Source organism: Artibeus jamaicensis, unplaced genomic scaffold, assembly GCF_021234435.1.
Source record: "Artibeus jamaicensis isolate MK-2021 breed Jamaican fruit bat unplaced genomic scaffold, CSHL_Jam_final contig_2259, whole genome shotgun sequence".
Classification (NCBI taxonomy): Eukaryota; Metazoa; Chordata; class Mammalia; order Chiroptera; family Phyllostomidae; genus Artibeus; species Artibeus jamaicensis.
Window position 1 is genome coordinate 6680409 of NW_026521468.1, and position 274509 is coordinate 6954917.

A 274509-nucleotide genomic window follows, 5' to 3' on the forward strand; every position below is an offset into this window, starting at 1 on the left:
GATAATCACAAATCCAGACTGTCCTCTGGTTCCCCCTGAGGGGTCCCTGCGTGACCATCGCCGGGTGACACAGGTCCGGGCTGGGCCCCAGGAAGCAGACTGAGCCGGAATCCGAGCGCGAGTCGCTCGATCACCGAAGTGGTGGGGACACAGGGAGCGCCCCTGGGGGCGTGGGGAGGCGAGGCGGGGACAGGAGGCAGCCAATAAAATGCCTTGTTCGCGTCATTTTCAGGGCGATAATGGCGCTCCGTCCCACGGGGGACTCTGGGAGACAGACCCCCACCCCAGAGTCTGGCAGGTTTGTCCGCCTGCCTGAACTGAGTGCCCTCCTCCGAGGGCTGCCCCCAGGGGCATCGGCAGCGGCACTCTGCCCTTCCCCTCTCCCCTCAGGGGGACCTGCAGGGGCCGTGAGTCCCGGTGGGACCGGTGCATGTCACAGGCTACAGGTGGGGTGCTCCCAGGAGCAACTACACTAACCCCGCGGATGAGTGCTGGGGAGCATGTGGGGGAGCCGGAGTCCACACACAGCGTGGGTGGGCACCGGTCGGGCGGGTCCTCACTCAGTTAAGCCCAGAGCTGCCCTAAGATTCAGCAGATCCTCTCCTAGAAATACACCCACAGGATGAAAACAGGTGACCAAATGGGAGCGTGTGCACAGACACACACAGCAACACCACAGATGGCAGCAGGAAGGCGGGAACACCCGCAGGTCCCTCGCTGACGGGCGGATACGCGGAGTGCGGCCTGCCCACGCGATGGGTGTCGATCAGTTGCAAAGAGGAACAGAGCCCTGGCCCATGCCTCCACGTGGCTGCACCCCGAAAACCTGACGGTAACAAGCCACGCACCAAAGGCCGCCTGTTCTATGGTTCCGTTTTTCTGGGGCAGCTCGAACAGGCAAATCCATAGGGACAGAGATCAGACTGGTGGCTGTCAGGGACAGGGAGGGAGGAATGGGGTGTTACGGCTGGGGGGGGCTCCTTTTGGGGTGGTGGCAGTGTTGTGGAACTCGGTAGTGGTGAGGACCAGCGCCACTGCGGGTATACTGCACGCCACTGACCCGTGTCTGCGGTAGTTCGAACGGGGCTCTTGGCGGACCGTGTATTCTACCGCGTGAAAAAGGGGCCCTTGCGGAACAGGAGGAGTGGAAATCATGACTCTCCTTCAGGCCCAGAGTGGAGGCTGGGCGCAAACCTTAACCGGGAACAATGAGCCGGGAGCCCGGCGAGCTGTGAGGATGGAATCAGTCATCTCCCGGCTCACACGTGGACAACCGAGAGTTAACTCTTAATAAGATGATAAAATGCAGGAGCGGTGAGAATAAAGATTACCTCCTTAGCCAACTGCCGGAGACCATATTCATAAAATAATGACTCCCTTTTTTATTCCCCTCGTTTTATTGTACAAGATGTAATTGTAACCCGGCTGCTCCCCGACTTCCAGGGGAAGGCGATTGTCAATCAAGATGAAAAATGTCACAATTTCAGTCTGGCCCAGCCCGGCTGCAAGGTCCATACGGTCTTCAAGTGAAGCACGTGGAGTGATTTACACGGTCACTAGCGGCTTTCTCTGTGACATTCAGGGACCACGTAGCCTGGATGACCACTTGTGACGGCTGAGGCCACCCGGCCACACTCCACTCTCGGCTGCAGACCTGTTCCCGGCCTGGCTGCTGCCCTCAGGGCAGAGACTCAGAGCAGAGAACAGACTGCAGTCTGGGCTCAGTGGTAGCTGGTTTGGTGGTTGCTATGTTGCTACATTTGATCGTCGTGTATTTGGAGGTTTTGTTTCCTTTGCAAGATGCTTCCGTGGGACTGCAGGGGGGGGCACTTAAAGGGGCCGTGTGTTGTTAAGGTTGCCCTGGTGCCCGAGGGGTGTGCTGGTTCCATGGGGCGCCTGGACGTGGAGGCAGCCTTGCAGCAGGATCAGCCGGGAACCTCTGCCGTCCAAAATTCGACTCTCCTCTGACCCTTTCCTGGACCCCTGGGGCTGGGTCTGAAACTCCTGGGGGTCCTGAACCAGTTCTGACTCCTCCTTTTGAGACTGCCACCTCCCCCCTCCTGAATGCTGTTGTTTAAAGGTTTCTTACGCATTTATTTTTAGAGAGAGGGGAAGGGAGGAAGAGAGGGAGAGAGACATCGACTGGTTCCCTCTCGTGCACCCCCAGCTGGCGACTTGGCCGGCAACCCAGGCCTGTGCCCTGGTCAGGAATCAAACCGGACACCATGGGGGACGCCCAGCCCACGGAGCCACACCAGTCAGGGTGCTGCTGTGTTTTTGTTGTAAACCAACACCAACTGAACCGTGACGCAGACACCCAGTGGGCGCAGCCACCTGTCTCCCCCCACTGTTTTGGGCCCCCCCCCAAGGCGCAGGGGGACGGAGTTTATCCCAGGGGATCAGGAGGTTGGAGAGCTCCAGGAATTTCCAAGGACAGCTGAGAGCGCGTGCCCAACACCCACACTCACACACACGCTCACTCACACACACACTGACACACCCATGCACAGCACTCTCACACACAAGCTCACACGTATGCACTCACACACATGATCACACACGTGTTCACACACCCCTACTCTCAAACGCACACATGCTCACACGCACATGTGTTCACACACGCGCTCACACACACTCACAGACTCTCCCTACTCTCTGGAGCCCCTCACAGCTCACTGGCATCGAGTCCCATTAACTGACTGCGTCTCCCACCCTCATAATATTCTCCGCTGTTCAGCAAACCTTTTGTTTCTGCTCCCCCGCCGCCCTCTTGAGAGGGGCCTGTTTTGATTAATATTAATGCTCTGCCTGAACCGCTTTCCCAGCCATTTAAAGGGCAGTTCCTCCTTTCGGCAGAAGCATTGATCAGCGGACACACGGCACGGAACCGGGATCAATGCGGAGGGCGGCGGGGACAGACCCCCACGCTCCGATGGCCAGGGTCTGGTCCCTGTGCTGTCCTCCCGCTGCCCAGACTGAGCTTCCAGCGCGGCTGGAGGGGCTTCTTGGACTCATTACTGTGTCCAGAGCCACCAAATTACCTCTGAAACAATGTGATAATTAGCTGGGCAGGGTACGGCCGCCTCCGGCACCATCCTGCTAATCCTGCGTCGCAGCCTCCTCCCCTCTGCTCCAGCCCCTGCTCCGGGTGGCAGTCCCTCACTCAAGGAGGCGGCCTCCCTGCCCGCTCCCTCGCCTGGGCCAGGGCACCAGCCTGGGCTGGGCGTGGGGCGAGCCCCCTGGTCCCCCCGCTCCCCCTCCCCTTCTCTCCCCCAGCTCTCTTTTTTCTCCCCCCAGATCTGCTGTAACTGGCATTTTCCATCTGACAGGTTCTGTTTCCCCTGCCTCCGGTTGCCAGGGAAACATGCGGAGAGGACCGGCAGCCAGGGAGCCGGCAGCTGCCTTTTTAAGGCGCCCTGGACGTAAACAGCACTTTCCACAACAGGAGCGGGATGCAGAGGGTTAAAAAACCAAAGCGGTGCAGAAGAGGGGGCGAAAGTGGAAAGAAGTCACAGAAGGGCCCCCCGCTGGGTTTGTGGGCGAGGAGGGAGGAAGGCAGAGCCCAGGAGACTCACACTCTCTGGTCAAAACCAGCACCTCCCTGGAAGGACGGACTCCTCCATGGGCAGAAGGCAGACACCGGGCCGCAGCCCTCAGGGGCCAGCTGCCCGCCCCCCATGGCAAGCCCCAGCCTCACCCCCCAGCTTGGGACTTCGGCCCTGCTGAGCTGCAGGGGGCTGTCGGGACTGAAGCCACCGGGAGGTGAAAGGATGCTCTTCCTGCCGTGACAGGGACCAGGCTGGCCTATGGCTCCCACCCCTGCACCCCCAGCCCAACTCCGGACTCTGCCTCCAGAGAGTTCCCACCCCTCCCCGACCTCCACCTCCTGCCAGGCGGCTCCGCTGTTTCCCCTGAGCTGAGGGATGGCCCCCCAGTCAGTGACCCCCGCCCCACCCCACATGCTCACCGTCACCAAGCTGCCCCAGCAGGGCCCTCTCCTTGCACAAACCTGTCTGCTGCGGACCCTGGTGATTCCAGCTGGGAGCACCTGACGCCAGGCCAGGTGCGTAGCCTGGAGCCCGACACCTGGCCCCCTCTGATCTTGACTTAGCTTTCCAGCTCCTCCTACTTTCTGTCCCCTACCTCCGACCTCTGACCCAAGAGACCGCCACCAGTCCTGCACTTGAGTGTCATATCTCCATTTCCTCAGCCTGGAGGGCTCTTCGTTCTTGTCCCTGCTCAGGTTGGCAAAGGCCCACCCGGGACCCACTTGACACATCACCTCCGGCCCCCCCACCTGTCTTCCCTGGCCAAGTGGCATTCCTCCACTGTGCCCTCACTTCTCCTGCGGAGCGTCCACCCGGGGCTCGGTGACCACTCTGCTGCCCTCGCAGATCTGAGAGAGCGAAGATAGACCCCATAATAGACAGGACCGGTGCCCGTCATTCCAGATCTCGCCGGCATGACGCCTGGCCGCAGGTGGAACCGCTTCCCTGCGCGATGGAAGGACCTCCTTTACATGGTCTGGTGAACATTAAAAAGCATTCAAAATGGATTCAACTTTCTTTAATTATGGAGAATAAGGAGGAAAATGAAAGAGGCCCAGAGACCCCTCTCTTATATTTTTAAACTCACACAGCTGAGCACTTCCCCATCCCTGACTCTGAGCACGTGTTAGGAGACAGCTGGTCCTCTGAGGCTGTTTGGGAAGGGGAAGCATCGCTGAGGAGGGCACACTGGGGCTGGACCCCGGGGGGGAGTCAGAGGGAGGCCAGAGGGCAGTGTCCCCAAACAGCGAGCTGGCTAGGTCTGCAAGAGCAGGGTCTGTTTCGGGAGACCTGCACACTGAGGGTTCTCTCACATCGGAGGGGCTGCAGCTGGGACAGCCGGAGACTCCTACACCCCACCCACTTGACCATGGTGGGGACTGGGTTTCACACGGCCCCCACCTCATGGTCCCCTCTGAGATCCGGGCCACGCCTGGCTACATGGTGGGTGATGGGCAGCTGTTCCTGCCATGCCCAATACAATCGAATAAGAGAGTGAATGGACTTTGGGTTGGTGGCTGGGGGTAACCAGTGGGTGTCTGGGGCCACAGCCACCCTGTCCAGGTGGCCTGGTTCTTGAGCAGAAGCCAGATGCTGGCGTCCGGCTCACACACGGAGCACACTCCTCTCGCGGGTGCCGTTGCTGTCTGTGGGGGGGTCCCTCGGCACCAGGCCTGCCCCCCTTTTGCAGGTTCTGGGTTGTCAGCCCCGCCCCCCAGAGTACCAGGTGGGCAGAGAGAGTATGAGGCAGGTCCAAGCTGCCCAAACCAGAAGCCGCCTGTCTGTAGGGCTCTGACTTTCAGAAGCCTGCTTTTCTTTTCTTTTCTCTTTATATTTTGTTGTTGTTCAAGTATAGTAGTCTGCACTTACCCCCCACCACCCCAGTCATCCTCACCTCCCTTGGCTTTGTCTCTGTGTCCTTCACAGTTGTTCCTGAAAACCCTTCTTCTCTTCCCCACCCATTGTCCTTCCCACCTCCCCTCTGATTACTGTCCATTTGTTCTTAATTTCAATGTCTCTGGTTACATTTTGCTTGCTTGTTTGTTTTGTTGATTATGTTCCACTTAAAGGTGAGATCATATAATATTTGTCCTTCACTGCCTGGCTTATTTCACTTAGCACAATACTCTCCAGATCCATCCACGCTATTGCAAAGGGCAGGAGCTCCTTCTTTCTTTCTGCTGCATAGTATTCCGTTGTATAAATGCACCGTAGTTTCTGGATCCACTCATTTACTGATGGGCACTAAGGTTGCTTCCAGCACTTGGCTACTGTAAATTGTGCTGCTATGAACCTTGGGGTGCATAGGTTCTTTTGGATTGGTATTTCAGGATTCTTAGGGTATATTTTCAGGAGTGGAATTACTGGGTCAAAAGACAGTTTCATTTTTAGTTTTCTGAGGAAATTCCACACTGTTCTCCACAGCGGCTGCTCCAGTCTGCATTCCCACCAACAGTGCACTAGGGTTCCCTTTCATCCACAACCTCTCCAACACTTGTTGTTTGTTGATTTGTTTATATTGGCCATTCTCACTGGTGTGAAGTGGTGTCTCACTGTGGTTTTAATTTGCATCTCTCTGATGACTACTGATGCTGAGCATCTTTCCATGTGTCTTTGAGCGAGGAACCTGCTTTTCTGCTCGGGAGCAAAGGGAGCTGGTCTGTCGTGCAGGACGGGCTGGTCTCCAGGGCTTTGAGCCCGCCCAGCGCCCAGGTCGCCAAATCCCAGGGAGGAGAATCATCACAAACCTCCGTGGCATCGTGCTTGTTACCTTCCCAATGTGCCTTCCCACCCTCATTTCCTCTGGTCCCCTCTGCCCCTCGGCATTGACTCCAGTTTTCAGGATAATCCTCTTTGGGGTCAGACCCAAATCTCTTGGGTCGTCATGTGTAAGACGGGACTGTTTCAGTAGCTACATCCCAGGACCGTCACGAGGGATACATTCAATGACACAGTGCGTGCAACTGTTCAACAGGGTGCCGTGGACACGCTGTGCTCTCCACGGACGATGGTGGTGTCAGTGATGGGTTTGAAGGGGGCTGGACACCAGGAGGTCGTGGGGCCAGTGTGACAGGACGCAGCCCACACTGTGACCTTTGCAGAAGGGGCAGGTCTGCCTGGACCCTGCCCAGGGGCCTCCATGCCCAGGGCTCCAGCGCCCAGCCAGCTGCCTGCCTGCAGGGGCAGCCCCACAGTCCCGCCGGCCCCGCCCAGCCGCCCTTCTTCCCCTCCCTCCGGAATCAGAGCACCGCCTGGCCGGCTCCAGCCCCGTGCGGTTGCGAATTGCCTTTGCTACGTTAGCTGTGCCCATGTCCCCTTTGATTCCTCAATTCCGTTCCGTGCCGCAGACTCCTGTGTGTGTTGCTAAAAATACAGACACATGACGCACAGCTCCCAGGGGCGGGAAGGAGCGAGGACCCAGCAGGGCCGTTCTGCGTTCTGGAGTCAGGCCAGGGTGCCGAGGCCCAAGAGGCTGAGGACGGGCACCCAGCTTGCGCCCAGCGGCCAAGGGCAGAGAGAGGGCACAGCCAGGGCCGGGGCTCCCAGCTGCTGGCCGCGTCTTCACGGCACGGTGCTACAGTTGTCAAGGACCCTTCTGCACCCTGTCTGCGAGTCGTTCCTCTGCTCTGCCCTTGGGGGTGTTTCCTGTGAAAGGCAGAGATTTGGGGTCCTGCTTATGGTCTTCTGTAGCCCACCTGCCTCCTGCACATGCCAACCTCAGGGAGCATCTTCCCCCATCTGCCCAGAGGCCCTGGTGCCCCTGGGTCCTCCACAACCTCGTACCCACGGAGGGCAGGCTGCCACACAGCACTGCAGGGCGCCAGTCTCACCAAAGTGAGCAAGACCAACCCCTCCTGCTCCTTGCCTCCGACACCCCACCCCCCTGCCCTGGGAATGCCTCATGTGGTCTCCCCACGCTCTGTGAGGCCAGCCTCCGTCGGCTTCAAGGAGAGACCCTGGGGACAAGAGAGAGCATCTGGTGACGTTGATGACTTGGGGCCCTGGGGTTGGAGACTCTGGCTCACACCACCTCTGCTTCCCCCGGGGCCTTCGCAGATGCCCCTCCGAGGGCGATAGGACGGCGTTCGAAGCCCTGACCCGATGCCGGGCCCAGAGGAGGATCAGTGCCCATCGCCAGGATGGGCACGGATTGTCAGACCTGGGACCCACACCGACCCCACCCGGCCCCGAGGCCGGATCGCCGGCCCCTCCCCGTCCTGGGCGCCTCAGCCCGAGTCGGAGACAGTTGGCTGAAAAGCAAGCACTGTGTGTCCCAGCCTCTGGGAAGCAGCCTGGACAAAGGGAAGCCTTCCAGAGAATTCTCTTGGCAGCCAAGCCCCTCCGACTAATCAGGGCTCTTCTCCAATTACTTACTTTATTCCAGGCGACCTGTCCAGTCACCCCCACTCCCCCTCGGGGTGTAGACTGGGTGGGAGAGGAGAGGAGGTGGATCTGGGCCCCGACCGAGGGAAACCCGTCCTGCTGCAGCTGGAGCCCAGTGCACAAAGCCTTCCCTGTCCCTGAGGGCTCCCTTCTCAAACGCTCAGCCCCCACCCTGACAATCCTGTGTGCATCTGTGGTCAGGGTGGAGCGCGGGATTCAGACAGGGATGTGGAGTGAAGTGGGGCAACTTTAAAGTGAGAAGACAACTCAAGGTCTGGGACGGATTATTGGTGACTCTTCTCCGCCGGGGGCGGGGACACTGTGAGGGCCAGCCACCTCTGCCCAGTGCCCAGGGACCCTCCAGCCCCTGATGGGCAGACACGGGAGCTCCCAGCCTCAGACCAGAGCCAGCCACCAGGGCGGCGCCCACACCTGCCCCTCCTCGTTCTCTGTGTTCAGTGTCTGCAGACAGGACAGACAGGAAGGGGTCCCCTCCACACCGCAGGGGGTCCTGGTCGCTGGGGCTCAGTCACTGCGGAGACTTAAGGGCCAGCTACTTCCTGGTGCCTCCCAATGCTCCGGAAGGCCCAACGGCGCTGTCAGCAGCAGACTGCATTAAACGGCAGAGGGGTGCAGCGGGAGACCCGGCGGAGTTTGCTCTGTGCCCTGAACCCGGTTACCTGCACCCCCTTTATGAGCCCTGGTCACAGCCACACTGACCCATAGCAGCTAATCATGCTTCGGCTAAGCCCTGGGAGGGAGGGGGCGGGGAAAGCCCGTAATTAAACCTCTGCGAGCAGAGAGTTCTCTCCCCGTCCGAGACCAACAGAGGTGGCGCTGCCGGCTGGCTGGTCCCCAAACTGGCCAGCCCGGTCTGCCTCGAGCGTGGAGTGGAGCTATTTATTATCAACGTGGTGCACTGTTAGATTTTTTTTGTCATTATATTGCAAAATAGGTTGCATCGACTTGCCCCTGTAGGGCAGGTTGTTACAGTAAGGGCCCCAGCTCGTGCCTGCCTGCACCCATGGCCTGCAGCAGCCCCTTCCGGGAGCTGGCTGTGAGCTTGGCACTGACGGAATAGCCGATGTAACGTAGCGGAGGTTTGGGAAGTGTGGTGTGCTTTGAGCCTCCCCACCCCAGACCACCACACGAGGAAGCGGGGCTCCCCTCCTGGAGGGTGAGAGGCTACGGGGAGTAGAGATGGGTCATCTCAGCTGGGAGCCCCCTGGGCAGGTATGCCACCTGCCAAAGTGTGAGTGAGGCCGCCCCGAGCCCCCGCCCCTGCCCAGCCGCCGGCGGGAGGTGCAGGTCCGCCGACCCGGCCAGAAGAGAGCTGCCCCGCTGACCCCTGGGAAACCGAGAAAGGATACATGGGGTTTGAGGCACTGACGTGGGGAGCAGTTCAATACAGACACACTGTCCAGTCCCTGCCCCACAGGAGCTGGCGGAGGCAGAGGCTGTTTTGTGGAAGGGTGTACGTCTGTCCCGGGGAGACACTCAGGATGACGGGGTGCGTGGAATGGACTTGGGTATGGCTGCAGTTCCTCACGCGCGACTTTCTTCGTCAGCTGTGTTCTGGTTGGACCCTGCGACCTAGCAGCCCCCAACCCCTGCTGGGCACAGGCCGGCTGGCTGGCAGAGCCGGCGCGGGGTCGGGGCTCACCCAGGTTTTGTCCTTTACCTGCCACCCCGTCTCCGGGCCTGGTGTCCCGTCACGTCACATGGCAGCCCACCTCTGTCCTCAGAGCTCTGGGGGTCCGGGCCCACTCAAATCCCTCTCAGCCCCGAAGGCCAGACCCAAATGTCAGAAACCCTTGAGCTTCATAAATGTTGCGGGAGGGTATTTGTGGGCCATTTGCACAGATCGCTCTAGGCTTTATTAGGGCAATTTGGCAACAACGTACAAAATGTTTAGGAGGCCGTACCATTCAGCAGAGAACTTCTCCAAGTATACAGAGTTTTACAATGTTTATTTTAGCATCATTTGTAATAGCAAGAGACGCTGGGAACAGCAGACCATGTACCCAAGTACAGAGTGAGCCTGATGTCCGGTGAACCGAGAGAGAAGTCACATCATTTCCATTCGGGGCACATGATTTTCAGGGTCAGAATTAAATTCTCAACTGTTACCTGTAATATTTATGTTATTGATTTAGTTAGCTATTTTAAGACATGTTCCATGAAGTGGTAATTTGGAGGTAGTGGTGTTTTTTCCTCCACCCATATATTTTGTGGGATAGTCTCTTTGCTGTTCCTTGGCACCGAGGGGCCCCCGTCACACCTCCTCCCTGTCTTCGTGCTCTGTCGTTTTGTTGGAACCTGTCTTCCCAAGCCACAGGGACCCCACGGAACACGAGGACAGTGTTTCGTCTTGTCGGCTGTCCGTCCCTCACTTGGCAGAGGCCACCTACAGCTTCCATAAGGTGCCACCCGATGTCTTGCATTTTCATGGGACATGTAAAGTCTGTTTTTCAACAGCGCTGATTGAGACCTGACAGGTCAGATATAATTCCTGTTTTCTGAGGGAATTTTTTTAAACTCTTGTCTTTTATTAAACATACACCATAAATGTCTATCAGTGAGAGACTAATGTAAGGAGAACCTTTAAAAACTGAGATGGATTTTGGCCACAGAGTGACATTTGCTGTGTGTTACTGAGCGAAAAGAGCAAAACAAGGTATACAGTATGACTCTGTTTTAAGTATTTGTATACGTTAGTAATTGCATAAAGTGCTGTGAATTAAAGTCGGTCGTGCTATTAACAGCTGCTCTTACGGCAAGCGGAGCTGAGAAGGGTTCCCTCTTGCTTTGTACGTTCCTGTCCTCCTGAAATTTTCTAATAGCCGGGCGTGTACTCCGTTGACCATCCGGAAAAGATGCGGAAGGGGATAAAGGCACACTTCACGCCACCCCCAAGTCCCCGAGCGTAAGCCATCCGTGGGGTCTCTGTGACGGGCTCCATCATGCTTAATATTTGCGGCTAAGTAAGCACCTCAGCTGCCCCCTCACAAGCCAGTGCAGACCCTTTGAGAAGTGTGACCCTCAGAAAACATCAAGGGCCCTGGCATCTTTCTCGGAAGACGGATGTTTCCGTCACAGGCCCCTGGACCACCCGACGAGGAGTTGGGTGGTCCTCTAGCTTCTAGCTTCCTGGCCTTTGCCGACTCGCCCGAGGTCATGTGCCATCACTTCCACAGACTCTACCGATGACAGGGGTCACTGAGGCCAGCCCCGCACCGCGGAGGGCGCGGACCCAGCCCTCTGGGTGGGGAGGGGCGGGTTCTCCTGGCAGAGGGGCCCAGGGAAGGGCCGGGAGCCGCCGATGTGGCCGTCGCGGCCCCTGTGTCACCAGCTGCTGGGGGTGTTTCGGAACCATGGAACTGACGTGCAGGATGACGAGGGTGGTCTGCAGGGTGGAGGGACGGCAGGGCCAGCACGCACGGCGTCCCAAGGCCTTGTCTGCTGCTGAATTCTCAGCTCCCCCGCTGGCCCTGGGAGCGATGGGCGGGTGGGCTTTCCCTGCCAGCCTGGGAAGGGAGAGAGAAAGGTGTCCTGAAAGGTTAAGGTGTTGGCCCCTTTAATGCTGTCTCCGGGGTGGGGGTCCGAGGTGTTCCCTGAAGTGCGGGGAGCACTGAACTGAGAGCTGGCAGGGGGGCTCCCAGGTGCAGCTCTGACACCAGGACCATGGCCCCGAGGAGCTGCCGGAAGGAAGCGGAACTGTGGGGCTCCTGGGGGCTCCGGCTCCGCTGCTGTCCCTCCCCCCACCCCGAGGAAGGGCCCACCCAGGGGTCCTCAGGGACCCCTTCGGCTCTGGCCCACGGTCTTCTGCAGAGACCCCACCCCTTGCTTCCCTGGGCCCTCACCTGCACACTCACGCTCACACTCATGCTCACAGGCACACACACTCACACACCCTTCCAAACAGACATGCTGGTAGCTCTTGCTCAATGGATTTGGAGCTTCCCCGGATCAATCAACAAGCGAGGAAAAGTCCTCCACCCTGTTCCCAGGGTCCCCCGGGCTCCAGAGGGGAGGCAGGAGGCAGGCAGAGGGAGTCTCACAGCGACCACCCCCGCCCCCCTCTGGGATGGGAGGGATGTTCCTGGGGTCCCCCACAGGGAGAGGGGTCTGGGAAGGTCTCCGCTCCTTCCCCATCCCCAACAGGGTGAGGAGAGCCTCCTGGCGGAGTTGAGGTCACACCTGCCTGGCTCCTCCCCACACTTCGGTCTCTCTGGACTGCTGGTCACCTGGGCAGGCCTCAGTTCCTCCATCAGCACAACGGGAATTTTAATGTCAGAACCATCAAAGGTGGTTTTTGGAGAGGCCCGTGGCAGCGCTCACCGATGCATTTTGTAAATTGTTAATGTACGTGTTGTAAAATACCGTATCGTTAAAAACACGGCTTTCTGTTCATGGGGAGGGGGAGGGGGGGTGACAGGGGCAGGGACTGTGAGTGGGCGTTCAGATGCATGGGAGTGATTTCTGCGGCCCAAGGGGCAGGGAGCTGACGGAGTCGGGCTGCGGCGGGAGGAGAGTGGGTGGCCAGGCCGCACCACAATCTCCGCCAGGGCCCCGTGAGCCGTGCCGGTTCCTCTCCCCCTGCCTCCCCTCCAAAGCATGGAACCAGCCGTTTCCAGGAAAGGCGGTGTTACCATGGGAACACACGTCCAATTATTCCACTTGCAGAAAACCACTGATCAGCCAACTTGGCTGGAACCCGTCCCTTCTACAGAGCAGAAACGGCCTCTTTGATTTTTGCCTCTCTGAGTGAAGAGGTGGAGACACGGGCCTCAGACGCAGGACACAAGAGAGGGGTCCTCCGGCCAGAGAGCCGTTTCTCAAGCTGCCAGCAGGCTCCTCCGAGTCAGCCAGTTGATGGCCAGGCCAGAGCCTCTCGGAGGGGCTCAGGGTGGCAGCTTGGGAAAGGATGGGGCTGTCAGCTCTCACCACGGAGCACCCACTCTGCACCCAGCCCTGCAAGGCACTTACCGGGCAGAGATGCTTCCCACACCCCCTATGCCCTTGATGGGGCGCTCAGGGTTCAGTGGGTGGAGCCCAGTAACCAGGTCAATGATGATAAGTGATAAGGACAATGACAGGATAGGTTCAGAGTCCCAAGAAGTAGCTCCAGGGAGGAGAGGGAAAGAGGCTGGGTTTTGATGCATGTGTAGGAGCTTGCCAAACAGACGAGGGGTGAGGTGGGCACCCCAGGCAGAGAAAATATGGTTAAGGAGTGGCCTCATCCACTCAGTGGAGGGGACAACACCTGTCCCCCACCTGCCTGCTCTGTGGGTCTCCTGAGCACACCTTCCAACCCCAAAATCAGAACCCGTTCTTCAGCAAAGGGCTCCTGTGCTCTTGCCTAGACCCATGCGCCAGTCTGAAGGGCTGGGTTTGCACGTCAAGGTGGAGGGGAGTGCAAATGCTGCGGGCAGCGCTGGGGTTAGAGCAGGACCTCGCGGGGAGTCGGACCCAGTCCCCCCGCACAGACGCCTGGGTCAGCGTCGCCCTGACCCCCTTGCCCACCCTCCTGCCTCACCAGTCACCTGGGCCATCACCCTGCCCCAGCCTGGACAGCGGCATCCCTCCGAAGGCTGGCGGCTCGGTGAACAGCCAGTACCAACAGCTGCCCGGAGAGCGCTAAGCCCCTCCCCGGCCCAGAAGCAAAATGACACAGCCCTGAGGGGCAGAGCCAGGGGTGCGACCGGCAGAGGGTTCAGGCAAACAGGTCCCAGGGCTCGGTCACGAAATATGCTATTCTGTTTTTTTTTAAGATTTTATTTACTTATTTTTAGAGAGAGAGGAAGAGAAGGAGAAAGAGAGGGAGGGAAACATCAATGTGTGGTTGCCTGTCGCACACCCCCAACTGGAGAACCGGCCTGCAACCCAGGCATATGCCCTGACTGGGAACCGAACCAGTGACCCTTTGGCTTGCAGGCCGGTGCCCAGTCCCCTGAGCCACACCAGCCAGAGCACAAATCACGCTGTTCTTAAAAGGGGGGAGCAAGCTTTATAACGGAAAACCATGGTTTATGTTTGTTTGTTTTCAGGTGGAGCCTCCCAGCTTCCTTATAACTTGTCAGAAAGGTGGGCTGTTTCTCCACCACGTGCCTGACTATGGTCCGGGGAGTGAGTGTCTTCCCGAAACAAAAGGTGGGTAATTAGCACGTAGCCGCTAATGATAATTTCAGAGGGGTGAGAGCCCAGCACCCTTCTGAATGTATTTGCATTTCACTGAACTCCTTTTTTTCCCTCTCCTCTGTGGTTTTTTGTTGTAACTGTAATTATTTTAATTGAGATCTTCCCTAATGAAAACAAAGAGCGACGTATGTGGGAGGGTCGGCTCCTTGTGAGGCCACCAGAACGGCAGCGCCACGCCCCCTCCTGGGTCAGCCCCCTCCTGGGTCAGCCCCCAGCTCCCCAGGAGCCTTGCACTCTGGGGGCCGGCCCCCCACCCAGCGGCGGCAGCGGGTCTTAGTTTGTGTATTGGCCCAGTCCAGACGGACAGCTCTGTGTACTGGGAGCCGAGAGCTCGAACTTTTATTCTGATTCTCTGCCGTTGAGCAGGGGAGTGACCTCGGGCACCGGCCGCTCTGTGCCTCAGTTTCCTGCTTAGTGCCAAGCCTGCCTGTGGCCCCGATGTCCTCAGCCCGGTCCGGCCATGAGCCCCCCGCCTGCTGGCTGGTTCCTGTTCTCGGCACCCCCACCAAGGTGATGGTGTCACAGGGGGAGCACAATCTGGTTTCCTGTCCTCCAAAATCCGCTTTCTAGAAGCTTCTACCCCACATGGCACAAAAACCAGAGGATGCCGTCAGGCCCTGCCCTCTGGGCACGTAATGTCGGACTCCAAGGAGCCACAGACGGCAGCCAGGCACAGGCTAGTGGGCGACATCAGGAGGCGGACCCCTGATCCCACCGAGAGGCCTGGGTGCTCAGACTCTGACCTCCCAGCACCTTGCTCTGGGCAGGAGCCTGTCCGCTCGTATGTCCCCTCCAGACTCTTCATTCTGGCTCAGCCTCCAGGGGCCACCTCACCTCTTCCTCCCAGTCTCCATGCGGCCGAGTCAGCGTCACTCAAGGCCCCATGCCCAGGCTTCTGCCCTGCAACCCCGCCGCTCGCGGCCCCCAGTTCTGGGAGGCACCTTGCATTTGGTGGGCTCTACCGGAGCGTTCCCTGACGCCAGCTGGCTGGCCTGGCCTCTCTCTGCAGACACAGGGATGCAGGTGAGCACGGAGGCGCCCATCTAGGCCTACCCACTAGGTGCCCGCTAGGTGTCTGCCAACCTAGATCGGGGCCCTAGATGTGCCCAGCGCAGCAGGTGCAGTGAGCTGTGCCTGCTCAAAGGGGCCCGTCTCTGACGCCCCTGGTTTCTGCCTCAGCGGCATGGGCCTAGCCTGCCCCTGCCCGAGCTCCCTGGGACTTCTGCTGCTGTGGCCAGTCCCTGAGAGGGAACACTGATGCTCCTGGACTGGAAACCATGGGTGGAGGCCACAGCGTGGCCACGCATGGGGCCAGCAGGCGTCCAGTCAGCAGAGGACACAGGGGGACAGCAGAGGACGCTGGCGATCAGTCCCTCTGGGACTTCTCCGGAAGGACCGGTCCAGAGGGCCCCCCTCCGCCGGCCCTGCCCCTGGCACCTCGCTCTCCCTCCCTGGCCACAGACCTTTCCTCCCAGGGGGGCCGAGTGACTCAAGGGAGGAAACTCCACCCTGATTTTTCATTGTTTTTGCAGAAAAGTTAGTTTCTGCCAAAAGGGAAAAACTAAAATTCCCAAAAGGAACAGCCTCCCCCCCCCCCCCGCCCCACCCCCAATGGGCGTTGTGACCGCCTTCATCAAACCTTGGCCCGGCTGGCCATGGCCAGGAGCCGGTCGGTTCACCCTCCTCTGGGGCTGAAGAAGGCCCTGCTCTTCCCTCTTCAGATCAGAAGCAAAAGGCGGGTTGTAAAGAGGGTCGTGAGTAGGATGGCAAGACACATCTTGTCCCTGTGTCCCCGAGTCACTCAGTCATTCCCCAGCGTGCCCAGACCTGATGTCTCTCAGTGGGTTCGGTTTTCCTCTTCTTATAAGTCGATCAGATTGCAGGAGGGCCAGCCCTACAGGCCTCGGCTGAACTTGAACTTAGTCACCTCTTCAAAGATCCTCTCTCCAAATAAGTCACTTTCTAGGTACCGGGGCTCAGGGCTTCAACACAGGAATTCTGGGAGAGACAAAGTTCAGTCCATAACACGATATATGAATTGTATCTCAAAGCTGTTTTATTTTTAAAGAGAGAGAGAGAAAGACCCCCACAACCTTTGCCGAAGAAGGGGTTCTGATTCTTCTCCAAGGGGAGCTGTGATTCAATGAAATTCTTTCTTACCTCTCTAGATCTAAGCCAGGCCGTCCTGCCCAGCTGCCCCACCCTCCAAATGGGCAGCCGAGCCACAGGCAGGCCGGTAGTTTGGGGTCTAACAGACCTGACTCCCACCCCACCAGGCGGGGGCGCTCCATGGGCTGAAGCTTCCCCAGGAGCAGGAGGGCAGGCATCCCTCCAAACGTCCTCAAGGAGCCTCTCAGCTCTGCGGTGGGAAGCGCCAGGGGGAGCGATGCTCGGCCAGTCCGCACAGGCTCAGCTCGGGGACCCACCTGGCCTCGGGTGGCTCAGCTCACTGCCAGCACCGGGCACAGGCCTGAAGGCCTCGCTGTGCCCCAGGCCATGCACGTGACTGAGGAAGCTGCGGTCAGCTGGGGAAGGGGATCCCTGCTCTGTCCTCTCCCCTGCACTCGGCACACAAGGGCTCCAGAGGCAGCCTGGACGCAGAGCCCTGGTGTCTGAGGGGTCTTGAGGGCTCAGCGGCCTCGCCAAACATGCCCCCAACCCCCGGCTGTTTGTCGGGGCCTGCAGCCCCTCGTGACCGGCGAGGAGCAGGGTGGTCACAGGTGGGGCCTGTCTCCCCGTGTCAGGAATCACCCTCCTGGGCGCTGTCTCCATTCTGGCGCCTCCGAGGCCTCCGTGGGTGTGAACTAGTTAGTGTGGACACGGGAGCAGGCGGGGGTGGGGCCCGCCCATCGGCTGTCCGAGTCGGGTCATCCAGGCACTAAAAGCCTTCCAAGAGCCCCTCCGGGCTCCGCTGCAGCAGAGTCCCCTGCAAGTCTGGTCTCAGGGCCGAGAGAGGCGAGGTGAGGTGGGAGTCGGGTGAAGGTGGGGTGCGTAAGGAAAAGCACCCCTCCAGTGGACTCTATGGCCGCAACTGGTCATGAGGAAATCCAGGCAAGACCATGGGAGGGGAGAGGCTCATATCAGCATGTGATGGCCTCTCCGTATCCAGGAACCCCTGACCTCGGATGTCTGCAGGTTGGCCCTGACCTGGTAGCTGGGAAGACCCTCGTCCTCAGGGCCACTAAAAGACAGTGGGGGGGGCAAGGGGGTCCTCTAGACCCTGCTGAGGTACTGATCAGCTCGGCATCTCTGGCAAGTCACTTCGTTCATTCCTTTGTTCGTTCATTCATTCATTCAGCAAATTCTCCAGGGCATTAAAGGGAGGGGTTCTCCTCTCATCAGCAAACCCCAGCCTTCTGGCCTCCACCTGACCCAGAACCAACCACTGCTCACCTTCCCCAAACTGTCACTCTGGTCCCAGACCACCGAGTACTGCAGTAGCCCCTGCCAAGGCCCTGTGCTTGCCCTGCCCCGCCCTCCCCGGCACACGCACGCACAGCAGCCCAGCCCTGTCAGAGTGAGAGCCCAAACCCTGCTGCCAGCCTGTCGCTCATGCCCACGGGCCTCCTCTGTCCTCAGCCACGCCTGGCAGAGCGCACTGTGGGGGCCCGGCACCTGCGCATCCTGGGCCTCGGACCCGCTCCCCTCAGACGTCTGCTCAGCACCTCCTCACCTGCCCCTGGTTTACAGGGTCATCACACTTCTTCCAGAAAGGGCAGGGCAGTGAGCGGTTTCAGCTTCGAGAGCCGTGTGGTCTGGGTGGCAACACTCCCCCTCGGTTGCAGCCCCCGACAGCACCAGGGGAAAGAGCGTGACTGCGTTCCAATAAAACTTTATTTGTGTTCCAATAAAACTTTATTTGTAAACACAGGTGATGGTGAGCCAGCCTGGGCCCGAGGCTGGTCTAGAGGAACGGCCCCCTCCAGGCTCTGGCTGCCAGCACTCACTGTCACCTGCCCCACTGGAACTCCATGCCACCAGCACGGGGACGCCCCTCTTTTCCTCGTTGCTGCGTCTCTAAACCCCGCAACTGTGCCTGGCTGTGACAGGTACTCACTGTATTAGAAATAGAGAAATAAAAACGTCACAGACCGTTAAAATTTTAACGAACACAACAGAAAATCATAGCCAACATACACAAATATGTATTTATGTTATATGTACACAAATGCATATCTGTACACTAGTCTATAATTATTCTGTATTCTACACGTTACACGTCTATTCAGCACCCTATGCTCGTGCTCTGTGGTGGTTATGCACCAACAAGGAAACAGCCAGTGAGGGGCGGCATCGCTTGTTCGAGGTCGCAGGGCCGGGAGTAGCCAGGCCCTCCCCAAGCCCTCCCCTGGGCGGTGAGGGGTCAGAATGAAGCGGGATCTGTGCGCGAACACCCACGCACTCCTCGCCGGGCTCCAGCTGCAGACGCCCGACCGATGGCAACACGTTTCCAGGGGGATCTGCACGCCGCCCGGCCCTCCCGCCCAGCCCGCTCAGCAGGCAGCATCGGTGGGTCATGCAGGGACTGGACGCCTTTCTCTCCCACCTTTCTTCCCCGGGAAAGGCCAACACCGGCAGCCTTCACCCACCTGACCCCTGGGGCAAAGATCTGACTGCCCCCCAGGGTCTCCCGACTCCGCCTCACGAAGATCTCGACTCACAGATACAAGAGAAAGTCAGTGGTGTTTGAAGGCAATTGCTCCCAGCGAGTGAAACCAGAGATCCGATCCTAAAGGTGCTGTGCCCCGGAGGGTGGCAAGGCGGTGTGAGACGGCCTTGCCCCCCCAGACCCTGGCCACTCTGCCGCCACCTTCCTCCCCTCTTTACCCAGGAGCCACCACAGTCCCGCCCCCTGCCCAGGGCCGTGGGGTCCCAGCGACCTCGGAGAGACCACCCACTTTCACAAAGACTGGAGGTCCTGCTCGCATCTGTTCAGGTGTGTTTCTCTAACAAGGAGGCTGCGGTGACAGGCAGGGGCAGTGACAGGCAGGGGCAGCACAGCCTGCGGGGGCTCCCAAGGCTGCAGGCTCCTCACAGGGAAGCTCCACGGGGGCCTTATTTGGAAGGGCAAGTCCCCGAGCCTCATGAGTCACCCAGCAGGAATGCTTGTGACGTTCCAGGACAAGTAATTACCATCCCTGACCTCTGGGGGCCACTAAACTGGCAGTCACGCCAGCTCAGTGGGCCTGCACAAACCTGAGAGAGGCTTCTAGGTCCCATAGTTCATCCACGAGGGGCACAAAGCCCCAGCAGCCTTGCCCGAGCTCACACTGGGCAGCGGGGGCAGGGGGAGGGGGGCAGCTGGAGGGGGTAGGGAACCCAGGCTTCTGGCTGCACCCAGCACTGCTGGGGTGCTTCCTCGTCGCAGGCCAGGCCTCCAGTGTCTCTCATGCATAAACCAGGGTGAAGGCGATATACCACTTACCACGTGGGCATGGAGGCCTGCGGTATGCAGGAAGCCAAGCTAAGCCTAACGCCGGAGATGAGGATTAGGAAGTGCTCGTCATTTTGAAACCAGAAAAGACACCGGCATCCAGGCTGCCTTTCACTACCAAACCCAATAAGCAATGATAGCAATTGAATCTCTATGGGCCCTTTATTCAGATGGCTGGCGATCTGAGAAGATGGCGGGTCCACACCCTGACAGACCGTCTTCCCTTCTCTTTCCAGGCTAAGGTTTCTATGGCCAGGAATAAACCAGGTGCTGTGAGGGGTTTTGAAATTCAGGGAGGGTTCGGTAGAAGGAACTGCAACATTCCTGTCCTGGGTGGTCAGCTGTTCCCAGGGGCAGGTGGTGCTTGCCCCTCCCCACACACACACAAAGGCCCAGATGCCTCCACTTGCCCCCAGGCGGTGAACTCCTGTGGTGCCCCCGGGGGGTGGGCTGTTTTCCCAGGAGCCAGGGTGAGCCTTGTCTATCTGTAGTTTGAGAAACAAAAGCTTTAACGTGAACTTCACTTGCTGGGCTTCTAATTATTTACCCTAAACTAAACCTTTCCAACTCTTAGGTCCCCTATCAGTTTGTCTTTTGCACACTGACTTGTGTCATTGCTTATTTCTTCTGGGCACCGAACACAGACGTAGATGCAGATTCCACACGGGTGTGGGTGTGGGTGTGGCGAGAGACCCGGGGATACACAGGGATGACCAGTGTCCCTCCGACGCCATCCAGGTGCACTTTCTCCTGTGTTCCACTAGTTCAGAGCTGCACTGATATTGTTTCCATTGTTAAACCAGCTCTCTGCCCCTGGAATAATAAACCCGCCTGGTCCCGTGGTATGGGGTCTGGCCCGTGGACGTTCTCCGTTCAGCGCCGTGGTGCCCACGTCTGTGAGTGCGGGCTGGCCGTAGCTTCTCTCCAGGCCCCGTCCCTGTCAGGGTCAGGCATCAGGGCCAGCCGGCCTGGCGTCCTGAGTCAGGCAGCGCCCCTCCCTGTCGACTCCCTGGGACGGTTAGTGGGAGGTCGGCCCTGTGGGCACGTCCGTCCGTTGTTGATTTGGGGAAGGAGCCACACAGCTGCTCTGCGCTGTGCCTGGGACTCTGTCTGAGGTCTCATCCCCCTCGGGAGCATGGGGGGAGGGGACCTGGAGTCTCACCTACCAAATGCCCCAGTCACGACCTTGAACAGGGTCTCTTCGGAGACTCTGCGCGGCCTTCTCCCCTCGATCCCCTCCCAGCTTCTCTCCGCGTCAGCTCCCAGTACCGTCCGCTCTCCCCCCTGCATGGCTCTCTGCTCTCTCCCTGCTCCCCCCAGGCCCTTCTCAACCCTCTCCCCCTCTCCCTCCCTCTTCCCACCGGGTGTGTGTGTGTGTGTGTGTGTGTGTGTGTGTAAGAGAGAGAGTGTATGTGGTGCCAGCGGCAGTGCCCAGTGCCGGGGGATGCACATACTATTCCTCCTGTCCTGGCCACGGCCACTCACCTGCTCTGACCTGGACGCAGGCCTGATTCTCCCTCGTGCCCCTCCCTGCCGCCATAGCTGCCCCTCCACCACCCCCCCTCCGCTTCCCAGCCCGGCTGGCAGTGGTGGGTGGTGCTCCGGTCTCCTGCAGTTCATGAAACATTCATGAGGGCCCAGTGCCTACCGACTGGGCAAAGGCTGGCTCTGGGCCCTCGGCTGTCAGGAGGGTGACCCTCGGCCATGGCAGAGAGCTGGGAAGGGCAGCCTGGTGCAGTCCTGGCCACAGAGAGGGGCAGCCTCATGGGGGTGTCCCCAAAGTCAGCCCATTGTCACCAAAGGGAGGGGGGCACCCTGTCACCCCATACCAGGCGAGGGTTCCATCTGCACACACACAAGTTCCAAAGCACAGTCCTTGCCGGAGATGGCTAGCTGCCCAGAGGGGTTGCCTGGGCAGCCCACTGCCTCTAGGGGGCGCTGTTCCCCGAACGCCGCTGGAAGGTCAGCAAGGGTGTGCTGCTGCCCGACACCCGCGTGTCTGCGATGAAAACCCAGCTGTGTGTTAAGGATGTTCCCAGGGTGAGAGGCGAAGCAGTGAGTGGTGGCTGCTCCAGGAATCGGGAGCCTGGACAAGGGCACGTGTTCCAGAACCTTCCACGCTGAATTCCCTGAACAGCGATGACAACTGACAGCCTGATGTCCTGGCCCCCTGCCCCCACACCGGCTTCCCCCTCCAGCTGAACATTGGCAGTCAGTCACGCTCTGGCCTCGGGGCCTGGCCCGGGCTCCTCCCAGCTGGCCCTGCCCAGAACTGGAACTGCAACTGAACTGCCTTCGGGCAGGCTTAGAGCGGCCTAGGGAGAGGAATCACCGCTCCTGCTGGAGAGCCGGAGGGCCCACCCCGAGTGGGAGGCGGCAGGAGGAAGCCCCCGTGACACGGACTGTCCCTTCTCACCCCAATGACATCCCACAACTCCATGGGGTCTGGGGTCAGGGGAGCAGGTGTGGGGGGCCCCAGGGCCCAGAGGACTGTGGGATGTTGACCCTGGGCACCAGGGTCCCTGCAGTCCTGGAGAAGGGTCACTGCGGTCCTGCCCAAGCCTGGGGCTTTGTGTGCCCACAGCCAGAGTCCTGCCCACCACCACTCAGGGCTGGGAGGGGTGGCGACCACCTCGGGTGGGGCGGGGGTGGGGTGGGGATCGTTATCACAGAGGAGAGGAAGACTCAGACCCTGGAGGGACTCCCCAGGCTCCTGACCACTGGGAAGGTGGCCAGAGCAAACACGCCTTGCCACTTGGGGTGCAAGCCCTGGCCCTGGGCCAGCACTTGTGCAGGGAGACCCTAGTGAGGGCGCCAATAGACAGGAGGACTTCCTGTTCTGGCCTTCCGGTCCACGCCCTCATTAATTAAAGTCACGTGTGTGTCTCGGGATCCTCGAGAGCAGCTCATCTCCCGCACTTGCAAGAGGACACCCTCTGCCGGACTCCTCCCTGGGCACCTGATTTCAGAAGAGATACTAAGAGACCGCAGTCACCCCAGTGGGGACCCACCCAGCCCTGTGGGAGGGGGGACAGCTGCTCAGAGCATCGGTTGTGAACGCAACCCCCCCCACCCCCGTAACTCAACCCCATGTTTTCAATGCTCCTCCATCACAATGTCTACAGTATCCTGAAGTCACGCAGCAAATGGCCCGAGAGACCCAGAGTCCAACTCCAGCTCGCCAGCAGCTTGGGGGAGGCTGAAGGCGCCAGGCAGGCCCGGCCCGGCTCCGGCCAGAGGCCGCCAGCCAGGCCAGACGCTGGGCGCAGACGGCCACCCTGCGGGGGCCTCCTCTGCCTGCAGTTGCATCACAGGCTGAGCCCCCGGTGCCAACAGAGACGGGGAACAGAAGGAGGAGGCCACAGAGGGAGGGAGGGAGGGAGGGGAGGAGGGAGGGAGGGAGGGGAGGAGGGAGGGAGGGAGGGGAGGAGGGAGGGAGGGAGGGGAGAGCTCTGCTTCTCATTCCCCAGGGGGCCCGGAGTGCTGATGGGAGCAGTCAGCCCAGATCCAAGCCCAGAAAGGAACAATGGCAAGAGGAGAGGCCGGACCTGTTTTCCGCCCTTTACATTTTCTGCTCTGGGATCCAGGGGGCAGCTGGGCCTTTGGGGAGTGTTCCCGGGGAAAGGCCCCACAGTGCCGCACCTCTTTCTGCTCTTGTGAGCCCCAGTGCTGGCGTGGAAGGCACTGGACACACTGGGATGCGAGGGATGGCGGGGGGGGGGGGGACCTGGCTGCAGGATCACACAGACCCTCTCACCCCTCCCACGCCCGTCCTGTTTTATCGGGGTCTCTGTCCACTGTCCCGTCTGCTTCTGCCTTCCCCACTGCCATCCAGGGGTGTGGGGAAGCAGGGGTTGACGGTTCTGTTGAATACAAAACGCAAATCCAGAAGGGACGGTGTTGCTGGGCCCCTGGGGGACTGAGGCGGCCAAGGCCCGCACACTACCCGCCCTGCCCGGGCAGGCTGGGTAAATAACGCCCGAACCAGGCTGCTTTTCAGGTGCATGTATGTGCGGCGGCAAAATATCAAATACAAACTGATTTTAAACCACTACTGAATTCGAAGTAGCTTTCTGTCAGCGTGAGCATCTCAACCCATGAACCCCAGAAATAAAAGCGCCCGCACGTGAAGAGACCCTCAAAGAGGCAGAGGTTCCAGTGTGGCTCACGGGCTGGGGAAGGCAGGAGCCTCGGGCCCTCGGCCAAGCCTTCCTCCCGCTGCAGACGGTGTGGCCTGGGAAGGCCGGGCCTGGGGGGGGTCGCCTGGTCCACCGGCTGGCATGGGCTCGACCTCACTCGGGCCAAGACCAGGACTTCCATCGCTCTGTCAAGTGGGGCCATTGAGAGGATTCGACGAGAGGGTCCAGGCACAGTGGTGGACTCAGGGCCCAGCACATAGTAGGCATTCATAGTAGGCACTCGGACAGTGATGAAGAATGCCTCCTTCACTCTCATCATTACGACTACCATGGCTGCGGCCCTGGGCATTCTGTGTTCGCATGAAGCCGCGTGGCCCTGTGGTTTACCTGGCCACACACACACACACTCACACACGTCGGAGCTGGGTGGGCAACGTGCTTGGATGGAACAGGCCCCTTGCGGGACCCCCAACCCTCCCCATGGTGGGAGTTGAGAAATAAACCTCCCCCGCATGCGCAGAGCCCTGGCTGCGAGCTCCCGGAGTCCCCGGAGCTTTTCTGTCCATGCTGTGGCCCTTTCCAAGTTGCTTGCAGGTCTGTCCCGCACTGAAGAGCAAGCGAAGTGGGGGGGGAGAGCCGGGTGAACAGGTCACTGGTCAGCACCCGAGTTTCACAGAGTGATTGATGGGTGAGTGGATGGGTGGGTGGACCGGTGGACGGGCGGATGGTGAGCCGTTTCTAAGGAAGCTCCCTGGGACGGCACAGAAAAGACGGTTGAGCCAGATAGTGAAGGAGCAGGTGCAACGCTTTGTGGAAGCCACGTGTCATTTCCGGAGCGCTGAGCACTGCTGAGCAGCTGCCCCGAGTTCTAGCATCTCTCCCCGTGGGGCGGCACTGCCTTGGAGAGGAGGATTGGGGTGGCTGGAGAATGGGGAGAACCCAGGACACCCCAACCAGTTGCAGGGGAAAGCCTCCCTCCGTGCTGAGCAGCAGAAAGCACAGGCAGAGGAGGCCCGGCCTGCTGGGCCCAGGGAGGTCTCTGAGAAGGACCTCGAGACCTGCCCCTGCAGGAGGGTCGGGGTGAGCCCCTCCCTCCCCCCACCGGGGCCCAAGGGCCACTGTGTGTGTGTGGGGGGGGGGCTGCAGCATGGGCCCCTCCACTGCTGCTCCCACCGGGAGGGGGCGGGTGGCTGCCCGAGAGCCCGCATCTGTTCATAGCTGAGCTGCTTGTTTTATTTGTGTGTATGGTTTTGTGGGGAGACTCCCGCATCCCAAGACCCTGTGCGCTTTGTTCTGCAGGAAGGACACTTCTGCGTAGCCTTGGATGCCGCCGCCGCCGCCGCCGCCGCCGAGTGCCCCACCTGGGTGCGGGCAACAGAAAGCCTCCCACGTACCCACACTCAAACCTGCACACACGTGTGCTCACGCTCACCCGGGCACACACCCAGTCGGGGCCCTCCGGTGCCCCCGCACCCTCACTCCCAGCTGCACACGCAGCACACGCCTCCCTGACCCGGGCACCCTGGTCTCACACCAAAGTTGGTCTCTGAAACTCCCTCGCTGCCTCCTACCTGGAACATCAGACCCCTTTCTTTCTGCTAAGGACGCCCAGAGCAAGTCTTGGTGTTGAAACCTTTGTGTAAAAAGAGCCGGCAGTCCTGCCCTGTCAGGAGCTGGTGACGGGGACATCAGCTCCTGCTCGTCACCTCACTGAAACTATCCATTTTGTGAGCGAACAGTGTGGGGACCTTGACTTTTTATTGCCAACCCAGAGGGGCGGGTTCTGTGGGTTTGTCTCTGAGCTTACTGGGGCTCCTGGGGGCCAACCCCATTTCCCTCCCTCGGTCCACCAGAGTGCAAGGCTGGAGGGGCTGGGGCCAGCACGGGGGCCTGACAGCCCTGGGCTCCGCCTGCAGGGGCCTGGCCAGGACCTGGTCCCCAGCAGCGGTGGGGAATAAAGGAGGGAAAGAGAATGTGCCAGCCATCAGAGGGCGGGGCGTGGCCCTGGGAGCCGTAGCCACACAGCTTCCCCAGGAAGCCGGAGCGGGCATTACTAACAGGTGGCACCTGGGGAGCCCCGCAGGTGAGAGTCGCTGACTGGGCCCCTATAGCAGCACGGGAGACAATCCAGGTGCAGCTAATTCTCCAGGGACCCATTCAAATCTGGCCAATGAGCGGCCCAGACTCAAAGACACGGGTGTAGGCCCCTTGGGCCGGGAGGCGGGTGGGGGGGGGACGTCTTGCTCTAGACAGGCAGGAGCAGCCTAGTGCAGGAGGCTCAGACAGGGTCAATGGCGGGGGGCAGGCGGCGCATTTCAGCCACTACACAACAATCGGATTCATGTGTGCACACGTGTGCACGTGTGTGTTGTGTGTGTACACGCCTTCTATGCTGTTTTTGATCCGTTCTTCCTCTGAGGAAGGAAAATACCAAGATAAATGACCCCTCAAGCTCTGCCCCTCTGGACACAGCTCCCACTGAAATAAAGAAATACCCAAGAGCACTGCTCACACCCACCCCCGCCCAAGGCTCCCTGGGGCCGCCTCCCCACCCCCTTGGAGGCGGGCTGTGCCAGCCGGCCAGCCAAGCCCAGGCCGGACCCTGCAGAGGACACGGCTGAGCTCGAGGGGCGGGTTGGCACTCAGAGAGAGCTCCTTGGAGACCAGCCAGCGGCAGGCAGCCTGCGGGACGCACCAGCTCAGCCCCCACCGAGAGCCCGGAAGGAGAGCTGTTCTGCAAGGTCCCATCAGGCCTTGTGCCGCTGCTGTTGAAGGGCAGTGTGGCCCAGGGGCGAGAGCCGGGGCTCTGGCTACGAGAGCCCTTGGTCCACGGCTGCTGTGCCACCGATTAGCGGCGTGGCTTTGGGCAAGTTACGTGGCCTCTCCGTGCCTCGCTGTCTGTGGCCTATGTGGCCCATAGAATGACAGTGCCAATGCCAGCTCCTTGTGTTATTTTATTTTTTTAAGATTTTATTTATTTATTTTTAGAGAGAGAGGGGAAAGGAGGGAGAAAGAGAGGGAGAGAAACGTCAGTGCGTGGTTGGCTCTTGACTGCCTGCAACAGGGCACCCGGCCCGCAACCCAGGCATGTGCCCTGACTGGGAATTGAACCGGCGACACTTTGGTTCACAGGCCAGCACTCCATCCGCTGAGCCACACCAGCCGGGGCTCCTTGCGTTGTGGTGAAGCGTAAGTGGGAGAACAGACACACACACACACACACACACAGCGACTGGCACGCTGCTGGACACAAGTTATCAATAATGAAAATGTTATGGGCAATTTTTATGTACAGCCTAGAGACAATATGATGATTTATTGCAAATGTAACTAACAGATGACACGGGGCCAGCGCCCACTTCCAGTCTCATTCTCTAAGCAGCGACTCGGCCTGGCCTGAAGCAGGGCTGAGGGACTCGAAGCCTCTGCCCTGGCCTGGTCCGCCACCCCCCCGCCCGTCTTCTCCCTCCGGATCCTCGGGAGCCGCTGCACCTAACACCGGGCTGGGTGTGCGCCCTGCTCCGCCTCGGCGCCATCAGTGCCCAGGGCTCAGACGTGCACTCCGCAGGACCTGCGTTGAGGTCAAAGGGACAAGTGTCCTTCTGGGATGGCCCACGACACCCCGAAATGGGCTGTCCCTCCCTGAGAAAGAAAAGGGGAACACTTGCCAGCCCTCCTGTCTCTCTGCCTTTATTGACTGACGAGCCCAGAGAGGGTAAGCAGCTTGCTCTGAGACACACAGCAAGGCATCTGCAGAAGGTTCCCAGGGTTCTGAGTTCCAGCCTGCAGTCTCCTCCACCAGATTAGTTCATACTTCAACTGTTTCGTGTCCCAACGCCCTAGAGGGTAAAATGAGCCTTCGGGAAATATCAAAGGCCCCTCCTCCCGCACCCCAGGCCTCCTGAGAGCTGCTCACACGCTTCCTGCTGTCTTCACACTGTGGTCAAGGTTGGTCTCTCTTCTCCACCGCACAGGAAGAGAAGCGGCTGCTGGAGAAAACGAACCAAGTCGGGGAGGGCGGAGGGCCAGGGGACAGGCCCCCCACGGAGCTGCAAACCTCCCGAAGCAGCTGTGATGTGGCTGTCACTCAGCACTCAGCCCGGAGCCCGGCCCCCAGGGCGCCCCCCCCCCCCAGACAGGCCTGCTTCTCCCGGCCCAGCCCAAGCAGGGCCTCCTCGAGCTCCGGTGTGGCCGGCAACCACCGTGAACCAAGGCCCTCTCGTCTCAGTGGTCAGCCTCTCCCCGTCTGGGTGCCTGCACAGCCTCAGACAACCGTCAGCAAGTAAAAGCAGCAGTGTGGGCCCCCTGCTCACCCTTGCCGGCCCCTTCTGGGGCTCCCAGCTCGGCAGGGAAAGCCCAGGTGATGCCTTCTCGGGAGCACGTGGTGGCAGAGACAGGCCCAGCAGAAGCTGCTTGGGCCCCTGGTCCAAACCCTGGTCTCTCTCTCTTCAGACAAGTGAAAAAACAGGAGCATCAACCAGAAGCACTTTCAGGGACCTATACTCGTTCAACCATGGCCCGCGGGGCAGGCAGGGGACGCGTTCTCACCCCATCTGCCTGTGAAGTGAGACTGTGCGACCCGCTACAGCACCTGTCCTGGGCACACCAGGGGCCGAGTGTGGGCAGCATCAACCCTCTCCTCTCCTTCTTTCTTCAAGGACAAGGGCAGCCAACAGAGCCCCTGCGCGGGACGTCATAGGAGAACAGGTGGAGAGCACAGAGAAACAGGTGGAGCCCTGCCTCACTAGTGAGGGGGTTAGGTAAATACATAACAGGTGTATGTGGAATCAGGGCTGCCTTCCTGGAAGAGGAGGACTGTGAGCCGGCTCTGGAAGGAGAGGCGCCAGGGCTCACTGGACTCCTGGTGTTAGAGCACAGCCGCAGGTCCACCCGCCGGCTCGGTGAGCAGGGCAGCCACCTGCTGGCTGTCATTCCCACGGCTGTGCCCTCCAAGAGCTGCGTCCAAGGTGAGCCGGCCTGCGACCCGAGTTCCGGACGACACCTGTGTGGTGCAGCTGTCACAGGTGAGCTGAAATGGGTGGCCTCTTCCATGGACTCGGCATCGCTTTTCCACTCTGACCTTGTTGCTTTGCATGGTTTTGAGACTCCTGGTCTGGGGCCCAGGTCGTGCGTGTGTGCGTGTGTGAGTGTGTGCACACGGGGGTGTCCGGGGAGGGGGCTTCCTTCAGCATTTTTCAGCAGATGCTGGTAAAGCCATCGAGAAGGACCCAGGTCCGTAAGAGGAGAATAAATCAATAACCACTTAATCAACAGCAAGACTGGCAGAAGCCCCCTTTCGAGAGAAAAGTGCTGGGAGCGGCCGCCTGCAGATGGGGAGGGAGCTAAGTTTCGGGTCTCCCCAAAGGCCGCTGTTCCCCGAGGCGCTCTGGACCAGTGAGCGGGGATGAGGCTCGGCTGGGCCAGCCCAGGACACCCACTGTCCCACTGCCAACTTCGTATGTCCCATCAGAGCAGATGGCTCTGGGCTTGGGAAGTGGACGCCGGCCACCGGCCCCAGCTGAACCCCATTATCTGTACCCCTTAATAGAGACAAAATTGTGGGCACTTTGGAGAATTTGATATGTGTGGGACAGGGAGCTGCGGCCCAGCTTGCAAGCAGGGTGACACTCGGAAGCCAGTGTCTCAGGCGGGAGGGAGGGAAGTGGCTTGGGGTGATGGTGAGTGACGAGGGGCCTCCTTCCTCCTGCAGGGTCACACAGCCGTCTGAGCCGACTGACCCAGCACCCAAGGGTGAACACTGGGGCCCCGGCCCTTCCCCTGAGTGCTTCCTGACTTGGGGTGCACAGTTCTGCCCTCTCAGGGTCCAGGTGGATGCGTCTACAGTGTCAATGTTTTGAAAGTCAGAGTGAGAACTGTGCAGAACGAGGTGCCTTGAAGTGCCAGAGTGGCCCTTCAAATACAGATTCCCAGGCCCAGCTGCGATGGGGCTTCCGGGCAGGCAGCTTTGGAAACCACGAGACAGGCACAGGGGACGTTTGATTCGGGGCCGCGAGGCCCAGAGGACTCCAGACACAGGCGTGTCTGCTCCGACGGTGACCGGCCCTGTGAACCTGGGCCAGGTGCTGAACTTGCTGCTCCGTCTCAGGTTCTCCCCATAAACGAGGAATCAGTGTTTGGGCCCCGGCAGCCAGTCAGGCTGCAGGCAGATCGGGTGAGAACACGGGATGGGAAAGCACTTTTGTAAACCATCCAGCCCTGAACCAATACAAGACGCTCTTTTATAAGAAAAATTTTTTTAAAATTTATTTATCTTTAGAAGGAAAGGGAAGGAGAGAAGGAGAGAAATATCAATGTATGGTTGCTTCTGGTGCATCCCCTGCTGGGAACTGGCCTGCAACCCAGGCATGTGCCCTGACGGGGAATCGAACTTCAATCGTCTGGTTCGCAGGCCTGCACTCAATCCACTGAGCTACGCCAGCCACGGCTTTTTTTTTTTAATTTTTTAAAATTTAATGACGCTCTTGTCCTTAGGTCACTTCCCCTGTGCTGTGCTGAGCACACAGCCGCACCCACTCCCGCCAGGGCCACCCCTGCCCGTCTGCAGCGCCCGGCGCCCCGCCTGCCACCACAGCTGCCCCTCTGGGGCCTCCCCACTGTCTGGCCTGAGTTTATCTGGCTCCTGTGGTCTCCTGCCCCAACCCCGACCCCCGGAGCAGCTGCTCAAGTGATAAATGTAGTAGCCGACCTTCCTTGAGACCGTTGCAGTCTCCTGGCAGACCCATTTTTCAGATGAGAAAACTGAGTCTTAGAAAGGACAAGATGCTGTCCAGGGTCAGTGAGGTGGGATCTCCACTTCAGATCTGTCTGGTGGCCGAGGGGCCAGTTTTCTCGGGTGTTTGCTCGCGTCACGTTCATGAGTATCGCCAGATGCATGCGCCACCTGCTGCAGGGCACACAGTGGGCCACATACAGTCATGCACTGGACACACTTTGTGGACCTAATATGTGCCAGGCACCATTTGAGGGAGCGGACATCTAATACCCTTATCGATTTACTGAACAGTCAGTTTTTGAAGAAACATTGGTTTTCGAGAAAAAGTTCGAGTTGCTACTACAGGTGAAAACCCAGTCTTAGTGATTCCACTCACACGTGAATCTAAAGAACAATATAAATCAGCAAACAAAACAGAAACACGTCCATGGGTCTGGAGAACAGACTAATGGCTGCCAGAGGGGAGGGCAGGTCCAGGGATGGGGTGAACAAGGTGAGGGGTTAAGGGGTACAAATGGGCACCTACAGAACTGTCCGGGGAAGCAAAGTACAGCAGGGGGATGCAGTCATTAACATTGTAATGACCGTGTGCGGGGCCAGGGGGGTTCCTGAGGCATCAGGGGGTCACTGTGTAAAGTATATGATTGTCTAACACTATGCTGCTCACCTGCAAGTAATAGAAAATAATATAATAATAACTGTAAATTGCCACTGAGAAATAAAAAAGAAAGAAAACCCAGCCGTGGATTTTTCCGACCCAATCGACATAAACACAGTTAAAATCAAGGTCTTCAAAGTCCAGCTGACGACACGTGCCTGCCAGGGGTTCAGATCCTGGAGCCTGCTCCTACTTGCTCAGAAAGGGGGATTTCCATGCCTCACAAAGGGAAACGCAGGGTTGATGGGGCCCGGGAACTCCTCTCCTAGGTCCACGCCCGGCAGAATGGAAAACAGCCGCAGACACACCTTTGCACACGGAAGCACAAGTCCCAGGGCCAAAAGGTGGAGACAGCCCAAATGCCCACCAGCAGAAGAAGTGAACCCCCAAAAAAACGCGGCATTTCCACACAACGGGACATTTTCAGCTGCAAAGAAGAGTGAAGTTCTGGCACCTGCTGCAACCTGGGGGGACCTTGAGAACATCACGCCCCTCGGAAGAAGCCAGACGCAGGAGGCAGGTCAGCTCGAATAGAATTGCACCGTGAAATACCCAGAACAGGCCACTCCACAGACACAGAGAGCAAAGGGGTTATTCCAGGGATGGGGGACAAGGGGACTTGGGGAGCAGTGGTGGGGAGTGCAGCTTTCCTTGAGGGGTGATGAAAACGTCTTTGAACTTGACAGCAGTGGGGGGTTGCAAAACATTGCGAATAAAGTACATGCCATGAAAGTATGCGCTTTAAAATAGTTCGTGGTTAAGTTTATGCAATGAGAACTTTATCTCCATTTTTTTTTGAAGGGAGATTTCCCACGGATCCCAGGACAAGAAAGACCTATCTTTGCCCAATCTGATTGTCTCCTGAATGGACTAAAAAGGGAAGAGTCAGAACTGCATCTTGCTCTTGAATCCCCATGCTGCTTTTATTTATTTATTTATTTATTTATTTATTTATTTTTATTTATTTATTTATCTTTAGAAGGGAAGGGGAGGAGAGGGGGAGAGAAATATCAATGTGTGGTTGCCTCTCGTGCATCCCCTGCTGGGACCTGGCCTGCAACCCAGGCATGTGCCCTGACTGGGAGTCGAACCTTGATCCTTTGGTTCACAGGCCTGTGCCCTGTGCTGCTTTCGACGGCTTGGTCTTGCTGGGTCCTCGCCGTGACCTTGGGCTACACACAGGACGGGGAAGGGCTCTGTGTCCCTCACTCCAGCTGCCACACCGGAGTGCTTCAACAAGGAGGCTTCCCCCCTGCCGCCGGGGCCTGGGGGCCGGGCATGTGAGATCAGGGAGGGGCCTCCCCCTGGGCTTGCAGACGCCCCCTCTCCGGGTGCACCCCCACCGTCTTTGGTCCGTGCCATGCACCCCTCATGCCTTGCTGTAAGTCCAACTCCCCCCTTCTTTTTTCTACAAAAAAGATTTTATTTATTTTTAGCAATGGGGGGAGGGAGGGAGAAAGAGAGGAAGAGACACATCGATGGGAGACGGAAACATCTACATGAGTGAGAGCGTCCCGACCAGGGACCGATCCCACGAGCCAGGCATGTGCCCTGACAGGGAATCGAACCTGAGACCTTTTGGTTTGTGGGGTGATGCCCAACACACTGAGCCACACCGGTCAGGGTGTGCAAAAGCACTTTAAAAAGCCAGAGCTGGGGTCAGGAGAGGGGCTGCACCCCCTCGGCCTACAGCCAAGCAGTGCCCAGCCATCGCAAGAACCGTTAGGGCAGAGGGGACTCCTGGCTGAGCCACGATCGTTGGGGACACCCCTGTCCTTTTGGTGTCGAACTCCATCCTGAACCCTGTGTGTCTGCAGCCACCTTCAGAGGCCTGGCTTCTGGGTGACCCTGCCTCTCCCCACAGAGGGAGGACCCGCAGCTCCAGGCGAGTGGTGCCTAGGGGTGCGTGGACCCCCAGCACTTCCTCTGTGACATCGTGGGCACCATCTGCACCCCGTGAGCCTGGCTTCTCTCAGGAAAAGTGGAGATGGAGACGGGACATCCCTCAGGACTGAAAGGGACACACTGCAGGAACCACCCACGGAGATGGCATCCAGCTGTCCCTGCTCCCTTCCACTCCCAGCAGTTCCTGGGGCCGCGGGGGCCGCCCAGGGGTCCTGGGCCCTAGGCAGCCTACCTGTCACCAGACCCCGAGGCTTCCTGTGCGACCTCAGCTCCCCCGACCCCGGCCCCCGCTTGGCGCTGAGGGAGCGCAGACTGAGGAAGCATCCAGACTGGCTCCAGCCTGGCCCCCCTGACCACACACTCACGCTAATTCTGCCAGAAAGACCAGCCTGTGGTTAGGAGGAGCAGCCATTAGGGTTTCCAGAAAATTCCTCAGAGCGGGGCGAAGCTGTTTGCCATTCCTGCGGCGGGAGTGAGGTTTTCCAATTAAGCCAGGACTGCTCCTCCATCTCTGCCTTAAACAGCCATCGATTGCTTTTCTTCCAAAGAAACAAAAATCCTCCAGCCACGAACCCTCTCCTGGCTCTTGTTTTCATTCATCAAAATGACTTCTGGTTATTTTTTCCTGATTGCCCAGGTCGTGGCTGCTCCATCCTCCAGGAGCGCCGTGGGGGCCTGGCTGGTGGGGGCCTGCGGGCGAGGCCTAGCCGCCCACCCAGACGGGGCCACGCCAGAAGGGACGCGAGCTTTGGGGAGGATGACGAGCTCCTCTCTGGATGGGACGAGCCAGACGCCCACCGGTGTTCTTCATTCCTCCTCCGGGCAGGGATGTCCGGGAGAGGGGCAGCCAGCCAGGGCCAGCTTCCAGGGCCCCAGTCCGGCGAGGCTCCAGGGGCTGGAGGAGAGCTCCAGGTCGGTGTGGATGGTTGAGTGAGGAAAGAGCCAAGGATGCAATGAGGACGAGGGAACCCCAAGATGAGAGCTCAGCAGAGAGGCCCAGAAGGGAGCTGGGCAAGAGGAGAAGGTTGTGGGGTCAGGGGGCAGGGCCAGAGAGGTCTGCTTAGATGAAGCCTCCGTGGGCCATTGGGTTTGTGCCAGTTCTGGGTCTTGTCTTCAAGGAGACTGGGGGCTTCCGCCTCCTCCTTCTGCAGATGCTCTCTCTGGGACAGGCCCTCGAAGAATCAAGCCACCGAACCGTGAGGAGCCCATCCTGCGGCAGGTGTGGCCTCTCAGTCGATAGTCCCAGCTACCAGCCACATTCCAGTACATTCCAGTACATTTCAGTGAGTGAGATACCGGGGGCTCAGATCTAGTTGAGTTGTTTTTTTTAAGATTATGTTGATTTATTTTTAGAGAGGGGAAGGTAGGGAGGGAGTAGGAGAGAAACATGGGTATGTGAGGGAAACATCATTCGGTCACATCTTGCACACCCCAGCTGGGGACCTGGCTCGAACCCAGGCATGTGCCCTGACCGGGGATTGAACTGGTGATCTTTCAGTTTGCACGGTGACACCCAACCCATGGAGCCACAGCAGTCAGGGCAGATCTGGTCGCGTTTATACCCGGCCACATCCCAGCCAGAGGCCCTCCCAGCTAAGTCCAGTCAGCTCATAGAATCGGGACTTTTGAAACATGGTATCAGAGACTTAGCCAGAAGAGGTTTCACGGCATGGTGGGAGTAGATGCCCCATTAAGAGGGACCAAGCGTGAACAGGTGTGCGTGAACAGGTGTGCATGCACGTGCGTGTGTGCAGAGCCTGGAGACAGCGCTCAGCAGCCCTTTGCTGAGGACGTGGCTGTGGAAGGCGGAGAGGGATGGGATCTGCTCACCACCTCTCGCTGCTCACGCGTTCCTGCTTCGCCCAGTCTCCTCCAGGAGCCCGCCGAGAAACCTGTCTGTGGTTTCGGCCTGGATCAACCCCTCTGCTTGGACCGTCCTTGTGGATGGAGCCTTGGACGGGGGTGGGGCACTCTGGTCCCAGCTGGGCCCTGCCACCTGAACTCTTGTGCCTCAGTGCCCACCCCCCTCCCATGGGGCTAACGACGCTTGACCTGTGAGTTTTCAGGACAACTGCTAGACAGAAATGCAGTGAAGGATCGGTAAGCGGTCAGGACAAAGGCCAATGTACAGGGCTGCCATCATTATTGTTACTATTCAAAGGAAGGTGGAGGCTGAGATCCATCCAGGAGCTCACAACCTGCTTCGGTCTACACAGCACACTGGCATGAGAGAAGGCTGGGGAAGGTCGGGGCTGCCCACGGTGCTTAGAATCTCGCCGCCACTGGGAGAAACTCCCCAGTTTGCCTCAGACTGTGCACAGAGAGCCTGCCCAGCCCTCGGCACCCAGGAGGCCACTCAGGTCTGCAGGTGGATGGAGGACTGTTCTGCAGACGCAAGTGACAGCCATTCCTACCGCATCTGCCAGGGGAGTGGGCACCATCTCCATTTATCATAATCCTGTGGTCGGCCTCCAGCCACTGTAGGTGAAGATCAGTGCTGCCGCCCGGGTGGAGGAATGAGCACCAGGAAGAGAGGCTGAGAGCACCGTAAAGTTCACACCAACTACTGGCACCGTTATCCTCCTGACCTGCAGGAGGGCCACCCGCGCTGAGCCCCTGGGCAGCCTGGGAGAGAGGGGGTGAGACATACAAAGGAAGGAAAATAAATAGGAGTCGCCCATCACGTTTGGGAGGTGGTCCACGTGGCCCACCAATGGCTGCGGAGCAGCCTCTCCTGCCGGCTGCAGCTTCCGGGCTTTCCAAGTGGTTTCCACGGCACCTGCGCCTTCATAGTCCTCACCAGACCAGCTCTCCTTTGGCACACCTGGTGTCACCAAGCCAGGGGGGAGGTGCTGGGGGATGACCAAGATGCCCATGTTGAGAAAGTCATGTGTGTGACAGTCAGACAGAATGACAGAGACAGGGAGATGGACACAGATGCAGACAGGGGGGCAGGCAGAGCCAGCATTTGCCTCCAGAATCGGTGACCTGGGTCCCTGCCTGGGGAGCTGAGGGCATTTCTGGGGGCTGATTAAGAGTCCATGACTCCAGTGTCCCCGGGGCTTGCAGGAGAAGGCGAGTGGCCCTGTCTGCGGACTGTCGGGTCTCACCTGCAGACCCCACAGGGGCACGCGGGCCCCACAGGGCAGGAGGTGCGCCAGGTCCCCAAGCAGAGTCTAACTCCCTCGTCCATTCACCCCACAGCTACGGAGCACCCACAAGGGCTGGGCTGGGGATTCGGGCCGAGTTCTGGTCCGGACCGATGTCCCCTCACCTCCCCTCTGGGCCTGTGCTCAGCCGCCAGGCAGGTTTGAAACGAAGCCTGGTCCCATGTGTCCTCCAAGTTGCTGCTATTCAGCTCGGACCCCGGGCAGCAGCGGGCAATTGGAAAGGGTGCTCCACTCTCCCTTTCACCCACCTCCTCTCTCGGTGCCTCTTGGCCTCCTTTTAAAAGCGATCTTTAATGGTGAGGAAGCTCGCAGGAAGGGAGAGGAGGTGGGGCTCGGAGAGAACGTGTCTGCCGCGCACTGATTGGTCGGCTGGCCTGGGAGGGGAGCTTCCTCCCGGAGCCTGGAGGCCGGAGGGTCCAGCCCACTCGAAGCCAGAGGGGAGGCGGCTAAAGAGGGGTCTTGCTTCCCCCTCCTGAGAGCAGAGGCATCTGGTCAGGACCAGAGGTGACCAGAGCCTGCTGCCGGGTCCCTGCTGGCTCCTGGTGCCCCCACATGAGGGCCCGGGAGAGCTGGTCTCTGCCAGGGTCGGGCGCTGTCCTCTGTAGCCAGGACCAGGAGCCTGATGTCAGGGGCTGGTCAAGAAGGTGGGGCCTCAACTTGGGGCCTGTGTCCCCACTGACACGGCCCAGCTGGAGGGGACACAGGGTCTCCCTTCTCCTGGAGCCCCATGGACAAGTTGTCCTTGAGACTGAAAAGGGACAGGAACAACGGCCTCGCTCACTCCCTCCACCTCCACCCTCCAAGGCAGCTCAGGGGGCCGAGGGCTCCCCACCCGCCCCCCACCCAGAGGGCAAAGCAGAGGCACCTGAGGGAGAGTGTGGTTTCCTCTCAGCCTCTGCCCCTCGGAGGCTCTGCTCAGCTGACATGCTGCTGGGAGGTGTCAGCCAGTCCAAATGAAGCCTCCCTACAGACGGACAGACAGACAGACAGCGGGGGTCAAGTCCAGGCCCCTCCAGTGGAGGGCCACAGGTGGGGGCCACAGGGAGGTAACGGCACCTGATGCAGGGGTGTGTGAGGCCGTGTGCACGTGTGTGGTGTGCACAAGTGTAAGCGCCGTGTGAGCACCTGGGCCTGGGTGTGCGGGTCCTCGGAGGGAAAGAGGGAGACCGGGGTGGGGCACAAGCACCCGCAGCTTGGGGGGGGCGGGCCCCACCCACCACCCACCACCCACCACCCACCACCCACCACCCACCACCCACCACCCGGAGGCCGGAAGCCAGGAGGCAGGTGTCCACTGCTGGTCCCATCACGGAGCCAGCATCCAGTGTGCGCACAGTAGGTGCAGTGACTAGCCCTGGTCCTGGCTCTCCATCCCAGCGGCACTTCTCACTCTTGCCTTCACCAGCCGGCCCGCCCAGCCTGCCCCTGGGACCCTGCGGGAGCCCAGGGGACAACCAAGGGCTCTTCACACCACACGGGCCCTTCCTCCTCCCCCAGGAACAAGGGGATTTCCTGGCCGTTTCCTCAGCCTCAGCCGGTGATGTGAGCTGCTCTTCTCAAGTTCAGCCAGACAACCCTGCAGCCTTCATTCCTGTGAACGCAGAGGCCTCGGGAGCGTGTTTCCCTGGCCTACTCCCAGCGGCAGCAGGGTGGCTGAGACGAGGGCCGCAGCCTTGGGGTCCCTGGGACGTAAGACGCTGGCTCTGCAGAAGGACTGGCGAGACCAGACTTGTCCCCCGACCGGACCCTGTCCCCACCCCCACCCAGGGGGACAGGGGACGGGGACTGAGGCTTCAGAGAGTGGCAGACCCCGGAGCAGCCGGCCCCTCCCCACCGCATGGGCCCCTCATCTCCGCCCTTCACTGCCGGCTCCCTCGTCCTTCGAGACGCCACGCCTGGATACCTTGCCTGCCCCTGCGTCTGGGTGGGGTGCCTCTCCTGGGGGCTCACACCGTGCCCCAAACTTCCACAGCATCAATTAGGTGACCTGGAACCGCCCGACTCCCTCCACCCTGGGCTGCGGCGACCTCCTGGGAGCAGATTGGGTGTGTGGCCAGTGCCCACTACACAGTTGAAGTCCACTGCCTGTGGCATGAGCAGGCCTTCCCGGCACCTGAGGCAGAGCCCACCCTGGCACAAGTGACCCAGGAGAGCCAGCGATCCAGTACCCACCAAAGGGCTCCCAGGGGAGCAGCCCACCGCCCCCCCTAGCGCCCCTCCCCCACCCACGGTCCTGCCATCCTTGAAGCCCAGCTCCACTCCGACGCAGCCTTAGTATGGCGGCCCTGCCGCCGGCTGATGCAGTCTCATTGGTTGTTGCCATGGAGACCGGCCAGCCATCAGCTCTGCACCCTCCTGCTGCACAAGGTGGGCAGAGCCAAGGTGGCAAACAGCTGTGTGCAGAGAGAACCCGCCAAACAAACCCCCGAGTTGGGTTCAGACATGCCTGGGTGCACAGCCACCTCCCACTCTCCCTCCCACCTTGGCGTGACCTTGGGCGGGCCACCTCACCCCCTCAAGACACACAGGTGTTGAGGGATGAGGTGAGCCACACAGGACAAGGGCTGTCACTGTGTCATGTTGGTGTGCTGGCCACTGCAGGGCCACTAAGTGGCGGAGCCTGGGGCCACTGACTTGGGCGCTGCATCGGCCGCTCGCTGAGAAAGACTCTGCTGCTCACTGCTCACCCCTCAGGGCCTGCGCTTCAGAGGCAGAAGGACCCCCTGGACCAGGTATGCACCCCAGAGGATGATGGAGTGCAGTTCTGAGGGGCGGGGACGTCCTGCCTGTGCAGGCCCCCCTTCCCACCGTCTGCACTCCCATCCCTGGGGAACCCCAGGCTGCCAGGGACATGTCTCCCTATAGCCTGAAAGCCATGGCTGTGAGACACTGCAGGCCCCTGGAGGTCAGGGACCACCCGGGGACATGTCTGTCCATCTCCCTGACCCAGAGCAGCCACATGACATTTGTGGGGTGAGTGATGACCTACAGACCAGCTGAGCCCCAAAACTCAAAGACTCACAACACTCAGCATGGACTTTTGCTTCTTATCAATGGGTGAGGTCAGCAGGGGCACTTCCAGAACCAAGCGTCTCCTTTGGAGACCAGCAGCCGCGAGGGCCCATGCTGCCCCCCGCAGACTGCAGGAGCCCAGAGCCCCACCGAGCAGGCACGCTGGGCGCTCCCCGAGTGGCCACACCTGGTGCCAGTGGGCGGGGGGAAGTTCTGCCCCGGCCCTTGTGGGGGCGCTGCAAGGCCTCCTGGCAAAAGATGCAAATGTGAAATCCCAAAGCAAGGAAGGAAGAGTTGGAACCAAGAATGTAATCTGCCCCAAACTGCAAAGTGGAAACAATGTTTTTTTTTTTTTCAAATGTCCCCTGCAGGGTCACTGTGGAGGGCTGTGTGTAGTGACCTGTAGACCATGAAGCATCAGATAAACACCATAACTGGGCTATGACAACCAGTGTCCCCTCGGCTGTGGCAACACAGTGACTGTAGAGGGGAACGGGGTGCTGGGTAGAGGGACCCACCTTTAGGGGCACTGAGGCTGTGGGTGGGGCTCATCCACCGGTTCTCACTGGCCCCCACCGGACCCTGGCACAGGGCTCAGAGGCAACTGCCTCCCTTGGCACACGTACCTCTGCACACACACACACACTCACTGACACTCCCTCCTCCACCTTCGATCCCGATCCCCAAAGGGACTCAGTTCCCAGGAGCAGGCGCCCTAAGCGTGCCCGCCCAGGGCTGTGCTGAGAGTCGGCATAGGAAGCGCGCCGGCCAGGGACCACGCAGGTCCTGATTCTGGAAGCCCCAGCAACCCCCGCTTGTCTGCAGACGTTCGTTCGTCAGTTTCCCAGCTTCCTCACTGCCCTTCCCAGAGCCCTGCTCACCCAGGAGAATAACTCAGACACTGAGGCCGGCACTTTAATCGGCCCCGGGGGCCCCGGTCGTCATTGCAACTCTGGAAATCGCTGAGTTATTAACGTGAGGCAGCGCGGCCACGCAGGGTTATGTGTTGTGAAACCTTAAATGCCGAAAGCTGCTTTTATTTTCCAAGTACTTCTTCCTTTGTTGTCTCAAAGGGAGGGAATTATTTTCCCAATTAAGGGGAACTAAAAACAGGGTCACGGAGATCGGGCCGCCTGGCAGCCTGGGACTGCGGGAGGGGGCCCGACAGAGGCTGTTCTTCCCCTCGGAGTCCACCCCACTGGGTCCTGGGGAGCTCACAGCTTCTGTCCTCGGCTTCCCAAGACGCCTGTCTCTCTGTCCTTCCTGCCCCCTCGTTGATCCCCAGGTGCACGTCCTGGCCCCAGGGACTTGCTCCAATTGTCTGCAATTAGCTCTTCCCATCACCTGCCTCTCCTCATGGCCGCCATCCCGGCACTGCACGCAGGTGCGTTCACGCCACATTCCCCGCCCCCCCAACAACCTGCTCTCCACACAGGCCCGCCCCCACAGACACACAGGAGATCCCTATAAACACACAGATTCCCCCCGTAAACCCACAGGTCCCCCCAAACATACAGGTCTCCCCACAAACACGCAGGTCTCCCCCAGCTGCAACAGCGCAGGCCTCCCTGGAAGCAGGGACAGGCGAGCTCTCTGGGACGTGACCTCAAGGTGCTGAGTGGGAGAGGGAGGCACAGGGAAGGAGAAAGAAGAATCAGGGTGTGTCACGCTGCCTGCACCTGGATACCTGAAGGGACCCCACTCGTGACCTCCTGAGGAGCGTGTAGAAGGAGCTCTGAACTGTCCCCTGGAATGAACCCACCCCATGCAATACTAGTAATCATTTCACTCAAAGGAACGAGGCAGCGGGGAAGGAGTTAAGTAGTTCAGCCAGGAAGCAATCTAAAACACGTGGTTCCAAGGCACGTCAGGACTACGTTTGGGGCTGCAGGCAAGAGTTGCATGGACTTCTGGACTGGCCTCAGGGGCTCACAAGCTTTTCTGGCCACTTCTGCTGCAGACCCAGGCTCTGCTATCTCTCCTCTGCTTCCAGAAACACCTGGCCCCAGCCGGGGCGTGGGGGCGCCATCCTGGCCCTGCTCAAAGCTCTGTCATCGTCCCCGACAAGGCAGCCTCCACCCCCCTCCAAGCCCGCTGCTGGTCCAGGAGAGCTTGTCCCTGTGCCTGTTGGAAGGAGGGAGCCCGGAGCTGCCCAGTGGGTGCCTGGGAGGTGGTTGAAGCCTCCGTACAGTGGTGGCCACAGCCCAGCCGGAGACCAAGGACACCAGCTGTTCACCATTGTTCACTGGTGACCTCCAGTTGGTGCCCCATAAAGGCACTTAACCTTTAAGAGCCAGGGTGGTGGCCCCAGGGAGGGGAGCCAAAGACCCTCCTCTGAGGGGATGAGCCACCACCATCCTCTGCTCCCTGAGTCGCAGTCACAAAGGGGACAGAGTTTAAAACAAGGCAGAAGCGCCAGTTGTAACCCCAGGTCCATCCGTCAAGCTGACGGAGCTCTGGCCGCCAGGAATCCGGGGAGGTTTTCCAAGGAGGACAAAGACCAAGGGATGATGTCAGCGCCTGTGAGCCAGCCTCTCTGTCTCACTTCCCTAGGGCACAGCCAGGCCCCTGTGCACAGGCCCTTCCCACCGAAGGGGCAAGTGGCCATGGGAGTCCTGGGCTGCGGGGGACTGGGGGGACCGACGCCTGAGGACCTGCTGGGCTGGAGGGGGTGCTCCCCACCCCTCACCTTGCCCTCCCTCCTTCGTTCATTCCGAAAAGCCCGGGCCTGGCACAAGGTGCCAAGTACGCACGAAGAAATCAAAGATAGTGTCTGACCCAGGGGACTCATGGTCGGGGGTGAGGGGTGAGAGAAGCTTGCGAGAAATCATTTCTCTAGATTGAAAGTCAGTTCCAAGCTGGGGTAGAGAGGAGGCACCGTGGGGCCCGAGAGGTGGGAAGAAAGCAGCACTGACTGCTGGGGAGGAGACGGGGCGGCGTCTCCCTGCAGGAACAGGAGCTCCCCAGGCAGACAGAGCGAGCTTCAGTGGAGTGGCCAGGGCACAGGCAGTGATGAGATGAAGGCCAATGCCACCCTCCAGGATCAGTGAGGCCAGCCCCAAGCAATGCCACAAACCAGTGGACGCTGGGCTCGGCCACTGGATCCCCTTCAGTGCTGGCAGCGAGCTCAGGGAAGGCCTCCGCTGCAGAGAGGCGCCTTGTCCAAGGCCCTGCCCTCCCCAGAGGGGTCCCATCCAGGGACCTGCAGGTGGAGGGTACCCAGGACCAGGGGGCCCACCCAGCGCAGGGCGGCTGTCAGGGGCTGCTCCTCCAGACTCCCCCCACCCGCCCACTCCTGAATACTTTTCTCTTTTTGTTTTAAAAAGATTTTATTTATTTACCTTTAGAGGGGAAGGGAAGGTGAGAGGGAGAGAAACATCAATGTATGGTTGCCTCTCGTGTGGCCCCCGCTGGGAATTGGCCTGCAACCCAGGCGTGTGCCCTGCCTGGGAATCGAACCGCAATCCTCTGGTTCACAGGCCCGCACTCAATCCACTGAGCCACACCAGCTAGGGCCCCTTCCCTCCTTTCTTTTGTTCTTTTTTGTTTGTTTGTTTGTTTGTTTGTCTGTTGAAGGCCAAGCAACATCTTTCTTCAAAGGGTAAAACACAGTGAGTGTTTATTTAGAAAATCGCCCGACTCCATCAGGACGCCAGGGCCTGAGCAGGCCTTTCTCCGGCTCGCCGCACACTCCCACCGAATGCAGAGGTCTCGGCTCCCTTTTCTTTTAAATTGAACTTATTGGGGTGACATTCTCTCCTCAATTCTCTCGTCAACCCCCTGTTCACCCCTGTGCCTCCCAGGAGAGTAACCTGAGAAACCAGCACAGAGCGAAGGGAAGGGCGTGAGTTAGAAATAAACGGTCAATAAACCGGATCAGAAAGAAGAGCCCCCAGCCAGCCAGCAGCCCACTCAGTCCAGCGTCACAACCAAGACTCCCTCTGCTTCCGAACACCCCTGCCCCGTGGAGAAGGGCGGGGCCCCGAGGCTTCGGGGAGCAGCTCACCACAACTGTGCCCGCTGTGCCCCCCCCAGGCCCTGGGACCAGGACCCTGCCCGAAAAGGACGTTACCGCCTGCTCTGGAGCGTTTGCCCCAAAGCAGCGCTGGTACGTCACAAATGGAGCCCCGGGTGAAAGGAACGTGCAACTCTTTGGTGACCCAAAAGGACATAGCACCCAGGGGTGCTCTGAGCACCTCGCAGGCACCCCTGCCCTAACAACAGAGGTTCTGGAAACCCGACAGGTAAGCTCAGCGTGGTTCCAACTCGCAGCTCGCTGGGGACCCACTGAGTCACCTGGGCCAGCAGGTGAAGACAAAATGGCCTCCTCCTCCTCTTTCTCTCCTCCCCAGATCCCTGGCCAAGAAGTTCAAGGTGATTTGCCTTCCAGTGCTTGATTTATCCACTTATTACACTCTTCCTCCCAGGGAACTTTCCACCTGCTTCCAATACACTCCTGCCTCTGGGGGAGACTCACCTAACACCCACCTCAAGGAGCTGGGGACTTGCAGTTCTGTTGGGAACCCCCTGCCCGGTTTCAGGAGCTGCAATCCCCCAGTGGCTGAGGCTGAGTGAGAGACCTTGGGACCATAAGCCACTAAGGAGACAAAGCTTATCTCCCTGGCAGGGGCACGACCTCTGCCCCCTTTACTTCACCCTGCTTGGCTCCAGGCAGATGACTGGTTAACCAGTGACTGATAAGATTCCTCAAGAGAGGGATGACCTAAGACAGGTCACCCCTGGGTGACCTGAGCTTTCAGGGAAGGACTTGGGGGGACTATAGATAAAGGAGGTGATGGACCCTTGCCCCTCGGCTTCTCGGCTTTGACATGGCCTGAGTCCTCATTCTGTCCACAAGAAGTCTCCTGATCTCTTGGCTGCCTTACTTCCCCCACCTGACTTAAGCCTGAAACAATGACAGAGGGCGGTGCAGCCCTGGGCAGGAGTGGGCGGTTCCCCGGGGCCTTCAGGCCTAAAGAGGAATGCGTAAAATCTGTGAAACCTGCTTTGCTACAAATGCCCTCAATTTAAATGATGAGGGTCCCAGCATGAAATGAGTTTGTTTTCCAAAGTTTCATGGCCCTTTAGCTCTCTGACTCTGACTCAGAATAATCCCTCAGAGCTCTTTGAATGTTGTCTATTCTTTGATCATTTCTGCCTGACCATGATTGATGAGCTTTACCTGTGTTCCTGTGCCAATGAACCCAGTAAGAACCCACTGAGGAACAGGGTCTGGCCCTTCTCCTTTGAGAGATCAATCACCTTTCCTCCCCAAGCAGATCATGTCTTGGTGAATTTACTCTCATCTGCAAAGGATGGGGAGGGGGGGGACTGGGGGGGGACCCTGTGGGTGGAGCACCCCACCCCTGACAATTGCTTGTGTGTTTATTATGAGGAGGATCTGTTGCCAGGAATTCGGTGCGTGAGATGCTGTGGTACGTCGTTCACTCATTTTGACCTGCCTGGTTACCTGTGTGTGGCTCACAGAGGGGGCCATGGCCTCTGGCTGCCTAGTGTGCCAAGCACCTGTGACAATAGCTTACAGATACCAGTCCCTGCCGGGTGGTTTGTCCCCGTGACAATGTGCAGGTGAGCGTGCATTTTCCTCTCTCACCTCCAGACTCGGGGACCTGAAGCTCAGGGTGGGGCAGGGGCAGGAGTCTGAGCTGGGACCAGGTGGAGAACCTCCGCAAGGGCGAGACCAGGGCGGCTCTGTGAGAGGCCTGGGGCAGGCACTGGGCGGGTGCCACCGAGGCTGCCGCAGGGGGCCTTGGGGAGGCTGGAGGCTCCTCACCGTCAGCAGAGCACCCCCCGCACCCTGTGCTCATTGCAAAGACCCCTTTCCAGCCGCCAGCACCCAAGCCCTCACGGACTCTGGGTGCGGGGCCTGTCCAGCTGACTTACTGACACCCTAACTTCTGTGAAACAGTGGTGACCAGCACAAGCTTCTGGGTGACGTCTAGGTCACGATCAGCATCAGGCCCTTAGCACTGATCTGTTCTATGAACTGACCCAAGCCTCATTTTCCTAGCATGTCAATGAGGAATAAGATTTATCGACAGCTGCCTCATAAGATTGCCGTCAGAATGTTAATAGCAACGTACTTATAATGTGCTTGACACAACGCCAAGCAAAAGGTAAATGCTCAGAACAGATTATTATTATTATTATTATTATTATTATTATTATTATTATTTATTATTATATATTATTGCCACCAGTGGCTTAATTCTAATCCCTGCCCCACAGGGGTGTGGGGACAACGCCCGGGCGTTGTCCCTGCCCCACATTTGTCTGACACTTGGGCACTGAGACAGACATTTGAGGTTCGCGGGGTCAAGGAGTCCAGCCCAGAGGAAGAAGGGAGGAGAGAGACAGGAAGACGGGGACGCTCCGTCACGCCTGGAGCTCCCAGACTCTGCCCTCCAGTGGAAGAGGCACCGATGCCGAACTCGGCCCCAAGGCCCTGCAGCCTGGAATGTCGACGCAGAATCTTCTTTCACAACAAAGCAAACGAAACCTCCCGGGACAGCTGTGGCTGCTCCTGCCACCTTCCTCACACCGTCCCTCATCCCACCGGGCCGTCTGAAAAGCAGCCAAGGAAAGGATAAAGAGAGCTGTCCCAGGGACTCCTCCTCACTGCAGGGCCTGCTCGGACCTTCAGGGCAGGGGGGGTCCTCCTCCGTCTATCTCGTCCAGTCTACCCAGGGGCGAGGGGCTCCCCAGCCCCCAGGAGACCCTGCCCCAGACCCCTTCTCCCAGGGTCCCCCACCTTTGGTACCTCGTGGCTGCCCCTTGATGCCCCAGGATTTAGCAGAGGGCATCCTGACTCCCCCCTCGCTCTGTGGCCCTCCCACTCCACCCGGTGCATTCGGGTACAAGCTCAGGGTTTGTTGCCTTCATTATAGACCATAGCACAAAAACATAATAAAGTAAAATGAACGTTCTCCCAGTGAAAATCCATGAGATGAGTTACTGCTGTAATTTAATAATGGGATGGGGAAACTACAGCAAATTACCAAAGTATATAATTAAAGAAAATCTGTTTGAAAGTCCTTTATTGCTCAGTGTTTCTCAGATCTCAGCCTCTCCCCCCGCAGCCCCTTCCCCTTTTCGAAGTGCATGGTGGGGGATGGGAGCCGTGTCCGCTGAAGCTGCGGGCTCCTGGCGGCAACCCCGCCTCCCTTGGCCTCCCCAGGGGAGGACAGCGTGCCTGGCACTGGCCGAGGCCCAGGCCGGCCGACCCTGGGCAGAGCAGGGAAAGGCTGAGAGGAGGCACAGGCTGAGGTCGGATCCCAGGCTCCACCCCTGCTAAAGCCTCAGGGGCAGGGGCAGTTTTGCCCTAAATGCTGCACCCATGAAATCGAGGGGGGGACGGTGAAGAGGGAGGAATACGGTGGGTGCCCTGGGAATGCCCTTGGCGGAGGATGGGGGTCCCTGATCCGGGGACCTCTGGTTTGGTAATGGCTGTCAATTTCAAGACAGTGTCATGGTGAGGAGGCAGCAGGAAGCTAAGGCTCAGAGAGGTGCGGTGTTCTTCCAGGGTCGACCGGAGCCCCACTGGGATCTGGCCCGTCAGACCCTTGACACCTCCCATGACGCTGGGCAGGAGAGTCCTGCCTGCCGAGGGTGAGAGCCATGTCCAAAGGTGGGAAAGGAAGGGGTAAAGGGCTTAGCTTGCTCCCATGGCTCTTTCCCACGTTCCAGAGTTCACGGTCAGAGGTGGGGGGCGGGGGGACCGGGGTAGGCAAGGCCAAACCAAGCCTCTGACGCCCCACCCACAGCATTCTGCCCCCATTCCTCCGCTTCCTAAACCTGGGAAAGGTACAGGCCTCAGACCCCCTGGGACAAATCCCCTTTGTCAGAAGCTGAGGGGCAGGCCCTGGGGACCCCCAGCGTGGCCTGGCCTGCCTTGTGCCGGGGACTCCGTGGGCCAGCCAGCCCGGCATGGGAAGGGGCTAGCTGGGCCTGTGGTCGCCGAAAGCGTCCTGATGGGATAATTTCTGCAGGTCATTCAAACCCAGGTGGCGCGTTTCGCCCTGTCCAGGCCCTGGAGACTTCTGTGCGTCTGGCAGCCAAGGAAGGCAGGCGACCTGAACTGAGATTAGGCCACAAGGGCCACGTTGTCAGTACAGCAAGCTCTTGGCTTAAGAGAGAAAATGACCCCCAAGAAAAGGAAGAACCTCCCTGCCCACTAGCAGATTTTCCAGAGGATGCTGGACCTCAGGAGAGGGGATCCTGCCCACAGCAGCCCTGGCCAGGGACCCGTCCCCCTCCAGCTGGCCCTCCCTCCTCCTCTTCTCCAAAGGAAGGGACCTGGAGGCAGCCCCCTCCCACCTCACCCCCATTTCCCTGCAGGAGGAGAATGATTGAGAGGTGTGGGCTTGGCAGGCAGCATATCCTATGCAAATGAGATGCAAAGTGGATGCAAATCTGAGCCGCTCTCTCTGAATCTCCAGTTGTCATCTGGTAGCTGAACCGCTGATCCCTCCAGGCGCTCCGAAGGCCACTGTCTCCTTCCAGCTTCGTGTCCATCAGGGACAGGGAGCTCTGGGGATGGGACAGATGAGCAAGACTTAGTAGAGGGCAGGGGGCCACCCACCCACCGCAGGCCCAGGGCCCAGGCCACTGACACTTCCTTCTCCACCCACAGCCCTCCTTTTCAGCTCCAGGGCTCTGCCCAGAGACATGCACCCCCAAAGCCCCAGAGAATGCTGGGCCGGAAGGGGGCTTGTTGAGCATGGGGCAGCATGGAGGGTGAGTTCTCCACCAGGTTTCCGAGACTGGAGAGGTCTGGGGTTGTCCCCAGCACCAGGAGAGGCGAGTGGAGGGCACCTCTGCTCACCGGGAGGGCACTTGGACACCACTGCTCACTGCTGCCCAGGCCGCACGCTCAGCCCGCCCTTGGCTCCTGGAACCTGCTGGGAAAACGCCTCTTGATGCATCCCAGAGCTGCAAGACTCTCTCCTAGAGAAGGAGCCAACATCCCATGACCAAGTTCGAGGCCAGGGAAAAAGACGGGAAAGAAGGCCTGGCCTCGGGGCACTGTTTGCAGGATTAGGAAGGTGAGGCCACAAGGGATGGTTGGGTCCTGGAGGCAAAGGACAAGCGGACTGTGGAAGGAAACATGAGAAAGTGCACAGGGGAGGGGCCCAAGGATAAACGCCTCTCCCCCCACCCGACAGCATTGTCCTCAGGGCCACAGCCCTCAGCAGCCAGCTCAACTCCGGCTCCCAAACTCGGGCAAGGGTCCGGTTTTTCTCTAACACCCACCTGCCCCCAATACCTCCTTGTCTGGGGTGAGAAATACAAAGGGGACAGAGGGGGACAAAGCGGATAAATAGGCCGAGGTTTTCCTCTTTCTATCTGCAGCCTTCCTGGCCCTCCGTGGCAGTGGGCCAGAACCTGGGCCTGCGGGATGCTGTCGGAGGTGCAGCCCTCCCCCAGGTTCCCCCCGGCTGACACCTTTGTACAGCCTGAATTAGGTCCTGTTCTCCTCCAAACGCTCCAGGGGAAGGGAAGCCTGCTCTGGAGGTCACCCTCTGTGTGGCGGAGGTACACTCTCTCTACACCCACAAAGTTCTGTGCCAGGACGAGATGAGCTTATCCCGGTGTGAGCAGGTGCAGAGCTCCCGCTATGCGCCTGGCTCTGTGCCGGCCCCAGGGGTCACGGACGACCCAGCAGAAGACTCTGCTTCACCCTCCGCCCTTCCCGCCAATGCCCGCCCTCGTTCCGTGCCTGCTGCAATCAACCTCCAAACGCAGGAGGCCCCCCATCACTAAGGTGAGGCTTGCCGGGCAGGGTGAACCGGAGCCAGGACCACACAGCCCTGGACAAGAACAGGATAATTCGCCAAAGTGACCGGGAAAGCCAGACTCCTGACGTTGAAGTGCCCTCCTTCTCCCAGAGCCCCAGGGAGTGCCAGACCTGATGGCACTGAATGCAAATGCCCCAGTGCGTTCCTCTGGCCACTCAGGGGGCAACAGGGTGCAGGCACTGCCACCCGACACTGGGCAGTCCCTCTGGACAACTCGGCTACAGCAGAGCTCCGTGTGCTTCTTGGAGATGACGGGCACAGACATGAGAGTGAGGGTTGGTCCCAAGGCCACGGACATCTCTATAGAAATGGAACAAACAAATGAGAGTCTGCTCTGCCCAGGACCCCAGCGCAGGGGACATCCTGGAAGCTGCCTCGAATTCTCAATTTCCCTGCTTCCCTCCCCAGGGCCCCCCGGCTCGGTCTGGCATTGTCGCAGTCTCTGGAGTCTATAGCTGCTAGTCGGCCAGCCGGGTGCACAGCCCAAGATGTGTGTCCTTGGCCTAGCACGAGGGGCTTTGCAGCCTGGCCAGCTGCGAGCTGCGAGCTGCGTGAGGGAGGCAGAGAAGCAACAAAGGAAGTCTGAGCCGTACCTCTCGCTGCCCCAAGTGCACACCCCACCTGGGCAGCTTCTGGACGCCCTGCCAGCTGTACCTGTTGGTTCAGAAAAATGCCACAGTTGCCATGGTTACAAACAGGCAGGGTGCGGGAGCCTGCTCAGGGGAGACATACCTGTGAAGGGGTGCAGACGGCGTCCTTTGGTTAGCTGTGTGCACTCGGACTTGTTCCTTAACCTCTCTGAATTGCTGTTTCCTCATTCGTAAGATAGAGAAAAATCATGCCTTGCAACTTTGTTACACAAATTGCATGATTACTTATGTGCCTATTATGTTATTATTTATGTTTCTATTACACTATAGTTATTTATTCCTGAGAGCTCTCCACGAACCAAGCATTTAGTTAAATACCCTCACACGCCGTATTTTATTTATTCATCGGACAGGAGGGGAAGCACTAACTAGAAAGAAGGAAGTTCAGTAAGGGCGGAGGTGGTCGGGTTGCGGCTCAAACCCGGTGCTCCGACTCCAGACCCCGGCTCCTCCATCTCCGTCCCTGGGGCCATCCTTGCTGTTCAGCCCCTGTGACAGCCTCAGGTGCACAGAAGTTTCTCGGTCAATGATGGCCACTCTCCCACCCCCACCCGTTACAATCGTGGCATTGCCTGTTGTTTCGAAGCAGCCAACCCGGGTACCCGCGTCGGTGTCTTCTTGGTTTTGCCAGTGTCCTGAGGCTCTCAGGACCCCCAAACCTGGGCACGTGAAGCAACACACGTTTGTTACCTCACAGTCTCGGCTGGTGGGTCAGGAGTCGGGCACAGCCGGCCTGGGCCCTCCCACGCGGGCTCTCACGGAGCGGCCGTCCAGGTCGCTGGGGGCTGTGGGCACCCCCGAGGCTGGCCTGGGCAAGGATCTGCTTCCACACTCACATGGCCGTGGGCAGACGTCAGCGCACTGCGCGCTCTCAGACTGAGGGCCTCAGTTTCTTGCTGGCTGCCAGCTGGAGATCACAACTCAGTGCGTGGCCCCTCCACAGTCAGCTCTCCACACGGCCACTTGCTGCCTCAAAGCCAGTAAGGGAGAGAGAGCCTCCTTGCTAGATGACATCACAAACCTATGTAACGAACGTCACCACATGCATCCAGGCGGTCCCAGGAGGCCCCGCCCACACTCCAGGGGAGAGGGCCCCCCCAGAAGAGGGGACCATGCCCCTGAGAATCCACCCTCCACACTGGACAGGACAGTCACAGAGTCACGTCCCGCCCAAGGCCAGCAGAGCCTGGTGTGCTCACGGTGACCTGGGAGGCCACTCAGCTGCACAGACACACCCACTAAACCAGGGGTGGTGGTGGGGGGTGTCTACTGTGGATCCATAGCCCAGTCCGACCAGGCCAGAAGTGATGGAGGAACACTGCAGAGAAGCTCCAGGAGCAGCGGATGGGGGTCTGACTCACTGCCACGCTCCTGGCATCCAGCCACGCACAGCAGCGGCCAGTGCCGAGGACCGTTCATTGGGCGAAAGGAAAGGTGTGTTGGGGGTGGTAGGGGGAGCCAGGTGCACTCACCCAGCACCTTGCCAGCTGGCTGTCCCTTCGGGGAAGAGGCCGTGTCTACAGGACAGGCAGGTGAACTCAGCTGGAGGAAGAAGAGCAGGGAGTAGAATTTCCCCACCTCCAACCCCACCCCAGCCTCGAAGCCCCTTCCAAGCCACAGCCCTGATAGGAAGAAAAGGCTTTTGTTCGGAGAGCCCTCCTTAATGGATGGAGATGCAGTCCTGTCAAAAGCCCAGGGTGGTAACCCGTCCCCAACACAATGCGCGCGGGTGACAACGTCTAATGAAGACTTTTATGATAGGAATGTAATTGTAAAAAAAAAATGATTAAAAAATTGGTTTCAATCTTTGCACTCCTAGAGTTCATTTGTTTCCTCATTCATGCACTAAATAAGCCCGTAATTAATCTTGAACCTTGCAGAAAGGACGCCAGATTGCCATTTTCTCCGTGAGGATGCTCCTCACATTTTGGGAAGTTTGAAGAGGCTCTTAAGCAGCTTCCTTTAGTGGTATTTTATCAGCATTTCAGAGCGACCTCATTAGGCTGCCGGGACTGCTAATTGCATTACCATATTTTTAAGCCTCGTAGGTTCAGGCCTGGTTCCTCCTTCTCTGAAGCGCCCCCATTTTGCTGGTTTGACACGTCAGAGGTCTGGTGCTCATCTTGCTTCCCTCGGGAATGGAGGATAAGCCCTGGGCTGCCAGCCGGTGGCGGCAAAGGAGAGAGGCCACCTCTCACACCAGCGGGGACCAATGTGCTTTCTCTTTTCACGCAGAATTTAGCTTCAAGAGTTGCTGTGATGGCATTGTTCCCGGGGAGCGAGGAAAACCTCCAGCATCCCAGCCAAGACAGACAAAGGAAGTGTGTGTGTGTGTGTGTGCACGTGCCTGTCTGTATACACATGCGTGTGTGTTGGACAGCCCCCCCACACACACGCAGCACATACCGAAGAGCGGACAGCAGGCAGGGGCCTGGGACAGTGTGACAGTGAGCAGGGCCAGCACAGGGCCTGCACTACAGGAGTGGGGGTTCCATCTGGACACCTGGCAGAAAAAGGGCCTGGACAAGACCACCCCCACATCCAGAGGGTCTCCCAGGAGAGCCATGTCCCCCGATACACACTGGGGGCTGACGCCTGGGACAGCTGGAGCCGAGAGGCCACAGGTGCCCAGACCCCAAACCTCACCCCATCCCCCAAACGTCAGATGTGATGCGCCCCCAGAGGGTTTCCTCTTCTCCTGGAACTCCCGTTCTCGTCCTGGTTTTCCTTTCGGCTGATCTCATCGGGAGCTGGGGCCGAGAGAAAACGCGTCACAGGAGACAGCTGGGGGCTGCGTTCTATCCCAGGCCATCCTGTGTGTGTGTCCCTCTCTCTCTCACATGACACTTAAAGAACGAAGGGCTGCAGCCGGCCCTAGAGACGGGAAGTGGCCCGCCTGTTTCCACACCTGTGCACGGCGGTGTCCCCTCTCTTCCCCACCCCCGTGACGCTAGCCCGCAGGCAAACAACAGGCCATGACACAGGCTTCCATGTAACACGCACACGCATCTGTCTCGCCCAACGCCTGCAGTGCGACCTCTGAAGTGGAGACATCTTCCCATTCAGCAGAAAGGAATTCCTGGCGCAGCCACGGACCCAAGTCAAGTTGCATTTCGCTGGGGTGCGTGCGGCCCCGCCCTCGGAAGGCACTTTATTTCTCCCCAAGTACCACCGTCTTCCTAAAGATTTTATTTATGTCTTTTTAGAGAGAGGGGAAGGGAGAGAGAAAGAGGGAAAGAGAAACTTCGACGTGGGAAGAATTGACCACACGTCCCCAATGGGGGGACCTGGCCCGCCACCCAGGCACGTGCCCTGACCGGGAATCAAACTGGTGAGCTTTCGCTTTGCAGAATGACGCCCAACCCACTGAGCCACCCCAGTCATGCTCCCGAAGTGACACTTCTTGCCTTTTAGAGGCAGTCCCTCGCCCGAGGGCAGGGGGATCCGGCCTAGCGTTTCTCATACAGCAGGCGCTCAATCTACGGTGTCGAGTGGATGTCCTCTCCACTCCTGGGCTGGGAGAAAGCAAGACGACCGGGGTTCTCCCCCCTCAATTCTGCCCCTCTGCCTGGAAGCCCTGTCCTGCGGCAGCCTCACCTACAGGGGGAGCACCACCTCCCAGGACACCTCAAGGCTGCCGCAGGGCAAAATTCCAACGCAGAGAAGTGAGGGGTGAGACTTCGTGGGTGGCTGAGCTCACCTCTGAGTGAGTGAGGTCTTTAAAGCAGGTGTCACCCAATGTCACTGCTATTTTATAAAATGAAGGACTTTGGTGTATACATGAAACCTGTATAATTGTAGTAACCAATGTCAGCCCAGTAAATTCAATTAAAAATAATAAAACAAGGGCTTTCTAACACCAAAAGGTAAAGAGGATATCATCACAGGACAGAGAGCACCGCACACTATGAACTCACACTCCCTGTTCTTGAACCAGCAGCAGATGATGGACCAGGGTCCAGGGGAACAGCCCACCTGGCTTGGGGCGGGGTTGAGGCAAAAGGGCCAGGCTAGGTATGCAGGAGGGATGAGGAGGGATGGGGCTCATGGTCAGAGCCAAAGACGCAGAGGCTGAGACCTCGGGAAGGAGTTTCGGTGGGTGCTGACCAGGAAGAAAGCCAAACCCGCGAGCCTGAGCAGCCGCACCTGGGACAGGGCCCCGCCTGGGAAGCTGAGGGAGGAACGGGAGCCCCGAAAGGTCCCCACAGGACGCTGAGATGCTCTCCGCGCCTCGGTTAGAGAACCAGAAACAAGTCGTGTTCACGGCTGGCTCCTCGTCAAAGCTCTCAGTTTTCCATGAGCTTTTCCTGTGAAGCCAGTGCTGAAGTGACAGAGGACCTGCGTCCTCAGCCACCTCTACGTTTGCTGTCACGACTGCCCTGTGTGACACCAGCTAAAGGAGCCCCGGCAGCCAGCCCCGCCCCACCTCCCTCGACCACCTCCGGTCCCTGTCTGCCCACCTGCTCACCCCACCCCATCTCCGGTCCTGTCCCTTGGAAACCAACACCCCCTGCTCTGCCCTTCTGATACCCTCAGCTCCTCTTTCTCTGTCCCCACCCCCACCTGCCTGTGGACACATTAGCTCCCCACTGGCACATCAGCTCCAGGAGCCGTGTCCCCAGCCTGTTGCTGCTGTGTCCCTGCACCCAGCACCCAGAGGGGTGCTCAGCAACATTTGTGGGGGGACGGCAAGACCTCTGCACACCAGTGCACACCCAGCTCTGAACTGCGCCCCCACCCCCTGGGCTGGACACCTGGCCACAGGCCCCCGCCTGCTCTTCCTGCCTGTGCCGAGGCGGGCACCAAGCCTCCGTGCTGGCCGCACCGTCCCCTTCCTGCTCGTTGCCCTCAGCGCCCCCAGTCTCCAACCCCCACACCACTCTCCAACCCAGGCTGGGGAGCCAAGACGCGCCGGTTCCTCTCAACCCACCGAAGGTGTGCCAGGGCCAACGTCCACTAATGCCCACATTTGCGCGAAGGACTTGCATTCTAGAACACAAGGTTTAAAGGCAGAGTGCAAAGGACGAGCTCCAGAAGGAGCAGCAGCCCAGACCACCGCCCCGGCAAACGCTGCCTGCAGGTGCCGCCAAGGCTCTCCGAGGGCCACCTTACTTCCTTTGACATTGTCACTTTTCAGAGGGTGAAGCGGCCACCTGAGCTCCACTCAGAGTCATCAACCTGCAGTTCCAGCCGCCTGCACTTGGTATTCACCGCAGAAGCAGAAAGACCTTCTAAGACTGTGAAACAGATCTGATGGGCGGCAGTGGGGTGGGGGGACAGAGATTATGAAAGAAAGAAAACCGTCCTCGGAGCTAAGGAGTAAAATATTACCCTAATGAAGCAGGGGGAGGAGTTCATGAGCAAGGTTAAAGCATGCACGGTTTCCCCTTCACTTCTTTTTCTTTTTGCAAATTGTGTTCTCGTGCGTTTCATGATGACTGATGGGATATATTCAGGGCTTTAGGAGCAAGAAAAGTCATCAGGGTTTCATTTGTTATGTTTATGTCAACGGAAATAAATCTCTGCCGTCACCCAGAAGGTTGCTCACACTCGGAGGGCGTCTGGGGAACGCGGCTGGGTGCATCCCCGGCCGGTGGGCAGAACCGGCTCAGAGTGAGACACACTTCAGCCTTATCGATCACAGCGCTTCTTCATTACTTCTGTGGACCTGCGGATCAATAGCCAAGCCCGCGGAAACAGAACCAATTTTTTCTTAGAAAATCAATTAAACCAAATATATATATATATATATATTTATATTTTTTTATTTTTTGCAGAATTGAGTTTGCGTGGTCGTTGGTGTGCGGTTTCAAGTGTTTCAGGGGGTGTCTTTCCCTGGGCTGCCTTATCAGGACCAAGGGGCAAAGCCTCCTTAAAAAAGGTCTGAAACTCCTGGGAGAGAGAGAATTCTCCGGGAGAACAGAGCATCCGGCTCCGCCTGCCGAAACCCTGGCTGGACACTCTAGCTTTGCTAGAGAGCGTGGGCATTGGCCTGACCCCTGCACGTCCATCCTGTGGTCAAAGCCTGTCTGCGTGCCTCCTCTCGGGCTGGAAGGTGGAACTGAAACTTCTTGGAAAGCGCTGATGGATGTCTGAAGATCCTCATTCAGAAAGCAGAAGGAAGCTCCGCGGGCATGAAGGTAAAATATGGCCAGGCCGCAGCTGCTCCGCTTGCCGCAGCCAGACATGCCTCTCTCTCCCCCTGGGGATGCACAGGAGCGGCTGGAGGTTCTCGGGGACGTGGGCTCAGGCTTCGGAACAACGACAGGGGGAAGCCAGAGCCTGGAGCCTTGGCCAACTGGCCACACACATCTGGGCGTTTTTCGTTCGCAGACATTCAAGCAAACCCCCGCCACGCCAGAGGGGGAGCGAGCGGGTGGGGGTTGGGCAGCGTGCCGCCTGCTGACACGCCGCAGCCCCCCCCAATCCTGGTCCTTATAAGAAAACGCCCATTGACACGGGGCCGTGGCGTGGAGCCCAGCAGGACAGCCGAGCTGAAAGCCCTCCAGCACCGCCGAACAGAAGGAATTATATGTTCCTGGTGGGACGTAATAAATAACAAAGCTGTAATTCCATAGAGGGGCCTGGTGATGACATTTCGAAATCTCCCTTAGCTTTGTTCTGGCGGCTCCTGTCGTCGGAGCACCAGGCAAATCGCAGCCAAGATTTATGGTCATTTGGGAGGGTCTCTTACATAACCCGTTCCCTGTCCTCTGTCTCTCGTTCTGAGCTGGTCTTTGGGTGATTCGGGTGTCCCGTCTGGGCCTCTGAGCCCCGGGGCAGATGGCACCCGACTTGGACCCGGAGGGCTCAGATTTGCCCCAGTCCCTGTGAGTTCTGCAGTTGCTGTCTCTCCTGCCACCGCTCTGTGTTTGAAAGATTCCGAGCTGATCAGGAAGGCTGGGGTGAAGTACGAAGACTGGCCCCTTTCTGCAAGACCTAAAGAATCGGAAGGGTCCCCAAACTAATCGAAAGCAGCAGACTGACCGCCTGGAGACCAATAGCCGCCTGAAAATGGAGCCGGCCACCTGTCCCCTTTGGGTACAGAGAGCAGAGGGGTGGGGTCCAGGGGTATTGGGGCAACACGCCTTGTTTAGGGGAAGAGGAGGGTTAGAAACTGTGCTGCGTGTGAGGGCGAAATGGGGGGTTTTAGATCCAGTGCCATAAGGGAAAATACTTCTTCTAAGACCATGTTTTTGGCCCGTTGGCGTTCACAGGATGTGATGCAGGCCTCAGCGAATTGGTGGATGACCGAGTGAAGGACCTGCGCCGAACCTCTCAGAAGTTCTGCTTGGATTCACAGGGGCCCTGAGTCCAAGACGGTGAGGAAACAGCTTAGAAAGAATGACAGCACGGCCACGATAAGTAACGTGGAAACCAGAAAACCCACGTTCGTCTTCTATGGGCACGTGTTTACTCGGAGACCCAGAACTCCGAATGCCTCCCACTCGAGACGGAACCCACAGGACACTGACTGGGCCGAGGAACGTTCACTGAGGCCCTCGGAAGCCAGGCACCCCTCTAGGGAGAGGCTAAGGACGAGGAGGAGGGCCTGTCCTCAGGAGCACGCGTCCCGGGGTGGAAGCAGGCAATAAACAGGCACCCGTGGCCCTGACGTCAGCCCCACGAGCACGGGCAGCGTGTTGGTGCACTTGCCGCTCCCATGTCTAGAAGGCAGCCTGCACGGGTGGGCGCTCAGGCAACTCCGGACCGGAGCAGCGATGCCACGTATGTTTAGGTATGTCAGGTGGCGGTGAGTGACGCGTGTGCTGTGAACACTTTCTAAGAATAAAACGTCAGGGCCCCACAGGTGTCGAGCTTAAATATCCTTGACCCTGGAGCAGGACCAGATTTACAGCTCGTCCAACCTTTGCAAACCATTTAATCAAGCCTGCGCCCCCCCTACACGCACATGCACACACCTGACTTCCATCCGAATACAGCCTCCCCTCACCTGCGACAACACCTGTTCTCTGCAGACCTTCCTGAGTGCCCGGCCTCAGGCCCCATCTCACACCCGGAGCGGGCGGCTTTTCAAGGCCGACCCCAACAAAAGTGATTTTTGGTAATAGTGGTCGGCTGCGTAACAGCCCCTCAAAATATCCTCATCCCTAGAAACTGTGACCTTATTTGGCAAAAGGGATTTAGCAAATGTGATGACTGAAGGGCTTTGAGATGAGCAGGTTACCCTGGGTGTTGCAGGTGGGCCCTGAGAGCAATCGCGTGGCTTCTAAATAAGAGCAAGGCAGAGGGGGATTTGGGAGAGGCGACTGTTGGGAACCGCCCTGCCTGGCTTCAGAAACCATAACTCAGGCTGAGGCTGAGTGAGAGGCCTTGGGACCATAAGCCACTAAGCAGACAGAGCGTATCTCCCTGGCAGGGGCACCACCTCTTCCCCCTTTTACTTGACCCTGCCTGGCCCTGGGTGGATGACTGGTTAGTCAATGACTGATAAGATTCCTCAAGGGAGGGGTCACCTAAGACAGCCAAGCTCAGAGAAGGACTTGGGGGCCTATGGAGAAAAGGGTTGATGGACCCTCACCCCTCGGCTTTGACATGGCCTGAGTCCTCTTTCTGTCTGCTAGGAGTCTCCTGATCTCTTGGCTGCCTTACTTCCCCCACCTGACTTAAGCCTGAAACAATGACAGAGGGCGGTGCAGCCCTGGGCAGGAGTGGGCGGTTCCCTGGGGCCATCAGGCCTAAAGAGGAATGCGTAAAATCTGTGAAACCTGCTTTGCTAAGAATGCCCTCAATTTAAATGATAAGGGTCCCAGCATGAAATGAGTTTGTTTTCCAAAGTTTCATGGCCCTTTAGCTTTCTGACCCTGACTCAGAATAAGCCCTCAGAGTTCTTTGAATGTTGTCTATTCTTTGATCATTTCTGCCTGACCATGATTGATGAGCTTTACCTGTGTTCCTGTGCCAACTGAACCCAGTAAGAACCCACTGAGGAACAGGCTCCTGGGCCTTCTCCTCTGAGAGATCGGCCACCTTTCCTCCCCAAGCAGATCAAGTCTTGGTGGACTTCCTCTCATCTGTGGAGGACGGGGCTGCTCTGCGGGCAGAGCACCCCCACAGAGGACGAGGCTACACAAGGACAAGAGCAAAGCACTTGAAGGTGGAGGAAGGGCCTGCAAGCCAAGCGCCGCAGGCGGCCCCGGGAGCCTTTAGGGGGTGCTCAGCCGGCCAGCATCTCAGTGCGAGCCAGGTGACGCCCGTTCCACGCTTCTGGCCTCCAGCACCGTGAGACAGTAGCTTTCTGCTGCATGAAGCTGTCAAGTTGGTGGCAGTTGTTACAGCTGTCATAGGGCACACGTATGGCAATAATACACGTAATAGTCGTTCTTTCCTTGTTTGGTGATTTAAAACGATCATTTTATTTTATTAAAGATGTTATTTATTTATTTTTAGACAGAGGGGAAGAGAGGGAGAAAGAGAGAGAGAGAGAAACATCAATGTTTCTCACATGGTTGCTTCTCACACGCCCTTAACGGGGGACCTGGCCTGCAACCCAGGCATATGCCCTGACTGGGAATTGAACCCACGACCCTTTGGTTCATGGGCCAGTGCTCAGTCCACTGAGCCACACCAGCCAAGGCTAAAACAATCCTTTTAAAAGGAAGAATACACTTTCATCTTAGAAAGATAATTCTAACCCAGTAAGCCATTTCATGTGGGAGCTAAAATGTGCAGTGCACTGGCCACCTGCTAGCGTGGGCTGACACAATTCCCACAGTGTCACCGTTTTACACATTAAGGACAAAGGAAGCTCTAGGAGTCACCCGGGACTGCGCTGGAGCAAGTTGAGTCCTGCATCTTCACTGCAATCCCTGTGCTCTGCTGCTGGGGATCTCTAACCTGCTGTTTAAAGGTGGAGAGGTGCCATTCCTCGGGCGCTAGACACACGAAACTGCACCGGAATTGACCTTGAAGGCTTCCAAACCCTCACGAACTTCCTCCCCCAGTGAACAAATGAACGCAAGTGGCCGTCCCCACGCTGGGAGCCAAGTGCACAGCTGGCGTTTTCCAACTGGCTCACGAAGGGCGCACGGTTTGGCACTGGCTAAGTGATGAACGAGCGCCAACTTGAAGCTTCCGTGTATATTATCCAAACCCCACAGCAACAAGGTATTGCTCGGACCGACGGAAACACATTTTAGGGATATTGCTGGGAGTCCAGGGTGTTAGTAAGATGCAAACCAGGTGTTGGTGCCTGACTGTTGCCTTTAAATTTCCTACGGATGCTGGGTGTCCTCATGCTGGGACAGGGAGCACACAGCCCTCCCTGTCCGCCCGCCCTTGGTCTGGCACCTTGGCCACAGTCCAGAGAAGACTGAAAGCCAAGCCTTCCTCTGGCCCTGCTGCCAGGGGCGGAGCGGTATGCCCAGGGGAGTGCCCAGTCTCAGAGGGAGAGCCCGAGGGCAGAGAGAGGACCAGGGTGAGGAGGGCATCCCGCAAAAGGCCCAGGCCCTTTCGGACCACCAAGTGGAGGGAGGCCTCCCTCTGAGCCGAGATGTGTGGCTGACAGGGGATTTGTGGGAGCGGCCTAGAAGAACCAGCACAGATTCCAAGTGGGCCCAGTCCCCCACCCCATGCAGCCTCGTCTCTGAGTTATGAAACTTCTCCTGGGGTGTGGAGGTGCGGGGCAGGGCACGGCAGCCCTGCTGAGCCTGGCCTCCCAGGGAGCCCTGGCCAGCCCTGCCCAGGCCCCGGAACCCCCTGCCCTGGCCTTTCCCCAGAGGGGCACCTCCAACCAGGAACTCACCCACTGGGCTGGCAACGAGCCAGGGACTGTTTCATGGCCAGGTGTCACTCCCCGCATGGCCGGCCTTGAAAACTGGGGGCTCTGCAAGTCTCTGGCCTGTGGTGGTGCCCAGACAGCCAGTGGAGGGACAAGGTCATCAAGTGGCTTGGGTCGAAGACTGACCCAGTCACCCTCCACCTGGTCACAGCTTCCAAGACGACGTGGTGGTGGCGGCCTGTCAGGGGTCACCACCACCCACCCCTTCTCTCCTGAGCCCCCTGGAGTGCATGTGGCCTCCTGGTGACCCATGGGCTTGGGAGCCAGCAGATCCGGACTGGAATGCTGGGTCTGCCGCCGTGGTGGCGGGGAGGTGGTGGGCTGTCCCGTCATCTTGTTCCTCACTGCTCCTCCCGGCCTCAGGGGAACATCCGATGGGAAGCACAGTGTCTCTTGTCCTGACCACCCCCCCTCCCAATCAGGAGGGGTCCTGCTTGCCCCTTGGAGGAGCTTTGACTGCTTCACAGGAGCCTTTTGGAGACCAGCTGATCATTTCCTTGAGAGCCATCCGGGGAGGCGTTCAGGGCTTTAGGGCGCCCCTCAGGGTGGCCCCGGGACAGGCAGCCCCTTCGGAGCAGGGCAGAGTGGGATCCAGGTAGGTGAGGGTGTGCGGGGAGGCAGCGCGGAGGGAGGCAGTGCCCGTCTGTCAGTATGCAAATCACCCGCATTGAGACAAACGATCCGGAAGGAAGGCAGGCCGGGCTCCCAGCGGGAGCCATTTGTCATTCCTGCTCCCGAGGTGTGAACAGCGCCCCCAACCCCCCAACACACACAGCTTCCTCATCCCTCCCTCCCACCCAGGTACCAGCTCAGGCACAGACGCCGACCAAGAGAGGCCTCGCCCGGAAGCCGCCTCCTGCGGTCGGTAGGGGCGGGGCCTCCTCGCGCAGCCTTGGACTTGGGTTTGTCCTGCATCGGGCGTGGGAAACACAGTCCTGGGCCGCCAGGGAAGAGGGCCCTTTGTCGCTCGGAAGGACAATGTGAAACCACAAACCTTTCTTATGGTGATCAGCTAATTGACAAATGCGTGTCCTGTGCATGAGCTGCTAAGATTTTCCCTGACGTCAGCAGAGCCCAACAGTACATGGGGTTCGCCCAGCAGGCCTGGCACTGGGTGGAGGAAATGTGGGGCCAGGATCTGTTCCAGCAAGAATGTGGGCAGTGCTTGGGGCCCCGCAGCCCCAATTCGTAAACGGGGGAGAGATGGGCCCGCCTTGGAGATCTTGAACTTTCCAGAGACTCAGCCCATGTCTTCCCACCCTTTTCTGTTTGGGGCTCCTTGTCTCAAGAGCAAAGGATTGAGACATCCTGCTGGACAAGACTCAAAACGCTGTCTGGGAGCAAATGCCTGGCAGTCAGGATTCACGAAATGTCACTGCCAGGGCTGCAGCCACTCTGGTGACCTGGGAACAGGCTTCCCGGGCTGGAGGCGATCTGCTACAGTTGGGGTGGGCTGGGCTGGTGCCCCCCACCCCTTCCCAGAGCTGGGAGCCTGGTCCACATGGGGGCCCAGTAAATATTTGCCAAGCGAATTAATAAGCAACCAGAGAGAGCCCCTCCAAGGACCACGAAACACAGACTTAATTCTGGAAAGTGATAACGCTCTTTGGAGTTGAACCCACAACCTTTGTGTTACAAGTGAGGCACGTGGCCTCACTTTAGCCTTTTATTCTCTTGTGCATTCATTCATTCATTCATTCAGGAAATAGTTATCGCTCAGCCCTGGACTGTCCCGGTGTCCCACGGAAGGTCCTAGCAGCTCACACCCAGGACATGCACTTGTGAATTAGCTGTACGCTCACACGCCAAATGCAACTAGTCTTAGCTGGTGACGAGCCTCACCCCGGCCACCTCTTCAGGACAGCCCTTCCTCCCTTGATGGTGAGGGGCTGGGTGGGTCTGTCACCTCTCGTTGGAGGTTCTCATCTGAATCCTCTGAGGTCAACTCTCCCCACAGCCCCCTTCCTGCCAAACTTTGGGAAAACTCCAGAGTTGCAGACTGGACTCAGTTTAATTCAATGGCACATCTTAAACACCTACCACATACGAGGTGGTACTACATCCAAAGTTCCTAAAGACACAAGGCTAAGAAAGACCAGCTCCCTTTCCTCGGGGACTGGTGGGCGATCTGGACAAGACCGTGGGGAGGTATGAACAAGAAGGCTGAGCACAGGGTGCTGGCTGAGGGGTCCCCAGCACTGGGGCCCCACTAACCGTGTGCAGGCCTGGCTGTACTTCCCCCCGGGAGACTGTGCGGCACCCCTCCCATTGCCTTCATTGTACAGAGGGGAACACTGGGAGTAGACAGGCCGAGCCGTTGGCCCAGGTCATGCACCTAGTGAGTGCTGTCGACTTTCACTGGCCCCAACTGCTGCGACCGGTGCTGTTGGCCCAAGTTTGGCAACAACTGTTGGCCGTCTGAGGGAGCCCCAGGCCTGCCACTGCCTAGCACCCCAAAGCTGGCTTCTCCTCCCCCTTCCCTGCTGTGCCCGTGTCCACCCTCCCAGGGTCCCCAAATCTCCTGGGTCTCCCACAGCACTGAACTGCTGGGTGGAATCTATTATTTAGCTTTTCACCTCCCCTGAAATCAGCTGTCAGCCGTGACCCTGGACATGCCCACAGTGACGGGCCTGGCCTTCCCCAGGGTTGAACACAGGGACCTGCAGGGCGAGGCCGGCTCTGCACCACGGTCGGCAGCCAGCTTCCCGGGCAGGGGGCCAGCCCTGGGAGCCGCCTGGCCAAGAGGAGCCTTTCTGCTTGTTGGCGGCAAGCTGGAGCGTGGAAAAAATCACCCAGGGCCGATGTGTCTGGGGACCGCTGAGCCTCCTGGCACCCACGGAGGAGGCACTGTGGCCACAGACAGACATGACCCTGAGCGGGAGCCGCAGACCCGTCACCAGGGCAGCAGAAGGGAGTCAGAGAACAGACATCGCATTTTATAAACAGAAGGTTGTCCACCCAGGACCGAGTGCCCAGTGTGGAGTCTTCTCCACTCCCTCCGCTGTTCTCGGCCTCCTGCTCCTCTCTTTCCGACCCCTGCTACCTTCCAGGAGCAAAGGAAGACCCTCAGGCAAAGCTCCTGCCTTGCCTCAGTCTCCCCTCTTGTCAAGTAAACCGTCCTAAGGCCCAGAATGAATGAAGAGCTAGGAAAAGATTCACTTTCTAGTCCCTGGATTTGACCTTCCTCAGCCTGCTCCCTCCTCCCAGCCCCACCCCCTCTGTTCTCTGGGCCTCCTGAAGTCTCATCTTTTCGCACATTCGATGGCCCGGTGATGATCACACATTCAATGGCCCGGTGATGATCATAATTATTGCGTTAGCCCAGCAGCCTGAAGAAAGGTTGGGTGGGGGAGGGGTTGCGAATGGGGGAGAGGAAAGTCTTTATTAAACACAGATGTTTTTAAATCATTGTAATTAACTGGAATGGACACCACCAATACCAGGCATAAAAGCTAAATGGGCTTTTGTTTTAACTGTTTGTCACTCATTTCAAAGGGTCACTGGAGAACATGACACGCAGAGACATTCATGCCTGCTTCCTGTTTGCTTCTGCCTGGCAAAGGCTCTCTCTGGGCACAGGACTGAGTGTGCACGCCCGTGTACACACCCCTCCCATCTTCTGTCTCTGTCTGTCCTGCTGACGTGGGCGTGCACACGCTCCGGGGGCTGTCCTCGATGGGGCTGGGCCGGGCTGGAAGGGGGATGGGGCCCCAGTCCTGCAGCCGGGAAGCCTCTTCAGAGGCTGTGGCACTTCCCACACCAAGGCCTCGCTGCAGGTGGTTGCCCAGTGGATGCACAGAGGGCGGAGCTGGGCCCTCTGACTCCCACAGAGTCGGGGCTGTGTTCACAGGGACTTGCTGACTCCACCCCTTCCTTGCCCTGTGAAATAACTGGGGGGACAAATGCACCCCCTTTGGGTCAGACTCCCCCCTGTTCTCCTGGGAATGTCCTCGGGCACATCCTTCCCCGGTTTAGGGCAGCGGGAAGGGGGCAGGGTCAGGCTGTGCAGAAGAGGAGGGAGTTGCTTTGGAAGGTTGTGGAAGGTCTCCCTGGTCCCTCTTTCCCACCCCATACCTGAAACACTTGAGGCACGCGGGGTCCCCAGCTTGTCTGGAGTTCACGGGGGAGAGAACAGATAGGACCAGCAGGCGAGTCTGCAGCAACGAGGGTGAGCATCTTCCCAGCATCTCCGGACCAACCGGAACCCACCAGCCCCCGAGCGACCCACAGGGTTCAAACACTGTCGACCGTTTCTGTCCAGGCCCGTTGTGCCCACAGAGCCAGCAGCTCTGCGGCGGGAGGAAGCCGAGGCCCTGGGGCCTGACGGCGAGTGCCCGCCTCTGACCTCACCACCCGAGCCGGCCCCCATGCCCTGCCCGCACACCCTGCCCCCGGCACAGCAGACTCCCCTGTGACACCCTCTGCCTGTCCTGCCACTCCAGCGCCCCCTCGAAGCCCGGCTGATGCAAAAGGGAAGAGAGCCAGGAGGGAGATGGGGTGAGGGTCCCTAGATTGTGGGGAGGCCGATAATGTTCCCAGAATGTTCTGTTGGAGCCAGAAACCAACCCCCCCACTTCCCACAGAATTCATGTTGGGGGACTGGGTTTTCCAGGGTTCCATTTAAGGTTGCCATTTAGCCACACCCCACATGCAGCCAGGACCCCAGGACCCCGGACCCCTGAGAACAAGGCCACCTCCAGGTCCAGTGCCCCCGGAGAACGCCACCTTTCAGGACAGGCTTTTCCTTTCATTGTGGCCATCAGAGCAAGAGTAATCCTGTCTAGAGGTGAGCTCCCGGCTCCCCTCCCCTGGCTCCCCTCGGCCCCCTCCCCGCAGCTCCTGCCCCGGACGGCGCCCTTCGGCCTGGGCTCTCCAGACCAGTGGCCTTCGGGCCTTCTTGGCCGAGACCCACAGTAGTAGACGCACCCCGTGCACCCAGCCCGGAAACAGAAGGCCTTGCACACTGAGATTCTTTGTTCTGCCCTGTTTTATTTTTCTGTTTTTTACATGAATCGTTTCTAGTCTCCCTAGTGGTCTTTTTCATAGCCCACCACCGGGGCCGCACTCACCAGTGGGTCTCCTCACAGCGTGAAAACCGCAGCTCTAGGCCGAGTCCTCGAAGTCTCAGCAAGCCCAGCAAGCCAAGCGCCCAGCAAGCAGCCCCTGGCGTCAGGGACACGGCTGCCAGCAGGACCCGCCCAGTGCTGGCCTGGCGCGTCCCCTCTCACAGCCGAGAGCAAGCACCAGAAGCGCGTTCTCCCTGAGCTTCGGTTTGCCCCGCCATCCTGGCCGCCGCTCTGGCATCGCTAAGCTCCCTCTCCCTACCCTCTTGCTCAGGGCTTCCTCCCACTTGTCCAGACTCTGAAAACCTCTTTGTTATTTGAAGAACAAGACTTGGGTGTCCCCAGCCTTGAGAGATGTTAGCCAAGAAGTCCAGCTTATAGCTGTTGGAAGGGTCCGTTTGCCTGTCTGGCCTGCAAGGGGACGCTCTCAACTTATATGAGGGTTTTGCAGGGAGCGGTGGGACATGTCCTCAGCAGCCACGGTGTGTCTGGAGCTCCCGGAAGTTCCAAAGGCATCATCTCATTCACTCTCCCTGTGAACCTCAGGAGACAGGGTCTTATTACCATTCTCCTGCTGGGAGACTCAGAGAAGTCGGTCACCCGAGGCCTGGGACCAAATCAGGTGGAGGAGGGGGTCGGAACTGGCCAGGCCAGCTTGAGGACAGCAACGCTGTCCTCTGCTGGGGAGGCTGCTTCCCTCGGGGCAGGTGATCACGGCAGAACAGGTCCCCCACGTGCCTCCCCGCTGTAAACTTCCCAACAGAAGGCAACTGTTCTTGGTGTAAATGTACAGCCAGAAATGGAAGTAGGGGAAGAGAGAGGAAAGAAACAGCGAGAAAGAGGAGAGGGAGACAGAAAGAGGTCAAAAGAGTAAAAAGTAATCATACCCTTTAATGCCACATTTTCTCCATTTGAAAGTCAACTGATTTTTCACCTACCGACGTTGCCAAAATGGAGGTACACCTCCTTATCATCGGCATCAGGAGAAACATGTCAGCTTCCATCTCACAAGCCTGGTGAATTGGAATAGAGAAAAAAACGTGGTCCCAGGCTGTCCCTGGAGCCCTCAGGGCGCCCGCTGGCTCAGTGGTCTCCCCCCACGTGCGTTAGAGGACGGCCTGGGGAGGCCTCTCTGGTCTGGTATCAGCCCGCTTCACAAATCCGGTCACCGTACTCCAACCGCATCGATTAGCAGGAAAGGAAATTGGGAGGCCAAGGTTATATTTTTTATTTGCACGGTCTGGTGTATCTATTTTCAAATGTATGTTCCCAGCTTTGGGGGCTTTTTTGTTTGTTTGTTTTCTTGCTTTTTACAGCGATAATTAACCTAATAAAACTCCATGGTTGCTCCGGTAGATTAGCCACTTCAGAGAACATCAGATAAAACACCGTGTTTTGCATGCAGGCAAGGTCTGGGAAAAGGCTGCTTTCCAGAAGCCGGGCTGAACGAGGGGGGCGGTTTTAACTCTGCAGTCCTGGTAATTAGAGAGAAGAAGCCCCTCAGGTAACTGCTGAGAAAGGTTCCTTAATTTGACCCTGCTTCACACAGTCCAATTTTCAATAAAACGAGCCACTTCAGCTCTGTCCCTCAGGAAATCACCTCAAAGCCTGTAATCCCTGTGTATTCCTGGGGTGATTCAGTTTAAAGTCCTGCCTTCTGCGACGCTTGCATCCAGCCGGCGCCCGCTTCCCACTTGGAGTTCACCCAGGACCGTCCCCAACCAGCCTGCCTCCTGCCCGGCGGTAACATCAGTCCCTGGCGAAGCTTCTTCCTTCATCATCTGGCCTCTCCCTTCTTATTGGCTGTGATGATCTACTTGAACTTGCTTCTCTTCCGGCTGTCAGAAGAAACCCACAGCAGTATTTGATGGTTTATTCATTATTTACTTATTTATTTATTGAACAGTATTCCTATGGCAAATACATTTTTGCCCGAAGTTGAAAGAGAAACACACTCTAGCTTTTCCCGGCCCCAAACTCCCCCCAACCCCCACCCCAATTCTGAGAGACGGTGCACATCCTCGTGAATCCAAAATCATCCAAACTCACCGTAAAATACCCTCCCCAGCTGCTTCAGTGCTAGGTTTGGTTTTTGTCCCCAAATGTCCCTCCTTGAGGTGTGACCTAGCAGCTGGGAACCTTCCGGCAGAATTCCCTTCCAGTGAAGCACACATTTTCCCACGCTGGTGCCAGGAAATGTGGGTACTTTCTGGGGATCCCCCATGAAGGCTTCGCTGCCCACGCCTCTTATCAGGAGCTCCAGGGTCACTGAGCTGGTACCTAGAAGCATGTCAGGCAGGGATCCAGGCCCCAGCAGCCTGCCATGTTCGACTTGCCACACTCGCACCCCACTGAGCTCAGGCGGCCGTTCCTCTCTTTGTCTTTGGGCCCCCGGACCGAACACCCACGCTCATCTGCTATCAGCTGTCTGTCTGGGTCCCCGCAGGACTGAGGCTCTTCCAAGGGAGTGTGCTGGAAAGCGCTCCTCCTGCTACAAGAGACAAAAAGCCAACCTGATGGGTTGAAGCACAAGGAAATCTACTGGCTTCTGAGTCTGAAGGCAGGGCCGGCTTCAGGTGTGGCTTGATATAGGAGCTCTGGCAGTATGATCAGGACGCATTGCCGTCCACCTCTTGGCCTAAGTCCACGGGCTGCCTTCCCAGACAAGCTCTCCCCTTTGCACGCTGTACTCAGTTTGAATAAAGACAGTGGAATGAAGCCCGGTTGGGCTGGGCCGGCTCCCCAGGGCCCATCTTTGTCTCAGAGCAATGCAGGGGTCCCACTGGTGAGTTGACTGGACCCAGGGGTTCGCCTGGAACCACAGCATATTCATAGTAACGATAATAACAATAGCTAACTGTTAGTCACCTGAGAGTAGGGGGTTGGTCCTTCAGTGAAAATGGGGTGACTGCTGTTACCCCAAGGGAGGCAGAGCAGAGCCACACACGAAGAGTCTGCTGCCGCCGGCAGGGACAGGGCTAGCTCACACCTGCCCGATTTAGAAGGTTTTGAAATTGTACAACGATAAAACCCGTTGCCAATAACCTCATCACCGAAGACAATTATTAGCATTTGGAGGTGCTCTTCCTTGCAGCCTTTTCCCTATATGTAGACATTTTGATGTGGAACTGGTCCTGTAACGGGGTGTTGAGCTGAAGGTACCCCCCCAAATGGAGAAAACCCTCATAGCTATGACTTGGGGGGTGAAGGAAGTGGATCCAAAGGACTTGGCCAGTCTTTTCATAACATTAAAAAGCCACGCCTGCACTTGGAGCCTGGGAGATGGATGGGGAGATGCACTCCAACCGAGAGGCCGTGTAGCTGGGGGGGATTCCTGCACCTGCCAGAGTGGTCTGGAGGCAGCTTCTCCATCACGGGGGCCGGGTCGCCCGGACGAACGATGGCAGCTGAGGAAGGCAGAAGAAATGAGGCTATGGGCAGGTGTAACCCAGTGTGGGAGGAGTGGGAAACGGGGTTACGGAGGAAGACCCGCACGGGGATTTAAACCCAGGTGTGCTGGGGCTTAGGCGCAAGGCAGTCTGGGAGCGGGCAGGGGTCACTCTTGGCCACGCAGCTTCCAAAGCAGGGAAGCAGGACGCAGCAGCTGCAGAGCTCTCTGCAGGCCACACGGTTTGAAAGGGTCCACGAGGACTCCCGGCCCAACAGCATGCGCTGTTGAATTAAGAGCAGGAGGCCACCTGAGCAGGCCCCTTTGGCAAGGGGAGGTAGGACTGTGGTGTGTGTGTCTGTTCTGAAGGGACTTTGGGGTTCAATGGCCACATTCCACCATGACTCGATCCCGGTATGACTTTTAATTAAATAATTCCTTTCCGTTTTACCAAACTCTGGCATTGAGAGCCACAGTTCTTAATATGGCGGTGGGCAAAAAGAACCCAGAACAAAAGACCCCCAGGGCCGGGGTGGAGGGCTGTTTCTGTAACAGTCATACTAGCTGCATGTTTGATGTCTTGCTTTTTTTCACTTAACACTTCACTTTTCCCGCTTAACCTGCCATTTTTATAAACACCTAAACTGTATAGCAATACACTGAGTGGATGTATATTAACCTATTTAATCATTTTATAATGGGCTCTTAAAAATATACATGCTATTATAAAAACACAACCTGAGGCATTTAAAAAATGTCCAATTGGGTATTGGAGGTGATTCCTTCAAGAGCAGGTGATAATCTGACCTAGGAGACCACCCCGGTGATGCTCCATCTCCCAGGGGGCCCCCTCTGTCCCCCTTCTGATTCTCCTCAGAGCAGGGGAAGGGGGGCAGACAACATCTTGTCTGGTTTTCCGAACTCTCCCTGCTTCACCCAGGGAGCCCCACAGGGCGTTCCGGCGACCAATTCCTCGCAGGGATGTGCCTGCCCCCCTAAACTCCTCTTCAGTGGACAGTTTTCTGAGGTCTCTCGTGGTACCTCATCAACAACTCTTTTTAATGGGCTGGGATGATAATTCTTTCTTTAAGCCATAAATGGCGATGGATGGGGCTCCAGCAGAACCAGGTCTGCACTTGAGTCTCACCTTCATTGTTTTAATCCCCCTCTGAATCAGCATCTAAGGGACCCGGGTTGCTGTATAAGTCCACGAATGGCAGGCGGGTGTCCATAAATCCCTCAGATGATTCAGAGACGATTAAGAGGTCCCTCCACCTGATGAAGGGGACTGTGGACAGGTGCAGGTAACCGTGTGCTCACCGCAAGGACGCAGCGGGCGAGGGCGCCTGGAGGGGCGAGCGTGGGCCTGACCAGGCGGTGGCGCCCAGCGCCAGACTAGACTTACTCCTTGTGGGAGGCGGGGAGCAGCAAAGGCTGAGTGGCAATTTGGAGACTGACAAAGAATAGAAAGGGTTGTGAGGAGTCAATTAGGAAGTTGGCTGATTGATTTATTCAATCATTTGGCATTTTATTGAGCTCACCGGTCTGTGCCGGGCTCTGTGGGGGGCACAGGGAAATTGGGATGTTTGGAGTGGCCCCAGCTCTCCACAGCCTCACAGGCTCCGCGTGGGAGGGAAAACCTGCAGTCCACCCCTGACCCTGTGGAGCAAAGCTCTGGGGAAGTGCCCAGGTCAGCAGGGCTGACTTCATGGCCATGGGACCCATGCCACCGCACACGGGCCGGTGCATAGGAGGACCCTGTAGTTGGTTCAGGCTCTACAAGTGGGCATTGTGACCCTTCCAATTCACTCATTCTGCAAAGATTTATTAGGTGCCTACTAGGTGCCAGGTACTCCTCTGGGCACTGAGGACAAATGAGACACAGTCCAGGACAGGCGAGAGCAACTAATTCCGCAAAGCACACAGGATGTCAGGTGGGAGTGCAGGCCAGGGAGGAGAGCGAGACTGGGGACAAGACGAGGGCAAGTCGAGTGACCGGCCACCACGTGCCACCCCTGTGGGCACCTACATGGTCGTGACGGTCAATTTTACATGTCCACTTGGCTGGACTACGGCACCCAGTTGCTTGGTCAAACACCAGTGTATGTGTTATTGGGAAGGACTTTTCTAGGTTTTTTTTTTTTCCATACAATTAACACTTCCATCAGTGGGCTTTGAATAAAGCAGATTACCCTCCCTAATAGAGATGGGTGTCATCCAATCAGCTGAAGGCCTGAAGAGAGAAAAATGGGGGTTCCCCTGAGACAGAAGGAATTCCACCTCCCTCCGGACAGCCTTCCAATTCAAGCTGCAACACCACCCCTTGGCCCGGTCTCCAGCCTGCTGGCCTGCCCTGCCAGCTCAAACTTGCCAGCCCCAGGCATCGCCTGAGCCAACTCCTCAATATCTACTTAATATCTGTCTGTCTATCTGTCCATCCAGCCATCCGTCTGACCTCCCTCTCCCTTATCCCTCTCGATTGGTCATCTCTCTGTGTATCTATTTGTGCGTCTCCATATCTGTCTGTGCATCTGTCTCTCTTTCTTCCATTGGTTCTGTTTCTCTGCAGAACCCCGACCCACACGGCAGCGCACAAGGCCTGGCTGCTGGCTCTGCTCCCCTCCCCGCTCCCCGCCTCTCTACTGCCAGAGCCAGGACGCAGACGGAGGGGGCTCCTGAGCCCAGGGATGTGTCCAAAGACTCCCCTCCCTGGAGTTTCTACCATAGACAGCCTTGGCAGCTGCCCCTACCTGGGCCAGGGGTCTGGCACAGGTGTCTTCTCATCTCCCTCTTTCGAGGACCCTGTGGCTTGAAAGCCCTGCACACAGCCCCCAGCATGTCCTCTGTGGCCGTTCGTGGGGAGCAGAGGCGTGTTTTTTCTGATAGCTATCGTATTTGGCTTGAGTTGGACCCAGGATGGAGGGACTCCGTGGCACGCAAGGCCCTTAAATGAAGCCTAAAGAAACCTTGCAAGCAGCTAATCATGGCACTGGTCCCCACTTCACACCCAAAGTCACACACTCCACAAAGGGACCCGGCTGGCCAAGGTGGAGAGGCTGCTGCTACTGCAGCCGCCACCAGCTGGTCAACATGTCAACAAGGTCTTTCAGCGATACCTACAGGATTCTTCAAAGAGACTTTTGCTGGACTGTCAGACTCTGCTCCTTTTTTTTCTTTTTTTTGACACTGAAACTCGTGTCATTGCTTCAGAACGCTGTTGTCTTCTGGAAACAAACACAGAGGTCATTGTTTACGCTGCCAATTAGGAGCCGAGACGGACCGCAACACACAAAGGCCTGCTTGTGTCCCACGGGCGGGGGAAGCATCTTGGATCTCTGATGTGGGTCTTCACACAGAAAGGCCTGGGCTTGCCCTCCGTGGGATTCTGAGGAGACATCTTCTACTGCTCTGTGAGCTGGGGAGCGCAGGTCCAAATGCTGGTTCCCAGGGTCCACTGGGGCTTTCCAAGGGCACATGGCACCCTGGGGCAGCCACTGTCCCTGGGGTCACGCAGCATCTCTTCCCTGAAGACCCGGAGAAGGAAGCGGGATTTGGAAGGGGCAGCTGGAAACTGAAGCAGCCGAAGCCTTCCTGGCTCAGTGGAGGAGGCGGGGGTGCGTGAGCGCTCCCTGCCAATGGGAATCTTCTGCCGCCCTTGGGTCAGCCACACGGGGCAACCCAGGGCTAGCCTGGGCTGAGCACTGGGTGTCCGTGAACTTCAGAGAGCTCTGCCAGGTGGCAGGATTGATCCAAAACAACAGCAAACCACTACAGTCTGACTTTTTTCAAGAAAGCCAACCCGCTTACTTCATTAGCCTTGAACGTGAAAACTAACAGAAAAAAGCTTCTTCCACATAAACGCGGTAGTCACTAAAATGTGCTCTTTGGGGGTCACGTTCCACTTTCAAACAGACGGAGGAACGCAAGGGGGCGCTTTTTCCAACACCTTCGTGGCAAACAGTGCTGACCCTCCAGGTGCATCCTGGCGTCACCGTGGGCACCAGACGACAGGAGAGGCTCCCAGGTTGAAGGACATCCACCTGAGACCCTTCCGCATTGTTTGCAGCTGGTGGGAGACTCGTTATGGAAATCACGGCGAGTTCATTGGGTAAAGCAGGGTGTCTGCTATGAAGATGGTGTTTACAGAGTTTATGGTAATAACGTGAAAATTGTAATACGAAAAAGTTTCTTGTTCCCAGTCTACAGGTTTGGGAATTACTCTACAAGTCCGGAAGGAAACACTTTCAAATATTAACACCGGCTTGAGGACTGCGATCACGTGGTATTTGTCCTCTTTCCATCTATATTTTATACGTTTTTTTTCCTATAAAGAGCACATATTATTGGATAGTTGGAAAGAATAAAATAAACAAAAATAAACAAATAAGCGGTTGCTACGATGAGAGAATAGGGCGGGAGCTTCATTATCTTGCTTCCCCCCAACCCAGGATCACATTACACCCTCAGGCCGACAACCGGCAGCTGGCACCCTGCCCGGGGCCTCTTGGCCGACTCCACGTCACACCAGATGCCAAATTTAGAGGTTTGGCAACCTCTGAATTTCACCAGATTTGGCTTTTTTTTTAACCACTTCTGGCCACACCTCCCCCCCAAATCCATGCATCTTGGTTCGTGAGGTTCGACACGATTGGACCCCCTACAAGAAGCAGGCTCCCAGATTACCCAACAAGGTCTCTCTGCGGGAAGATGGGCTCCTTTCGTCAGTGTCGGAGTCCCAGTTCTGTTCCTCTCCGAGGGACACTGCCCCTTGCAGCCTTGCTGCAGATGAGACAGATTTTGTGCTAATTCCCAGAGCCACGCCGCCCAACCCCAAGGGCTGCGTTCCAAGAGGTGACCTGGACAGTGAGTGAGTCAGCATAGAGCACCTCCCCAAGCTTCCTCCCTGAATCTAAGGGCAGGACAGGTCCACCGGAGGAGGGAGCATGTCCCAGAAGACTGGGCACACTGTGACAAGCTCCAGGTAAACCTGCCCAGTGCTCACCGCATCAGCCGATTGAAATCTGTGGTTCGAGCAGCGACAATGAGCATGTGGATATCTCTCTGGCCTTGCTTCTCTAATTACTCATCTGTGGATTTTAGCAAGAATTGCAGCTGAGTGTTTGAAGCCAGAATTGTTTCCGTGACCTAAACTGCTAAGACAAACTTGCTTCTGCCCCCCCCCGCCCCGCTTCCCCACCTTCATGGACATGGAACCCTGGCTCAGAAGGCCTGTCCCTCCCTCGTTCCCCCGATACTCACCCACTCCTTAGTTCCAATGCCATCTGTCTGTGACGCCACCCTGACACCCACAGGCAGAGGTAAACCAATAAAGCCTGGAACAGAGAACCATTCCTTCATCTGGCAAATATTTACGAAGTACCTGTTACGTGCCCAACACTGGGGGCAGCACAGGGAACCAGTCAGACACGATTCTGCTCATGCAGAAATGGACACTGAATAAAAAGGCCAAAGGGAAACCAGGGGGAACCCAGCCTCACCATTGGGCACCTAAGCTTAACACCATCCCATTTGGGATAACAAAGTGAGGAATTATCTTGGTTGAAACCGGGTCGAGACTCCCTTGGGCTGAATGTAATAACAGACTTGACATGGTCAGCCATTTGCTTACACAAATGTTGTTACAGATGAACTATCATCTGAATGGTAACCAACACCCCCCTGAAGTCCTCCCGCTTCTGCTCCTGGCACCTGCTCTCCCACTCGCCCGGGTCTATCACCTGAGTCGCTTTGACCCCTCCAGTCTCCTGCTCTCCAATGAGTGGCCATGAACATGCCTCTCTCTGAAATGCTTCCAGTTCTTTCATCAGGGGCACCACCCTATTTATTTTACATGATCAACATCCGCCTTTCTTTCCTCCCACAAATATTCATTAGACGCCCACGGTGTACCAGGCACTGTGCCGGTCCTGGGGTAGAGCAGCAAGCAGAGGACAGGCACGTCCCACTCTCGTGGAAAGCACAGTCTGGGGCGAAGGGTCAGGCACTGACCCGCATGGAGCGCACACAAATGCAGACGAGAAAGCTGACCGACCGCACGAGCAGGTGGAGGAGCGGATGCCCGGGTGCTCGGACCGCCGTGGTGTCTGCTCCCAGCCACCCTGCGGCAGTTCTGCCTGGTCACTCACACCCTCCTGAAACTGCCGGTGGTTCCTACGCAAGGCAACTCCACCTCCCTAGAGCTTCATGCCCTCCTTTCAACCCACCTCCCCACCTTTACTTCCTCCTAACCCTCTGGGATCATCTCCACACCGGCCCGTTGCCGCATTCGGCTTGCCTGTCTAGAACTCACCTCCCACTCTGCTCATGCATCGGAGGGAGGGGAGAGGTGTGGAATGGTGGGGTTTGGTATCCAAGAGCCAAATCCTCAGCTTCTGAAGTAGGAAGTCAGGACGTTAAAAGAGAAAAATCAAGAAGAAGATGAGCATATTCTTTTTTTTTTTAAGATTTTATTTATTTATCTTTAGAGGGGATGGGGGGAAGGAGACAGGGAGAGAAACATCAATGTATGGTTGCCTTTCGTGCGTCCCCTGCTGGGAACTGGCCTGCAGGGAACCGGCCTGCAACCGAGGCATGTGCCCTGACTGGGAATCGAACCGCGATCGTGTGGTTTGCAGGCCCGTGCTCAATCCACTGAGCTACGCCAGCCAGGGTGAGCATATTCTTTTTAGAACTATGAAGGTTGACAGCTAAAGAACTTGAAAATGGCAGCTTCTGGGGGAGAGATCAGGAGGGAGGAGGGACGGAACACGAGACTGGGTTTTTTTCATTTGTTTTCAGACTAGTAATGGGTGATTGCCTTTTAAACTATATACTTGGGTTAGATTTGTATTGTTTCGAATGCCTACAATGCAGCAAGATGAAAATTTAAATAAGAAGTAAAAATACTCAATGAAGTAACATGTATGAAGTGTACCATTGGAACATCTGGCATGTTAATAAGCAAAGAAAAAAGGTTCCGGATTCTTTTGTCTTCTTGATAAACACTGGGTCCCACGGTGCTTCCTATGAATGTCTTTGCATTCAGCGTTTCCTACCTGATTGATGGCAAAGGCATCTTCTGAAGAGTTTGTCTCCGAAAGTCCCTGAAAGACTTTACGCATGCATGTTAGGGAGGTGGTAGCTTGCAGAACAAACTCCCAAGCTTTTGGGGGCTTCACCTAATACATTTCCACTCACCTGGCATTCCTGGTATGTAGGAGATTTTTCTCCTCTTGACATGTCAGGACTATAGGCCCTTTTCTTTGTGTGGCTCCTCCCTGCCCTGGTGCCCTGAAGTCCCCAGCATCCAGGCAGGAGGAGGAAGTGAGAGGAGAAGGCACAAACGCTTCTCAGTTGCCTAGATACGGCAGTGGGCCCCCCAGCACTCCTGCTCACATTTCATTGGCCAAAACAAGTCATGTGGCTCCACCTGGGTGGGAGGTGGGTACTGGGAGATGCAGTCTCTGCTCCACAGCCTCTTCTCAGTGAAAACCAACAATGTGGAAGGGCTTGGGGTGGAGGCATCTCTGCCACATTCACAACCAAAGGAACCATATCCAAACTCTTGACTTAGCCCAGTGGTTCACTTATTTGTCCAAACCCTGTGTGGTTCCTACCTCCCAACCTTCTATCGTCCTGGGACCAGATCTTGCTGTTCTCTCCACCGTGTGGTTCTGTACATTCCAGGGGGCGCATCCTGTTCATTCATCTAAATACAGTGAGATTTTTCAACTATAAATCCTGTCTTCTTTTTGAGGACAGTTTTGTTTCCATAGCCATCTACTGACAGAGCCACCGAAAAGGAATTGCAGAGTCACGCAGGCTGAGAGCCCGAGGGGCCTTAGCACTGCAGTCCGATCCCATTGATACGAGAGAAGGAAAATGAGGCCCCGGAAGGCGAAGGAAATCCCCGAAACAAGGCATTCACAGAAGACCTGTTTCCCCTTCGTGCCAGGAGTTCAGCAGGAACCACAAAGGCAGTGATGGGTCAGGACTCGAATTCTGCTGAGCCGTGGGTTTGAATGGGATGCTCTGGGAAGAGGTCTAACTGGCCTCCGGGCATTGGCCCTTCCATGTGGATTTGTTGTAATGGGGGCCAGTCTCCACGCCCTGCGCAGGCCCCTCTAATGCTCAGCTGGGGTGGGTCTGTTAGGCAGAAGTGACAGAAACTGGAGCCTCCTGCAAACAACCAGGAGAGGGAGCTCGGAGCAGATGCCCCAGCCCCAGGCATATCTCCAGCCACCACGGGTCCAATCAGCAGCTGGGCCGCAACCTCATGGGAGACCCCGAGCTGGAACCACCCAGCTCGGCAGCTCCCGGGGTCCTCACTCCCGGAAACTGTGTGATGTAACACGTTTGCTGTTTTAACCTGCTAAATTTGGGGATAGTCTGTTACTCAGCAACAGATCATTAACACAGACATTTTTATGTTCTTTCTGGTTTTTTTTAGAGTCAAAACAAAAATCTTTTTATTATTAAATATATTTGGTTGATTAAGCTACATGTTTGTTTTCCACGTGCAGTCAAGTATACATTTTGCTTTACCTGGGCTGGGGAGTAAATTGAAAATATTAAAGCTTTTAAAAAAACATTTGGTTTCTGCAATGCTCTCAGGAAATGTCTGTTGTAAATGTCAGACATTCTGGTATTTCTTCTGCATTGTCCTAAGTCCTCAAATAATGGGTAAGCTGCTAAGGAAAAGAAAAAGATAAAAAGGAAGGAAGGGAAAGAGGAAGGAAGGAAGTAGGAAGGAAGGAGGGAGGGAGGGAAGACAGGGAGGGGAGGAGGGAGGGAGGGATGCCGTTTCCTGGCCCTGGCGTGCCTCCTCTAATCCACCCTTCCTAGGCCATACCTGGATCCCATTCCCCCACAGCACTTTGGCGTTAACTTTCACATGACATTTATCACAGTGTATCTTAATTCTTCATTAACTCAACAAAACAATATTTACTGAGCACTCAGAGCAGCTCTGCTCTGCGTACTTGAGATACGTTGGTGAACCATGATCTTGCTCCAATAGAGCTTACACCCTAATTGGGGAGACGAAAAACAATAACCACAATAAAAAACAAATTATACATCAAAAAAAGGTGATCGTCGATACTACAGAAAAATGACAAAGCAGGCCAGGGAGGTAAAATTGCTTCTGTCTTTACCACGTCTCCTCTTCCAGGGGCTCAGGGCAGCTGGTGAGGCTGCAACATCTGCGCTGCTTTGCATGTGCTGGGTGCCTGCAAATATTTGCTGAATTCACACAAGAATGAAGGACCTCATCCCAGGACTGGAGTTCATTCAGATTACAAATCCAGGAGTTACCGATGATCAGACCCATGAGCAGATTAGAGCCGCGGTGAACTCCGGCTGGGGAAGAGCCTGTGAAAGGATGGCTCCCTCTTCCTTCGACCCCCTGGGTGAAACTCTGCTGCCTGAATCACCTTGTCTCCTCCCTGGTCCACTGGATTTCCAAGTGGGCAGCACCGGGCTGAGGCAGCAGCAGTGCCTCAAAGCTGTCTGTCTGCAAATGAGGAGCCCGCAAATGAGGCTGGTGGAAGTACTGAGCCTCTGGACAGGTGACATCCTTGTCATGACTTCATCAGTCATCTTACCGTCAGCATCCTGATGACCCGGCACAGATTTTCACCCCGTCTGGTAGGAACAGACCCCAAAGAAATAAAGTGCTATGAAGTAAGTGCCCAGGACTGCTGGACAAGGCTCACCTCCAAGATGTCCACAACGTCACCTTACGATTCAGGAACCAAGGCAAATGAGATGTTTAGCTCTGTGGCCTTGCACAGTCTGGGGGTTGGCATGTGTTTCAACAGCAGGCAAAAACACAAGGAGTATGTTTTCCTATTGGGTTTAATACACCTCAGACAAGAAATGTAAAAATGCAAAACTATTAACATAGAGTAAAACAATAATTTACATTTAAATAGCTACTGAGTTCCAAAAGATCTAGAAACAGAATTTTAGACCTAAAGGAATCTTATTAAGCCACTTACATCATAAAAAAAAAAACCCCAACAAGGTGGTGATGTCCTCCATTTTTTGCAAACCCCTCCCCCATCCACCACACACGTGCACACACAATCTCTCTCCCTCTCCCCAGCAGACTTGCTGCCTCTGCAGCCATCTCCACGCCTCTGTCCGGTTTCAGTAACAGGAGGGACCCCTCACAGCCGCTGAACACAGAGCGCCCCCAGCCGCATCTGCCTGAAGGCCTGTCTTCCTCCATGTTCGATCCCTTCAAACGGACAGACAGACGTCCTCGTCAGTGTGTCCTCTTTACTGACTGGCTCGCTCTTCTCAGCATATTAACATGCTCATGTCTCTCTGTCTGAGAAAGCAAAACAAAACAATGCAAAACCACTTTCTAGGTCGCACATTTCTCTCTAGTCACGCCCCACCCCCCTCTCACAGCCGCATTGGTTTCCTGTGGCTGCAGTTACAAAGCACCACACAGTGGGTGGCTCACGCAACAGACATTTACTGTCTCCCAGTCTGGAGGCCAGAAGTCCAGGATCAAGGTGGCAGCAGGGTAGGCTCCTTCTGCGGCTGTGAGGAAAATCTGTCCCAGGCGTCTCCCCTAGCTTTTGGTGGTCGCTGGCAAGCTCTGGGGCTCCCTGGCTTGTCAATGCATCACCCCAATCTCTGCCTTCATCTGCATGTGGCCTTCTCCTGCCGTGCATGTCTGCGTCCAAATTTCCTCTTTTATAAGGACGCTAGTCATACTGGAGTAGGGCCCACCCTAGTGACTTCACCTTAGCTTGACTCTCCGCCAAGTCAAGTTTCCAAATAAGGTACATTCTGAGGTACTGGGGGTGAGGGCAATAGAAAGTATGGGGGGGCATAATTCATAACAATGGCCCGACTTTAGAAAAGAAACATGGTTCCTCCCTATGCCCACTCCCCATCTCTACTCCCTGCCACCTTCATGGCCCCCACCCCCAGGCTCCTGCAGGGCCCTTGCGGTAGCCCAGTTGGATGGATGTGTTCCTGTCTTTATTGGGTGGACCTTACGGCCACGCTATCCCTCAAACTCCTTCCCTTTTGGCCTCTCCACCGCTGGGGCGTCCCCTGGGACTCCGCAGCACCTCCTCGGACCCTGGCAGAGCTTTCTCCTCCTCAGCGTGCCTTGGGCTCGGTCCTTAGTCTTCTTCTCTCCCTCCTAAGCCCTGCCTCAGCGAATCATCTACGCCCCTGCCTTCAAGGTCCACCCCCATGCAGGCCGCCCCTGGTAGAGTTCTCCGGCACAGACACCTCTCCTGACTTCCAGGTCTGACAGTCGCCACCATCTGTTCCCCTGGTGTCTCCAATAGCAAATGCACCCAACTGGACTCGCTCCTTCTCCCTCCAAATCCTACCTTAGGCCTCTGGCGAGCCTCCTCCTCCTGCAGCTCCTGCCTCACCATCCACATACCTTGCACTGAGCCAGACAACTGGGCACCACCCTGTACTGTCTTCCGTACCATGTCATCAGTCCCCACGTCCCCTGGAGTTGAAATTATGTCCCAAACGGATCCTCTCCATTTGGCCTCTACTGCCACCCTGGTCACTTCCACAGGTTCTCATTTCTTGGCTGTTTGACTTTGTAAGCCTGCTACCCATGCCATCACCTCCTGCCTCCCCCTACTCCCGCCTTAACTTTTTCTCCACGTCACCCTTTACACTGTCCCCAGACAGGTCTCTCAGGCAGCCGAGGTTTAGGATCATTCAAGGGCTCTGCACTGCCTGCATGATGAAGAACAAACTCTGTACCGTGACATGAGCGGCCACTCCTGTAATCTGGCCCCTGCTCACTCTCCCATTCCTGTCCCTCCCCTCTCCTTGCACAAGAGCTATTCCAGCTGGATGGATACTTGGAGGCCCCGAAAGTGTGTGCTGCTTTCTCATCTCCTTCACACTGGCTGTTCCTCTTGTCCCCACTGGCACTGCACCCTTCAGGACTCAGATGAGAGGTGTCCTCCCTGCCCTCTCCAAAACCGAGTATGTACTGTATCCACCAGTCATCCACGGCCTTCTGCACTGTATCTCCAGCACCCAGTTCACTACCTGGCCCATAAAACAGGTTCAGTGATCATTCCATGAGAATCTCATCCAACGAAGAGTCCGAAGCAGAAACCCGAGGCCCAGAAAAATCACCCAGGGTCTAACGGCCAGTGAGTGGCAGAGTTGAGATTCAGCCTGGTCCGTATTTGAAGGTTCTTGTCAAATATGGCAGCTTCTCAGGCCTCACCCTGGACCTGGACCAGTCGGCACTTTGAACAAGCTACCTTGGTGACTCCTCTGACCAGTCTGAGAACCAGCAGCCTATGCCTTGATGCCTGTCTGAAAGGCCTTTTAAGGCTGGCACATTTGTAAAGGCGCAGTCAGTTACTCTCTGTGGGTGACGAGCAAGGAAACAGCCCAGACCCATTACATCTTCATAGGAAAGCAATCTTTTGTTTGAGTCCTGAAGCTTTTCCTTTTAGAGTCCACTATTGGGATGCAAATTCCACTGGCAGAATCGACAGACACAGAAGGAAGTGGGGACTTGAGGAAGCAGAGCAGATCTGTGCGGTGAGAAGTGGCTGGGATGGAGGAGGGATAAGTGTCGCCAACAGAACCCTTAGGAAAGGTGCCCTTTATTATTGTTTTATTTTCAAATCCTGGCGTGCATCAGAATTACCTCCTGGGTTTGTTGAGAGGAATATACCCGGGCCTGACCCCCAGATCTGGCAGTAGGGGTCCGAGCAGCTGCATTTCTAATCAGCTCCCAGGGAGCACACTTTGAGAACCACTGAGCTAATTCAACCTTTGCACCCAATGCAATAACCTATTAGTCTGTGGCACCCCATGGAGACAGGGCTGTGATCACCCTGTCTTTCTGCGCAAACCAGCCGTGGACCTTGTCGTACCAGACCTTTGAAGAAAACTTTGGAGGGTCGGTTGTGGATTTGACTACAGATGGCTTAAAATAGGGCAGTAGAAAGGAGTGCTCTGGGCCCCTGGGATCCTTGAAGGCAAGTCAGAGTGGCGGGTCTGTTGTGTCTCTTTCACCCACAGACGTTTCAAAGCATGGCACTTGCGGTATTAAAATTCGTATTGCGGAAGCAGAGTGTCATTATCTGTTTCCTTCGAGATAGGGACGCGTAGACAGGCATGGCCTCCTCCAACACCAACAGCTTTCAAGTACCACCGCTGAGCCTCCACTGCACCCAGCATCTTAGCCTTCTTCCACGACTCTTCATGAAAATGGAGACAATTCTTCTCGTGACTCGAACCGAAAGTTAAAAAGGGGCTTTTAAATTGCATGTCGCCGCAGACCTTACCTGAGATTAATGACTAGTGTACATGAAAGAGGGGTGGAGGAATGGAGGACTACGACCTGAGTTAAGCGCCCGGGTTCGGCCCGGACGTTGTTTTGCATGGTGGGGGCGGGTGTTCGTGCTTTGAGAAAAAGGATGTCCCCCTGGGGGCCTGTTTCAAAGCGAGGCTTGTTTGGCTCGCACTAGGGCGCTCCCCCGGGAGCGGCAGCGCGCGCAAGGGCCGGCTGGAAGGCGCGTGGCTAGCAGAATGCTCCCGGCCCGGCCGGCGCGTGTACGTGTGTGCGCACTGTGGGGAGATGCAGGGCGTGTGCACAGCATGGGCGGGACGCGTGCCACTACGGGCGCCGGGTGAAAATTCCGTACAAAACCGAGGCTCCGGCGCTGCGGCGGGCTAGCCTGGGGAACCTAGTGGATGAGCAGGGCCCTGTCCACGGCCCATGGTTCAGCGCCCTAACACCAAGCGGCCGCACCAAAAGACTGAAGGGAGCTGTGCAACTCTCCACAGACCCCTGGCAAGGCGCGAGACCCCGGGACTCGCACGCGCCCGGGCAAGCAGAGCGCGCACTCAGCCACTGTGCCAGTGGCTGAGTGTACACGACTCCGCGCGCTCCCCAAGCCTTCTAGGGAACCACCGCACTGGCGGGTATTAACTGGGAAGGAGAGGGCGTGGCCTGTGCGAGACCAGCCAATGAACCAGGGAGGGGCGCGAGAGGGCGGAGCTGGAGTATAGAGAGCCTATTGGCCAGCTGGCCTCCGGTATGCAGATACTGTGGAGTCACGTGCCAGGGGCCGGGACGACTTCCTGTTGGAGGCCAATTCGGGGCGGGGAAGGGGGCGCGAGCGGCCCGTCTGGCTGGAGCTGGGGGAGGGGGGGTTCTTGTCAGTTAGAGCAACAAGATGGCCGCGGTGGCAGCTCCGCACCTCAGCGCGACGGCCTCGGGAGCCGCAGCCACCGCCGCCGGCCCCGCCGCTCCGCAGCCCTGAGCACCATCCCGGCCGCCCCCGCCGCCCCTGACAGGGCCCTCTGCGCCACCGCCGCGCTCCTGCCGCCGCCGCCGCGGGCCAGCCTGAGCCGGAGGCGGACGGAACGCAGCCGGCCGAGCGTCGAGCTCCGAGCCCCGCCACTGCCTGGGATCCCGGGCCGCACCGGAGCCACCTTCCCGCCTGTGGGAGCAAGGAGGAGGGCGCGTCGCGGCGTCGCTGGGGCTGGACCTGGACCTGCCGGGACGCGCCACCGCCCACCCGCCCGCGCCGCTGCCGCCGCCCGCGCCGGGAGCTGAGCCCGCGGCGCCGGCGCTGAGCGGGCCCCCGCCGCCCGAGCGCCCCGCAGGCCTCAGGGCGGCCGCCTGGGTTGTCGTCGCCACCGCCGCCAGGCCCGCGCCGCTGGAGCCCAGCCGAGGAGTCGTTGCTGCCGCCGGGGACGGAGCCCAGGTGAGCGTGGGCCAGGCTCCGAAGAGCCGCAGCTGACCGAGCTGGCGGCGTCGCCTTTGTTCGGCCGGGCCCGGAGTGCGAGGGGTCGCAGGTCCCGGCGGGAAGGGGTGCGCAGCGCGGGGCGGCGGGAGGCGCTGCCCGCGGCGCGGTGTCGTGCGCGCGCGTGCGCGCACCGGGGAGAGCGGTTCCCTGGGCCCGGTGTGCGGGGAACCTGGCGGGATCGCAATGGTGACACATCAGTTGTGGTGTTTTTAAACTGATGCGCTTGGTGGAAGCGGGATCTCCCCGAACGGTCACCCAGGGTTTTGCATTTGTGATGGCATGCAGAAACCCGAATGTTTTCGGGGTAGGGCCTCCGCGCCGTTGTTCAGGGGAAGAGCAGCCCCGGGGCGTTCTCTGGTGGAGGGTGGCCCGGCCTTGGCCTGGTGCAGGCCTGGAGTTAGGTGGGCTGCCAGCGGCGTCGCAGGCTGCAGAGCGATGCGCACGAGGAGGGGAGCCGCGCCACTTCACAGCTGCCCTGCTATCAGATCGCGTAACCCGAGCGCCCGGGCGCCACCTCGGCACCTTTACCTTGTGGATGAGATTTAATTGATCGGTTCGTAGCTATTAAAATGTGCAGATGCGAATTTAGGGGCTCCCTGCACGGTAACCGGCCGGGCAAACAGTTCTCTTGCAGCTTGCGCGGAGCGTGGGGAATCTCACCGAAGATGCAGGATCGCTGCCTCCTAGTCGCGGGCGAGGGAGGAGCCGCAGATTCGGCTGCGGCTATTGCGGTTTAAGGCACTTGGAGACATCCGTGATTCTGCACGAAATGAGTGCGTTGCCTCGAACCTTTGCCTATGTCGGAGTGAACCTCCATTTGGTGTGCTCGGTTATTTCTCGGCGTGAACTGCAGATTGTGAACTCAAAATGGTGCTCTGTAGAGGTCCGGCTCAGGCGTCCTGCAGGAGTTGCGAGTTGGGGGCGTCTGGCTGGTTTAAGCCATTGTGTTGCCGAGGTTCAGGTTTTCTCCTGTATCCAGCGTTCAGGATGATGTGCTTCGGCGGTGTAGGTGGACAGCGCATGGTGATCGCTGCGTGGAGCTGTTACGTCTCTAACTAACTGACCCTGCACCAGGCTTATTTTAGGCGAATTGTTTCCTGCATTCACGATTGAGTGGCTGGTGGGGGGGGATGGTTGAGACACTGGAAACGTAGCTTGAGTGGTCTCAGAGGACAGCGTTGGCCGGTTCGAACTGCATGGGGATGCTGACAAGTACATGCACAGACGCGGCCTTCCTTCAGGGCTGTAGGAAAGCGTGAAGGGTAGAGGCCAGCCCCAGGCCAGAGGAACTCGCTTGGCAGCGGGCGCCTCAGAGGAATGTACATCATTTCAGAACCACGCAGGTGGTGCAGGTCTTTGAACGCCTTTCAGCGTGGCATCCCTGCAGTGCTTTGGTGGGAAAAATGATGCGAAATGGGGTTTTCAAAATGACCCACCCAGGTGTAGTATCCAAATTAATTTCATTGTTGCTGTTTTCAGAAGACAATAGCCTGATAAATGGTTACTTTGCTTACATATACTGAAAGTTTGTTTTTTCTACAGAAAGTTCTTAATATGTATATTTTCATGAGAAAAGAGGTTCTTAGAATCTGTTTTCCTTTCACAAACCTAGAGAGTGGTAATAGTAAAGTTATTGGGAAAGGTAGATTATGTTTACGGTGACGCAAGAATTGTTCAAGTTAGCACTTCCTCAGCCAGCAAACTGGGTCCGCATTCCAGGTAGGATGTAAATACCTAAGGGCGTCCTTATGGGCAGATGGTTTCACAAGCCTGATTCTGAGTCTTCACATCCAAGTCCAAGGCCTTATTGAGGACCAGTGCCTCTGTTTTACTGTTGAGGTATGACATCACGTTAGGTTGACACCAAGGTGGTCACAGGCTTAATCCTGTTTCATTTGGATTCTGGCACTTAAGTATAGTAGTAGGAACCAGGGGAATATGTAAACATTGATTTTACATTTTCCTCCTTACGGCGTCTGTTACTGTTCTTTATTCAGTGGCACGTGTCCTAGCGCCCGCACAGAGGTGGTTTTGTAACACGTTTATGCTTAGTTGGCACGGCGATTGTGGAGCAGGTAGTTGCATTAGACGCTGGGGTGAGCTGTTTCTTTTGATTCTCAGTGACTGAAAAATAAGTCATGGAGCGACATAGGAAACTTTGTGACAGCATTTCTCACCGCCACCGCCTTTTCGTTAAGCAGCTGGCTTTACGGAGATAAATTTGTGCTTTTCCCAACGCTGTCATCTGGCTCACGTCCAAACCCATCTGGAGGAGGAGGGGAGGAGGTCAGGCCGGGAGCGGCAGCTTTTCCTCAGTGAAGGGACCTTTCGGCTGAAAAGAAATGGAAGATGAGATCCCTGCAGTGCCCGCAGGGCGGGCATTTGCAGTCCAAAGGAGGGCATCGGGGTCCTGAGTGTCTGCGTGTTCTTGCTGAGCTCCAGGAGGTGATACCAATTTTTAAAAATTGTTTTTAAAGATGACTAGGGAAATAGGTCTGTTTACCCGTGATTCGGTTTGGTATCGGGTAACTTCCCTGATAACTTAGCGTGTTAAGGGTGAAGAGCCGTTTTAGTGACTATTTATGGCCCTTTTTGGCCTCCCCAGTAGGAATTACATTGGAGAGCCTGCCTGCTTACAACAGCAGGGTGTCTTGTCTAAAGGTGACACCTGAGAAGATTTTATAAGAAGGAAAATGCATTGGCCGTGAAGTCTGAGGCTGTTCCACCCATCGGAATAGCACATGGAATAATTAGGATTTGGAGATGGAGCGACCCAAGGCTACTGAGGCAGTCACCGAAGCCTGTGGGGAAGGGGCTGAGAGCAGGCGGGCGGGGGAGGGGCCAGGTAAAAAATCTTTGTTTTACTTTGTTTCTGTTTTCTTGAATGAAAATTGTTTTGGCTTCTTACCCATGATTTTGAGACAGTCACATGGTTCTTACCTGTCATTCCAGCTTTACTTCAGAGGCCTTCTGATGGTTTAGAAATCTTTTGAAGGGGTCTTGGTGCTGTGTTCTATTTTCTATGGTAACTGATTTTACAGTGCTGCTGACTGGATTTTATTTGCTTAATTAAGACACTTAATACCTTGATAATTTTGTTCGAAAATGTCATAGGTTTAAGTAGGCAGAACAACATCGAATGAGAGCTAAGCTTTTTTTAAAGCAGATTTCAGACTTTCTGTGAGTCAATCTAAACATGATTACCTAAAATTTTACTAATTAAGTAATTTTTTAGTCACAAGATGAGCATTCTTTACTTTGCAACATAATATACAATAAGTTTTCTTTAAATACACTTTAATGCAATAAAGATGTTCTCATAAACATTCAGCTTATATACAGCTTTTCAGGAATATAGTTACTGAAAAATATAAAGGTCACTTGCTGTCAGAAACGGCTGTATGACCTTGCGTAGTGATTGTGTGCCTGACGTTGACACCAAGACGCCTGTGGCCCTTGCCTAGTGAACTTGTTTGAAGAAGCTGACAGACCGACTCCCATAAGTTTTCTGTTGTGCATATCCTGCCTTTGAACTGTAACTTTCTTAGAAATAATAGATGTATTTTTCAATTCTCCAACTGGGATGTGATGAGCTTTTGCATGTTCAAAACATGGTGAAAATTCATACCCTTTGTGTCATTTTGGGAGTTAGACTAAAAATGAGTTCTCTTCTTGGCCACTGATGCCTGCAGAGAGCAAAGAAACCATCGCAGCGGTGGGTGCTGTTTGCCGAGGGCGCGCTCTCGCTCTCAAGACTGCAGAGCTGGGTGCAGAGCGGGCGGGCTGGGGGTCTGGCCAGGGAGCATCCCTGTGCGGCCCATGTAGCTGTACGCCCTGCGGAGCCCCCGTGCTGCGAACCACACGGGAGGGGCGGCCTTGGGAGAGCAGCCTTCACTGCTGTTGGAACTCTTACTACTGCGTGGCGGCGCCCAGAGTCCCAGCTGTGTGGGGGACTTGGGCTGTCTAAGACACCATGATGTTAAGGACGGGCAAGGATGTGGCTTCTGGCGTGTGTCTCTTCTGGGCCAGTGGGTTTAAATATTTGCTCTCAGAAATATGGGGTGGCGAGTTGTCTGTCACAGGGTCTCCCTCCTTACATGCCTCTCGTCAAGACACTTCCATTGGAGAGAGGCACGTCTAGTCGCGGGCCTCTGGGCCACGGCACACAGGGCCCAGAGGGTCATTGGGGTCTCTGCCAGGTGGACTGATCTGATGTGGCCGGTTCCCATTTTACTTCCTCCTAAACCTTTTCTGACATCAAGACATTTAAAATTTTTTGTACAGAAATACGGAAACGAAAGAGTGTGCTAATACGTCCACTCATTGTTCTTTAAGGTCACAGCATTCTCTGTGACCAGCACCCGTTTGTATAAATCAGGGTGATCCCTGAACAGGTCTTCTCTAGAGACTCTTTTCCTTCTTTAGGACGTTGTAGACATTAATGCGTGTTACATCCTCACAGTGTTCTTCCTCTGAAGGCCTGCGCTGCAGGCCCACAGCACCACAACGTCAGGTCAGAGCGTGCGCAGCAGCGGGAGCAGCCAGCCGCCGCGGAGCGGTGCCCAGGCGCTTCCTGGGGCCGCGCCTCTGCTCTGTGTGCACGGTCCAGCCGACTGAGGGGGCCTCTCACTGCCGAAATCCATTGCTCGGTATCGTTTACCTTTTAGCCCCAAAGATAATTTCTTTTTAATTACTCTTTTTAAAAAAGATTTTATTTATTTATCTTTAGAGGGGAAGGGAAGGAGAGAGAGAAACATCGATGTATGGTTGCCTCCCGAGCGTCCCGTGCTGGGACCTGGCCTGCAACCCAGGCATGTGACCTGACTGGGAATCGAACTGCAGTTGTTTGGTTCGCAGGCCTGCACTCAGTCCACTGAGCCACACCAACCAGGGCTTTAATGACTGTTTTAATAAGCGGGGGAAACCTCAGTTAAAATAGCAGTCGGGAATTACAGTCAGATCCGGAATTGGGAATGGCAGTGTCGGCACGACTCATCACCTCTCGGCCATTGGTGCCGTGAAAGGGTTCATGGCAGAGTCGTTGAGAACCAGGGTGCATGGGGGTGGTGCGCACGCAGAACTTCTGCCTTGACTGCATTGTGGTGCCTTCTTACACAGGAGATAAAACGTGGAACACTGAGGCGGAGGGGCACTGTGCGGGAGGGGTCAGAATTGGCTCTGCTCTTCGGGAGGCGATGTGGGGCGGGAATAGTCAGAAAGCATCCTTGCAGATAACCGGCACCCCTCTTACAGACAGCCCTCCACTGGGTACCGCTGATCTGTCAGCACTTGCTCTGTGGTGGTGTGCCAAGGATGTGGTGTTACTGTCTTCTTAACCCTAACGGCGCCCCCAGAGAATGGCTGCTCTTATTAATTCCATTTACAGATGAGGAGAGGGGGCCAGACAAGGAAAGTCACTCCCACAAGGTTCTACAGCTTGTAGGAGGTGAGGCCAGAAGTGAAACTCAGCGCACTTCAGAGTCCTGGGTAAATAGCTATTCACCTTGGATTGTTCGGACAACTTTTATTTTTATTTTTTTATTCATTGATTGTGGGGGAGAGGCAGGGGGCGGGAGAGAAAGAGAGAGACACACACAGACACTTCGGTGATGCATTCATTGGTTGATTCTTTGATGTGCCCTGACTGGGGATTGAACCCCATAATCTTGGTGTATGGGGTTGATGCTCTCACTGAGCCACCTGTCCAGGGCTTGAATGGCTTTTAAGTTAGCCTTTCTCCCTCCAGTTTGTGTCGCACCCATCCATCTGCTGACAGATGAGTGCTTTCTGGACATGGGATCAATGTTACCTGTTTGTCCACTGCAACTTGTAAGGTGGGGGTGTACTGTCCCTGTGTTCATTTTCTAGGTGGGGACCCTGGGCTCCTGGAGGCTGAATGATTCGCCCCAAGTCGAAGGCTTAGTGAGTGTGTAGATCCTCTGCCGCCGAGTCTGAGCCTGTGCCGTGCCCCTGGGCTGCCCTCTGAAGCCCAGGCCTGGTCACTTCGTTCCTTCCTTTCCTGCACAGAAACTTAGTGCCTCTTTGTGCGGGGGGGGGGGGGGGGGGGGCACACCCCCCTCCCAGAGTTGTCCTACTGGTGAGGGGGATGGCGCCAAGTGGGAACAGGACGACTGTGACAACATTGCAGTGACAGTTAAGGGTTGAGAGGCTTTCCAGAGGTAGCGACGTCTGTAGTCGTGTAGACTTAGGGAGCCTTGCACCCCATCTCCCCTCTTGAAGACATGTATTAATGTACTAGATGCTTGGAGAAGCTCAGCAGCAAAAGAGCTGTGTTTGTTACCTTTATTAGTCCAGTCCTTCCCAAACATGTGACTACCACGCGTCGCTTTCCCTTCACACCATCTCCTGGTTCCGTGGAATGGAGTTTGGGAGCGTGCAGGGGGAGGGCCTGTTCATGTTGAAGAGGGAGGGGACCTCGGGTCCAAGTGGCCGGCCAGACTTTCCGTCAGCAGGTCCTAGAGGTTTGGTTGGGAGGGTATTCTGCGCGGAGACAGGCAGGCCATGTTTAGGGGACATATTGGAAAGTGACTGACATAGCAGCTTGGACTCAGTGTTTTATTCAATAAATGACACTGACGTCTAGCTGGAAGGGAAGGTTTGTGTTGGCAGTAAGGTTGAAAAGGGGCTTCGTGGGCAGACCCTCCTTCCTGCCTGCTTAGGAACTATTGATGGTTGTTGATGGGTGTGATGTAAGCTCAGAGGTGGACCAGAAACTTCTGTCGAGCAGAGATGGAGCGGAAATGAGCAGAGATGGAGGGGATATTAATTGGAAGCATGAGAACCATGCGATTGTAGCTGTCTGTGTGAGGTGCTGCAAGCTAGGACACGCATCACGGGAGGGTCGGCCTGGAAAGGTGCGAGGGGGGCCGGCCGGCACAAGGCACGGGATGACTGGCGTGGGCCGTGCAAGAGGGACTTCGCTGAGGTCAGGCCTGCCGTGTTCCACGCTTCCTGGGACATGTCTGAGAGGCTCTGCGAAGTAAAGACGCTAACCCTGAAATGTTCGGTTGCACGCATGCAGTGACCCCGCAGGTTTATTTGTTTATATTATTTTTCCTGTGAACCCACAGAGGTCTTTTAGACTCCTTCCCTCCCACCTCCTCCTATCATGTTTATATGCTTACATTTTAAACTCCAGAATGCTTTACTTAATGAGATACCCATTCTGACATCATCACACTGGAACACACACAGGAGAATAAAGCCAGGCTTACACAGATAAGCTCAGGTCATGGAAGGCAGTCGGACGTTTGTCTGAGATGTTTTTACAAGCACAGACCAGCGCCGGGCCCTTGCAGCAGCCTCTGTGACTGCTGGTTAAAGAACCAGACGCTTGTGCTGCTGCTTCCAGTGTCTCTCGCCGAGTCCTTCCGAAAGTGCTGACAGAGAGAGGTGGCGCAGATCAGTGGCCTTAGCAGAGCGCAGTGCCTGCGGCTCCCGGGCAGAGATCGGACGCACCGCCTGGGTCCAAGTGTGTGATGAGCCACGTAATGATAGGGTTGTGTCGGCAATGACGGGGCTGCTTTCAACGGAATCGAATTCTCAGTGCCGGTTCCGTAAAACATCCTGAACTCAGACTTCACATAACAGTCCCTAACATACTGTAAACGTGATGGATATTTCCAGAATTTTGATAGAAAAGAGAGAAAACAAATTATCAAGATATTCTGGGAAACCTAAAATCAGATTATGACATAAATATATGCCAGTGTTAGTTTCTAGAACTTTTTAAAGGTTAGATACGTTTAATAGATTCCTTTACCCAATAACAGATTTCTTAACAAAGAAATTAAAACCAAAAAATGGACTTTTAAAAAAACTGCCATAGAATAGGGTGGGGAAGGTTCAAAACAGACACAAATAGTTGTTTAGCACAATTGGGTGGTGGAAAGAACCTTGGTCACATTGTACCTTTGTACACATCATGGCCTTGTGTCGTGTAGAAGAGCAGTGTCCCCCTCCCCATCCATCACTGCAGGTTCTGAGTCCCAGCGTAGCCCCTTACCGGCGACGCGTGCTGTGTAAAGGGACCTTCATCGTCCTGGTCAATTCTCCGCTGGACTTTGAGTCACTTGACAGCAGGGCCGGTAAAGTGTTTCTATTCGCACAGTACGTTGTGGATGCTGAGATAAGTTTTTCACTTTATTTTCACTTTATTCGTCTGTTTCTTCAGGGACTCGCTTCCACAGACGATAGTGGGCAGAGGGAAGAGGTTGATAACGAGCGCTCTGCCTCCTTCCTGCCGTCGTTTTAGGGTGGTGGCGACCCGTGATTTCAGACAGTGGGCCTCACCTGTGGGGATTCACCTTCAGGTGTGAGGAGAGTTGCGTGGAAGAGTCAGTCTTCAACCGTCCCTCGTGGGTGCCTTGGGCTGTTTTCTGTGGGTTCCACGGGAATGGTTGTTTCCCTGAGGCCCTGGGTACGTGCCACCCATTGAACTGTGAAGACACGATGGGATGTTTCTTAGGGATATTTGACTTCTAGGTACGATGGGTAACATTATACAGAATAATTCCTGGTTTGCCTACCTGTTGGCAGATGAGAGTTGTGACCAGCGGGATCGCCGGGTGATCCAGAGTGTGCGGTGAGCGTGCGGTTGGCGTGCGCCAAACTCACCCGGCCGGTCTCCCCGGGGGCGGGGCTCTGCGGAAATGGAGCAGGCTTTAAAAGGGAGTTGTTAGAATTCTTTTCCTCGAAATCAATTTATGTGCTCTCATAACTTAAGCACCCCTTTAGCAATTTATTAGATGTGGTTATTTAATTAACTACACACGTGCCTATTTAACCTTCAGTGGCAGGATTTTGATTACATAGATCCTGCAGCCTCAGAAAATGGCTCTTTCTCTTTAATTTGTGATTTTTCTAACTAAATCTCAAATTAGTGAACATTTGTGAACAGTTTCAGCATTCAGCTTCAGGATCATTCAAAAGTTTTTCTAGTCTTTCATTTGTATTTCCCATCACTTTTTTCCTCCCCTTTTAAAAGATTTTAATTTATTTATCTTTAGAGGGGAAGGGAAGGAGAGAGGGAGAGAAATATCAATATTGGTTACCTCCTGTGCGTCCCCTGCTGGGAACTGGCCTGCAACCCAGGCATGTGCCCTGACTGGGAATCAAACCACGATCCTTAGGTTCGGAGGCCTGTGCTCAATCCATTTAGCTACACCAGCCAAGGCCTTCCTCCTCTTTTTAAAATTTGCTGTTTTCACATCCTCAGGTTTGTTTTATTTTACATTTTCTCTCCTGAAACTTTGAACTTGAGAGATGGGAGTCGAGGCCCGGTTTGAGGCAACACTGCTGCGGGGGAACCATCTGTTTTCTTTCATTCTGATGTGTTTTTGTGCTGCAAAGTGTGTTTGCTCTGAAAATACAAATTCACCGCTGGAGAAAGGGTTCTGAACTTCCTAACGGCTCTCGTGTCCGAGTCCCTGTCTCATGTCAAGTATGGAGCACTTACTGTTTTACCTCGTTTATGCCCATCAGTGGGCGAGGATCCGAGGCCCCCGGAGCTCTGTCGTCGCCTCATTCTGGTGGAGGGAGCGTTTGCGCTGTTTCCAAAGATCGGAGAGCTCTCCGGGGCCCAGACAGGGTCTAATCTGAGCGATTTTCATTAAAAAGTTACCAAATGTTGCATAGATTACCTGTGTCTAACAGATTTACAGCCCCAAATCATATAATTTGGGTTTTTAAAATATATTAAGGGAACACTAACTTGGATGTGTTTATAGAAAACCTCACAGATACTTGAAAAGCCTGCTGGTGAAGAGAACATCCTTTGCTCCCTGATCCTTGCCTCCAGCACCCAGAATGCAGCTGAGGGGGCCGGCCGAGGGGGCCAAGGGGCCGCGGGACCCACGCGGCTCTCGTGGGTTGTTTTTTTCTGCCACAGAGTAGTTCTCTTGAAGCACTATTTGAAAGTCCATGTTACTGAAAAACTGAACCCTGTTTAAAGGGATTCTAGTTTTGATCCACATTTCTATAAAAATCTGTGTCACCGTGCAACTAGACCGCTTTGGTTGGCGGGGTGAGCTAGGAGTGAGCTGTCTTTGATAGTAAGAGCAGCGTATGAATGGACGATAACTGCCTTTCTTCTGTCTAATTCAGCTGCTTCCTATTCAGTCTCAAATCTCAGTTGGAAAGCAATTTCCCTCACTTGACCCATTTTCCTTCTACATTATATCTTTCTTCTGACTCTTCAACACAAAATTTGAAGGAATGAAGTATTGTAAAAGCCCCTGTAGACTTCGGAGCTAAGGAAACTCAGACACCTTCTGTAGGTGAGCTTGCTGTCTTTTGTTTCATTATTTGGCTCTCTGGTTGGAGGTATGACGATTTTGCTTCCTTTCTTAGATATCCCTGTATCCAGAAGAGATACTATGTTAAGTTCCTGAGATTGGTAGAGAGGCTTATGGGTATAGGGAGGGGTAAGGATCTTGTTTAGTTAACATGGACAATTTAAGGGTGTTCTATTTTAGTAAACATGTGTGCAACAAGTCTAATAGTAACATGAATCAAAGCCTTAAAATGTAAGGATAGCTTTTCTGTCTTTTTAAAAAGATTTTATTTATTTATCTTTAGAGAGGAAGGAAAGGAGAGAAACATCAATTGTATGGTTGCTTCCTGTGGGTCCCCCGCTGGGATCCGGCCTGCAACCCAGGCATGTGCCCTGACTGGGAATTGAACCGCAGTTCCTTGGTTCACAGGCCCATGCGCAATCCACTGAGCCACACCAGCCAGTGCAGCTTTTCTGTCTTTTAAAAAAAGATTCGTAGTAAATTTGGAGTTGCACAGCCATGACCGTGACCCAGTTGCTGAGCATCTTCGTCGCCCCCCAACCCCCCCGCCAACCTGCAGCCAATCCCGTCTCACCCTCGGCCCCAGACAACCACCAACATCCTTTTGGGTCCCACAGCCTTTCCCTTCCTGGAAACATCATATGCCTGCCATCTGGCTGCTTTCACTTGGTATGGTTTTTTTTAAAGATAACTTAAAAAACACATTTTATTTATTTTTAGAGAGAAGGAGGGAGAGAGGGAGAGACACAGTGATATAAGAACATCGGACGGTAGCCTCCCATAGGTTCCCTGACCGGGGACCAAACACGAAACCCATATTTTTAAGTGTCTTATTATCTGGACAGCTAGGTCTCTTGATATCATCTGGTAAACGTCAGCACCTCTGTGGGTCACAGGTATGACATGTTGTCATGTTTTGACATTTATTGTCTTTCACATCCATGGATAATGTGCTTAAATTGGCCTCTGTCCTTGCAGACCAAGTTCTAAATGTCTTAACACACTAAACATAACACCAGTGTCCTTCATGAAACTTCTGGTTTTACTCACGGGAGCTTTCTCTTTGCTATCTTCACTCACGCCTTTGGTGACCTCATTGAGTTCGACGACTTTAAATGCCACACACACCCTGGAGACTCCTAAGTTCTGTGTCACCAGCCCGGACTGCTCCCCACACCCAGTGTTTGCATAGGCACTAGCCTTCTCTACATGCTGTTTAAAGGGCGTCCCCGCCGCACAGGCCCAGCACTGCCCTCCTGCTCTGGGGTCCCCACTTCGACCTGGCTCACCCTGCATCTGGAGGGCGCTTCCATGCTTCCAGTCACTCCAGTCAGACCTTTGGGGTCCCTTCCTTCTCGTTTTTTCTCCACGCATAATCCGCATGGAATTGAACAGATTTTTAAATGACCCAAGGACAAAGAAGCGATCACAGGGAATGTCAGAAAAAATACATTACCTGGCTGGTGTAGCTCAGTGGATTGAGCACGGGCCTGTGAACCAGAGGATCGCGGTTCGATTCCTAGTCAGGGCACATGCCTGGGTTGCAGGCAGGTTCCCTGCAGGACAGTTCCCTGCAGGGGATGCACTAGAGGCAACCATACATTGATGTTTCTCTCCCTCTCTCCTTCCCCTCTAAAGATAAATAAATAAAATCTTTTAAAAAATTTTAAAAAATACATTAAACTGCATTAAAAGGAGAACAGCATGTCAAATTCATGGGATGCACCAAACCGCACGAAGAGGGGAACTCACAGCTTCAAGTGTCTGTGTTTGGAAAGGACAGAACTGTCAGGTCAGTGACTCGAGCTTCCGCCTCGAGTGAGAGTGAAGGACAGACTAAACCTCTGGTGAGAAAACAGGACGGGATAAAGATTTGTAGAGATCAGTGGAATAGAGACAAAACTAGTAGAGAAGGTCAGTAAAATGAAAAGCTGGTTAGTTGAAAAGATCAACAACATTGAGAAACCAGTAGCTAGACTGACCAGGAGGAAAACGGAAAAAAGAAGTTGCCAAAATGAAGGATTGGGGGGGGGGCACGAGCGCTGATCCTGCGGAAATTAAGTACACACCACGAGTAACTTGATGCCAACAGATCAGACAGCTTAGATGAGGGATGAAATCCTGGAAATAGACTAACTACCAAAACTGACTCAAGAAGAATGAAAAATCTGAGTGAACATATAACAAAAAAGAAGTTAAATTAGTAAAGAAGTCTTATCGCAAAGAAAACCCCAGCTCATGTCGGCTTCACTGGTAACTTGTGTCGAATGTATGAATACAAGGGACTACTACTGCCAAGCCTTCACAATCCCCCAGATCAAGGCAGATCACACTTCCCGGCTGACTCTGTGAGGCCAGCATCACTGTGATTCCCAAGCCAAAGACATCATAAGAAAATGAAGTTATAGCCCACTATCGCTCATGAACATAAACACAGAAATCTTAATATCCAGAAGCCACGCCCAGCATAGAAAGGGTTATGATCAAGTGGGATTTGTCCCAGGACTGCAAGTTTGGATTAACATCCTAAAATCACTTCATGTAATATTGGTAGAATAAAGGAGAAAACCGCATGATCATCTCAGTAGACGCAGACAAATCCAACCCTCAGCCGTGATAAAAACTCTCAGGAAATGAGGTATGGAAGGGAACTTCTTAAACTTGATTAAGAGCATATGGGAAAAACACACGAAGTTAACATCATACTTAGGATGGGTGACTGAATGCTTCCCCTAAAATTGGAAACAAGAACGGCATGTGAATTGCTTCTGTTCAGCGTGCACTGGACACGGAGCACCTGCGGTCAGGTGAAGGACAGAGAAGCGCTGAGGCAGCAGGGAAGAAGCTACCCTGGCCCACAGGGGCCGCGGCTCTCTACGGAGAGACCCAAGGGACCGGCACACACAAAAGAAGCAGCTGCGACTAGGAGACAAGTCCACAGGGTCACAGGATACACAGTCAGTATGCAGAAGTCATTTGTATTTCTTGTGTATCTCACAGTAAACAGTTTGAAAATGAAATTCTGAAAAGAATGTAATTCACTGTAGTATAGTACCAAAAAGAATTAAATACTCTAGAGTACATTGCGTAAAAGAAGTGAAAGGCTTTTATATTAAAAACTGCAACATGTTGCTGAGAAAAATTAAAGATCCAAATACATAGACATTCTATATACATGGATGGGAAGACACAATATAGAAATTCTCCCTAAATTTATCTATTCAGTGTAATTCCCATCAAAATCACAGAAGGCCCTAGCTGGTGTAGCTCAGTGGATTGAGCACAGGCCTGTGACCCAGAGGATCGAGGTTCAATTCCCAGTCGGGGCACATGCCTGGGTTGCAGGCCAGTTTCCAGCAAGGGACACACAACAGGCAACCATACGTTGACATTCTTCCCTTCCCCTCTAAAGATAAATAAATAAAATCTAAAAAAAAAAAAAAAATCACAGACGGCCTTTTTTTTTTTTTTTACATAAATGGAGAGGCTGATTCTAAAATATATATGGAGATGTAAAAAACTTAGAATAGTCAAAACAATTTTGACAAATAAGAAAGTTAAAAGAGTTAACATTCCCAATTTAAGAGTATACCGTAAGGCTGAAGCAGTCAAGACAGTAGGCGTGGCATGGAATTGACAGAGTAGACAAAGGGAACAGGTGTGTTCAGAAGCGAACCTGCGCATTTGTGGTTGAATCTGGTTTTTGACAAAGGCGTCAGCACAGTTCAGTGGGGGAAGGAGTGTCTTTCCAATTAATGTGCTGAAGTAATTGAATGTCCACATGCATAAAGGAATTCCAACCCTTAACCTCACACCATACATGAGAATGAACTCAAAACTGATCATAGACTTAAATGTAAGAACCGAAACTGTACAACTGTTAGGAAAAAAAAAGAAAAATCTTTGTGACCTTTGATTAGACAGAGAGTTATAGGCACTAAACCAAAAGAAAGAAAAACACCATAAAAGAAAAAAGTGCATGTTCAGACAGTACAATATCCTTCAGCGATAAAAAGAATGAAGTTCTGACACACGCTACAGTGCGGGTGAACCTCAGAGACACCGTGCCCACTGCCCCGGTCTGTGTGGCTCAGTTGTTTGGGTGCGGTCCCACAAAGCGAAGGGGCACCGGTTCGATTCCCAGTCGGGGCGCATGCCTGGGTTGTGGGTTCTTCCCTGGTCAGGGCACCTACAAGAGGCAACTGATTGGGGTTCCTCACATCAATGTTTTATTTATTTGCTTTTAAAAAGAGAGGAAGGGAGGGGGAGACACATCAATGTGTGATTGCCTCCCAGGAACCTGGCCACCACACAGGCATGTGCCCTGACTGGGAATCGAACTGGCGACCCTTTGATTCACAGACCAGCACTCAGTCCACTGAGCCACACCAGCCAGAGCAACTAAATACAATCTATTTTTTTTTTTTAAGGATACTTTAAAAAAATCATATCAAGTGAAAGCAGCCAGATGGCAGGCATATGATGTTTCCAGGAAGGGAAAGGCTGTGGGACCCAAAAGGATGTTGGTGGTTGTCTGGGGCCGAGGGTGAGACGGGATTGGCTGCAGGTTGGCAGGAGGGGTTGGGGGGCGACGAAGATGCTCAGCAACTGGGTCACGGTCATGGCTGTGCAACTCCAAATTTACTACAAATCTTGGTTGTTGTTGTTTTTTAAGATGAAAAAGCTATCCTTATATTTTAAGGACATATGCATGTTAGTATATTTTAACATTTTCATTTTTTGAATTAGAAGTAAGATTTTTTGTCTGTTTTACTTGGTTTTATTTGAGGTTTGTATAAACCCTGCTGTTCAATGTTCTGTATAATCAAGGTGATAATGGATTACAACAACAATATTTTTAACTAGAATTATATCCACTGTGTTCCCAAGAGTAAGTCTTAAACTAATTTAAACTTAAAAATTTACAGACCTGTGGGTTGTTGGTAGAAGTGAAACAGATGCAGAGAGGTGGGGAACCTGAGAAAGACCGGACGGCCCTGGGTTCAAACCTCGGTCTGCTGGAAAACTGGTTTTATGTTTCTTGGCATAGTTAAGTGAGCAAAGAAAAAGACAAGGTACTAACAGATTAGTAAGCAGACACGTGTTCTAAAATTTATACTGCCAGTAGTCAGGCAACCAGAATTTTGGGAGAACATGCTCAGCCAGCCAAGTTTAACTGTCACCTCAAGGAGAAGGAAGCCCTTCGCGCGCACACTGCTGAGCGAGCGCGGCAGGGAAAATGCATGTGCGGAGCAGGGAGGCTCCGTCCCTCGTTGTCCTGGTGCGGTCATCTTTACCGTCTTCATTGAGGTTTGCTTTTCTCACCTATAAAAAACCGCGCGTGTTCCAAGTGCACCGTGGCATAAATGTTCGCATCGGCACGTGTGTGCCTGTGAAAGGGCCACAGCCGGACGGGGAGCCCACCCCCGCGCTGGTCACGCCGTGTGTCGGTGGGAGGGGCGGGGAGGGGCTGCTGCCCTTACAGTTTTGTCTATAAAGGTAGCTACACCTTTGTAGTTCAAAAAGTACCCGAAACCCAGCGGGTGGCTCGGTTGGAGCATTGTCTTGCACTGCAAAATGTTGAGGGTTGGGTTCCCGGTCAGGGCACATACCGAGGTTGGCAGTTCGATCCCTGGTCAGGGCACCTTTGGGAGGCGACTGACCGGTGTTTCTCTCTCACATCAATGTTCCTCCCCCCGCCCCACTTCCTCTCTCTAAAATCAGTAAACATGTCCTCTGGTGAGGATTTAAAACCATTTTTTAGCCCCGGCTGGTGTAGCTCAGTGGATTGAGTGTGGGCCTGCGAACCACATGATCGCAGTTCAATTCCCAGTCAAGGTACATGCCTGGGTTGCAGGCCGGTTCCCAGCAGGGGATGCACAAAAGGCAACCATACATTGATGTTTCTCTCCCTCTCTACTTCCCTTCCCCTCTAAAGATAAATAAATCTTTAAAAAAAAAATTTTTAAAAAAAGTTTTTAAAAAATAACTCATTTTTGTAGGAAGGTAATTATTTGTTAAATATTATTTAATCAAACCCTTCCTTTGGGAGCAAAATCTGTTCTTTTGAGAATATACAAAAGCCCTGTGGTTAAGAGACCATGGGACTATTACAAAAACAAGTTCAGCAACTAGGAGGAGCCGATACACTGTTGACATCTTTTCATCTGGCCTCTTAGACTTCTGAACACAAACCACCACCATCCACTCTTATCCTCACTTTATAGAGTCAAAGTCATTCCCAGGCAGAGAAGGAAAAAGGCACCGTCACAGTGGAGGGCCCTGTGCACCGAGTGAATGCAGCCATGGGAGACTCGCATACGGATAACCCGCGTCCGGGGGTCACGAGTGTAAGTGGTCTCGGAGTTGTCGATTCTGGGTTTCTAGGAATGCCGGGTGACTTGGGGTTTGTTTTTAAATTCTCTCAGCCTTAGTTTGCTGTTCTGGAAGTGGGCGATAATGCCTACTACAAGGTCAGAGTAGGGATTAAGTGGTACAGGGCCCAAGTTCGACGCTGGGTGGGTGCACACCATCTTCCCCATGTTCCGCCCTGTGAAGTCCATGCCTCACTGTCACACGTGTGTGCTGTTGTCCTCTGTTCCTGTGTATATCACTGCAGGTTCAGGAGTGTGTTTCAAATCTAGAGCATGGTGTTAGCATAGACATATGACATGACCTGGCCTGGCATAGACATGACCGTAGTAATCACTTCGGTAGGATTTGTGAGGTGGGGCGGGGGTGGTTTTGCCCTGGAAACATCCACCGTGCTGGCGTATAAATTGTTTGAGCAAATATGTGGAAGAGAGATTGAATTTGAATTCTTTGTAGACTATTAGGATTTGTTTTTATGATGATCGTATTGTCAGTTTAATTTACTCTATTTCACACAGAAGCCCCAGTTGGGGTTGCAGAAATGCATATAAAGCTTTCTCCTACGGCATTTAGTTATCATAGTGGTGAAGCTATACTCAGTGAGATCACGTACCTAGAAATACATAGTCACTCAGTCGCTTTATGCATAAAGCTCGATCTCCCTCAATTAGAGGAGTGTTAAAGAAGTGCAGTGCCTGCTGCTTGCGTCCGGATTGCGTGAGTCACTGTGACCAGATTCTCAGTTTACATTTGTCCCATGGCGCTTAGCCTTCTGCCTTTTACTATGATTCTACACGTACACATTTTCCCTCTCTTTTGTGAGATTATAAACTCCTTGAAGGCAAGAATCATGTTTAATTCTTACCGTTTATAAACTTTAGCTAATGGACATACATAGCGGGCACCCAGGAAATACTGCCCGATTGTGCGACTGGCTCCTCCAACGTGGCGGGTGGCGGGTCTTCCCCGGTGCCCGCTCTCCCGCGGAGTTGGCGGAAGCTCCTGGTGCCAAGGAACGCGCAGGGAGCATAGCAGCTCCTTTTCTGCTCCGTCCGTGGCCACCCTTCTGGTCTGCACTCTCCAGGGATTTTAAAAAATAGTGGATATTTCTCACCTGGTGCAAAGCAAAAGACAACTTTTAGGTCACATGGAAATAACATTTATGCAGTGTTAAATTTGTGCAGGACAGGGTCTTTTGAAGTAGTCCTGGAACCCTTTGAGAATCCAGAAAACCCAGATAGAACAAGGAAGAGTTTTAATTATGAAAGAATTTATCTCCAAAAAGCTTCTCCTTTTTAGATAATGTTAATAAAAATGAATTCTTTTATATTTTTCATGTTTACTATGTAAATTGCCTCAGAACTTTAAAAAGAGGGGAAGTTACCTAGTTTACTTTATAAATTAGTGCATGACCCTAAAAGACATGAAAATGATAAGCAACAAAGCTAACTTTAGATTTCCGTCACATAAATATAATCTGAGAATCTTAAAGTTTATCAGAAAGTGTAATTCATCATTATTAGTATTATTTCTTCAAAACCTCATCATAAGAAAAGAATATGAAACAAATGCAGCAGCATATTAAATTAGAATAGTAAGACCAAATGAGGTCTATTTGGGGAATGCAGAGATCTCTAATATTCCATGAGAGTAAATCAAGTAAGAAGGAGACTTTATAGGGTTATCTTCATTGCTACCTGGAAAGTCATTGAACAAAATTCAATATCCTCTTTTAAAAAAAATGGAATGCTGACACACAAGAATGCTCTCTGTAGATTATTTTTATCTTAAGAAATTTGTGGGTCTCCTGTGAATGAACATACAAGATATATTTTAGAGAGGGGGGAAGGGAGGGAGAGAGCAGGAGAGAAACGTCCATGTGCAAGTGCCCCGGCCAGAGATCGAACCCGCAACCTTTCGGGTCATGGGGTGGTGCTCCAACCAACTGAGCACCATTGGCCAGGGCAAAATTCAGTATCCTCCAGGACTTCTGCTTCTGGCTCAGGCAGACCTGCTGTATCAGACCACACAGGCCACCCCAAACTGAAAAGCTAGGGAGGACATAAAAATTAAATATCTGAAGGCACTGGAAGCTACTGTGACATCAAGGACGCGGAGGGGCCGAGGTCCCCGCAGGAAGAGCATTCCAAAGAGGCAGAGTAAATAGGCGGTGCTACATGACCCTCAGAGGCTTTTGTCAGCCCAGAAGCTGTGATGGAAAAGCTGAGCAGAGAGAACAGGTCGAGAGGTGCAGGAGTCCAACAGGCTGATGAGGCTGCAGCACAACCCGGGCCTCGGGGATGATGGAGGAGGAGGACGCTGGTAAACACTCCAGGCTTTTGGTGGGACCCCAACCCCCCAAAAGTTTTACCCTAGGAGTAATGGTGAATATAAGGATGATTCGGAAATGCAGCCCTCACAAAAACGAAAACTTAATTTTGATGTTATCATCCTTAGAAGAACTGAAAAAAAACCGTCACTAAGTTATTTTCTGTGAGACATAGTTCTCTCATTGAATTTGAGTTGAAAAAAGCTGCTATAGAGTAACCACTAAAAGGCTAGAACGAGAATTAATGGCTATAAGCAAATACAGAAGGAAAGGGGAAATGAAGTAATAAAAAATACTTAACTGGGCCAAAGAAGACAAGAAAGGAAAGAAAAGAAATGGAACAAAGAATAGATGGGTCACAGTTGTAGTAAGATGGCCAGGGTAAGTGACATCAAACAAAATAGAATTCCAGCATGGCCCGTCCCTGGAAATGAAGGAGATTCCAGAATGAAAAATGAGCCAGTCCGCCAGGAAATTTGTGTGTACATATTAACAGCTTTGAAATACAAAAAGCAAAAATCAATAGAATCAAAAGGAGTAAAGATAAAGTCATTACCACTATTTCTTCCTGAAGACATACATTAGGGAGAGCAGGGTATTTGATGCACGAATCGTCAGACCAGCTTTCACATCGCACCTCTCAGCTTGACCCTGAAAGCAGTCTCTCACTGTCAGTCACTGTCACTGTACCTGACAACCCAGTCGGGGATTCTGCGGGAGAGCAGTGAGGGCTCTGCTGGGGCATGGTGCTTTACTGTCTGAGCAGGAGGGGCCTCTGCCGGCAAATGCAGAATTGTTGCACTAAATTGGAATATAAGGCGGCCACCTGTCTGGGGCTCTTCATGCTGCTGTGCTCAAGGGGTGACTTTGCTGGCTGGAGTGCTGAGTGGTGATTGCTAAGGAGAGACGTAGCTGATGCTGCACAGCGGGGGTTCTCCGAAGTGTCTCTTAGCACGTACTTCTAGGCCTAACGGTAAGAGTGATGAAAATCTGCAAGCCCCCCACCCCTGCCCCATAAGGCAGGTCTGTGAGTCAGATTCGTTGGGCCACGCCGACCTGTGAGAACCCGAGTTGCTGAGGTTCTGACTGAGGACAAACAAGGTGTGGGGTGGTAGGTGGAGAGAGTCAGGGACACCATTTGTGTGACCTCGTGACCAGGCACAGAACGAAGAGTTGGAGTAAGTTAGTGTATTTTTTCTTTGCCCGTTCTATCTGTATGTTTAACTTTTTTCCTATTCTTTATTTTATATCCAAATTGTTAGGCGTTAATTTGACAGCTCAGTCTTTAGAGAAGAGAATATTAATGGACTGGGCTGAGCCGCAGGAGTGACTTGTGCATCCAGGGATGAACACAAGGGCAGTTGGGACTGCGGCTCCTCACTCTGGGGAGGCCAGAGCATCTTCGCTGACAGGAAGATAGGTCCACGCTGCCGGGCGGCATCGGCTGCTTTGGCGCATCCTGCATGTGGTTCGGGCTGTGCAGAGGAAGAGTGTGAAAGCCAGGCAGCCAGAGCAGCGGCTGTGCCCGTGGGCTCTCATCTCCGGCCTGTGAACTCGGTTCCACCAAGCGCAGCCTCGTGATGCTGGAGCTGGGAGGTGTGCGTGCACCAGCGGGTCTCTGAGTCCTGCTCACTAACATGAGATAGAAATAAGAAATAAAAAGGCGAAAAGATGTTTTTGGTTGATAGGTTGTACACCCAGAAAACCCAAGATGATCAGCTAGAGTTATATGATGCAAATCAGGTACATCAGGAACCTGACGGTCAGTGACCATTTAGACAGTACGTAGAAGATTCGATCCTGTGCAGAATAACAATAAATACAAAATTCCTAGAAATGAACTCAACATATATAGGGAATAAATATGGGAAAAAAATGACCATTTCACTAGAAGAGGAGAGAAATAAATTGAAGAGAGTTTCTCAAGTAGGAAATTAAATCCTGCAGAGCTTTCAGTTCAATTAATTTGTAGGTTTAAAGCTATTTTAATTAAAAAATAATACATGTTTGCCTGGATTAGTGTGGCTCAGTGGGGTGGACATCCTCCTGCAGACCAGAAGGTCTCAGGTTCAGTTCCCAGTCAGGGCGCGCGCCTGGACTGCGGCCAGGTCCCTGCTTGGGGGTGGTGAGGCAACAGATGGGTGTTTGTCTCCCTCTCTTTCTTCCTCCCTTCCCCTTTCTCTAAAAAAATTAATTAAAGTCTTTTTAAAAATACTTATTTTTCTGGGGAAAAGGGGAAGGATTTACAGGAACAAGTATAAAGGACAAATGGACAAAAACTAAGGGGGGTGGAAATGGGAGGGAGGTGGGGGGCACTGGGGGGTGGATTGGGATAGTAATAAAAGACAGAAAACTATACTTGAACAACAATTAAGTAAATACATTTAAAAATACTTTTCGGCCGCCGCCGAGACCAAGATGGCTGGGAGACTCGCCGCCTTCCTCAAGAATGCCTGGGCCAAGGAGCCGGTGCTGGTCGCGTCCTTCACTGTCGCGGGCCTCGCTATAGTCCTGCCCATCTTCAGCCCCTACACCAAGTATGCTGCCATAGTCAACAAGGTCACACCCTACACCTACCCAGTGCTCGTCCAAGATGATGGGAACATGCCCGACGTGCCCAGCTACCCCCAGGACCCCCAGGGCCCAAGCCTGGAGTGGCTGAAGAAACTGAACACCTCTACTGACCAGAAGGACATCCTATGGCCCCCAATAAAAATGTGAAAACCGAAAAAAAAAAAACCAAAAACCAAAAAACTCACTTTTCTTTTAGAACTTGACAAAATAAAGTTCTAATGGTTGTAAATTTCATCTGGAAGGATAAAAGCATACTTTCAAAAAATTTTTTTGAAAGTCATGAGGGAAACTAGTCGTAACAAATAACTAAAATTTTGAAAAACTGTAATAATTAGAACAGGGTGGTCCTGGCACAAGCACACAGTTATCAGTGCAGCAGACTGGTCTCCAGACCCACCTGTTACGTGCGACTCTGACCCACGAAGAGTCGGTGTCTCAATGAGTAGAGAAGGGGCATCATTTAGTCCCGGGGCACTGAACTGCCCACACACTCTGTTCGCTACTTGATTTAAAAAAAAAACAAACCACAAGGTAAATCCAGTGCCTACTATACAATTAAATGAAAAATTTTAGAAGATTTTATTTATTTATTTTGAAAAAAAGATGGCGAGAAACGTCCACTTGTGAGAGACACAGCCATCGGTTGCCTTTTGCTCACCCCCAGCCGGGAGCTGGCGCACAGCCCTTCCGTTCCCGGGCCGGCGGCGTGCAGTTCATCTGCTGAGCCACACCAGCCAGGGTGCAAATGAACTTGAAGTAAAGCGTCATTCATATTAAAAATAAATAAATCTAGGAAATAAAAATAAGCTTGGGGAATATTTCTATGCTAAAAATCTCATTAAAGTTTTTTTTTGTGGAATTTATGGAAATTTAAAACTTCTGAATGCCAAAAATAATTAAAAGGCAAAATAAAAATGAGAAAAATGTTTATAGCGACATGATAAAAGGTAATACATTTAACATATAAACTCTTACAAATTGACAGGCCACTCACTTAAGAACCCAGTAGATAGGCCAGAAGATATAAACAGTAAATTCACAGAAAACAAATGCATTTAGGTTGACAGATACGGGGGATGCATTCATTAATAATCAAAGAGTTGTAAGTTAGTTCCAATGAGGTACTTCTATCTGATTAACTGAGACTAAAAATTGTATTACTCAGTGCTGGTGAGGGTGTTTTTGAAATAAGCACTTTTGTACTCAGATAGTAAAAATATAGGTTATTTAAGTGCTTTTGGATAACAGTTTGGTTATAAGTATTGAAACCCTTAATTATATCCTTTTGTTGTAGTAATTCTGCTTCTGGAAATCTCTGATATTAATCACAAATGCAGAACAAACTACACGAAGGGAGTTAGTGATTAAAATAGTGTAAAATGAAAACACTTAAATGAACAACAAGGAATTGTCAAGAAAACTGATGTATATGTACACAATGACAGTATTGTGTTGTCATTAAAAATTGTACTTGTGAAGCTTGTTTAGTGTAAGACTACCTTGTTAAAATGAAAAAGGAGAATATAAAATTTTATATGAAGAAGTATTTCAACCATGTCTTCTGTTTGAAGTTTAGAAAATTCCCTGCACTGAACCAAGCATTTTTGAGAGTGTAACTTAGGGTGCTGGTCAACTGTATTATACCAGGGGTGGTATGCAGATCAGCGGTATGCAGATTAGCAGCATTGGCCTGCGCTCCATGCTTCATTGCATCTTCCCAACACGAGAATTTCTGCTCTGCATCTGCCCGCCCATTTCTCTTCTCTCACAGGAGACACACCTATGCTGGAGTGACTCCCTGCTGGGAACACACAGCCTACCCCCTCGGTCGCCTCCTCTGCCTGAGCATGTTTCCACTCCACGAGGGTGTGGCGATCATTAGCATCTGAGCGGCTGTGTCTGTATTTCAGAATGTAAAGACTTCTTCCATGGGATGTGAAGCTCCTTGGTTGCTTTTTCAATGCCAGACAGTATTCTTTGGGAGCCGAATGTTTAAATCTCTTTTGTGGTACATGTGTCTACAATTAACTATTAATGGGAGAAATAACATTAATTTTCAAGGAAACATTTCGTACTTTTACCTGAGAGGGGCAAAGGTGTAGATTTAAAGTGTAACAGACATATTCTGGACCATCTTCATTTCACGTAGTTGTGTGCTCACTATGTTTTCTAGAACATGAGCTCTTTGAGGGCAGGGACCAGAAGACTGTCCGGTGCCCGGACACTCCCAGTGTGCACAGGTCGCATGGAGCAGAGAACTGCCACTTTGTGGGAATTCTGCAACCAGAATAGGCTCATTGGATATCCTCGAACCTAAAGCCGCACGTCCTGGCACATGGGGCCCGGCACGAGCAAGCCATGGGCGCATAGTGGGGGTGGGCGTTTGAGTGGCTCGGTCGCCCTCTGAGCCTGGTCTTTAAATGTGGGTGTTCTTAGCCTCTGGCCCAGGCCCCCTTTCCTCTTAACCCTGACCCCTTCCCTCTGGGTCTCCCCTATGACTGTGGCTTTAATCGATACCTCCATACAGATGTCCCCTAAGATGTGCCCCTGCCCGAATGTTGGCGCCCAGGTGACACATGCAGCAGCCAGCTCCCTTCCCGGTGCAGTGCAGGCTCAAGCACCTCGGACTCAGCCCATTCCTTTTGCAGCGTGGTCGCGGGAACCTGGAGGCCTCCCTGTCCCTTCTGCTCACACCCTGCTTTCTGTCCCCAAACCTTTGCCGCTCCCCAGAGCTGTACCAAGTCTGAACTCTCTCGGGCTGACCCCAGGAGCCTGCTCGCTGCTTCCCACTCTCCACCCTCCGTCTTACAGCCCACTCTTCACTCTCCTCCTTACAGTCCATTTTCCACATAGATGCCAGAATGGTCTCCTAAAACACGAGTGGGATTGTTACTCTCTTGCTTAAAATTCTTCAGTGGCATCTCATTGTCCCGAGGATAAAAACCAAAGCCTCACCCTGAGTCTTCCTGAGCAGACTTGCTCTAATGCTGTGTCTTCATTGCCCACAGTCGTCGCCTGGGGCCGTCCCCACGTGCTGCACTCCTTCCCGGTGTCTCATACACACACACACACACGGGTGTCCCCACATGCTGCACTCCTTCCCAGTGTCCCGGTGTCACACACACACACACCCAGTCCAGCTCACCACCCTTTGGAGTGCAGCTCATGTGCACGGGAAGCTGCCCCTGCTCTCAGGCTGGGCCGGAACCCAGCCCCCGTCACCTCTGAAGGGAGCTGTCTTTCCCATAGAATTGATTTGGGTTTTTTAAATTCATGAAATATAAGTATGGCCTCAGTATATTATTTATATCATCCTCATAAAGAATGGCCTAATAGCAACCGTAACAATTTGTATTCTAAAATTTAATTGATTTTTTGCTCTGTAATTGCACAGGGCAGATAAGTTTGATTTGTTATTTCAGGAGTGTACTGCATGTTGTTTGTTCTGAGAGATGCATTTTCCCCAGTTCTAACATCTCTGGAATTGGTGTGCATCTTACCGAAATCGGCATCTCACGGTGTTGTGGGCGGCACTTTTCTTAGTGGTGCATGAATTAATGGCGTGTCTTATACTTGAAGGCATCTTAGATTTGGTAAAATTTGGTATTTTGTAACAAGTTCATAAGTTCATTCTGGGAGAATTTTTAAAAAGATTTTTAAATTTATTTTTTAGAGAGAGGGGGAGGAAGGGAAAGAGAAATGTCAGTGTTTGAGAGAAACATTGATTGTTTGCCTCTCACAAGTCCCCAAGTGGGGTCGTGGCCTGCAGCTCAGCCATGTGCCCTGACTGGGAATCAAACCATCGACCTTCCAGTTTTCAGGCTGGTGCTCAGTCCACCGAGCCACAGCAGCCAGGGCTCATTCTGAAAGATTTAATGGGAACCTGGTGATGCTCAGTCGTTCTGTAGAAGCATTAATAAGGCTGTTATCTCCATGTACAGGCGGACAGGCCATCTGTCGGTTCCACAGGCCGGTCATTGTCCCTGAATGCATTCTCCCCTTCCTCTGTTTGGGAAGAGCTCTAGATGGACACATGCAGAGACATTTCCCCAGCCTTCTTCGTATCCAGTTGCGGGCATGTGAATAAGTTCTGGTTTAATGGGATGTGAGCAGAAATAGCATGTGAACTTCCAGGGCATGATCCAAAGAGAAAATGACTTGCTCTTCCAGTCATCTTTTTCCTCTTCTAGCAAATGAATAGAACCTGGGTCCTTGATAACCTCGTGGAACAGCAGGGCCTGGCCAGCCTCTGCACTGTGGGGGAGAAGCCTCTTGGGGTCTCTTTGTTACCGCATCTTTGCCTGTACTGTAACTACTGTATCATCTCAGGATTGTCCTGCTGGGGCTCTTCAGTTTCCAGAAAACAAAGTCAGCCTTACCGTGGAAAGCTGGAGCAGACGCTCCCCGTCTTGGGCTGGAGTAAAGACGTGCTCCTTAGGGGTGCAGTGGGGCATGGTGCACGCAGTGTGTTTGAGAGGCAGGCAGACCTCAGCTCGGCTCACGGCCCAGCCACTGGCTCGCACTGGGCTACTCCCCGGATCCTCTGGGCTTCAGAGTCCCCTCCTTGGAGATGCAGGTGACCTTCACTGCAACAAGATTATTTTGAGGAGTAAATGAGATCATCTGTTTAAAAGGCCTTTCTAGCTCAGGGCTCGGTAAATGACAGCTACTGCTATTATTAGTTTTTCCTAAGACCACAGCCTCAAACTGTCTGCTGCCCTAGTATTTTTTTCAGTCGGACTTAGTGTCTGTGGAGGATTATTGCCTTGGCTCCCTGGAATTGCTGAGTTTTGGAAAGTTCCCTGTGTTTTCCCATCATGCTTTTGGTTGTGCAGAGGTTTAGTAAAGCCTAGCCTTTCACATTCCGTAGGGCATGAGAGAACCGTCCCACACTTGACTCTGTGCCGCCTATGTGAGGTGTCCCTTGACAAACCCGCGGTTGAGCCCGCATGCTAGGGCATCTTTTTATTCTCTGCAGGGCTGGCGTGTGTGCTCACAGTTAATGAGAAGCCATCAGGGACAGATCGAGGAATCGAATCATAAACTGTTCCATCATTTGGAAAGCTGCTGATTGCTCTCACTGTCAGGCAAGTTGTAGGTCAGCTCGGAGTGCCCGTGTTGGTCTGTTACTAGGCATGGTCCAGTGAAAGGCCTTCCTAGGCTTTTTTTTTTAAGAAATCAGAAATCAGAATAGTATCAACCAGCAGTAAATTGATTTTGTGAGAGTGATAGGAAACATTGCTTTTTTAAGAGGCTTGATGAATGTAATAACTGGGTACACTATTCATACAAGTTTACGTCCTTTGAGTATTAGAGTTGATTTAAGGCAACAGTCCCCAGGCAGTAGTTTAAGGTGCAGAAACAACAATCTCTGGCTAGTAAACACTTACTAGTTACCAAGTATGTGACCCCCCTCGGGGTCTCAAACAGGTCTAGCACCTCCCTGCTTTGTGCTGATTGAGATAGGGACTGAAGACTAAACCTGGTTAGGCAGGCAGTATGGCAAATTACAGAACTCTTTTTTTATAGTTAGGTAATTTCCTAGGATCTCTGGCCAGATGTTTTTTCCATATTAACCTGTTGTGTGTTTAAAATGGAAAAGTAATGTTTTTTCTTGGTCTGGCTGGTGTAGCTTAGTGGATTGAGCATGGGACCATGAAGCAAAGAGTTGCCAGTTCAATTCCCAGCCAGGGCACATGCCTGGGTTTCGGTCCAGGTCCCCAGTAAGGGACACGTGAGAGGCAACCACACATTGATGTTTCTCTCCCACTCTTTCTCCCTCCCTTCCCCCTTTCTTCCCCCTCTCTAAAAATAAATAAATAATATCTTAAAAACAACAACAACAAAGCGATTCTTCTAAAAAAATTAAAAATAAAATAGGAAAGTAATGTTTTTTTCTATAACTGATATTTTTGAGGTAGGTTTTTTTCATTTCTGAAATACGAGTTCATAACTTAAAAAAAGTTTCTTGGTTGATTCGAGAGAGAGCAGCACTGGTCTCTCGTTCCACTTCCTTGTGCAATCACGGGTCTGGGCTCATGTGCACACTGACCATGTGCGGAGTCCTTGACCTCAGTGTGTCTGGATGACACTCTGACTGACTGAGCTACTAGCCAGGGCCAAGTTTTTACATTTTTAATGTGAAATACTAATAATCGTTTCAGTTTCTGTGATATTTTTCTGCACAAATGTACTTGGTCACATAACTATTTTCTACCATGGGTTTATTATAGAGAACTTTGAGGCAGGCATCTGAGGTCTTTATCAGTGTATGACTGTCATTGACCCGTGACCCTTTCCTACCACCCTCACATACGAACCCAGGGACTGGGCGAGGGTGGCGTCATCTCTTCGAATTTGACTTTCCCGTTGCACAGCCTGTCCTGGAGCTGTTTCTGCCTGGTGTGTGCACTTGCCTGCTCCCCCGAGTCTGAGCCGGACTTGGAGCGCCGGGGGATTTAATGGGTCCCCAAACAGCCCGCAGTTCACAGCCCGTGTAGTCTGCAGAAGCAGAGTCTTTAATAGAGAGCTGCCCTGACGGGTGGCCCAGGCGGCCATCCCTCCCTGCTGGGGCTGTGGCTGGGGCCTGCTTTTTTGTAGTCCTGGAGGAGCCTTTTCTGAATTTGCCCAAATGCACCACAAGTTTTAGACCGTGGAAATATATGGTGTTAAAAAACACTGGCAAGTGATACTAGCTAAATTCTCGCAAATAGAGTCTTCCCCACCTGTCTGTTTTGATGTTTAGGTTATGGGTTATTAATTAAAGTTAACTTGTTTTATACTTTGATGTCATTTAGCCACATTCGTGATATTTATTGATTGATTGATGTGACAGTATTAAAAAGTCTCCAGTTTATTGACAGGGTTGAACTAGGCTCTAATTTAAGGATTCTTCTGTCAAGTGAGGAGTGAAACCATGCAGTGATGTGAACAGGGGAATTTTAATTTAAAGGATTGCTAGGTATACCAGGGGGGTGGACTGACGAAGGACTGGCCCGTCAGAAGTAAAGAAAGCGGTGCAGGATGTGGGAAAGCCAGCAAAAGGAGCAACCATTGCCCCTGGGCTGAGGTCCAGACCTCACTGGAGAGGGCACAGCTGTGACTCACGAGGTGACAGAGAAGTCACTGACCACGATGGTGGTGGCGGTGGTGCAGGTAGGGGGAAGCTGCTGGATTGGGAGGTGAGGGTGGGGGAACATGCTGCTTCCACGGTGTCTATAGCGCCCTCTGCTGGAAAAGCTTAACATTGTGCCAGCCAGCAGAGAAACACATCTCTAGGGCCTGTTTTCCGAGTGGGCTCGAGATGAGTGTGGAGCTGAGAGGGAATAAATTGGTAAATCGCCAGCACACTTCCCACCTCCCAGTTCCTTAGTAGTTGGAAGGAGACACGTTTGGGGACAGCATGCTTATCATTAGTTACACAGTACATACTTTAAAGTCTCATTTTTGTAACCACTGGACGGCCCGCCGCACACTGGGACGGGCCGGCCAGGACTCCTGTGGCTGACAGGCGGCCCGGAGACTTGCTTCTCGCATGTTAAGCATCTTTAAAGTACATATATTCTAGGTGAGTAGGTGGTAATAGAAAAAATACAATAAAGATTAAATAAAAAGTAAAGAACGCATATTCAAGTGTCATATAAATTGACTATGAAAATGGTGTAACATTAAAAAGTATAGTGTCATCTTCTGACTTAATTTGAGGTGGCTTTAAACTCAGAAATGAACGAAAGAAAAGGTTTTTACAAAATGGTACTGATAATTCCTATACTTAAAATTCACAGGTTAATACAGTAACACCAAAGCAATTTTTATAATGGTTAAAACTGTCTACTGAGCCTGGTTCGTTTTGAGACATCATAATTAAATAGCGCTAAATACAGCCAGCACTTGCCGAGTGAGCCTAAATCAAATAAACAGATTGCCAAGAAACTGTACTTATCAGGGCTCTGGTTACAGGCGACAGGGAGTGATCCTGTGTGGCATGCACGGAGGGAAGAGGGGCTTTCGGGAGGGGCTGACAAGCCAGGCTCAGCAGCCCCCCTGCGCTTGGCAGTGAGGGGTGCAGTCAGCGACACGGATCTGTTCACGCCATGTGCCACTCAGTTCAGCGTGCAGATTCCAGTGGAGGCACCAGGCCCCAGAAACGACATGTCCCTGGGCTTAAAAAACATTTGTCCCAGAGACGCGAGTCTCCATTTCTCAGCTTCCACGGCTTTGTCGCTGGCCCCAGCAAGAGGCTCCCCCAGCGCAGCTCCTCTGAGCTCAGTGCCCCCGGCCCAGCTCTGGGAGGGCAGCGTTGTCATCCCTGGAGCCACTGCCCTAAAAGTCCCTGGAGTTCTTGTGACAGAGACGGCTCTGGTCCTCTGGGGAGACTGGACACAGTTAGCGAGTGGGGAGTGAGGAGGCCGAGCGGCCCCAGTAACAGGAGGTGATCCACTGTGCTGTGCAGAGAAGAGCCAGCCAAAACGAGGAACGTCGTTTGTTCTGCGGCAAGAAGCCAGTGGAAGAGGGTAACAGGCTGGAGAACACCTTGGGGAGACCGTCTTTTATTGAATCCTGTTCTTTCGTACATATAGGGAGTAATCAACTGACAAAATAACTGGACATTTGGACGATTTCTCCACCCAGAATAGTTCAGCTGTGGGCTGGCCACATTCCCAGTCTTCCTACTTAATTTCATCTTCTCACTCGCCGTCTCCCTGGGAGCGGGTGCCCAGAGAGGGCGCCGCCTCCTTCCCAGCTCTCCCTTCCTGAGGCCTCCAGGACAGGCATCGTTCCTTTCTCCACCCAGTCTCCTCATCTGGTGACTGCTAAACTGTTTAAGAATAGAAGAAATTTACACATTAAGAATCCAGATTATGAAAAATATTTTCTTTCTAATAAAAGTCACTATAGTAGGGACCCATTGCAGGGCGCCTTGCCATACAGGGCATGATGTCAGGCTTCTCTCGAGTAGGTACCATGGTGCGGTCCACTTGGGTCCTTTGATTCGCTCTGGGTGCAGAAGCGGAGCCCCGTGGCAGGTGTCCCGAGTCTGCACCGCTCCAGACACATGCCAGTCAAAGCAGTGCTGCTTTCTTAGCAGGGCGACTGCTCCCAGCGGCAAGAAACTGGAAATGAGGTGCGTGTGTACGAACAGAGGAGTCCTCGACGTTCACTCCATGGTGTATACGGAGCCGTTAGAAATGATCAATTAAATCTATCATTGCAGGAGGGGTGAGGGCCCAGATTCTGGCCTGCCCCCCAGTGAGAACTGCAAGATGCAAAAAAGTTTATATTATAGTTAATATTATGTGACTCAGTCCAAGTTTACAAAGCATGACCATAGTAAGTGCAAAGTTGTGCTGCTCTGCGTGTTTGCACACTGAGCAGGGAGTGCGGGGAAGGGGCATGTGCAAGGGAGGTGGGGCAGAGTGGGCCTTCACAGGGGTGGGGGGGCGAGAAAAGGAGAAACAATAAAAACGTGCAGGCACACATATAAAAGCTTGTGTATTTCAATGTAATTTTAAAAGAAAGTTGAAGTTAATAAAGTTTAACAATGAAATTCTCCAACCTAATCATTGCTTTTCCTTACTCCCTGTGCACCTTGACTTACAAGCCCGCCTCACAACTTTCCACACAGAAAAAAATACTAGTTGACTCTCGATGGTGGATACATAGAATTTTTTCATCTTCTGCTGGGTCAAGAAGCTTTCCAGATCTAAATTTGAAGTCTTCTCACCAGCCCTGAGAGGTAGATAGAAATTGACTAAATGTTACTTGATCATTTCAGAAAAACAAAGCTTCCCTAGGAAAAAAGTATACTGACAGATTTTCTCCACTATAAATTCGAGCTGAGATTATGGACCAGAAACGGATACCAGAAATGTCCTAGACGATGACAAACTTTTCTTAGGGCCACAGAAGCAGAAGACAGTCCTGCCACCAAGGTGCTTCCAGCCCAGAGGACAGGAACAACACTCAGAGTTTGCTGTAGCCGGGACCTGCAGCCCCCTCATTGTAACAGAAGGACAGCACAGGCGGGGGTCCGTCCCCTGGGTGGACTTCGCCCTCGCGCTTACTGCACTTCGTGTACATCTCCATTTTTGAATCATGGAGATTGGACTCACCATTCATAAGAATGTCTTTGAAAGCACGTGAACTCTGCTTTGTTCACTCCTGAAATCAGCACTTAAAGAAGAGCACTCAAAATGCCATTGTTCAGGAAATATTTTCTAAGAATCAACCCTTCTTTTTGTTGCTGGTTCCTGCCGCAGTAAGTAGCATCTGTTAGTTGTACAGTTGCTGAGTGATTGGATTAGTGCGCGTGCCAGTTGGTCTCGGGGTTAGGCTTTCTAGGAAAGGAACCGATGAAGGTAGCTTAGACCTTAGACAGAAAGGGAAGTCAGGGCCTGGGTTTCATGAAGATGAAGGACAGGTGCAGCGGAGACAGAGTCAGGACAGGTATTCTGGTCTCAGGATGCAGGACAGAGGTGTCCGGAATCCCAGCAGTGCCGCAGCTCGCCTGCCGAGGTCTAGTAGCTGATGCTCTAGAGAAAGCACCCCAGTGATCAGGGCAGAAGCCACGCGGGTTGGCATTTGAGGCTGCCTGCTGCCAAAGTGACCAGCTCCCCCGACCCCCCCTGAGCAAAGCCCACTGTGAAGCAAGTCCAGCCCACACCTACAAAGTTAAGTGGGTTTTCAGTGCCTCACTTTTAAGCTTGAGTGGACAACCGGAGATGACCAGACAACTGAGAAAAGCCTCACATTGAAGGGAGTCCAAAGGGAAGAAGCACCAGAAAGGAGACAAAGATGATACAGGCCATTTAGAAAAACTCGGATATTGTCAGCTAGACCAGAGATAGATGCTTTTGCATCCACAGAACAAGAATTGTGTTATGTAAAAAGAGCAACCATAGAATGAACGTTGTCGACAATTTTAAACATCGTGGAGTCAGAAATTCCATCAGAGGGTTGGAAAACCGGTTGAGCCAAGCCACCCAGAAAGTGGAGAACTACGATAATAAAAAGAGCAGAAAACAAAAGATGAGTTGTAGATTATCAATCCAAGAGCTTCAGTATGTTGTCTTTTAGAAAACAGAAGATGTTTTTAAGAAAACAAAATGGAAAGAAGTGTCTATATTGAAAGCATCAGCCAAATGCTAGGCACAAATAATGGAGCAGAAAGCCGCTTGTGCACCCGCACGCTCGTCATGACACTTCAGAATTCCAGGGTTGAAGAGAGGCTTAGGGAAAAAATCACCTAAAAAGGCCCGATGATGTCAGGCTTCTCTCGAGTAGGTACCATGGCGCGGTGCCTTTGAAGATGATTTCCAACCTAGAAGTCTATATTCAGCCAAGTTGTCAGCGAAACAGAAAGGTAACCCAGAACAGTTTTTAGACTGCATGGTCTAAAAAAGTCCAGACGTCACCTGCCCACAAGTATCTTCCTTGAGAAGATACGTGAAGAGGTTTTCCAGCAAATTGAGAGCATAACTCAAGGAGGACAAGGGAAGTGGCGAGATGACTGACCTGCCAAGTTCAAGTCAACACCAGTGGTCGGCGGTGGGGTTTTGCTGAGGAGTTTGCACATGTGGTTGTTTCTGCCTGATCTGTAGTCTCCTCCTTCCCACTGACAGTCCAGGTCAGTCGGGCGGTGCAGTGATATGAAGAAGTTTATATGAAGAATAATTAAAATATAATACAAGAGTAAGTGTAGGCTCCAAAAAGACACACAAATGTCCAACAAGCATGTGAAGAGATGTTCAACAGTATCAGGGACGTGCAGCTCAAACCCACAGTGAGAGAGTGGTCAGATGAATAAGAACAAAACAGATGGTGCTTGGCCGGGGCGGGAGCAGGCGTGTGGTTCGGGCAGGTGGCCGTTGAACGGGGACAGTCTCGGTTCTGCAGGGTGAAAGGAGTCTGGGAGACTGTGCGGCGGGGTGAGCGCCACGCTCCTGACCTGGACACCACAGAGGGTTAAGACTGTAAATGTCACGTGTGTTTTGCCACAAGTAAAATTTCTTAAAATATAAACTAAGGAGAGGGTCTACTAGAAAACTGGAAGCAGAGTACAAGAGGAAAAGAAAAACCTTAGGAAGTATAGAAAAAAAAGAGCCACATGAGGAATTGAATGTAATCACAGCATGCCACCTGGCTCTGCAGTGAACATTTATATAATCTTTTTTTTTAAGATTTTACTTATTTATCTTTAGATGGGAAGGGAAGGACAGAGAGAGAAATACCAATGTGGTTGCCTCTCGTGCATCCCCTGCTGGGAACTGGCCTGCAACCCAGGCATGTGCCCTGACTGGGAATCGAACCGTGATCATGTGGTTCGCAGGCCCGCACTCAATCCACTGAGCTACACCAGCCAGGGCCATTTAATATGTTCTTTATAACACTTATATATAACACAAATGTTGTGATGTAAATGTTATAAGTAAATGTTTATGTATAAATGTAGCCTTTACATATAAATAAATAATGGCATTTAACAATGTAGCGGAAAGCCGTGCCGGGGTGAGGTAGGGTGCTGCAAGAACCAGATCCGCGTCCATCATTCTAGATGTGAAGTTGCTAATGACTCGACTCCGTAAGTCAGGAGATGGCAGTTCCGGCCTTGTTTGGAGACGCAGAGGGATGTGTCCCATACGGGAGTGAGTGATTGAGAAAGGATGCGGGAGAGAGGGAGCGAGACGCCCCCCTTTGCAAGGGTGCCTCCGTGGAGGGTCATGCAGAGGGCTGTTCTGAAAGAGCCGGGTGGCCACGTCTGCCTCTCCGTCCCGGAACAGGGAGCCTGTCTCGTCATTACAAGGCTTTTTTTTTTTTTTTTTTTTTTAAAAGATTTTAGTTATTTTTAGAGGGGAAAAGAGGGAGGTAGAGAGAGAGAAAAACATCAATGTGTGGTTGCCTCTTGTGCGCCCCCTACTGGGGACGTGGCCCACAACTCAGGCATGTGCCCTGACTGGGAATCGAACCGGCGACCCTTTGGTTCACAGGCTGGTGCTCAGTTCACTGAGCCACACCAGCTGGGGCTGTTACATAGCTTTAGATTGTGTGTGTTTTCTAGGAGCGTATATTACTTTACTGAGTAAAAAGGTGATTTGACGTTGGTGGTCTTAGTTATTCATGAAAAGTGGCAGAAACTGGGCACTGAGAGTTGGAAGGAGAGCAGATGACCGCTGGCTGGGGGACGGGACAGAGCTGCTGACGGCACACTTGGCACCGTGCTCTGCCACACGAGTGTGAACTCAGGCCGGAGCTCTTTATTTGGATGTTTCATTTTGCTGTTACAGTAAAACCTTAACAGTACTGCTGCGGGGGTAGCTGGCTTGGATTAATTTAATTTTCAGGGTAATAGAATTAAGCAAAAATCTTTTATTCCATCTATTGAATATCTGTTAACAACAAGCTGTACTTGCCTACTTTATTAAGTTTACTATCTGGAGATAATTCAAGGCTTTCGCGCCCTGCGGATGAAGACGGTGCAGCATTCGGGCGGACAGCCGCCTCTGCCTGGGTCTTACTTGCTCGCTTTTCCCCAGCGGCGTGGCTGGGGCTCGATGGCGATGGCGCCACCTCCGCGCTCACAGGGCTTGCCTGGCCCTTGAAAGAATGTTGTGAGTGCAGATTTCTTAGTGAAAACGTTCCCAGAAAGTGTCACCTGTGAATCATGTTTTCCAAACTCGATAAATGAATGTATGGCCCTTCTTTAAACGTAGTTTTTCTCAACCTTGGCTGAGCACTGGAGGCCTTAAAAAGGGCTGATGCCCGAGTCCCACCCCAGAGGGCTCCTGAAGAGGTCGGCAGCCGTGGCGCCGGAAGCTGTCGAAGCTTCCCAGGGGATTCTGATGAGCAGCAGCAAGCTGGAGGACCGCGATTTCACAGGAAGAATGTTCTCTGAGCACACCCCCGTGTTGATTTAAATTACTTTTTTTCAGATAGTGTTTAAATATGTACAGACTGACCCTAGGTTGAAATATCTCGTGCATGTCGTTGTACATAAAACATGTTTACAAGTGAAAAACAAACTGCAAAATGAGCAGATTCGAACCAAGCGTTGATGGGCGGGTAGCGATGCCTGCGGGGCTTCCGTGCGTGTGCACCTGCTACTTCATCCGTGAACCCCCCACGTGTCTGTCCGGCTCCAGCTGAGAGCCGGCGGCCATGCAGTGGGACAAGCAGAGAAGGTGTATCATAAAGAATACTGAGCCTTGGGTGAAAGAGCAACTGTAGAAAACCACGGCACTGGGGCCGAGGGGCCGAGGGAGAGGACCCGAGGAGGACTCCCTGGGAGAGTGCCGTCCTCAAGGCCGGGGTCACCCCAAGGAGAAGGTGTAGCTGCAGCCCACTGGGTGGCAGAGTGTTCCCTGGAGCACAGCCGGTAGCCAGTGGCACAGGCTCACAGGAAGTGGGGGCCCTGGTAGCAAACTGCACCCACATGGCTGTGCTGGCGGCTGTGCAGAGGGAGCCGGGGGTGTTCCTGCGGCAGACATGGAGCATGCGGTGTCTAGTTGGGAGAGCCATGTCATGGGGAGGACCATGAGGGACAAATGTCAGGGTGGGACAAGCAGCAAGAGGCCTTGGAGCACACAGTGTGTGTTGAAAGGGTCGCACCTCCAAAGAGTCGGACTCGGTTGGGCTGGGCCGGGACCCAGGGATCTGTATGGTCAGTAAGCGCCCCCACGATTCTGAGGACTGTGGTCCCGGAGACAACACTGAAGGGTGACAATACCCGGACCTGAGGCTGGACTGTAGGGACCGTGTCTTACACCTTTTGTGCCCTCATGGCCTGAGGAGGGGCTGCTGTTCGGGAGGGGGCTGAACAGATGCCCAGCAAGCCCCTCCAGAGGCGGGCGCCTTGGTGTCGTGCCACAGGCCTGGTCCAGCGGGGACACGTCCACGCCGAACGCCTCTTCTCAAAGGGTCCTGTGCCACACGGGCAACACTGCTCCCTGAAGACCCTCTTGTTTGTTTTTTTATTTAAGATGGACTTGTACTAATATCACTTTTCTTTGTATTTATTAGGGAGAAAGAACAAGAAACACAAAAAGAGGAACGTTTGATGGAAGAAAAGAAAAAGAAAAAGCAGGAAGAGAAGAAAAAGAAGGAAGGAGCTCAGAAAAAGGTTCGGCTCGAGCTACTCCTTCCTCGTCTGTGTACGTGTGTGTCTCGCCTGCGTTATCATGGCCGTTCCGTCACAGAATCTCATTTCATCACTTTAAAAGATCAATATGCTAAATCTGTAATTAGCAAAAAACAGATATTGTGCTGGTGAAACAAATACAGGGTGACAGCAGCAAAATGTCTTTTTCTTTAAGGACCTAGAAATACTAGAGCTGTGTTTTAAAGAAGTTTGCTTTTGGCTTTGGTGGCGGAGGGCTCACTGTCCACTTCGGTAAACTGCCCAGAAATGAGAAGAGGGCCGTTCAGCTGAGTTGATTAGAAAGCAACAAATAATTGTAACTTTGGCAGATGTTCTTCTACAAATCCAATTAGTAAATATTAAACATCATAAGTCCTTAGCCTTATAGTCATGCTTGAGTTTTCTGGCATTTAATATACCAAGTTATGCCACTTGTTTTTGCTCTCACCTGGTTTAATATATCTTGTAGTTTAAACTGTATACCTTTTAGACTTTATTAAAATACAGAGCTCATGTGAGCGCCCAGATATATTTGTCTTCAGATCAATATAGGCATATAGTTAATAGCATGTAGACAATTAGACATTATTCCCAGAATTACAATAAATTTTAAAAAGTGAACTGGGCAAGAACTTGTTTTTAAAATTTTCTATTAAAGTCTACTTATAAACTTTCATAGTTGTGTACGCTCTACACATTATTCCTAAAGAGTTTCTAATTTTTTTTTCAGGCTGCTGATCAAAAAACCAAAGGTAAGTTTATTTTATTTGTGGGGGGCACATTTTATGGCAGTACCAAACTTCTTATGATAAAGATGACTGTTTCTTTTATTGGTGGTTAGAAACAAAGACTCTAACTCTGCCTCCCAATCTCCTTTTTGTTACTCACCATGAGATTCCTCCTTTGTCACTGGTTTGACGTCGCGTCTTGGTGGCATTTGTTTGACGATCTGAACACCCACAGAACCGAGTCAGCTTCTGGACAGTGCTTTACACTCTTCCCAGATTGATTTCTGCCCCACAAGGATCGAACTGGTACATCTCTTCAGTTTGATTAGGAACAACCAAAGGATCCTGAGTCCTTTTAAAGCTTCTAGTTTGTCTATGCCAGCTATAAATAACAAGAAGAGCTATGTTCTTTCTGCATTCTCTCTTTGCGCATTCACGTGTAAGATTTCCTTTATTCTCCAAGTCCAGAATTTGCTTGTTTTTGTCTTAATGGGTGTCACTGGGAACACTCGGGAGGGACGATCTCTGTCGCTCAGGCGTCCCTGAGATCTCATCTCAGCGCCGAGCCACCTGGAAGCGCCTCTTCATTTTGCACTTGACGTGAGGAGAGGGGCACTTGCTCCATTTCTTTAAGCCTCCCTGTTTCAAAAGGGAAAGGCAATGGAGGAGCAGCTCCCCGTCTTGCGGCTGCCGCAAACACAAACGAGCGCAAACGAGATCTCGCGGGGACAGGCAGAGCGCCTTGCATGTGGTGGTGCTCAGTAGAGGGTGGCCGCAACCTGCTGTGTTATTTTGGAGCTTTTATCGCCACTGGACCATCATTTGCACCCAGTTGCACACGCAGGCACATGTGCTGTGGAGAGCTCCCTGAGGTGTGGTCTCGGGCCAAACCCCTGCCCATGCTTGACTCTCGTGTGGCATTTTACAGTGTTCAAAGTGAGGTTTATGTTTCTTCTCTCACTTGAACTTCATAAGTGGGCACAGCAGATGTTAGTTTGCATTGCAGACACCGAGGCTGAGAGCATGAGTTCAGTGGCTTGCTCTTGGCTGGGCAGTTAGTGTGAGGAAGGGTCTCGGGGGTCCGGCTCCTGGCCCCGTGAGGGCCCCGACCCGTCCGCCTGGGCTGCACCGAGAGACAAGCGCACAGAACGCGAGTCGTCAGGAAGGACACGCCTGTCCTGTGCTCTCGGAAGCGGTGCGAGTTTGTATAACGCCTCTCACGCGGGTCCGGGGGCTGTGGTGTGGGGTTGCATTTGAATTTATGATCTTGAATAGGAAACAATGGTTTCTTTTAATAGTCATTTAAAAGTACAGAGTTATTGCTCTGAATCATCCGTTTCCTTCTATTTTTTTTTAACATTTGAGAAGTTTTTACAACCTGATTTGGTACCAGCTATATTCCATTGTCATTGTCATTGAAGTTATTTTCACTTCAAATAGCGACGGTTGCTCACGGTCCCGTCGCCGTCCCCACTGTTGTTTTCTGCTCTGACTTCCGTCCTCACCGCCGACCCCGGAACCCACCGGGCCCTCACCTTCCCCTTTTGTCTTCCCGAACCACTGCTCCTTGGGGTGCAATTTGTCGGCGACCCTACTAACTATAGCCTCAGAACAGATCGTAGTGACCATTGTAATGTCCTTCTGAACAAAAACAGTGCTTTTCGAATTATAAATAATTAACAGTGCGGCCACCCAACTCATTCGTGTACAGCTTTCTCAACCTCTCCATCGCCGCAGTTCGCATGAAAGCGCACTGCCTGCTGTCCGGTGGCCCGAATCTCTGGCTGAGTGCCTTGGACCCCACGTGCGGGCCTGGGGGACACGAGCCGGACGGCGGGGCCAGGGCTCCCACACATCACGGGCACCGCCCTTGGGTGGGCTCTGCTCCTCTGGGCTGCGCGGGCGGAGGCGGAGCTGCCTGGCGCCCAGCGCAGTCATTAGGCTGGCCGGTGCCTTCAGCCAGTCTTCACAGTGTTAATTATACTTAAAAAGTTTTTAGTTTCTGCAGTAACCATTAAACTTGAACAGTGAATCTCCTTTTAAAAGACGAGTGCAGAACAAATCCCACTAGAAATTTCTTTTGTGGTGAGTTTACTCTAATGCAGTGTGCTTCCCGTTCCCATCCTGGAATCTTACAGTTTCGGCCCTGATTGTTTTTCAAATCCCAGAGTGGGATTTCTTTGGTGAGGTCGTTTTTCTTCTTGTTACGAGATGCAGGCCGGTTGAGCAAGTGTGGTTGAGGCGCTGCACTGCCAGCATCTACCCGCAGCACCCCGCCCTGGCGTCCGCCGCGGGCCTGTCTCCCCAGCCGCAGATGCTTTGGGTGGTTGTTGCTCCGTCAACTTTCCTTATATTCATTCCCCTGTGATGAAAACACAGGGAACACGGTCGTGATGAAAATAACGAGCACTGTCTAAAGTGTAGTTGGGCCACTCAGAGCCCTTCTCCTGAGATGCTTCCCAGCGCCTGCTGTTGCCTGTCCGTGAATGCGTCTCTGTGAACGCGCACACGCAGAGCTGCTTCCCACGGCTGACGCCCTGCCACCTGCCCTCCAGGACCACACTGAGCCGCTGAGAGCCGGTTCACACACAAGGTAGTCCCTGCGAGTCCCCCACACCGTGTCTTCGCCTGGTGACTGAAGGCAGGGCCAGCTGCACACACGCATGCTTACCTGTGACGCCTTCGGGAGACCCTGGCGCTCTCACACCGGGGTAGGGGCCTCGGATGTGTCCCACTGCATGATGGTGTCACCTTGAGCGCTGTGGCTCTGCAGGGGCGTCCCTCAGGTCTGTCGCGTCCGGTCGTCGGTGTTCATGCGAGACGCCACCCTGAGTTCAGTCACAGGCAGTAGCTCTACCTGTGATGTGACGGCTTTATGACCCTAATTTTTCTATTTGTTGTTAAGGACTAACTATAATACTATTCATAAATATGAAGTGAGCTGAATTTGGTGATTTTCAGCTGTATTTTCTGAAGTTCATAAAATAGAAAAATTTTCATATAAAAAGCTGAAAGTAAATTATTTTATGTGTGAAAGTGAAAGTGTTAATGACCTGATGTGGCTCACTCCATATAATTAATGTTTTATGATTTTAGGCCAGCCATGTACTTTCATAAATTCATACATTTTAACCAGTTGCCTAATCTTGCTGGAAAGAACTACAGATTTTTCATTCAAGTGTTCAGCTTTGCCAGGCCTTCCTTGTAATTGTTAATCCTAAGAAGACTCTGCGTGCTTTCGTTTGTGTAAATGAGCTGAAACCACATTCTGACGGTGAACGACAGGGTTCGGGGCTCCCGCATCCCGGGCACTGTGCCGGACTCCTGTTGAGGCCCGTTCTGAACTTACCTTTCATGAAGCCTTTTCTGCACGTGAATGAGTCGTGGCGACATGGACTTGTAAAGCAGGCTGCCCTAGTCGGAGACGGGCAGAAACCTGCGTCCCTGCGCCTCTCCAGTTAAGTGGCATTTCCGCGGGGCTGAGGCAGGGGGTTGCGATTCATTGGTATCTCAGGGTCTCAACACAATAAACAGCAAATAGTATTTACAAGGTAGCAGATCGTACAGTGTGTATGAAAACTGGCCAGATTCCTTCAATTTACATGTATTCATGTTCATATAAAGCAAATTACTATTTCGAGTGGATGAGTTACTCTTAAAGGCAACTCTAGTCAGCATGCTCAGCACAGTGTTTTATAGAACATGGCATTTTATTTGCCTGTCTATAAAATTAATAAAATCTTAGAGCTTGAAGGATCCTTAGAGATTATCCAGTTCCTGTGTTGGATAGGAAATGAGATTCACAGAGGTTAAGTGATTTGTATAAGTTTTGACAGCTAGTTTGTCCAAACTAGAACTAGAACCCTTATCTTCTGGTTGTCAATTATATATTTTTTCTGCTATCATTTTAAGAAGTAACTTATGATCTTTTCAAATAAGGCTGGAAGAAATTCCTAGGAGTCAAATTTTACACGAGACCTCTGCGGGATGGCATCTTACTGGGACCTTCAGTGTTCGACCTGCCTTTAGCCGTGTCGCTCTGTGTGGGGCGCAGCCGCGCACTGTGTAAGAGCGGTTCGGTCGTTGACGCACCATGTATGTGACGGTGGCCCCGTAAGGTTACAGTGGAGCTGAGACGTTCTGTTGCCTGGTGCCACAGCCGTCCGAGGGTCGTGGTGCACACGTTGCTGCCTGCCCGAGGCGGCGCTGCTGTGAACACACCCACTGCTCTGCCGGGCGTGCCGAAGCGCAGCTCGCACAGTGTGTGGTGCCCGGTACCGACGGCACACCATTGCACTTTTCGTCGTCGTTTTAGAATGTGTGCTTTCTACTTGAAACAAGAAGTTTGCTGTAGAATAGTGGCCCCGACGTGCTGGCAGCAGCCTGGCCACTAAGCACAAGTGAATCAGGAGGCTGCACTAGAATTAAATGACAAGTTTCATTCAAGGGCCAGGGTCTGGAGCCCATGGCAGTCCCGGAGAGTTTTTATTGGCACAAAGCATGTTCTCGGGAGAGTCGGTGCTACCTTCTCCGCTGGCAGAACAGCGGCCCCGACGGGTCTCCCAGGTGCCCAGCTGTCTGGACACCTGCACACCCCCCCTCAGTGCTCCGGGGGGGTGTCCCCAGGGTTTCTGTTCTCCAGGCGCCGACGCACGACTGAGAGGTTCAGACGCATGGGTTTCTAAGCCAGTGGAACTGAGATAGAATTAATCGCTCCCATTTCAGCCCATTGTGATTTAAGTAGTTTCGTGAGCCCGACTGCAGTGACTCCACTTTGTTTCTTCCTTCTTTCCGTGAGCCCCAGGCATCTCCTGTTTGCATCTCCCGATTGCATTGTTTCCTTGTGTGCTTGATTTACCATATTTTAGGACCATAGGCGAGCGGTTCGGTCGTCGACGCACCGTGTATGTGACGCACCGGACCGGAAGACACACCTAGATTTTAGAGGAGGAAAATAGGGAAAAAATTTTTTTGAAGCAAAAAATGTAAAATATTTAATAACCTGTGACCCCGATCCACACACCCCCCCCACCACTGCCAGCCCCGTAAGCTACATACAGACTATAAGGTGCATCCCCACCCCTTCCTCCCATATTTGGGGGGAAAGTGCGTTTTATAGTCTGAAAAATACGGTGACCTTGGGCTGCGTTCAGCACGGCCTCTAAGCCTTTGTGCAGCGGTGGAATGTATGATGCGTTTCTCTGAGCTCACCTCCGTCCTTAGGTGATGCATGACTGTATTTAATCTTCCTGCTGAGTCCCTAGTGGAAGGAAGATATAATAAGTGCATTAATTTTTTTCCCATGAGGACAAAAGAAAGTGTATTAAGATGTGGCATTTTCCTGCTAATTATAGGCAATTTAAAATGATAAAAATTTATTGGAAGAAGAAACTAACCCAGTACATAAATACAAATTTGTGGTTAAATCTTAGAAGAAAGGAAGTAAACCCAGTTGTAATAGGGAAGCACACTGTTGCTCTCTACCAGCCAGCCCGTCAACCTCGCCTGTGGGGGGGCAGCATCTGTGGGGGGTCACTCCTGTCAAGTCCCGGATAGAGTGAGAGGCCACGCCTCTCGTTGGTCTAGCTCGTCACTAAAACGTTAACGTAAAGGCAGTTTCCAGGTTTAGAGAATGTTTGAGTTCGTAGCTCTAGAGGCAGCCGACAGTCTGCTTTCTGAGAAACAGTTGATCGGATTGCCTGCCTTTGTTTGTTTTTTCTAACAGCTGTTGTTACAACTGGCATACAGTGCACTGCACTTACTTAGAACAGTTTAGTACGTTGGCTTGCACGGTCATGCCGACACCTGTCACACTCGAAAGGTGCCGCACGCCTGTCCCTGCCGCCGGTCTCCTTCCCGTCACTGCAGAGGTCTCACCCCCAGACGGTTCGGTACACAGAGGGGGTCACAGAGCACGCTCCCTTGGCTTCTCTCGCACAGCTGACACTGTCGTGACTGCGTGAGTCAGTGACAAATTCCTGTAATTGCTGGGTGCTACCCTGTTTGGGTATATCGCTACTCGTTAGTCCGGTCACCTGCGGGTGGATGTTTGCGTGGTTTTAGCTCGCATGAATACGGTTTCTGTGAATGCTCAGGTGCAAGTCTGTGTGCGGACATACTTCATTTTTCCGCTGGTAAATGTGTAGGAGAGTGGTGGGCGTTGTGAAGGAGAGGAGTGCGTGCTGAAGCAGTCCCTCCTCCTGTTGTCCCTGACGTTGGCTGTGAAACAAGGACAGGAGGGGTGTCTTCCTCCGGTTGTCCTGAAACGATCCATCAGGCCCTTAGAGCTGAGGGCTCTCCACAGCCTGCTCTACCAAAGAAGGGGTAGAAACCGGGAGGGCAGGGACCAGAGGGGGCGCTGGAGGGGGAGGGCGGGGGCTGCCCTAAGGAGCGGTCCGTCTGAGGAAGGCCGCCGAGTGTGCCGGATTGGACGGGACCCAGACAGGCGGGGAGAGGGCTGGAGGCCGGGGGTGCAGTTAGACCACAGACCGCGTAGTTCAGGCGCAGGTGCCCAAGCTGATGGGTCAGGTGGACAGGAAGGGGTCAAGTTGATGGATAGACTAGGCTGAGCTTAGAAACTCCCTGGGCTTATGGTTTCATTCAGCAGGTGCTTTTACCAAACACCTGCTGTTTGCCCTGCACTGTGCTCTGTTCGCTGTGGGGAGAAGATGTAGGAAAACACATGATCTTCCGCTCGCATGGAACGTGGAGATGTCTGGGAAGGAATAAAACCTAGTATGGCGCCGAGAGTGTCGTTGCTGACTGAGGCGGCTCCCGTGGAAGGAACAGCATTTCTCGAGAGCACAGAGTGGAGGACCTGGCCTGGGCTGGGCTGCAGGGGCCTCCTCAGACGAGGCGCCCTGACAGAGGGGACCGCATTGGCGAAGGCGGCTGGCGGAGGGTGGCGTTTCTCAGGTGAGTGGTCAGCCAGGGGTAGAGTGTGTCACGGAGTCGGGGTGGGTGGGGACAGCCTGGGCAGGACATGATCAAGGAGGCGTGTTCCTCCTTTTCCTCCAAGCAGGAAGAAGCATTTTTTCAAAACCAATCTGCATAAGTCCAGTTTTCCTCTCCATTCCCCAGCCTTCACTGACCGTCTGTGTGGTTAAACTCAGGCCCCGCCTGCTGGCAGGTCATTGGAGTCTGCACTGCAGGAAACAACATCCTAGGGTCATTGCTGTCCCACAATCTGTTAATTCAGTGAAGAGACCACGCAGTCCTACTGCAGGAGGCAGTGCACGTCCCTTGAGGGGACAGACACCGGGAGGCATAATTCCACGTGAGCCCATGGCTTTCGAGATTGGGATTGGCCAGTTTCCAAGAGCTGGTTCAGCTCAGGATGACTAGGCACGGAGAGAAAGGAGGGCTGGCTGGTGAGGGAACGAAGCCAGACACTCCCTGGGCTTCGCCCTTCCTGTCTGTCCAGAGTGCTGTCTCATTCAGGGGGTGTCCAGAGTGCTGTCTCATTCAGGGGGTGTGCAGTGTGCTGTCTCATTTGGGGGGTGTCTAGCTGATATTACAGGTGGAACAGATTCTGGAAAGGCTGATAAGTGTTAATGCTGTATTGATCACATAACTTTAACATGCATGGTTATCAGACTTTTCTATTTTAATCTTTGAAAGCAGCTGGCTGTTGTTCAGAAAAAGTTAGAAATATTTGCTTGTATGATAAACAGAACTTTTTTTTAGGGAACAAGAATCCGAGGACCAAAACAAAGTAAACTTCTAAGGAAATGGTTTTAATTGTGAATAGTCATTAAAATAATTTTACTTTAACATTTATGTTACTCAGTCTGATATATTTAAAGTAGCATTTAAGTTAATACCTTTTAGGAAGGTAATTAATATATTAAACTAGAAAATATCTCTAAATAGCATTTCCCATTAGCAACAGACACTAAGGTAATGTAGTTAGTAGTTAACGAGTTTGTGCTCATTTTGAGTTGGGCTCCAGAAGTTGCCATGGTGACAGATCAGCCAGAAGCTGTCAACAGAACAAACAGGAGGCCGCTGCTCTCCGAACCCCCTGGGACAGGCAGTAGACGCGGCAGATGGCCCCAAGCTGCGCAGGGCCGGCCCTGCCTGCGTCCCTGGTCTCGGGGGGCTGCGCTGCAGTACTTGCTGTGGTGCCGGCTGCAGGAGGGGGTGTAACTGGGAATGGCCGGTCACTTTGGCACAGTCAGGTGTGCGGACAGTCAAGCACAGATGTTTCATTAAATTTGAATGTAAAATTTTAAGAGACTTCGAATCTTTCAGCATATATTCCAAAATGGCTAGAATTAATGCGTGATTTTTTTTTTCAGGTTATTTCTTTTTTTTTTTTTAACTATTTACTTTTTTTATTGATTATGCTGTTACAGTTGTTCTATTCCCCCTTTATTCCCCTCCACCCTACCCCCCATCCCCACCATCACCCCCCTTTAGTTTATGACCATGTGTCTCAAGTCCTTTAGATTCTATATTTCCCATGCTATTCTTGCCCCCCCATCTATTTTCTATCTACTGTCTATGCTACTTATTTTCTGTACCTTCTCCCCCCTTCTCCTCCTCCCACTCCCCTGTTGCTAACCCTCCTTGAGATCTTCATTTCTATGTTTCCACTCCTGATCTAGCTGTCCTTTTAGTTTGCTTTCGTTTTAGGTGTGGTTGTTAATAACTGTGAGTTTGTTGTCCTTTCACTGTTCATGTTTCTTTAACTTCTTTTTCTTAGATAAGTCCCTTTAACATTTCATATAATAAGGGCTTGGTGATGATGAACTCCTTGAATTTGATCTTATCTGAGAAGCACCTTATCTGTCCTTCCATTTTAAATGAAAGTTTTGCTGGATAGAGCAATCTTGGTTGTAGGTCTTTAGCTTTCATGACTTGGAATACCTCTTTCCAGCCCCTTCTTGCCTGTAAGGTCTCTTTTGAGAAATCCGCTGACAGTCTGATGGGGACTCCTTTGTAGGTGACTGTCCCCTTAGCTCTTGCTGCTTCTAGGATTCTCTCCTTCATTTTAATCTTGGCTAATGTAATTACGATGTGCCTTGGTGTGTTCCTTCTTGGGTCCAACTTCTTTGGTACTCTCTGAGCTTCCTGGATTTCCTGGAAGTCTATTTCCTTTGCCAGATTGGGGAAATTCTCCTTTATTATTTTTTCAAATAAGTTTTCCACTGGTGGCTGTGCCTTTCCCCCTTCTGGTACTCCTATAATTTGGATGTTGGAGCGTTTAAAGATGTTCTGGAGGTTCCTAAGCCTCTCCTCATTTCTTTGAATTCTTGCTTCTTGACTCTTTTCTGTTTGGCCATTATTTGCTTTCTTCTGGTCCACTCCATTGATTTGAGTCCCAGTTTCCTTTTCATTGCTATTGGTGTCCTGTGCAATTCCATTCATTTCAATGAGTTTCGCCTTCATATATTTGTCTAATTTGTCCGTATAATCAACCAGTTCTGTGAGGATCCTGATCACCAATTTTTTAAACTGTGCGTCTGTGAGTTTTGCTATTTCTTCATCGCTTAGATTTATTTCTGGGGCTCTGAGATCCTCCTGCGCCATTCTTGGTCTGTTCGGGCCCTTTAAGTGTGAGAAGCGGCGGCTTGGATTCCCAGAGCGGGGAAATGGCGATCCCCTCTGCCGCTTCTCACAGCTGGGTGCGGAGGAGCAGTTTCTTAGGTGGTTCACCTGGGCCGGGCCACTCAGAGTCGCTGGGTTATGACGCTGTATGTGGAGGTGGGGTCAGAGCAGGGAAATGGCGGCGCCCTCCACTGCCGCTTGCCGTGGGGACCTGCCGGCCTGGTCCAACCGCCCACTTCCTCGCCTGTCCACCCTCGCACAAATGCGCGACCTCAGTCAACACGCAGCCCCGGGCCTGGCTGTCTCCCCCGAGGTCGCTCGCCTGGTTGCTCGCTGGGTCGCTCACTAGGTCTGACCCTGCGCCTGGATTCTGCGGGCCTGAGTGTGTTTGGCCGAGTCCTCCTAGTGCAACCCTGCTCCGCCAGCCGCTGGTTTCGCCCCTTACCGGTCAGGCTGAAGAATTTGTTGTTAACGGACTTCCGAAAAGTTCAATTTTCCGTGTTCTGGCTGTGTTTTCTGTTGCTAATATTTAGTTTTCTCTAATCTTGGTTGTGGAAGAAGGCACGGCACATCCACCTATGCCTCCATCTTGGCGGAAGTCCTAATGCGTGATTTTTAAACAATTTTTTTATCGTCTTGTGGGTTACCTACATGGGAGAAATTCTGTGCTTTATATACAAATCATCTTAAGTTCAAAGATGCCATCAATTATAAGCTGTATCGTTGATTTAATAATGTTTTTATTGATGGAGTTTGAGGATGAACGAGGGAACTATTTAATTTATGCACCAGGTGGCTCTGGCTGGTGTGGCTCAATGGAATGAGTGTTGGCCTGTGAACCAAAGGGTCACCAGTTCAAATCCCAGTCAGGGCACATGCCTGAGTTGCAGGCCAGGTCCCCACTCATAGGTATGCGGGAGACAACCAGCCAATTGGTGTATCGCACATTGATGTTTCTCTCCCTTTCTCCCTTCCCCTCTCTCTGAAAATAAATAAGTAAAATCTTAAATGAATGAATGAGTGAATTCATGCACCAATTGTAAGATGTATCCAAATTTCAGAAATAAGACATGTTAAAATATATGGGCTCAAATGTCCCTCTAGGTTAGCACTTACCTATAAACAGTCACTTTAAAAATATTCCTGTAATCCACTGTGTGCCTACTCATCAGTGTGCATTAGGCTCACGGTGGTAGCCCACATGCTACGTGAGGTGTGTACAGGTGCGGTGTTGTGCATGCCGTTAGGAGGAAGCCCTGGTTGAATACCTAGCTCCTGCCACACCCCACGAGGTCCAGGTGGAGGGCAGGTTTAAATGGACTGCTTACTGAAAAAGCTGACTCTTCTCCATAGTGCAGCCGAAGAATACAGAACCCTGCTGGCTATTTTAAGCAGAAATGAGTTTTAAGTACAGGAACTTGGGTGTCTGTAAAATCACCACGAGGCCAGGGGGAGGGGCGTGCCCTAAGCTGGGCCTCCAGAAACCCCCCAAAGCATCCTCCTGAGAAGCTGCTCCTGGGGAGAACCAGAAGGCCCGTGGCACTGCCAATGTCACCTGTGCAGCGTCGCTGCTTCAGTCTCGAGATCCTGACACTGGCCCAGTGCTGTTCTCACTGCGACGAAGGCAGTGACCGGAGACTGGATCCCTATCGAAACTTGCACCAACCACCTCCAGGGCCAGGCTGACCCCAGGAGCAGAGCTGTGCTCACTCCGCCTGCCAGGTCAGGTCCTGGGCCCCTCCAGGCGGGGCCTGAGGCTCAGCCTGAGGCAGACGCCGTCCCCTTGTGCTGGGGTGAGAGTTGGGAGAAAGGGAACAACTTTGACAACTGCTCTGTAACTTTTTTTTGATGATGGGACCGCTGTTTATTTACATTGTACTGTGCTTAACACCTTCCAAACTTGCAGAAATGCGAAACCCAAATGAAAAGGGGAGGCTTAGGCCCGAGGAGGGATCTAATGCCCCAGCCCTGAGTATCACTGCCATCCTCTCTCCTGATTACCTGTAACTGCGGTAACTGCTGGGAATGCTGCTTGCTTTCTTATCTTTTTGTAGCTCCTATTACAGTTCATTCAGTGGGACTTTGTTTTTATTTAATCAGCCTAAAATACTTGCCTTTGCTTCCCAGAGGAGGATTACTCTTCCTGACAGAGATTCTTGACCAAACTGCAGTCAGGCTAGCAGGCCCTCCCCCAGGCCCAGCTGCCTCAGTCTCCCGGGCCTGCCCCTGGGTCTGCTCAGCCAGACTCCTCTTCCCCTGCCCTCCGCGGCCGGGTCCACTCACTCTGAACTGTTCCGGTTGTTAGGTCTAGTGACCCTGTGTCTGCTGTTTCCTCTCGGTGGTTTCCACCCATCGCCTCCGCGCTGCCCCACGCCGTCCTGTGGCTGTGAAGCCCCACTTACCGTGCTGGGCTCCAAGTTGAGCCCAGTGTGCGCCGCCGAGGCGAAGTCCCGTGGCAGTGGGCCTATCCCCATCTCAACATCCTGAATCAGGCGGCCTCACCATCATTTACAAATGCCGCTGAACTTTTCCCCTTTAACACAGTGTGAGCACTCACAGCACATTTATGGTGTGTCAGACCCTGTTGTGAATGGTTCTTCACACACATGAAGAGTTACTCCTCAAAGGACCCTCAGCAAGGGCCATTGCCCCCATTTCACCCCCCAGTTACCCACATTTTACAGACGGCACAACTGAGGGACAGAGTGGTTAAGGACCTGGCCCAGGATGGCCAGCCAGGAAGCAGCCGGGCTGAGGTCGAAACCCCGAGTTGGTGCCTGCATCTCACCAGGGGAACGCACCCCAAGTGCACGTGGCGACGGCCTCGCGAGGAAGGAGCGGGACGCGGTCGGGGAGGGGAGGCAGGGGCACCGGTGCGGCTGCCACGTTCTTGGTAAGCTGGAGGTGGGGCCTGTGGAGGTTTGTCGGTTATTTCATCTAGATGCCTTGTGGTGCATCTTAGATATTTCCAAGGAACTGTTCAAGGAAACGAATTTCGTGGCAGTGTGACTTGGTGACTCTGGTGGAAAGGCCTCGGTGCTCTGGGTGCCCCCTGTCCTCCCCAGTGTGTCACAGCCCGGTGCGACCCCGGCCGGCAGGATCCATGTGTTGTGGCTGCTAGGAACAAACGCACACGGACTGCAGAGTCCTGCGGAGAAATGGGACCGCGTGGCCGCTCTCCGAGTGAGAGAGAGCCCCGGTCCCTGCCTGGACTGGCTTTTATTGCTTCTCTGGGTACATTACATTGAGGATGGTCTTCATTTACTATGCACAGGTTTGCTGTAGGAGATTACCTTTTACAGACAACAAAGGAAAGAATGTTGCTAAAGAATGTTACTTCAAAGAGAAGGATGTTGCAGACAAAGGGGAAAAGTGGTTGAACTGGTCACACTGCATACTGGGGAGCTTTAGCAGACTTTAGGAAGTTGCAGTGAGCATTTTCTGCCTCAATTCAGGGTGAGGGGGTGTTAGCAAAAGCAAGCCTTATAGCAGCCTACGTACAGTGCAGGCCTGATTCCATTCCCTACAGGAGAACCTCTCCGTGGGCGTGGTCCTGTGTGCTGACTCGCTCCCCACTGGCCTTTCCAGGTGGGGCTGAGCTCCACTTCCATGACACACGAAGGGGCTCCCTACACCAGCCACTTCTAGAGAACAAGGAGGGCGCAGCCACCTCCCCTGGAAGGGTGATGTTGGTCAGGGCCTCCTGGCTGTGGAGCCACCCAGGCAGTGTCTCAGTCCAGTCCCCCGCCTACTGAGTGAGCAGCCAGCGATGGTCACGTTGATGGGCACTCTGTGAGCTTGTCACCAGAGGGACCTGCCCCTGGAGAACTGCTCCCCAGACCAGAGGTTCCGGCTTCCCCGTGTGCTGCATCCAGGACGGGAACACCCTGGAGGAGTCCTCCCATCAGGCCACCTGGCCACTGTCCCTGCTGCTGCCGAGTGATGGCGTCCAGAGCACTTACAGGGCCCATGCCTGCTCTCCACCTCATGTCCAGCCACTCCCCCTCTCCCACTGGCCTGCGTCAGTCCTGGGGAAGGCAGGGTCCCCTTCCCGTGCACGGTCCTCTCTGTGGAAGTGACAGGCGGGTCTGCTCGTCGCCTAGCCCAGTTCTTGGGCTCAGCCTAGGTGTCACTTCCTCAGAGGGGCCTTCTCTGAGCCCCTCCCCTAACTGTTGCTGTTAACCGTGCTCACCACAACTTGTAACTGTACTTGCAGAAGGGCCGCATGGGTCGTCTTCCACCAGACTGTCCCCTCCAGGGACGGGAGCCCCGTCTACGTACTTCCCTCCGCACGCCCATCTCCTGGCACATCGGCACACACTGGCCGTCTCCTAAGTACACAGATGAGAGGACCGGGGGTGCCGCTGGTCACTTTGTGAACAGAATGGCAGGGTGAGAAAACGGGGACTTGCCCTGGCCCTGCAGCGTTCCTGGGTCTCCATCGCAGTCAGCCTCTGCCGGTGACTGGCTGTATGCGTCATGGTGGTCGTTTGTCCTCCCCCGCCGAGGTGTGAGCCCCACAGGGTGGGATCTGCCTTTTCTGTTCACTGCTGCATCCCCAGTGCCCCAGGAGCGGCTGGGCCATGAAAGGGCCGGGAGGGAGTGTGCTAAGAGAAGGAGCAGCTTCTATACCGCAGGGACCTGGGAGCCACAGGCCAAGGGGGAGCTGTCTGGGGTGCAGGGGACGTGGCACGGTCACAGGAAAGGGACTCTGGCAGGCCACCTTCCATTGGAAGGGCCGCACTGGGGCTCAGCAGCACAAGCGGGGAGCAGACCGTGTCACTTTCTGAGCCTGTGCAACCCACAGTCTGCACAGCAGATGGGGGGGGGGGGCTGGGTGCAGGCAGCACGAAAGTGTGGGTGGCACAGAGAAGGGAGGCCGGGGCCTTGGCGTTCTGGGTGGCCGTGTAGAATGGCTACAGGGGCAGGAGAGAGAGAGCGGGGCAAGAACCGGGGTCCTGGGATCAAGGAGGTTGAAGCAGCAAAAGAAGCTCCTCTCTTGGTTCAACAACAAGGTGTGTTGTGAGTTCAGAGGGCACTCCTTTGAGTCCTCCAAGGCCTTGGAGGGACCGCCCAAGCTCCCTGCCGTTTGCTGGCCCTTCTGGAAGAACAGTGGTCGGGTTTGTGAGCTGTCTGGACCCTGTCATGGCCAATGCCCTGGGAACACTTCAGCTAAAAGCAGAAAATTGTTTCTTGGAAAGAAAAGTATTTTAAGATTTCCATTCCTATATAATGATTTGACACACCACCTTTTCACCAGCAGATGTCGCCCTCACTTAAAAGAGGGAAAGGTTATTAGGCAAAGGAGACTAACCATAATTTCCAGCTTACTAGCACTTTGATTAGCTATGTCGTTATTAGCTGGGTGCTATTGTAATGTTTTCTAAATAAAACAAATGACTTATTGACAACCCATGAAGAAACTCAAGCCCAAGCTGCCCCTGCCTTCTGCGTGTGCTGGGTGACGCAGGGGTGTGCAGTGCCGTGGCCAGCCCTCCGTCCTGCAGGTGTGGGCTGGAGCAACTGAGCAGAGCCGAGTGGAGTGTCAGGATGGTTTCCACGCCCTGCATCGTGACTGTGGGCCGCAGCAGACTGAGAAATGTGGATCCGGAGACAGTGTATGGCTAGCCAGAAATGGCGCATTTGATCTGTTGATAAGAATAGATCCAAAATTTGAGATTCTCCTACTTACCAGTTTGATATTATATTAACTGGCTCCTAGTTTCAAAGATCTGAAAACTACTGGCTTCAACCAGAAAAGGTGGATCTGTAGCTCAGAAAAGAGGCCCAGGGCACAGCTCCACGGGTCCGGATTCCTGGCTCCCTCAGCTCCCTCACCTCCCCCGGGTCTGGGGCGGCTCCCACAGCTGCAGGTGTCTCCGTGAGGAGCGTGAGAGTAGTGATCAGAGCACTAGGCTCCGGGCCCTCAGTCTCTTGTTTAGTTGAGCAAATACTTAGTGGCGCTTCTGCATGTGAGTTAAGGTGCTGGGACTGGCATCAGCCCGGGGCCATAAGGGAAAATCACCCGGCAAGCTGGTGACCTACCACGACCGATGGTCCCCTGTGAAAGCGGGTGGCTGTCTGCCCGTGACGCAGTCCCGAGGGATCAGCTCAGGCCTGTCAGCTCAGCCTGCTTCTCCAGAGGGCAGACGGTGCTGTGCAGCAGGGTGTAATTCAAGCCACATCAGTCATTTTAAATATTCTAACAGCAACATCTTAAAACAAAACACGGGTGAGACTATGATTAGTAATATATTTTTAACTCAGTCTATTTAAAATGTTATCATTTCAACATGAAATCAATGTGAAAATTGCCAGCAGGATACAGTCCTGGGTTTTGCACTAACTGGACTGAAGTGTATGGGCACATGCAGCCATCTCGGTCTGTGCTCTGCGGCCATGTGTGGTCCGTGGCCCCGACCCCTCCGTGACCGGCTGCGGTCAGGGCCACGTGCTTCCCCAGTGGGCTGTTGGCTCACGTAGATGCTCACCTCGGCACCAGTCCACGCCGTCCTGGGCTCAGAGCCAGCACATCCTCCTTGGGCCTTCGGCACGTTCCGTCTGAAGGGCGGCAGCTTCCAAGCAGCACCGCCCAGCGGGCAACTGAAGGTCGAGGCTGGACTGAAGCAGAGGGCAGCATGGGACAGCATTGGGCGCCACTAAAACTGGATGACCTTTCCAGAGAGTCCAGGGCAGAGGAACGAGTCCAACAACGTGAGGCCCGTGTGTGGCCGTGGGGCCCTCGGAGCCAGGAGGAGGCTCTGAAGGACACAGGAAGGGCGTGGCAGTTCATCCGTCTTCTGTCCGCAGGTCTGACAGAGTGGATTCCTTTTGGCTCACAGCTCGCACTGGGTCTCTGGGAGCAACCACAGACGCCCTCAGCTTGACACGTTGCCTTTGTTCCCTGCAGTGGCAGCATTGTAAGGGGCAGGCTGTCCTCACAGGTGGAGAAGAGCCTGGGACTAATTCATCAACTGTAGTTACTTTTATTTTTAAAACCAAACGACACCCACACAAGACTTTGGATGAGCTGTTGACAGCAGTGGAACTGGGCAGACCCGGGAAGCTGCAGTGTGGGTCAAGAAATGGAGGGTGTGCTGGGGCCCAGGACCGGGGTTCGCGGTGACACCACACTGTGTGGCTGTGATTTCCTGGGGGAGCCTGAGCGATCCGGGCCTAGGTGGAGGGTGGGGACAGCAGCTTCACTGGGACGGAGGGTCGCTGGGCACGGTGACAAAGAGTGGGCAGAAGCCTTGCAGACGCTGACTGTGGACAGTGAGGGGCCGTCACGGTGGATGGCAGCTCCCACTCTGGGAGATGAGAAGGGTGAACAGTAACGTCTCGCTGTCCCCCGTGTTGCCTGGAAACGGTTTTGGGGTGTTACCTGTCCGTGTGAGACACACAGAACTAGGTACAAACTTGTTTCATACGGAGCTTTGCTCAGCTAGGGAACCAGAGGTGTTTGCACGTTGAGTAGACAGAAATTCTCTTCAAATACCAAGGTAAATGCGGTGTTTGTTGGATATTAATGTTGCAAGTGCAAGGTAGGAACAGCTGTTGAGGCTCAGATTCTTCTCCACTTGACACGTCTACACGCCCCCCTCCGTGGAGCTGCTGCTCAGACCACCCGCAGCGCTGGCGGGCCCCACTCGGGGCTCTCCTTTTCTTGGTTCAGTTACTGGGAAGCCGTTGCTGTGTGTCATCCTCTGGTGGCACTTTGGCTTTCACTTAACGCAGAGGCATCATTTGCAGATCAGCCCTGTGCTCTTTCCCAGTGAGTCCGTGACACAGGGTGGGGGTGTTGCAGACCCCACCCTGCAAACATCAGGCTGTCTGAGTAATCTGGATACGTGCCCCGGTGCGTGTTCTTCAGACCGTCATTGGAATTAAAACAGCACAGTTATGTTTTAACTGTGGGCATCCGACCTAAAGACCCCACAGCTTCACAGTCCCCCCGCCACTGCCCACCGACTGCTTTCCCACGGTGGAGCCCAGGAGCTGGGCTTTCGTCGGCCCTCGAGCTGAGGCTCATGCAAACTGGAGGGTGAGGGCTGCTCTCTGACTTGACACCCATTTCGCAGACCAGCACTCTGGTTCAAGGCTACAGTCGAGACTGTGGTTAGTTTGTAGGAAAACTAGGTGTCAAACCTCGAATCTAGATTTCTGTCTAGATTCTGTCCAGTTCTGTTCCCAAACACTGCATTGCCATCTCTCTCTCAGGTTTCTGTTTCATTTCTTTTGGTCTGGGTTGGGTTTTATGGGGCTGTCACTGAAGTTTTGGCTTCTTTTCCTTTTGTCCTTGTAGTGCCAGAACCTACTAAGACCTGCTCCGGCCAGCCCCAGCCCGCCGGCCCCGGGACCAGCACTCCCACCAGCACTCTCCCCAGCGGCGGCAATGGCAAACGCGCTCCCGCCGGCAGCCAGCAGCCAGCTGCGTCCCGTTACCTGCCTCGAGAGGTGCCTCCACGCTTCCGCCAGCAAGAACAGAAGCAGCTATTGAAGAGAGGTCAGCCATTGCCCACGGGGGCGCTGACCAGTGGAAGCCCCACCCAGGGTGCTGGGCCTGCGGGGGTAAGCCCTCCTCCCCCGCCCGGAGCCGGCACGCAGCAGCAGCCCGGCAAGCTCCAGCCAGGTAAGGCCCGCAGAATGAGTCTTTGACCTGGGGACTGGGGCGCTGTTTCCAGCTTGGCTGCCCGGGAACCAAAGTGGGCACGTTTGTGTCCATTTCAGTGTATACGTGCAGTAGAGCTGCAGGTAGATGGGTGTTGGAGAGAGAGACAGATTATGTGACTGATAATAGGTAGGTAGGCAGAAAGACAACAGGCAGGTTCATTTCCGTTGGATTTTAAAGTTTAATTCTCTTCTCCCCACTTCTCTGTGTTACGTCTCACGTACTCGTGGTTGGCGGCAGCTCCGTTGTTGCTCCCCAGAAACGGAAGGTCTGGGCGTGAGTCCACAGGAGCGTGTCGAGACAGGTGCTTTGGACGCTGCATTGAAAACTCTGAAATGTTCACACATGTGTGCTGCGGGGAGGTGACCGTGTTTTATGGGACGTGGGCGTTGCTAGCTGTAACATCACACACATCGGGCCGAACCTGCCTGGCAGCCCCTCGCCCTCAGACCCGCAGTGTCTGGGCTCCGGCCGCCTGCTCCAGGGGCGCGTGGCTTTCCCTTGGCTCCCGGAGCAAAATCACCCCTTGCTCGTCTGCTTTCCAGCTTCTAGAATGTGACGTCCTGTCTCCCAGCCCCCATTCCTGGCGGCATGACTTTATGGCTTTAGACTTAAACATTTTTTTACTGGAATTTTAGAGACATTTTTGGAAGAGAGCGAAGTACATGCGGCCCACCGCCGAGTTCCTCTTTCCTGCAGTCTGCCTGTTTTAACAGCTGGCCCTGGTCCTGGCTCGGGGACCCTGTTTGCTGGAGGTGGTGGGGTCCAGGTCTGTGATGAGAGAAGGAGGGCTACTTGTGTTAGAGCGTGTCGCAACTTGAGAGAAACTTGTCACAAATCATGTTAACGTTTTTTCCCTGGTGAGCTGCCTTTCAACGTGGGGAATAATTTCTACAGGTGTAAAGTGTCTGTAGCGGGGTTTCTCCAAACTGGTGTGTTCGGAACGTTTCTGCCAATAGGCATGACTGTCACCTGCTGCGTTCCTGGGATAGTGGACGCAGGTCAATGGTTGTCAGGTAAAAGCAGTGGCGGGACATAGTCATTGGCCGAGAATATGGTCCCACCTGCTTTGCTGCAAGCAGTTTACAGTCAAACGTGCTGTTACTTTCTGAGCTGAAATGTCCTCAGTGAAGTCTTAACGTCCACAGAGATTGTGCACTCGTGCCTAAATAGCTTGGTGTGTTCGTTTGTGATGCATATTTTTTAAAAACTGGAAAAGGAATGTGGTGGCCTGGTTTTCCCAGGGCTTTCATCTCACTGTGATGGGGTTAGTTGCCAGTATTGCGTCAATATTCCCATCAAATGCTGTCGGTGAAGATCTTGCTGGTGTCTGTCTTCGCAAACGTTTAGGGAGTTGACAAGAAATTGATTCACTAAAACTTTGTATGAAAATATTTTTAACTAAAACATTTGTCTCTATAACTGTAATGTTTTCTAGAAACTAATCCCTAGTTCATTTTACTTTAAAATATATATGAAAGACTACCTCGTCATTTTATATATAAAAATATTTCAGAAAATAACATTAATCTACACAATATTAACAAGATAAGAAGAGATTAACGTTTGGCTCCCAAACTAAACTCTTCCTTTTGCACCAGTTCTATCTCCCGGCAGTCTCTGCTGTCTTAGCCAGACGAATCTTTGTAATTTGTCACCTCACATTAATTCAAAGGTCCCCGCAGCCACCTGTGCAGTTTTCTGGTGCCTGGTGCACGGTCCCTCCACCTGGCTGTCCTGATGTCCTCAAAGGTCCCACACAGCCTCGTCTGGCCAGCGTATTTCCCCACAGCCTGCTTTCGTGCGTCCTGCCTGCCTCACAGGTGTGCCCACCTGGTGTCGTCGCGTCCAGTACGTGCACACACCTGGCCACCATGCCCCTCTCGGCACGCCGTTGTCTCCCTCGCCCCCCCGTTGTCTCCCTCGCCCCCAGGAAGCCTGGAGCATTTCTTCCCTCACTGCCCCTCGCTCTGCAGCAGGCACTTCCCACTTGTGCGCTGTGTTTGCTGACTGCGGCGCCCTCTGAGGAAGGTGCGGAGCCTCCTCCACAGCACGAGTGCAGTGGGGCAGGAGGACTCCGAGTACAGGGCGGGTGGGGCAGGGCGCCAGCGGTGCGCCTGCTGCTGAAGCTCATGGCCCGGCTTCCCTTCCCCTGCCAGTGGGAGCCACTGCTCACTCTCCGGCCCTCCTCCTCCCGAGGCCCTTCAAAGGGCTCCCTCAGGTCAGGTCCTCTCCAGTCACCACATGGCACTTCTAGGCTGCTGTCACCCCGGCTGCTCTGGACGTACCTGTTCCCATGGTTACCATGAGGGCTGCCATCCGAGGGAGATAGCAGAGGTGGAACCAGTAGGCAAGGGGACTGAGCTGGGGCCAGGTGAGCCCAGTAGGAGGACCTGCGTCCTCCCTCCACCGCTGACAGGCTCCAGACGCCTGGGCGCCTCGCGGGGGTGGGGAGGGCTCCTCCGGCCCTGGTCTCGGTCCTCCCTTCAGATAGCTACTGTCTGCCCTGACGTAGAGCTCGGACCTCTGAAACAGCTCAGGGAGCTGCATTTTTAAACTCAGCATTGAATTAACAAAAAAAAATTTAACCAGTAAGAAAAGTGTAAGTATGTAAGTGTAGTGACTCAGGTTCCAGAAAAATGTCATTTTATCACATTGTTTTCCATTCAGACCGTGTTTCTGCAAGTCTGAAGCATAACTCTGGCTTGAAACACTTGGGAGCTTTTATCAGTTTTTAAAAGCCTCTCTTTCATTGTGCTAAAGGCGGAACAATGTATTGTTTTGGTGGCTGCTTTGTACGTGTATAAACAGGCACAGGCTTTGGTGACTGTGGCTGTGTTTGCTGCTTAGATATCTTTTCGATGGAGGCAGGAAGGTAATTAAGGAGTTGGACACTTGCCAATTTGCATATGGTGCTCATTTGGAATATTAGAGCCAGTGTCGGAATGCCAACTGTTTGGGGGGGCAGGAGAGCGAGAATGGAGAGGGAGCGGAAACAAAGGCAGTAAGAGAGCGCAGCGGTTTATTTTCATGCGGCCCACGGCAGTGCACCGTTATTCTTTTGGCTGACTTTCAAAAAAGCGGAAGAGAACTGGCTCTGACGCTCCCCATACCCAGGGCCTGGGTAGAAACGTGGTGACAATGGAGAGAATTGGAGGAGGAGGGAAGATCGGTTTAGTGTCAGCTGCAATTAGATAATCAAAGCTGCTTTCCAGTCCCTCCATGGGCGCCGCCACCCTCCCCCCACCCCCCCCCCCCCCCGCCGCAGCGGGGGAAGCAGGGCCTCCCAGAGTGCAAGGGCTGCCAACACTGCCCGCTGGCCACCGTGGGCGCTGCAGGTTGCCCGGGACTTGACTGGCAGCAAGACAGGATGAGGCTGTCGCTGTGCACGGCTGACATGGTGGAGCTGAGAGCTCAGGCGACCCCAGAAGCCCCAGAGGTAGGCGAACAGGCAGCTGGCTCACAAGGTAGCGTCCCCCGGGGGGCGGGGGGCCCTTTCTGCAGGCATCTCTGCCCCCATCAGTCCTGGCAGAGAAGTAGAAATGAAAGGCACACAGAGCAGAGCGTATGCATGTCCCCAATCAGCATGTGACGGGCCATCAGAGAGCAGTGGCAGCTCCAAGCCCAGGCTGCCAGCACAGGTCACACTGGTAAAATGGCATCTTTGGGGAGCTGCTGGCCCTGGACTGGGCAGAGGGGCCCCGCAGGGCGTCCTGGCAGGGCATCCCCGCTGGCCCTGCTCTACTTCCTGGCCATCGGCCAGCCTCCCAGAGGAGGACGCTGCTCGTTAGGGTCCCACTTTCATCTCATTCTAATGGGTGGCCAGCCTGGAGGAGGCAATTTTCTTTCCTGCTCGTTTGAGGAAAAACCAGGGCAGTAAGCTCATTCTCTTCAACACTTTTCAGAATTGTTGCCAGTAAACCTCCTACTCTGAAACCTGTACTCGGGCCAGCATTTCGTAATTCCTCATTCTCAGGGTTGGCCGACTGGGTGTCTTGGAGTCTGTCTGGTGACAGAATTGTGCGTTCAGGTTTCCCCGAGAATTCCTCACACAGTAAGTGCCATCCAGGGGACGGCCGGGGTCCTCGGGGGCTGAAGCAGCTGTTGCACGAGTCCCGCCACTTGGAAACTGGGTGACGGGGGACTTGTGTAGCCAGCAAGCGTCTTGTAAACGTGAGTTTCTGGTGACAGAAAGCCATCGGAGTTATTTTTCATAACGTATTTAATATTTTCCACTTCCCACTGAAAGGCTGTAGTGTGAAAGAACGAATCATGTCCTGTTTGTCAGCGTTACGACTAATGAAGTGTTCTGCACACTTCTGAGTAAATCCTGTCCAGGCTTCCCCGTCTGATTAATTTGATGCCTAATTAAGTTTTTGCTTAACGCAGCTTTGGAAGCTCTTTGTTAAATACTTCTCCTCGAAAAACTTATCTTTACATTTTTAACATTTTAAAATTTAAAAGCAAAAAAAGAGAGAAAGCTTTTCTTTTTAAACCATGCTATTCTGTCATGTAATCCTTTTTAATTTAATCACTTAAGGCAGTTATGTTACTTAGATTTTTATAGACACCTATTTTTAGAATGTATGAGCCATTTAAACACAGAAGAAAAGACAATCTGACATTATATACGAACTTCATTACTTTTTCCTTTTAAGACTTTTTTAGGGGAAATTATCTTTATAGTAGAATTAGTATAGTGGAAGGGGGAGTAGGATTTTATTCTAAAAATGTGGGTTTTAGTTCGGTCCTTACTGCTTTATTTGTTATAACACCTTTTCCAAGTTTGCTTTCTCTTAACCTCTCTTTCCCCATCTCTAAAATGGACATGACTGTGGAGCTCAGTTCATTCCCTGCGTGTGGAAATACTGAGAGCCTCCGAGTGCTGTGCGGTGTGCGAGGTCTCGTGGAACGGAGACTCCTGCTCGTGACTCTCTCAGACGTGCTGCACACCAGGCGCGTGGGACTCGGCCCCCAGGCCCCTGGACTGCACGGAAGGGCCCGCAACCCCTGCGAGGCAGCGCCGTCTCCGTCCCGGTACAGCTTTTATTTATGGGAAAACGCTGGTCCTACATGTCAGTCTTTCCACAGTTTTTTCCCGCGTAGTCCTGTCTTTTAGACCACTGCTAAAAGACAGATTGGTGAATTGAAACAGTCGGGACACTTTGGGTTAGGAAAAGCAGATTGTTCGAATTTTGTTGCAGTCAAAGTTCAACGAAGAATGCGTGCATTAAACATAAAGAGGATAATGGTCTTTTTACATGTTCATTTTTGTAGAAGATTCTGATGTCAGGATATGTTGGGGCGATGATAATGGGGTGGTGGTGCTGATGGCGATGATGCTTGGGGTGGTCGTGAAGGTGATGGCGATACCCTGGTCTGTATGGTTTAGTGGGTTGGAGTGTCGTCCCATACACTGAAAGGTCGTGGGTTCAGTTCCCATCCAGGGCTCGTGTAAGAAGGCAACCAGTCAGTGTTTCTCTCCCTCTCTCTCCCTTCCCCTTCTCTCTAAAAAGCAATGAAGAAATGTCCTCAGGTGAGGATTAAACAAAAAAGGTGATGGTGATGGTGAAATAATGCTGGAGGCCGTGGTGGGAGTGGTGGCGAGGACCAGAGACGTTGAGGGATCCCCAGGGCAGCGGTTCAGACCTGCCTGTACCAAGCTCCCCAGAAGCCCGCACACGACATGACATACCGGAGTCTCAGCGGGGGAGGGGACAGCAGTGGGGGTGGAACCAAGTTTTTCCAAAGTGGCTTTAGGTTTAACCCTTTCGTGTGTTGGGGATACAGGTCCTGCTGTTTGCATTATGCGGCTTGCTTTCTTTTTACCACCACACCAAGGAGACAGTGGTGAGTGGTATTTTCAAATCAGCTCGAGCACCTTTCCAGTTTTTAAATACATTTTATGTTCAAACTATTATTTTTTAATTACTCAATGATTTTTCTTAATATTTTATTTTTAGAGAGGGGAGGGAGAAAGAGAGGGAGAGAAACCTCAGTGTGTGGTTGTCTCTTGCATGCCCCCTACTGAGGACCTGGCCTGCAACCCCGGCATGTGCCCTAGACCGGGAGTCAAACTGGCAATTCTTTGGTTCACTGAGCCACACCAGCCAGGGCCCAAACTATTATTTTTTAAAAATATATTAAAGTAGGAAGGAACTTCTAGTCAAGATGGTGGCATAGGTAAATATGGCTCGTCTCCTCACACAACCACATCAAAATTGCATCCCTGCCTGGTGTGGCTCAGTGGATTGAGTGCCAGCCTGCAAATCAAAGAGTTGTCGGTTCAATTCCCAGTGGGGCACATGCCTGGGTTGTGGGCCAGGTCCCCGGAAGTGGGGTTGAGTTGAATGGAAGTCTGACGGCTATGGAATTAGAGCACATTCGTCCATACTGGTAGGAGGGATGGAGGCACTGAATGGCTTGGTCCCACATCCACGTCTTGTGGATAAAAATTCGGGAGGGATATCTTGGGAGTGAGAGTCCCAACCCCACACCAGACCCCCCGCCCAGGGTTCCAATGCCAGGAAGATAAGTTACCATAACAGCCATCTCAGATTGCTTTATAACTCAGGCAAGGTGGCCCCGGGCAGAACACAGGTTCTGCCTGACCTTGGCCCACACCAACCAGGAAACTCCAGAGTCTGTGCCCCCAGTGCTGCAGACCGTGTCAGAGAACCATCACCCTGCCACCCCTGCACAGCTGACCTCCATGGAGGGCAGAGGGTGGTGGTCAGTGGTCACAGCCAGTCCTTGCAGCTGACTGGCCTGGGTGAATCCCTCCCACTGACCTGCCAACAGCAATCAAGGATTGACTACAAGAGAAGTGTGTGCACAGCTCACATGAAGGGCACACCTTGAGCCATAGGGGAGGTGGTGCCCTGGACCCTACAAGACACCTACTGCAACAGGCCATACCACCAAGATACGGAGTCAGAGCAGCTGTCCCTAATACACAGAAACGAACACAGGGAGGCTGCCAAATGAGGACATAAAGAAACATGCTCTGAATGAAAGAACAGACCAGACTCCAGAAAAAGAGCTAACTGAAATGGAGGTAAGCAATCTGTCAGATGCAGTTAAAAACCCTGGTTATAAGGGTGCTCAAGGAACGTAGTGAGGATCGCAACAGCATAAAAAAGATCCAATCAAAATGAAGGATACAGTAATTGAAATAAAGAACAATTTACAGGGAAACTACAGTAGGGTGGATGAAACCAAGAATCGAATCAATGATTTGAAATGTAAGGAAACAAAAAACAACCAATCAGAACAAGAAGAAGAAAAAAGAATTTATAAAAAAATGAGGATAGTGTAAGCAGCCTCTGGGACAAACTTCAAGTATTCCAATATTCACATCATAGGGGTGCCAGAAGGAAAAGAGAAAGAGCAAGTAATTGGAAATCTCTTTGAAAAAATAATGAAAGAAAAGTTCCCTAATTTGGTGAAGGAAGTAGACATGCAAGTCCAGGAAGCACAGAGTCCCAGACAAGACGAATGGAAAGAGACCTACTCCAAGACACATCATAATTAAAATGACAAAGGTCAAAGATAGAGAATCTTAAAAGCTGAAAGAGAAAAGCAGGTAGTTACCTAAAGGAGAGTGCCAGTGAGGCTGTCAGCTGATTTCTCAGAAGAAACTTTGCAGGCTGGAAGGGACTGGCAAGAAATATTCGAAGTCATGAAGAGCAGGGACCTATAGCCAAGATTGTGCAACCCAGCAAAGACACCATTTAGACTTTAAGGGCAGATAAAGAGCTTCCCAGACAAGAAAAAACTAAAGGAGTTCATCATTACCCAACCACTATTACATGAAATATTGCAAGGACTTAAGAAAAGAAGATCAAAACTATGAACAACAGAAAGGCAATAAACACATATCTATCAACAGCTGAATCTAAAAACAAACTGAGCCCTGGCTGGTGTAGCTCAGTAGATTGAGCACGGACCCATGAACCAGAGGATCGCAGTTTGATTCCCAGTCAGGGCACATGCCTGGATTGCGGGCCAGTTCCCAGTGGGGGACCCACGAGAGGCAACCATACATTGATATTCTCTCCCTCTCTCCTTCCCTTCCCCTCTAAAGATAAGTAAATAAAATATTTAAATAAATAAATAAAAATAAATAAAAACAAACTGAGCAAACGAGAAGAACAGGCAGAATCGTGAATACAGAGAGCAATTTGAAGGTTGCCAGATGGGAGGGAGGTGTGGAGAGAATGGGCAAGGAGTCGAGGGGATTCAGAAGTACAGACAGGTGGTCACAGAATAGCCACGGGGACGTAAAGTCCAGTGTAGGACATGGAGCAGCCCGTGAACTTACATGTATGACCCGTGGACATGAACGGTGGGCGGGGACTGGGTGTGGGGGTGCGGGGGGCAAAGGGAGAAAATGTGGGACAACAGTAATAATAAATTAAAAACTATACGGTACACAGCTGATTACCGTATTAAAAGTTCTTGAAAAGGAAAAATGAAAAAACAAGACAAAAGCGTAAGAAGGAAAAACCGAAGCAAGGCGCTGAGACCGCACGCCCTGCACCCACCTCTCGCGATGGAACGTTCTCTGAGCAGCCGAGGTCTGGTCGCCTGTGCGGTCGCTGTGTGCAGGCCCATCCAGCAGGCCTGTTGCACCTGTGAGTCCAGGGGCATGCGAGTGTCCAAGGGAACTTTCAGCTGGGGACGCTGGCCAGAGTCGCGTAGGGACAGGCACAGTGTGGTGCCCTAGAACAGAGGAAGAGAGACGTTTGTGAGGTGGCTTCTGGGACACCAGGAATGTATCAAAACTGCCAGCATGAAGCCAACTCCCAGCTGTAGAATCGCAGCACCATGGCTTTGACTCTTCACCTTAACCTTGTTGTTACATAGTGTTCGCTCTGATCCCAGGAGACCCCCCAAAAGTACTTTGCTGGAGAAATGCTTATGTTATTTTGGAGACGTAGTTTATTGTGATTTGATATTGTCAGAGAACCACGACATAGGCGCACAAGAGCAGCTGACACAGCAGAAAGAAAGCAAGGGTGGCAGTGGTGGCAGGGCCACACGCTCCCTGGCATCCGCTGCCCTGACACTGAAGTGGGGCCAGTGCTCCGTCCCCCACTTCTCTCCTGTGACCGGAAACCTGCCGCCACAAGGTCCCCGATGGCCATGCTGCCCAGGAGCTGCTAGGACTGCCCAGGTGGGAGGAAGGACAGCACGCCCAAGGCTCGCCTTGTTCCCAAGGGCACGCGTTGCTCCAGGTCGCCTCTGTGGCCCTGCCTGCGACGGTCTTCGAGGGACCGGTGTTGTTGTTGTAGACTTGTGGTGTCGGTGTAGTTTTTTCTAAGTGAAAATCTGGAGTGTCGGTTCTTTTTCTGTGACTCTCTCTGAACAGATACCCGTCATTGCAGATTCCTGCAGTGACCGAATTTTTGGACTGCCAGATGCACCGGACCATAAGACGCACCTAGGTTTTAGAGGAGGAAAATAGAAAAAAAATTTTGAAGCAAAAAATGTGGTACAGTATTCAATAACATAAATAACATAGGCCACTGCCCACCCCAACCCCCAACCCCCAGCAAGCCAGGTAAGCTACATTTGGGCTATAAGATGCACCCCTGTTTTTCTCCCAAATTTGGGGGGAGTGCGTCTTATAATCTGAAAAATACAGTGAGTTGTTAGTCAGTGTGGCAACTTGAGCTCCGTGTGAAGCTTCAGAGTTGACTGAGAGGTGACGCAACATCATCGTGTTCCTGGCAGGCTGCTTTCGGTACTGGTTTCCGGTACTTGTAGACGTCACTCGAGCATCCCCGTGTTCGTGCAGTAGGCGCTTCCTCGCTGTGTTGGAAGCTCTGCTGAACCCTGGAGAAAAGCGGCACCAGTAGGCAGCCCGGGCCCGTGGAGTCGACACAGAGAGAGATGGTCCTGCCGGCATGCACGTGAGCAGTGCGCTCCGTGAGAGGGAGCCCGTCCGGCTGGTCGCCTCATGCCTGCAGGTGCCCATGCAGGCGGCACTCCACAGTGGTCATAATTGAGACTGGGGGGGGTCAGGACACAGGCAGCTCCTTGCCATGCATCTCTGGCGGCTTTTGCAGCACAAGGACAGAACGGAGTAGTACGACAGAGAACATGTGGCCCACAGAGCCTAAAGTATTTACTGTCCGGACCTTTACTGAAAGTGTTTCCGCCTCCTGGTCTCAGTGAGTTGACAGGGGATGAAGACTGCTGTGGGATGAGCGTGTCTGTGGGGCGGGCCCCAGCTGGGGGTGAGAGCTGCTGGAACGAAATGGCCACTGAGTTGAGAAAGGGGAAGGGGTGGACACTGAGTCCGGCTAGCAGACAGGTTCTTCTAACTCGTGCGGTCACTGGGGTAGGGGTGGGGCGGGTGTAGGCACAGGCGGGGGTGTGGCTCGGGGGTGTCAGGTGGAAGGGTTCTGGCGGCACGGCGTCAGGGCGTCCTGCCATCTGTTCTCCTGGACACGGGGGGCGGGGGGTGGAGAGGTGCCTTTTCTCCCTGAGCCCTTTCTGCAAACCCGGGCAGGGCCGTGTGGTGGGGGCCAGGCTGTTGTCCTCCGGCTGCCGTGGGCACGCTCTGACGCTGCAGGCCCGAGACACCTTGCTGGGATGGCTGGTTTTTACCCTAATGACTTCTGTTCTTGAAATGTGGGGTTTTTTAAAATGTGTGGGAACGAAAAGGCCCTTTTTCTTAGAGGGTTATCTCCTTAATACCAAGGTGGGCCTTTGGCCCCTGACCCTCTGTTGCTCTTAAAAAGCTCTAAGGGCAAAGGCTGTCTGCGAAAGTGCAGAGCCCCAGGGTTTGTCAGCGCACCACCGCCACCTTGAGTCCCCACCCGCCCTCCACAGGGCCGGGCGCTGCATGAGTTACGTGTCCTGCCTTAGACTCCAGCTGCCTGGGGAGGAGTTTCTGCATCTCATTTTCTCATATGGTGCGCGGGGCAGGACTCAGCGTGTCGTTACCTCTTAATGACGTAGCTCTGCTGCCTTTGACTCTGTTCATCTTCAGCAGAACGGAAAAGTTTGACTATAGAAACACCCAAAAGGGTGCTCAGCATCACACGGATTGTTGAGGAGCTGCCAATCAAAGTGACAGTGGTGACACGCCTCTTCCCACCCGGAGGGTGCCTGGCACCCACAAGGCAGACCACAGCGGGTGCCAGCGCGGCGCTGGGAGGGCGGGGCCCTGGTGGTTGCCAGCCACGGTGCTTACAGTGGTGCGGAGGTGGCTGCAAACCACATGTTAGTCCCTCACACACCAGTCTGGGTCTGCACATTTCGAGCCACATCACATAACATTCAGCAAGAAAAGGTCATTTATAAAGCAGTTCCACTTCTGTGTATGGACCCACAAGAATTGAAAGCAGGGACCAAAATAGACATTTGTATACTCATATTCGTAACAGCATTGTCCACAGTAGCCAGATGGTCTGTGGGCAGGTAAATGCATAAATAGCTGGTCTCTGCTCACAGTGGAGTGCTACTCCGCCTTGAAGAGTAAGGGAATTCTGACACGTGCTAGAACGTGGATGCACCTTGACGATATTATGCTAAGTGAGACAAGTCACAAAAGGACAAATATTGTACGATCCCATTCACAGAAAACACCTGGAATAGTCAGGGTCATGGAGAAAGGGGGTGGAGTGCAGCAGTGGCCACCAGAGTCTAGGGCACGGGGAGCGGGGTCACTGCTTCGTGAGTGGAGGGTCTCGGTGCAGGGTGGCAGGCAGAGGCGCCGGCTGTGCCACGCACGCGTGCCGAGCCTGGGTTCTTCTGCCTCTCCGGGAAGCGCTGTCTGGTCGCCGAGTATGTGGCGAGCACAATGGATGTAAAACCAAAAAGATACCATCCATCCCCTTAAGAAACTCACCTTCAGAAATTAGACTCCTAATTCAGTGATCAGATTGTTATTTTAATCACACTGAACCTCTTTGCTCTTGTAAAGTTTTCGCATTTTTCTAGCAATAAAAATGTGTTCTTTTAATTACATTCTTATTATTTAAGAACATTGGCTGCTTACCTTGGGTGCGTTTGGGGATTCCGTCTGTCACCTCATTTGATATCACACCTAAGCACTTTATTTTTATTCTAAAATGTCATTTACCTTTTTTAATCCTCACCCAAGGATATTGTTATTGACTTTAAATAGAGAGAGAGAAATAAATATCCATCTGTTGTGTCTCTTAAACTCCCTGAGCCAGGATTGAACCCGTGGTCTTTTGGTGATGCTCCAGCCAACTGAGCTACCCAGCTAGGGCATATTTAAACATTTTTCAAAATGTTTCTGGAGTAGAAGAAAGTACACAGAAAGTCAAACTATTCACCATACAAATTTGCCATAGTATTTTGTCATATATCCTTCGGATCTCTGTTTTGGAAATGTTATATTCAAATTCCATTCTTTAAATGGAATTTCCATTCCATTCTTTAAATGGAATTTCTCAATTCCATTCTTTAAAAAGTTTTGCTTTTTGTAATTCAGTTTTTAATCCCTCTGGGATTTATTTTCATGTATGCTTTGGGGTGAGGATCTACTTTCATTTCTGCCACACGCTGGCCCATTTTCCATAGCACTTACTAGCTAGTCCGTCCTTCTCCCTAGTTTGTGATGAATGCTGTCCGGATTTCTCGGGATAGAAGCAGCTTTTTCAAACCTGACCTGTACCCAGAGTGAGTCCCTCGAATTGGGGCTGGGCAGTCGTCAGAAGTGTTTGACAGAAACCCTCAAAGTAGACCATCAACAAAGAGCTGACCCTTCCTTCTACAGTGTGGCCTATAGGGAACGGGAAAGCATTCGAAAGGCAATTGGTGCTGGAAAGGAACGCCCGGGACTCCGGGCGGCAACCTCCGGCCCAGGCCACAGCGGGTTGCAGTGAGCGCTGGCCCGCCTCCTGTGCACCGTCCCTGGGAGAGTGAGCGGAGGTGGGTGTCCTGATAACAGGGGATGGTCTGTTTTTTAAGTCAGACTTATTTTCTGTGTTAAATGACAAGTGTGTCGTGTGTCTCTTTAATTTAGTTATTATTCTAAGCTACCTTTTACAGTGTATACAAAACCAGTAGGGGAAATTGTCTTAAACTGGGATTGCAGAACCAGCCCCTAATACTTGACAATAAAAAACTTAGTTGTGTTACAGTAACTTACATGCTGAAAGTTCTCTGTTGCCCGTCTCCCTTTCCCTTTGTGGTGTTCACCTGGAGTGGCTTGCCTCCTTCAGAGCGTAGTTCCAACTCATCACACCCTTTCAAACCAGGCAGAGAGAGAGAGAGAGAGAGAGAGAGAGAGAAAGAGTGTGTGTGTGTGTGTGTGTGTGTGTGTGTGTGTGTGTGTAAGGGTGAAGCTAGCTTTGTATCGTCTTTCTAGTGATGCTGATATTCTTTACACACTGCCTTTTTTTTTTTTTTTTAGCTCTATCAAACTTTAAAAGAGACTCTTTTGGGAACCAATTTACTGTCCACAAGTAAGATTTTTCTTATTAAAATAAATTTGAATACAACATCATGATGAAAGGTTCCAAAAGAAAAGAAATATTTTATTGTAGTTTTCTGCATATCATACTAAAAAGAAACTCTGTTAAGGATTTCTAAATTGTGTGAATTTATTATATGTGCAAGTTAATTTTTTCATATTACTTTGTTTTTGAGTGATACATCGAATAAAGTCTGCTGGAAAACTAATTGGAATATAATTTTTACTCAAGGAATACTCAAGTCGTTAGGAAGTCAGAGGAGGTAGAATACAGGCACCAAATACTGGATTCTTGAAAAGGATCGTAAGAGTGAAATGATAGAAATTCTGTAGGAAGAGGTCATGTGAAGAACAGACTGGTTTAAGGACTAGAAGGCAATTGTGGGAGTCCGCGGAGGTCCAGAAAGATACCAGCTGTGGGCAGAGAATGTTTTTATTAATGCACAGGAACCAGTGATAAATCATGAAGTAGCATAAATATAAGTAGACATTTCTAACCCATAGTACACGTCATAGAGCATAAGACAGCATTTTGTCCTGTGTTTTCTCCCTCCCTGCTCTGCACCCCATGCCCCAAGTGCTGTTCCAGCACGTGATTCTGCAGTTCGTTTACAACTCTTCTCCACCAACCAGCTTTCGCCCCCGTGTGACACCGTGACTCCAGTTCGAGGTCTTCAGGAGCACGTAGAGAGAGGGGCAGACTTGCACCGGTGTCTCCCGGAGTCTCCCGGAGCCAGGACGTCTGGCTGTGGCACAGCCGCACCTGGTCCCCCAGCTGCCCCAGGACACGAAGCAGCTTCCTTCCCGGAGGGTGCTTCAGAGGCTCGTGTGCCCCAGAGTCCTCTCAAGAGGATAACGTGTGGTGTGGCAGGAATCAATGTAATTGTAGCCACATTAACTCTTCTTTTAATGGGAGCTATTAAGAAGACAAACGACTTTTTTCTTTAAGTCATTTTTTTAGCCTTTGTCATTCAGAACTGAAAACTGGAAATAGCGAGCTTCCTCCAAAGACTAGCTAAAGTTGATTCTTTGACACTTGGGAGGAAGATCTAATTCTGAATTTGTTTCATCTTTTTCAGATCTCAGTCACAGTGGATTGGCAGATCATTATGAGAGCTCCCACTGGGGACAGCAGCCCACTTTCAGAAGTGAAGCCAGCGGTAGCTGGGATAAAGTGATAATAGACAGGACTGATAAGGAGGCGTGGCCTTCCATCACAGGGGCGGAGACGGAGTCTGCCTCAGAATGTGCTACAGACACTGACTCCGCCTCCAACTGCGGCTCGGAGAGCAGTAGCATGGCTACGGGGAGTGCCCAGGGCAGCTTCACTGGACATACCAAGAAGACCAATGGCAATAACGGCACCAGCGGCGCACTCATCCAAAGCCCTCCAAACCCAGGCGCCCTTGGAGTGGGGGGAGCCAACGGCAACGGCAATGCGGCCAGAGCTTGGGGCATAACTGCAGGCTCCAGCTCCGGCCTCGCTCACTGCTCTCTGGGTGGCGGGGACGGGAAAATGGACAACATGATTGGAGATGGGAGAAGTCAGAACTGCTGGGGCGCTTCCAACTCCAACGCTGGCGTTAATCTCAACCTTAACCCGAGCGCCAACCCGGCTGCCTGGCCGGTGCTCGGACATGAAGGAACTGTGGCGACAGGCAGCCCTGCCAGTATTTGCAGTCCAGTCAGTGCCATAGGACACAATATGGGCAACCAGAACGGGAACCCAACAGGCACTTTAGGTGCTTGGGGGAGCTTGCTGCCGCAGGAGAGCACAGAACCACAGACGTCCACTTCTCAGAATGTGTCTTTCAGCGCACAACCTCAGAACCTTAACACTGATGGACCAAATAACACTAACCCCGTGAACTCTTCACCAAACCCTATCAATGCAATGCAGACAAATGGGCTGCCCAACTGGGGCATGGCTGTCGGCGTGGGGGCCGTCGTCCCGCCCCACCTGCAAGGCCTTCCTGGTGCTAATGGATCGTCAGTCTCTCAAGTCAGTGGGGGTGGTGGCGAAGGGGTCAGCAGTTCTGTGTGGGGACTGTCCCCCAGTAACCCTGCCGCAGGAAGTAGTGGCTCTGGGCTCAGTCAAGGGAGTGGGGACACTGTGAACTCAGCACTGAGTGCTGAGCAAAATGGGTCTAGCAGTGCTGTGCAGAAGGGAGGGGGCGGAGGGGCTGCCTGGGACTCAGGGCCTCCTGCTGGCCCTGGGGTCCTCGCCTGGGGGAGGGGCCGCGGCAACAACGGTGTTGGGAATATCCACTCTGGCGCATGGGGCCACCCCAGCAGAAGCACTGCTAATGGCATGAGTGGGGAGTGGGGGAAGCCCTCGAACCAGCATTCCAGTGGTGACGTCGGTGGGAAAGGATCGACAGGGTGGGACAGTCCTGGTGTCAGCGGCCAGAGCCCTGCCGTGCAGCCTGGCAGCGACCACCTGAGCTCATGGGCCAAAGCCGCCTCTTCCGGAACCACGGCGAGTGAAGGCAGCAGCGAGGGCTCTGGCGGTCACTGTGAAGGAGGGGCCGGGAGGGAAGGGGCTGAGGGCCGGAGGCGCGAGAAGGGGATTCTAGACCAAGGGCACATCCCGTTGCCAAGGAATGATCTTGACCCGCGAGTCCTGTCTAATACTGGTTGGGGACAGACTCCAGTAAAGCAAAACACTGCCTGGGAATTTGAAGAGTCCCCGAGGTCTGAGCGAAAAAATGACAATGGGACAGAGGCCTGGGGCTGTGCGGCTCCTCAGCCTTCACACTCAGGGGGGAAGAGCGATGGGTCCATCATGAACAGTACAAATACCTCTTCAGTGTCTGGGTGGGCCAGCTCCCCACCTGCTGCTGGGCCGGCAGACGCAGGCTGGGGGGACAACAGTGGCAGAGCACCAAACGGCCCCGGGGTTTGGGGGGACTCGGTAAGCTCCACTGCTGTTCCTAATGCTGCTGCTGCCAAGAGTGGCCACACTTGGAGTGGGACCGTAAGTCAGGAGGACAAGTCACCCACCTGGGGTGAGCCTCAAAAGCCCAAATCTCAAAACTGGGGAGACGGACAAAAATCGAATCCAGCCTGGAGCACAGGAGGGGGGGACTGGGCAGATACGTCTGCTGTCCTCGGACACTTGGGGGAAGGGAAGAAAAACAGCTCTGGGTGGGACGCCGATGGTGGGCGGTCGGCGTCTGGCTGGAGTGAATCTGCACGGGCTGGGACCAGCGGCTGGGGCAGTGGCACCGGTGCCAAGGCAAATCCAGGGGCAAACTGGGGAGAGTCTTTGAAACCCGGCCCCCAGCAGAACTGGGTGAGCAAACCCCCAGACAGCAGCGTGAGTAACTGGGGTGGAGCTGCTTCCGTCAAACAGACAGGAACGGGGTGGATCGGGGGGCCGGTCCCCGTCAAACCGAAGGACAGCAGTGAGGCCACGGGCTGGGAAGAGCCTTCTCCGCCATCCATTCGACGCAAGATGGAGATTGATGACGGAACTTCAGCCTGGGGCGACCCGAGCAGCTACAACAACAAAGCCGTGAACATGTGGGACAGAAACAACCCGGGCCTCCAGAGCAGCACCTCGGCCGCCGCCGCCACAGGCAACAGCGCGAACGCAGTGGAGCCGCCACAGCCGCCACCCCCGGCCAGCGCCCCGCTGAGCAGGGCACCGCTGCTGGGTCCAGGTACGGGAGGGGCTTCGTGTTCTGTGAGAGTGCAGACGCGTTTGTTCTCACTAGCCCTGCGTGTCTCCAACCAACATGTCGTCTCGAGTGACACTCGAGTGCCCGTCACCTTGTAGTGCTGCATTTCAGCACTGTCTAGAGACAGGGAATCGAGCAGGACTCTGGCGGCTCTGTCCACGCGGAGCGCGAGTCCTGAGCACTTTCACAGGGAGGGGAGGGGAGTGGAAACGCACCCTCTTCGGAAAAGATGGGGCCCTTGGGGGGGGTCTGTGTTTACGTGCGAAGTCTTCGTTTCTCTCTGACGTGAACCGGTGACCCTCAGCCCAGGCCTGGCTAGAGTTCCCTGGGGGTCCGGGGCCGTGTCCAGGGTCTGCTGGGAAGCCCACCCACAGGCAGTTTTGAAAGGTCCACGGAGCTCTGATGTGTCGTCAGCTCTGAATGAAACTGGCCTTGTAGTGTTGAGCAGTTTTGCACAGTACGAGGCGAGCTTTGATTTCAGTTGAAAGAAAACCCTTAAAAATCCAACTAAAACTTGTGGTTTCAGTTCTGCTTTGTGTGAGGCATTCTGCTAGATACTGTGGCAGAGGAGACAGGAGATGTAGGCAGAGCCAGCCCGCAGGGAGCAGGAACGGTGACAGAGAAGGAGCATGGCTCCCAGGGCGGGAGGGAGTGGGAGCAGGGTGCAGCCCTCCTCTCCTAGACACACCCCCACCACAGGCACGGAAGCCTTTGCCCACCAGGCCCACGTGCTCCGCCCCAGCACTGCTTTCCTGGCCGCTCCAACTGTCCTGTCTTGGGACTGCGTCTCCCCGGCCCCTCCAGGGTCTGGAGCTGCTTGTCAAGTGCTGGGACAGTGCAAAGCTGGGCTTGCTTGCTCTCTGGTCTCCCACTGCAGAACCTCAGTACCTGCGCATGGCTCTCGTGTCTGTCTCCCCATCCTCTAGGACGTGCTCCCTCGCCCACCACAGTCCCTCAGGCTTGGCTTTGGTCTTTTTGTTGTCGTCTGGGCCAGGGCTGGGCAACGGCTGCAAGTGCGGTCCCACCAGCGCAGCGACGGGAAAGGCTGCAACCTGCCTACCCCGAAACCACGCTCTGCGGAAGGCAGTCTGAGCTCTGGCCGTTTTGAGACGTGTTGTGCTGTTTTTCTTAAGTCGAGCTGATAACTCGAAGCTTGTGTGTTAAGGCTGCTGTGAAGCCCTTCCTCCCTTAGGGCTGCTCTAGGGCAGGCGGGCTCTTGGTCTCAGGTGTAGAACTTTATTTCTGGGAAAGTGCTAGACCCCAGCCGCAGCCTGTTGAGATCTTGAACCCTGGTTCTGTAATCGGCATATTCGTTCTTCCTGGCAGTTTTATGCCATCCCCACATTCTGTAAACATGCCAACCCTGCAAGACCGAGAACAGGGTCCTTTCTCCATGGCCGTGCACCCAGTCTCTTACACACGGAGCCAAATTTGCCTCCCAGAATCCTCTCTGAGGCTCAAGACTGGTGAGCCCCGTGGGCACGCCACTGTCACTGAACCGGAGGTCAGACAGCGAGTGGTCCAGGGCGCCCCCGCTCCTATGCCTGCCTTCCTGTGAGTCAGTGTTTTCAAATGGAGATGTTCTGTATAAGTTCCAGATTTCCGGCTTCTTTTGGAAGCCTGGAAGGACCGATAGCTTGGCCTCCCAGGGCAGCCATTGACCAGAGCGACCCCCTAGACAGGTCCCGTGCCTTCCGGTTTGCCACCCCTCTCGGCCCAGCCCTGGGACTGTGAGCAGCTGCCGTAGCTCATGGAGCGTGTGCTAGTCCTACTGGAACCGGCTGGCTCTCCCAGGGTATTTGAATGTGTGATTCCTGGGGTTTCCCCTACACACACACTAATATATGACTGACATTTCTAGGCACTTAGGTTTTATAAAGCACTTGGGTGTGTGAGGGGCAGCAAGAAGGAGGAGAGGTAACCAACCGATGCTGGGAAAGGAAAGGACATTAACCTTAAGGCGGGTCTAGTTCAGTGGGCGAGGCCAGTGACACAGGAAAGGCAGGCAGAAGGTTCTCTGCGAAGAGTGAAGGGTCAAACACTGCTGTCGTCCTGCCCACCAAGACTTTCTCCGGGAACCCTTGTTCCCATGCTGTCTTTCCGAGGTCACTGCCCGGTTCCCCCCTTCTCCTGGCAAAGCTGCAGCTGCACAGCGTGCTCCTGTGCCTGGCATGGGCTCCTGGCAGTGAGCGTGGTGACCGCAGGTGGCTTGCTCGTGCACCCTGCCATGCGACGCCCATGCTACAGGGGGAAGCAGTCTCCTGAGGCCACACGTGGGGAGAAGGTGGTGGGGCTCCGCAGGTGGAGGCAGCCTTGCCTGCTGCCACTTCCAAATACTGGGTCCCCCCCTCCGCTCGAGCCAGAGCCACGCCACATGGGGACAGTTCCTTCTCCTTACTCTCTGTATGTCTCCCTTGAATCAGCTCTTGCACATGAGCTTTCCCCTGTGTGAAGGCCGTCCCGGTTTGTTGGAAGGGCCAAAGTCATTGTCTCCCATCTGCGGAATGTTCGTAGATCATATTTTAACAAATTGCACATCATCACCCAACGTAAGAGAGGGCAACATGGGTGACCCCCCACAGGCAGCACCAGTGTAGAAGCAGTCACCACAGGACAGACAGACAAAGCAGATGCTGGTCTCCAGGCAGTGTGCCCGTCCGCAGAGCCCATGTCACGTGCAGTGTGACGCACAGTGTGCAGCGGGGTTGCCTCGCCACGTTTTCATCGATGAAGTTGGCCTCTTCCACCGTGACCCCAAGGAGCTGCGCGAGCCATCGTTCCTGCACTCAAGGCTTGGGCTCTTCGGGCCTCAGCCCTGAGCCAGGCTCTCCTCTGCAAGGAGAGCAGCCACCTGCCACGCACAGCAGGCGGTCTGAGCACGGCCCTGCCCAGCCCCCCAGACTGAGCTCCCTGCAAGCCAGTGGGAGGGGCCACAGCAGGCTGGCTCCTGGGGTCCCCTCCTCCCGGTGGGGGGGGGGGGTCATGACAAGCGGGAGGCTCACACCAGTGGCGGGAGCAGCAGTCACAGCACCAGGCACTCTGCAGGGGAGCTGTGGCTTGAATATGTGCCCAGCCTGGACCCCGTGAACCGCCTGGGGTTCTCCGATCCAACAGCCGCTCGTACACACACCCGAGGACCGTCGGTGAGGCTTCTGCGGCTTCAGAGTTGGCCTTTCGTAAGCCCTCTGCTGCTTTGCTGTTTGCTGCCCTACTGAGTTTGCAAAATCATCACTTATCTCAGAGTTCAGGCTGTGGATCGTGGCCACTTTAGGGTGTTGATCTGTCTTATAAAACACGGATCCTCGACGACATGGTTTTGATGTGTCCAGTGTCATGGGAGAAAACAGTGCTGGATTGTCATTTTTGTCCAGCGCATGTCGTGTTGGCATTAGTGAGATTTCCGACCAGCCCCAGGGAGACCGGCCAGGAACTTAGGAAGCGCAGTGTGGCTCCACGTAGCCTTGTTTGGGTCTGGCTCAGACCGCTCCGGAGACGGGCACAGTGATTGCCGAGAGAAGTGTCCCTGTGCTCATCTCTGATCAGAGGCGTCGGCTGTCGTGGTGGGTGCGTGGGCCTGTCCCCGACCGGCCCAGCGCTGCCCGGTGACTTAGTGTGCATGTGAGCCAGACGTGGCGACCCACGGGAACAGAATAGTTTGGAAGGGGTTGGGGTTGGGGTGGAATCAGATACAGAGGCCACTGTGGACTTCATCCAGGCTGCCCCAGCCACAGGGTGGGCCGTGAAGTCTTGCCGGGGCTGCCTCTCCCAGCACTGGGTGGAGGTGAAATACCAGTGCTGCGCGCGAGTCAGGAAAGGGGAAGCGCACTGCTCGCGCTGATCTTATTCTAGAGTATTTCTTACCCACTTACTACCTGTTCTCGGCTGCTCGGGACGTCACATTGGTGACCACCAGGCATTTCACTGTACCTGTGACGGTCACTGGTGGTCTCGTGCTGCAGCTGGAGGGAACCTCCTTTGCGTCGGGCTCCTTAATCTAGTGACGTGCTGCTGCTCTGTCGCTTAGTGCCTGGCACAAACATGATAAGCGAAGGCAGTGATCATGTGAATTAGTCATGGAAGAGGCAGATCACCCACACCCTAAACCGAAATTTGGGAGTGCTGGCTGTTGTGGCTCATGGACTGAGCACCAGCCTGTGAACCAGGAGGTCGCCAGTTCGATTCCAGTCATGGCTCAAGCCTGGGTATCGGGGCCAGGTCCCTGGTGGGGGGCGGATGAGAGACGACGACACAGTTTCTCTCCCTCTTTCTCCCTTCTCTCTCTCTCTGAAAGTAAATAAATAAAGTTGTAAACACAACTAAATAAAACTTGGGAGAAATTAGAGTTAGGAATTCTCTGCCTTAGGGAGTGGTTTCCCTAGGTCTCGAAAGCAGAAGCTGGGGGACCTTGTCTTTCCTACAAGGAGCCCCGTCCTAGACGCTCCGCTGCTCCTGTGTCTTCCTCTGGTGTGAAAATGACACCGAAAACCAGCCTCACCTGCAGGTGGGTGAATCGGCAGGATGCTGTTGGAGTTCAGCCGCTCTCACCCCGCAGCTTCGGAAACAGATCCCGGTGGCCTGTCCAGCCAGAATAGTTCTATTTTAAGCACTATCAACAGTTACTAAAAAAAGGGGTGATCCGAGTGAGCGATCTGTGCTTTTTGTGGGTACGGGGCTTTTCTTGGGTTTGGTGCCGTCGGGCAGTTTTTATTTACCCTCCTGTGTTGTGGGGGGCTTGGTAGGTAGAGTTGGAGCAGGGACTAGGAGGTCCCACTAATGAGGTAGGAGGAGGTTGTCCTCCGCGCACGGCCTGGGCTGCGCACTCAGTTCAAACTGATGGACGAAGAAGACAGTTGAAAACAGCCCTGGCTGAGTGGCGCAGTGGATTGAGCACCAGCCCGGGAACCAAAGGGGAATGCCCAGTCAGGGCACACGCCTGGTTGTGGGCCGGGTCCCCAGTGGGGGTGCCTGAGAGGCAACCACACACTGACGTTTCTCTCCCTCTCTTTCTCCCTTCCCCTCTGCCTAAAAAATAAATTTAAAAAACATTTTTTAAAAAACAGTTTGACCCCCACCACAGACTTAACATACTCAGAAGCTGTATTATTGCACTAAGATAAAAGCTAAGTAGACTTTTTCTGTTTCTAATACCCACCTCTGTGATGACAGTGGGGCAGGCAGAGGTGCTCCTGTAAGAGGCTGCTGTGCCGCTCCAGGCCCTGTGGCCGGCTGTGAAAGAGACCCTCCTCTGAAACAGTCACCTGGGAATCCCCTGAATTGGGGGCAGAAATGTCAAATAAATGGCACGGGACAGGGCGTTCTGAAAAGCAGTGCCACCTGCCACCTACCTGAGCAGACTCCTGTAAAATGCTCCACTTTCCACCTGTCTGGACTTCCAATGTGAAAAGTTAAGTGTTGCTGCCACTGCCAGTCCTGCTCTGCTCCTCCGTAGGTCAGTAGCCAGCCAGGCGTTGCAGTGATAAGCACACTGCACGTAAAGGGCCTCGGTGTGAGCGTGTGAGTCAGTCCCTGAGGTGCTGAGCACATAGCACACACTCAGGTGCGTGTTCAGGTGCATTTGCAGTCCTTTATCCTTCCCTTAACTGAAATCGGCCACTCTTTAGCTGAGCCTTTCTTCCTGGAAAGGACTGCCTGCCGCACTTACAAAACTACATAGGTAGCATCCGTGGAACAAGCTAGAATTAATTTCTTATGTCACAGGAGAAAAAACGCCCCCTACCGACATAACTAGTGCCCGAGGTGAGAACCCTTAAGCCAGGCGAGGACTTTCCTGGACTCTGTTTCCTGGCCTTTTGCCTGCCCCTGTCCATCTTCACATCGGCCTCCCGGGTGTGCGCCGCTGAGGCACTGCCTTCTCTGTTCTGGGAGAGGTGGAAGGCCTGTGTTTACAGTCCAATGGAAACAGTGTGCCCTGGTGGCGTTTCATCATTGTCCTCTCACTCCCAACACTCTGCTCCGTGGAAGAGGGGAGGTGATGGTCCCAAACCCAGGAGTGAGCCCCACTGCGCAGAAGCAGTGTTTAGCCGACAGCAGTGGCACGAGGAGGGGCGGGAGGAGGTTTGCACTAGTGAGTGCGCGAAACACATTCCTTGTGCTACTGACTTGCCAGTTACTGTGTTGTTTTTATGTGAACAACTGTAAACTTACTTGCGCCCCACCTATATTGAAGGACCATTTTTAAAATTTTAATATCAGTGTTTTAAATCTAAGGTAGACATTTGTTCTGCTTCATTAAGTCCAATTTTTAAAAGACCTCTGTAAAATTATTAACACAAGAAGATACCAAAGTCACTCCTCCAATAAACACTGAGCAATGGAGAGTATATTGATTTTAGCAATACGTCTGTAAGATTATCTGCGGCCACTGAAGATACTTGCCTTTCATCAAAATCACCTAGTGGGCCTGCCTTTAGCATCTCTCCCAGGGCCTTCGGTACGTTCCGCGTGCGTGCGTCCTGACGTGCATCAGTCTGGCATTGTAGGTAAATTCTCTTCCTGCCAGAAATGAACTTAAAGTGGAAATACTGCAATTTTTAGCTTTTGAGCGAGTGATTATTCTTCCATTTATTTTTAAGGTTTTGAAACGTGCTTGCAAATCATTTGCCTCCTACATAAAAATATTCTGTAGACATTTCTACCACTTTAACATAAAGAATTAAAGACTCTTTGTAAAAACTATAACTTCCATAGTCTTAAATATTTACTCTTAGTTTGGATTTAGTTAAATAATTTATAGTATTGCCTTTCAAAGAGATGGAAGTACAAGGGTGATAAAGTTTAGGTGAATTCTTTAATTACCTAAATAAATCAATATTTTTACAACTGATGGGCTTTTAGTAACCCCTAAATTATCATTCCAAAACACCCATAATTTGAATGAGCTATGTTAATTTTTCTGATTTAATTTTGTCTCTTCAATTTGTAAATCTGCTTCTTCTGATACACATTATTATTTTCTGTGTGATTATAGGTAATAAATATTTAGTTGGCAGGTGTTGACAGTAACTGGTTAGGACTAACCTTCCTGCTGTTAGTAATAACTTACATGATATATTGCTCAGCATAGAGCTTGCAAATAAAACTGACCCAAGGCCCTGACCAGGTCACTCAGTTGCTTAGAGCATTGTCCCGATGTGCCAAGGTTACTGGTTCAGTCCCCAGTCAGGGCGCATACAAGAAGCAACCAGTGAATGCGTAGATAAGCAGAACAAATCAATCTCTCCCTCTGTCTCTCTCCTCCCCTCTCCCTTCCTCTCTCTCTAAAATCAATACATGAAAAAATGAAAATGACACAGGTTGCATGTCCTTTGGTCACTAATGAATATTATTGTATTTCATTAAAATAAAGCACATCAAGGGGACTGATTCTGAACTATTTTTAGTCAGAAAATTTGTGGAGGTTTTTTTTTTTTAAGTATTTTATTATTTATTTTTAGAGAGAGGAGAAGGGAAGGAGAAAGGAGAGAAGCATCAACGTGTGGTTGCCTGTCATGTGTCCCCTACTGGGGACCTGGCCTGCAACCCAGGCATGTGCCCTGACTAGGAATTGAACTGGCGACCTTTTGCTTCACAAGCCTGTGCTCAATCCACTGAGCTACACCAGCCAGGGCAGAAAATTTGTGTTTTCTAATTGAGAAAGTGATATCCATGTTACAACCAAATAATTTAAAATCTGCGGTTAACTATTTGCATTTTATGCCTTCTGTTCTTCATTCAGCTAGCATTTAAAACATTCATGTTTCTGTCTCTGAGAAACAGTATCAATCTGAAAATTAGAACTGACGTGAACTATGGTCATGGCCATCAGTAGTGTCAGGTGGGCGAGTGGGCAAAAGCAAAATGATCAGAGTGTGCGTTGCTTTGGGGGAATGAGGTTTACATATGTAACATAAGATACTTTCTTGCTGAAGTGTAGGGGACTGTATTGTGCACTGGTCCTGTGACATCTGTGCCTATAGATGGTAACGCCTGACCTTCTGGAATCATGAGCCACCCTGATCAGGTGCCAGTCCCAGATCAGCAAGCTCTGGTGACAGGACTGGGCAGAGGGAGAACGAAGAATTTCCGGAAAACCTTTGCAGTCCCCGTGTGCCTGCTGGGACCACCACCCAGCCCAGACCCAGACCCACTGGGTTCCCATCTGAAAGACAAAGGCTTCAGTTCTAACCCACCCCGTGGAACCGGGGGACTGTCTTTTGTACCCTCTGTCCCTCCTTTATCTGTCCCTGTTTGATCTGCCAGCTTCCCCTTTCTTTGCCTGCATCTAGGTCTTTGATGGTTGGTCAAAAAATAAGCAAGAGTAATTTCTCAATATATATTTACAACTTGTAAAATTTTCATTTAAGGAAATAATGTAACAAATATAACGATAATGTAATAATGTAACCTTTCCTTTAGGTTATTACCTGTAATACCAGAAGTAAACAAGCTACTTCTTAACCTTTAGTTTTAAACTGCGCTTTTAAATCCTATTATGATGCAAATACTGTGATTGTAATGGTCTTTAATGGAGTCAGGAGTGAGAAAATTGCAACTGGAAGAAGCTAAACAAATCTGATTAGATTTAGTGTGTCCTTTTTACTTTCTACCAAAAGCCCTACTAAAGGTAGATTATCTTAAATTGTTTTGGGTTTGAAATGGCTGTTTTCACTTTCTCTGTTTCACTTGTATTGCCGTCTTTCCCCGGCACCTTTTCAGCTTCGTCCGGCTGGGGAGAGATGCCCAGTGTTCATTCAAAGGCCGAAAACTCGTGGGGAGAGCCGTCCTCCCCTGCCGCCCTGGTCGATAACGGCACGGCAGCCTGGGGCAAGCCGCCCAGCAGCGGCAGCGGGTGGGGAGACCAGCCCGCGGAGCCTGCGGTGACGTTCGGCAGAGCCGGCGCACCAGCCCCGGCCCCAGCCCTGTGCAAACCAGGTAGGACAAGCATCCACTCTGCCGAATCTGGTGGTTTAGAGATGGGGCCGAACAGTTTATTCAGAGGGGTGCTTTCTGTTGAATTTTAAGAACGAAGTTTTAGGGCACTGTCCTCATTTTATTTACATTTAAAGTTAACCTTAAACTGAGGCAGTGAGGAAGTACTTGCTGTGTCTGAATCACAAGCAGGGAGCTTCACCAGAAGCCCAGCTTCCCTTTCGGAAAAGTAATTAAAAGGATCAGAGCGACACAGGGCATCTGCCCAACGCCGTCCACAGCCTCCACCCTTCTTCAGCACGGGCGCCCCGGCCGGTGTGTGAGCGCCGTGTCGCCAGGCACGGAGGCCCGGGCTCGAACACACGCCGCCCCGCCCAGCGGGCCGAGGCATCTTGCCTTTCTTTTGTCTTGGAAACAAGGTTCTGCTCTGGGTATTCCAAGTTCACGGTTTTTCCCTTTTCTTTTTTTTTTTAAGTGCTGCACTTTCCTCCCATTATCTGAAAGTGTAATAAGTGCACATATGAAGATGTGTTCTTACAAATGTTCAGAGCACATTTACCGGGGGAATCCTCCTGTGAGGTGCGGGTGAGTGACAGGGTGATCTTTTTCCCATCAGTGTGAGACGCTGATTGAAGCCTGAGGTTAGAAGCAGCTGTTCACTCGGCCGCAGCAGCCGCGCACTTTCTTCGGACCTTCTGTGTGTCTTAGCTCTGAACATGTGACCTGACTGGCTAGTGTTCTGGTCCTTGGCAACACTGGGCAGCGTGCTCCCCACCCACCATCTTGCTGGATTACTTCTTCCATTCTTGTTGCCCCTTGTTATGCATCTGAAGGAGACGTTGGCTTCTGGGTGCTGAGGGTCATGTGCCGTTTGGAGGCGGCAGCCTGTCCCGATTGGTCCTCAGAGGCCCGGCCATCTGTGGCCTCCTGCATCCGCGCTGACCGTGCTACCCCCATCTCTGGCCTGCTTCAAGTTCTCCCAGGAAGGGAGAACTTGAGTCAGATTTTACACCAAAAATCATTTTGTATTTTAAGAAAGGAGAAAAAATAATATCCTGAAATAAAAACTCAGTGTTCAGCTGCAACTCCACCTGCCTGAGGCTTCAGCTGTCCCCTCCGGTTACTCTGGGGCAGCTCCTGGGAGCTGGTCAGAAACAGGCCTCGGGATCCAGCCCAGACCTGCCCCGTCCCTCGTGGTCCCCAGGCAACGAGCACTGGTCAGCACAGCCGACCACTGCAGGCTCGGATCCAGCAGTGACGTTTTCGGGGCTCCGTGTGTTGCTGGCCATCGTGCCTCGTACAGATGGCCACTCTCTCCTGTGGCCCATGGTTCAGTGTGAGAATGTTCGGGCGTCCATGTGACCAATGGTCTGTTCCGGGGGTTTGGAACAGCACAGACTAGAAAGGGCTGGGTTCGAACAAAAAAGCCTGTCTATTTGGCTGTTAGGTCTGGGGCTCCCAAATGACACTGTCGCAAGCCTTGTCTGCTTCAGGAATGATGAATTTGACAAGTTCATGTTCGCTCTCTTTCTAGCTTCAAAATCTATGCAAGAAGCCTGGGGCAGTGGTGGGGACGACATGAGCCTCGGTCCCAGTCAGTGGGAAGACGAAGAAGGGGGAGTATGGAACAATGCTGCTTCCCAGGAAAGCGCCTCCTCCTGCAGCTCCTGGGGGAACGCCCCCAAAAAAGGACTCCAGAAGGTGTGCGCACTCTCGGGGGAGGCGGGCGACCCCCTCGGCCACACACTCGGCTTCACCCAGCTCCCTCAGTCAGCGGCGGAAGGTCGACCCAAGGTCCTGAGGACCCTTGGAGGTCCCCGAGCCCGTTGGGGGGGAGGTCTCCTAAGCGTAGGGCGGAGTGTTCTGGAGACCACCCGGGATCGCTCTCGCAGCAAAGCAGGCACGGAGACAGACGGGAGAATCCGGCTGCGCCTGGGGAGCCGGTGGGTCAGGACCCCTGGCCGTACGCACAGCAGCGCCTCGCTTCTCCCGCCTTCTAAATTTCTCAGTTTTCATTTCTAAGGCAGTATTGATAGACGTGACCCTCAGTTCCTTAGGCTCCGTCATTGCTAAGAGGCAGCAGTGGGGTCCTGAGCCCCCGAAGTCCGTGGGCTCCCAGGGTGGACTGTTTAGTCATCCTGAAATACACAGCCGCCCTCTGGGAAAGCTTAAGTACTACTATATGCACCACAAGAACCCCTAAGTAGATCACAAATTTAAATGTGAAAAATAAAAAGCTACAGTGCGAAAGTTTTTCAGGCGGTATTGCCGTGGGAGAGGCCTTTCGAACTTTGGTGAGAGCCCGAGAGCCATGAGTGAAAGACTGGTGAACGGTGGCAGGCAAAGGTAAACACTGCCTGGCAGAAGTACCGCGTTCAGAGTCAAGACAAATGACCAGCTGCAAAAAAGGATTTGTAATTCATGTCGAGGAGAAGGCTGCTCTCCCTGGTATATAAAGAAGGCCCCAGAAACTGATCTTTTTAAAGCCAACCAGTAACCAGTAACCCAATAGAAAACAAGCAAAGAGTGCAAACAGATGATTTATAAAACAGGAATACAAATAGCCCTTAAAGCAGGGAAGGCTGTGAGCCTGGCTTGTGGTCAATCTAAAACAGCTGAAAGAGATGCCATTTTTAATCTCAGACCCACAGAATGCCAATTTAATAAACACGCTCTGCTCGCAAAGTGGCAGGAAAGCCGCGCTGCCACACTTGGCAGGCAGCACGCACAGGAGCTCCACCCGGTGGAGGGCGTGCAGCACTGTCTGCCGGAGTGAGCAGCTCTGCATGGCACCCCCACTGGTCGTAGGTCTAGCAAGTCGCATTTGTGCACAGCTTTCTGCTGTAGCGTTTTTCAGTAAAAAAGTTAGATGCACATTAATGGGGTAACTGGTTCAAGTAGGCCACATCCATGTTATAGAAAGGTAAACAGGTACTTTAAAAGGAATTCCATATAGATGTATTGATGGGAAAATATCACCGAAATATAGTGGTAAATTAAAATGGTAAGATGCATAAAAAGTGAGTGTAATACACTTGTGTACAGGACTGCAGTATCATGTCGCTTTGGAGGAGAGGGAGAGAAAAGACATAAGTGTGTCAAAAGCACGCACACACGCACGCACTCATGGCTTCCGTAGAACTAGAAAGTCAGCAGGAGCCAATGCGGCACGGCTCAGGGTGGGCTTGCCTTGGAGAGAGCAGGAACCGCGCCGTGTGCAGCGGCAGGGGCGCTTTCCTGTGTGCCTTCCCGCCGCTGACCAGTGGTGGGAACGCAGTGACCGTCCCAGCAGTTTTTCATTGAGAAGGGCATTCAGTTATCAGTGAGTGGAACCTGGAAGCTAAAATCCGGGTTCTTGGTCAGAAGGGGTAGCTGGGGTCGCAGACACCAAGGAGGGGACTCTCCTTACAAGCAGGCCGCGAGTCACCGGCTAGTGGGAGGGCAGCCACAGCTTGCAGGGAATGAAACGCTGTGGCGTCCTGGAAGCCACGCGGGCAGCACCATGGGGGGGGGCTTCCTAGAGGAGAGGCACTTTAGGTGAGGTGGGCACCCCCCGGCCTGTGGTCATGGCGGGCTCCGTTCCGGAAAGCCCCGTGGAGGAGGGCTTGCACTGTGTGGTGGCAGTGGGGCAGCGTCACAGGCTCTGTGACTGGAGAGTGCGGGGGAGCCCCAGGGAGCCCCTCACCCCCTCTGCCCTTGGGGCTGTGAGCAAGGAAGAGCTGATAAAATTGACAGGTTCCTCTGTTCCTTCCTTCTTTCTACCTTTTTGTTCCATTGGAAGGGACCCCCTGCGTTCTGTCATCTTTTAGAGCAAAGCTTACGGAAGGGGAAACGTAGTATAGCGTTAATATCAGCAGAGGGCCGCGTTCCAGGGAACACGGCCTGCAGTTACTTGATACTGGAAGGGGCGCGAACTAAAGTCGTAGTCGGGACAGAATTATCTTGCTTTAAATCCACAAACCCCCCACGTGCCCACCTGCAGGTGCCCCCGCAGCACCAGCCACAAAACATTGTTGGGGACCTCCTGGAACAGAGCTCGCTTTGACATTAGTACAAAGAGATTCTGTGACTTTAAACACTCTGTGAACTTTCGGTGTCTCCCGTGTCTAGAAGAAGTGGTCAAAGTGTACTCACGGACCCCTGCCCACGCTTCGTTCCAGGGCATGAAAGCGTCTGGCAAGCAGGACGAGGCCTGGATCCTGAACCGGCTCATCAAACAACTCACGGACATGGGCTTCCCGGTGACCGGCTCTCTCTTGTTCTACTGCTCCCCCTCCGTGCTCCGCGGGTCCCCTCCCACACGGCCCCCACCGTGTCCTTTCTGATCTCACCACGTGTGACAAGGAAGCTCCCCTTCATCTTGGCACTTGTGTTGAGGGCTCACTGCTTTGAACCACAGCAAAGAGCCGCACCCTTTCTATCAAGAAAGGCGTGAGAGCTTTTTCCTAGAATCAAGTTTTCATTGGTTTATATAGTCTTATAGTTTCATTCATAATTAATTAAAAGTGAATTTTTGTTAGTTTACACAATAGATTGACAAAAATCACAAGAGAAAACTTGGTGTAGAGGAAAAGCTTCACATCCAGAAAAAGAACCCTCAGGGCCCTGTGTAGTTCCTCAGTTTCGGGTCACGTGTGGTGAGCTCAGAGTCACGGGACGTCCCTCTGGAAATGGGTCACGGTCCCTTCAGACCCTGTGGTCTAATGGCGGAGAGCAAGGGGTACCGCCTACATCTGCCACGTAGACCCCTCAAATGTCTTGTCCCCACACGTGTATTAAGTGGGTGTTTATCTTTTGATCATTGTGGATGTCTCCTAAGAGACAGTCCAGAGTGGCCCCAGTCTGGAAGGGGGAGCTGTCTGCTCCGCACCGAGCAGGGCCCTCCCCACACTGAGCAGGGACAGTTAGCAGTTAGCACAATGAGCCCCTTAACCACAGAGCCCAGAGTCCGTGAAAGAGAGGGTGGACCTCCACACTCCAACTCTCACCCTGACGTGCACAGCTGCCGGCAGGAGGGTCGGGGCGCGGTGGCTGTGGTGCCGGGGCTGTCCTGCCCACAGTCTGCATGAGTCCATGGCGGTGGCCCTGCTGTCCCGGCGGAAGTGTCTGCCTCGCTCCAGGGCACGGGGCACGGAAGTGTGAGGTGCTGGCTCCTTCCCGGGGCTCTTTATGCTCCAAACAGTCTCCAGCTGCAACAGTGAAGGAGAGTATTTCTGTTCCGAAACCTAATGACATTAGGTTAATAACAAGGCCTTCCCTAAGCTGATAGCGACAAACTCTTTATAAACGTTTCCCTTTGCTAACATGCCCGTCTAATGAAACCTCGGTCTTCCCCACAGAGAGAGCCAGCTGAAGAGGCCTTGAAGAGTAGTAACATGAATCTTGACCAGGCCATGAGTGAGTAAGACGCGCACTTCAAGCCCACTCCTCTCAGAGGGCCCAGAGCGAGCGCGTCACTGTAGCCGTGGGTTAGTGGCAGTGTCCGCGCTGGTAGACAGGACGGGCCGCAGCGCAGGAGGGACTGTGTGATACGCTCTGAGCCCCGAGCAGGTTTCCGGACTAGTGGGCTATGGGGACAAATGAGCAAAGGCCACACCGTGAACCGAGTTTGCTTTCTGCGTCTTTTTTCCAGAGCTTCAACAAATACGTGAGGTTTTTTTCCCCCTTTTTGAGGCAGGTAGTCAGGACACATGGAGAAGGGCACCAGACCACACGCACGCCAGCCTTCACACCGCGCTGGCTGAGCACGGGCTCTCGTTGGGGCTGCCAGGAACAAGCTGCCCTAGTTCTGGAGCCGCCTCGAACTGCAGCTGCCACGTTAGAAACTGTAAAGCACGGGGTCGGTGCAGAGGCGGGGCCGCGCCCTGCTGACCGCTGGCCTCGTTTCACCTGCGTCTCTGTTTGAAGACCCAATTTAATGCACGTTTCTCACAAATGACTACACGCCGTATTTCTTAATAATGAAAATTGGCTGACAAGGGTTTAACATTTCCTTGGGTAAGGTGACCATGGGTTTCTTTGGCTTTTGGACTCACACTATGCTGCTGGCTACACACCTTTTTAATCAGTCACTTTGTGAAGCCACGTTTTGCCCACAGCTTCACCGCACACTGCGGGCGCTCCCCTGCTCTTCCTGGGAAGCCCCGCGCACAGACGGTGGCTCGGCTCACCTCGCCCTTCTCCGGAGGCACCGCATTGTTGGCTCGTCGGCACTGAACTGGTGGCCGAGAGCCCCATCCCTCCACCTGAGCGGGCCCATCTGACCCGCACGCTCCCTCCGTGTTCGCTCACGGATGACAACACTGACTGAAAGCACCAGGATGTGCAAACGTGGCACTGAGTGGACCCCGGAGAGCGGGGATTTGCTGTTGGGTGGCAGGGCGGCGTCTTGTGGGGCCTGAGCCGGGGGGGGGGGTGCCCCACAGTCGGCGTCAGTCGCGCTGCACGCGCCGCAGCCGTCAGTCTGAGGCCACCAGGAAGGGCGGCAGTAGACGAGTGCACTGGGGCAGGAGCTGCCCGGGGACAGGCGGGGCCCACTGGGGTCGCCTCTCACCTCTTGCCACTGTGAAACAGCCAAGTTGTGAAAGAGCCAAGTGGGCAGGCCCACCGGGCGGAGAGCCCTGGGGCTGGGCTCCTGCTGTCCTTCACGGTGTCGTGTCCCCCACTGCTTGAAGAGCCCTTGCGACTGGGGGACCCAGCAAATGGAAATCGTGGCTGTGGGGGGACAGGGCAGCTCTGATGGACAGATGATGGGTAGTGGTCCTGGGAAGAGCACGGCCCAGCCCCAAGGGGCAGTGCGGCCAGACGGCGCGAGGGCTGAGAGCAGGGCCTCCCCGTTTCCGGGGCTCAGGGGCCTCGGGCATCTCAGGAGTTCTGGCCTGCTCTAGGTGCTCTGCTGGAAAAGAAGGTGGACGTGGACAAGCGCGCACTGGGAGTGGCCGACTACAATGGAATGGTCACCAAAGCCCTTGGCTGCCGCCCACCGATCTCCAAAGAGTCTTCCGTGGACCGCCCCGCCTTTCTCGACAAGGTATGAGGTTCGGCCTTTTTGTCTGTTTAACAAGAGGTGTTTTTCATTTTATCGGGGCCCGTTCTCCGCATTTTTGCTCTTCTTTTTTCACACGCATCCTGTACGTGTCCTTGGGCAGCTGCCGTGTGCCCTGTGTGCGGGTGGGCACCGCACACGCTCACCCTGTCTTTCTCCGTTCAGGACGGCGGCCTCGTGGAAGAGCCCACGACTTCACCATTTTTGCCTTCGCCGAGCCTGAAGCCCCCCCTTTCCAACAGTGCCCTCCCTAGTCAGGCCCTGGGCGGGGTTGCCTCAGGGCTGGGCATGCCAAACTTGAATTCTTCTCGACAGGTAAGGCCCCTGGCGGGGAGCAGCGCGGCCTCTGTCGCGTTCTGAAGTGTGATCGAACACGTGAGGGTGGTTAAAACACTGTAGACACTGTCTTTCACGTGACTGAGTGGTGTCGGGGCTCGAACTCAGTTCCTGAGATTTAACCATATGGGAGGAAATGCTTCAAAATTCTATTTCTTTTCCCGTGTAACTAAAATGTGTTTGAGTTCGGCACCCTTGGTGCTAACTTACTGCTCATTTAAATGGCACATAAATAGAAATCTTAAATGTCTTCCTCTGCCGAAAAACACCACTTTGTCCCCTTTTCTCAGAAGGAAAGAGGACGTCTCTTGTAAGGTTCCCGGTGACGTTCAGAGCCCCGTTAGTGCTGTCCCCTCCTTTGACACTCGTGGGGAGTGAGAGTCCCTGTCGGCCAGCACTGAGGGCGGACCTGAGGCTTTTGATTGATGGCTGGCTGTTCCGTATCCCTTTCCTGCCCCAGACTCTCCTGAGTGAAAGGGTGTGTGAGCACACCGTGCCCGTCCCACCTGGAGAACACCTCCTCCTGTTCATGTCCTCATCTCCGGGACTCTGAGTAGCTGCTGTGGCCCGCAGGGTGGCCGGACACTCCCAAGCACAGGCCTGTGGTCCTGGCCGACTACCAGCCGTGCGCCTTCCGCTGCCTGCAGCGTCCCACACTGCCAGCCCCTCGCAGCTTGACACAGCCGGCCCGGGGCAGCTCAGTGGGACACCTGCCATCACGCGGTTCACCGCCTGGATGTGCCCGTTTATGCGATTTCAGGGCTCGCTGTCAGGACTAAGATGTTTTCCTGTGTGGAAATTTGGCTCTTCTCTCGCACCTTCTAACTCACCCTTTTGGGAACACACGTTATTTACTAGCTGTGTGTCATGTTGCCCACAGTGCTGCGTCATCGGAGTTCCTTTTGGTGTGACACCCCTGTTTCGGGAGACTTGCACCTGGTGCGCCCGTGGTTAAACACGGGCCAGCTCCCTGGGCGGATTCTCATCATCCATAGTCCATTTAGACCACAGTTAGCAAACAGACCCTCCGGTGGGAGTTACGGAAGGGGTTGGAGGCCACGCTGCATTCCCATTGAGGAAAACGGATTGTTTGCCACCTTGTTCCTATAGTTCCGACTCCGATGACTCTGTCCCTCCGTCCCCTGCAGATACCGAGTGGCAGTCTGGGCGTGTTTGGCAGTAGCGGAGCAGCACAAGCCAGGAGCATGCCGCCGCCGCAGCCGCCCATGCCGCCGCTGAACCCCTCCCAGCCCGGTCTCCGTGCGCAAGTGCCTCAGTTTCTATCCCCTCAGGTCAGACCCGGTGTCGTACAGGGACAGAGCTCACAGTGGCCCCTGACTGGTCCAGGGCAGCGAGTGCCAGGCAAAGAGGTGCCCTTGACCGTTGACTGTCAAGGCCAGGGCTGGCAGAGCCACACGGGTGCATGTGCCACAAGGGCTGCCGGGGGCACTGTGCTCGCCGAGAGGAGGGGCTGCTTCCTCCCACAGCAGGGGACCGCTTCCTGAGCACGTAAACTCGAGAAGGGGCTGCTGCCGGCCCTGGGACGGGACCCACTTGTGGGGGGCATGGTGCCATCAACCAGGAGGTGTGCACCTGCCTTCCTTGAGAGGTTGGACCTGAGCGACAGTGACTCCTTCCCTGGGACCCACCTGCACTGCCTACTGTCCTTTCGTTGGGCCCACCGATTGTCACTGTGACGGGTGACCCAGAGTAACCCCTAGAAAGGAAATTAGAAAGTTCATACATAACTAGAATGTTTGGAGGAAGAGATCTCTTTCCTTCTTCCTCCTTCCCTCCTCTCCCCTCTTTCCTCCCTCATTCCTCACAGAAGCATGTTAACTAATGTCAAAAGGCCCACAGATGTTTTCACGTTCACCCGTGAGACAGGTGTCGTTCGGTCAGCAGTTCTGAATGCAGGCCTGACGCAGAGGAGGAGGTGCTGTCACGGTGACTCGCTGCCTCCGGGCCTGTTTTGTGTCGCAGGTTCAAGCACAGCTTTTGCAGTTTGCAGCAAAAAACATTGGTCTCAACCCTGCACTATTGACCTCGCCGGTTAACCCTCAGCACATGACGATGTTGAACCAGCTCTATCAGCTGCAGCTGGTGAGTGGACGCGCCGGCCAGGCCGCGCTTGAGGGCACAGCGACAGCGCCCCTGATCCTTGCAGAGATGGCATGTGTGCGGACGTGCCGTCGCCTGGCTGGTGAGAGTGGCCGGGGGACTCTTTTTTTGTCATAGAGACATTTGCACTGTGAGCTGTCCAAAGAAGTAGCGAGTTTTCCCCTTGGTGGCGTTTTTTCTGAGTAGTAAGCTCCCTGGTTCACAGAGTCGCCCCCGTCTCACAGCCGGGCACTTGGTGGCCGGAGCTCGCAGCCAGCCTTCCTCACCCAGAGCTTCTCATCTCCGCCGCAGGGCACGGGAAATCGTTGCAGTGGCTGATTTCCAACTTCTAAGGATGGAATGTACGTTGTTCTAGAAGTTTGAGAGAAGTCATTTCCTTACAGAGTAGATGCCTCAGAAATGAGGACATGATTCTCACCCCAAACCCCTGCTGAGAAAGGCTGATGTGATAGAGCCTAATTGTTGTTGAAAGTTGCGACGTAACATGTCTTGGATCCTGAACGTTTAACGGTCTCGGTGCTCTTACCGCGAGAGGCCACGTCCCTGTGTCTCGGGACACAGCGAGTGTGTGCACTGAAGCACGTGTGCGATGTTCGTGCTTTAATACGGTGACACCTGATCTACTTGGTCGGTCCCACAACGTCACCTCCTAGAAGATGCCTGGGAATCATGAGGGGAAGCATCCCCTAGACAGAACTGCCATCATCGCACCGCCCCTTCCGGCGGCGTCCTGCGCACACTCAGTCCGGATTGGGGAGCGTGTCCTGGAGACAGTCATGGTCTTTGGGGAGTGCCCGGGGATCTGGGCACCACTGGACTGTTGGGGAGACAGGCCGCACCGCAGGGCTCCCTGAGGCCGGAGGACTGAGGGCAGGTGGTGTCATTTACAGCTGCCAGCACTCGGAAGAGACCTTGACCTCAGGCGGAGAGGACCCAGCATGTCGTTGGCAGCTCTGCCACGACACGTGGCTGGTCGTGGTGCTGCCGGTCTGAGTCCTCCACTCACGTGCTTTGTGGACCCCCTGTGTGTGGGGGGGCATGGAAATGCTGCACCATGTTTAGTGCGTTCTGATTTTAAAGCAACGTGCACTGTCTCCACGTTTTTTCCAGAAAGATGGGTAGAACATTGCCGTGCACTCTTAAGGTTACATTGTAGGTCCAGTAGGATTCGCTTACGTGAAGTATTTTATTCCTTGTAATTTGCAGGTTAAGGAGGCATCTCTAACAGTGTAGTCTCTCCATTTTCTTGGATTCTATTTTAAAAATATCCTCTGGCCCAAAACTTCCCAGAAAATCCATATCGTATGAAAAAATTGATGTTGGCCAACATTTGTAAACAGTTGACCAAACTGTTTGCATCTGCACACAGAAGAGTGTCACGGTCACTGTGGTGGCTCATGGACGGGTTCTGTGTCAGACATGTCACACGTCTGGGCGTGCGGCTCCCGAAAGGACTGCTGAGCCATGAGCGTGCGGTGTCCCTGCTCGGGCGGCGCCCCCACCGTCCACCACCCCCACCCCCCCCCGAGCCGTCAGGGACAGTTTTTGTCTGTGTCGTTAGGAGAAGAAGTGTTTTTCCGCCTTACCTTCGTTTCATTTTCACTTTAGTTGGTAAGATTGACCGAGGAATTCTGGTCTCAGTAACTGGAACACTCGCTGACGCGCTCCATCACCAGCACTCGGCAGGGGCACTGCCTGGGGCGCCCCCCCAGGACCCCAGGCCGGGGGGCTTTGGGAAGGCACTTCTCCTTCCAGAAAGGTCCCCTTGACACACACAGTGTTTAAACCACAGTGTGCCAAGGGGACCAAGACTCAGCCCTACCAGTGCTGAGGGGAACCACTTGCTGGTGGCCGTCTCACGGTGTCTCAGTTGCCCTCTCTGTCGGCAGGCATACCAACGTTTACAAATCCAGCAGCAGATGCTCCAGGCCCAGCGGAACGTGTCCGGACCCATGAGACAGCAAGAGCAGCAAGTGGGTGCCGTCCTGGGCTCAGCGGGTCCGTGAGCGCGAGTCCTCGCTGCTCCAGGAGACGCTAGTTGCTGGGCTGGTCCATGGTCCTGGGTTTTTCTCCCACTTAGCCTCCCCGTCCGTGAGGCTTGAGGTCACCTAGGTTTGGGAGGAGGCTGGCAGTGGGGACTGACAACGGGGTGACGGGGACCACTTCACCCACTCACGTGCGTACGTACGTCTGCCGCCAGGTTGCGCGCACAATCACTAACCTGCAGCAGCAGATCCAGCAGCAGCAGCGCCAGCTGGCCCAGGCCCTGCTCGTGAAGCCCCCGCCGCCCCCGCCGCACCTGTCTCTGCACCCTTCTGCAGGCAAATCGGCCATGGACAGCTTCTCCCCGCACCCTCAGGCCCCCGGCCTGCCCGACCTGCAGACCAAAGAGCAGCAGTCTTCGCCCAGCACCTTCGCTCCTTACCCTCTCGGTGAGTCTCCGCCCACGTGTGGCGGCCCAGTCCGTGCGAGACATACTGTTCCTGGCAGGCTGAGAGTGGCTCTCGGCCTTCGTACTCAACAGGACAGCTATAAATACTTCCAGTGTAGAATCTTGTAAGCAGGGCTGGCGAAAGTCCCCAGGTTACCTCGTGCCCCTTGTTGAAGGTGCAGTCTGCTCTGCTCCTGGGTTGCTCCTGACTTTCCTTAGCTGCCACTGTCCCCCAGCCTCTGCCGCAGGGAAGAGGGTAGCACGGCTTTCCAGCACAGGGGTTCAGATTTCTGTGGGCCAGGCACTTCTTTAAAGTGTTAGGCGGTGAAGTCAGCCAGAGCAGTGTGTGGGCATTGACCCCTGACCAGGAAGGGGCAGCTCAGCACTTCACACCTTCAGGTCAGTAGAGGGCACAGGCCGCCTGTCTGCCGGGGGGCCAAGGGTCTAGAGCTGCCCAACCATAGTCAGAACCAGGGAAACCCGTGTCCAAAGGGATGGAGGCCCGGGGAGTGCCAGTGAACCTGCTGCCGGCTGCCAGGGCCCCTTCCTGTCCCTGCTGCTGTCGGTCTCTGGAAACTGGTGTATTCTGAACATGGAGCACCTCCCTGGGACATAGACGGACGTGGCGTGTCTTCAGTATGAAACTGCAGTGTATGCTGAGCCGTGACTGTCCCCTCCCTGTGTCACTGCCCTGCCCACACTGCCCTTTATGTGAGGAGCAGAAGGGTCTGAGCAGGAAGACCTGGCTTGGGGATGAGGCTGCCATGCTGCATCCCAGCCCCGCACCCACAACTTGCTTGTGCCCCGTGGCTGGCTGTTCTTCTGCCTCAACTTCCCCATCTGTAAAGTGGGAATATGCGCGCCTCAGGGGGTTCTTTTAAAGATTAAACGAATCAGCCCTGGCTGGTATGGTTCAATGGATTGAGAGCCAGCCTGCGAAGCGAAAGGTTGCTGGTTCGATTCCCAGTCAGGGCACATGCCTGCATTGCGAGCCAGGTCCCCCGTAGGGGAAGGGATGTGAGAGGCAGCTGACCAGTGTTTCTCTCATACACTGATGTTTCCTATTCTTTCTCCCTCACTTCTCCTCTCTCTAAAAGTAAATAAATAAAATTGTTAAAGAGAAAGATTAGGCAAATCAATAGGCAGCACTCTGGGACAGTGCCCAGCACGCAGCACTCGTCTCGTGGAAGCGCTTCTCCTGCAGGAAGTCGTCTGGGGACAAACTCGGCTGCACCTGCTGTCCCGAAAAGCGCTGACTTCAGCGTCGCGCATCCCCGTCCTCCGAACCGTTCGCCTTCTGGAGAGTGGGGTGCACTAATCTTTGCCGGGGGGGGGGCGGGTTTCTTTAGCACAAATTTAAAAAATAGTGCGGTGAATCTTTCAAATTAGATGAAAGGTAATTTGGGAAAACTCTCATAGTGTTCACACTAAGGTTGTAAAGTAAGTGGGTGGCGAGGCATTTGAAACGCAGCCTGTACAGTTCCCAGGCCAGCCGGTGCTCGGCAGTCTTTCTCAGCAGCCGGAACTCCCCACGCCCACCTTCCTTCCCACTCGACCTCTGCACGTGACGCCGACTCCTGGAGTATGTGGTCCCCACGGGACACTCGGGCACATGGATGTGGGAAGGCGCCCTTCAGAGCCCGTGTGGCCGTGGGGCGGGGCTGTAGCGAAGGGGGCGTTCCCGTTCACCTTGCGTGAGGGGGCAAATGAGAGCAGGGCTGAAGCTGTACCTCCAGGCGAGTAGGGTATCCGTCAGGAGAAGCCTCGCCCAGGAGCGGTGTGCGTGGGGTGTGGGCGGGGACCAGGGCCGGGCGGTCTGACTGGTGTGTGGGAGGAGTACAGGGACGAGGCGGAGGCTGAGATGGGGCCGGGGCCCAGCTGCGGGGTTTGAGCCCTCACCCAGCCAGCTGTGCACCAGGGGAAAGGAAGGTGGGCGTGAAAGCAGAGCCTGCAAACAGGCAGCATCTCACGTGCAAAGGTCTCTGCTTAGGTCTGCATGGTGTGCGTGTGTGTTAAACACTTGAAAATTGGAGTTTCACATCTAAGTGGCTCCTCGCCTCTTGGATGGCAGCATTCGGGCCGCATTCCACATGGACCCAGCAGCACCTGCTGGCTCAGGACAAGTGCTGTCTGTACCCCACCCCCCCGGCCCACCACCCCTGGGCTTGCATTGCCCACTTGGCCCGTGCAGGCATTTGAGTTTGCAGCTCGGACTGAAGTGAAGAACAAACACACAGACCCCTGCTCAGGGCAGAGACTCACCGGCGCTGTGCACCAGGGCCTGCAGGCCAGGCCCGCAGCTCAGGGCACCCGGCACTGCTGTGCTGCGCTCCGTGGTGGTTCTGTCCAGCCCCGAACTGGCGTCCCCATCCGAGCTCTGCTCCAGCCTTCCTGTCGCCCGTCCCCCCCCCCCCCCCGCCTTCGTTTCCCCAGCACAGCAATGGGACTTGCTGGAAACCCCAGATGAACCCAGGGCAGCAGCCTCCCCGGCAGAGGCGGCGGCGGCACCCACGCTCTCAGATAGGCCTGCTCCCCAAAAGTCATTTGATAGTGAATTCACAAACACCCTCTGAGCAGACAACAAAGGCGGTCCGTTAAAGGTAGAATTGAATTATCCCGACTAGCTTGTTCTAGGAGATCCTTCAGACCACTCCTCCCAACTCAGAGGTTTTGATCTAGTGATTTCCATAAGAGGCCCTGAAATCAGAAACGGTTTTCCTAGTGGTTTGGCCTTGTTCTGTTTTTCTGTGAATGAGAAGCCTCAGGACCATGCCGAGCAGTGAAAAAAGTAGAGCAGACCCACTGGTCTTCCTCCGTCAAAGGCTGCTCACCCGCTCACCGCCTCTCCCATCTTACAGAGGCGTGGCTCCTCTCCCTTGCTGGTGTCGGGTGTCACAGGGGACTTGCCAGCTTCAGGAAGCGGCCCTGCAGAGGGCGGGGCCTGCCCTCACCATCTCTCTCTCTCTCTGCAGCTGGACTGACCCCCAACGTGAGCGTCGGCAGCATGGACATGACTGGCGGTTTGCCGGTGAAGGACCCATCTCAGTCCCAGTCGCGCCTCCCTCAGTGGACACACCCCAACCCTATGGATAACGTGCCCGGTGCTGCTTCTCCTCTCGACCAGAACCCCGGCAAGCACGGTACGGCCGAGCCCAGCCGCTGCACGGGGGCCCTCTCGTCTTGTCACCCAGGCCGCACTTGTCTTCTGAGCGGCGGTGCTGAGAGCGGCACCAAAACACTCCATTCCACTGCAGAGAGTGCGGGGTCCCAGCTGGTGGGCGGTCCGCCACCCGAAACCCCAGCACCTGATCTTAGCTGCCAACCCAGAGGAAACTGAAGACGCCCCAGAGCAGCAAAGGGCACATAGAGGGCACAGCCTGTGTCGTCTTTACTTGCACTGCGCCCCTCAGCGGAAGTGTTGAATCTGCCGAGGAGATTTGTTTAATAGAAGGATGAAATGCGATAGAAAATCAAAAGCTTAGAAAGGAGGAGGAAGCAGAAACGCTAAGAACCACAGGAGGCGGCCTCCGTAAGCATTCAGTTTGGTTCTACATTCCAAGGTAGCATAGCAGCAGAGGAAATACACAGGGTATACCATTTTCTTTTTATACAAAGCATCCAAAAAGAAAAAGTCTAATGGCGAATTCTCCAGGACGGCCACCGCGTGCTGTCAGGGCGCCTCCCCGGGCACGGGCAAGCTCGGCACACTGGCAAGGCGGGCTCGCCGGCCCTCGCGGAGACCCTCGAGTTGTCCCAGGAGAGGTTCCCTGGGCAGCTTCCCACCGTGGGTGTGCGTCCCATCAGGGCATCCAGCGGGACAAGCAATACAACTCTTAAAGAGTTGGCCTTTCAAGGACAAAGTTGGTTATGCTCAGAATGCCGGGCTAACTGCGCCTGACAGCTCACCCTGGACCAGGGCCAGACCCGGTACTTGGCAGGGAGGACCCGGGCCCCACTCACGTGCCGTTTCCTGCTGTGCCCACAGGTGCTATCCCTGGAGGTCTGAGCATCGGGCCTCCGGCCAAGTCCTCCATCGACGACTCCTATGGCCGGTACGATCTAATCCAGAACAGTGAGTCACCAGCCAGTCCTCCGGTAGCTGTCCCCCATAGCTGGTCTCGTGCCAAATCTGACAGTGATAAAGTCTCAAACGGCTCCAGCATCAACTGGCCCCCAGGTAAGAGCAGGCACCGCTTCCTGCAGCTGCAGGTCAGGACGCACTGCACACCCCAGGGGAACAGTGAGGCCTCGGAAAGCAGGCCCTGAGCGAAGGGTCCTGGAGTGACAGCCCCGTGGTGGTGGCTTCCTTGCTGGAAAGCTGTGGGTCAGATCGGCGCCGAGGTGGCTGGTGCCGAGCGCTGCTCCGCAGCCCCTCCTTTCAGTGGCAGCGTGGTTGGGCGTGGCGCTGGGCTCCGTCCAGTCTGGAGTTTCGGGGTCTCAGCCCACCAGCTGAGCCGTCCTTCATGGTGGCTGCAGTGCCTGGTTCTAGTTTGTTCCAGAGGATGACTAATTTACAAAAGAAAGCCTAAAGTGTCCCTTTGGATTTAATTAGCAGATTATTAAAAGTTTGATTCATTTAGCAGATTATTAAAATTTCCAGCTCTGGCTGGTATAGCTCAGTGGATTGAGTGCAGGCTGTGAACCAAAGGGTCACCAGTTCAATTCCCAGTCAGGGCACATGCCTGGGTTGTGGGCTAGGTCCCCAGTGGGTTGTGCGAGAGGCAACCACATACAATGTTTCTCTCTCCTTTCCTTCCCCTCTCTCTAAAGAAATAAATAAAACATTTTAAATAAAATACAATTTTTATAAATTGTCATGGAGCAATGTGAAGGTTCCTAATACTCCTATTTTGATCTTCACTTTGGAATTTTCCAGAATTCCATCCTGGAGTTCCTTGGAAAGGACTTCAAAACATAGATCCTGAGAATGACCCTGACGTCACTCCTGGAAGCGTGCCCACCGGGCCGACCATCAACACCACCATACAGGATGTCAACCGCTACCTCCTCAAGAGCGGAGGTGAGGAGGGCTGCGAGCACACGCGCGGACGCCCGGCGGAGACAGCTGGGTGGGCAGCTTCTCTAGCAGCGCGAGGAGTGGCCGGGTGGTGCTCGTGGTGAACATGGAGGTGGGTTTGCGGTTTATTAACACACCTGCTTTATAAGCAACATAAAGGCCACCTCAGCGTTTCCTGGTGACCCCTGAACTGGGGGGCGTGTGGTGTGGCAGACAGTGGGCCTGGGCTTCACTGCGGCACAGCTGCTTCCTCGTGCGCAGCAGGGATGGCGGCGTCTCCGCCACCCGTGGGTCGTCTGGACGAGCGCTGTGAGCTGCTACTGCCCGAGCGCTCGCCTCTCCCCACGCCACCTGCCCCCCACCCCGCGCAGCTCTGAGACAAGCGTCGAGGGGGTTAAAGTCCTGGAGGCACTACCTGCTGGGAACTTGCTGTCCCTGGCATTTGCCACCAGGGAGGAAGGCCACTGTAGCAGTTTCTGAGGTTAGCTCCGAGCCCCCGAGTGCCCACCTCCCGTGCTTGGCTAAATGCAGTTTCCCTCTGACCGTGGACATCAGGAGTCTCTCCAGGAAGAGCTGAGAATGGCTTGTGAAACACCTCAGAGGAATCTTGAGTCTGAAGTGTCAGGAAGGCCAGGACGTAAAGAAATGTGGGGGTGCGCACAGGAACAGGCCGTGCCACCAGTCCGTAAACAGGGCTGACGCGAGGAGGGCCCATGGCTCACAGGTGTCTTCACACGCAGCTCTGGGCCCCACCCCAGCTTCCTTCTGGAAGCGAGGGCGCTGCGCGGGTCCTCTGGTCGCTGCCGCGGGGGGAGAGGCTCATTGCCGAGTGCTTCCACGTCTTGCCTCAGAGTCTGCCCTGTTCTGTCCCTGCTGGTGCTCTCGCTCCGATACTCGTGAGGGCGGTGTTCCGAGGCTTTTGATGTTCCTGTGGCCATTTGACTAAACAGCGAGAGTAAAAAAGAACCACCTTCCCTGCACCTAAGGTTGCTTTTTGGTGTCTCTTTTTCTGATCAGCGACACAGTTGCTGAGATTAGCATTTGTTTGTTGTGGGGTCACAGTGGACTCCGGTGGCCAGGGTTGGAGAACTGCCCTTGGGGTTTCTGTTGTCCTGGTCACTGCAGTGCTGTCCAGGGAGCAGTGACAATGACCCCTCTGCTGCCAGCGCCTCCCGTGCAGCCGGTGAGGTGGGCACCCAGGCGTCTGCGCATCCCAGCCGCGCCCTGGCTGCAGCAGGGACCGGGGCTGACGGTCGTGACCTGGTCTTTGGAGGTTTTTGTTGTTCTTCTTCTTTTTCCAAAGAGGCTTAAACATGCCCCCACCCAGGTACCAAGATGCTGAACTGCTTGGCCGCTGGGGTGGCCGGGCCGTACCCAGTGCCATGGGGTGACAGGGACGGCACGTCTCAGAGCCGTGCGGGATAATGGCACAGGCGGTTATGGCTGAGGGCCTGGTCTGAACAGGGACTGAGACGCACGGAAGCAGCATGGAGGACACACGCCACCCTCCACACTCCTTAGGCTCCGGCCTTGACCAACGTGTTGTCTCCTGCGTCCTCGCAGACACATGGGTAGGGCAGCTCCAGTGTCAAACAACAAAAATGCTTTGCTCAAGAGCGAATTTGTGTCTGGCACGTTTAGCAGATCGGTTAACTATCAGCAGCACTGGCCGGGCCGACACTGGATGCAGGCGGAGGTTCGAGAAAGCGTCCCCACGGTTCTTGGGCGGAGGTTCTTTACTGTGTATCGGCAAGCCTCTTGGGGGTCCCCAAGCTCCCCTCTGCCTCACAAATGCCCATGCCCGTGTCCTCATCCTTCTAGGGAAACTGTCAGACATGAAATCGACGTGGTCCTCCGGCCCCGCCTCCCACACGCAAGCCTCTCTGTCTCATGAGCTGTGGAAGGTGCCCAGAAACACTACTGCACCCACGCGGCCACCGCCGGGCCTCACCAACCCCAAGTCTTCCTCCACCTGGGGAGCCAGCCCCCTCGGCTGGACCAGCTCTTACTCCTCCGGTATGTATCCGTTTTCGTGTCCAGACGGGGGGGGGGGGCGCGCTCCATGTTCACTCCGTGTACTCTTCAGGGGGTGTGCCTGCCGCTCCTTGGGAGGACCCTGGACCCTTAGAGGGCTTACAGGGCAACAGGGCCCAGCGCCAGCTGCCACTGTTCTCAGCATCAGCTCTGGGCGAGCAAGCCCACGCGGGTCCACTCTGAGCAGTTAGGTCCCTGCGTCTCAGCACATGCAGGGGCCACACGGGGTCCTGGGGAAAGTCCTGCCAACCAGCAAAGGGTCTCTGTGCCACTCTAAATTCAATTCTTCACAGCCCTTCCCTGGAGGAAGGGCTTTCCTGGCCAAACACAAACCCCGGGGGTGGGGGTGGGGGTGGGGACTCCCATCCTTGCGTCACAGCTCTGTAGCTTCCCACAGGCGCCCTCTGCTGGCCGGCAGGGATGGAAGATGGGCACAGGGCACCCAAGACACTGAGGTGAAGCCAGCCGAGCAGAGCGAACTGCCACCCCCTCCTTCTGATTAAAGCCCTGTGCTCGGTCTCATGAATAAGTCGCTAAGGGTGGGGAGGGAGAGGCAGAGGGGGAGCCCTGCCACCAGCCCCAGGGTCTGCACAGTGACGCTTTGTGCTGGCAGCTACCTGCAGGCGGCTCACTGACTGAGTTCTTCCCTGGTCTGGGGCAGGTTCTGCTTGGAGCACTGACACCTCAGGAAGAACCAGCAGCTGGCTCGTTCTCCGCAACCTCACACCCCAGGTACCGTGGGGGGAGTGGCACCATGGGGGGCGAGGACTCCCACCCACCCCGGTACACCGTCTCTTCGTTGGGCACCCTCATTAGGGCCCAGAGGGGGCACGGGCAGTAAGGAGTGGACATACCCAGGGGTCTTTTAGCCACGTGTCTGTGGAATTACTTACTTCTTACTCCTTTGAGGCTTGAAAACTGTACCTTTGTGATCAGAGTTGCTCGCCTTTAACAGCAGCCACCCACGAGTGATTTGGCCTGTGCCCCCAGCCCAGGCTGCAGGCCACTGGGGACCATGCGCTCCGTGTGGTACACTCCGGCGAGGGGAGCAGGACCAGAACGGGCTTTCTCCTTCTGGTCAACAGTCCTCAGACGTGACTGAGGTGTCCCAGGTTTTCAGAGTGCCTAGCCGCAAAGCTATAAAAGGTTTATGTCATGAAGTCGTACATATTAAGCCCTTTTAAAAAGAGACATTCTCCCAACATTCAGTGCACCCGATTCCATATGCGTTTGCTTTGAAGAACGTAGTGGAGGAAGGTCACGGGAAGCTCGTTACCACCCCCTGTGTTTCCTCAATCAGATCGACGGCTCCACCCTGCGGACGCTGTGTTTGCAGCATGGGCCGCTCATCACATTCCACCTGAACCTGACTCAAGGCAACGCCGTGGTCCGCTACAGCTCCAAGGAGGAGGCCGCCAAGGCCCAGAAGTCCCTGCACATGTATGTGCCTCCGCAGCCCCGGCTGCAGCCCCAGCAGGGTTGGGTTTGGGGTGCAGCGGGCATGTCCTTGGGCTACTGTGACCGAGTGCCACCGGCAGACGGGCACTGTCCCTTGGTTCAGGAGCTGGGAGTCCAAAGTGTCGGCAGGGTCAGCTCCTTCCGAGGCCTCACTCCTGGGCTTGCAGATGGCCACCATTCGTGTGTCCATGTCCTGACTTCCTCTTCTTACAAGGACACCAGTCAGGAGCGGATCAGGGCGCACCTTAATGCCCCTCATTCTACCGGGATTATCCCTTTAAAGACCACTCTCCAAGTACAGCCATATGTAGTGGTATTGGGGGTGCGGGCTTCAACGCGATTCGGAGGAGACACCATTCACCCTGTAACTGCAGCCAAGTGGCCATGCCCTCCACCAGGGAAAGGCCCCCCGGAGAGTGGGTGTAGAGACCAGTGACAGAAAGAAGACCCCTTCCCCTCCCCCAGGTAGCGGCGCGCATGCAGCCCTCTCGTGTCCCCAGCTGGGCTTAGCAGTGGTCCTTACAGCCCCCTCTTCACCCCATTAAAGGACAGGGTTTTGTAACTTTTCTTTAATTTTTTTGTGTTTTTAGAGAGAGGGGAAGTGGGGGGCGGGGAGAAAAGGAGAGAAACATCTATCGGTTGCCTCTTGCACGCCCCCACCTGGGGACCTGGCCTGCAGCCCAGGTGCGTGCCCTGGCTGGGAACCAGCCCCCGACCTTTCTGTGAGCAGGCCGGCGCTCAGTCCGCCGAGCCCCACCAGCCAGGTCCTAGGCCCAGGTTTGATAAGATGTGTGCAGAGACCTCCTTGGTGACACCACCCGAGATGCCGGTCCGGGATGTAAATTACACCGATCCTAGGTGGTGCTCAAGTTCATGTGTGCGTGTACACACTACCTCAGGGATGTGTTGCCCACAGACACACTAGCTGCTGTGAGAGTCCAGAACGAGACGAAGTGCGCTCTGGGCCGGGAGCAGCCGTGGTCGACATGGGCACAGCCTGGCTCTGGGGTCCTGCGCTGAGAAGCCTTCGGCCCAGCTGTGCCCGCAGAGAGAAAGCAGCCGGGAGGTTGGGCAGGCCCGCGCGCTCACACCGCCCCTGGTCTGCGCTTTCATTTGTTTGGAGATAAAACTGACGTACAACGTGTCAGTGCGTCGAAACATGTTTGAAACATTTCAGTGTCACAGCGGTTGGTGCCTCCATGGCACCGGGAGTTCACTTCATGTTTCCTTTTTGTGGTGAGACCATTGAAGGTCTGCTCTCTGAACAGCTGCCCGGTGTCCAGTGCAGGGTCGTTAAACTGCCACCGCCCAGCTGTGCATGCCACCCTCAGAACTGGCCCCCTTCTGACCGGAAGTCCGCGCCCTCTCACCCACACCCCCCAGGTCCTGCAGCCGCTCTCCACTCTGCTTCTGCGAGTTCGGCGGTTTGGGACCCCACCGCAAGTCATACCACGTGGCAGTTCTCTCTCTCCCCCGCTCTCTCCCTCGGCACAGCACCTTCCAGATTCACCCACGTCGCCGCAGGTGGCAGGGTTTTCTCCTCTCGTGGCTGAGTGATGTTTGCCCGTGTGCGTGTGTGTGTGCACCCTGTCCACTCAACCCATTCTTCCATTGATGGGCACCGAGGCTGTCCACTTTTCAACCAGGTTGTTTGGGTTTTGTTGCTGAGTTACGTGAGGTCTCTGTGTGTTGGCTGCTAAACCCTTACTAAATAGCTGGCGTGCGAATACTTCTCATCCCACGGGCTGTCCGTGCACGTTCCCAGTGGTCTCCTTTGCTTTGCGGAAGCCCCCCGGCTCCGTGCAGCCTCACCTGGGGACTCGTGCTTTCACTGCTCGTGCTTTTGACTATTGCCGAGATCGGCATCAAGGAGCTGTTTTCTGTTCTCCTTTAGGAGTTTTATGGTTTCGGTTCTTACGTTAAGTCTTTAATTCATTTGGAGTTGATTTTTGTGAGTGGTATAAAACAGAGATCCAGCCTCATCTTTGCGTGTGTGCTTATCCAGGTTTCTCTGCAGCGTGTACTGCAGAGACTCATGTCCCCATTGAGTGTCCCTGGCACCTTGTCAAACATCACTTGGCTGTGTCCGTAGGGGCCTGTTTGTGCCAGTCCATCTGTCTGTCTCTCTTTAGGCCCCTGTCACAGTTTTGATTACTGTGGTTTTGCCATTTGGTCTGAAACCAGAAAGTGGGATACCTCCAGGTTTGTTTTTATCAGTATTATTTCCACTCTTTAGGGTCTTTTGTGATTCCATTCGAACTTTAGGGTTCTTTTCACTGTCTCTGAGGAAACCATTGGCATTTGATTGGTTTTTCATTGACTCTGCAGACGGCTTTGGATTGCGTAGACATTTTAACAGCTTTGATTCTTCTGATCCTTGAACATGTGATATCTTTACATTTGTCTTCAGTATCCTTTACTTCCTTGTTTAAATTCTAAGTATTTCATTGTTTTTGTGCTATCATGATGGGATTTTTTTGTTTTTCAGAATGTCATTGTCAGTGTATAGAAATCCGTGGGTTGGTTTATGTCCTGCTGCTTCACCGGCTTTATTGATTAGCTCCAGCAGTCTTTGGCTGAGTCTTTAGGGTTTTCTTCATGTAAGGTCATGGACCCCAGCACTGTGTTGAGTGGCAGTGGCGAGAGGGGCGCCCTCTCTGGTTTCTGGTCGCAGAGGAAGAGCTTTCAGCCTCTCACCATGGAGTGTATCGGCTGTGGGCTCATCACGTGGCCTGTGTCATTGCGAGGCGCGTCCCTGGCCCTCCGCACTCTGCCTGTTGGGGTGTTTATTGTGAAGGATGCTGTGTTTGGTCAAATGCTATTTCCGTATCATTCGCGATGATGATGTGCTTTAGATCCTTCATCCTATAATGTAGTTTATCACATTCATTGGTTTGCAGATGTTGAACCATCCGCACCTCAGGGATAAATCCCACTTGATCAAGGTGTATGATCCTTTTACTGTGCTGCTTAATTTCGTTCAGAATCTTTGTATCTGGCTGAGTTCTGGTCACAATGGAAGCGTAGGTAAACATGCTTTGCCTTCTCGTACAACTATAGAAAAAGTTACAACCAGACCAAAACAAAAAACGCCCAGAAGCATCAGAAAATCGAGCTGTGTGAAAGTCTGGCAACCAAGGATTTAAAGACGCCGCATTCATCCAGACGGTCAGGAGGCGCGGAGACCTGGTGAGGCGGAGACCCCCGGAACAAGCCATCACACACTCCCGTGTGCGGGGTAACAATCAGGAGGGACGACACTGAGGCGCGGAGGGTCCCGTGCCCAGGCCAGACCACACGGTCCAGGGTTCCAGCACCAGAAAGATAAACCAGTGGGGTTCGGGTGGCAGAAGAACCGACTGGGTTCTCAGGAGACTCCACCTAAAGGGCCCACGTGGACTTACAACTTACGCAGACTCCCCCTCTGGGGTTCAGCACCAGGACAACAGCTGGAAGGGCACCGGTTACATCTGGGGACTGAGTGAAATGCCTGGAAATGGGGTGAGTGCCGGGCAAACCTCCACAAACCAGGCAGGAACGCGGTCTCCTCCCTGACCCTCCCCGCACTCAGCCTCAGAGCATCGAAGCAGACTGCCTGCCCCGGTGATCACCTAAGGCTCCACACCACACAGTTTACAGGTGCGTTTTCTGTAATAGGCTACGCTGCTGAGACAGGGAGGCTGCCAAGATGAGGAGACGAGGAAACATGGCCCAGATGAAAGAGCAGATTGAAACTCCAGAAACAGGACTGAATGAAATGGAGATGTCCAACCTATCAGATGCAGAGTTCAAAACACTGGTGATTGGGATGCTTGAAGAATTCACCGAGTACGTTAATAGCATAACGGAAGTCCCAGGCGGAAATGAAGGTTACACTAAGTGGAGTAAAGAAAACCTACAGGGAACCAACAACGGATGAAAGCGAGAGTCAAGTCAACGATCTGGACCATAAGGAAGAAATAAGCATTCGACCACGACAGCAAAAAGAGTTCAAAAAGCGAGGATAGTATAAGAAGCCTCTGGGACATCTCCAAACTTACCAACATCCGAGTCATAGGGGTTACCAAAAGGAGAAGAGGAAGAGCAAGAAACTGAAAACTTAGTTGAAAAAATAAAGAAAACTTCCCTAATTTGGTGAAGGAAATAGACATGCACGTCCAGGAAGCACAGGGAGTCCTGGAGCGGGACCCACACGAAGACACGTCACAATAAAAAATGCCGCAGGTTAAAGATAAAGAGAGAATCTTAAAAGCAGCAAGACAACAGAAGACAGTCACCTACAAAGGAGTCTCCATCAGACTGTCAGCTGACTTCTCAAAAGAGATCTTGCAGGCAAAGAGGCACTGGCAAGAGTATTCAACGTGATGAAAGGCAAGGACCTACTCTGTCCCACAGAGCTGTCGTTTAGAATGGAGGGCAGATAAAGTGCTTCCCAAACAAGGTAAAGCTAAAGGAGTTCATTGTCACCAAGCCATTATTGCATGAAATGTTAAAGGGACTTATTTAAGAAAAAGATCAAAACTATGAACATTAAAATGGCAACAAAGTTACAACTACCAACAACTGAAACTAAAAAACAAACTAAGCAACCAACCAGAGCAGGAACAGAATCATAGAGATGGAGACCATTGGAGGGTTATCCGCTGGGAGGGGGACAGAGGGGGAGAGGTGCAGGGACTAAGAAGCATTATCGGTAGGAACGAAGTAGGTGGGGGGGGGGGGGTGTTAAGAACAGTATAGGAAATGGAGAAGCCAGAGAATTTATATGCACGACCCGTGGACATGAACTAAGAGAGGAATTGCTGGAGGAATGGGGATACCAGTCCGGGACAAAGGGGGACAGGTTGGGACGACTGTAATAGCATAATCCATAAAGTATATTTGAAAAAGAAACTTTTCACATCTGTGTTGAGTCACCAGGGCTGTTTGCCCACAGTCTGCTCCCAGCGCCCTGTCTCCTTCAGTATCGGGATGGCGCTGGCCCTGCGGAAGGAGCCAACTCTGGGGACAGTTGCCTGCTCTTCCGTTTTTGGACCAGTTTGAGGAGGATGGGTGTGTACTCTCCTGAACTCACTGTGACGCCACCCGGTCCTAGGCTCTTCTGCACCGGTTCCACCCTCTTGTCTGCCATCGGTCCGTTTGGGTTTTCTGCTCCTTCGTGATTCAGTCGTGGTGGGTCCTGTGTTCCTGGGGACGCGTCCGTTTCTCCCAGGTTTTCCAGTTTGTCGGCGCACAGCCGTCCATGCGGCGCTGGGGACCCCTGCGTCTCGGAGGTGGCGGCCGCAGTGTCTCCTCTCTCATTTTTGATCTTACTTGTTCTCTTCTTGGTTAGTGTAGCTAAAGGTTCGTCGGTGTTGTTTCTTTTGAGAAAACCAGGTCTCAGTTCTGTCGCTCTTCTGCTCTTGCAGGTGTGTTCTGGGAAACACTACCATCTTGGCCGAGTTTGCTGGCGAAGAAGAAGTGAATCGCTTCTTGGCCCAGGGCCAAGCGCTGCCGCCCACCTCCAGCTGGCAGTCCAGCACCGGGACCGGCCAGGCGAGGCTGGGCGCCGCGGGCAGCTCCCACGGCCTGGTGCGGAGTGACGCCGGCCACTGGAGCGCCCCGTGCCTGGCCGGCAAAGGGAGCAGCGACCTGCTGTGGGGTGGGGTTCCCCAGTACTCCAGCAGCCTGTGGGGCCCGCCCAGCAGTGACGACGGCAGGGTCATTGGAAGCCCCACCCCGCTGAACACTCTGCTTCCGGGCGACCTTCTCAGTGGGGAGTCCATCTAGGACCTCGAGGACCCTGCGGGCGCCACAATCATCAGCACCAGGAAGGAACCCTGACCCTTTCCCGGCCGGGCGTCGCTGAGGACCCCACTCGAGCCAAGCAGCCCGGCCGCCCTTCCAAGTACCTCTGTCCAGTACTGAGGACGGACCTCGGCGCGGTCCTTGCGAACTGTCCCGAGACAGTGCGGGCTGCACCTGGTCGGCGTCCCTCGCCAATGACAGGACGTCCCTCATAGCTTTTCATTCTGTGTTGTCTCACGTTCGTGTGGCGTGTTGTCATTTTGATTTTTTAAGTATAAAAGCTGCTTAGAATAGTTCTATCATGAAGGGCACTTTTCAGATTGTGGGCTGGAAAGGGTTATTTTATCAAGGGGGGGAGGGAGGGAGGGACGAGAAAGCCTGTTTAAAGCGAGCCTGTGACATTATGCACACGGCAGAGGCGGACGAATCGGGGAGCCGAGCGGAAGGAACGTCTGCGTCTGTCCTCTGTCCCCACGGACCCGCCCATGCACATTACCCTTGTCTCATTCTTGTTCATGTCATTGTTTTTATCCCAAAAAATATTTTTTAAAAGTTAAAAAAAAGACATATCAAACATGCAAATACTTGAATCCAGCAGGCCATAATGAAATGTGAACACTTTCTAAGTCTAATTCTACACTTCCAGGTCGGCATCAGCACGCAGGAACAGGCTCCAGGAGAGATTTCTAAGTTCACAGCCTATGTGTGTGTGTGTGTGTGTGTGTCTCCAAACAAGCGAGTGTGTGCGCACGTGCGCACCTGTGTCCGTGCGTCCAGCGTGTGAGGGCCCTCACCGTGGGTCTCCCCTCTATTCAGTGTATGCTTTTCCTTGCGCGTCAGTCAGGCGTCTGTTGTTACTGGCTTCTAACTTTGCACTGAGTGTCCCCGCCCTTCCTCCCGCCGATCCGACACAGACAGGACTCGCAGGACAGGGCCGGCGGCAGTTCACGTGTAAATGTTTACTCAAGGACTCCGTTACCACGTCTAAAACGTACATTGTGTATCTCTGGAGAAATAATATGTGTACCTACCTTTAGCAGCTTTTTATTGCGGACTAATGCAAGAAAATTATCACCAGAGTATTGCACCATTTTTCCACTTGGAATATAAAGTTAAAGAGAAAAACTGTTGTTGAGCCGTGGCCATGGATACTGGTGGAGGGCGGACGGCTCCGCGGAGGAGCGGAAGTGAGCACTTGGACGTGGGTCGGGACTGCTTTCGGAGGGGCCCGTGGTGGGGGCTCCTGCCTGTTTACAGACCTTTTTTCTCCTTCAGACTTTAAAATAAAAAAATTTTAAAAAGGAATTTAAAAAAAAAAAAAGACTTCCGTCGTAAAGAAACCTATTTTCAGAACACAGATGCGCTACTTCAGAGCTCTGGGATCGAACAGTGTTGTGTCCCCTCCGGCCGGCGCCGCGGACCCCGCCGGCTGTCCCCCTTCGTCCCGGCGGCGAGGCGGCGTGGTCACTGTCTTGCACACGCGGCGCGCTCTCAGGAAAGCCAGGGTTCCCGAGGGGCGGCCCCACACCATTCATGTATTTTGTAACCCAACTCCTAGCACTGAAGAGGTTATTAAAAAACAAACAAAAAAAATAAATAAAAAGAGAAAAAAGAGGAAAAAAACACAAAGAAAAGTACCTAATCTCTAATGTGTAGCAGTTACATATTTACCAAATAATGGACTCAAAAGAAATAGATGTTTGAAGAGTGCTTTATATATTAAAAATTGCTTTATGTTTTAAAAAAGAATCAATGTTTTGATTGTTTTGCAAGAAAGAAAGACAATGGAGTAACATACCCTCAAGTATGTTTTAAAAAATATATATGAACCTGCGCTCCCTGCCTGCTCGGTCAGGAGACTTGTGCATTACGTTTTTTTTAATTAGCTTTTTAATGGTTTTATCAAGACAAAAAAGAAAAAGAAAAAACAAAAAAGAAGGAGGAGGAGGACCCGTAGAACTGCGGGCCCCCAGAAGCTGGTTTTCTAGAGGATCACGAACTATGCACACCTGGGTCCCAGACCCGTCCTCAAGTTCATGGTGCGTTTAGCTCACAGCCCTTCCTCGGAGCGGCCGCGTTCACGGCCGTCGCACGCACCCTCTGTATTTGATGTACGCGTACCTGCCGGTGTACATCAAGTATACGTGCGAGTGTGCGTGCTCGCGCGGCACACAGCTTCCCAGGCCGCCGTCAGTGGCGTTGAGTTGTAGAAAAACTGACGTTTGAAAATTGGGGATGGGAATAAAGAATCTGTTTTTGTTTTTTCTGTTGGGTTTTTTGTTTTTGTTTTCGTTTTTTGTTGGGTTTTTCTTTTTTCTTTTTTTTTTTTTTTTGACCTCATTTTGAATGGAAGATTTCTAACTCTGAGATTAAGAAACAAGTTTGTGGCTTTTAATGTTTTTCCTCATAGAATGTGATTGTTGAACACGCACCGAAAGTTGCTTTCAAAAGTACAACGCTCTGTTGAATCTTAATAAATTGCAATTTTTTTCTTGGCTGTTGAAATAAATGTGGTTTTTTTCTTTTTCAAAGGCATATGTCGATTTTCACGTTGTATGTATTGAGAGAATGTCGACCTGCTGAATGTAACAAACCCCCGCCTCTGTGGTGGCACCCTTACCATTTGTGTCATTAGCTGAACCCCAAGTTTCGATCGCCTGGCTTGTAACTTGACCGTCTGCGTGGTGGTTTTACAGTGAACATTGAAATCTCATCCCTAGTGGCCAAGAGCTGCGGCAGGGTGTCTGAGCTCTGGCCCCAGGTGATAACTGCCACTTCTGTGGGACTGTCCCCCGAACAGCAGCCCATGCCACAGGCCTGGCCTCCCCGTCATCATCCTGAAGACCGGAAACTCCTGCAAGCGGACTGTGTCTGTGGCCGCGGGCTGTGGACCCCACTCAGCACCTGCGACCCCAGCCTGGGCATCAGAAACCTGGGGAGAGGAGAGCGTGGTGGCGGTCCTCTGTTTCCTAGACATCTGCACTGTCACCGTGGTCTTTCAGGTGGCAGTCCGAACTCGCAATGCTCTGGTTCTCTTGGGCTCACCCGGAACTCTGACCAGCAGCTGAGGTCCAGGGCCAGGCTTGTGCTCTGGCAGGAATGCAAAGCCAGCCTCTGGGAGACCGTCCTCTGTGGCTCCTTGCTCAGAGACCAGCAGGCCTGTCTCTTGTCCCCGCTCCTGTGCCTGAGTCCTTGCTTCGTCAAGAATACAGGACCTGGTCGCACTGCAGCGTGGTGGCGAGCCGCTGGCTCTAGAAAGTTGAGAAGAAGAGCACCGCGTGGGTTGTGATCGGCAGGGAAAGTGAGAGACCAGAGGAGGGGCGACCAAGGCCAGACCACGACCCTGACCATCTGAAGCAGCGTGAGCCTGGAGGCAGCAGCGGCTGGGGCCTGCGTGCGGCTACCATGGGCGCAGGCTGCCAGCGCCCAGCTCTGGAAAACCAGCTTCACCGAGGTGGCAGGCAGGCAGCACAGCACTGGGGCGAGGGCATCAGGCCTGGGCGGCCGGGTGGGGTTTTGACCGACTAGGAGAGGCGAGGGAATCAAGAAAACGGTAGGTTCAGAGCAGCATTTCTAATCGCTCTGGCAGCACCGTGGGGAACGGCAGGGGGGGGGAGCAGGGGGCTCCGTGGTGGTGGAGTGAGTGCATAGGAAGTCCTGTTCCCCGAGAGGCAGAAAGGACAGGTGATTCCGGTGACACAGGAGACACCCTTGAGCTGCTGAGGAGCTGAGCTCGCATTGGCCAAAAAGGCGGAGACCCTAGGCACTTTGGGAAGAATCCGCAGGCATATGCCACATTCAGGACGGATCACAGACGCCGGCTCCTGGTGGGAGCATAGATAGCGAAACAGCCTCACCCGCTGGGTCCTCGGCACAAGCGCCGTTGCCAGGCTCTGCTTGGGTGCAACTGTCCCCGAACGGCAGCCCAAGTGGCCAGCACCCGGACCTTGTGAAAACAGTTCACCGGAGCCCACGGTGTCAACTTGGGCCAAAACAGCTGTCAACCTCCGCACATCGAAACGCCAGGCCCCTGTGGTTCACTCAGTCTCATTCGGCAAGTATAGGAAGCCCTCGGGTTTGACTCTTGTAGCAAACCTGCACCATGCGTGGCGCTGAGCTCTGTGTGGGGGCTGTGGCCCGTGCTCCACTGGCTCCTAAGGGTCAGAGCCCAGGCCCAGGGGCCGCTGGACCATCCTTCAGTCGGGCCCCCTGGGGCTGCCTCCTCCCCGCACGCACGTGGCACGCGTCAAGGGCAGCCCCGAGGCGAATTCCTCCTGAAGACTCAGTTTTGCTCAGTCTTTCAGGTGATTGGGTGAGGTCCACCCTGTCAGCGGAGGTTGTCTCCTTAAAGTCACTCAAATGAGCTGCAAAGTCCCAGCACAGGGGCACCTCGAATAGTGCTGGAGGAAGCAGCTGGCATCACTTCCTGGGCAGGCCTGTCCCCGTGGGTTGTAACTGACAGTGACTCCATGTCAGCCTGGAAGTGGTCACCTGGTGTCCGTCACTGGAAGGAGGCATCTGGCCAGGTTTGGCCCAGACACCGAGGTCAGCCACGCTCTCTCCGGACCGCCCGCCCAGGGCCCCCCAGCAGCGCTCGTGCACAGAGCCTCTGCCCACCCAGCGCCCACCGCTGGCAGGGGTCCCTAAGATCGGCCACACACCCAGGATCCTGACACGTCATGCACACCGAGGCTGCCGTCCCCTGACCTCAGTAGGGTCAGGCTGACACCAGGTGAGCTTCCAGCTGCATCGACACATGGCATGTGCCTGGACGCGTGCCGGACACGCAGTGCCTCCACCCCAGCTCCTGCAGCCTCGGGGCCCTGCGGCTGTGACCCCCTGGGCACACAGCCTGCCACAGGCTCCTCAGTCAGCCTGGCGGGACCTGCGTCCACCCCTCCTGCCCCAGCCTGGGCCCTGGCTGCCCCTCTGCCTGGGCGGCACCTCTCCCCACAGCTCTTTTCCGACTGAAATGTCACCCCAGCCCCTCCCTAAATGTGCCTCCGCCCCAATAACCACGAAAGCTTCCTCGCTGCTGGCTCTGTCACCCTGGACACACATGCCCCCAGGGTGGTTCCTGCAGGCTTGGGTCATCCCCAGGCTCTCGCTGATCAGGTGGTGCTCAAGCTGGGATGCATCGGTCCTGCCATCTGGAGCTTGGCCAGCAGAGGGCGCTCTGTGCTGCGTGACGGAGCCCAGTTTGTCGCTATTGGAACAACAGCCCAGCATGTGGAGTGGCCCCACAGAGAACCTGGACACTGGATGAGGCTGCTAAGGGCCCTTGTGTGACAAGAGAGGAACCCCAAAGAGCCAGTAAGGGGAGGAGTTGAAGGGGCAGCATGCAGTCCCTAGGGCAGTGGGAGGCAGGCCCACCCAGGCACAAACACAGGCTCCCATGAGATAGGCCCATTTTGCAAAACATGTTTAATCAGAATAAATAGAGTACCAGGCAGGGTGCGGTCCCCTGGGGGCACCCCAGCCCCACTGTGGACTCTCTGACTCCAGCCTTGGACAGGCTGCAGAGTCCTGTCACCTGGCCCGTGATGTCCCAGCAGGGTCACCAGAGAAGCCAGCACAGTCTCAGGTTGGGGTCTGCGTCTGCAGAGCTGTGGGAACCGAGCCGAGACCGTGAGCAGAGGCAGGGCTGCTGGGCCCCGAGCTGTCCTGCCAGGGGTCCCAATTGTCTGCATCCATGGCCGGGGGTGTCGCAGCTGCCTGGGTCCTACCAGCCCTGCCAGAAAGGGAAGTCAGCCAGCAGCTGCTGAGGCCCCCAGAGCCTGGCCGGGGCAGGACACCCAGAGCTTCCTCCCAGCGTTGAGAAGTGAAGGGCTTGATGGAGGGTGACGTTGGTCCTGCAGACATGAGCCCCGCCCCTGGCCAGGTCTGTCTGTCTGTCTACGCAGCAGGAAAGTGAACTCATCTCCCTTCCCCTGGGCTTTAGCACAAGTGACGGGGATGAAGGGTGAGAGGCGGGCTCCCTCCTGCAGGCCCCGGGCCACCAAGGCTGAACCTCCAAGTTTCGGGTGTGGCCCCCAGGGAGGACGGGGGCCAGGGCAATTCGGACTGGCAATTCAGACTGCCACCTCGGCTGTCCCCTGACTTACAAAGAAGGGGAGGGGGTGGGGAAGAGAGGAGGGAAAGGGCATGAGGAGCCCAGCCCCACCCTTCCCCCTGCACCCTGCTCTTTCACTTCTGTTTTTTTCTTTCTCACCAAACTTGACCATTTTCCTCTTCCCTCGAGTGCCCCACTCACCTGGTGAGGGAAGTGGGGAAGGCGGGCAGAGCAGCTCGGAGAGGCTGAGAGCCCCCCAGGGAGCCAGCAGCCACCGCCCTCCCACCCCCGACTTCACATGGAGTGGCCCCACCTGCCCAAAGCCCCTCACCTGCTCCTGTCCTTCCTCTCGCAGACAGAGTGAATCTTGTTGATTAAGAAGATTTTGTCCTCCCCCTCCTAGAAACACCAGAACACAAAAGCTAAGAGATCAGAAGAGCTGTCCTTATACCCTGAACCACCCTGTTCCAGACGGCTCCTGGGGACACTCCAGGGAGTGTGCAGTGTCACAGGCGAAAAAAGTTTAAAGAAGAGGGAAAGAGGCACCCACTCTGGAACAACCTAGCGCCAGGCTGTGGACGTCTGTGCATGTCTAGGCTTCCCAGTGGCCAAGGTGAAAAGGGAAAGGGGACCTGCTGCCTAGTGCGGGGCCAGAGCCAGCCTGACAATCTAAAACTGGCCCCCCCATACCAGTGCTGCCTGTGCAGCTCTGTCCTCCCTACGTTTGTAACGGGGGGGATGAGAATGTCTGAGTCAAGGGGCTTGTGTAAGTTCCTGCTGTCACTCCAACCAATTGCTACAAACTCCTAGTGGCTGAAACAGCAGAAATTTATCCCCTTTCGTTCGGGAGGTCAGGGATCCAAAACAGGCCTCACTGGGTTCCTGGAACAGATCCTCCTGGAAGCCCCAGGACAGAACTCTGCCCCTGCGCCTCCCAGAGGCCGCTGCTCCCCTTGGCCCACAGCCTCCCAGCTGCAGAGCCAGCGATAGCCGGCCGGGCCTGGGGACGGCGTGGGAGAACCCGGGGCTCTTGTCAAAGCTGAACATGAACAGCAGAGACCTGCTGCCCCATGTTCACTGAGCGGCCAGCCCAGACCAGGCAGGAGGGACGGGGGTGCAAGGCCGCAGTCCAGCTTCACACTTGCACTGCGAATCACCGGCCAAGGACCGGGTGGAGACGGGGGCTGGTGGAGACGGCACCTGCGGGGCAGGGGCTTCCCCGATTCCTGGCCCACCTGCCTCTCCCTCTTCAGTGGCAAACTGCCCGGAGCTTAATAAGGATGGTTTGATCCTGACCCTCTTTTAATCATTTGCAAGATGAGACTGCTGAACAGGGTCCGGGTTTCCACCTGGGTCCCCGGGTGGTCCCAAAGCCACTTGCAGGGTCTCAGAAATCCTCACAGAGACTGTCCACACCCACACGGGTCCCCACCCCGAAACGCCGCCTTTCTCCTGTGCGGCTGGCTGGAGTCAGGTGTTCTGGGCCCGGGGGCCCTGCTGCCTCGTGTCTGCCTCTCCGCTTAGTGCAAACTCCATTATCTTCAATGGCATAATCTGTTTGGCAACCAAATCCTTTCAACAGCCCAGGTTGGGGGGCCTTGGGGCGAGCTCGCGGGTGGCCCCTGGGTGGGGACAGTGAGAGGGGCACTCACGTTGCTGATCTGCTCCTTGAGGAGGCTGATGACCTTCCGCTGGCCCTTCACCACCTGGATGTTGAGGTAGATCATGGCCCTGCCAGGGATGGGCCGGGAGACAGCCGGTGGTCAGGCTGGGCCGCTGCAGGAGCCGGGGTGGAGGGGGGCTGCAGGGTGGGGGCCCTCCCCCGCCCACCCCCTGCCCACACTCACAGCAGCAGGGCCGACACCAGGTAGACAGGGAAGGTGTTTTCCACCAGGTACCGGTGGACCCAGGACAGCCAGGAGACCCTGGGGCCTGCCCTCTCCAGGCGGTGCACCCACACCTTGCCGGCCTCATACATGGTATCCAGGGTCCGGAAGGGCCCGCAGAGGTCCGAGGGCTTCACCCTGCAGGGCAAGGGTGGCCTGAGCCGTCGGCCGGGCAGAAGCAGCCTCCCTGTCACCCCAAACCGTGGCCACCAGCCGCAGCCCGCGGGGTCTCCGGGCTGCACCTCCCCGCACCCTGGGGGCACCCACCGGGCCCAAGGCCGGCGCCCACTCACTGCCAGGTGGCGTAGCAGAGGAAGATGGCAGCGCCCAGGAAGGAGGGGAAGCAGAGCAGCGAGATGAAGACGGTGCTCATGTGAGACGCCAGCCAGGGCCTGCGGGGTGCCTGGCAGTTGGCCATCAGGCTGGTCTGGGGACAAAGGCTGCGTTCTGCCACCACCCAGCCACACTCCTTTCCCCAGGACCCCCAAGGGAAGAGTGGTGAGGCCTGAGTGGGACCCCAGGACAGGGCGGGCAACAGAGAGGCAAACACTCGAATCTCAGCCCAAGGCTCAGGAAGCACCAGCCACACCCCATTTACAGAGGGGAGACCGAGGCACGTGGGGACGGCTTGTCTGGGGTCACTTGTATGCAGCCACCTCCACGGATCCAAGGTCTGCTGGGCCAGCGTTTTATGAACGCCATCTCCGGCTGTCCCCCAGGGATACTGTCCCCACTGCTCAGATAAAGAAATGGAGGGCCAAGAGAATGGAATGGCCTGTTCTCACCACCAAGCACTCTGGCCCGAGGACACAGGACCGAGGCCACTTCCCACTGCCAGTGGGCCTGGGGCTCAGAGTGACCCCTGGGGCACATGGCACCCAGTCATGACCCCGGGCCCAGAGGGGCGCTGCCCAGCCTGCCAAAGGCAGTGATGCTGGCGGAGGGGCCATGGCAATGACCCGAAGAGTGGCCCCAGGCTGCCAGCCCCACACCACGTGGGTCAGAGGAATGGTCCCAAGTCCCAGAACTCTGAGGCTGCCGGCCGAGCGGCCCGCCCAGGCCCCCCACGCCCCCGTGGCCTGCTGCCCTCCCGGGACCCAGCCACCACCTCTACCTTCTTGACATAGAAGAGCAGCAACAGCTTGATGACCTGCACTGCGGGCAGGAGGGGCGAGAAGAGGACCCCCAGCCTAGGGAGGGGAGGAGGGGGAGCTGCGGGCCAGGGGCCAGGGCCAGCGGGGTGAGAACAGCCTGCCCAAGCCCTCGCCTGCCCCCAACCCCAGGCCAGGAAGGACGCAGCACCACGGGCCACAGACTGGGTGCCCCGGGAGGGGCGGGGTCAGGGCCCAGGCTGCCCCAGCATCCCAGCGCTGGGCCTTGCCTGGTCCCGAAGGCAAAGGGGTGCGGCCACCCCGGGGGGGGGCAGTGGGGGGGACTGGAGGATGCTCACCAGGTCAGGGTCTGCCCGTAGATCAGCTCCAGAACGTTCCGGGCAATGTCAAACTCAGGCTTTCCCCTCCTGAGCTGCTTCTCAGAGATGAGCCTGGGGCGGAGGAGCTGCAGGGTCACCCGGGGGGGCCGATCCCGGGGACCAACCCCGTCCCTACCCCTGGAGGAGGGCACCCAGAGGGTGAGCCGCAGGCCAAGGGCACCCGGCCCATGTCCAGGGGACAGGGCACCTTGGGGTCCCTGCGCTGAGGGTCTCCAAGCCCCAGCTGGCTTCATCTCCGTCCTTTTCCTGAGTACAAACAGATACCACCCCCACCCCAAGCACAAACACGCACAACTGGCATCACGCGTTGCACATCTACGTTATTACCACGTTCACATGTTCTCCAAGAAAACATAAAAAGGCGGGAAGAGCGAGCGCCTGCCCCGCGGCCGGCGAGGCACTTCCAAACGCCCGCGCCTCCCTGCCCTTCCCCCCGCGCACCGCACTGAGGCTGCGGCGCGCCCCGGGGTCCGTCTGTTCTTCCCGCCTAAGAATAGGTTACACCCCACCTGTGTTTCCCAGGTTCACCATCTTTTCCGAAAGCTGTCTAGGGTGGAGACGTCCAGCCCGTCGCAGGGAGATCAGAGGCCAGAGAACCTCCCAGGGGGCCCGGCCCCGCCGCGCAGGTGAGGATGGGCGCCTGCGGGTGGAGGCCCCACCCCCCAGGAGCCCAGGGGGCGGGGCCTCTCACCTCCACACCAGCTCCCCGAAGAGCGTGTCCAGCAGCGTGAAGAGGAAGTCTGTCACCACGAGGCGGTACAGCTCTTGGCCCACGAAGTTCTCCCAGCACTGCAAGCCACAGGCTCAGCCCTGGGGCCGCAGGGGTCCCCGCTCGCCCGCTGGCCCACGCAGCCCGCCTGGGGCCTCCAGCCTGCCTGCAGGCCCGGCCCCGGAAGGCTGGGAAGCAGCGCTGCAGTGCGGGGCCACCCCCGCCCCCGCCCCCGCCCCGACCAGCGCAGCCCCTCACTCCCCCAGCGCCACCCAGACCCCCGCTCACCTGGTCCTTCAGGGCGCCCACCCTGCGGCCCAGCCAGTGGTAGCAAAGAATCCCCAAGACGACCATCTTGAGGATGAGGTTCCTGCGGAGGGCGAGGGGCCCGCACGCTGAGGGAGGGGCGCCTGGGGGGCAGAGGGCGCACCCCGGGAAGCCCCGCCTGCTCCACCGGGCCCTTACCTGCAGATGGCCACGTACACCTCCATCACAGGGGAGTCCTGCCGCTCCAGGACGGCCAGCCCCCGGTACAGGTAGGGCGCCGCCAGGTTCAGGAGGCCGACCACGAAGGGCAGGCCCAGCAGCGCCCCCTCTCGCTCTGCAGACACTGGGCTCTGCCGGGGCAGAGGGAGGGGCGGTGGTCACCGCAGGCGCCCCATCCAGGGGCCGGGGCCGGGTCCCCTGGTGGCCTGGGGGTGGGGGGCTGTGGGGCGGGGTCCCGCAGCGGAAGGAGGGGGTGGAACAGGCCGGCCGCAGTTCCCCTGAGATACATCTACCCCGGGCCTCCTGTTGAAACCGCACAGGAAGGGGGGTGGGTCACAGGCGTCGGAAAAAGAAAAGTCAGACCAGCAGAGGAGAAAACAAGAGGAAAGAAAATGGGGAAGGGCGTGAGGAGGGCGAGAGAAAGGAGGCCCTGAGGGTGGGGGCGGGGGCTGTGTGCATGGCGGTGGCTGGGGACTGGGTCCGGAGCAGCGGGACTCTGGTCCCACGGCCAGAGCCCCCGGGCCCACCCGCCCTGTCCTGGCACCTTGATCGTGAACTCAGAGAAGGCGTAAACGGCCACGGTGCACCCGAGCGTGGTCCCCAGACACAGCAGCCACGCGAGCGCCAGCACAGCCGCCCGGCGCAGCCGTCCACACAGGCCCCTGGGGCGGCGCTGCAGCTGCCACTCAGCCAGCAGCTCCTGTAGAACGGCAGGTCGGCCTGGAGGGGCGCTCGGGAGGGTGTACTGGTGCGGGGGATAGAGGGGCCAAGGGGCCCCTCCCGCCCCCAAAACCACCGCTTGCCCCTCCCCCAGCTCTGAGGCCTGTCTCCACACAGAGAGCACAGACCTCGGACCCAAGGCTGAGCCCTGCCCTCGGTCCCCACCCACCCTGTGGGTCCCCCTGCCTCCTGACTCGAAGCTCCTGTTGCATCGTGAGGCCAACCTACCCTCTCCCACCTCCCGAGCTGCCCTGCGGCTTGTGACGCAGCCCCCATGGGAGCCCCCCCATGCCAGTCCTGCAGCACAAGCCCCACCCAGAAAGGCGGTGATGTTTCCAGCTCTGCTGCCCTGCCGCCCTGGGCCTTGGACAAGGGCCTGGTCCTCTGGGCCTCAGTCTCCTCTGTCGATCCTAGGCTGGCCGATGGCCCTGGGCTACTGTGATGAGCCGGGAGTGCGGCCCAGCAGGGGCCCCTAGGGCCTGTTCTGGCCAGGGACCGAGGACACTGGGACCCCAGAACAAACCTAACCCTCTCACTCTGGAGTGCCAGCCCCTGGTTCTGCAGCCCAGAGCCGGGGTTGGGGGGTGGACACACTGAGTCCCCACAGGACGGAGGGCAGGCTGCCGTCACAGGTCACCCCTGAGCGCGCACGCCCACCAAAGCCCACTGGGGCAAAGTTTCCCGTTGACTTGGCTCCTGCGTGTCTGAGGGCTGTGGGCACTAACAGCTGCCCGCAGGCAAGAGGCAGCCCCAAACGAGGGGCGTGGACAGGCACAGACCCGCGAGCATCTGAGTGCTCACTCCAGTCTCTGGGACTGGGAAGCGGTGGCCAGGTCACTGAGAGCAAGGCGACACCCCCACACCCCACGTGCAGCCCACACACAGCACCTCTCTGGCTGTCCCGCCCTGAAGGGCCCGCAGGCCAGTCTTGGGAGCCGAGTGGGCTGGGACTGGTGCCCCGGATCAGGGTGGGGCAGGGGCCCTCGGGCAGGCTCACCTTCAGCTGCGTCCGGATGTTGTCATGTTGCAGGCGGGAGGCCCTTCTCTGAGTCACCTTGTGGTCCCAGGAGCAGAAGACAGTGACGGCATGGGCCCCGGAGGCACTGCCGACTCGGTAGCTCTCCCCGAAGGAGCGGGACATGCTGTGGCACACAGAGCCAGGGAGGGGGGGCAACCATGAGGGCGAGGGGGCAGGGGCCGGGGAGACCACAGCAGGATGGTAGCCAGATCCCACCGTACCCTGGGAGGAGCCCTGCTGGCCCTGGCCCAGCCCGCCACTGCCCCACCCCTCCAGCCCAGCCCCTGGCCTCCTGGTGGGGGCCTTCCGTCACTCTGCGTCAGCCCTGCCCAAAGGCAGTGCCCACCAGCCACAGCAGGTGGAAAAGGGGTCAGGCTCCATTCCCCACTGACAGGCCAGCCGCTCCTGGTCGAACATGGCTGAAGGAGATGCTGCTCACCTCAGGACCTGTGCACTGCCTCCCAATACCCAGTACGCCTTCCCCCTCTTCCCTGCCCATTCCTATTTAACTGCCCCCTCTGAGGCAAGTGCCACCTCTCCTTGGAAGCCAGCCTGACTCCTCCCCCAGTGCTCCCTTGGGTGTGTGCCCCACTCCCGGCCACACACCCAAGCCTCCTCACTGGCCCGCCTTCTCCCCCAGAGGGCAAGCTCCTTAAGGGCAGGCACCAGGCGCATCCACCTTCTTGCCCTGAATTAAGCACAGAGAATGCTTATGGGGTAGATAGGTTGTGACTGCAAGTGTGGGAGGGAGGTCCATGGGTGGGTGGTTGAATGAGTGGGTAGCTGGATAAATGAAAGGATGGAGTGATGGATAATATAATGATGGAGGGGGATGGATGGGTGGATGGATGGGTGGGTGGGTGGGTGGGTGGATGGATGGGTGGATGGATGGATGGATGGATGGATGGATGGATGGATGGATGGATAAGTGGATGGGTGGATGGATGGGTGGGTGGATGGGTGGATGGATGAGTGATGGGTGGATGGATGGATGGACAGATGGGTGGATGGGTGGATAAATCAGTGGTGCTACAAGTCGGGTCCACAGGGGGAGGGCCATTACCTGTACACCAGGGTGATGCAGGTGATAAAGAAGGCGGCACCCACAGTGAAGAGGTAGGCCAGGGGCATGCTGTAGGGCAGGCTGGCTGCCTCAGGGGCGCACTGGTCGCCATCCCGTTGGCTGGCGCATGGCCGGTTCAGGGTAACATTACTGTAGTAGCCGTAGTACATGACGGTGTCAGTGAAGCGGCCCTACAGGGAGGAAACCCGGCCACATCAGGGACTCTCTCCCTTCCCCACACCTGACGCCCCCTCAGACTCCAAGCGGTGGAGGGTGGGTGCCCAAGGGGGCGGGCCAGAGCAGGGCCAGCAAGGAGGCACAGAGGCAGACAGAGGCCGAAGCCGTCCTGGTCTTCCCAGGCCCCACTGACATGGGACGACAAGGGGAGCTGACTGTGGCCCACCAGGAGTCACCTCGCTGGGTGAGGGTGGGGTCCCCCCAGGGGAGGCTGGGACAAGAGGGCGCCCCGCCCCACCAAGCCCTCACCCCACCAGTGAGAAGCTCCAGGCCGGTGAAGGTGGGGACGGGGCCCCGGGGCGCAGGCGGGAAGGCGGCCTGCACGCCGACCACGAAGGCCAGCAGGGGGAGCAGCAGCAGCACGTTGAAGGCCAGCAGGGTCTTGAGGAACAGGAAGTAGGACAGCGCGCTGGAGCCGAACTGGCCCCCGATCTGCTTCAGGGTATAGTGCCAGGGCGCCAGGCCGCGGAGCCCCAGCAGCAGCCCGGGCCCCAGGTGGTGCAAGGCCTGCGGGGACAGCCACAGAGGTGAGGCCGGGGCTGGCCAGAGTGGAGGTACAGGGGCAGTGGTGGGGGCGCAGCTAGACGGAGGCCAGGGCACCCCACAGGCAGGACCAACGGCCACCCCCAGCCACCGGGCCACCCAGCCCCATCCCCAGTGGCAGGCCAGCCTGGGGGCTCCTACCGGGACTCGGGCGTATGGGAACCGGCTGCAGCAGGAAGGGAACCTGGGACGGCCCCGCTGCTTGCCCCTCGGGGTCCGGGTCTCCTCTCTGTGGACAGAGGTAGCATCGGGCCTGGACCGGGACAGGACCCAACTCCCTCCTGGTGGCCACCCCCCTTTCCAACAGGCTCACGGCCCTTCTCGCCCACCGCCAGCCAGGAGGGTGGACACTGACCGCAGGCGGCGTTTCTCAGCCAGGCCAAGGGGCATGCCCCGGAGCATGTGGTCCCGCTGGGCCAGAGTCAGGCCCTGCAGCTCCTTCACCAGGAGGGCCCGCTTCTCTGCCAGAACAGAACCAGGAAGCCCTGCTGGTTCCCCTGAAAAAGCCTCCCTCCCTCCCTCCCGGGCAGGCCCCCCTGCTGCCCGCCCCACCCCAGACCCCTCCCCACCTGCCTCACAGGCCACCCCATAAACCCTCTTCGTTAAGTTCTCGGCATCCTCCCAGTACCCCCTCTCCTGAACCCACACCTTCCTCCTGGCCCCCCACAAGCACCTCACTCTGACCACCACTGACCTGAGAGCCCCACCCGCCCAACCAGCAGATACTGCACAAGAACTGGGGTGCTCACTCCCCTCACCTCCCACCCTGGGGGGAAGCTACAGATAAGAAATGGCACCTGGCCTGGTTTGCAGAGTAAAATTGGAACAGTCCCCTTGATCGTAGAGCCCTGACCCCCCTCCACTGCTCTGTCCTCCCCAGCGGGGCCCTTGGGTAAACCGTGGGGGGAAACAGGGGCAAGGCCCCAAGGGGGTACCCAAGGCCTGGGGGTCAGAGTCCAAGGGGCACAGCCAGGCATGTCCCCACCTCAGGGCCCTTGCACATGCCCTCTCTAGTGTCACCTCCTCCAGGAAGCCTCCCTGGAGCCCTCTAGGCTAGACAGTTTCAGGATGGTCTCCGGAAGATCACCTTCCCTCTGTTGCCCTCATCTGAGCCTTAACTGCCTGCTTCTCCGTGGACTCGGGGACCACTCTGTTTCACCGGGCAGACGATCGTCTGGTCTGCCCAGCTGCGTCACAGCCCAGAGCTCATCAGACGGTGAGGGGCACGTGAACAAACGTTTCTGGGGGTCTGCCAGCCAGAGCCAAACCCTTTGCAGCCTGAAAGGCCGGCACGTCTCTGCCCCAGTGGCAGGTGCACAGCCCCAACTAGGTGAGCCCACCGCCAGGGCAGGGGTCCCTGGGTCTGCTGCCCCCAGCCCCCACCCTGGCCAGCCCCACCTGCCCCCTCACTCACCCTCCTCCTCAAGGGCCGTAGAGTCCAGCTCCAGGTCGTACAGGCGGAGGCTGGGCCGGGCCGAGTGCCCCAGGTCGCCGAGCGGCGGCCGGCTGGCCCGGCGCCGCAGCTGCACGGTGCGATTGTAGAACTGGGAGATGATGGCGCCATGGCTGCGGCCTGCAGAAGCCCGGGCAGGTCAGCGCTGGCCTGGCCTGGACGCCCACTCTCACAGGAAGGCAGCGCCACCCCCGCCCCTCCCAGCACCCAGGAAGTCCTTTTATGAGAGACCTCAGATGCTGCTGGGTTCCCAGCAGCCTATTTTTATCCCTCTGACGACCCTGGAGTCGTTTTTACCAGGACCGAGGCTGCATGGGACTGCGCTGGGCCTCCGCCGGCCGCAGACGGGGTGGGGCGGGAGCCGAAAGGGCCTGGCCCTGAGGGACACGGGTCCCCTGGAGAACCCGGCCGGGCCTGGGGAGCAGGGGCTGGGGTCAACACCAGGACCGAGGGCACAGGGTCCCACTCACTCACCAATGGTGCGACTGGGCATGCTGGCCAAGATGCGGAGCGTGGCTGCACTGTGGACAGCTGCGTCCTCGGGCCCCAGGAGGGCCTGGCGGTCACTGCCTAGCAAGCAGAAGGACTTGTCCAGAGAGCCTGGAGATGCTGCCGGCCAGCAGTTCCCCCACTCCATCCCCGCCCCCGCTTGCCAGGCTGCCAGGTAGGATATCCGAGAGGCTGAGGGGGCTGAGGGCCTGGCCAGGTGGCGGGCTGGGCCGGTGGGCTCACCTGCGGCCCCCAGGGTCTCGGCCCCCAGGGTCCCGGCCCCCAGGCCCAGGGGCTGCAGCTCCAGCCCCTCCTCGGCCGCCCTCTGGCTCTGCTCCCGGATCAGCTGGTGGAAGGAGTGGTGCACCTCGCTCTCATCGTCGGGGCTGGGCTCCCAGCTGCTGCCGTGAGAAGCAGGGGGTGGGAGGCCCAGCTCGGGCTGACCAGTCCTCGCCCCTGCAGCCTGCCCCTTCCCAAAGGCCATGGTCCACACGGCCTCTCCTGTGGACGGTACGTCCCTGCCCACAACCCCACAGTTCCAGAGCACTTACCCCTGGTCCTCTGGGGTCTCAGAGACATCGAGGACAAAGGCCATGTCTGCTGCCCCCGCCTCGCCCGCAGCAGCTCAGAGCCTGGCCGCCAGCAGCCTTGGAAGCCTCCTGCTGTCCAGCTGATGAGAGGAGAGGGCTGCCCTGCCCTTGGCCTTGGCTCCCTGGGGACTGTGGGAGGGGCCACTCACTGCCCAGGCTGCCCTAGCCCCTGCCCTGCCCCCACCCACAAAAACTGCAAGGTCAAGTGAGCGCCCCCAATGAACTCACTCCAGAGTGGACTGAAGGACGGCCCCTTCTAGAGTGCAGGGCGAGCAGGGGGGCTGCACGTGTTGTGGGGGGCAGTGCGGGACAGAGGAAGGAAGGGCGGTCTGCGCCGGTTTGCTTGAAGGTCCCAGGCCCTGGGAAATAGGGAAGGGGCGGGGTGCTGTGGACACAGCCCTCCAGCCCTAGGGTTCTGCCCCAGGGACGCTGCCCTCCTGAGGGGAAAGGTCAGGGCAGCTCCTGAGACCTCCCCATAACCCTGCAGAACTTCCTCTCACAGGAAATCCTCACCACCCCACCCCCCCACCAGTCCGGGCCCAAGGGGATGACTTGCCTCCAGCTGGGCCCCCCACCCAGCCAGCATTCCCCCCGGCATGCGCACACGCGTGCGCGCGCACACACACACACACACACAGCAGTCACTGCGCCCCCGCCTGCAACCAAGCAGCTCTCCGGAGACTGGCCCTCCACTCGGCCACCCAGGGCCAGTGGGCTGGGCAGCCGGCGGGGGAGGGGCATGAAACAGACGGCCTTTGTCTGCCTTTGTCCGGGCAGAGGGCTCGGCCGTCCCTGGGACAACTGGGACCAGGGCAGCCTTGTCTGGGCTCCTCACCCGCTCCCCGTGGGAGTGGGGCGGGGGTAGCAAGCTCCCAGCCGCCAGCGGAGGCCTGCAGGGCCCTGCCCCATCACCCAGGCCCGGCCAGGGTCAGTCCTGCCCCCTCCTTCCTCTCCTCGCAACCCCCCCTCCCCAGCACTCAGGAGACTTGACTCATCCCAGGGGGCTTCCTGGGTGAGACCCGGGTGCCCAGGCAGAACAGGTCCTGCGAGGGCTGTGCCCGCCTGTGTCCCCCTCACTTGGGGGCACCCAGGAAGTCCAGTCTCTGAGCCCGGGACCCCGGGCACCCCAAGCCTCTTCCCCACTCCAGTGGGAGCACAGCATGGGGAAACCAGCAGAGAGGGTTCGGACTGGGGTGCAGAGCTGCTGCAGGGTGCTCACGGGTGCTTCCCAGTCCAGTCCCTGGAGCCGGAACCCTGCAGACGGCCTGTCCCAAGCCCTGATCCACCGGCACCCAGACACGCCCCTTCTCCACACAGGTTGTGGGGGTGGGAGGGACAGGGAGACAGGAGGTGGCCCCACTGCCTCCCCGCCCCCCCCCAGGATGTGTCTCTCCTGGGCCCACCTGGGCACCGTGCAGGACTCACTTCCGCCTGGCACCTGGCGGGCGCCCTGGCCCTTATTTCAGGTCGGCACAGGTCTCCTGAGTTTCCGGGCACACCATTCCTGAGCCCTGAGCCAGGTAGGGAGGGGTGGGGCGGGGCCCTTTCTGGCAACCCCAACCCAGCAGCAAGTCTGCGGAGAGCAGCTGAGCCTCCTCACCCAGGGCCTGAGCAGCCCAGGAGCCCCTCGGCCCAGGCGGCCACCCTCCCCTCCCTGCGGGCGGTGGGCGGTACTGGCCTGTGAAGCCCTGCCTCCTCCCCCCCCCCCAGACCCCGGCTCACACCATCGCCCCCTTCTGGGTGCTGCCTGCCAGCTGGAGCGGGCTGGGGGTTCCAGTTCCCCAGCCCCCATCCCTCCTGAGAAAGTCAAAAGTCGGGACACCCAGGCGAATCCGAGGAGATAACGTGGGAGGGGGGGCGGCTCATGACCCAGTGGCCCCAGGGGCCCGAAGGAATTTGGACAGCCCAGCCACCAGGGACCACTGGGGCTGGGAGGACGGGGGCACCTCCCCCAGGCCCCAGATCGGGGCACTTACCTGGGAGGCATCAGGGAGGAGGGGCCCTGTCCCAGACGGGGCTGCCGGGTCCCGAAGCTGGGTTTCCACCACCTGGGGGAGGGACCTCGGGGTCAAGGGGAGGAAGCCTCCCAGGGCCAAGGGAAGGACCTGGGCCAGAGGGAGCTGCACCGCCCAGCGGGGTCCACGTGGTGGCATCACGTGACCTGGCTTGGCCCAGGGGTGAACCCCACCCCTGCCCTGGGCTCCTCTGGCAGCTGTGCCCTCCCCTGCCAACTTCGACCCCTCCTCGAGCCCCACCCTGAGGTCTGGGCAGGCTGAAGGCCCGACTGTCGGTGTTTATTCCAGTCTCTGGGTGGAGCCCCCATTTCTACAGGACTGTGTTCCCAAATTTCAAATGGGGACAATAACTGCAAACCCACCCACTTCCCAGGGTGATTATCGAAATAGCAGGTGCTGCAGAGCCCCGGGGACACAGCGCTGGTGCCGCTGGATTGGGTGAGCCCTTCCTTCTGAGACACACCCCCCGGGCCGGAGGCGGGGGCAGAGGCTGGCAGAGCCTCCCTTATCTCAGGCTCCAGATTTGGGCGGGGCTTCTGCTGGTGATCGGGCAAGACTTGCGGCACTTCCTGTGTGCTAGGTGGGGAGGAGGGGACGAGGCAGGGGAGACCGGCACAGTGACAGTCCCCATGGCTGTTTTCTGTTACCCCTCACAGGCCAGGCTCCTAAGCACGGGTGTCCCTCGTTTGCAGAGGAGGAAAATGAGGCTGGCCAGTGAATCGGCTCCCAGGTGTGGCCCCCAAGCCCGAGTCGTGTCCCCCTGGGGGTTGCCCTGGAGTCTGGCTTGGAGAAAGTCTGAAAGGACAGTGGGGAGGCTGCGTGGGTTAGAGAAAGGGGGTGGGCTTGGGGCGGTGGCGGGGCCTGTCCCAGGCTGGGAGAAGCCATGAGGGGTGAGCAGGGCCAGCGGGAGCAGGAAGAAAAGGGAGGAGAGGCCCCAGGAGGGAGGAAGGGGCGGGCAAAGCCAGGACGACCGAATGCGGGCACATGGTGCCCATCGGGGAGTTGGTGCAATGGGGGTCTTGGGGCTGAGGCAGGGGGGAGGGGGAGGGGGCCGTGTTGCAGCCGTCCCGTGGTCCTCGGGTGGGTCATCTCAGGCCGATCTCAGCATGGGGGCCCAGGCCTGCCCCCTACCCCCGCCCCCTTGTGCATGCAGGACAGCACACCCAGCTGGAAAGTCGCCTCCTCTGAGGGGCCTTCCTGGACTGAGCACTTGCCAGGCACACCTGCCCATCTGCCTCCTCTCCCCCAATTCTCTGACCCTCCGCGGGCCCAGCAGCAGCCCCCACCCTGGGGCCTGGCGTAGAGGAGGGACTTGGAAAACCGGGAGGGGCCGGGCAGGGAGGCAGACGAGCTGCTGGAGCCAAACAATGAGCTAACTGAGCTCTAAAGGTGGTGGGGAGGGCCTGGGGGACCCCAGGAGAGAGACACGGCCCGGTGCCTCTTACGCTTCTTAATACACAGAGCATGAACAGGGTCCACCCAGAGTGCTGGGCCAAGGCCTGGGCAAGGGGGACAGTGACGGGTGGGAAGTTAGGCAATACCTCAGCCGGATGTGATGGGGCCCACCCATCATAAGTCACTGTCCTGCCTTGCCCTCCCAGCGAAGCCGGGGCCCCTGGCGACCAGCAGATAAGAACCGGGCCCCGTGGCGGCAGCTGCCCAGCAGGCCCGAGCAGGCCAGGTCCCAGCTCCCCAGGCTGGAAGGCGGAGGACCAGGGCTGGCGAGGCTCCGAACTGCCACTCGGTCCCGGGGGCCTGGGGAGCAGCAGCCGCAGGAGCCGGGGGTCCCCTGGGGCCGCCTGAGCTGGTCCAGGTGCCACTTGAGGAGGGGAAGGGCTGAGCCTGCCCAGCGCGCACCAGGGAGTCCGAGCGGCCCCCCTGCTCACCTGCAGCCTGAGCCCCGAATCTGCAGGAAGTGCCGGCCTCAGTGGAAAGCAGAGGAAACTGGGGCAGGTGGGGGGTGGAGGCGGGACCTCGGTGGAGGCCGGGGTTCCTGTCATGTGACCCCCCTGCCCTGGGCTCTTCACAGCTCTGCCAGGCGTGCAGGGAGCCAGTCTGAAGGGGTCCCCTCGGGTCACCTGTTCCCTTGTCTGCAGGTGAGCTGGGAGCAGAGTGGGGGTGGAAACTGAGTGAGGGGACAAAGAGAGAATGGAGGTCCAGTGGCTCCTGGGGCAGGAGCCAGGGTCCCAGTCGTGGGGGCAGGTGGGAGCACCCAGCAGACCCCCAGTTATGGGGGCAGAAGCACAAAATAGAAAACTGGAGGGAGTGGGCTGCAGGGTACCAGGTCCCGGAAACTTGGGTGCCAGACAGGGACAGCTTCCGAGCTCCTTGCCAGGAGAAGCTGCACCTGTGGAGGTGTGGGAACTTCCTGTGGCCAACGGGTTCCCCAGGATGCGCTGCACCAGCGGCAGGCAGAGCAGGCCTTGGCCCCCCTGTGCCCTGCCTCGGGCCCTGAGGGTCCCCTCTTTCCCTGCCCTCTCCGCCTTTGTCCCAGTTTGGCAGATGGGGAAACTGAGGCCCCTGGCCCCATGTGGCTTTGGGACGTGGACGGGGGGCTGAGGCCAGATCTCTTCCACCAGGACTCTTTCTCCTGGAGTCTGGGCACGCCACGCCCGAGACCCTGGAGACCTTGACTTAGGCCACAGGCGTCCCTCGTGCCTCCTGGGGACGGCCCGGCGAGATGCTGCGACCGGGTTCGGGGCAGGCGGGGCAGGCCCACGGGCAGCCGGCGCCCGAGCCCGGGGCCGAGGAGCTCTGGGAGCAGGAGATGGAGCGGCTGCGAGGCTCGCGGGCGCCCGTGCGGACGCTGCCCTACGCCATGGTGGACAGGCGCCTGGTCCGGTGGGTGCCGCCGGGTGGGCGCAGAGGGCCGGGTGGAAACCCCCTGTTGCGCTGCTCTGCGGGTCGGGACGCGCGCAGTGGGTGACTCAGGGCACCGGTCCCCACCCACCCCAGGCAGCTGCGGGAGCCCGAGGGGGCGAAGACCTCGAGCCGGCAGCGGTGGCGGCGAAGGCGCTCGACCGCGGGAAGGCGCCTGGGGGAGGCAGCGCGGAGGCTGGCGCGGGGCTTTGGACTCTGGGAGGGGGCCCTCTACGAGATCGGGGGTAAGACCTGCGCCCACCGCCGCCTCCCCGCTCTGGGGTCTCGGTGTCCAGTTTAGAAACGGGAGGAGGGCATCCCGCTGGCCACGGCCCTCCTCGGCCCCCACCAGCCAATCCCCAGAGCTGGGGCGAACCTCGGTGGACGGCGGCACCCCCCTGGTGGCTGTCAGAGGTACTGTTAGAGGGGCCTCCAGGACGGTACCGTTAAGCCGGGGGGCGGGGAGTGGGGGCCCGGGTCCCAGGACCCTGATAGGGATTCTCGCTGGGACCGAGCTCAGGGCCTCCCTGGTCCCCCTGCGCTTCCTCTCACAGGCCTTTTTGGCACCGGAATCCAGTCCTATTTCACGTTCCTTCGGTTCCTGCTGATGCTCAACCTCCTAACCCTGCTTCTGACCTCCAGCTTCGTGCTGCTGCCCCTGGTCTGGCTCCGCCCCCCGGATCCAAGCCCCGCCCTTAACTTCAGTGAGTGGCTGGCCCACGAGGGCACAGTGACCAGAACTGATCTGCGCCCTGGGCTGGCCCAAGGCTCAGAGTGTGGGCACGGCCCTGACCCTGTGTCCCAGCCCTGGGTGTCCTCCCACTCGGATCCAGCCCTTGGACTCCACTGGCCCGGCCTTTGTTCGGCAGCACCTCCTGACACAGCCTGAGTCCTGCTGGCGCCCCACCCCTCCCGGGGTTGGGGGTCTATGGAGTGGGGGGGCAGGGTCTCCCTAATGCCTTGAGGGCCCTTTCCTATGGGCCCTCTCTTCCTCCTTCACAGCCCTCCAGTGCCCTGGTGGCCCTGAGCCCCAGACCGGTGCTTTCCATTTCTACGATCAGCTCTGGAACATTTTAACTGGCAGAGTAAGTGGGCTCTGTCGTGGCGGATGGGCTGGGAACCCAGGGACCTGGCCTCAGGGGACCCCAGTCTAACAGACCTCCCACCTCTCCAAGGACGTTTTGGCTTTTAGGGAGACAGTCTTACACAGACAGGCTGGCTGGGCCAGCGACGGGGTCAGAGAGAGGCCACCGAACACAAGCCAGGCCTTGGGACACGTGTCCATAGCTCTCAGGGCCCAGCTGGTGTGAGAGGACAAAGAACAAGACAGGACAAATGTCCAGGCCTCTGAGATAAGCACCACCCCATCCTCGTCCCTGAAAGCCACTGAGTGGCTACGATTCAGGCTCCAGTGTTCTGGTCCACTCTCTCTTTCAAAACCGTGTGGCCTTGGGCAAGTTCCCTGGCCCCTCTGAGTCTCTGTGAAATGTAGGCGCTATTACTCCCTGCCCGACGGGCTGTTGTGAAAGTCAGTGAGTTAATCTGTGAAAAGCACAGCACACAGCCCAGTGGGCACTTCGGCTCAGCTGCCCACACCCGCATCCCCAGGCCTTCAACAACACCTACCTCTTCTACGGCGCCTACCGGGCAGGGCCTGAGAGCGGCTCCGCCTACAGCATCCGCCTGGCCTACCTGCTGAGCCCACTGGCCTCCCTGCTCCTCTGCTTCTGTGGGACACTGCAGCGGTGAGAGTGGGGCCCTGTGTCCACCTCTTAATGGGCTGGGGGCTTCCCTGTAAACCCCTCCCTTAGTGTGGTGCCCCCAAGGTAGCAAGAAGGCCCCAGCTCCTGTCCAGTGGGAGGCTCCCAGGTGCTTCCAGGGCCCAAACTCTGTGTCCCCATCTGCAGACCTCAGAGACAGGAACCACCGCCTCCCTTGCCCCACGCCCCTCCCCGGCTGAGGCCAGAGCCTGCCCCTAGGGCCGCCAGAGGCTTCCCGCCCCACCCCAGACTCCAGCCCAGGCTGTGGCTGGCGGGCGGGAGGCGCCCTTCCCTCACAGGCCCTGGCCTGCTGCCCCTGCAGGATGGTGGAGGGGCTGCCTCAGAAGCTGTTCCTGGGCCAGGACTACAGGTCTCCCCTCAGCGCCAAGGTCTTCTCCTCCTGGGACTTCTGCCTCCGGGGACAGGAGGCGGTCACCATCAAGAAGCACGAGATCAGCAATGAGTTCAAGGTGCGCGTGAGTGTGGGCGTGCTGGGCGAGGGAGAGAGTGTGGGTACTTGTGTGTGGGGGGGTGGGCACATGCATGCAGGGGTGTGTGGGCGGGCACGTTCACTGGCCCACCTGCTCAGTGCGCAGAGGAGCGGTCTAGACCAAAGCCGCCGTCCCGGGCCCGTCCCAGTGGCACCCAAACCCGGCCTCCGTCCTGGCAGCCTGTCCCCCACGAATACTGACCACTCCCCTTCCGTGTGCCACCAGCCGGGGTCAGCCCCGCCCGCCTCTGTTTCCGTCCCCACGGCAGGTGGAGCTGGAGGAGGCGCAGCGCTTCCTGCTGATGCAGCAGCAGACCCGGGCCCAGCGAGCCTGGCGCCTGCTCAGCTACCTGTGGGTCAACGTGCTCATGGGGCTCCTGGTGGTCGGGGCCGTCAGCGCCATCTTCCAGGCCACCAAGTACTCTCAGGACAACAAGGAGGTACCAAGCCGCTGACATGTGTTTATTTAATCCTGGATAGAACTGGGGGAGGAGATTGGCTGGTCCCACTTTGCAGATGAGGAAACTGAGGCTCAGAGAGGTTAAAGCCGTTTGCCCCAGTTCATGGCCCAAGCACACTGGCTCTCCCTCTGGCCATCTCTCAACACCATGCTGCTGGAGCCTGTGGGCTTCCAGCCGCAGGGCCTGGCCCAGAGTGGCCTGCAGGGGTGGCGGGGTGGGGGAGCCGCCGGGGCACCTCCAGCTCATGGCGCCCACCCCGACCGTTCTGTCTGTGCTGCCCCAGTCCCTGTTTGTGCTGCTCCAGTACCTGCCCCCCGGGGTCATCTCCCTGGTCAACTTTGTTGGTCCTCTGCTGTTCGTGTTCCTGGTCCAGCTGGGGAACTACTCCCCCAACACCGAGGTCAACCTCACCCTTGTCTGGTGAGTGCCACCACTGGGGTGACAGGCGGGACCCCATGTGGGGGGGAGGCAGGAAGGCACGTGAAGAGCTGCGTCCTGTTTCCCATCTTGGTTGTCTCCAGGTGAGGGAAGGTGCTTCCAGAACAGGCACCGCCCGGGCCCCACTCTGAGCCACCCTGGGCCACTCCGCCCAGAGTGAGCCCAGGACCGGCCTGTCAGAGGGTCTGGCAGCTGTGCTGCCACCTCACACACACGGGAAGCCTGGAAGGGGGGTACACACAGTTCCCCTGTGCCCAAGGGCTTACACCCCGAACCTCAACAACCCTACGTGTGACCTGTGAAGTCAGAACCATCCTCATCCCCTTTGGCAGGTTCTCCCCTTTGGGAGAACCTTTGGCAGATGAGGAAACAGGCTTACAGGGACCAAGCGCCTCGGCCAAGGCCCAGCTCCCCACGCCCGCAGGGTGCAGGCTCCAACACCAGCCCCCCTCTGCCCCACAGTCTCCCCACCCCTGGTCGGGTCCTACTGTGGACCCACAGCCCCTCTGTGCACCCCCTCCCCAACCAAGCTCCCTCAGCAGGACCACTGCCAGCAGCCCGCCGTGCACCAGCCTTGGATGAAGTGGGGTTCCCCATGTCCCTGTGTGACCCAGCACACACTTAAAACTCCTCAGGAGCACGCCTGCGCGTGTTTGCGATGCTCGAGGCCATGTGGGTGGGCTGCACGTTACCAGGCGGGGGGAGAAAGGACGAGCTCACCAGCACTAAGGATATGAAGGGCCCACGAAGGCCTGTGAATCTCCAGGCAGGGCCTGGGGAAAGGACGGCTGGACTGGGCAGTGTCCCCACGCTGATTTGAAAACAGAACCCTTCTCCCCCGAATCCTCTGGGGACCAAGATTCTGGGAACACACTTTGGGTTTAGGGGGCGCTGGGCCCAGGGGAGACCTGAGCCCCTGCCCTGACACAGCCCCCATCCCCAGGTGCGTGGGGCTGAAGCTGGCCAGCTTGGGCATGTTCTCCTTCTCGCTGGGCCAGACCATTCTGTGCATCGGCAGAAACAAGACCAGCTGTGAGTCCTACGGCTACGACGCCTGTGACTACCAGGTGGCTGGTGGCTCCGTCAGGGCCTGTCCCTTTGAGTGTCTCTCCTCCCCCTCCCCCCCTCCGCCCCTCCGCCCCCACCCCGCGCCTTTGATCTCCTCGCCCCTTTGATCTGCTGGTCCATCTCCAGGTCTCACTTTGGTGAGAGGCTGTGGGTAGCGCTTTCCATACCACAGCAAACCTCCAGGGGGCGCCCCTGGCCTCACTCTACACTGCACCCTGGCGGCCCTGGCTTGTGGGTTTCCCCACGTATGTAATTCTTATCCTTGAGGCCCAGGCTGTTTTGTTTTCTTATTTTTTAAGATTTTATTTATTTATTTTTAGAGAGAGGGAGAGGGATGGAGAAAGACAGGGAGAGAAACATAGATGTGTGAGAGAAACATTGATTGGTTGCCTCTCATACGGGCCCCCACCAGGGACGAAATCCTTCATGTGCCCTGGCCGGGAATCGAACTAGCAGCTTTTTGTTTTGTGGTGTGATGCCCCACCCACTGAGCCACACCAGCCAGGGCGAGGCCCAGGTTTTAACGTAGCAATAATATTACGTTTTAACCAAGGCTCCTGGCCACAAGCCCCCCGCCCCCCAGCGGTGGGTGAGGGGTGGCTGGGACCATGGGTGGTGACAGGGGCCCTTCTGCACCAGTGCTGGGAGAACCTGGTGGGGGAGGAGCTGTACAAGCTGAGCGTCTTCAACTTCCTGCTCACGGTGGCCTTCACCTTCCTCGTCAGTCTGCCTCGGAGGTGAGCCCTCACCCTGTGGGGACCCCCTGGGGTGACCCGGCGCCTCTGGGACAGCCAGTGGCTGCAGCCAAGGGTGGGTGGTTCTACATGCGTGTGTCCCTGTGACTGAGTGTGGGACGGCCCGTCGCCGTGGCCTTGGTGGATGTGGTCCACAGGCCCCTCCCCGGCAGTGACCCCTGAACCCTCCCTGTGCCCAGGCTGCTGGTGGAGCGATTCTCAGGCCGGTTCTGGGCCTGGTTGGACCGGGAGGAGTTCCTGGTGCCCAAGAACGTGCTGGACATCGTGGCGGGGCAGACGGTCACCTGGATGGGCCTCTTCTTCTGCCCCCTGCTGCCCCTGCTCAACAGCATCTTCATATTCCTTACCTTCTACATCAAGAAGGTGCGGGCTCGCAGGCTGGGAGGGAGCAGGGCTCCCCTGGCGGCCCCTGGAGGGGGCTCACGTCTCATCTGTGCCCCCCATGCCCCCTGCCCCGGGCCTGACTCCTGGGTGCTGCTGACAGACCCATCGCTGTCACTTGCTCCCCAGTACAACCTCCTGAGGAACTCCAAGGTGTCCCCTCGGCGATTCACAGCCTCTAGCTCCACCTTCTTCTTCCAGCTGGTGCTCATCCTGGGCCTGCTTCTGGCCACCGTGCCCTTGGGCTATGTGGTCAGCAGGTGAGGAGAGCGGAGGGGCTGAGGCTGAGGGACGGGCCGGCTGCTCCTCTCTGGGGCCCTGACCACCACCCCCCTCCGGCTGTCTCTCCACAGCATCCACTCCTCCTGGGACTGCGGCCTCTTCGCCAACTACTCGGCCCCCTGGCAGGTGGTCCCAGAGCTGGTGGCCCTCCAGCTGCCACCCCTTGGCCAGCAAGCCCTCCACTACCTGGGCTCCCACGCCTTCAGCTTTCCCCTCCTCATCCTGCTCAGGTGTGTCTCAGGAGGGGGGCAAAGGGAGGGTGTACCGAGGAGTGGGGGTCCTTCCCAGGGCACTGCCAGCCAGTCTCATGGGATCCCAGAGCCAGACGAGGGGAGCCCAGGGAGGCGGACCCCAGAAATACGGAGCATAGGGCTCAAGACAGGGGCCTGGGGGTTCGCCCTGTGCCCACGAGCAGCCCCCTGGGGGCCTCCCCTGACCACCGGGGAGCCACAGGGCCTGGTGCACGCGCTGAAAACCTGCCGTCCTTGTGGTCGTTCAGAGGAGAGGGGCTGGACACAGGTGGGAGGAGGGCGGGGCAAAGAGAGGACCCCAGGAGGCGGTTTTGAGAGACTTGGGAGGGGAGGGAGGAAGCAGGGGGTGATGAACTTGGATCCCCCTCTATCCAAAGCCTTGTCCTGACCGTGTGCGTCTCCCAGTCTCAGGCCAAGGCGAGAGCCATCCAGGGGCTCCGAAAGCAGCTGGTGTGGGTGAGTGTCCGCTGGCCGGGGAGAGGCCACCCACCGCGGGTGAGCCATTGTCCGGGAAGTGTGGTCTCAGGCTGGGAATAGAAGCGAGGAGGGTGGAGCGGGGCGGGCTAGGCGTGGCCTCAAGCTAGGAGCCAGACAAAGCGATGTGGCCTTAAATTTGAAGACCACGGCTTAACGGGAGAGTGGCTGAGGGCGGGGCCGGGACCCTGTTTGAGGTTCTTGGGCGGGAACGGCACTTTACGGGGCGTGGCCGCTTGGGAGGTAGGTCTGAGGACTTAGTCCCTTGGGGGGCGGGGCTTGCGCCGGGGCGGGGCCTCAAGCGGGATGCGGGCCACGCCCCGGATCAGCTGCCGGGAAGCTGCCCCGGCCCAGGCCTGGCCTACCGGAGGGGGCGTTGCGGCTCGTAACCGGCCGGGCGCTCCCTTACAGCAAGTCCAGGAGAAGTGGCACCTGGTGGAGGACCTGTCGCGGCTGCTGCCAGAGCCGGACCTCGGTGACTCTCTGGGGCCTGAGTCCCCTCTCTCTCGATCTTCGCGCCTGCGATCCTTCTGCCCCGGTTTCCCGTGCCCCGGCTCCCCGGGCTCTCCGGGCCCCAGGTCCCCCAGACCCTCACCCTCCCGCGGGTTCTTCCCATAGATTCCTCTTCCTAGCAGGGCCGAGGCCCGACGTGCAGCCCTTAGCTCGACCCCAGAGTACCCCTTGCCCCACGCTCCTGCCCCCTGTGACCACGGCCTCCCAGTGGGCGCCCCAAAGTGGGTTCACACACCCAAGGGCAGCATGAAGACAAAATTTGTGTTAGTAGTTTATACTTTCATTTCTTTAAATTTTCTGTTTTGTTGCCTTATAATGTCCATAATGTATTAGTATGAGAACCTATAAATACAGTTTATAAATATATATCGGTCGGGTGTGCTGCTGTAAAATTAAAGGGTCCCCACCTGTGGGGAGGGACTACCAGGCCACAGAGCAGACCCACGCCCGGTCGTGCTGACATGCACGGCCCCACACTGCCTCCTGCTGCCCCTTCTTCAGCCTTGAGGGAGGCAAGACCCAGAGAGGTGCCATCAGCTAGGGGCGCAGCGCGGGTGGGAACCCCAGCACCCAGTTCCCAAGCCGCATGGCACCGGCATGGGCCCTAACAGCCATTCTCCACCCTGATCCCAGGGGCTTACCGGACTCAGCTGAATCAGTAGCAGGGGCTGAAGGCAGCCCCTCCCTCGCAGGACTCCTCACGGCCCTTTATTCTAACTCGGCAACCCCATGTCAGCAAAGGGCCACCCCTCAGGAGCTGGAACCAGAGCCCTGGCCATGCCCTCTGCAGAACCTGTCCTCCCAACTTCCCTGTGTGCCCCTGTTGAGCCCCCCCGCCCCCAGGAATGGTGAGGGCGGGGCTACGCCACCAGGGCCTGGAGGCAGCGGGACTGGGGTGCCACCGCGGCTGGGTTTGTGGTCCCTGAGCCTGCTGGAGCTTCCTTCTTAAAGCCTGAGGCTGCAGCGGCTCTAAATCCACGGACTTCAGCCTGGGAGAGCGCCTGAGAAGCGGGCTCTGGCCAGCAACTCTGATGGGATCCATCCAGGCAGAGCCAGCAGCCAGGGATCGGCTTTCTAAAGCCTGCCCCGGATTCACCGCAGCCAAGGCTGAGAGCTGCTGGTCCAAATGACCATGGCGGGGGAAGGGGGGTCAGGACAAACCCCAGACCTGCTTGGAAAGCCCCCACCTCCACTAGGGGCCCAGCGCCTGCCTGGATCCCAGTGGGACTGTCCAGCGCCCTCAGGCCAGCAGCTTCACATGGCCACTGAAGGCTCAGCTGATTAGGTCCTCCTGTCCCTGTCCCCTCGCACTCACCCGGCATCATAAGACCCATCAGTCTTGTCAACACACGCTGGGTCCTGTCCCAAGGCTGGCAACGAGCCTACGAGGGAAACAGCTCTGGGCTCAGGCAAGGAAGGGCCACCGCCTGGCCCACAGGGAAGGGACACCTGTGAATTCGAAGCTTAGGGCAAAAGCGGAGTTCTGGGGCTCCCATCCAGCAGCTTCAGCATTACCTGGGAACTTGTCAGAAATGCAAATTCTCAGGCCCGCTGTGGCCTCCTGAATGAGAACCTTTAAGGGGGTGGGGGTGGCCAGCAGGTAGTCCCTGGGGTGGCAGCGGCCCTGAAGGGGGAGAAGCACTGCATGAACCATCAGCATCCTTGCCCCGGCCCCTTTATGCGCCTCCAGCAAACATTCACGGAGGGCCAGCCGGGCGCCAGGCCGGCCTCCCTGGGAGACAGCCGACCCTGGGCCTCAGCCACCTGCCGGTGTCTGTGAGGGTTTAATAAGCAGTCACTTACACAGTGTCCAGATGGGTGCCTGGCCCTCCCTCGGAGCGTGGTCCCTCCCCACTCTGAGCTCAAGGGCGCTGCTTGAACGCAGCACCTGCTCGAACACACTACTGGGCTAGCCAGGTGCCTCACCTGGTCTGAGGTTAAATTTGGGGGCTGAGCCCAGCACCGGCCACCTAACAGGTGCCCAGCAGGTAGTCATGAGTGAACCAGCGTGAGATGGGTGGAAGGAGCCTCCCCTGCCTTCCCCTCTAATGGGGGTCCAGCCCTCCAGCGTGTATGTCAAACCCACCCCCACACCGTGTGGGGCTTCAGAAGGACCCTTGTGGTTACACTGGGTGCACCCCAGTAATCTAGGATAACCCCGCTAGCTCAAACTCATCATATAAACAAACCGAAGTCCTCCTTACCAGGTGACATGCGCACTCCAGGGGACACCTGCCCACCCAGCAAGCCCAGGGGCCCGCAGCCCAGCAGTGGCGGTGGAGTGCAGCCCCTCTGGGCTCCGAGGCCCGGGCCCCTCCTGATTCCCTGCAGGGTGTGGCCGAGGCTGCTCCTCTGGGCCCAGCCCCAGGTGCTGAGGCCTCGGGGTTATCTCCCCACCGCAGGCACCTCCCGGGGAGCACCCTGGGAGTCTGGGCCGGGGGGGGGGGGGGGGGAGGTAGCCCTGGACCGAGGGAGCTTTATTGTCCCCACGCAGACAGACGGCACCAACAAAGGCATGAGGCTCCTGCTGCTGCTCTGTGCGGCCGCGCTGGGTGAGCTCGCGGGGGATGCCTTGCGAGGGGGTTGCTGTGTTCAGGGTGTGGGGTGCTGGGGGCGCAGGGGTGTGGGGCCCAAAGATATGGACCCCTCCGGAAACACGGGACAGGAGGGACGGAGCTGGGCTGCAGTCTCGGTCCGGCCCGGCAGCATGCGTGGCCCGGCCACTGCTTCTCCTTTTGAGGCCCCACTGTTTGCCCATCTGCAAAATGGGCTGATGCCACAAAATGTGGGCTTGAAAGGGCTTTTGTGAGTGAAGAGCCCCGGCGCGTCCTGGGCCTCCCACCCAGCCTCAGGAGGAGGCTCTCTGGGTGACCACAGCCCCCCCACCTGACCCAGGAGGGGCTCCTCTCACCACCCTCTGCACCCCCTCTCTTACAGCTCCCAACAGCTTCTCCACGGAGCAGGAGACAGGTGAGCAGCCTGGTAGCCGGAGGGAGGGGCCCCCACCCGAAGCAGACCCTTGGCTGGGGGGAGGTTGCGGCCTGTGGGGGTGTCTGCTGATGGACAATTGGAGGATTCTACCCCCAGCCCTGCAGGGCCCTGGGGGAGTGGAAAGGAGAAGGCTGGGGGGTGCACTCCTGGGGACTTAGGGCACTGAAAGTGCTTGGCTTCCCGTTGGGCTGTGTGTGCTGGGGGCCTGCTGGTGAAGGGGGTGGGCTGGCGTGTTCCTGGACAGGTGTGTCCCAGTCACTCTGCGCCAGGTGCCCGACCTGGAGCAGCAGCCCTCGGCAAGCCCACAGCTCTGCCGAGTGGGTGTGGCCCCAGGAAGGGCTGGGGGCATTCAGGTGGGGCGCTGTGGGCCAAGATGGGAGCAGTGAGCCAGTGGGGAAGTCCAGGCTCGCCCCGCAGTGTGGCAGAGGAGAGACCACCTCCCTTGCGCAGGCTCAGGGCCCCCTCTTCGAGATCTGGGGGGCCCAGCGTCAGGGGAGGGGACAGTCTTGGTCCAGCCATCTCCTGCATCCGTTTCTAGCCCTTTGACCCTCGTTGCCGGTAGAGGTCATGGGTCGCTTCCTTCTCTGCTGGCCTCCAGGGCAGGGGAGCTGCTTGGCCTCTGGGTCAGGCCACGGGGTCTGGGAGCCGCACCTGCCCCTCAGGGCGGGTCTCAACAGACGGCAGCACAAGACCCACTGTCATTTCCTCATTTGCTCTAAAAACAAACATTGTGGTGCTTTTTTGCTAAAAGAGAAAGAGAGAGAGAGCGGGCCTAGCTCCTCCCTCTCAGTCCCTTGACTCGGCTCACTCTCTCCCAGCAAGTCCTGCTACCTGAAGTCCTGAGAGACCGACTGGTGAACCCTTCCTCCTTTCCTGCCCCCTCTCCCTCTCCCTGAGCGCACTGGAGCTGAGAGTGTCTGCGTGGCCCCAGGCCCTTCTCAGGCCGCAGGATGAGCACCTCAGGGACAAAAGTGAAACAACGGCCCCTGCCCTTGGGTGGTTTCCATTACGGTGGGGACAGGGGAGCAGGTGATATAACATGATTGAGCACACTCCGCAGTGTGCCAGGATGTCATTGGTCCTAGAGAAAAGCAAGCGACAGGCAGGAAGGGAACCCACGTGCTGAAGTGGGGAGGGAGGGCGGTATTTACTGGGAAGTTCGCACTGACAAAGGGACACCCAAGCAAAGACAGGCAGAGCAGGACGTGCCTGGACATGGGCCATGTGGCGGGGCACAGGAAGGGCGGGGAGGTCAGAGGGGTGGGGAGGGCTGGGGAGGAGGGGCCCAGCTGTGGGAGGGTTTGCACAGACACAGGTCTGAGTGAGGCTTCAGGGGTCCTTTCAGCTGCTGTGTTGAAAAGAGACAGGTGGGGACCCAGGGTACAACCCCAGAGAGCCATCAGGCTGTCCCCAGATCCAGAGGACAGGTGGCTGACGACAGGGAGGAATGGCCAGGAGACAGTCTGAAGGTCAGACCAGCCGCACTGCTGGTGGGTGGGTAAAGGGGGAGCGTGGGAGAGCGCCCCACGGCTGTGTCCTGAGCCCGGGCAGGGACCGGCTGCGATGCAGCCTCCCAGTGGAAGCGGCATCATCAGAGTGGAAAGTGGGGCAAAGGACACTGGATGTTCAGGAGCCGAAGAGCCAAGAGGTTGCAAAAGTCATGTCCGTGTGATTCGGCATTCTCAAGAACAGCAGCAAGCGCAGAATGGGGAGTTCAGTCCTGCACCGCTGCACCTTCCTGAGGCCATCCCATAGGGCAAGCGTCCCAGAGTGCGCAGACACACCCGCGTGGCACGGCCACTGCACACCTGGGCGGCGGAGCAGCGCCCGCGGGCCCGGCAGCAGGCTGGCACAGCAGACCCAGCACTCATGGCAGGACAGTAGACTGGGCAGGCGCGGGACTGACGCGCAGCCAGGTGGCGGCCTGACAGCGAACTTTATTTCCAGAAGCAGAAAGAGTGCATGAGAAAAGAGCGGTGAGAAGGTGCAGCACAGCGAACACATAAATGGGTGACATGTCGTTTGTCATAGTTATCCAGCATCATACACGGCACGTGACTGTCCCTGCCGCCCTTTCCCACGGCTGGCAGCGCAGCGGGTCTGTGGACACCGGCGCCCCCGCGAGGCCAGGCGTCGTGCAGTGGCATGGAGACAGCTCCCATGTCACCAGGTGGTGGGAACCTTCCTGCTCCAGTGCACCCTTATGGGGCCACCTGCTGTATATGGTCTGTCATTGACCGCAGGGACCTGCTGTGGCCCATGACTGCAGGAACCGCGGGCACGGACCTCCAAGGTCATTGTAACCCAGAGGGTCCCCTGGGGGATGTCTGAAGACATGAGGTTCAAGGCTGGTGTTTAGGAAGCGAGGAGGGAGAATGGTCCGGAAATACCAGGAGGAGGCCGGGCCCGTTGTCCAAGGTCACGGCAAGGTAGGCTGTGGTGCCCAGCGCCCGAGACAGCACAGGGTGGGCAGGGCGCTGAGATGGGGTGGCTCCGGCTGGGCGTGGGAGCTGAGTGGAGGGTGCGGGCAGAGGGCCAGCCGAGCCTGCGCTCCGGGGGCAGGGGGCGCAGTGAGGAGGGTGGGGCGGGCTGGGAGGTGGGACAGGAAATAGGGCAGGAGGACCAGGGTGAGCTGGGGGCCAGGGGGTCCCGGTGGGGCTGCCGCGACCGTCAGACAGTGTTCTCGCTCAGGCGAACCTCGATGAAAGGGCGCCAAGAGCGCGCGTGGTATTTCCGAGCGAGGTTCTGGGCCGTTCCACCAGAGTCCTGCGGAGGGAGGCCGTCTGGGCGGCCGTTAACAAAGCGCCACACAGTGGGTGGTTAAACACAACAGGCGTGGATTCTCTCCCTGTTCGGGCGGCCAGAAGCCGCCAAAAATCAAGGTGTCGGTGGGGTTAGTTCACTCCAGAGCCCCTGAGCGGACACTGCCAGGCTGCTGTCCAGCCTTGGTGGGCACCGGCGACTAGTGACCCCATCCCTCCAACCTCTGCGTCCATCTTCACAGACCCTGTTCGCGCATGCGCATGTGCGTATCTCATCAGGCCCCGCCCAACCCAGTATGCATTATTGGGGTACATCAGCAAAGAAGGCATTTTCAACTAAGGCCCTATTCACAGGCCCCGCTGGTTGGGGCTTGAATGCATCTTTCTGAAGCAGTCCACTCCGCCCTGAGCAGGCGGGCTGCCCTTTGCAAATCAGACCCCCGGGTCCAGCTCAAGGCCTCACAGGATGGAGCCCCGGGCTTGGGACTGCAATCTCCAAGCTCCTGTTGATAACAGAGACCAGTGTGTGGAGAGGGGTGCCCCCAGGGCCCTCTGGCCCAGGCTGGGCCGCCTCTCCAGGGCCCTGGCCCGGAGAGAGCTCTGCTGCCGTAACTTCTTTCTTTGGCAGCAGGGGGAGGCTCTGCCCAGCCGCCCTCCAGCCCAGCCTCCCCCAGCTCAGCTGCTAGTCCCAAGGGTGGCCTTGTCGTCACACCATGAAATTCTCAGTGTGCCATCTGGTCGTTCAAATGTTCTGACACCCTTGATGAATTTTCAATTAAATGCCAAATCACTCGTTAGTGGTAGCTGGATGGATACGCTAAATAATCCACAGGGGAAAAACCCACAGGGGTCTGGTGAGACTCAAAAGGGAGCGCGCCCACGCACAGGATATGAAAAGACAGTCTGTGAGTGTATGTAAATCAAGCTTCTATTAATGGCCATCGAAATGGAAATGAAGGTGGCTAGCTTTTTCTTTTCACTTTTATAAGTCAAATTCGGCTCCCTCCCTCTTTGTTGGGAACTCAAATACGAGCGGGTTGGTCTCCGCCTCCGATGCCCACCTCCCCCGTGGAGGAGGGTCTGGCATGGAGCAGCTTGGGGCAGGGGCAGGGAGCGGGCCATTGGCCCCAGAGTCCGGCTGGTGAACAGTTAGTAGCAATTTGCAAAATGGTGCCCCCGAGAGTAGCTTCAACTTTAGATTCAGCTTTGCTTGCTTCAACGCCAAGATTCTGCACGAGAAACTTGTCCCCTCAAAGATGGCAGTTCTCACAAAGTTCAGTGAGAGGCACAGATGAGAAAGAATCTGTGGGTGACTGTGGCCCTGGGCAAGGCCCAAAAGCTGCCACAAGCTGCCAGCCAGCACCAGTCGCCCAGCATCACTGGTAATGACTCTGGAGCCGGAGAATCTGTCACAGTGACCATCCCGGGCACCGTGGGACACGGAGTGCCCTCCCCGGCCTCTTCCCCACTAGATGCCAAGAGCACCCTCCACTTGGGACACCAAAAATGTCTGCAGACTCGAGGTCCCTGGAGACGACATGGCCCTGGGGGAGCACCACTGGTCTGGAGAAAAACAGGGTCAGTGCTGGGAAACGTGGGGTCCCAGGGACACGCCCCAGGAGACCGCTGCACTCCAGCTCCAGTGCGGTCCTCGGAGAGCAGCGTGCTGACCGCAGGGCGCTTCTAAAGCCAGTGCGCCCAGCAGGCGCAGAGGGCGCATGAGGCTGTGACGCAGGACACTTCCCTCCACCCCGCCCAAGCGCTGCCCCTGCACTAGTCTTGAAAACGTACCATTATGAATATGCCCCTCCCCGCCCTGACCAGCGTGGCGCAGCGGGCTGGGCGTCATCCCAGGAAGTGAAAGGTTGCTGGTTCGATTTCCGGTCAGGGAGCACGTCTGGGTTTCCAGTTCCGTTCCCAGTTGGGGTGTGCGAGAGTCCCAGGGGCGATCTTTCTCCCACCGGCGTTTCTCTCTCCTCCCTTTCCCTCTGTCTAAAGATAAATTTGAAAAAACTTTTTGGAAAAAAAAAAGAAGACTATGCCCCCCCTCTCCCGAAGGCAGCTTTGTTTAAACCCGACAGTGGACACGCCCCAGATGACCCCGGGCGGCCTGTTGTCTGCATCTGCATGGACTCCGGGGCCGCTGACAAAGCAGAAAGAAAGCTACCTCTCCGCAGAGAGGTGGGCTAGGTGGGCGCCCACCTGCCAGGGCACCAAGGGGCTCTTGATCCGGGTCTGCGGAGGAGAGGCCCTGAGCACTGTGAGCGGGCAACTCCTTCTGAAGTCCCGCCCCCGAGGTGGCGTCTTTCTCTCTGGTCCCCTTCCATGCTGTCCCCTTCTGTCCCATAACAGCCCTGGTGGGTCTGCTCGTGCCCCCTGGCCCCTGGCCCTGACTCTCCCTTGAAACCAGACGTACACCTCTCAGGGAGCCGGGCCTGGCCGCTGCCCCTGCGTCCCAGGCCCGCGGTGGGCCCAACACGAGGAACTTCTGAGGTGTGAGAAGACCGGTGTCCGAGTTCCCCTGGCCACTGCCCAGGCTCAGGCCCCCCGTGGCGCCAGTCCCTGGGGGGGGGGGGCGTCCGCTTTGTCCCTCACTCGTCCCTATCCCTGTAACCGAACCCCCAGCTCAGTGCATCCTCAGGGAATGCAGGGACACACGGAGCAAGGCGCCAACATCACCAAAGGAGGTCCCTGCACCGAGGACTTGGGCCGCACCTTGGACATTCCCTGGACCGCGACCACCTTGTCGTCGAAGTGAATCGTGCAGTGACAAGTGGTAAATCTCTGGTCTCCTACCATGGGCCGGGGCACAGTGACCGGCCGGAGGGACGCACAGGTCCGGCAGCGCAGGCCCGACGGGACGGGGGTCCAGGGTCAGCCCTCCGAACCCGTGCTCCCCGCCCCTCCAGGCTTCCTACTCCGGGTCTGATTCCATTTCACCTTTATAGTAAAACCTCTGGTTTCTTTTTCTTTTTTTTAATTGAGGCGAAATTCACGTGACAAATTTGGGCATTTTAAACTGATAATTCAGCGACGTTTAGTGCGTTCACAGCACCGAGCAGCTACCCCTCTGCGCAGGTCCAAACACTCCCATCGCCGCACAAGGAAACCGGACAGCTCGGCAGTTGTTCCCCAGCCCGCCCCGCCCCCAACCCCACCGACCGCCTCCGCCTTCTGCTCTGGATTTTCCCACTCCGGACATTTCACACCAATGCAATCGATCATACAGTATGTCACCTTTTGTGCCTCCCGTCACTAGCATCACGTCCTCCAGGTTCCTCCAGATTGCAAGGGTGTCTGCCCTCCTCTCTTTTTCGCTGCAAGCGCCGTGCCCTTGTGCGCATGAGCCGTTCTTTGTGTACGCGTCCATCCGCGGGTGGACCAGGACCTGGAAGCAGCCGCCACCGCCTGGCGGCTGTGAGCCGTGCTGCTGGGCACACGTGCGCGCATGCGCCTGTTCCAGGCCCTGTTTTCAGTTCTGTCGGCGAATATTTAGGCCTGGGAGGGCTGGGTCACGGTGATGCCTTGTTTAAGTTTTTGAAAAACCGTCGCACCAGCCTTTTCTTACCGTGCTTGATAAATGTTGGGTTTCGTCCCTCCCCCTCTGTGTCACCTCCCAGAAGTCCTCCCCGAGGTCTCCATTGCCTACAGAGTCCTGGAGGTCTTCCCCCGAGGGCGGCGAGTGCTGATAACCTGCCACTCACCCAGTGTGCCCCCGCCCATCACCTACTCCCTCTGGGGGAGCCAGAACATTCAAGTGGCCAAGAAGGTGGTGAACACCCGCGACCCGGCCTCCTTCAGCGTCAACGTCACGCTCAAGTCCAGGCCAGACCTGCTCACCTACACCTGCCAGGGGGCCACCACCTGGGGCGCGCACATGGCCAGTGCCAAGCTGCAGCTGTACTGGGAGCTGTGGGCCGGTGAGTTCATGGGCACTGGGATGGGGCAGGTGGCGCCCAAGGTCTGGAAGAGAAACAAAGTTCCTGGGGGTGAGAAATGTGGGGGCTGGGGCCAGAAGGTCGGGACAAAGTAGGCCTCCAGGCCTCAAGGGCCACTCTCAGTCCCTTGGGGCCTGGCCTAGGCCGGTGTCCATCGGGCTGGGCCCCCAGGGTGCTGTGCTCTGGCCTGGCTGGGCCCTGAGGGGATTTCGAGGACAGTGAAAAGGTGTCCTGGGGGCTCTGGCCTCAGGCTGGCAAAGTGGGCACATTCCGCGCTTCATCTGGTTGAATCTTGCCGGCAGCTGAGGTCACCCAGCCTCTGAGAGGAAGCTAAAGCTCTTGGAGATTGAGGCACTTATTCTAGCCGCCCAGCTGGCAAGTGGCTACGGCCGGTTTCAAACCCCGCAGTGTGGCACTCCAAAGCCTGTGTTCTTCCCATTCTGACCCTGATCTTAACTCAGGGGTCCTTCCCGGTGGGGGGCACAGGGTGGAAGCCGAGAGGTGTTGCCCACCCAGTGCTGGGACTGGCACCCAGGTGGAGACAGCCTGGGGAGGAGAGCCCTGAGTCTGCAGCACCACAGGTCCAGGGTTCAAATCCCCACACTTCCAGGCTGTGGGTTCTTAGGCAAGTCACTCAACCTCTCTGAGCCTCTGAGCCTGGTTGCTTTGCAAAACAAAGAGAGTAGTTCCTGCTGCACGGTTAGGGTAGAAAGGAGCCGAAGGAAGTTCTTGGTAGGTGCTAAGCACTGGACAAGGCATCGTGGCTGTCACTCACGCAAAGGCTGTTCAGAGCATCAGGCTGCAGGCCCCGGGCATTCTAGACTCTTCCAAGTGGCAGGTCTTGTCCTTCAGGAGCATGCGTGTTTCAGCAGAAGGGTCAAGGCTGAAGGAATACAAGCAGGATTGACAGATACATTTTGCATAGGATATACTCATACTAAACTATTATTCCTTGTTGACATGAAACTCAAATTTAACTGGGCAGCTTGTATTTTGACTTGTTCACACTGGCAACCCAGAACATACTGCACGAGAAAAAAAAACCAAAGGAGAATGTGTGCGGTATACACTGCAAGTGGGGAAGGCGCCCAGACATGACGCAGAGGGAGTAATCCGGAAGGCTGCCTGGAGGAGGCACAATTATAGTTAGACCTCCAGGCTCATTTTTTCATAACAAGGGCACTTGCTGGGAAGAGGGTGTTCAAGTCTCCTAGCCATGCCTGCGCTTCCTGTCCCACCCTGCTAGAGCCTGTGTCCCAGCTGAAAGCCGACTTCAACGTGCTGGACGAAGGGGCAGGCCCGAGGGCAGAGGTGTCCTGCCGGGCGTCCTCGGGCAGCCCCCCCATCACCTACCACCTGGTCGGGAAGGACGGGCACATCCACATGCAGCAGACGCCACACCATGGGCAGCCTGCCAACTTTTCCTTCCCGCTGACCCAGGCGTCCTACTGGTACCAGTGCCAGGCCAAAAATGACATCAGTGTCCAGAGCAGCCCCTTCATCCTGGTGCCCCCAGGTGAGAGGGCCCCTTGGTTTCCGGAGGGGCAGCTGGCACTTTTGGACAGGTGGGTGGGAGGTGCCGAGAGCAGGGAAGGGCATCGGGAAGCAGCCGCGCCTACCCTGGCCCTACCTGCCTCCCACACAGGACAGCTGCCCAAGGGACCCACCTTCGTGCTGGCCGCCAGTCTCACCGCCATCACAGCTATCACCTCCGGGATGCTGGGCTGGACCGCGTGGACCAGGTCGGCTGTGGGTGCTGGCAGCGGGGGAGGGGTGAGAAGCAGGGGAAGCCTGAGTGGACCAGCAGAGGACCTCGCTGCAGAGCAGAGGGTGCTGGGTCTGTAGGGCGGGGCCACCACCAGGGCGAAGAAAGGGCCACATCGCTTGTGCATGACTTGCAGAGGTTTATGAAGGACTCACTATGGGCCACATGCCTGCTGAGGGCTTGCTGATTTGGGTGGCTTTATGTGACCCTGACCACTGGTCGCTGCTGTCCTGCCTTCAATGCAGTCAGCTGGCCTCTGGGCGGGGCACTCTCCCGTGTTCCTTATGGGTTTGGGCAGGGACACTGGCATGGGGACAGGCCTCCTGGGACGAGGGTGGGTCAGGGGCTTCTGCCCTGCATGGGGCCCACACAGGTCACTGCTCCCCAGCTGGTGACAGGAGGCAGGAGTCCGACCTCCCAGGGACCCCTCTCCAACGTCGTCACTCCGCTGACGGGTGAAGTGGCCAGAGTCTGAGGGCTCCACCTGTCTGACCCCAGGAGGCAGGCGCCTCTGCCCTGTTCAGTCCTCACCGTCCTTGATCCCCGAGGAGCTGTCCCCTCATCCTGCCTCTTTGGCGGGCGTCGTCCAGGAGTTTGTCCTCAGCACTCTCCTCGTCTTATCTCGGGGTCCCTTCCTCCAAAGTTTCTGTTCTTCCCAAGGCCAGACTCGGGCGAGCCACGTCACGTCTCTGAGCCTCAGTTTTCCCTCCACAAAATGGGGTCAGGGTCCTGCCTCCCACTTGCCTCATGACCAGGGCCCAGCACTTGCCCTCTGGGCGATTCAGTGCCCCTTTCATCCAGTGGGGTGACTAAGCCTCACGCTTCTCCTCCTGCCCAGGGCCCGGATGTGCTTGGTGCCATAAAATCCCAAGATGCTTTGGAAGGGGCGGCTGGGAGGTATGCTTGCCCTAAGCTGGAGTCTCGCCTCCTTTGTCATCCGGGTCGTGACCGGAAGATGCAGGCGCAGCAGAGTCCCTAGCAGAGCCCCCACTCTTCCCCCCGCAGAAGGAGCCACCATTGGAATGAAGAGCAGCGCACCGGCCTGGATCCCCGGAGCCCTGGTGTTCTGCCGGGAGGGTTTCGAGATGGGGTGGGGACTGTGGAGGGGAGAGGAGGTCCCCAGGTCAGAGGGGGCTCTCTGCGGGCCCCTGTCCTTGCTCCTTAGCTGCTCGTCACCGTCCATGCGGTCTGGGAAGAAGGTGGGGGAAGACCATGAGGAGGCCCAGCTGTACCCCCACCCAGGGCCTCCCCCGCCCCCCACATCGGCTCCCCTCTTCCCTGCAGTGGCACCCTGTCTCCTGGTGGCCCAGTCCTCTGGCCCCACTGACTGATGTTCCAGCTCATCTGGGCGGGCTCGGCCCCACCTGGCCAGCCCCCTCCTCCCATCAGCCTTACCTGCAACTGCAAAGGGTGTCTGGGACTCCTCCCTCCTCAGTCTGGGGTGCCTCAAGAAGGCACTCCCAGCCCCTCACAGAGCTTCCCTATTCGGATGCTCTGAACCATTTCAGTAAAGAACTGAATTATATTCTGTCGTCTTGCCGGTCACCCTGGAAATCTGCTTCTGGCTGCCTGTCACCCTGCAGCCTGGAATTCTGAAGTCACACTCTCTGTCACAGCCTGGGGTTGGGACCCAGCCCTGGAAGAGTGTGTGTGGGGGGGTCTCCACCCCAACCCGGACTCGGCTCCAGAGAGGAGGAGAGGGTGGCAGACCATGCAGGGCGGGAACCAGGCTGTGTGGCCTGGGGTTCTGGGTGAAATGCGGAAGCGAGGAGTGGGTGTGCAGGAGCCTGGGTACTGGCAGGTGCGGCCGGCAGGCTTCCTGGAGGAGGCAAAAGTGCTGGCAAAGGGTGGGTGGGGCCGAGGGCGGGGCCCTCTGTGAATCCCTCGTGCCTTGGGGCTCACTGGCCCGTCTTGGGTCGCACCGCAGGCCACTGTGGAGGGGCCGAGGCCAGGGGTTGGTCGACGAGCATTCGGCAGCCGGACGGGCGTCAGCCGCAAGAAATGGCCGTGCAGTTCGTGTATCCCGCCGCTGCTCGCCGCCAGCCGACACTTCACCCTCTGTCCCTGGGGCCGCGCTGGCCACGCCCCGGGGCGGGCCCGGGGCCCGGGCGGGGCCGGGACTGTCGGCTAGTTCCTAGGCGGTCGGTGGTGGTGAAGGCGACGGCGACCGTGGCGGCGACATGGAGAGCGGGGCCTACGGCGCGGCCAAAGCGGGCGGTTCCTTCGACTTGCGGCGCTTCCTCACGCAGCCGCAGGTGGTGGCGCGCGCTGTATGCATGGTGAGTCGGCAGGGCGCGGGGACCCAACTCCGTCCCAGGCCCAGCACTGGACGCGACAGGTGGCAGCGGCCAAGGGCGGTGGTGTGGGAGGCGGCGCGTAGGGCCGGCGCGCAAAGCCAGACCCACCATCTCCCAGTCTCCGGCTCTGCCGCCCCCCACCCCACCCTTGGGCCCGGGCGCCCTCCACTTACCCGCCCTGTCTGGGCGCGGGGTGGCCTGGATGGCGCAGTAGGGAGCAGGCCCTTGTCCCTGCTGGCAGTGGGAGGAGTTTGGGGCAGCTCCAGGACAGGTGGCCGGTGCTCGGCACTCGGCACTGGGAGACTGCAATTGGGGAATTCACCTGGAAGGGGCTTTCCCGAGCCACGTGGTGCGCGGGCAGTGGGACTGCCGCGGGGCGGGGGGGGGGGGGGGGGGCGGGCTGAAACAGGATCTACTTTCCAGGCAGGAGCAGCCTACAGGTCTGCTTGCCCACCCAAGATCGGGTGACTCCAGGATGTACCCCTCCCCGTGAGCTAGGTGGGCCCTGCAGCACCCGGTTCCTGGGGGGTGGGAAAGTTGGGGGTGGGTCCCTTGTTTTTGGACCACCAGCATAACCAAAGCTGGACATGGCAGGCAGGGCCTGGAGTGCTCACAAAGGCCTGCCTGGGACTGAAACCTGAGGGGCCCTGGTAGCACCCATGCCCCCGCCCTGCCCAACTGTAGGGTCTGACCCCAGAAGCAGGCGCGGTGTCCCGTCTGCAGTGCCAGGAGTTGGGCCCGGCACACTGCTTCCAGCATCCCGGAGTTCCGGCTTCACCTCCAGCTGGGGGTGGGGCTTGTGACTGCCAGTTCCAGAGCCTCCTGAGAGGGCCTTGTGCAGGCAGGCGGGTGCGGCCTGGGAGAGGCTGCCTGGCCTGGAGGGGGCCAGGGAGCCAGGTGTCCAGGCCGCCCTGCTCCTGCTCACTGGGGCAGAGATGGGTGGTGGCCTTGACTGACGTTTGGGAAGTTGACCAGGTGACATGAGGCTGTTCCCAAGGGCCTGGAACCACTCCTGGAGTAGGGCCTGGTGCACCCCTCCACCCCCACTCCAGGACCTCCAGGGCTCTGAGTGCAGAGCTGTACCCCCACGCCTGCTGGTCAGACCAGCCTGGAGCACCCTGTGTGGCCAGGACCCACTTCGGTTGGGAGGCAGACTGGGGTTTCCTCGGAGGGGAGGGGCCAGGACTCCAAAGAGGCTAAAATTCCTCGTGGGAAGAAAGCTGGCCAAACCGGGGAGGCCAGTCTGGGGCAGGGAAGTCGGAGGGGCCAGGGAGGTGGGACCTTCCGGCTCACAGCGCACTGGCATGGCTTTCCAGAACCACGGGGGGGCGGGGGGGCGGCAAGTAGAAGCAGGTGGCTCCATCAGGTGAGCAGAGCTGACACTCCAAGCCTGAGTTTCCATGATGTGGCCCATCATGTTTACAACTCAGTGAAAGGGGCCCTGGCTGGTGCGGCTCAATGGATTGAGTGCCGGCCTGTGAACCAAAGGCCCGACTGGTTTGATTCCCGGTCGGGGCACATGCCTGGGTTGCAGGCCAGGTCCCCAGGGGGGACCACACAGGAGGCAAGCACACGTTGATGTTTCTCTCCCTCTCTTTCTCCCTCCCTTGCCCTTTCTCTAAAACTAACAAAATCTTTAAAACCCCGTTGAAAGGGGAGGTGGGTAGGCTACCCTCAAACCCCATCACGTACAACTACAAAGACCTTTTTAGGCAGGACAGCCCCTCCCAGGAGATCCCCATACTTTCCTCAGTGTCCTCAGTCCAGGAACCCCCAAACCCTGGGACAGGCCCCTGTGGTGGCGATCGTCATCTGATCTCAGAGGGAGCCCGGGAGAAGGGAGAAGTGAGAATGAAGGCCCTGCCTTGTGCACCAGGAAGTAGCTTTCATATTAGCTTGCTCCCCAAGTTCAGAAGGGGCTTTGAAGCTGACTTCCTAAAGGGGAGCAGTGACGGTGGGAGAGTCCAGGGTCCCCCCCCCGCCCCACCCTGTGTGGCCTGGACAGTCTGTCCGTGGTGCCGACCCCTCCCTGCCTCCGCCTGCAGGTCTTTGCTCTGATAGTGTTCTCCTGCATCTTCGGTGAGGGCTACAGCAACACGCACGAATCCGATCAGAGGTACTGTGTGTTCAACCACAACGAGGACGCCTGCCGCTACGGCAGCGCCATCGGGGTGCTGGCCTTCCTGGCTTGTGCCTTCTTCTTCGTGGTCGACCTCTATTTCCCCCAGCTCAGCAATGCCACCGACCGCAAGTACCTGGTCGTCGGCGACCTGCTGTTCTCAGGTATCTGCCTGTGGCACCTCGGTGCCCTCGGGAGGAGTGGGGAGGGGCACGGGACCTGTGCGCATGCGTGTTCCTAACACGCACTGGTGTCAAGTGAGAGCATGCGGGTGAGGAGCCGGGCCTCCCAGGGCGGCTTCCGGTCCTGCCTGGGTTCTGGCCCGGTGTCCTGTCAGCTCCTGGAAGACCTGTCCACAGGGCCGACCTGTCCTCCTGGCCTCTCCCCAGCTCTCTGGACCTTCCTGTGGTTTGTTGGTTTCTGCTTCCTTACCAACCAGTGGGTGGCCACCAAGCCTGCCGACGTGCTGGTGGGAGCCGACTCAGCCCGTGCGGCCATCACCTTCAGCTTCTTCTCCATCTTCTCTTGGGTAGGTTGGCCCGGCTCCCGGTGCCTTGGGTGGGGGGGGGGGAGGCCTTTGTGAAGGGCAGTGGAGGAACCAGGCCTCGGGGCTCCCCGCAGGGTCTGCTGGCCGTCTTGGACTACCAGCGCTACAAGGCTGGGGTAGATGACTTCCTGCAGAACTACGTGGACCCCACCCCAGACCCCGGCACTCCCTATGCCTCCTACCCTGGCCCATCTGTGGACAACTACCAGCAGCCGCCTTTCACCCAGAACGCAGAGGCCACTGAGGGCTACCAGCCGCCTGTTGTGTACTGAGCTGTAGCCGGGGATGGTAAGGGGCGCAGGGGGGCGCCCGGGGGCCAGCCCTCCATCCTGGACTCCGCCCACCAGGCCAGCCTCCTGAAGCTGCTGGCCCCTGGCCCCGCCTGGTGCCTGACCCTCCGCACACAGCCTGGCCTGCAGCCCCGCTGCCCCTCCAGGGCGTCTTTAAGAAAAGGGTTTTTAGCTAGTTTGTCATTGTTTCTCATGGTCCGAAGCCCCGCCTGACAGCTGGAAGTGCCTGACAAGCTGTTCTCACAAGTGCCTTAGTTTCTCCCAAACGGATCAGGAGCAGGGCCCAGGTCCAGGCCACCATGCCCTGTGACTTGGGCTTCTCTGCCAAAGACGAGGCTGGGGTCCCCCCCTTGCTCTGTCACTGGGGTGGGGCTGGGTCTCCTTTCTCCTCACTCAGGTCTGTTGCCTAGCCCAGCTGCCCGTACCCCAAAGCAGGTGGCCTGCTTTGCTGTTGCCTCCTGGACCTGGGGTCACTGCCCTGTGCCCCTGCCACCAGGCCTTCTTCCTGACACCCATGGGGTGGGGGCTGGTGCCCACCCAGGGGACACAGGGCAGCACCTGGGGCCCTATGCCCTCCCGTCCACCCTGCAGCAGGGAGGGTCTTTGCCTGACCACACCCAGCTTTATGTAAATACTCTCCCATTGTTCCTTAGGGGGTGTGGGTGTACCCATGACCCCACAGCCCCCTCAGGCTGTTCATAGACTATTTGGAGATGGAATAAATGTTTTTCTCAGTCATGATCTCCAGTCATTGGTTGGGCCTCAGCAGGAGAAGGGAAGTCCCACTCTGGGGGACTTGCAGGGGGTGGGGCTTCTGTGGAACTTGCATTTTGAACAAGGTTCCGGCAGGCTGGCCGCCAGCATGCCTGGTGACTGCCCTCCCCCTGCCTAGGGTCTCATTCCTCACGCTGCCCTCCACCGGTCTTAAAATAGCAGCTGTGCTCAGCCGGTAAACAAGACGGGCTCTTCACACCGCCTTGCCAGGGTCCTGGTGGAGGCCCCTGGGGGCTGGCTCTCTGAGTGCCCCTTGGAGTGGAGAGGCCAGGGCCCTCCACTTCCTGTAGGCAGGGCTTGCACCTCGGGAACCCTTCGCAGGCAGGACACGGCAGGGAGCAGGGCTGGCCACCCAGCCCCCTTCAGGGCAGGCCAGCAGGGCAGGCCAGGGCGCTGAACCAGCTCCCGGCTTCCCCGTTGAGCAACTGTCAAAAGCAGGCCCCGACCGTTTCAAAATCCTGAGTAAAAATGAGTAGGGTTCTGGTGAACAGCCGTACCTTCTTGCAACCTGGGCCTCTGAAGACCCATGTCCAGGGCCCACCCCACCCCCAGCCCCTTGGGGCTCTGGCCTCCCCAAGAGCCTCCCCTCCCGTGGCACAGCTGAGCCTGTGTTCTTGGCTCCCGAACTGGCATGTCTGTTTCACAAACAAAACCTGACCCCGCAGCTCCAGCTGACTGTGCTGAGCTTGGCCTCCTCCTCCCCCTGGTCTGGGCCCCAGGCTCCTCCACGCGCCCACTTTGCCCTGAAGCCCACCCAGACAGAAGAGCAAGCGACGTTCCCTCTTAGTATGCACATCCCAAGCAAGTCTGTGGGGAGGGGTGTGGCCGAGAGCCGTGGCTTGGGGAAAAGATCTGGAAATAAATCAGCCGCAGATCCACCAGTGTCTATGGCCCGCCCAGGGGAAATTCCAGGCGGTGAGAGAAACAGGCTCCCACCAACCAGTCCACTTTAATGTGAGTTTAATTTCACACTCTCTTACAAACGCCTGGGTCCGGAGCCCCAGCAGGACCTGAGTGCCCATGGGGAGGAAGCTGGCATTCCGGAGAAAGTGGTCACCAGAGTACGAAGGACTTTCATCCCAGAGGGAAGTAAGGAGACCTGAGGCCAGCCATTTTCCAAGGACGGAGCCTGTGTGGATGGGGACTCAGCGCTGAGCTGGAGCTGCTGATGCCAGACTTGCCAGTGAGAACAGAAACTCAGCAGTGAAAGCCACAAGGGGGAGGAGGCGAGTAGCACCAATGTCACAACAGCGTGTGGCCGGCCCCTCACCCTAAAGGAGAAGGAGTGGTGTCTGCCAAGGCCAGAACCTGAGCCACAGTGCAGGGCCGGTTCCAGCCCAGAGTGGGTCGTGAGTGGACCGGCAGTCGGGAAGGGAACTGAGAGAGGCCAGCCAGCAGGCCAGCAGGGCGACAGGACTGCAGGGCACCAGCCTGTCGGGCCCTGCACATTCAGGAAGTCCCACAGCCAGTGAAGCCTCCCAGGCCGGACTTCCTCCTTTGAAAAGGTAGCTGGGGGGGAAGGGGGACAGGGGACAGGCGTCCACCAGGGGGCGCCGGCTGCCCCAGGCTCAGTTGGCCGGGATGTACTGCAGGATCTGATGAGGGGCCAGCGGCTTCCTGGTCCCAGCCACCTCTCCGAGCTTGACCTCCCCTGGCTTCCCCAGCCCAGGGCAGTTCTCCTTGTTGCTCAGCCCAGCCTGCTGATCCGAGGCCTTCTGGAAGTAGCAGAGGCGGCACACGGCATGGTATTTGTCTGCTCCTCCAATCACCTCGACCTGGCCAAGGGGACAAAGAGGGCCTGAACTGAGCCGGCCCAGAACCTGCGGGCCACCCCCACCCCCCTCGGAGAAGGCGGGTGGCGGCTACCTCCTTTTCGAGGCCCAGCCGCTTGGTGTAGGCAGCCTCGTGGAAGCACTCCATGCACACGGCGTTCAGCTTTACCACGCTCTCGGCCAGCGGCACCAGGTTCAGGATGGCTCCGAAAGCCTGTGTGCGAGGGACAGACAGCGGCGGGCACTCACCTCGCCCTTTGGATTTGCAAGCACTGAAGCCAGGAAACTGCCCACCCCCCACCCGAACGTTAGCCCTGCCACAGAGGGCAACCCTGGGGAGGGGCCCCCGGTCATCCAAGGAGTGCGCACACGCCTCACCCAGAAGGAGAAGGGCCCCTGGGCTGCCCAGGCCCCTGCCCACGACCTGCCGCCTCACCTTCCTCTGGAAGGTCCCATCCAGGGCAGCCACAATCACGGTCTTCCCCAAGTTGGCCATGGTCTCGCTGAACTCCACAATGTCAGGGAACTGCAGAGTGGGGGGGGGGGGAGGAGAAGAGAGTGAGCCTCCACCCAGGGGGGCAGCTTCTGGAAGCCACGGGGAAGAGACCCTGCCACCTGGATCAGCGGCGTCCTCTGCACCGAGACAGAAAGTTGGGACTTGGGTCCTTTCCACATCAGGGTCTGGGGAGGCAAGGAGGGGCCTTGGCCCTCCGCTCTCAAACTGATGCCCACAGAAAGCAGGTTATTCTACTGGAAGGCGTGTCCCATTCCCATGCCAATTCCCCCTCCCAGGGAACTGTGAACCCTGGGCCTCGCCAGGGGTTCCTGAGTCAGCAAAGGTAAGGATGGAGCCAGCCAGGTGTCTGCTGCATCTCCAAATGTCCACCAGTCACGTCACTGGCATTTACTGCCTTTAGTTTTATAGATTGTCATGGGTTGAATTGGGTCCTCCCTCCCCCACAAATGGATGTTAAAATCCTTACCCTCACTAGCTCAGTGCGACCCTGGAGACAGAGAAGCTTAAGAGAAGGGAATTGGGACGGAAGCACACAGAGGGACGCTGACTTGAAGACACAGGGAGAAGACAGCCGTCTACCAGCCACAGGGAACGGCCGGGAGCCAGCCCCCCTCACAGACACGCCCACGGCAGGAATCGGGGCTCCCAGAGCGGTCAGCGTCGCCGAGGCCAGGGCACTGGCTGCAGGAGCCTGAGCACATTGACCCAGGTGACATTTAAAGTGGAACTTCAAACTATTTAGCAAACCTGGGGCTTCCCCCGCAGATGAGAGCAGCCAAAGTGCGGGGTGCAGGCTAGAAAGGAGGGGTCCACCTACCACACCCCAGCTCTGCACCCTGGGACCTGAGGCAAGCCCCTTCCCGAACGAGGTCTGAGTGGGGAGACCCCACGGGGGGATCGGAGGGCTGGAGGAGGTCTGCGCCTCTGCCACCATGTCACCAAGAGCTAGGTGGTGGCCCAAGGCCCCCTGGCTCCACCTCCCGGCTGTCATGCTAGCACAAGCCACAGAGGCCACCGAGGACGGGCGAAGGACGCGACAGCACAACATTCCACTGCAGATGGTGGCAGACCCCTCGAGAGGCCTGACAAAACCCAACTGGGAATGAACAGAGGAGACACGTTAACAGCGCATGACCGGGAGGCCCGGGTCAGCGCATCCACTGGGTGCGGCACCAGCCCAGGGAAAGGGTGTGAGCCCCTGGAAGGCGCTTCCCCAGGAGAGACAGACGCTGGAAGCCAATGAGCAGGGAGGAGCCAACGGCCATGGGCAGAGCGAAGGAGATGCTGCGGGGGGGGGAAAAGCGCGTCGACTTGGTGAAAAGAGAAACTGCTACACAGGCGAGTAGCATGGAGAGAAAAGGGGCCTCCCAGACCCCCCGGGAGTGGAAAGCAGAGCTCAGGAACACACTAAGAGGCAGACTGTCATGGTCACGGCTTCCTCCTCCCGCCGGAAGCCACGCCGTGCGTGCTCAGTTAGAAGGCATAGTGGTCCTGGCTGGTGTGGCTCAGTGGGTTGAGCACCAGCCTGCGAACCGAAGGGTTACCAGTTTGATTCCCAGTTAGAGCACATGCCTGGGTTGTGGGCCAGGTCCCCAGTAGGGGACACATGAGAGGCAACCACACACTGATGTTTCTCTCCCACTCTTTCTCTTTCTCTTCCCCCTCTCTAAAAATAAATAAATAAATAAAAAAGGGAAGGCACAGTGAACACAAAGCAGAACTTACACTCCCCCCCACGTGCTGTTCTGAGGGCAGGTCTGGGCCCTGCTGGGACAGCAACCAGTAGGGGACAGTGACCTCCTCAGCCCCTAAAGGAGTGAGTGCTCACGCTTTTCCAAAAGAACAGGGAAATGGTCAACCATTTTCCCTCGGCTGCCCACTATTTTGTTAACTCAGTGAACAAAACGGACCGACAAAAGGGGACTCTCAGGGGGTTCACAAGATGGAGGCCCAGGCGAGCCCACTTACAAACTGCCCTTCGTCAATGCCTATGACATCCACCCCCAGGGCCTCCTGGGTCGTGTCCCGGAGCTGGCAGGCGGGCAGCGCCTCCATGGTGCACCTGAGGGGAGAAAGCCAGAGTGAGCAAAGGGGGCCCAGGAGGCGGCGAGGTGGGCCGTCGTGTCTGCCTGGAGCTCGGGGAAGCCTCACTCAGTCTTGCGTTGCATTCATCCTCATGTCAGTGCGCTCACGCAATGCACTGTTTTTCCTTCTTTGGAGGGAGGGAGGGACCCATGAGGGCAAAGCGCCCAGGGCCTCTGGGTGCTGACCGAGTCCCGCGTGCCCAGGCGGAGCAAGGCCAGGGCAACGACCCAGAAGAATTTCCTCTGCCCCGTGAGGAGATTTCTCTGTGACCCGTGACCAGCTGGCTGAGAGCCAGGACCATCCGCTGCCTCGCGTTCTGGGGAACAGCCCGGCCGGGCAGTTTGAAGGGCAGTGTGTGGGAAAGTTCCAGGGCAGTAAAAGACTCCCTGCACCCCCCGCCCACCCCCACCCGCGGAAAGCCAGGGCCTTTTTGAAGAGGAATGCTGTTCTTTGTCCTCTGTCTTTTTACATAGTTTCTGTGTTTTTCTACAATGTCATTTTGTGTCCATTTTTGCCTCTCCTGGGCTTGTAGCTTCCTGAAGGCTCAGTAGTTTGCAGCTGTATTTATAAAATAATAAAGCACTCTACAACGTAGTTATTACTTTGCCATCATCCTACTATTCCGTGCATTTTAAACCTCACCCCCTGCCCGAAATGCAGGAGAGCAGAGGGAGGGCAGGGAGCGGGCGGTTCCGTCTGCAGCAAGGGCAGTGACCGGGAGCTCTGTCATGGCTGCCAAGCACTCGGTCACCGCCCCCATAGCCCAAGACAGGCAGGACTGTGATGCTCGGCCAGTTCGGATTTAACCCCGATCTGACCAACTCCAGAAACTCGACTTCCAATCAGTGCAACGCTGTCTCCTCTGCTTGTTTGGTCCTCCCCAGACGCGCCCCCGGTCCTGTGCGGCGGTCACATTTTAGGGACCAGGACGCAAACCTGGAGGCGCGGTGGGCCCGAGTCAGGCAGCACAGCCCGAATCGCCTGTCTCATTCCGGACACTTTCCAGTCCCAGTTCCCAGCACTGCCCACCCACCATCCACCTGCAGCGGCTGCAGCGGCTTCCAAACGCCACATGCCTGCAGCTTGGCTGGGCTGCTGGGGGCTCTGAGGGGGACATGTCTGGAGGGGCAAGATGGGCGTGACTCAGGCGCAGAACACCAGGCCCCAGCCTGCTGCCCAGGGGGTGGGCAGAGGGAAACTAAGCTAAACCCCAAACCCAGGTTGCAGACACCAATGCCTGCCCTGGGCGCAGGCAGATAAATGTAAAACCGGTGCACGCAGGCCACCAAGCCACAGCGGGTCCGCGAGGACCAGCCGGCTGAAAAGTTAAGTCAGAAACACCGAGCAGGCCAATCAAAACCAGCGTGCAACCTCCCCACAGGTGACTGAGTGAATCCCAGAGGGAGGCTGCCGGTCGAGGCAGGCGCCATGGACAAAGCGGTGGGCCGCTCTGTGTCGTGGGGGCGTCTTGTGCAGGGAGGATGCTCAGCAGCACCCCTGGCCTCTGCCCCCTAGAGGCTGGAGGCATGCACCCCCTCCTCCAGTTGGGAAAAATAGAAACAGCTGCAAAATCGCCCCTGGTTAAGAAGCACTGGGCTGAAGACCCCCGAAAGGCCGAGTCCCAGGCCACCTCGCCAAGCAACCTGGAAAGAGTCCTGATTTGAACACGCAGTGCCGGGCATCCGCTTTACTAACTGTTCCCACGAAAGCCCTCTCCCAACTCCTTCTGCGCCACGTCAGTTTCCAGGGGCGGGCTTTTGGGGAGGGAACGGGACAGAAGGGTCAGGCACTGACCTGTCATGGGTGGAGAACGCATTGCTGTACCGTGTGTCTTTGGCATATTTGATCACCAGGCACTTGTACTGCGCAATCTGGAAGCGCTGGACGCGTCTCATGAGCTCAGTGCTGCACAGGCAGGGGGGTAGGTAAGGCCCCCAGTGATGGACAGGCGAGCAAGACTCAGCCACCCACCTGCTAGGGGCTTACAGACTCCCACTGATAGGAAGACTGAAGGGCAGGGCGTGGGAAAGACAGTGAGGGCCAGAGGGCTCCACCCCAAGGGCCTCCTAGACCTGAAAGGGACCTAAACCCCCATCCTGCATCACTGGGGTGGGGGGCCTGGTGGCCAGGAATGGCCCTGGGTAAGCTTCTCAAGGGACGGGGCAGAGGAGAAGAGTCCAGACTACATTCCCAAATAATCTCCTTCCAGAGTTCTTCACAGTCGGAAGTGACGTCACAAACCTTTCTGTGCCACAACAGAAGCACTTTGCCTCCAGGTCAAAGGGACCACCCTGGGCCACTGGAGAATCGCCCGGCAGTACCAAACACAGCCCCCCCCACCCAGGTCCCAGCAGACCTAAGGAGATGGTCTCCCTACGAGGAGGTGGTCCACGGCCTGGACCCCAGGGCACGCAGTCTTTAAGACTTGGACGCCCCTTTCTGAGGTAGGGTGTGAGACCAGCAGCTCTGGGAACAGCTCAGGAGGGACCAGCTCTGTTCAGAGGATTCGACCTGGGTGGGGGTGGGGTGGGGTGGCTCCTCCAGGATCAGGTCTGGGGGAGATGGGGGAGCGGCATGCTGGGCGGGAAGGCTCCAGGGCAGGGGCGCGAGGTCTGGCAGGCGGGGTTGGGGGCTGTGCTAGAGGGGAACTCTGCCAGGGGGACCAGGGCAGGAGGGCGAGGTCCCGGGGTGGTGGGGGAGAGGAGGAGAAGGTGGTCCCGGGCCAACCCCCCTCCCCGTGAAGCCATTACCTTTTTCCTGAGAACATAGGTCCGAGAATCACCTAGGAGAGAAGGAGAGGTCACTTCGGGGCCCCCTGCGCGCGGATGCCGGGTCACCAGCCACGACTCCGCCCCCGCCTGCCAGGCCCCCGCCCCGGCCCCCGCACCTGGATCTGCCCCCGGGTCTTGCAGGGGGAGCCGGGCAGCACGTTGGGCAGCGTGAGGCAGCTCATAGTGCCTCCGGGGAGATTGCCTGACCTGAGCTTCCGCGACAGCCGCTGCGGAAATTCTGCGAATCCCGCGCGCTCGCCTTTATTGGCCGCGCGCGCCAATCATCGCGCGCCGCCGTGGAAGTAATAGGAGATTTCCCGCGCAACCTGACCCGGTCCGGGGCGGAGCCCGGCACATGCTTGCCGAGCTCCGGGAGGCCTGGCGGGGGCGGGGCTCCAGGGACCGGAGCCTAGCCCGCCCCGCCCTGTCCACCAGGCCCCGCCCCGCCCCCCGTCCACCCTGCTGCTCACGAGGGGCCACGCCGTTGCAGACGCCGAGATGGATGTGCCCGGGCAAGGTCTCGAGAGCGATGCTCCCTGGAAGAAGATGTCGGAGGAGGTAGGAGGCTTGGAGTGAGGGTCTGGGGCCAAGTGCACCTCAGCGATTATTAGGTGGAAGGCCCAGGGAGGAAACTTAGAAGCCCTCTAGACCACTCTTGTGGACGCCGCTGAGTGCCCACTTTGGGCCCGCTACTGACAGCTCCAGTGCCATGATGTCACCCCGTGATGTCACTTTACAGGGTGTCGCTCGGGGCGGAAAGGCAAACCTTTGTGAGCCTGTGGGCCTGACTTGAAGGGTAGAGAAAATTGAAGCCCTGGCTCCGTGAATATCCCATAAGGTACAGGAATGGGCAAAGTCCTTGACCTCGGCCTTGCTTGCGCAGTGAGTGGGTGGGATGCGCCGCCCCTGGCTGGCTGCAGAGGCCGGCGTTTACTGCTGGGTGCTCGTGAGGGTTAGAAAAAACCCGCAGAGAGCGCCTGGGCTACTGCCCTTCCATCACACGTTCCTAACTCGTCTTCCTGCATTTGCGGCGGTGGTTCCTCTGCCAGGGACGCGTCTGAGAGTCTGATGCAAGTCACGGATACCACCCGGAAGAAATCCCAGCGCCTCTCTCTGACACACATGTCCCCACAGTGTCAGAGGACTATCAGAAATCCATTGCAGGTTCATTAGGATAAATCGTAGCGCTGAACATGATGAGGGCAGTCACAGAGAGCGCCGGGCATGGCTGTGAACACCCCACAGGCAGGCCGCACAGACCCAGAGCCCCGTCCAATGGGAAGAGGAGGTCACGCACATTTGAGGGGTTAATTTTACTTGGCTTGCACGCCTTATGTCTCTTCACCTGTGAGGCTGCTGTTGCAGTGCCCAGTGTCCATATGAAGGAACTGAGACCCCGAGGCTGAAGGCTGCCCGGGGTCTCAGTGATGGAGCTTGGGTAGCACTCAGCCTGGCAGACTGCAGAGCCCGAGACCTTTCCATGAGGCCACGCTGTCTTCAAATTTCTCGGTCTCCTGTGCCTCTGTACCCTTTCTCAAAATCCCAGTTCCCTCCTGCACTACGGCTGAACACCTTAGCCGGATATTCAAGACCTTTGGCTCTCCAGCCGCAGCTTCCCAGCCTTGCCTCTGTGTTTGAGCGGTCTGGCCAGTCGGCACCCCCAAACGGACCCCAATTCCTTTCTTACCACCTCTGGGCCTCCCCTTGTGCTGCGTCCCCCTGCGGTCACACTGGTGCCCTTCGGGAGGACCAGCTCCACGTCACTTTGTCCGCAGCGGCCACCCAGCTCCTGGGCCTCCTGAGGTCTGAGTTAATGGGGACACATTTATGGGGGCCTCATCTTTGCTTTAAAGCTGTTTGCTGGTTAAAAGCGTGTTGTCACTCTAGCCCATGGATGTGAGAGCATCTGCGATGTTGTGGCTGAAGCACCTCATTAATTAGTGGGGAGAGAGTGGAGAGGGGTCCCAGGCTGGAGACTGGAAGGGCTTGCAGGAAGCCAAGGGCATCTGTGAGAGCCCTAGAGATCAGGGAGGGAGGCATCTCAAGGCGAGAGGTGCACAGGGCAGGTGGCAGGCGGGGCACACTCCGCTTGGAGAACAAAGGCCTGACGGGGCCGTGTCTGTCCTGCAGGAGCTGGAGAACCAGTACTCGCCCAGCCGATGGGTTGTCCGACTGGGAGCAGAGGGAGCCCTGAAGACCTACCAGGAGATGGGGAAAGAGGGTACAGGGAACCTGTCCCCGGCTGCTCGGGGTGGACTTTGGAGTGTGGCAGTGGTTCAGAAGGGTGGGGGTGGGAGCGGAGCCGCCCCATAGCCCAGCTCCCAGGGCAGTTCCAAAGTCCAGGCGCTGGAGACCTGTGAGCTAGTGAGGTGTCGAGGTTAATCCCCATCTCTGCCCTGTGTTTCCAGAGTGATGTGGTGTTGTTTTCACGCTGGGCGAGGTGCCCACGCTGGGCTGGGGAGGCAGGCTTCCCGGGGGAAGCACGAGGAAGGAAGCAGCCAGCCTCTCCCTCTGTCGGGACAGTCCGCTGTTGGCAGACCTGTTTTGTTTGAGCAGCTCAAACAGAGGTCCTGGCGGGCCGTGGCTGTCTAACCATATAGCCCAGCCCGAAGCACAGGCTTGGGCTTATCCCAGCACCCACGCTGACCAGACTGGTGTGGGTGGAGCTGCGTCTCGGGCTTTTGAAGTTGCCTCACGTGCTTGCCTCTGTGCCAAACACGCCTCTGTTTGCTCAGTCAATGTCTGTGTTCAGGGACGCCCGCATGAGCTCGTAGAAAACCTGGGTGTCTTCCTCATCTGGAGGGAGAAGAGCGAATCCTGTTGAGATGGGGAGTCACCCAGAAGTAGCAGGAGCTAAGACAAGCGTGCCACTGCTGCCTTCGGGGACCCTTTAGGGACTGCCCCCGTGAGCCCTGTGGTCAGCTCTCAGGTCACGGTCCACCTCCTTCCTTTCTCGATGCTCCAGCTGTCACAGCAGGCCCATCTCATAGATGAGGGACAGCTTTAGGGCCACTGGGGTGAGCAGAGCTGCACATGTGCAGGGGCGGGGCCTGTCTCTGTTTACAATGCCGAGATTTTGTTCATCGTGAACTTTGAGGCCTTCATTTTTATTTAAAAACATAAATTGCTTTTAAATACTCTTAATCTTTGTATTGGTCTGCCTGAGCTGCCGTACAGAAGGCTGTCCCCGGGCGGCTGCCACAACAGGAAGCCGCTTCTCACAGTTCTGACAGCGAGAAGCCCAAGGCCAAGGTGCCAGCCAGTGTGGTTCCCTGGCGAGCATTCTCTTCCCCGGCTGGCAGACAGCCACCTTCTCCACGTCCTCACGGCGTGGACACAGAGTTCTGGTCTTGCTTCCTCTTTTAAGGCCGCTTATCCCGTCCCGGGGCCCCCCTCAGGCCCTCATCTAACGCCAGTCAGCTCCCAAAGAGGCCACCTCCAGGGCTTCAACACAGGGCTTGGGGGAGGCACCAACACTCAGGCCATTACCATCTTCATTACTGAGGTTTCTGGTGCCACCCGCCGATGTTGTGCCCCAAGGGATTGCCTCTCCCACGGCCCCTAGTCCAGGCCCTGCCCCGTGAGGTTGGATAACGTGGCCAAGCCCACTCTGCTGCTGCCGGCCTCCACCCCCGGGCAGAGCATTACCCAGGGCAGGTAATGGGGCAGGTGCTGTGCGAGTCTATGGGGGCATCGGTGAGTGCCACCAGCAGGCCTCTCCTGGTGGAGTTCCTTAGCCCTCATCAGCGCCGCCCGTAAGCACATACGTACGGATGTGCCGAAGCCGGCTTCGAGGGGTGCCTCCCGGAACCGATCACCCACTTCCAGTCAGACGTCAGCGGAGAGTGTGGGTCCCATGTGGGTGGGCCAGTCTGGTCTCCTGGCAACCACACGCGTGTGCAGTGCTTCACAACCTAGTATAGGGCCCTGGGTACGACAGCCGCGGCCAACTGGTCAACCCCACGGCGCTTGCAGCAGGAAGGTTTCTACGTAAAATACAGACTGCTGCTCCCTGAGCTTGTTCTGACAGTGGCTTGTCTGGTTTCCCGAGACAGCCACCAAGAGGGCCCGGGCCACCAGGAGGAACCTGCTGAATGTCCCCTACGGAGACGGCGAAGGGGAGAAACTGGACATCTACTTCCCGGAGGCAGGGTCTGAAGGTGAGCAGCGGGGGCTGGCGGTCCCCGGGCAGGGCCCAGCCAGTGCCCTGCCTCAGCCCGGCCCTGCGTCCTGTCTTCTAGCCCTGCCTTTCCTCGTGTTCCTCCATGGAGGGTACTGGCAGAGTGGCAGGTGGGTCTGGAAACTGGACAAGGGGAAGTGGAGGGAGATTCCTCTTGCCCCGGCTGCCGAGTCTCCTATTCCCGGAGCTGCTACAGCAGATGACCACACACGGGGGCTGGGGGAGGGGTGCGGGCTCGCAGTTCTGGGGCCAGAAATCGGAGCTCAAGTTGTCGGGGTCCCACTCCCCCCAAAGGCCTCAGGGGAGGACCTGTCCCCGCTCCTTCCCGCTTCTGGTGGCTCTTGGTCTCCTGTGGCCTGTGGCCACGGCACTCCGGCCCAGCCCCCGTCTCCATGCAGCCTTCAAGTGTCTACGTCTCCGATCTCCTTCCCTTTTCTCCTACAACGTCACCAGTCATCGGGTTTGGGGCCCCTCCTAAATTCGGGGTGATCTCATCTCAAGATACTTAGTCACATCTACAAAGACCCTATTTTCAGTAAGGTCACATTCGGAGGCACTGGGGGCCAGGGTGTGGACCTGCCTTTTCGGCGAGCACTGTTTGACCCACTGTACCTGGTGAGAAGCATGTTCAGTCCACTCTGTCATCAAAGGGAAAGTCACAGGGAGCCACCCTTCGAGGCAGTTCTCAAAAACAGCACTTAGCCCTGGCTGGCATGACTCAGTGGATTGAGCTCCGGCCTTTGAACCAGAGGATCGCGGTTCGATTCCCAGTCGGGGACATGCCTGGGTTGCAGGCCAGTTCCCGGCAGGGGGTGCATGAGAAGCAACCACACATTGATATTTCTCTCCCTCTCTCCTTCCCTTCCCCTCTAAAGATAAATAAATAAAATCTTTAAAAAAAAAAAGCAAAATAGCACTTAAGCGAAAGAACATAATTGTCCAGATGAGAAGACCAGGCTTAGGGGTTAAATGAAGTCCCCGAGGTCCCACTGCCCGCGTGATGGCGAGGACAGAGTCTGCACCCTTCTCCACACCCCGCAGGGGCGGTGAGGGGCAGCACTCTGGGAGGACAGGACACAGGAGCAGTTCGGTGGCCGAGCTGCCTGTGCTTGTCACCTCTTTGTCTCTTTCGACAGTAAAGACGAGTCAGCTTTCATGGTGAACCCGCTGACGGCTCAGGGAGTGGCCGTGGTGATAGTGGCTTATGACATTGCCCCCAAAGGTAATGGGTGGTCTTGCAGGTTCGGGGGGCTGGTGGGCTTTGGAGGGAGTGAGCCCCTGACAGAGCCTGACCCAGCCCATGCTCTCCGGACAGGCTCCCTGGCCCAGATGGTGGACCAGGTAACTCGGAGCGTCGCCTTTGTCCAGAAGCGGTACCCGTGCAATGAGTGGGTGTTGCGGCAGGGTTTCCTTGTCCGACGATGGTGGAGAGAGCGGGGAAGGGAGCCCGGGCCCAGCCCCTTCGATACAGCCCGGCCGCCCTTCTGGCCTGTGGAGTGGAGGACAAAGCGGGACTCCTTGGTACTGGCCTGAGGCTTCGGGGAAACTGGATGCAAACCTGTCACTGCTCTGCCCCATCCAGGGGGATTTACCTGTGCGGACACTCAGCTGGGGCCCACCTGGCCGCCATGATGCTCCTAGTTGACTGGACCGAGCATGGAGTCATGTGCAACTTCAAAGGTCACCATGGGGACCGCACCCCAGCCTGGCCGGGCAGCTTCCTCCTCCCCTACCGGCCGGGCCTCAGCACTAGCTGCTGGGAATCCCCACGGCCGGCTTGGCTTGACCCGGGGGCTCTGAGTCCTGGGCGCAGGGCCTGTTGGCTTCTTCTCTTCCTCCTGCTCTGGTCTTGTCCCCCTGGCTGTGGAGCCCTGGCTGGCTGCCTCTTGCCCACTTGGCGCCTGCATGAAACCTGGTCTGGGTGGTGTGATGGCCCCACCTGCCCCTCTGACTGCTTTGCCTTCGCAGGCTTTTTCCTGCTGAGTGGGATCTACGACCTGGAGCCCTTCGTGCACACCTCTCAGAACGCTCCTCTTCTCCTGACCCTGTGAGCCGCTTTCTTCCCACCCCCGCTGCTGGCCCACAGCCTGGGAGGAGGGGCTGGGGTGCGACATGGGCTTCTCTCTGTCCTGACCCCCACCCCTGCACCAGGGAGGATGCTCAGAGGACCAGCCCACAACGGCTCCTGGAGGCGGCCCCCCGGCAGCCCGCAGATCCAGCCTGCCGAGTGCTGGTGATTGTGGGCCAGTACGACAGCCCCGAGTTCCTCCGGCAGTCCAGGGAGTTCTATCAGGTACCCCGAGCACCCTGCTTTGGGCCGAAGGCGGAGGGTCATGCAGTCTCCTCATCCTCGTGTGCCTGTCACCCCGGAGGCCCTGTCAGTCACTCAGCAGATGTTGCATGAGCCTCTGGTATGTGCCGGGCTCTGGTGGGAACCCCTCTTCTCCTGCCGCCTCATGCCTCCCCCTCTGCACTTCCCCCCCCCAGACACTGTGCCGAGGAGGGTGGAAAGCCTCGTTCGAAGAACTTCAGGACGTGGATCACTTTGAGATCGTCTGGAAACTAACGCAGACGGACTATGTGCTCAACCAGGTAGGCGTGGCCCTTCACCGTGGCCCCGGAGTGGATGGGTTCCTGGCGGCTCCACCTGTAAGGAGAGGCGGGGAGCACAGGAGAGCCACTTCCCCGGGTTTCTTGGTGTCCAGGAGGTTGGGGGACCCGACGAAAGGAATCGAGTGCCACACTTGCTTCCTACACTTCACCTCCCTCCAGAACAGCCCCAGGTGATGTGCAGAGGCTGGTCCTGGGTGGGCAAGTGGGATCTTCACGGGGCTGTGGATGGGGAGAGGCCGGTACCAGACGGTGTCAGCCTGTTTGAGTCTCAGCATAAAAGCAAAGCCAACTCCACCTGGGAAGGGGTTGGTGAATTCGGTGTCTACGTGTTTATTACTATTTTAATTCGGAAAATCCCTTTCAAAGTCAAAGGAAAAATTGGGGGGAAAACATGTGCCCCAAAACTGGTAGAAGAAGAGTTACTACTTTTTTATTTTTTTCTGGGCAAGTGGGCACTTGATTAGCTTCCCTTTTTAATCAGCTGCCACCTCTGACGAGCTTTAGTTCCGTAGTGAGCATCCTTTCGACAAGAGCCCTTTCAAATCACGAAGTAAGAAGATCGGCTCCGGCTGGTGTGGCGCAGTGGGTTGAGCACTGGCCTGCAAACTGAAAGGTCCCCAGTTAGATTCCCAGTCAGGGCACATGCCTGGGTTGCGGGCCAGGTCCCCGGTCCCCAAGCTTTTTTGGCTTGCGGGTCAAACCTAGTGGGGCAGCAACCAGGGGTCAGTCCACGTAGGCTGGGAGCTTTATTAGCACCTTTCCAACCGGAGCGGGGAAAGACTCCCGAGTTGCGTTTCTGCAGCCAGTAAAGCAGGTTGTTTAATCAGAGTCCTCCGAGAGACCCTCACAAGAGCTCTCCGGTTCTGGGGCTCGTGTCTTCTCCCCACTGCAGATTATTCTGAAAACGATCTTCCAGGACGGCCTCTGAAGCCCTGGCGGCTTGCGCCCGACTTGCGAGTCTTCTCCAAAGGGCCTGACCGCACCCCTCCTCCAGCCTGCGCATCCCTGCTCCCCGGCGGCCTCCATCTGCCCGCCCACCCTCGCAAGAGCCTGTTCTTCCCACTGCTCTGAGCAGAAATAGAGGTCTCCGTAGCCGTGCTCTGGTCTGGATTGAGTGGCTCCAGGGACTGTCCAGCCCAGGGCAATGCTGCGTGATGCTCAGAACCTCAACTGAAATTGGAATCTGGAGGGCCTGTAGGGAACGGGGAACGGTCTCATACTGTACCACTCACAGTCAGTGACCCCAGTCAGGGAAAGACTAATCCTGCATCTCCAACGGGAAGGCGTACGTATCTACTATATGGGTAAGAGGAAGATTTCTTCTTGTCCAGCAACAAGCTCCACCAATGGAAAGTGCTGCAGCTCAGCCAATGAGAAGCCACTTCACCCTGAACTCTAATGAATGTTTTACCCACTAAAGATTTTGTTGTGGACCCTACTTTCTATAAAAGCTTTCCATTTTTTGCCCTGGCTAGTGTGGCTCGGTGGATTGAGTGTCAGCATGCAAACCAAAAGACCTCCAGTTCTGTTCTCAGTTGGGGCACATGCCTGGGTTGTGGGCCAGGTGCCCAGTAGGGGGCGTGTGAGGGGCAGCCAATTGACGTTTCTCTTTCTTCCTCCCTTCTCCTCTCTCTAAAAATAAATAAAATCTTATAAAGAAAAGTTTCCCCATGTTGTATAACAAAATGGGAAATCTGTTTCTGGGAATATCTGAGATATGATGCTGTCAGATTCATGAATCATTTAATAAAGCCAATTAGATCTTTAAATTTACTTATTTGAATGTTGTTTTGCAACAGCTCTGACGCCGCACGGACCTCGATTTTCTCCTCTGTAACGTGGCAAGTTGTAACACCTAACAGCTAGAAGGCTAATATCACGTTTCTCTGAACCACAACTGATAAGAGAAGGACGGACAACTCAGTAGACAAGTGCACAAAAAGTACATGTTGGCAAAAATTTGAAAGGTGCTGGAAAGGGGAACAGGCACGGCGGTGGCAATGAGCCGTACCGCAGCTTCTCAGAGAATAATTCGGTGCTAAGTGTTAAAATTTTAAATGCACATTAGCCTAGAAACCCATCTAGCCCCTGGAAGCAGAAGTACCAGAACACAAAGATACTCATACAAAGTACTTATCGCAGTACTATTTACAATGGCACGAAACAAAAACCCGAGGGCCCATCAACATGCCCACGATGGAGGAGATATCTGGACGCTGCCGCCTGGAGCTCTAGCCATTGACTGAAGAGCTAGCTAATTCCAGAGGAACTCGGATGGAAAGGGAAAAACAAAGACCTAAGGGTCCGTTTCTGGTCTTCCAAAAAGCCCTAGTGACTTGGAATACTTCTTTCCAGCCCCTTCTTGCCTGTAATGTCTCTTTTGAGACATCCGCTGACAGTCTGATGGGCACTCCTTTGTAGGTGACTGTCCCCTTAGCTCTTGCTGCTTCTAGAATTCTCTTTCATTTTAATCTTGGCTAATATAATGATGATGTGCCTTGGTGTGTTCCTTCTTGGGTCCAACTTCTTTGGGACTCTCTGAGCTTCCTGGATTTCCTGGAAGTCTATTTCCTTTGCCAGATTGGGGAAATTCTCCTTTATTATTTGTTCAAATAAGTGTTCCATTCGTGGCTGCTCCTCTTCCCCTTCTGGTACCCCTATAATTCGGATGTTGGAGCATTTAAAGATGTCCTGAAGGTTCCTAAGCCTCTCCTCATTTTTTAAAATTGTTTCTTCATCCTTTTCTGTTTGGTCATTTTTTTCTTCTTTCTGGTCCACTCCCTTGATTTGAATCCCAGTTTCCTTTCCATAACTATTGGTTTCCTGTGCATTTCCCGTCATTTCAATTAGTTTAGCCTTCATATGTTCCTCAAATTTGTGACTAAAATCAACCTGTTCTGTGAGCATCCTGATCAAAGACCTACAACCAAATTGCTCTGCCCAGCAAAGCTTTCATTTAGAATGGAAGGACAGATAAAGTGCTTCTCAGATAAGATCAAATTCAAGGAGTTCATCATCACCAAGCCCTTATTATGTGAAATGTTAAAGGGAACTATCCAAGAAAATGAAGATAAAAATTATGAACAGTGAAAGAACAGCAAACTCACAGTTATTAACAACTGCAACTAAAACAAAAGCAAATTAAGAGGACAGCAAGATCAGGAGTGAACCATAGAACTGAAGCTCACATGGAGGGTTAGCAACAGGGGAGTGGGAGGAGGAGAAGGGGGGAGAAGGTACAGAAAATAAGTAGCATAGATGGTAGGTAGAAAACAGATAGGGGGAAGGGCAAGAATAGTATGGGAAATATAGAATCTAAAGAACTTGAGACACATGGTCATAAACTAAAGGGGGGAATGGTGGGGGAGGGGTGTGCAGGGTGGAGGGGAATGAAGGGGGGAATGGGGCAAGCATAATAGCATAATCAATAAAATATATATATTTTAAAAGCCCCAGTGAGAAGACAGAGAGAGACAAGTTAGCAGTTAACAGCTCCCTGGTGCGAGGGCGGAGGTTGCGCTGTGGCTTTCATGCACATGACATCTTTTCCCCAAAAGATGCGCCTCCCAGATGGACATGCTTTGGCACCGGGTCCAACTCACCCTGCGGGAGGGCAGGGGGGAGCTGGACTCAGGGCATTCCGGCCTGGGCGCGCACAAAAACAACGAGGGTTTACAGGCTGAAAGGGCTTAATACATAGGTACTCGACAGGCATTCCGGGGGCTCCCGCCCACCCTTGGCTCCACTCCCCATCACTCTTCACTCTGCGTCCATGAAGCGGCAAAGCCAGATGGAGGTCAACAGGTACGCTGGAGGCAAAAGCCGCCACGCAGGAGGACTACAACTCCCAGCATACTCCACGCTGCCCACCCCCGTTCCCAGAAGGCCGCGGGGGCCCTCTCGCCCAGTCAAAAGCGGCGCGTTTGGGACTTGTTTTTCAGCCGCTGCCAACCGCCGGATTTGAATCGCGGCGCAGCTACCTGGCGCCGGTGTGGTGGCGGTGAGATGGGCGCCCCGTCGTTGCCGGAGGCCTGGAAGCCCTACCTCAAGGACCACCGCCTCGCTACGTTCAAGAACTGGCCCTTCTTGGAGGGCTGCGCCTGCACCCCGGAACAGGTGAGACCGAGGGGCCTCGCGGGTCCCGCGCCAGAGCTTCCGACCCAGGCCTCGGCTCTTCCGTGGGCTCCCGAGCCGGGGCCGCGCCCCGCCCGAGTCTGAGCCGTGCTCTCCCTCGCAGATGGCTGCGGCCGGCTTCATCCATTGCCCCACTGAGAACGAGCCCGACTTGGCCCAGTGTTTCTTGTGCTTCAAGGAGCTGGAAGGCTGGGAGCCAGACGACGACCCCTTGTGAGTACCCCTAGCCAGCCTGGCTAGGCCCCTGAGTGCCCGGCTGCATCCGGGGCTTCTGTTTTGAGCTGTGCTCGGGAAAAGGATTTGAATTTCGAAGACCCTTAGTGAAGGAGAAGCGGTTTTCCGACCTCATTTTGGGCCCTGAACAGCTGTTGCGAGTGTCCGAACACTTGTGCGCTGGCGGCTGGGTGATGGTTTCAGCCTTGTCCTCTGATTTGGCCAAATGTCCTTGGGGGCACGTTGAAGAGGGGCTCATTCCTGTAGGCACTGGGTGCCTTTCAGGGTCGACAGAACCTGGGAGCGGATCGTGTTGTGACCTAGGGACGTGTAGGTGCCTTTCTTGTTGCACAGTTTTTAAATCCGAAGCATTGTTGATCACTCACAACCACAAAAAAACTCTTTAACCCTGTAGAGGTCGAGGTAAAAAAAATTGCAGCGTTGGGCACCTGCATCCATCTGAAAAATACATCCATTACTAATATACATCCATTACTAATGCCGAAATGCGAAAAAAAATTTAAAACACTGCGAATTTGCATTTGTTGTATTTATGTAATAAAATACTTGATTTTTTGGTTTTCACTTATAGTCTGGAAATTATTATACAAAGAAATATGAAAATATTTCTTTGTATAATAGAAATCTTGTGTGAAACAATCAGTTGCCTCTTGCACGCCCCCTACTGGGGACCCGGCCTGCACCCCAGGCATGTGCCCTGGCTGGGAATTGAACCCACCACCCTCTGGTTGGTTCTCAGGCCAGGGCTGAGCCACACCAGCCAGGGCTGCAAAAATATTTTGATAAGCGACTCGTTTTGGATGCACAGTACTGAACACCTCCTTTTCTCTTCCTGCCTGTTGAGGGAGCCGTATCTATGCCATGGTTAGAATTTCCTTCCATTTGAGTTTGAAATCGATGGACTTTGGGTGTGAAGCCTTGTATATACTTGTAGAGATTTCCTAACACTTTTTTGCGTTCTGACACTAACTGCATTATGGGGTCACCGGTAACTATTCTGCGCCCTGTTTTGACGTTGCTGCTCAGCATGTGCGTAGCCTGAGCGTTTATTTCTGCCGCGTTTGGAACCGTGTGGGAGACAACCCCGGGCCACCTCCTGGTGCTCCTGGCCGCCTCCTACGTCCCTGTCGTCTGGTCCGCAGTGTCAGCTCCTGACTTGGCTGGGTTGTGATATTCTATTTTGTCAGGCTTTCGCGAATCTAAATTTCCAGAGTCATCAAAATGCCGTTAATTACGTTTTTTCCCTTTTGGGATGTATGAGATACAAGGGTGCAGTATGCACCAAAGCCTGTTTTTATTTTTTTAAAAGACTTTATTTATTTATCTTTAGAGGGGAAGGGAAGGAGAGAAGGAGAGAAATATCAATGTGGTTGCCTCTCGTGAATCCCCCGCTGGGAACTGGCCTGCAACCCAGGCATGTGCCCTGACTGGGAATCGAACCGCCATTATGGTTCGCAGGCCAACGCTCAACCCACTGAGCTACACCAGCCAGGGCCAAAGCCTATTTTTAGAAGACACCAGTTCAGGGCATTGTTGGGGTTTCTTCGTACAAGCAGTGCCTATGTGAGAAAGTCGCTTCTTTTTCGAGTCAGAGATGAGGTTCACATCAGTGAACCAGGTACCTGTCGTTCTGTTACGTCCTGACACATTCCAACGAGCACACGGGTCTGCTCGTGCATCCGCTGGCTCGTTTCCGGTCCAGTGAGGGCCCGGGCTGCTTGCCGGCGTAGACTTCCAGATCTCCTGTGTAAAATACTTTTGAGTCTTCCATAGCAATAATTTTTATGCCATAGATGGGATATGTTTTCTAAACCCACATCTGCCTTGAAACCCAGGTAACATTGGGTCCACTGGTACCTTCTGCCCCCCAGAGTGACATGATTTACAGTTTTCTACAAATGCTGAAAACTGTCTCTCATAGCCGCTTATTTGGCCGTTTTCTGGTGTTTGTTCTAAGTGGGTAACTTTGCATCAAACCCGATACAATTATGAATACATGGAAGTCTCCATAGAGATATGGTAAGTCCAAGTTCAGCCCCCACCACCCGTAGCCCCTAACACCTGCCGGTCGGCTGAGCCACCCGCCTCGCTGTAAAGCAGCTCCATGTGAAAGGCCTGCGGGGGCCTGCGGTTCAGGTTGGTCTGTGTAGAGCATCGTTCTCATGAAGACCGGCCCGAGGCAGAACCGATGTATTTATTTATGCTAATAAATTAGATCTGAAATGTTATTAATGATAAAGAAGTTCCAAGTTTTTGGCATTTTTTTGCATTTGGCTGAACTAATGTAAGTTGACACAAAATATCCTGTGGCTGTTTTCTAATTTGCCTTCTTGGGTCTTTCCTCCATTTTGATTCTTTATCCAAAAATATACTCTTCCTTCACGTCTAATTCGTCTTCACTTTCTTCACTGGCGACGTCTTGCTCGGTGTCCGAATCTCCTGGACGAACTTTCACGTCCTCGTCGTCTTCTTCTGAGTCACTTTCATTTTCGTGTCTGACTCATTCATTCCCTTGTTGGGCGGGAATAGCATTCGCTGAAGTTCTTCCACGTCTCTTGGATCATCCACTTGATACATTTTTCCAGCCATTTTCAGTGGCAAATGGAAAAAAAAAACCACAATACTGACTTCAAAGTAGACACACACACACACATACACACACACCCCCAAACAAAAACCAGCTGCAGCAACACCAACCTCGTGGGATCTCATGCAGTTCACTGGTGAACACCACACCCCCTACAAGTCACACGTTATAACCAAATGGATGGCTTACACATCATGGCTTGACATTAGTCACATGCAGACACACAGCAAGTCATGACTTTGAACCTGTGCACCCGATATAGGCACCAGTGTTTCAGAAAAGAGTCTGTATCTCTCAGATCAGCTGCGACCCCCGATGGTTGAAGTGGTCCGCCTCCCTGGCGTTTCCGGTTTTGCTCTGTAAGGCCCGGAGTTCTGTGTGTGCACGGACTGAGGGAGAGTGTGGCGGCTGTCCGTCTGCCATGCGATGCCACATTTTTTTACCACCTTTCCCCCATCAGAACCGATCATGTGTACAACTTTACTTTTGTTTTTCTGTAGAGACTCAACCGAGTGGTTTCTTGCCATGGGCAGGACATGTGTTGGCCCTGGCGGTGAGCGTGCCAAGGCTCCCGGGGAGAGTACCGGTGGTGGTGTCCCTAAATGTTGGCTTACTTGCAGATTTTTTTAAAACTTTTTTTATTGATTATGCCATTACATTTGTTCTATTTCCCCTCCTCTGTTCCCCTCCACCCTGCACACTCCTCCCCCACCATTCTCCCCCCTTTAGTTCATGAACACGTGTCTCAGGTTCTTTAGATTCTGTATTTCCCCTACTGTTCTTACCCTCCCCCTGTCTATTTTCTATTTACTGTCTATGCTGCTTATTCTCTATACCTTCTCCCCCTTCTCCATCTCCCACTCCCCTGTTGCTAACTCTCTACATGATCTTTATTTCTATGGTTCACTCCTGATCTAGCTGTCCTCTTAGTTTTCTTTCGTTTTAGGTGTGGTTGTTAATAACTGTGAGTTTGCTGTCCTTTCACTGTTCACCTTTTTTATCTTCTTTTTCTTAGGTAAGTCCCTTTAACATTTCATATAGTAAGGGCTTGGTGATGATGAACTCCTTGAATTTGATCTTATCTGAGAAGCACTTTATCTGTCCTTCCATTCTAAATGAAAACTTTGCTGGATAGAGCAATCTTGGTTGTAGGTCTTTGGATTTCATGACTTGGAATACTTCTTTCCAGCCCCTTCTTGCCTGTAAGGTCTCTTTTGAGAAATCCGCTGACAGTCTGATGGGCACTCCTTTGTAGGTGACTGTCCCCTTATCTCTTGCTGCTTCTAGAATTCTCTTTCATTTTAATCTTGGCTAATGTAATTATGATGTGCCTTGGTGTGTTCCTTCTTGGGTCCAACTTCTTTGGGACTCTCTGAGCTTCCTGGATTTCCTGGAAGTCTATTTCCTTTGCCAGATTGGGGAAACTCTCCTTTATTATTTGTTCAAATAAGTGTTCCACTCGTGGCTGTTTCTCTTCCCCTTCTGGTACCCCTATAATTCAGATGTTGGAGCATTTAAAGATGTCCTGGAGGTTCCTAAGCCTCTCCTCATTTTTTGAGTTCTTGTTTCTTCATCCTTTTCTGTTTGGTCATTTTTTTCCTCTTTCTGGTCCACTCCTTTGATTTGAGTCCCAGTTTCCTTTCCATAACTGTTGGTTTCCTGTGCGTTTCCATTCATTTCAATTAGTTTAGCCTTCATATATTTCTCTAATTTGTGGCTATAATCAACCAGTTCTGTGAGGATCCTGATCACCAGTGTTTTGAACTGTGCATCTGAAAGTTTGGCTATTTCTACATGGCTTAGATTTATCGGCTCTGGGGCTCTGAGTTGTTCTTGAGCCATGTTTTGATCTGTTCGTGCCTGTTATATAGGAGGAGAGAGACACCTTGGTGTTTACCGGGGCGTGGCCACCCAGGTCACTGGTTTGTGATGCTGTATGTGGGGGCGGGGTCAGAGAGGGAGCAATGGCGGTCCTCTCCGCTCGCCCAGTCCGCCTCACCGCTCGCCCCCCCCCGGCCCGTTTATCTGAGCAAAAATGTGCGAGTCTGCCGCCCTGCGCCAGTCGCTGGGGCCTGCGAGATCTGTCTCAACGCTCGCCTCTTCACAGGTTTATCTGCGTGCAAATGCGCGACCTACTGCAGACAGCTAGCAGCGCCTCTTCCCTGGGTTCTGCCCGTAGCTAGCTCGCACCTGGCATCTCACCTGGCATCCGTGCCAGGGCTGCTTGTGCACCGCCCGGATCTTTTTTGCCCGACTGGCTCCGCTCTCACACCGGTTTAGCTGAGTGGTCCATTGTTTCCGGACTCCGTATTCGATTTTCTGCGTGGTTTGGTTGTGTTTGTTGTTAAAACTTTGTTGTTTTTAGATTTGGTTGAGCGAGGACGCAAGGTATTCCCACCTACACCTCCATCTTGGTGGAAGTCCCCTTACTCGCAGATTCTAATTCCTGTTGGCCGTCGCCACGGACCTCGTGTCGCGGTGTGTCCATCCTGGCGCTGTGCCGGTTCAGTGCTGGGAGCTCCGCAGAGCTAATTCCCCAGGCAGGAAACGAGGGTGCGGGCCAGAGGGCTGTCCTCATCCAAACCAGCAGATTATGTGACAAGGCCAGTGGAATGAGACTGCTTCCAGCTGTCCCTTGCGGGTCTTAGGGGGGACCTGACTGTGACGGCTCTGGACTGCAGTGTGGAGCACTCTCCCCACTCCCGGCTGAAGGGCTGCAGGCAGTGAACGTCGGCACAAGGACTGGGGGGCGGCATCCACAGAGGGGGTGCTTGGACCGGCCGTAGGGGAAGGTGGCCTGGCACCCGGCACTGGTTCGATCCGCTTCGGGCCTCACTTTGCTCTGGCCACCGGCAGGGTGTCCGGGAGGGAGATGGGACGGGCGGGGGCCCTGAGACGCACTGCTGCCCCCTCCCTTTACCAGTGCTCCCGTCCATGTGTCCTGTGCTGGCTTTTCCAGGGCGGAGCATGAAAAGCACTCGCCTGGCTGTGCCTTCCTGTCTCTGAAGAAGGCTTGTGAAGAATTAACCCTCGGGGAGTTCTTGAAACTGGACAAGGAAAGAGCCAAGAACAAAATTGTACGTATGATTTGCAGTAAGAGTCCAGAGTCAACCCCTCTTGGGGTCTTTAACCCTGACCTTCCCAGCCCCTCACATGCCCGGGTTTCCGACGATGCTCAGCTGCGGGTGTGCGGGCGCACAAGGGCATGGTCATGCCCTCAGCAAAGGTGTCTGCAGTGGGGGTGCCCTCTGCCGGTGGCACAGTCCAGATGGGAAGTGGGTGTTGTGTAATGGGGGGCGGAACAGAGGGGTAGGGGCACCTGGCAGAGCGTGCACTGGGGAAAAGGCGCTGGTCCCACTGGAACTTGAGGGGGCTTCTGCAGGTGACGTGGAGTCTGGGGTGGGCAGCCAGGGTAACCGGGAGATCAGGAGAGTGAAGCTCTGAGCCGGCGGTCACAGAGGGGAGGGGTTGCCAGGAAAGCCTGACTTCCGGTGCCCACGCGTGATCATTGAGGGCTGCTCACGTTTCGGTGGGTGGTCCGTAAGAAGTGACTCACGCGTGCGAGGGTGAGACTTCACTGGGTGCCCTCTGCTCTTCTCCGCTCGCCTGGCAGCCCTGCAGAGGACCGTGGGGGCGTTTGGTAGCCTTGCAGCACAGCTCCGCGGGCTGTCCTGTGTCCCGGTCGTTTCCATCTCTCGCAGGCCCAGCTCGGGCAGTGCTGTCTGCTCACAGGAGGGCCGTGGTGGGGGGCTGGGGAGGCCCTGGACCGCTGCCGCGGCCGAGTGCGTAGGCCATGCGGTCCCTGTGAGACAGTGTTGTCTCTGGGTTTTGTTTCTCACAACTGTTTACAAAGATAAAGACCCGAAGACTGTGCAGTTAACAGGCCGGGGATTGGCCAGCAGCATGGCCGGGGACGGCTGCCCGGCTCTAAGTGAGGAACGCCCCATGTGGGTTGGGGAGCAGCTGGGAGAAAGTGGGCAGAGTGGACAGAGGGCGCTGGGGGCGTGGCCAGCGAGGCCGAGAAGGACAAAGCAGATGCTGTGGTCGCGCCCAACAGGGAGACACTTGGCTGGGACAGTCCCAAGCGGCGCCCGAGTGCTCAGGGACCCTGTGGTCCAGCGGAAGCAGTCGGGCAGCCTGCCAGGGAGGAAGCCCACCGGGGTGCCGTCTGCATCTGCCACGTGGCCAGCGGTCACTCAGCAACTGGTTTTTGTCCCCCTGGAGCCTGAGTCAGGATACTTAAAACAATGCATGAGTTTTTATTTGTTCAGTTACAAACGAACAGCATAGGCTTCTATAGGGTATATTTCCTTCCAGATCACTTAAAAATTTATACATTTTAAAGAAGAGTAGAAAGGTTAAGCTATTCATACCTAATTGGTTTATGAAACTTATGCAACAGGAAGGTTTTTTCTGTGTCCATGGCCCTCGCTCAGCCGCACCATTGGGAGGTCCTTGTGCCGGGCCGGCCGGCAGCGCGGCCCACGGGGTCTCGGTCACGGTCTCTGAAGCGGAGCTCCAGCCGCACTGCTGCTCCAGGCGGTGCTCCTCTGGGCGGAAAGTTCTGCTGGACAGGGCAGCCCGTTGTGAGTGCGAATAACTTGTCACTGATACAGAGCAGGTCCCCTGGTGTCCCCATGTGACTGGATGGTGAAGGCTGGGGTCAGAGTGGTGTCGAGACAGGTGTGACCGGGGGCCTGTCCGCATCACACTCAGCCCTGGGGCCGTCTGGGGACCTGGCTCCTTGAGGTGGGCTGGCCAGCGAGTCCGTCTCTTCTGTAGGGTGACGGGGGCAGGAACTGCTACTGGGAACCGTGTGTTAAGTCAGCCATGTAAGGGCGCCACACAGTGCGAGACTCCCGTGGGTCAGATGCTCTGTTACGAGACGAAGCCACAGGGCAGCCCCTGGAGATGGGACCGTGCACTCGTCACGGCGCTGTGCACCTCTCAGGCCCCCAGACCCACCTGTGAGGGCTGCTGTGGTGGGCGTGCCAGGGCGGCCGGGGGCTCGACTCCTGCAGCCGCACCGCTGCGTCTGTGGTGGGGGGAAAGGTGGGGTGAGTTAGAACCACGGTGAACCTAGGTCCACCCCCGGGAGGAAACTCCGTCTGGGAGCCAGTGGGGGCCCCCTCTGTGTGAGTCCCGCTTGGTGAGCAGCGCCATCAGAGCACGGCGGGGGTGGGCGGCTGGCACGGGTTCGCTGGCAGGTTTTCTTGTTCCCAACACCGAGTTTCTTGGGCTTTTTACCCCCACCCCCTCTTTTGGAAAAGTGCGAAAGGAAGCTGCTGCCCTCCGCATTGCGGCGGCGCAACAGGTACGGCCCACCCCGCAGGCGCGGGGTCTCCTTGGCTCGGCCGGTGGGTGTGTTGCCAGGCCCCCTCCCCCATCCATCGGGTGCTGCCGTCTCGCAGTCCTGTCAGTGTGACATCTTTACAACAAAAAAGTACGTGTTGAAAGTAACCTTTACAACGGTAGCCTTTATGGTTTTTCTTCTTAGGAAACATTTACCCTGAGAAAGTTGTTGGTTTTCAGAGTGACAGGCATGGAGGAGGATGGACCCGAGGCAGGAGGGTCCCTGGTTGGCTGGCCCACCGCCCTTGGCCCGCCCTCCCCTCCCTCTCCTGGGCGCAGCGGAGTGGTCCTGGGGGCTGGATTTAGGGAAGGCTGGAGGCCGAGGTTTGTGTCTCAGGAGAAAGCTAATGTTGACAGCCTCCCCTCCCCTGGGTGGGGCGGGGCTTGGGCCCTTCCTGGGGGAGCTCGGACACAGCTGGGACACAGCTCGGACGCCAGCAGGGTGACGGTGACCGCCAGCAGGGTGACGGTGACCGGAAGGCAAGGTTCTGCCAGGTTAGCTGGGTGACCCAGCCACGAGCCGTTCTGGGCCCCAGTCTCCCTGGTCTTATCAACCAGCCTGTGATTCGAAAGCTGTTGTTTCAATTTCACGAGTCTGTTATTTATTTCCAGGCAAAGGAGGCCACCAGTAAGCAGAAAGAATTTGAAGAAACTGCAAAGCAGGTCCGCCGCGCCATTGAGCAGCTGGGGGCCCGGAAGTGAGGCCCCGCCCACCCTCCTCCACTGTGGGCCCTGCGCAGGCTCGTCCCGGCTCGGCCCTGCCCTGCCCTCACGGCGCCTTAGGCGAGGAGAACCTCACAACTTTGAAATGAGAATATTTAAACTGTATTTTTTTTCTCTTGGAAGTGGGGCCACAGGCTACTTCTGTCTTTGCCTCTGGTGTCACTGAGTCTGGTGACTGATCCCTTTCCCTCCGGAGTTTTTGCGTCGTCCGTCCTGGATGCAGCCAGGGTGGAAGGCGAGAAGCTCAGTCACGTGGGCAGAGTCCTCCCTGGGGAAGGGGCAGGCCTCCCATTGCCTGGCCGTGGCGTCGGAGACCCGGTGTGAATGCAATCATAGGTCCGTTGTTCCTGGACGAACAGAGAATTAAGGTGCCATTTAAAGTGTCATTTGCATAATCTGAGATTACTGTGTGTGCTTCTTGTGTCCCCTGTGCTCTGTAGGATGTCACTTCCACAGGCCCGCAGCACCCTGGCCTGCCAGGCCTCTGCCATGCGCGCGCGGGAAGGGCTCTCCTTGCCTGTTCCATCACTTTGTGGTCTTCAGGGCCTCGAGGGACAGCTGGTGGCACTGAGCCCAGGCTACCTCTGGACTGTACAGGGGGGCCCTGCCCACGACTGAGGGCCGAGTGGCCGGGAGGAACAGAGCAGGCTGGTGTCCTGGGCGAAGCCGGCCTCTGGGTTTGAAGTTTGTTGGAGACCCTTCACCGCCACTGGGTGCTGGGCAGGGTCACAGCGTTGCCAGGTCCTGGCGCGGTGCTTCGGCCCCCCCCGTGGTCGGAAGGGGGCGGCTTCTTCCAGGGAGTCCTGCCCTGGGGGGCTGCCACCCGCGGGCGGGGTGGGCAGTGGTGGGAGGAGACCCACAAGAGGGGCTCCTGGTCTCATATTCCCAGAGCTCTGCAAGCAGGTCTTTCCCCCTCATCGCGCGGGGCAGGCGGCCGATACCTCACCTGTCTTTCTATATGAATCTTCCTAAAGTAGGACATGGAATAAATTAATTTAAAAGTTGTATTGAAAAACTTTTTGAAAAAAAGTTTAAAAACAATGTTTTCTTGTTTGCACCCTTACAAGATCATAAACTCAGTGATACTTGGGTCCCAACCCTGGCGTGGGCTGGGCAGAGGGTCTGGGTGGCTGTGGCGGGAAGGCTGGTCCCGGCCGCCCCCCGGCCTGCCTGCCCTGGCTGACTCGGCCACAGTCTCACCATCAAGCACACGGGGGTCACAAAGCCGCAGCTGGCTTTTCTTACTGTAGGTGCATGATTTTTATGTGATGGGGAAGGGGACTGAGATGAAGCCCCTCGGCCCTCCAATGCTCTCAAGGCCATCTTCCTGGGTGGTTCAAGTTTCCCAGATCAGCACCAGCCAGCACCGTGTGAGCACGCGGCCCTTCTAAGCAATGGGGGAGGCCAACGTGAACTTGAGGTGGGTTTGGACAGAAAGCAACGTAGCGGGAAGTACCATCCAGCTGAAACGGTCTCCTATGAGGGTGCTACGCGATTCGCCAGCCCAGTGCGTCGCAGGGCGTGCACTGGCCACTCCCTCTGCAGAATGAGTGGCGGCTGCTTTCTCTCTAAGTGACTCGGCCCAGAGCTGAGGGGACTGGGGGCTGCTACAGGCATGCCAGCACAATTGGCCCCATCTTCATCGCAGCAACACCCTCCACATCTGGCCCCACCCCATGTCCCCCATGCTCCCCTGGTGGCTCGCACAGGGCTGTGTCCTGAGGGGAAGGTGATAGTCCGGCCTCAGCCGCCTGCGTGGGGTTAGGCTGCAGCCCGTCACCTGCCCCCCGCCCGATGCGTGCACCGATGGGCAGCCGCAGGCGTTGCACGCTGAGAGCAGCAGCAGCCAGCCGCTGCCCGCGGTGGGCGGCCCCTTGGGGTGCGGACGGGCTTTGTAGGCTGTACCCAAAGAAACAGCTCACAGCAGCTGATGATGTGAGTTTTCCAAGCCGTGGTTCTGGTGCAGAAATGGAGACACGAAGAGGGGCAAGAGGCAGTCCACGGTCACACAAACCAGTAAGAATTAGGGTTGGGATGTGACCCAGGCTGCGCGGCCGTGGTCGTGGTCAGCTGCCTGACTGGTTTCCGCTGAGCCTCACAGAGCGACCCCTCCCTGTTCTAGGTTGAGCTAACCCACCAAACAAAGAGATAGTGCGATGGGGGGTTGGGGGGTTCCATGTCCTCTGCGCCCAGCTTTCCCCGCCGTAACTGGTCCACCGTCCACACTCGCTTTTCAGTGTGCAAGGTCTGTGCCCAGGCCAGAGCAAGGGGCTGACTGCTCGGGGCCGGGGCGGAGGGTGGAGGATCCCTTGTCCCGCCCTGGGCCAGCTCGCTCTGAAGCCGGGGAGCCCCGTGTACCATCTGAGCCGGTTTCAGCCAGCTGTGACCACACCGAGGCCCTGGCTGCTGGGGCTGTTTCCCACCTGACCCCTGGGGGTGACGTTTTCACATTGGTTGGCTCACATTTCTGCTTGAGCACCTACTGTGCACCAGTCACTGGGTCTAGTAACCAAAGTGCAAAGAGGGCTCACAGCCAGCCGCGTGTCCTGGAGCGTGGGGAGGCAAAGGCCCACAACGGCCCCGAGTGTGGCGCATGTCCGCAGGGGCCCCACAGCCATGCTGAACTCTGCCTTGGCTGAAAGCAGGAGGGACCTGAGCGTCCATTCATCCTCTCCCCCACAGAGGTGCACGGCTCTGCGGCCCGTGGGCTTCCCACAGCACCGTCACTGGCCCTGCAGCTGAGTCCGGCTTTGCGTGAGCTTCCTGGGGCACAGAGGAGACCTTTGCAGGCAGCTCAGGTCGGGAGGTGGGAGGGCGCTTGGAGCAAGTGTGGGAGCGTGCCACCCAAGCAGGAGCTTCCCCACAGTGCCTCTGGGGTCACACCCGAACACTCAGGGAGGGGTTCACCCCACTCAGGCCATGTCGACCCTGGTCACGTGGGTGAGTGTGGGGGCCCTTATCTGCCTTCTCCCTGCAGGAGGTGACAGCTCCCCTACAGAAGCCCTGCCCCTCCCTGCCCTCTGACCCCCTCACCCCCTGCCTCTCCTGCTTTTCAGAGGCTTTTCCCAGCCTGCCTGCCGGGCTCTCTCCTCTCGCAGTCCCAGGGCCCCTGGGACAGGGGCCTCTCTCTGCCGCCGTCGCCCGAGCAGGGGGCCAGGGGCATGGCTGGGAGGCCCGGGGGCTGCGCTATGGCCACAGTGGGGAAGCCCCAACCCGGCCTGCGTGGAAAGGTGGGCGGCCTGCACAAAACACCAGCCCTCCCCGCTGCCCGGTCTGAGTGCGGTTTGAAGTATTGCTCCAGTAGTTTCACTGCGATTGTTTCCACGGGCCGTCCCTCAAACCTGAGGAGCCCGGGTAGAGAAGGGGCTGAAATGAAAGCCTTGGGGTGACCCCACATCATGGAGCTGCTTTGTCTAGGGAGAGCCCCCTTCAGGGAAGACGAGGAGGTCAGCCTTATGACCCCGTCTCCTCAGGGTCTGTGCAACCCCTCCCACGTGAGGACCAGTCCAGGGCCCGACACTGAAGCCTAGACAGCCCCCACCTGAGGGCTGTGGCCTGTCCCTCCGCCCACATCCCACCTGCTCCAGGGTTGGCTCTTCCTGGTTCCTCCGCCAGCCACGCCCCCTGGGCACGTGACACCATCCGGGACTGGCTCCCAGCGTGTTTGCTGAGTGGGCAGTGGACAGGCAGAGGCCGGCCTTGCCCACACCCCACTTGGCCTTTGCGACCAGCAGCTAAGCAGGACTTCCTGCTGCAGCCCTCTCTCCAGCCGCCCCCTGGCTCCCCACCCCACCCCCAACTGGCCCCTCTGGCGGCCCAGGCGGCTCCAGCTCCCAGGACAGCGACCTGAGGCCTCAGGCCCCTGAAAGCCCAGGGTAAGAGGGATGGCGACACCTGCGGAGGACTCCCGCTAGCCCCCTGCTGCGTGGGGAAGCTGGGACTTGAACCCAGGCCTGCCTCACGTCCTCCGGACCCCAGGGCTCCGCTGGCGATAGCAGAGGGGTGGGATCCATTTCCCTGTGAGCCCAAAGGGCACAGCGAGCTTGGCAAGCGAGCAGCGCACAGGCAGGACAGGGCATTGCACCCAGCGGAGCCTCCGAGGCGCTCAGCAGTGTCCTGCTTGCAGCAGCCCGGGCCCTCAGCCTGAGCCGGCAGCCTGGTGCCCACCACTCTGTAGCCATCTGAGTCCTAGGCAGGCAGGTGGGGGGTCAGGGAGGGGCTCAGTTTCTCTTTGCATCCTGGGATTGGGCACCCCAGTTCTGCAGGCTTGGCAGGAGTCCTGGCTGGGAGGGGCCCTGGGGGTGGGCGGGACGCCGGGGCAAGAACCCAGGCTGCTCTTGCTGGGCAAAGCCAGATGCTGGGGGCTCCCTGCCCTGTTGGTCCTCTAGGGCCACCTGCAGAGACAAGAAAGTGAGTCCCGGCCCTGGCTGGTGTGGCTCAATGGATTGAGCGTGGGCCTGTGAAGAAAAGGGTCCCCGGTTCGATTCCCAGTCAGGGCACATGCCTGGGTTGCAGGCCAGGTCCCCAGTGGGGGACACATGAGAGGCAACCACACATTGATGTTTCTCTCCCTCTCTTTCTCCTTCCTATCCCCTCTCTCTAAAAATAAATAAATAAAGTATTTTTTAAAAAAAAGAAAGTGAGTCCCAAAGAGGAAGAAGGTGCTGGAGCGGGTTACAGTGGAGCAGGACGGGGTGCTCGGTGTCCCCTGGATTCGGGACATGGCTTGCATTCAGCCCTCTGCCTTCAGTCCCAAAATGCCACAGCTGTCCCCATTCCTGGGGACCTGGGTCAGGGGGAGAAGCTACCCCTGTCTTGGGGAGGGGGAGGCGGAGAGAGAGAGGCAGGTACATCTGTGAAGTACCCACCGTGCTGGGCGTGCTGGGTGCTGGGTGCTGTCTGCTACCGGCCCATCGCTGGCCAGTTGCCTTAACAGAGCTCACCGCTCACCCATTTCACAGAAGTGGAGACCAGGGCTTGCGTCACCCTGGAGCAAAGGGCCAGATGCCTTCGCTGGCTGGTGGGGCTCCCAGGCCTCTGTTCCGTCCACTCGCCCCCAGTGGTGGGCATTGTGTGGGGAGATGGTGGGCCCGAGAGCACCCTCGATCAGCAGTGCAGGCGAGCGGAGGGAGGGAGCAAGTGAGAAGGCTGCACACACCATGGCTTGTCCCTTGTTTTCAAGCCTCCATTCTCGTCCTGGAGTGGCTGCTGCTCCTCGCAGCCTCCCAGGACCCGACCATCCCATCTGCGGCTCTCCGGGGAAGGGCCGCAGTCGCCAGGGGCCCTTGGGCGCCCTGCGCAGGCACGTGTGGGAGTCCTATGGCGGGGCAGGAGTCCTATAGCGGGGCGGGAGCCCGGGCGGCCTGGGTGGGGCCCGGCACCTGGCTGCAGGCTTACTGAATGAGGCTGCACCCAGGCCAGGGGCCAGGGGGCTCCACTGAGACCCCGGCCTGCAGGCAGCGGAGAGGCCCACTTGGAGGGCTGGACAGGTGGGAGGCCAGGCGGCCAGCCCACGCCTAGTCTGCGGGGACTGAGGCAGCTCGCTTTCCTGCAGGCAGAGAAGTTGGGGTGACAGAGAAGGGTCCCCGGGCTGTGTGGCACCTGAAGCCCAGAACAGCCCCGTCTCAGGGCCTGCCAGAGTCTGGGCATGTGCAGAGGGTGGGAGGGCAGCCTCCCTTGCCCTGTTTTCCCATCCCTGTCCCCCCATTGCTGTAAAAATCATAGGGAGCTCCTGGGGGCACAGGGGCTGGCACCGCCACCTGGGGTCCCTCTGAGAGGCAAAGAGCAGAGGGGTTGAGGGGTACTCCTTCCTCCCGCGTGTTAACGTTTCTCGTTCCCCGCAGCAGCACGGTGCGGTCCGCCCTGCAGTGACGCTCTGTGTGCGGCCCCAGCCTGGTGTCTCTCGGACATTTCCAGGATGGAGACCGTGTGCCTCAGACTCACGAACAGAGCCAGGGCCAAATCTGGCTGCCAGCTGTGTGTGCGTGTCCCTCCCCCCGGAGACCCCGAGTGTGTGTCTGGGTGCCAGTGCACCTGGAGACTGCTTCTTCTGCAGGCACAGCTCCTTACTCCTCTGACCCCTGAGGAGCACCCACTTCCAGTGCCAGAGGGGACCGAATCCCAGGGGTGGCTGCCCTGGTGGCTGGTGGTGGGGGCACAGTGGTGGGTCCGGGCCTGCCTGGCACAAGTGGCCAGGGGAGGACCTGTCCCCCACCCCGCAGCTGCTGTGGGCGTTCTCCAGCCTGGCCAGGTCCCGGGTGCCGTGGGCAGGTCTGGGAGGGGTGGGGTACTCGTCTGCAATGTTGAGGGGTGTGTGTGTGTGTGTATGGTGGGCTGGGGGCTCAGGTGCAGGGGTCCATGGCTCTTCTTCCCTGTCCTGTCTGCTCCTCCGCAGCTCTGGGTCACGGAGCCTTCCCTTGTGCTGTTGACGTGGGCACCGGTGTCCCAGTGATGGAAGGGGATGGACAGAACCGCCCTCTTCTTTTGAGAGGTGCTCTGGGTGGCCACTAGGGGGCAGCAGCTCTGCCCATGTCCAAGCCGCTGGCTTGAGCCACTGCTGCCCTCACGTGGTCAATCTGGGAACGGCTCTCATCTACCTGGAGAGGCCGTCCCAAGTCCCAGCCCAGTGCCTGGAAAGCAGCCTGCGCTGGTCCCAGGGGAGGGGTGCCAGGTCCTTACCTGAGCCACCCAGCCCTGCTTGTACACGTGGAGGTGACACTCCTGCCCAAGGACGAGCTGGGAGCCCCCATGCCTGAAGTGACACATCATTTAGAAAGACAGGTGGGGGCAGTGTTGGCACAGGGTCCCATGGGCCCCACGCAGCTCGGCCAGGCTGAGCTCCAGGGCCACAGCTGACTCCCAAGTGCCGATCAGGGAGCAGCGCCCCTTCGGCACACCCTACTGCCGTGTGCCGGAAGACAGGCCCACCAAATAACGGCACAAGTCTAGGATGACCATCCTGTGATCGCTGGGCCTTGCGAACGGGCACCCCTCTGCTCTGCGGCCCACCTGCAGGGGGAACCAGTAGCTGGGCACAGCCATCAGCAGGAAACAAAGGGCACAGGGATACTGGGAAACCAGAGAGTTCAATAAAGGGACAAAGGTGTGGCAGAGGGGAGGGAAGTCAGCAGGGATGGTTCAGGACCCCCCAGGCCAGAGGGGTGAGAGAAGGGGGGTGACAGGAATCTGGAGACAGGGCTGCATGAAGAGAGCCCCTGCCCGGCTCAGGGTCACCCTTCAAGGCTGAGCTGGGCAGGGGCATGGACACACCGACCCTACCTTCCTTCCTCCCTCTTCTCCAGTTGGGGCCTCACTACTTGATACCAGCATGCATCGGGGAGCCTGGGACCTCCCTGGGGTGCTCACAGCCCCCAGCAGAGGGGAGAAGCGTGGAGGGAGGACCTGGAGGGCAAAGGGACATCGCCCTCGCTCACCAGAGATGAGGCTGGCCACGGTGCTGGTGGGCACAGACCAGGCCCGCTGCCCCCCCCCCACCTCCAGCTGGCTGCCTTTTCCTGCAGCTCTGAGGGAAGGGGCGGGGCGGGAGGGGGCTCCATCCTCCCCGGTGAGGACCCGGTGCCAAGTGATGGAGCAGGACTGAGGCCCCAGGCAGCCCGCTGCACGGCCTACGGTCTCAGTGACTAGGTGTTGGGTCCAGAGGCCCCTCATCTACCTCCTGTGCCCCACCTCCTCCTGGACTGTGCTCCCCCCACGTTGAAACTGTGGTTTGAACCCCCCTGACCCAGTCAGATCTCACACCTGTCTTACTTCCTTTCCCATCAGCCCCTTGCAGGTGGGGCCCTGCGGTTTCACTGCTGACTTCCTCTCCCAGAACAGAAGGACTGGAGCCCGCTGAAGGGGAGACTCTGGGGGGCTGGGGGGTGGGGGTTTGGGTTCCTGCTTCAGAGCTCACTGCAGCTTTCCTCTCCCGCGGCATCAAGCACGAAGCCTTCAGCACAGCATTCACAGCGGGTGGGATCTGGCCTCCGCTTCCCCCTCCAGGGACAGGGTGCCCCCTGCACCCCAGCACATTCCCTGTCCTATCCTGAACCCCTTCCTACCACTCTGCCTCTGCCGTTCCCCCCCCGGTGAGCCAGCATTTCTTTCCCTGCTGTCCCAAGCCTCCCCTCAGCCCCGTTCCCAAGACGCGCTCTGTGGGTGCCTGTCAAGCCCGGCCCCTCCCCCACCGGATTGCTGGCAGTGGCTGTTTATGCACCAGGCTGTCTGCTGAGCAGTGGGCTCAGCATCTTTGAAGTTCCAGGCAACAGTGGCTGGATGCCTGCTCAGTACCAGCCCCCACCTGACCCCACCGGCAGGCCCTTGGGGTTCCAGCAGGGACTCTGACTCGCCCCTGGCACAGCCGAGGGTTGTACACACCCAGCAACAGCGACAGGTCGTTATGGCAACTGGCAACCCGGGGCAGGAGTGCGGGTCACCGTGCCATGCAAACATGCCCCAGGTTGTTCGGACCCCCCGCTCTGGAGGTGCAGCCTGTGGAGGGCCCCTTTTCTAGATCAGTTTTCTGTTTGTCTTCTTGTGGGAAGGCGGTGAGTGCAGGACAATAGCTGTAGGCTTTAGAGAGAAAACAGAGGGTTCAAATTCCGCTTTGCCATTAACTCAGTACGGACCCTCGAGCACCTTGCTTAGCACCTCAGGGCCCCCTCTGCAAAATGGGCTAACACCCACCTTATGGGGCCATTGGCGACACTGTAATGGGCACACAAATCACCTGAGGACGTTGTTAACGTAAAGACTCTGGCTCAGCAGGTTCGGCGTGGGACCCGAGATTCTATACATTTCTACCGGCTCTTCAGGTGATGGGTGAGACTGAGCAGCAGGGACGCAGAGCGCAAGGCCTAGCCTGCATCCAAGCTGCCACCCTGTGCGCCCCAGGCCACCCCTCCCTCCAGCACCACGGACAGCGCCTGGGGTCTCCGAGACGACCCGGGCCCCCAGCCCCGGTGATGCCAGGCTCACCGCGGACGGTGGGATTTTCGCCATAGTCATCGTCCCCCAAGACAGCCTCAACCTTGGCGTGCCTCACGGCTGGACCCTGTCGCTTCGCAGGTCGGCCACCTGCGTCGGGATCCCCCCCGCCCCCCCACCCAGCTCCTAGATTTCTCGCTCGCTGCTTGCCTCTTGCCGCTGGGCCGCGGCCCGGGCCAGTCCGCAGAGCTTGGCGGCAGCAGTGTCCGAGCCCCCTCCCCGCCCCTCCCCAGCGAGGACAGCCGGGACCTGCGGGGTCCCCAGGGCAGAGCTTCCCAAACTTCGGACTAGGCTGGCCAAGAGCAAAGGAGAGCACCACGGCATGCTGGGAGTCGTAGTTCGGGCTCCCTCAAAGGCAGGCGACGGCAAGCCGGGGGTGGGGGAGCGCCGCGCGGCGTGCTGGGAGTTGTAGTTCGGGCTTCCTCGTGCGGGGCGGGGCGGGGGGCGGGGCGGGGGGCTGGGGCTGGTCGCGATCCTGGGAGGTACGGGAGCCGGGGCGGTTCTGCGGGGCCAGGAATAAGCCGAGGCGGGGAGAGCTTTCAGAACGCAGGCACTCCTCGGGCTCTCGGCCAAGACCTGGCCTGGGCGCCTCCCTCAGCTCTAGGTGACGAGTACCGTGATCACCCAGGTTTTACAGATGGGGACCCTGGGACACATGGAGGCTGATGACCGTGCCTAAGGTCACTTAATGAGGAAGTGGCCGGTGCTGCCGTCTCCAGAGTCCAACTCTGAGCCACTGTATGATGTTTATGTTTTTCAATACATAATACACAATACATAATAAAATACACCATAGATTTTCAGAGCACCTACTGTGTGCCTGGCTTTGTCCAGGTGCCAGGCAGAGGGACACAACAAGGGTGCAGCTGACTTCATAGGTGCAATGGGAGGCAGAATCAGAGGGCCGCGCAGAGAGCCCCTCCCGACACCC

General features: G+C 56.1%; 9 protein-coding genes and 2 long non-coding RNA genes across 49 annotated transcripts; 7 read left to right on the forward strand and 4 right to left on the reverse strand.

The window, feature by feature from the left end:
• Positions 1-18027: 18027 nt before the first annotated feature.
• Positions 18028-19157, reverse strand: LOC128626762 (uncharacterized). Its single transcript, XR_008390829.1, has 3 exons — positions 19031-19157; positions 18722-18870; positions 18028-18188 (listed from the first exon to the last, which is right to left on the reverse strand). It is a non-coding gene; the product is annotated as an uncharacterized LOC128626762 (long non-coding RNA).
• A 64128-nt stretch (positions 19158-83285) lies between these two features.
• On the forward strand, positions 83286-194152 carry TNRC6C (trinucleotide repeat containing adaptor 6C). 5 transcript variants are annotated; one of them, XM_037157681.2, is made up of 22 exons: positions 83561-83641; positions 120290-120389; positions 121138-121159; positions 138993-139319; positions 153897-156482; positions 165216-165431; positions 166963-167129; positions 169589-169669; positions 170768-170825; positions 172316-172458; positions 172639-172788; positions 173958-174101; positions 174793-174912; positions 176820-176903; positions 177131-177362; positions 180334-180501; positions 181347-181538; positions 182238-182381; positions 184200-184394; positions 185074-185144; positions 185713-185852; positions 191279-194152. In XM_037157681.2, exons 2-22 carry the CDS (start codon positions 120327-120329, stop codon positions 191637-191639), a joined length of 5664 nt encoding a protein of 1887 aa, XP_037013576.2. In that variant the 5' UTR covers positions 83561-83641; positions 120290-120326; the 3' UTR covers positions 191640-194152. The 5 variants fall into 5 exon arrangements, with proteins under 5 accessions (XP_053515196.1, XP_037013576.2, XP_053515194.1 ...); XM_053659221.1 differs by lacking the exon at positions 121138-121159 and having other exon boundaries at positions 83286-83641; XM_053659219.1 differs by lacking the exon at positions 172639-172788.
• On the forward strand, positions 105082-105421 carry LOC119058578 (NADH dehydrogenase [ubiquinone] 1 alpha subcomplex subunit 3-like). The gene has a single exon (XM_037157886.2). The coding sequence runs from the start codon at positions 105119-105121 to the stop codon at positions 105419-105421; it is 303 nt and encodes a 100-aa protein (XP_037013781.2). The 5' UTR covers positions 105082-105118.
• Positions 194153-197063: 2911 nt separating the features above from the next.
• Positions 197064-212384, reverse strand: TMC6 (transmembrane channel like 6). Of its 9 annotated transcripts, none has more exons than XM_053660502.1 (23): positions 212297-212384; positions 210372-210443; positions 208624-208754; positions 208357-208524; positions 208049-208206; positions 207791-207886; positions 207278-207436; positions 206219-206324; positions 206005-206092; positions 205570-205827; positions 205084-205274; positions 204000-204144; positions 202827-202982; positions 202262-202413; positions 202085-202166; positions 201779-201876; positions 201046-201138; positions 200710-200785; positions 199889-200328; positions 199557-199733; positions 199362-199440; positions 198041-198108; positions 197064-197388 (listed from the first exon to the last, which is right to left on the reverse strand). In XM_053660502.1, the coding sequence occupies exons 4-23, from the start codon at positions 208398-208400 to the stop codon at positions 197238-197240; spliced, it is 2817 nt and encodes a 938-aa protein (XP_053516477.1). In that variant the 5' UTR covers positions 208401-208524; positions 208624-208754; positions 210372-210443; positions 212297-212384; the 3' UTR covers positions 197064-197237. The 9 variants fall into 9 exon arrangements, with proteins under 9 accessions (XP_053516477.1, XP_053516476.1, XP_053516478.1 ...); XM_053660501.1 differs by lacking the exon at positions 212297-212384 and adding an exon at positions 211058-211145; XM_053660503.1 differs by lacking the exon at positions 212297-212384 and adding an exon at positions 210773-210859.
• TMC8 (transmembrane channel like 8) lies at positions 211068-220508 on the forward strand. 6 transcript variants are annotated; one of them, XM_037157982.2, is made up of 17 exons: positions 211068-211140; positions 212440-212506; positions 212990-213251; positions 213366-213514; positions 213824-213973; positions 214272-214354; positions 214878-215014; positions 215352-215499; positions 215789-215959; positions 216264-216400; positions 217362-217485; positions 218126-218223; positions 218421-218604; positions 218752-218882; positions 218976-219134; positions 219561-219611; positions 220041-220508. In XM_037157982.2, the coding sequence occupies exons 3-17, from the start codon at positions 213091-213093 to the stop codon at positions 220390-220392; spliced, it is 2235 nt and encodes a 744-aa protein (XP_037013877.2). In that variant the 5' UTR covers positions 211068-211140; positions 212440-212506; positions 212990-213090; the 3' UTR covers positions 220393-220508. The 6 variants fall into 6 exon arrangements, with proteins under 6 accessions (XP_037013877.2, XP_037013880.2, XP_037013881.2 ...); XM_037157985.2 differs by having other exon boundaries at positions 218824-218882; XM_037157986.2 differs by having other exon boundaries at positions 219533-219611; positions 220041-220345.
• Positions 220509-222609: 2101 nt separating this feature from the next.
• On the forward strand, positions 222610-233736 carry CUNH17orf99 (chromosome unknown C17orf99 homolog). Of its 11 annotated transcripts, none has more exons than XM_037157701.2 (9): positions 222610-222694; positions 223080-223112; positions 228537-228671; positions 228974-229123; positions 229516-229815; positions 231080-231349; positions 231479-231575; positions 232604-232688; positions 232883-233194. In XM_037157701.2, the coding sequence occupies exons 1-9, from the start codon at positions 222658-222660 to the stop codon at positions 233192-233194; spliced, it is 1419 nt and encodes a 472-aa protein (XP_037013596.2). In that variant the 5' UTR covers positions 222610-222657. The 11 variants fall into 11 exon arrangements, with proteins under 11 accessions (XP_037013596.2, XP_037013598.2, XP_037013604.2 ...); XM_037157703.2 differs by having other exon boundaries at positions 228546-228671; XM_053659655.1 differs by lacking the exons at positions 222610-222694; positions 223080-223112; positions 232883-233194 and adding exons at positions 227402-227473; positions 233526-233729 and having other exon boundaries at positions 228521-228671.
• Positions 227472-233079, reverse strand: LOC119058501 (uncharacterized). 2 transcript variants are annotated; one of them, XR_008390564.1, is made up of 4 exons: positions 231501-231576; positions 230609-230716; positions 228611-229858; positions 227472-227887 (listed from the first exon to the last, which is right to left on the reverse strand). It is a non-coding gene; the product is annotated as an uncharacterized LOC119058501 (long non-coding RNA). The 2 variants fall into 2 exon arrangements; XR_005084267.2 differs by lacking the exon at positions 227472-227887 and adding an exon at positions 232994-233079 and having other exon boundaries at positions 229768-229858; positions 231501-232786.
• Positions 233701-237592, forward strand: SYNGR2 (synaptogyrin 2). The gene is made up of 4 exons (XM_037157719.2): positions 233701-233877; positions 235941-236178; positions 236404-236543; positions 236636-237592. The coding sequence occupies exons 1-4, from the start codon at positions 233779-233781 to the stop codon at positions 236831-236833; spliced, it is 675 nt and encodes a 224-aa protein (XP_037013614.2). The 5' UTR covers positions 233701-233778; the 3' UTR covers positions 236834-237592.
• Positions 237593-238568: 976 nt separating this feature from the next.
• On the reverse strand, positions 238569-245207 carry TK1 (thymidine kinase 1). The gene is made up of 7 exons (XM_037157718.2): positions 244887-245207; positions 244750-244781; positions 243794-243904; positions 241883-241976; positions 239834-239923; positions 239492-239611; positions 238569-239400 (listed from the first exon to the last, which is right to left on the reverse strand). Exons 1-7 carry the CDS (start codon positions 244950-244952, stop codon positions 239194-239196), a joined length of 720 nt encoding a protein of 239 aa, XP_037013613.1. The 5' UTR covers positions 244953-245207; the 3' UTR covers positions 238569-239193.
• On the forward strand, positions 245198-253228 carry AFMID (arylformamidase). Of its 11 annotated transcripts, XM_037157714.2 has the most exons (11): positions 245209-245328; positions 246901-246991; positions 248826-248930; positions 249012-249060; positions 250087-250172; positions 250266-250338; positions 250533-250630; positions 250919-250997; positions 251102-251243; positions 251438-251542; positions 252456-253228. In XM_037157714.2, the coding sequence occupies exons 1-11, from the start codon at positions 245269-245271 to the stop codon at positions 252489-252491; spliced, it is 924 nt and encodes a 307-aa protein (XP_037013609.2). In that variant the 5' UTR covers positions 245209-245268; the 3' UTR covers positions 252492-253228. The 11 variants fall into 11 exon arrangements, with proteins under 11 accessions (XP_053515657.1, XP_053515670.1, XP_053515668.1 ...); XM_053659682.1 differs by lacking the exons at positions 246901-246991; positions 252456-253228 and adding an exon at positions 251656-252449 and having other exon boundaries at positions 245198-245328; positions 248822-248930; XM_053659700.1 differs by lacking the exons at positions 249012-249060; positions 250087-250172; positions 252456-253228 and adding exons at positions 245510-245608; positions 251656-252449 and having other exon boundaries at positions 245227-245328; positions 250266-250291.
• Positions 253229-255467: 2239 nt separating this feature from the next.
• Positions 255468-264993, forward strand: BIRC5 (baculoviral IAP repeat containing 5). The gene is made up of 4 exons (XM_037158043.2): positions 255468-255679; positions 255801-255910; positions 261478-261595; positions 264483-264993. Exons 1-4 carry the CDS (start codon positions 255569-255571, stop codon positions 264570-264572), a joined length of 429 nt encoding a protein of 142 aa, XP_037013938.2. The 5' UTR covers positions 255468-255568; the 3' UTR covers positions 264573-264993.
• The last annotated feature ends 9516 nt before the right edge of the window (positions 264994-274509 follow it).

What these genes read in the sequence shown, in the direction of transcription:
- LOC119058578 (XM_037157886.2), top strand. Translation starts at nt 105,119, where the DNA reads ATGGCTGGGAGACTCGCCGCCTTCCTCAAGAATGCCTGGGCCAAGGAG.
- TNRC6C (XM_037157681.2), top strand. Translation starts at nt 120,327, where the DNA reads ATGGAAGAAAAGAAAAAGAAAAAGCAGGAAGAGAAGAAAAAGAAGGAA. An exon ending in TGAGACAGCAAGAGCAGCAA is followed by an intron (nt 176,904 to 177,130) that starts GTGGGTGCCGTC and finishes GTCTGCCGCCAG; the next exon opens with GTTGCGCGCACAATCACTAA. An exon ending in CAGCATCAACTGGCCCCCAG is followed by an intron (nt 181,539 to 182,237) that starts GTAAGAGCAGGC and finishes GGAATTTTCCAG; the next exon opens with AATTCCATCCTGGAGTTCCT.
- TMC6 (XM_053660502.1), bottom strand. Translation starts at nt 208,400, where the DNA reads ATGGCCTTTGTCCTCGATGTCTCTGAGACCCCAGAGGACCAGGG. An exon ending in GAGACCCCAGAGGACCAGGG is followed by an intron (nt 208,207 to 208,356) that starts GTAAGTGCTCTG and finishes TTCTCACGGCAG; the next exon opens with CAGCTGGGAGCCCAGCCCCG. An exon ending in TGGGCGCCCTGAAGGACCAG is followed by an intron (nt 201,877 to 202,084) that starts GTGAGCGGGGGT and finishes TGTGGCTTGCAG; the next exon opens with TGCTGGGAGAACTTCGTGGG.
- TMC8 (XM_037157982.2), top strand. Translation starts at nt 213,091, where the DNA reads ATGCTGCGACCGGGTTCGGGGCAGGCGGGGCAGGCCCACGGGCAGCCG. An exon ending in GTGGACAGGCGCCTGGTCCG is followed by an intron (nt 213,252 to 213,365) that starts GTGGGTGCCGCC and finishes CACCCACCCCAG; the next exon opens with GCAGCTGCGGGAGCCCGAGG. An exon ending in TTCTGTGGGACACTGCAGCG is followed by an intron (nt 215,015 to 215,351) that starts GTGAGAGTGGGG and finishes CTGCCCCTGCAG; the next exon opens with GATGGTGGAGGGGCTGCCTC.
- CUNH17orf99 (XM_037157700.2), top strand. Translation starts at nt 227,402, where the DNA reads ATGTCTGCAGACTCGAGGTCCCTGGAGACGACATGGCCCTGGGGGAGC. An exon ending in GTACTGGGAGCTGTGGGCCG is followed by an intron (nt 229,816 to 231,079) that starts GTGAGTTCATGG and finishes CCACCCTGCTAG; the next exon opens with AGCCTGTGTCCCAGCTGAAA. An exon ending in CGGGAGGGTTTCGAGATGGG is followed by an intron (nt 232,689 to 232,882) that starts GTGGGGACTGTG and finishes TCTTCCCTGCAG; the next exon opens with TGGCACCCTGTCTCCTGGTG.
- SYNGR2 (XM_037157719.2), top strand. Translation starts at nt 233,779, where the DNA reads ATGGAGAGCGGGGCCTACGGCGCGGCCAAAGCGGGCGGTTCCTTCGAC. An exon ending in TGGCGCGCGCTGTATGCATG is followed by an intron (nt 233,878 to 235,940) that starts GTGAGTCGGCAG and finishes CTCCGCCTGCAG; the next exon opens with GTCTTTGCTCTGATAGTGTT. An exon ending in CGGCGACCTGCTGTTCTCAG is followed by an intron (nt 236,179 to 236,403) that starts GTATCTGCCTGT and finishes GCCTCTCCCCAG; the next exon opens with CTCTCTGGACCTTCCTGTGG.
- TK1 (XM_037157718.2), bottom strand. Translation starts at nt 244,952, where the DNA reads ATGAGCTGCCTCACGCTGCCCAACGTGCTGCCCGGCTCCCCCTGCAAG. An exon ending in CCTATGTTCTCAGGAAAAAG is followed by an intron (nt 243,905 to 244,749) that starts GTAATGGCTTCA and finishes CTGCCTGTGCAG; the next exon opens with CACTGAGCTCATGAGACGCG. An exon ending in GCATTGACGAAGGGCAGTTT is followed by an intron (nt 239,924 to 241,882) that starts GTAAGTGGGCTC and finishes CCCACTCTGCAG; the next exon opens with TTCCCTGACATTGTGGAGTT.
- AFMID (XM_053659682.1), top strand. Translation starts at nt 245,269, where the DNA reads ATGGATGTGCCCGGGCAAGGTCTCGAGAGCGATGCTCCCTGGAAGAAG. An exon ending in TTATGACATTGCCCCCAAAG is followed by an intron (nt 250,173 to 250,265) that starts GTAATGGGTGGT and finishes CTCTCCGGACAG; the next exon opens with GCTCCCTGGCCCAGATGGTG. An exon ending in AGTCCAGGGAGTTCTATCAG is followed by an intron (nt 251,244 to 251,437) that starts GTACCCCGAGCA and finishes TCCCCCCCCCAG; the next exon opens with ACACTGTGCCGAGGAGGGTG.
- BIRC5 (XM_037158043.2), top strand. Translation starts at nt 255,569, where the DNA reads ATGGGCGCCCCGTCGTTGCCGGAGGCCTGGAAGCCCTACCTCAAGGAC. An exon ending in GCGCCTGCACCCCGGAACAG is followed by an intron (nt 255,680 to 255,800) that starts GTGAGACCGAGG and finishes TCTCCCTCGCAG; the next exon opens with ATGGCTGCGGCCGGCTTCAT. An exon ending in GAGCCAGACGACGACCCCTT is followed by an intron (nt 255,911 to 261,477) that starts GTGAGTACCCCT and finishes TGGCTTTTCCAG; the next exon opens with GGCGGAGCATGAAAAGCACT.